We start from the raw sequence: 288,358 nt of genomic DNA on the forward strand, positions 1-288,358 counted from the left end.
GTTAGTAATCTGGTTGTTAAGTGTATCTGGCTTCCCCTTTGATTTTGCTTTGCTCAAAAGGTTGCAAAAGGTCATGCATGACCCCAGGACTCTGCAAGCGTCATAGATATGAACCAGTTGCCAAGCATCCAAATTTTGATCATGCAGTCATGGGGATGCTGCAAGAGTGAAAAACGGCCATAAGTCACTTTCTTCAGTGTAACTTTGAACGGTCACTAAACGAACCGTTATAAGTTGAGGACTACTGTAATTGGCTAGTTGGGTAATGAAACCTCTGCAAACAAACAACCAAAGTCAGAGAGTACAAAGATCAACCCTGAGCTACAAATATTCTCCTCTATTAATATTGTTCAGGGTCTTATTCCTGTAAAGGTGTGATTTCCCCATCACTTTGCTTGCCTTCATTTTTCATTTTTGTGGCGCAATGGAGCCACCTTGTGGCTCACAGTAAGCATTGCGGAAGCCATGTTCTAATCCTAGGTAGCTTTGAGATCTGAACTTTGCATTTCTTTGCCATTTGGACCTCAGTTCCTGGGATTTCCAACCAGTTGTGTGATGCACCTGGAAGGTACCAGATTGACTTCTTGAGGAATTTTGTTTTATTTTATTCAGGACATTTTACTTCTGTGAAAATTTCCAGTACAATCTGACCTCGTCTTCTGCCTGCATCTGCTTTTAATAAAATTGGGTAGTTGGAAAAGATGCTATCAGATTTCTGGTTTTCTTTTTCTACCATAGACTGACACTGCTGCCCTCCTATAGTGAATCTACCAGCAAAATGATTTCATAAAACTATCAAAGTGTGTGTGTGTGCACATACCCATGTGCATGAAAACACTTAGGATCATAGAATAACAGGGCTGGAAGAGACTTTGGAGGTCTTCTAGTCCAACCCCCTGCCAAAGGCTTGAGATATTATACCATCCCAGATGAATGTCTGATCTTTTCTTGAAAACCTCCAGCAACGGAGCGCCCACAGCTCTGGGAGGCAAACTGTTCTATTAATCATTCTCACTGTCTGAAAATTCCTCCTTTGTTCCATTTTAAAATGTTTTAATGCATTTTTAAAAGCGATTTGTGGGATGGATGGAATTATTCTATGGTGAAATTGATAGGATTCAGGAACTGGATGACTTGCTTAAGGCAAAGTTTTAGCCGAATACTTTGTGTTGGACTTCTGCTGAGAATTGGGATACATTCAGTGATTTTCTGGACATGAAAAGAAGCATCTGGATAAACTAATATTTGAACCTGAAACAGAGAGCTATCTCTAAAAAAGTATAACTTTTTTTTTCAAATTGCAATCTAGAGTGATGCTTTTCTCTGACTCAGTCAATGAAATCTGTCCTGTTTCAGAATATTTCATTCTATTGGTTAGAATTCATTGACTAAATAACATCTCCATTCTCAGTTCTTTCTCTCTGGTGAAGCTGGAGGCTCTTCCCTGAGTTGTTATTGATGGAGTCATCACAAGATCTGCCTGGATCATCTCTGCTCCTATAATTCACCGGCCACTGAAGATTTGGGACTCATTTTATTATATGGTAAATTTTATGGTGCCACCCTATTTTCTCCTCTCTTCAAGGATCTGCCAGGTGCACATTCTGGATGTTGCATCTCCAAATCTTCTTCTTCTTCCTCCTCCTCCTCCTCCTCCTCCTCCTCCTCCTCCTCCTCCTCCTCTCTCCTTCCTTCCTTCCTTCCTTCCTTCCTTCCTTCCTTCCTTCCTTCCTTCCTTCCTTCCTTCCTTCCTTCCTTCCTTGGAAGAAGAGACTGGACAGCCACTTGTTTGGAAATTATAGGGTCTCCTTCTTGAGCAAAGGGTTGGATTAGAAACCACTAAGGTCCCTTCCAACTCTGTTATTCTGTATTCTGAATACAGCAATGGATTTCAAATAGAGCCCTGGTGGCTCAGCAGTCTAAAGCACTGTTATTAACATCAACTGCCTGCAATTACTGCAAGTTCAAATCTCACCAGGCTCAAGGTTGACTCAGCCTTCCATCCTTTCTAAGGTAGGTAAAATGAGGACCCAGATTGTGGGGGCAATAAGCTATTGTATAAAAAAGAACACTGCTGGGGGGTGGGGGGGTGAAAGCCCTACTAAGCAGGTATATACAAAAGGATGAAGGCTATTGCTTAACGCATTGTAAGCCGCCCTGAGTCTCCGGAGAAGGGCGGCATATAAATCAAATTAAAAAAACAACAACAATGTCTCTTTGTGTGCAAAAAACGGAATGGCTAGTTCAGGATAGGAAGGGATCTTGCAGCACTAGATACGACCTCAGGACCTCCAGCCCAAATGGAATTTTCCAGGCTAGAGCGCAAATATCCCAGGCATATCTAAGGTTCTCTCTTGGTTTTGTTTGCTGGCTGCTTCTAAATAGATGCCTGACTTGTTTTCTCTTCTGCATCCCTCCTCTTCTAAAGAAGGCAATGGCTCATACGAAGTGGTTCATTGCTCTATTCACACAAGAAAGAGTTGCATATCGCAGGCCACGGTGGTAAGTAAGAATGTCCGGTGTTTTGGAAGCATTTGGAAGACCGGTGTCTTGTCATAGATCTTCTTTTCCACTAGATGGCGCTTTTGGAACATGAGAGAAATCTAATTTTCCCCCTCATAACATCAGCAAATTATTAGACTTTGCTAGTAAATAATAAAAATAGGCCTCAATTTACTGGTCTCCAGCAGCTTCATCTTTTGTAAACTTAAACATAGCCTACCTTATTAACCATCACTCAGAAATGAAAGTAGACAAAGAAGCCATTTGAATAGCGTAATTTCTCTCTTTTAAATAAAAAGTAATTTCGTCATGACTTTTCCAGTACATCCATCAGATGACCATTATTGCAGATTGTTGAATTTCCTGCTGTTATCAACACAACCAGCTGTTGTGAAAGAGCAAACTGGTAGAGCAAACAGCAATATCCCTAAAAGTTTCTATGCAAATTGACTCAAGTTGTTCAATATTGAAGAATATTATTTCCTAGCTTGCCTCACTTCTGCATTCTAGCTCTGACCTTTTTGTGGCTTCTCTTTTATGGAAAAATGCCCTCTCCTCTCCTCAACACTCCTTTCATGTATTTTTGTCTTAAAAGAAGAGAGAAGTTCAACTTTTCAGGGAAGAAAAATGATTATAACTATAGTGTCTTCCTTCACCTTCAATTTTAAAGATTTTTCTATTCTAATGTTTGTGCCAAGAAAATGTCATTCCAAATTGTTTACCATTTGAATGGAAAATTGCAACCACTCTTAACTTCATGGCATGATTTGAAAAATGTTTCATAACATAAAGCACACGGCAGGCTAGTGGATGTCGACCTGTGGTGGAATGTACCGGTAGCTTGTTTCCCAAAGGGCAAAGAGGCGGTGGAGCTTGGCATGTCTGGTAGGCAGGAAGAGGGCTAAGACAGCAGTTCACAGAGTAGATCTGTAGTTATGCAGATAGTTGCTTGAGTCTGGCAAGATTCTGTCTGTAGGCAAACAACTGTAAAGAAACTACTCAGAAGTAATTGCATGTGTCATCCTTGGTTCTTGGACCTGACACTACCTTGCAAAATCCTATTTTAATATTCATCACCATATTTTCGATTCTTTCCCTTTCCCTATTTCTTTGTCGTTTCCATTTTTCACAGTAAACTAACAAAGCAAACAAACTAAAATGCAGGACAACTGGAAGCAGTGGAAAGAGCAACTGGCCAGCCAATTACAGAAAAGCAGACAAGGTGAGAATAAGAATGATGCTGTAATTTTCCAACTCCTGCCTGTCTGTTGATGATGTTGGCTCACAAACTCCAAATACTGTCAGCAAACTATCTGACTTGAGTCTCACCAGTCTGAGAAAGGGAGGGAGGGAGAGTTGGAAACAGAAGACCTCGATGACACCCAAGGAACTGATGGGCAATGAATGAATGAATGAATCTATTAATGTACATGATTTATAGAGCCACTCATCTCAAGTGACTCTGCACATCTTACAAGATTAAAACAAACACACCCACCAACGATAATCACCCAGCATTCTAGGACAGACCATAGACCTGTCTCACCAACATAGAATCATGGGGTGGAAGGGACCTTGGAGGTTTAAAATAGAATAGAATAGCAGAGTTGGAAGGGACCTTGGAGGTCATCTAGTCTAATCCCCTGCTCAAGCAGGAGAGTCCTCTTAGTCTAACTCCCGGCACATGGCAGGAGATCTTATACCATTCTGGACAAATCGTTCTCCAGTCTATTCTTGAAAATCTCCAAGGATGGAGCATTCTCCTTTACTTCCAGGCTGGATGACTCTGACAAGATTATCAACCTCCTGACTCGAATGCTTGGGGAAACAACCATGTCTTCAATGTTTTGTGAGATGCTAATAGTTTTGTCCCAAAGATGCTTTTTTCAAGAGGCAACTGAACTCAAAAAGAGACATGACACCTAGATTTGAAGTCCCCCCCCCCTGCAGTCACATAATTACATTTTGAGTGTTCAGCAATTGGCCTGCATTTGAATCAGAATCACAGAAGTCTGAAGGGACCTTGAAGGTCTTCTAGTCCAGCCCCCTGCCCAAGCCAAGTGATCTTATACCATCCCAGATAGTCACGTGACTGCAATTGGTAACGTTCGTTTGCTGAAGAAACGCTTCTATGTTGGATTTCTGGCCAAAAAAAAATGCCTATTGTGATAATGGGTTCACTTCACAATTGCTGTGTTCGCTTAATGACAGCTGCATTCTCTTTATGACTGCCACAAAAATGTTAAATCAGGTCAGTCATGTGGGTGTCTTGACTTACGACCATCATGACACAGGACAGAAATTCCCAGGCTCCATTACAATCATAACTCAAGGACTACCTGTATCTCTTTTGGTGTCATCCAGTGGTCATTGAGACGTTAACAATAAGTTGCAGCTGTTTGTAATCTGTGGCAACAGGCCATCTTTGCACATGATATTTTAGCAAGACCAGGTTTTAGTTCAAGGAGCTTATCGCCTTCAGGTTTGACGCAGGCTGAACAACAGCCAGAGAGGACAGAATTGAGGAAACATAATTTCCGCCTCTCCTGGTCCAAAAAGATAAAACTTTCCTCAAATAGAGCTCAACTTCTGTGGCCCCAGAGTCACATCCACACAGGGCTTTTTGGACAAATACGGAAGGGATTTGTTATTGTCTTCTTCTGGGTTGTTTTTCAGCTTTGTACGTCCCTGGGATTTTGTGATAGCTGCTCATCCAGGATTTCACCAAATCCAATTTAACGAGAGAAAAGAAGGACTTGGGGTGACATGATAGCAGGATCCCAGTATTTGAGGGGCTGCCACAAAGAAGAGGAGGTCAACTTATTCTCCAATGCACCTGAGCGTAGGACAAGAAGCAAGAAGCAATCAAGGAGAGAAGCAACCTGGAATTAAGGAGAAACTTCCAACAGTGACGACAATTAACCAGTGGAACGCAGTGGCATAGAAATTCAATAAAATAAAATAAATAAATAAATAAATAAATAAATCCAATTTTTTTTACTACCGGTTCTGTGGATGTGGCTTGGTGGGTGTGGCAGGGGAAGGATACTGTAAAATCCCCATTCCCCTCCCCCCACTCCTGGGGGAAGGATATTGCAAAGTCTCCATTCCCACCCCACTCTGGGGCCAGCCAGAGATGGCATTTGCCAGTTCTCTGAACTGCTCAAAATTTCCACTACTGGTTCTCCAGAACCTGTCAGAACCTGCTGGATTTCACCCCTGGTGGAACAGCTTGCCTTCAGAAGTTGTGCATGCCACTTGTGACACTCACAACATACTGTAGATTCGCCATCCCGGATATAGGTTCTCCTGCTTGAGCACAGGGTTTGACTAGAAGACCTCCAATCTCCCTTCCAGCTCTATTCTGATTATTAACTCAGCCTTTTTAAGATTTCAAGATTGAAGAGCCGAGGTGGCGCAGTGGTTAGAGTGCTGTACTGCAGCTACTTCAGCTGACTGCTAGTTCAGCAGATCAGCGGATCAAATCTCACCGGCTCAAGGTTGACTCAGCCTTCCATCCTTCCGAGGTGGGTAAAATGAAGACCCAGATTGTTAGGGGGCAATATGCTATTTAGTATACTGTCTTTGGTGTAAGCCGCCCAGAGTCCTTGGAAAATGGGCGGCATAGAAATATGAATAATAATAATAATAATTAGCCAAAATCTACCAACTCAGCAAGAGAGCTGGAAAGTGGGAGGCCGATCCAAACATTTGGCACTAAAACAGGTTAAAGGAAATCTCATTTTGGCTTCGGTCCCTGCAAGACCCGTCTCTTTGTGTGCATCTAAAATTAACAGACCGGAAAGGAAAGAGGGTTGGGAAACTCATGCATTATTTAAAGATTTTTGTTCTGGCTTGACCTGCAGCACGAGCTGACCCTGGCACGTCTCACGGGGGAAATCAGCCCCAGATCCTGCCCGGAGCCTCTCACCCGAGTAAATCTTGGAATAAACAGAAGAACAAAAAGCGTCTAGGTAGCTTCTAGACCTGGACTGGGGATAGTCAGGAAGGATCTTCTCTGTGCTGTGATGTCAAATATGCACAGCTGTCCTTCCAGGCACAGGGTTTCGGTAGAAGCAGCCAGAATGTTTTAAAAATAGAACTCTGTGGGTAGGAAGGAAAAAAAAATTAAGAACAATAACAAAAACTGCCAAAACCCTAAACTTTTCTTAAAGCATAAACAGTTTTTTTCTCTCTCTTGAAGGCTGCTATCAGCCGGAAATTTTTGCACCCCAGGTAGTTGGATTCTAGCAAAGCCAGATTTACAAGATGATAAACTTTAATGACCATGTGACAAGGTTGGTGCATTCTGTCAAATGTCTTAATTGGAGAAAATAAGTACTTAATTGTTGTATTATTTTAATGGTTTCTCTTATTTCTCTCCTTTTAGGATAGGAAGTGTTCCAAGGTGGCTTAAGACCACAGAGAACTGATCTATTTCAAAATACAGCTAGTCCTCAACTTACAACAGTTTGTGACTGTTCAAAGTTACAATGCACTGAAAAAAGTGACTTACGACCATTTTTCACACTTACAACTGTTGCAGCCTCCCCATGGTCACATGAACAAAATTCAGACACTTGGCAGCTGACTCATACTTATGACAGTTGCCGTGTCCCGTGGTCACATGATCCCCTTTTAAGACCTTCTGACATTGGGGAAGCCAGATTCACTTAACAACCATCTTACTAATTTAACAACTGCAGTGATTCGCTTAACAACTGTGGCAAGACAACTTGTAAAATGGGGCAAAACGTACTTAACCTTTAAAGCGCTCCATGGCACAGGACCCGGGTACCTTCAAGACCGACTTCTGCCACCAATAGCCTCCCACCGGCCAGTCTGCTCCCACAGAGAGGGTCTCCTTAGGGTGCCATCGGCCAAGTTATGCCAGCTGGCAACACCCAGGGGGAGGGCCTTCTCTGTGGGAGCCCCAGCCCTTTGGAATGAACTGCCCCCCGAAATACGAAAGATTTCCGACCTCCGGGTGTTTTGTTGTGCACTCAAGACCTTGTTATTCTGCCAGGCTGGTCTATCAACATAACAATTTTAAATTGGGTTTTAAATTTCTGGGGTTTTAAATTTGAGCCGAATTCATTTAATAATTTTAAACTATTTTAACTGATGTTGTCTTGTGTTTTAATAGGCTGTGCACCGCCCTGAGTCCTTCGGGAGAAGGGCGGTATAGAAATAAAATTATTCTTATTCTTATTCTTATTCTTAACCGACATAAATGTGGGCTCAGTTGTGGACGTAAGTCGAGAACTACATGTATATCAACACATATGAATCCATCCCACAGGGCAGTTTCGGGCAGGAAGAAGCATCTAAGGTAAACCTATCCCAGGGAATGCACAAATAGGTGTGTTCTTTGTGGTTATGTGTGTGTGTGTGTGTGTGCGCGTGTGCCCACGTGCAAAAGATCGTGCCTGCTATGAAAAGAGGAACAAGAGTTTGATTGTGCAGTCATGGCTAACATGTTGATTTCTTTACGGAAGAAATCTTGGTTCTCCAGAATCTCTTATCCTCCCCTCAGGACTTTCCTTCAATTCCCACTGTCATAGGCAGAAGGAATAACCCTGACGAGCAGAAGGAAGAGCTGCAACCAAGACAATGGTCAGATAAAAGAAACCTGAATCTGGACCAGAAGTTGCGTGTCTGAGACAAGACCACAAGATAAGGGGAGGGAGGGGGGGGAGGGCATTCAGACTTGCAAGATTTGGTGACAGTAACCTCATAATGAGAGTCACTTTGGTGTAGTCATGGTTAAGGCCTCAGGCTAGAAACTGGGAATCCACATGTTTTACTCCCACCTCAGGCACAAAGTTAGCTGAGTGACCTTGGGCCAGTCCTTTCCCCTCAGCCCTAGAAAGCAGGCAATGGCAAAGCACTTCAGAAATCTTGCCAAGAAAATTGCAGGGACTTGTGTGAGCAATCACCAGGAGTCAACACTGAATTGAAGGCACACACACACACACACACACAGGGAAAAAACAAAAAACAGAAAGCATCACCCTTATAATGAAAGTTGTATTAACGTTCATAACTTTGGTTTTCTAGTCTAGTGTATTTGATTTAAGTCAGATCTTTATTACAGACATCTACATCTGGAATCTGCTATGGCATTTGAACAGGGCTAACATATGCTGAGAACTTTGATGGTTTAGGACTAGCTTCTAAACTTTGCCAAAGGGTTTCAGAAGTTCCAGGCTTCTTGGTTGGCCATGCCAGGTATAACTTCCCTATTACTACCACCTCATCAGGGTACCGGGATCTCTTGCTGGCTGGGCTGTATTGAAACTGACTGAAATGTGTATGCACACCCATATGTCCAAACACCCACACTGCACATCTGGTTCCGTACACTGTCCCTACTCAGTTCCAACAACATTGCTGGATTGTGAAGTCACTGTCTGCTGCCTCATCTTCATGGAGTTCAGTGCAATAGGTCAATGATGTTGGCAGAACAGCTCATAAACTCTACTAATTTGATTTTCCTCAGAACAGTAATTTATGGACCAAGAGAGAGAGAGAGAAAGAGAGAGAGAGAGGGAGGGAGGGAGGGAGAGAAAGAGGGGGGGTGAGGGAGGTGGATTCTTTTTCAATTGCTGGTATGGATTTATTGTTTTTTTATTTATCTAAAAACAAATAGTCATGCATGTGTGGGGTAATGGGAGAAGTCACTGTAGGACCAGATTTAACTCCTGATTTGAATGCCTATAATAGTTGGGGTTCGGGTTTCTTCTTTTAGAACAAGGAGGGAAGAAAAGGAGGGAATGAGCTATTCCTGCAGAAGGTCCTGAAGGAGGAAACGCTCAAATCTTGGAGCATGATAAAAACATATCTGCACCCATTTTAACAGCCCTTCACTTTGTCAGATCATGCCCTTGTGTTACGGGAATCGCACACGCTGCAATCAGCAGGCAAGCAGAACACACAAATATTTCTGAAGGACGACGTGCTGGATGGTGTAGATACTCCTGTGGTGAGTGTACTTGTTCCTTTCATCTCACGGCCATGGAAGAGATGGGGGGCAGGCAGGAAAGAGAATGAAAGGATATTGACATCCGGTCTTATTTTTGAACTTCACAAGGCTGCCTTCTGTGGGAGACAACCACCTCTGGTCTAATCTGGCAAGGTTTTCCCTCTGTTGTATGGGGTGTTTACCAATTGAGCTGAGCTTAGTGGGTCCTCCCTGTTCACACAGCTGTCTGCCACTGGTTTTAAAGCTGACTTCCCAACCCTGGAGCCTTCCAGATGGGCTGGACTGTTATTCCCAGAATTTCCATCCGTCACGGACAAGAGTTGTAAAGCACATTGAGCCCACATTGGCAGTGGAAAATGAACAGCACTGTTTGCATTCAAGTCAATTGAGTTGTCACCTTGGCATGGCAGGTTGAATCTGGACCATAAAAGAACCATTTATTTAGTTATTGCAACCCTCTCCAAAGGCTGGCAGACGTTCACACATGTAGGGCTGCAAATCTTCAGTAATATCAGTCATGAAGAATCAGAACCATATGTTAAGTTGCAGTTAAGATTTATTGCTCCACCTATACATAGAATCTAGTCAATTAACATTCAGCACTAATTTGGTGCTAGTTAAGAATCAGTGGAATTCAAGAGGAGTTGGACTTAAACCATTGTGGGAACATAACGATTCTAGCAGTGGTGGAATTAACTTTTTTTTACTACTGGTTCTGTGGGCGTGGCTTGGTGGGCATGGCAGGGGAAGAATACAGTAAAATCTCCATTCCCTTCCCCTCCCACCAGCCAGAGTGGTATTTGCTGGTTCTCTGAACTACTCAAAATTTCCACTACCGGTAACTCCACTCTCCAACTTTGCCTGCCCTTTGAAATCCTTAGAAATCCTCAGAAATCACTGAAGCTATCAGTCCTGCTAACACCCGCTCTTGTGATTATTCTTTGATTGAGGGCTTTCTATATTATGATTTTTATTTTCCACCAGAATGACCAATCTGTGAGAAACATATTGAAAGGATGTGGATTGTCTCTGATTGGAAGAAGAAGGAAGAAAAATGATGGTTTTTATCAGATTTTAATAAAGTTGTGTTGGCGGTTGTAGCTTTCTTTGCACTGGCAGCACAAAAGCTCTACCTATAATGGGCAGATGTTCACAGGCAATAAGTGAAGGAGCAGTGCTGAGGGAAGGCTTTCTGTTTGACTTTTATTCTACATTTTTGTAGCATTAATGGAGGCAAAAGCCTAGGATTACACATATTTAATCAAAACACCTTTAAGTAGAGGAGAATGCAGCTCAAGGAGGAATGCCTCATCCTAAAGTGGGAGTATTTGCAGGGGAGAGGAGAGTCAAAAAAGTCAATATGGCCTCTGCAACCAAATGATGGAAGCCGTCACTCTTCCTGTGATCAGCATTTTAATTCTTTTTGACACTTTTTTGACCCAAATATATAGTGTTTCTCAACCTTGGCAACTTTAAGAGGGGTGAACTTCAACTCCCAGAATTCCCCAAACAGCTTTCTTTTTTCCTTCCAGCTGATTTCTACAAGGAGATTTTGATGCATCCATGCAGAACATTTTCTCTTCCAAGGGGAGACGATCCATTCTCAAGTGAATCGATTGCCTTTTGGGGAAATTTGGGTAAAAAAGAACTGTGGACTTGAGATTGTCTAATTAATCAGCTTGGCCAGCCATGTTCCTGACAGGGCAATCCCCAGGATAAGGTCAAAGAATTCAAGATGGTGGCCACAACAGTATGATTGAAACCAGGGGTGAAATCTACTTACCTTCCCTACTGGTTCAGAAGTGTGCGCTCTTCTAACCCCAATCCTTATCTTGGATAAACTAGTTCCCTCAACTGTTTCTCATTCAGTTTAGCCTCCAGACTCCTTATCAGGAGGATCCAGATTGTTGGGGGCAATAGGCTGACTCTGTAAACCACTTAGAGAGGGCTGTATAAGCACTGTGAAGCGGTATATAAGTCTAAGTACTATTGCTGTCATGCTTCTTGCTCTTCTCTGCATACTTTCTAGGGTCCCAGCATCTTCTTAAAGTTGCCAAGGTTGAGTAACATTGGTCTAGATGAGAAGACTCACATCGTAACATTGCCAAGGTTGTAAAACACGGATCTAAACCAACAGTCACACCTGCTTCAAATGGCTGGGAGTTGTAACCCAACTTCAGGATACCAGTCATGTTGGATTAGGCTGGGTTAGGCATTTAAGAGGAAATGGAGGCAAAAATGCAGAAGTAGATCACACTAACCTGACCAGAAATAACATTTTCAACACTCCTTTGGGCTGTTGGTATTTGTTATGTTTTTTTCATCACTCACAGTCATGATAGAAATGTTCTTTGGGCAGCGAGATGTAATTGGTTTTGATACTTGTGCAGGTAACAAGGTTGTGTAGTGCCTAGAGGAGCAGCGCGACAAGAAAATGGAAAGATTTCAAACCTTCAGTAGATTTAGGTCTGTGCTTTGCTTCCAGCAGGAATTGGCAGGTCTGCAGATCCACGTGAAGGGAGGCTGTGGGGGAACAGAGCATGTGTTGTCTTAGGAAATGCCAGGGTTATTCTGTATAATTCTTTCCCCTGAGAACTTTGGGATGAGGCAAAACACAATTTTTTTTGCTACCCTGTTTTCTGCAGAAAAAACAATTGCAACCAGCCTGCCTTCCATGGAGGACCTGGATCCTGTAGGGGTCAGAAAGAGGGCTGAGAAAATATTTACAGACCCCTCACATCCTGGACACAAACTGTTTCAACTCCTCCCCTCAGGATGCCACTATAGGGCATTGCATGATAAAACAAGTAGACACAGAGACAGTTTTTTCTTCTGCTCCATCACCCCCCCCCACACCGCCTCGCTTAGTGGCCGCGGCACCAGTCCATCACTCAGACTCCTGCTTTGTTGCGGTGGTGATTAAGGAGAAGACGTGGGCCAGTGATCTGAAGGAGGCTGCTGGAGCCGCTGGTGCGAAGCCAGGCTGTTGTCGCACATTGATGGCCTGGCTGCAGGGCCCTCTGGTAAGTCGGTGCAGGATGCACGTGGCAGCTCCATATCCCCATCTTGCTTTGTCCTCCACCCCCCCACTGCCTCGCTTAGTGGCCGTGGCACCAATGCATCACATTGTCCTTCATCCCCCACCTTCTCACTTCATCTTCCACCCCCACACCTCCTGCTCCGTTGTGGTCACCAAAAAAAAAATAAGACCTCCCCAAAAATAAGCCCTGGTGCTTATTTTGGCAACCAAAAATTTGTAAGACTGGGTCTTATTTTTGGGGAAGCACGATAGTAGGGCTGTACTGCTATTATCCTTCTCATCGTTCTCATTGTTCTCACCTTTCATCTTTCCTACTACCCTCTCCTGTTGGTATATTATGTTTTATCATTTGTTGTTTGTATCTTACAATTTATGTGTCAAGGTTCCAAGTAGTATACCCATAGCAAACAAAACTATGAGGCAGGTAGATTCCTCAAAGAATAAGTTTATTGGATATGTCATATTGGCACTCTGACTATCCCCACGGTTTTCACTAATTAAAAGTAAAAGTTTGTCACTTTCTTAAAACTATCAGTCACATGGTCCAATCGGAATACTGTCCGGTTGCTAGGTGACTTCAGACCCCTCCTTCCAAGCACCTGCAGAAATGTCCTCGGTTCCCAAGAGAAAGTATTTTGTTTTGATTACAACACCCCAACGATCTCTATTCCCCCCTCCGTATCCCTCTTCTCCAGTGTGTCAGCACTGAAGTCTCAAAATGGCCCTAGTCAGGCCAGCTTCAGGGTTGACATTATGATTTCTGATCTATATCCTGTCACTTAGTTGTTTGCATGTACACTGAGAGCTTCTGCACCAGAGAAAATTCCTTTGTGTCCAATTACACTTGGCCAATAAAGAATTCTACATCTAAAAAAACCCCTACAAGATGTTGGGCAGAGAAATCCGACTCCTTCTATATCTCCCTGTGCCCTGCACACATGCACAAAAGGCATTGCAACATCGGGTTCACCATTTTACAGATTTTGAAACCCATCTGGGGGCTCCCGGCATCATACAAACGTGAAGAAATGGATGTGTATTTTCAGTCATCCAGTTGTGCCTTCCATTTTGATGTCATTTGATCCACTTAGGGACATCCCCAAGCATTGCCATCTCTGCCAAGGGAGATCCGGCTCTACCAGCCCTGGTAAAAGTTTCATTCATTCCCTCAAATATCTCTATTTGTAACTTTGCTAGACAGGTTTGAAAAGCTGTTTGGACTGCAGTGTTTATATATTCATTTATTAGATTTTTATCCCACCTTTATTATTTTCCATAAGTAATTCAAGGTGGCGAACATACCTAATACTCTTTCTTCCTCTTATTTTCGCCACAGCAACCCTGTGAGGTGGATTGGGCTAAGAGTGACTGGCCCAAGGTCACTCACAGGACTTTGATGCCTAAGGCAGAGCTAGAACTCAACATCTCCTGGTCATTGGCCCAAAGTCACTCAGCCAGATTTCATGCCTAAGGCAGGTCTAGAACTGGTTCTCCTGGTTTCTAGCACTTTCTCGACTGCACCAAACTGGCTCTTGAGAGACATAGAGACTACCTTTCTGATAAGCTCTTTGGGAATCTGATGTGGCCCAGTGGTTTTTTGTGATGCTTAAGGGGGGGGGGGCAATCTGGAAAACAAACTTGGAATTTAATAGAGCAGTAATGTTCCTTGCTGTTTATTAGCTCATAATTGCTAATTTTGTAGATTCCATTTACTGTGACTGAGAGATAACATTACATTTTACTGACTCCTTTCTTCAGTTTTGTTTTGCTCTCCTGCTGGTGGACTAAATATGAGCATTTTTTTTCTACTCCTCCCCTTCAACTCTTTCACTAATAAAGCTTTACCAAAAATTATTTCTGTAAAAAAATGGCAACTGATATATTTTTAAATCTTTTTTTGTGAGTAACCCACAATTTTGGTTCAAAATATGGCTGGCTCTTTATTTATTAAATTTATACACCATGCTTTTCACTGTTTGGGGTGATTGTAGATGGCTATGTAATTCCATTTAATATAGATAAATAAAATTCCAATTCCATCTTTTCAAAGTGAAAATGTGTCTCCTTCAGCTGCAGCTCAGCTCAGTCTGCTTGCTGAGATGTTTGTGGTGGGATAAATGTTGTGACCCATTCAAAGGACCTCTTGCAAAGAGTTAGTTTTACGGGCAAAGAAAGATTGTCTCTTGCCCACTCAGTGGCTTCATGATTGCCTTCATATTAACTCAAGAAATGGGATAATGGAGAAAATTTGGAACTTCTAGCTAAGTCATCTTCCATCTTTTAGACAGGTGAGATGACTTGGAGCTCACCACTTCTTCATCATCTCCAGCTGATGCCCCTGATCTGGCCCTTTTTAGTTCAAGTCTGAAACTTAATGTCTCTATCTTAATGTCATCTTCAGGGGATGTCAAAAAGCCAAAGTAGTGGGACCTTGGTGGTGTCTGAGTTTAGGTGTTTTCTTGAAGCTGGGTAGCATTATCAGTGCTAGAAGGGAGTCTGGTGTGTGGTGAGGAGGGGGAGTGGGGAGGAGGAGGAGAGCAGCTAAGGGGTTCTTTGTACTCTCTGAGCTTGGTTGTTTCCTTTCAGACATTTCATTACCTACCTAGGCTACGTCATCAGTGCTAGAAGGGAGTGGGGTTTGCTCTCTGTTTATGTACTAGTGGCTTACCCTATCAGTGTTGGTGGGGGTGATCTTGATGATCTGATGATGTTTCCTATCTGGGCAATGAAACATCTGCAAGAAAATAACTAATAACTGAGTACCAAGGGCCTCACGGTTCAGCCCCGAGCTACAAATATTTTCTTCTATTGTCATAGTCTCTGTGATTAAACCCCTGCTCCTTTTTATAGGCACTTGGATCACATAGTTGCTTCACCATGTTGAATTTTGATTCCTCTCTGCAGATGCCCCTTTATCTAAGCACGGAATGAAACGAGGTTGAATAATGCTGGATGTGGAGCCATGCAATCAGCAGGAGTTGACTTGAGGCCATGTTTGCTAATCAAAATCAGCAGGCACCAAAGAGACCGTGATTTAATTTGTACATGTTTAAAAAAACCCAAGCCACTTGAATTCAATACATTGCAAAAACTAGAAACTCTGCTTATAGAGGCCATCTAGTGTGCTAGTTTTTGCTAGATTCCTGACATTCTAGATTTCTGAGTTATCCCATAGCATTTTGCTGAATGTTCCTTTTTAATAAGATGTGGGAATCTTCTAATCTCCTTCAGCCTTTGAGAGAACCCTGAAGGGAAGCTAAACAGAGGCCTGCAAGCGAATGTCACCATGGCATGAGACTTTAACCAGAGAGCAGATCCTTGCTTCCTCTTCCTCTCACATTTGCCTCACACCATGCTTTGTTGTTGGTTGCACTATTGCAAAGATAATTTGTGACACCCTTGCTTGGGGCATCAACAGCTCAGAACAAAGTTGGCAAGTAGAACAGAGGAAAAGGTCAAAATTCTTTTCAGAGAGGTGGGGTGGAAAGCAGGGGACAATTTAGAAGTGTGTGTTTTATGAAGAGGCAAATTAACCTTTTGGGACTCCGGAAATTTATTCTGACAAAAGTTTTGCTTCGGGATAAAGGCTGCAGCCTAGAGAGTGAAATGGGAGTAGACAGTTTTTCTGGCTCTGATGGCCCCTGAAGATAAGGGACAGCTACTTGATTTTGCAGAAGAGAGGCTGCCCCAGTTGCATTGTGGGTCTTGGAGAAGCCAAAGGCTGTCGATGAGGACTTTCGAGTTCCAGTGTCCAAGGCAAATGCAAGTAGGTAATAATTTTTCTTCAAGTATCGCCAGCTTCTCTTTCTCTGGGATACTCTCCCAAGGTGCCACTTAAAACCAAAGGCAGCTGTCCAATGGACCTCAATGCAGAACTACAATACTGTGGTTGCAACAATCCAGGTGACTACTAAACAGCAGCAAATTGTTAGGTTTATATATTTTAACAGAACAGAATTGGAAGGGACCTTGGATATCTTCTAGTCCAACCCTTAAGAGCCTTGGTGGCGCAGCAGACTAAAGCACTGTTAAGTGCTGTTAAGTAACACCAGCTGCCTGCAATTACTGCGAGTTCAAATCTCACCAGGCTCAAGGTTGACTCAGCCTTCCATCCTTCCGAGGTAGGTAAAATGAGGACCCGGACTGTGGGGGCAATAAGATGACTTTGTATAAAAAAGAACACCGCCTGGGGGGGGGGGGAGGGCGAAAGCCCTACTAAGCAGGTATATACAAAAGGATGAAGGCTATTGCTTAACGCATTGTAAGCCGCCCTGAGTCTCCGGAGAAGGGCGGCATATAAAAATCGAACCAATAAATAAATAAATAAATAAATAAATAAATAAATAAATAAATAAATAAATAAATAAATAATAAATAAATAAATAAATAAATAAATAAATAATAAATAAATAAATAAATAAATAAATAAATAATAAATAAATAAATAAATAAATAAATAAATAATAAATAAATAATAAATAAATAAATAAATAAATAAATAAATAATAAATAAATAAATAAATAAATAAATAAATAAATAAATAAATAAATAAATAAACCCCCTGCTCAGGCAGGAAACACTACACCATTTTCAGACAAATGGTTGTTCAATATCTTCTTAAAGACCTCCATTAATGGAGCACCCACAACTTCTGAAGCAAATCATCCCACTGATTAATTGTTCTGTCACAAAATTTCTCTAGTTCTATGTTGCTTCTCTTAATTATTTATTTTTTATACAGAAAATGTATATGGCCTCCATAAAACTCACTCACAGTGACTCCAGATAGTTTACAGGAGTCAGGCTATAAATTAAAGCCACATTGGGAGCTAAAGCCCAGTGAGAAGCTCAGGACCTGCATAGTTCTATGACTGCCAATGATTGTGCTAGATTGGTTCATCCAGGAAAATGTAGTATAACCTGGAGAAAATCCTTCTACCAACAAATGGCATCTTAAGGAATAGTAGACTCGGTTCATCTTGTTGATAGAATAACAGAATAACAGAGTTGGCAAGAGGTGGCTTGCCCTTGTCCCCTTTGAGTTGAGAGAGACAGGCCCAAAATCATGATATTGTTCCAATATTGGATAGATTAGATTAGATTAGATTAGATTAGCTTAGTCCCAGATACCTACACCACCCCCTCCTTACTAGATGTTTAGATGGTTGTGAAATATTTCTCTTCAGAAAGGCAACTGGGAATGAGTAAGTATCTACTGAGAACTAGTTTGGTGTAGGCACGAAGGTAGGAAATGAGATTTGGAGTTCTTGTCCTTCTCTACACACAATGATGACTTTGGGCCTGTCACTCACTCTCAACTCAAGGAAGAGGGCAAGGGCAAGCCACCTCAAAAAAACATTTTTTTCCAAGGAAATTGCAGGATTTGTCCAGGCAGTTGACAGAAGTCAAATCTAACTTGACATAAATAAGTAAACAAACAAACAAACAAACAAACAAACAAACAAACAGGTTTTCCTGATTGATGGCATGTTGGAATATAGTTTCATTGTATATTTATGTAACAACTGCAATAGTATTCAGCCAGTAGATGGCAGGGTTTACAAGTTTAGATCTAGGTATATACTCTATGCTCTTTTGTTCTAAGAAGAGTTTCCTGTGACAGTTAAGCAGAAAAGCACATGGTGACTGTACTCTTTGGTTGATCTATGGTGCTATATATAAACAGAATTTCTAACTTTAATAAATAGTAGCAATAAATAATGAGCTGGAGAAAACAGCATTTGCATTTTATTATAGGTGGGTTTAATAGGTTGGGTTGAACCCAGCCTCAATGAGATTTATTGAGTGGCCCATAGGCACTCAACTGAAAACTGAAAAATGCTTTGAATCTCCAGAAAAGTGAATTCCAAGTCAGAGTTGCAGAAATTCACCCAGGACATCCCATGCCAACATTTGAAGAGCAGGCCAAACCAGGACAAAGAACACAAAGCAGGCATAGGCTATATAAATATAGAGTCCTTTTAATTTATATTTGGTTAATAATTACAATACATTTTTGACTACAGGAATAGAGCAGGTTCTTTTCAGTGCATACACTCTTCAGAAAGACAGGACTGGTTTTGGCAGAAGTTCTATGGAATTTGGAGAACAGGATTTTTGCCTAGTTCGTGCTTCCCCCCGCCCCCAAAGTCTTATATTTTCAGACTTCCCCAAATGCCGAGCTGATTTTCAAGGGCACCTAGGGTGGGGTGAGGTGGGGAGGCCCCAAAGGTAAATATAATGGCTACGACATTGCAATCAAAGACCCAAATTTAACAATTGCAAGAGCCGATTATTAAATTTTCTGAAATGTTGCCAGCCAGTTGGGAGCACAGCTGAACCATGATGCCCAATGTGCCAATTAGCTGTTCAGCCATTACGGGTAGTCCTCAGCTTACAACTATCCATTTAGTGACCATTTGAAGTCCATTTGATGGCACTGCAAAAAGTGAGTTATGATTGGTCCTTGCATTTACGACCGTCACAGCATCCTCACAGTCATGTGATCAAAATGTGGGTGCTTGGCAGCTGGCACATATTTATGATGGCTACCACATCTGATAACCATTTGCGCCCTTCTTAGCTGGCTTCTGTCAAGCAAAGTCTGAATGACTGATTCAATTGCAGTGATTCACTTTGCAACCGTAGCAAAAAAGATGTGTGTAAAACTGGGTGTGACTTGCATAACAGCTGCCTTGCTTCCCAATGAAAATTCTGCTTCCAATTGTGGTTATAACTTGAGGACTACCTGCATAGCAGCGGCAACAGCTGCTTGTTAAACATTTACTAGCATACTAATGGCCCCACCTCTTTTTTATGGGCAACGTGGGTCTGATAGCTGTGATAGCTTTATGCCCACAGCTTGCAGGCACCCCTTCCAGTGAAGCCAATTGTGTGACTTGTAATTCTACCATATTAAGAGGGCATCAGCTTGGGGAATGCTTGAAGAAAGCTGGTCCAGTATATAAAGAAATATCAGCATGAATAAAACAGAATTCCCTTGAGTAATAACACAAGTTGAATTAATTATCCAGGGTCGTGTTTAGGAATGCTTTGAAACAAATATAAAGCTGCCTAATCAATTCTGAATATATTTAAACAAGTTTGCAAAGGCCAGCAGCCTTCTGAAGTCATACAGAAATCCCTGAGTTGTATTTAATAACATCAAAATATACCTCTTTGGGCATCTGGTTCTTTTTTTTAGACCACAGAAGTATCTTTTGTCCTTCAGGCTGATTCCCAACTCAAGATTCATGTGACCCTTTTCACTGTTTTCAGAAAGTGCAGTAACATTCAAACCTGAATTTCGACCATAAAAATCAAAATGCCCAAAAACTTAGGGAGGAAGTGATGGTGGCAAATGTCCTTTTTGTGTAACACCCAGATTGGTGACACTTCTGAACTGGTCCCTGGCCTGCAAATAGAGGTGAGAGATTCTGATAAAAAAAGACCCTTGGGTCAGAATTTCCTGCTCTTTTATAGTTAAAAAGGGATATACATAGTTAAATAAATGCAATGCATATTTATACTGAATTGGTTCTACCTAATAAACACTATGAACATAGGTTAAAATCCAGCCAAAATTGAGCAGTTTAGCAATCTTTTGTGGGAAGGATTGGCAGAAATTTCCATCTGTTCCAGTGGAAATCAAAGGACTTGGTCAATGTGGGCTTACTCAGAAGTAAGCACCAAGGAACACAAAGCAATTGGTTTCCTTTTCAATTTGCACAGGATTGCAGTCCAAAGGGCTTGATTTTGGCTGGGTTTTATTACATTTAGAGATATTTCAACATTATTAGAAAAATACTGTAATTAAATTAAGGGGGCAGGAGAAAGATGAGGGAGAAAGGTGAGGATAAAGAATATTAGTAAATAAAATACGAGGAATACAGATCCAATTCTGCTGATGAAAAACAAAATAAAATTAGACTTATCTATGCAATTGAAAAATCACATCCATGCAGAGATGCTTGGCAGAAAGTCTGAATGGGCCTTTGGTCTTTGGAAGAAGCAGAGAACATCCTTTCCCCCCAAAAGTCCAGCTCAGAAAAAGCTTCTGGAGTTATCTCTGAGCTTTAGATTCAGTGCTTAGACCTCTGCAAATGCCATTTGCCAACACAAGGATTCCTCTACTGTCCATGGGCATATTTGATATTGGCATATTTGGTATGGAGAATGAAGAGCAATGAGTAAAGGGGCATGTTAGGAAGGAAGGGAGGGAGGGAGGAAAGGAGGGAGGGAGGGAGGGAGGGAAGAAGGAAAGAAGGGTGGAAGGAGGGAGGAAGGAAGAAGGAAAAAGAAAGGAAAGAATCGGATGGAATGAGAAGGAAGAAGAAACAAACAGATGAAGCAAAAAGAAGGAAGGAAGGAAGGAAGATTGAAGGAAGATGTTCCTATTTGTGATGGCTATAAGTGCCACTGATCTTAACAGACGGAGAAATCACTGAGACTGCCGATGCAAAAGTGCAGTAGCCCCGTCTTCAACAGCCCATTAGCATCCATTTTGCACTGGGAGGGGTTAAGAACCCCTTCTTCCCCCTCAAGAGCCTTGGAACCACATCCCCAGGGGACCTGACTCTGGTCCTGCCTACTTTGGAAAGTGACCCTTGACATGAAGTTTGAATCCCGTTTTGGCTCTCAAGCTGATTGATCCAAGGAGCAGACTCCTGGCTGAGAAAATGCAGCAGTGGCAAGAGTTATGCATTTCCCCAAACCACGGTGTGCTTTAGTTTCACCTACATGTGATTTGTGAATATGGCTAACAGATCTTGAGTCACCTGTGTGTGGTTGGGATGCCAATGACTGCCTTCCCAAAAATTTGGAAATGATTTGGAAAAGTGGCTTTTTTTTCCCAGATATGACAAATGGATCAGCAGCTTCACAACCGTTTGGTGTCCTTCTCTGTTTCTTTAAAAGGTCTGATCTTCCAAAATCACCAAAGGAAGCTTTTCCAAGCTACACTGACTGGGGGATTCTGGGAGTTGAAGTTCACAAATCTCACCCACGTTGAGGAACACTGCTTTAGGCCTTCTTAATTTTTAAGCTACGTATGTTAAAAAAAAAAAGGCACTTGACATATTTGGCTGGCAGCAGTATTTCCCTGTCTTTTTGGTTATATAGCTATTGCTTTCTAAAGTCAAAGTTTTTAAGGCACACTCCAGCTACACTTTCTTTGGTCCCAGTAACTTACTCAAAGACTTAGCATATACAGTACAAGCAAAACTTTCCCACACTTACTTCCATTCCCGTGTCAGAGAGTAAGGCACAGAATCAAGGGTCTGGGGGTGTTACACGTATAAGCAATATTTTTAAGTGGGGTATTTTTATATACTGGAATTGTGGGGACTTTCCACAAAGGGGAAAACATGTGTTTAACTTGTTATATAAAGTCTGGGAGTAAGGCACAGAATCAAGTGATTTTAAAAAAAGGTCCAGAATGTGGTCATGACTACCTGAGCAATGCCTGACCACCTTGATGTTTTGGAATATCCTTCTGTCCCCAACAGTTCTGCACAGGATCCAAATTAATTTGCACCCAGGTGAACTTGGAACATCTCAGAAGATGCGAAATGTAGGTTATATTGTCCTTTTCCCACTGATCCTGTGACTAAATTATCGGCAAATTAAGTGCTTTTCAAAGCAAGCCTCTTTTTACTCTAACCTCATTGCTTCTTACAACAGAGAGGGGGAAACAGGCATGCTTCTTCTCCATGCTTAAGTGACGCTCGCTGCACCTCAGAAGGGTTTCTCTTGCGATCCATTAAGCAGAAAATATTCCTAGCTTAAGCGTAGCAGCTTTAGGGTATAGAGAACAAGCAAGTCTTACACCTCTTTTAAGAAGCTTCTATATTCACAGTTTCACGGGGTCTGACTTTCCTGGCCCACTAAAACACCTGAGGTTTTTTCTTTCCTGTGCTATATTTTTTCATTATTATTGCATTTAGTTGTTTACACTGTTGCACAACAAGCAAAATTATCCACACGAAATCTTTCTCAGCCTCATTCTGCAAGTTGGTTGTGTGCCTAAATATAACTTGCAGTTTGAGGGAGTCTCTGTGCATGTCTCTGTAGGTCTGTTCTGGCAGATTGCTTTAGGTTCTGCAATAAATCTGAGTTTCAGGCTAGGTTTTGATCTCTATACATAAAATATTGAAGATAATTATCCCTGGATAACAACCTCAGTGTTTAGAATGGAATTTCCCTATTAAAAGGAACCAAAAAATATATAGGGAAAATTGGTGTGCAGTCCAGAGCTTTAAGAGAGGAAACCCCACCGAATAAAAGGTAGACTGCAATGACCACAGCATTCAAAAAATATAAATTCAAGGGGAAGGTTAGGAAATAAAAGCCAGAGAGCTTGAAAGGCAGCCTTCAGAGAATTGCTCTTAAAAGAATTCCCACTTGCACTTGCACACTGGGGCTAATGTACATTTGACTTCAAGGTCTGGCTTCTCCACTTAGGACAGGATTTCTGTTAAGCAAGAAGAAAACCAGGAAGCTGGCTTGGAACACTGCATGGTCAGAGATGCAAAAGCTGGTGGTCCCCCCAGGGCTGGTTGGCTACACTGGAGGAGCCGAGTACTGGATCACAGAGTTATAATCAGGAGGTGGGCTGTGGCATTCCAGGCTGGCATCCATGGGCAGAAGAATGGAGTCTTCCATCAGGTCATCCTCCACCGGAATGGTTGGACGGTACTTCACCGATTCTCGCTCATGCTCATTGAACACAGATTCCTTGCTTTTATTGATCGCTTTCCTCCTGTGAGAAGATCCAGAAGAAAACCAGTAAAGTTGGGTTCAAACCCCACAGTAAGTCACAATGCGGTTTGCTGGAGGTTGGCTGAATGGGTCATGTGAATTTAGTCACTGAAGTTTATAAATCATGGCTTATATAGCAGGGATGTCCAGAACAGAGTTTCTCAATCTTGGCAACCTGAAGATGGATGGACTTCAATTCCCAGAATTCCTGAGCCAGGAAGACCCCTGGTTTATAGCTTAGTGTTATGTGAATCCAATTAACACTGAATCATTCAGTCAACTGGAGCTTAGTGCAAAATGCAAACCCAGGGACAACAAGCAACTTGTAGCTGTTTATAGTCATGGACGATCACAAGATTATATGCTTTCTAAGGAGGCTTGTGTGTATGCGTGTGTATACACACGCACACACCATCTTCAGTTGCCACCTTGCACCTAGGCATGACAGCATCTGTCAGCTCATGTTTAAAGAGAACTTTTTAAACAAAGGCATTGAATATTTTACTCTCCAGTCAAAGGGATGACAAGCTTGAGCAAAAGAAAGTCCTATGATTGACCACCTCTGGCAGACATGAAATGCAATTAGTTCCTAAAAAATATTCTTTTCTCCAGAGATACATCCTCTGAAACAAAAACCCTCCAGCATCTTTTTAACATTCTGTATTTGCTGACATTTCAGTCGATTCTTGCCTTCCTGAGCAGTTGACCCAACATTTTATCTCTCAATGTTCTTTCCGTGGCATTAAACCTTTTCTTCTGCAGTTCTCAAACTCTTTTGATTCAGAATGTGCTTTTGGAGACAGGCCTTAAATGACTGATTTCTGTGTACAAGAATCATTCTAAAACATCTGGAAGATCCTAGATTAGGGAAAGCTGCCAATTGTTTTAATTTAGTAATTGATTGCAATTAATTTTTTTTGTTTTCTGATGTTTGTAAACAATAAAGGGGAGGGGAACTTTGCCCTGCCCAATTTTCACTTCCACTGTATATACCAGTATTTGATTTTACCATGCTCTTACATTTCTGTAAGCAGCAGGCAAGTGGATGAATTATACCTGAATGTTTTTTTTTTAAAAAAAGTTCCTTACTTACAGTATATGGCACAGAGGAAGACAAGGACATATGTGCAGTTTGTAGCACCCCTTGATTTCATGTATAAATGAAATTTATTTATTTATTTATTTGTTTGTTTATTTATTTGTTTGTTCAACTTGTATGCCGCCTTTCCCCAAGGACTCAAGGCAGCTTACAATGCATTTAAAAACCATATATAAAACATTAAAAGTTAAACCATTAAAAACAATTAAAACCCATTCACATCATTCATGGCCGGATCTCGCCAAATCGCAAGAGCGAGATCAACAGCCCCAGGCCTGCCGGAAGAGCTAGGTCTTCACCGCTTTTCGGAAGGCCAATAGGGTGGGGATGGTCCGGACCTCAGGAGGTAACTGGTTCCAGAGAGCTGGGGCAGCCACAGAGAAGGCCCTCCCCCACGGGCCCACCAGCTGGCATTGTTTAGCTGACGGGAACCGGAGGAGACCAACTCTGTGGGATCTTACCGGTCGCTGGGAGCTATGCGGCAGAAGGCGGTCTCGAAGATAGCCTGGCCCTGAGCCATGTAAAGCTTTAAAGGTAATAACCAACACCTTGAATTGTGACCGGAGACCAATAGGGAGCCAGTGCAGCTCGTAGAGAATGGGTGTAATATGGGTGTACCTAGGTGCACCCACGACAGCTCTCATGGCTGCGTTCTGGACCAACTGTAGTCTCCGAACACTTTTCAAGGGTGAACTGAGGATATTCTATCCATTATATTTGACTGATTGAGCAATTTGTTACTATAACAAGGAAATCTATGGCAGAATTTTTATAATTGGTTAATTCAATTTCCTTAAAGGTTACAGCATGCCATTTGCAAAACAAGTTCTCAGAGATTAGATATGCTGATGTTGGGAAATGCTCAGCCTGGCAGGGAGGAGGTATCAAGCAAAGAGATAGTTTGGAGTCACTGTGCAACTGTCAAAGGGCCAGAGATGGCCTTCCCTGAATTCACTGGAATCTTATCTAATTGTTCCCAAGAGAAGGCTGCCAGACTGGGGAAATTCCTGTATTATAGGCAGAACATAATAAAGTAGTTAGTTTGAATGCTGCAAGTATGGGCCCGGTTAACAGAATAACAGAGTTGGAAGGGACCTTACAGGTTTTCTAATCCAACCCACTGCTCAAGCAGGGAATTTTATACCATTCCACACAAATGGTTGTCCAATCCCTTCTTAAAAACTTCTCGTGTTGGAACAACCACAACATCTGAAGGCAACACATTACTCCGGTTAATTGTTCTCACTTTCAGGAAATTTCTCCTTATTTAGTTCTCTTTGCTTCTTATCTGGCCTTCTGGTGCTTTGGAGAATAGGTTGACCTCCTCTTCTTTTTGGAAGCCTCTCAAAAATTGGAACACTGCTATCATGTCAGTATGAGTCCGTCTTTCCATTAAACTACTAGACATTCCCAATTCGTGCAAGTCTTCTTTATATGTTTTAGCTTTCAGCCCCGTAATCATCTTTGTTGCTCTTTTCTGCACACTTTTCAGAGTCTCTACATCTTTTTTATAATATGATGACCAAAACTGGATGCAATGACAAAACTTTCTTGTGGTCACAAAGAGTGACCATAATAAAATATTTAGCTTGAAATCTACAGGTGTGGGTGGGGTCTGGATGTTTGCAACGGACAGCTGACTAGTTAAAGGATAGTATAATGAGGCTGAGTTTTCACTCTTATCACTTCTTCTTTCCAATTTTCATAGTTGGCATTTTCATTCCACCAGCATCACATGCCACAGCTGGTTTATATCTCTCCAAAAATACAGGAAGATAAAAAGAGGCCATCTTGCTTACATGCATACCACTCCATAAACACCACTGCATGAAAATGCTTAATTTGATGGACTGAGTCTTTGCAGGGATGCTATGTAGACAAAACCAAAGTCTAGGTTGCAGTGAGCACATGAAGCTACTATTCAAGGAAAGAAAAAGGCCAAAAGATTTAGCTGTTTCAGACAGGTTGAATGTACAGTTGAGTGAATGTAAGCTCAATCAGCCTCTATTCTTCAATGGCCCAGAGAAGAAAGACCTAAACGGAAACTATCCTGCAAAGGTCACAACCAAGGCATAAAATTTTTGGAGTTTGGTCCAAAAATTAACAGAATAACATACACACACACAAACCAGCAGAATTTTGATGGTCCCATGGTGGTTACCATCTTTGGTTTGTTGACCACAGTCTGCAAACACACTTGGTGGCAACTGAAGAGCCTAGGTTGACATCAACTTGCAAAGCCCCATGTCTAATAATTGCTCAGTTTTGTAGTGAAAAGAAGGCAGATGCGTTAATTAGGAGACTGTGATAATTTAACCTCAAATTAAATGTAGCAGATGGTGCTACTATTCCAGAATATAAAGAAAGCTCAATCACGTTTGTGCATTCTTAAGAGTAAGGTCCAACTTGTTCAGAGAAACCTGACCCTAAAGAAGGGTGTATTTAATAGATTTCCTCAAACTGAAAAAAAATGTCCCATACAAAAAGAGCTTTAATTCTTGCGAGAAGCCAGATGGTTCTCCTTGTTCTCTACAGCAGAGTTAGACCTTGTGCTGGAATTTGTCTGATAATAACTGCAAGAAATGAGCTGCTGGGACTGATGAGGTAGTCCTCGATTTACAATGGTTCGTTTAGTGACCATTCAAAGTTACAATGGCACTGAAAAAAGTGATTTAGGACTATTTTTCACTCTAGTGACCGTTGCAGCATCCCCACGGTCACGTGATCAGAATCCAGATGTTTGGCAACTGGTTCATATTTATCTCACCATTCCTGTTTCCCACGGTCATGTGATCCCCTTTTCCAACCTTCTGACAAGCCAGGTCAATGGGGAAGCCAGATTCACTTAACAACCATATTACTAATTTAACAACTGCAATGATTCACTTAGCAACTGTAGTAAGAAAGGTCGTAAAATGGGCCAAAACTCACTTAACAAATTTCTCACTTAGCAACATCAATTTGGGGGCTCAATTGTGGTCGTAAGTTGAGGACTACTTGCATAGATGTTTAATGAGGTGTTTGGGGAAGTTTTCTTTGCAAGAGAAAGGGTTTTAAATGCAATACTATGGTAGTTATGAGTCTAAACTGGAATTTGCTAATGTGAACGGGGCTGTTAAAATCACTGCCAGCCCCACCATCATCTGTAACTCAGAACAAATAACAGGATACAGAAATTGACCGGAATGCATTTTTGAAAGTAGTAGCGTTAATGTAAAATGACCAGAATGTTGTATGGTAGTTGGATAAGTTTTATGTGTTAATTTCAGCATTCTTCCAGGTTGAAATTATGTGAAAACCTTTAGTACAGATAGTCTGTCAGGGTTCTCTGACTTACTCCACTTACTCCACTTACTCCACTTACTTACTTGCTCCACTTAGTTACTCCACTTAGTTACAACCATTCATTTAGGGACCATTCAGAATTAAATGGCACTGAAAAAAGTGACTTTTGACCATTTTTCACACAACTGTTGCAGCATCTCAATGGTTGCATGATCAAAATTTTGATGCTGGGCAACTGGCGTGTATTTATGACGGTTGCAGTGTTCTAGGGTCATGTGATCACCTTTTGCGACCTTTTGACAAGCAAAGTCAATGGGGAAGCCAGATTCACTTAATGACCACATTACTAACTTAACAACTGCAGTGATTCACTTAAAAACTGTGGTAAGAAAGGTTGTGAAATGGGGCAAAACTCATTTAGCAACGGTCTCGCTTAGCAATAGATATGTTGGGCTCAATCATAGTCGTAAGATGAAGACTATTCATTAAGTACAGTACATGGTCAAGAGATAGACAACTGAGTTCCTATCAGAATCTTTCTTGATTCCCACAGGTTCCCATCAGATATAATATTTAAAGACTTCTTTTACTTAAACATAGATAAGAAGTCAGTTTAGATACCCTTGAACTGGGCTGCAGAAATTTGAACTTCCATTAGGGGGCAGCAAGAGTCAGAACATTCTCTGTCTTGTTGCTGGCCTCTGCTGGTTGTCTCTTGTATGATAGCTGAGATATGGTAACCCATTGCCTCCATGCTGCAAAGCAAAAAAACCTGACTCTTGGTATCTGTTCCACCCAAGGCCTACTGCCCTGGGGGTTGGTTGCTTTTCTAGAAGTCCTGGGAGGTGAAACAGATGGCTGATCAGATTGATTCTCTTTGAGTACCCAGGCCAAGAGCTGAAGAAGCTTCTTGGATAAGAAGCAAAATGTCTTCCCCAAGAAAAAAACAAAATCCAGTGGCCCCTTGAAAATGCACCTTTGGGACAACCATGAACCTGGATGACTGAGAATCTCCATAGACAAGCCAACATGAAAGGCTCCCTTCTCACAAAGTGTAGTTCAGGGGTGACCACGGCTATTCTCTTGCCTGTTTTGACCACACCCTGTAAATACTCTGATACAACTATTTTTAATGGGCTCTCAAACAATTTAATAACCTGTCCTGCTGAATCCAGGGATAGTATAAATCACGGCTTGGAGTCCCAACTTAAATAGTTAGTGGTGGCAATTGGAATCCCTAGGATTTTATCAAGGAATGGAGAAGTCTCCCATTTCTCGCAGATGACTGGATTTTAGTAAAAGAAATAGCTGGCCAACTGGAGTGGCTTTCTGGACAAAGCTGAATGGTATTTAAAGGTTACAAGTTCAGCCCTCAGCACCATGAAGTACACTTGGAGAAATTCCTCCTTGAATTCCAGTTCCTGCTATTTAACATGATAATAATACCAGGCCAAAGGGTCTGGGAATCACTTTTCGGTAAAAACACCTTTTTGTGTTCTGGTATTTTTAGCCCTAATTATTCCTGAGCTTAGAACAATACCTTTTCTAGATGGCACAAAAGCTAAGTGACATCTCTGTGGTCCACCCTGAAACCCAACACAGTCTAGACCAGAGGTCTCCAAACTTGGCAACTTTAAGACTTGTGGACTTCAACTCCCAGAATTCTTCAGCCAGAAAAGCTGGGAGTTAAAGTCCACAAGTCTTAAAGTTGCCAAGTTTGGAGACCCCTGGTCTAGACTCTCACTATGAATAGCCAGCCTTGAATTCTGAGAGCCTTTTGTTCTTTCAGTGGAAAACTTCATTTGTTGCAGACAAAGATTCAGCCTGTGTCTCTCTGTGTGTTCAGCAACTGAGTGGAGGGAAGATCTAAGCCAAGTCCATGTCCTTCTAATGCTCAGAACTGAACTTGTCCACCCACTTTGCTCTCTGTCTTCCTAATCTCAAGTTATTCCCTTCACGATCCCAGCATCAGGGTTCTCTGTCTTCACCGAATGCTTCATGTGAGCAGTCTACACTCGAGTGTGTCAATTCACACCCCCAACTGAAGGAAGAAAAGAAACACGAGACAAAGGGAGGGAGAGAGAGAAGCCTCAGAAGTTCAAAAGCCACCCAGACTTGGAAGAGCCTATCAGAAGTTTTACAGAAGGTGAGGCAGATCATTTATAACAAGCCCAGAATAAATATTTTCAATCAAGAGAGATGGATCGTTAGCAACCTTGATCCGTCCTTTCCTTTTGCCTCTGAGCAACTGATTGGGAAGAGAACTGACAAGAGCTCTTTCCCAAAGACTGTGGAGAGATGCAACGTATCTCTTGGGTCAGGGCTTAACCTGACATCTGTTTCAAGGCCAGCTTATTCTATGGGAAATGCAGGGCGCAAGAAAAGGTAGAGATGAAATGTTGGATTTAATTTGCTTGTTGAGTCAAGTATGACTTTAATTTTGGCAGGCTGACCCAACAGAATATACAGGTAGTCCTCGACTTATAACCGCAATGGAGCTCAAAATGTATGTTGTTAAGTGAGAAATCTGTTAAGTGAGTTTTGCCCATTTTACGACTTTTCTTGCCACACTTGTTAAGTGAACTGCAGTGCAGTTGACAAGTTAGTAACCCGGTTGTTAAGTGAATCTGGCTTCCCTATTGACTTTGCTTGTCAGAAGGTCACAAAAGAGGATCACGTGACCCCAGGACATAGCAATGGTCATAAATATGAACCAGTTGCCAAGCACCTGAATTTTGTTCACATGATCCTGGGGATGCTGCAAAGGTCATAACTGTGAAAAACGGTCATAAGTCACTGCTTTTCATTGCTGTGGTAACTTTGAATGATCATTAAACAAACTGTTATAAGTGGAGGATTACCTGTAGTTACATGGATAATAACATATCAGGATGATAATAGGGCACATCCAGGAATGACACTGCCTCTAGCTCAGTGGTTCCCAAACTTGGCAACTTTAAGCCTTGTGGATTTCAACTCCCAGAATTCCCCAGCCAGAGTGGGAAATGATTAGCAAAAAGTTCATCTATTCCTTCTGCTTGGTTGAATGGCCTGGAGTATACACAAATGGCAATGCCACTCTTTTTTCCTTTTATGTTGACTCACGTGCTTTCATCCCTTATCGTGTGCATCTCTGTAGAGAGGAAGTGGTGTCTTACATATAATGCAACTCCATCTCCTCTTTTGTACATTCTAAATATTTATTTACATTATAAATTTTATATATTTATGTACATTCTAAATACTTGGAAAATTGGAGATTAAGATGCTGGAATATAAAGAGGTAGACCTTGCTTAGCCATGGAAGATTATAGAATGCCTTGGAGCCAGTGGGAAGGTGCCTAATTTAGGAAGACCTGAAGAAACTTGTACTGTAAGATGTATATGAAACATTCAGGCAACCACTAGATGGTAGCAAAGAAGTAGAAAGAACCTTGTGGTCTCGTCACTAGAGCAGAACACAAAAGGTTATTACACAGTGATGATATATTATGTCTGATTGATAAATCTGAAAGTTCACTGCCATAAGTAATTGATACACTACAACAGAGGTAAATTATCAGATTACTGTACTTGATAAATCTATTGTACTTCTCATAGGCTCCAGTGTACCTGTGAAATTTGAAAACTTGGCTTTTATTAGGTGTTTGAATTCTTTTAAATCTTGGAATACATGTTTCTGTTTCTTTCACAATAATTATCATTATCATTATAAAATATCACTTTATAAAGCTTTGGTAAGACTACATACTGCATCTAATTTTGGTCACCACAATATATATATATATATATATATATATATATATATATATATATATATATATATATATATATATATATATATATATATATATATATATAAAATATAAAAAAGATGTTGAGACTCTGGAAAGAGTGCAGAGAAGAGCAACAAAGATGATTTGGGGACTGGAGACTAAAATATATGATGAACAGTTGCAGGAATTGGGTATGTCTAGTCTACTGAAAAAAAAAAGAACTAGGGTTGATTTGATAACAGTATCCCAGTATTTGAAGGGCTGCCACAAAGAAGAGGGGGTCAACCTGTTTTCCAAAGCACCAGAAGGCAAGACAGGAAGCAATGGATGGAAACTAATCATGAAGAGAAGCAACCTAGAACTAAGGAGAAATTTCCCAACAGAGAGAACAATTACCATAATCAGTGGAACCACTTGCCTCCAGAAGTTGTAGGTGCTTCATCACTGGAGGTTTTTAAGAAGAGACTGGACAGCCATTTGTCTGAAATGGTATAGGGTCTCCTGCTTGAGCAGTGGGTTGGACTAGAAGACCTCCAAGGTTCCTTTCAACTCTGCTATTCTGGAACCCATTGCTTCTTGTCCTGCCCTCAGGTGTTTTGGAGAATAAGCTGACCCACTCTTTTCTGTGGCAACCCCTCAGGTACTGGAAAGTGCTATCATATCACTCCTAGTCCTTCTCTTTGTTAGACTAGACATACCTACCGGTAGTTCCCCCAGTCGTTCATCGTATGGTTGAGCCTCCAGATCCCTTATCAACTTCTGCATGATCCTTACCATTCATTAGGGTTACTGGTCTGCAGTTTGTTCCCTGGCAGCTGTATCAATTGGACCTTGTCCCTAATTGCTCCTGATCTTTAGAAGACTTCCTACTGAGACAATAAGCTGAAGTCTTTGGGGGCCTTCAAGAAGGCCTTCAAATGCATTTTGGTGCTCTTTTAGCTATGTTTTAATTCAGAGATGTAGTCCTCTGAATGGTGTCTGTCCTTGCCTTTGGCTGTGCTGAGAAGGGTAGTCCTGTGATGTATAGACGTCCATAGATTTCCCCACTTCTGTTAACAGCTTCAATTGTTTTAATTGTTTGATTGGTATGTGACTGTTTTTAATTGGTACTGAATTTTTTGATTTAGCAGTTTTAATATATACATACCATTATTTAATGTAATGTTTCTCAAACCTGGCAGTTGTAAGATGTGTGACCTTAAACTCCCAGAATTCTGGCTGGGGAATTATGGGAGGTGAAAGCCACACAACTTATATTGGCAAGTTTGAGAAACAACGTACTGTAATTATATATTTTTGAATGATATATATAAAATGTAAAATAATATTTACGTAATAGAAATAGGGATGTATTATGACAATATGCTACATTTGCTTAACAGCCGTGAGAGTAAATATTCCAGTTTTATCATCTGTAGCAAAGAGTCAAATATTTGAGAGTGCTCAGATTGTTAATAAAGCTGCAGGACTAAGATAATCGCCATCAGTCAATTGCAAAAGGCAGTTTTACTTAGAATATAAAACATAGAATAACAGGGTTGGGAGGGACCTTGGAGGTCTTCTAGACCAACCCCCTGCTTAAGCAGGAGACCCTATTCCAATACAGGTAGTCCTCGACTTACCACAGTTTGTTTAGTGAATGTTCAAAGTTATAATTTATTTATTTATTTATTTATTTATTTATTTATTTTTTAAATTTATATACCGCCCTATTCCCGAAGGACTCAGGGCGGTGAACAGCGAAAGATAAAAATACATGTAATACAAACATTAAAAAAACCCAATTAAAATATACTAAACACTCTGGTCCTAGATAATTCAAGACATCCCAGTTTAAAAACAAAATCAGAAGCAATATGAAGGGAAAGTTAGGCCAGGCCGGCCTGCTGAAACAGGAATGTTTTGAGGGCACGGCGGAAAGTGCGCAGATCCGGGATCTTCTGTATCTCTGGGGGGAGCTCGTTCCAGATGGTGGGTGCCCCCACAGAAAAGGCTCTCCCCCTGGGGGCCACCAGTCGACACTGTTTGGCTGACGGCACCCTGAGAAGCCCCTCTCTATGGGAGCGTACTGGGTGGTGACAGGCTACTGGTGGCAGAAGGCGGTCTCGTAAGTACCCCGGTCCTAAGCCATGGAGCGCTCTAAAGGTGGTAACCAAGACCTTGAGGCGCACCCGGAAGACCACCGGGAGCCAGTGCAGCTCGCGCAGGAGGGGAGCCACATGGGAGCACCATGCTGCTCCCATAACTACCCGCGCGGCCGCATTCTGGACCAGCTGGAGCCTCTGGGTGCTCCTCAAGGGGAGCCCCACGTAGAGAGCATTACAGTAGTCCATAATGACACAGAAAAAATGACTTATGACCATTTTTCACACTTGTGCAGCATTCCCATGGTCATGTGATCAAAATTCTGATGCTTGGCAACTCACTCATATTTATGACGGTTGCAGTGTCCTGGGGTCATGGGATCAGCTTTTGAGATCTTTTGACAAGCAAAGTCAATGGGGAAGCCAGTTTCACTTCACAACCGTGTTACTAACTTAACAACTGCAATGATTCACTTAACAACTGTGGCAAGACAGTCGTAAAATAAAGCAAAATCCACTTAACAAATCTCACTTAACAACATAAATTATGGGCTCAGCCTCAGTTGTGGTTGTAAGTCGAGGACTACCTATAATTACCTTTATAGGTAACTATAGTACCTTTAATATTATTGAACAACATCTGTTTATCCCAGGTCCTTGGGAAGGACTTGACAGGTAGGCAAAAATGCCAAATCTAGTCTAAACATCTGGCTTATTAAGTGATCAACTATAATAATCAACAATGCTCAGATTTGGAAGGAAGGAAAAAAGGAATGACTCTGGTAATCTAAAGTGAATGATTATTTCATGCATTATTGTTGGTTTGTGGCCTTTCTGGGAAGATGGCGAGACCACAGGTATAGACATGGAAGAAACCCGGGAGTATCAATACTTAGAAATGATAGAAAATATTTGTAGTTTGGGTGGTAGATGTTGGTGGTGGTTTGTTCTCTGGGCTTGCTGTTTACCTTCCAAACATTTCGTCACCAGTGTAGGTGACATCCTCAACAAGACTTTGGCTGAAGTGTCTTGTTTCAGTTCTTCTCCACTTTTACTGATCTCATGTGATCATGTGGTTGGTAGGTTTCATGTGGGCATGTGGTTGATGAGTCACGTGATGACCTTCACACGACATCACCAGCTGGTCACATGTCCCACCAACCACATGACCACATGAGATCAATAAAAGAGAAGAACTGAAGTCCCGCTAAGGATGTCATTTAGCCTAGAAAACAAACCACTGCCAACACTATCAATACTTACGCAAGAGCCATGATTCCATAAGGCCAGGATCGGATCTCCAGCCTCTTCCGGCTCTTGATTTCATCCAGGGTCAACACCATCCCACTGTCTGATTCACCGTCCTGCAGAAGAGGAGGAAGAAGGGACTCAGGACATCCTGATGAAGGCTTCTCATTCAAAACCAAAGGCTGGACTGGCCCCCATGCAAGGATCATTTAGCTCCAGAAAAACACTTCTTCCTCTTCCCAGGTTTTTCACTGGCTTTTAATTGTATTTACAATCACACAACTTTCATTTTTTGGAAACCTGCCTTTACACTGGATAGATGATATAGCAAGTTTTTATTTTGCACTACCATATTCTGCGTTTCCCTTGGATAATAGTGGCTGATGTTTTCTTCTCCTTTTCCATCTCCCCAGCTTTGCTTACTTGGCTGGCAAATTTACCATCCTATTAAATCTTATTGCAATAGCATTTAGACTTATATACTGCTTTACAGCCTAAGCAGTTTACAGAGTTAGCATCTTGCCCCCAACAATCTGAGTCCTTATTTTACTGATCTCTGAAGGATGGAATGCTGACTCAACCTTGAGCTGGTGAGGATCAAACTCTTGGCAGTGGGCAGAGTTAGCCTGCAATAATGCATTCTAACCACTGCACCATCATGGCTCATTATGGCAGGATAAACCCATAAATGATAATACAAACTATTGAATGCATTATGCACCTATTGGTATTCTGTATCATTGGAAAACTTCAATTATTTGTTGCTTTTCAGCTAGTTATTTATATTCAGGGATGGGTTTCCTAGCTGTTCCCTGTTTGCAGATTTCCCCCTTAACAGTAACCACTTCCAGGTGGGCAGTGAAAAACACCTGTTTGGTTCACGCTCACCTCATGTATCATCTTCTCCTTCTCTACAGGCACCTCATCAAAGGTCTTGACACTGAGTGGCCGGTTCTTGGAGTTAATGCTGAAAATAAAGAGGAGGTAAGATTTTGGGTTGCCCACACATGGCCATTAAGGAGGGGGTAGTTGACGCAAGGATTAACTTTTCTGTCCATGCATGTGAAAGCAAGATAGTAAAAAAAAAGCATTTTGATCAGTCCCCTAATCATCATTTTTGATCTTCTCTATGCTCTTTCTAGACTAGAGTCTCAACACCTTTTTTGTATCCTGGTGAACAAAATGGGACACAGTATTCCAATGCAGAATAAAAAGTGATACTAATACTTCTCATGATTTTCTTACTGTCCCTTTGTTGATGCAGCCTAAGACTGTATTGGCTCTTTCGGCAGCTGCAGCACACTGCTGGATCATATTTAAGCTGCCTGGTATGTTCTTAGGAATAAAAGAAACAGCCACTAAGTGGTCAGACTGTTGGGAGAAGCTTCAAAAATACAGTGGAGGGACAATTTAGTTTCCACTGCTATCCACCTTTCCTTCCAGGTACTTACTTTTTCACTATAGAAAACATTGATTTCCATTAATTCCTTTGGCGATGCTGCAAAAAAGAGATGTATTGCTACTTCTATCACATCCAGGACTTTTAGGGCTCTTCTGATCCCTTGTTACAATGAGATCAATGGCTGTGCCTCAGTATTGATTGAACAAGGCAACATAGGGACAATTTTGAGATTTTACAGGCTATCCTAGACTTTTTAGTAGACATTTTCACAGTCTACAAATCTGGGCTTTCACATCTATTAGTGCCAGTCAAGGAAAAATAACGGACTCTTTCAAAACACGAGAAAAAGAGGAAACAAAGAAAGAACAGAATTAATCAATCAGATGGTCGTTCCTGGTTGGGAAAAGGTTTTTCGTTGCTTGAAGTTGCTTCCTTACCTTGCTTCTATAGCACTCCAGCGGTGAATGAAGTTGCTCACGTTCTCTTCCAAGATGCAGATCTTGGGGTTGGACTCTCCATCAGGACACAAGGTGATGTTCAGCGGGATATAGTCTTTCCCATCCTTGAGAAAAGAAAACAGAAACTAAGGCTTATTTTTCTTACTTACTTTAGAAATCATTAACTGCCACATTCCTCTAATTCTCTTAGGACAGGGGTGGGCAATTGTGGCTCTTTTACAACCTGTAGACTTCAACTCCCAGAATTCCTAAGACAGCCAAGCTGTCTCAAACTGTCTCAAGCCAAGCTGTCTCAAGAATTCTGGGAGTTGAAGTCCACAGGTTGTAAAAGAGCCACAATTGCCCACCCCTGTCTTAGGAGATCACTTTACCTGAAGGTTTCAGGAGATTAAAATTTTCATTTTCTGGGACCCAGCTGCAATATTTTGGCAATGCACCAGCAATGACATTTTGTCCAACATACACTTGAACTCACAATCTCCTGCTTACTAGTCTGAAGCCTTACCCAAATTAGCTGAGATTTCATATTTGGAGCCTTAGATGTTCTAGATTTCAGCTCTCATCATCCATAACTAGAGGTGATGGGAGTTATAATCCATGAATATCTCAAGGGCCACAGCTTCTGTACGCTGCCTAAACTACTAAATTTCTTTGCTTCCTTTCCCTTGTGCTCAACACTTATCTGTGTACCAAAATCTGTTAATCTTCCAAGGAGCTGAATGTGGAGAAGAAATAAAGCTTAGACCAGTGAGCATAGAACATAGAATCGTAAGACTGGAAGGTACCTTGGAGGTCTTTTAGTCCAACCCTCTGCTCAAGGCAGAAGACCTTCTGCCATCCCGAACAAATTGTTGTCCAGTCTATTCTTGAAAACCTCCAGTGATGAAGCACCCACAACTCCGGGAGACTAGCTGTTTCATTGATTAATGATTCTTACTGTTAGAACTTTTCTCCATACTTCTAAGTTGAATCTCTTCTTAAGAAGTGACCACCCATTGCTTCTTGCCTGCCCTTAGCTGCTTTGGAGAATAAATCAATCACCTTCTCTCTGTGACAGCCTCTCAAATACTGGAAGACAGTTATCATGTCCTCCCTAATCCTTCTCTTCAATAGGCTAGACATACCTAGTTCCCTCAACTGTTCAATGATCTTGAGATCAGACTGAAGAAGTAGAAGAGCATCATGTTCAACTGGAGACACTGAAGCCCATCCCAGCATGTACATAATCCCTCTGTTAGCCCATTGAGAAGAAATCCAGAACATTAGGTCACAAACTAATTATTCTTTGCTATGTTTCTTTCATATTATTTAGATACCAGAATTTCTTTAGTTGTTTGCAACACTCTTAAGAAACCACATATGGCCCTCCTTATTTACACAATTATAAAACTTGTCCTTTTAAAGTCTAACTTTCAGGAAGAACTTTTGCTTGCATTTAGTTGAAACGTTTCCCATTCAAATGGGGCAATTCTCCTGTATTTTACCTGTTGTACATTTGCTTGGAGCAGATCCCCTAAACGTTCCACAAGGTTGGTGAAAGTGGGCCTCTCTGTTGGGATGCTGTGCCAGCAATCCAGCATGGTCTGGTAGCTACAGGGGATTAAAAACATAGTGACTAAATTTTAAAACTGACAAAGAGCTATTGATTCATTCTTCCACTAGGTAATCCTGTGTCCTGTTGGGCCATCAGAATTATTTTTTTTAAGATGAAGGAGAGGTGTGGTACAATGGTCCTTCTTAACAATGCGGCTTTGATGCATTAACTTAGGCAGGCAGTTCTGTAGTTCAGGTGTGCACTGGGAAGGCCCACTGCCTTTAAAAAGGAATATGTTGTTATTGTTAATTTAATTTATCAGCAACCCAATTCCCCAACAACTCAAGTCTCTGCCAATTTTCCAGCCAATAAGCCCAGCATCCTAACTGCTGAGCCATCATAACCTCCCCACCTTCCCCCACAACAATTCTATTATTAAATATTGAATGAAATTTGTATCCAGTATATCCAAATATTTTCAGGGGATTATTTAAAAGAAAAAATCCAAAAGCTTTCTAGAATGATGTTGGTGGAGAGCTAGATTAGGGAGAATGAAATTGGGTGTAAAGAATGGGCACTTAGTTCCTAACTATGGAATTTGGAGTTGCTTGATGAAGACAGCATATTTATCTTAAAACAGAATGAGAAGTGACAGAAAAGTACGGTAAGGTATCAGACTGACCTCAGAAGAAATAAAGGCTGTTGAAGAAGTAAAAGCACACTTGTTCTGGACTTGGGGGAATTATGAAGGAACAGAGCAAGGCTCTTGCTACAATATAAAGATATCTAGAAATGGATGGGGAAGCTTACATTTCTGGAGTAGAGTACTCTGGAGACCTCATCCGTGTTCCTTCTTTGAGACGTCGACAAAAGTCCTCATCAATCTGGACCCCTGGATATGGAGAAGCCCCTGTATGGATAAATATGCAGCAATGAGGTCCATTCAAAAATATAGTTTTATTGTGTCTCTTCCAGAGGTTCTATAACCCTAAGAACCTGTGTGTGTATCATATATATCTGTGTATGCAATGCAGTCCATGGAGCAAATTTTGCTTCCTTGATCATGCACTGATTCATGTTAGAAGTTTGAGATCCCTCTCCTCATCAGTGGCATGATGGCAAGATCTTTAGGAAGAATTAAAAATGCTAACGTTCCAGCATTTGGCTGGAACAATTTATTGCACATCCTATTTTGGGTTTCATTAGTTGTAGAAAAAAGAGAATCTCAGAACAGACTTTCTTTAGCTACATTTCTACCAGACAGAATGAAATGTTTGCTCTGGAGAAGATTAGGGTATTTCCTGAAAGCCTTCTGCTGTGAAGTCAGGGACAACTGCAGAAGGGAGCCACTAAAAAAGTCAAGATGGCCTTCACCATCATTGACTTTATGGCCCCCTTGTGAATGCCCCAGATGGAGGGAGAGATTGATTCCCCCATAGATCAGAAGCATGTATTGCTTTTGCAAATGATAAAATACACTTAGCATTTGAGTGAAAAGACAGGGGCTGTACACTCCAAAATTGGGTGGCTTTAGAAAACTAAATTTCATTTATAGCTAAATATAGTTACTAAATTTACTCTGGAATAGGTCTATTCTTTTGGTCTCATTTTTTTGCACTCGTGTCAGAAGCACCGAGGTGCTTCCGGGTTGAAAGGATCAGCTGGTGACATCAGTGTTGCCTGGGGGATGCCAAGTTGGGGGCTTCTTTCATGTCCCTGGCAGGAGCAAAGAACCCTGCCCCATGGCAGCACTCGGGTCTCGAATGCAGGCTTGCTAACCTCTAAACCAGCATCCTAGCCACAAGAGGCACCCTGCTCCTCTTTGGTCTCATTAAATTGACTAACTTTGAGGACTTTCGGAATTTAACCCCAAGATTTTGGGAAGTTGTTGTGGGCTCTAGAGTCTCATACGTACAAGCTGATGACGCGTTCACAAGAACCCAATGCAGCAATTTGTTTGCAACAAGCAAGCAAAAGGGCCATCTTCTTCCCTAGCCTTTGAGAGGACATGCTCAGAAGCAACAATCCAGCATGGATTGTCCCAGAAACTTGTGAAATGCCAAATCAATAACTGTGAGTCAATAAGAAGTTCTGAAAAATGGTCCAGACAGAAAAGCTGTAGCAAGATAAACTCCGTGTCGGCAGTCAGCACCTTGTTATTTGAAATCTTGCAGAAGAGGGATTCCTGCTGTTATGATGCTGAACAAAAATGACAGGAAAACCAGAAAGCATATTGATATATTAGCCTAATGCAAATGTCGAGGAGAAAAAAACACACACTTTGAAGGAGCTGAACAAATTTTAATTCAGCTTGACTTCCTTGAAAAGTAGAAGGAAGGAAGAAAAAGCAAAGAATATTATCCAGATCTCAGTTTGAGCGCCAGTGTCATAGTTGGGAAAATTTCCATAGGAATCCTGTGGTTAGTTTCTACCATTTATAAATTGATGGTGCTGATACGTCTCAGCCCAGCTTTTGCTCAATTTTCATCAGATGTTTCCGTGTCCTTCAGCAAATATTTCATTAAAAAAATGAAAAATGCAGCACCAATAGGCATATTGTAGGCATTTGATAATAACATGTACATTTTAGTACCAGTAGGCCTTGACTTATGACAGTAATGGAGCCTGCCCATTATGGTTGTAAGTCATTACAGTTGTAGATTGGGTCACCCTATGTGACTGATCCAATTTTACAAGCTTTTTGTGGTGGTTGTTAAGCAAATGCCACGGCTGCAAAATGTTAATCAATGATTTGCTATGGGCTTGTTTTTCTGAAATAAATGGAAAGAAATGCCTGTTTTCTGCAAAACCGCCATAAAACATGCTCACGTGGGATGCTGCAAATGGCCATAAAATGTAATCCACTTGCCGAGCACCTAAAATGCAGTCACATGACTGTGAGATGTGTGTGGCCATTGGAATGAGTGACTGGTCATAAGTCAAGGACTATATGTATGCATTTTATACTTCTTTGGTTTTTTGGGGAAAAGTGCAAAAGTTTTTAAAAAATGATTGATGCAATTATCCTGGGAAACATGAACTAGGTTACCTGACTTGCAAAAATTACAGTTTATTTATTTATTTTATTTATTTGTTTAAATTTCTATACCGCCCTTCTCCAAATAGGACTCAGGGCGGTGCACAGCCTAAGTAAAAACAAAGCATACAAAATTTAAAAAACAGTATTAAAATAATTAGATATTCTGGCCGTAAATTAAAACAACCCAATTTAAAACCAATTTAAAATTTAGCTCAAGCCAGTCCAGCTAGTTGAAATAAATAAGTTTTCAGGGCCCGACGAAAAATCCGGAGGTCTGTTATTATACGTAACTCCGGGGGAAGGTTATTCCAGAGGGTGGGCGCCGTCACAGAGAAGGCTCTCCCCCTGGGGGTCGCCAGCCGACATTGTCTGGCGGACGGCACCCTGAGGAGGCCCACTCTGTGCGAGCGTACTGGCCGGTGGGAGGCTATTGGTGGCAGTAGGCGGTCTCGTAAGTACCCCGGCCCTAAGCCATGGAGCGCTTTAAAGGTGGTCACCAACACCTTGAAGCGCACCCGGAAGACCACCGGGAGCCAGTGCAGCTCGCGCACTTATACAAGAGGAGAACCAGTGTACTTTAGTGGTAAGGCACCAGACTAGAAAACAAGAGATGGTGAGTTCAAGTCCTGCCTTAGCCATGAAAGTGGGCTGGCTGACCTTGGGCCAATCACAAAGAGACAATGAGTTCCAGCCCCACACTTTAGGCATGAAAGCTAGTTGGATGACTTTGGGCCTGTCTCTCTCTCCCTCAGCTCATCCCACTTCACAGGGTTGTTGTAGGGAAAATAGGAGGAGGAAGATGTGTTCTATATGTTTGCCACCTTGAGTTATTTGTCAAAATAATAATGGCAGGAGATAGATAGATAGATAGATAGATAGATAGATAGATAGATAGATAGATAGATACAGTAGATACCATGTTTCCCCGAAAATAAGTCATCCCCTGATAATAAGCCCACTCGGGTTTTTGAGCACATGCTCTAAAATAAGCCCTCCCCAAAAATATTTAAACGCATGCATAGCCGGTCCCCATTTCCTCTGGTTAGGGTTAGGGAGACAGAGTGGGAAATCAGATAAGACGACAAGAGGAGCCCTGTCTTGTTCCACGCACCCCAAAATAATAAGACCTCCCCGAAAATAAGGCCAAGCACTTATTTCAGGGTTCAAAAAAATATAAGACAGGGTTTTATTTTCTGGGAAACACGAGTAGACAGATTGAGATTGATATGGTAGATAGATGGACAGATGGATGGATGGACAGACAGACAGAATCAAACATCATTATTGGTATTTCTAATTTCCAGGAGACAATTGTTGGGGGAAAATGTAGATTCTTTTTCCTGAAGGCCCAATGAAAAAGATGGCTTCCAGGCCTGACAGCTTGTTCACACTTTCTATATTCACCCAGCTGTCCTCAGTGGCAATACATTGCTGGGCTTCAGGGACTCTGGATGGTTTCTACTACAACATCCATACGCCTTGACTATCAGCCCTATGGGTAGTGGAATCCTCTATAGGAGAGATGTGGAAAGGAGTCTGTTTCATTTCCCTTTGCATCCAACTCAAGTCGGTATCCTTAATCTTGGATACTTTTCCAATTTGCTTCCAGATGATGTTATATTTGTCTCATTCGTAACCCGCTTGTAACAAAAGGCAACTGGTTGGACTTATCCTAACTTACAGTGCATCTTGTAATGCTTTAAAAAGTTGCTTTTTATTTTCTAAAGTACAAATGTCAAAAATCATGTACAAAATATACACAGGGACATATATATTATTTGAGATTTGCAAATTCTTATATCAGTAATCAAGATGCATGCACAAACACACACAGGCATGCACAAGCATATGTGTGTGTGTGTAAGTTTGGCATTATTTATTTTCCCATTTTCAGAACTTAGCTGCTATTTAGAGTGCAGCACAAAAAAAAAAAAAGAAAAAAAAATCTGGCTTTGGATCATAACCATTCTGTATGGCATCAGTTGTTACTGTGCCTGGTATTTAAGATTTTTTGAAAAGGGATCTGTTAATTTAAAGTCTATGTTAAATCTAGCTTTATCCCCAGTGAATTTTTCATTGGCCAGATGGCTTTAGATGTTGGCCATCCCAATTGCCTTTTGGATTCACAGAAAAGCTGATTTGCATACACATTGGCAACAAAAATCAGAACACCAAATACAAGCTGGGCGGATACGACCTCGTAGACGACCCTCACTCTGTCAAAGACTGAGGAGTACTCATCTCAAATGATCTAAGCCCCAAAGCTCACTGTAACAGCTTTGCTAAAAAGGCATTAAGAGTTATTAACCTAATTTTGCAAAGCTTCTTCTCTGGTAACATTGTATTGCTAACTAGGGCATACAAAACCTTTGCCAGACCAATTCTCGAATACAGCTTGTCTGCCTGGAATCCACACTGTATATTGGACATTAATACAATTGAGCAGGTCCAGAGGTATTTCATGAGAAGAGTACACCACACTCCTCTGCTCACAATAGAATCCCTTATGCCATCAGGCTCGAAATTTTGGGCCTGGACAATCTGGAACTACGCCGCCTATGGTCTGACCTAAGCCAGAGGTGGTATGCAGCAGGTTCTGGAGAACTGGTAGCAGAAATTTTGAGTAGTTCGGAGAACCGGTAAATGCCATCTCTGACTGGCCCCACCTCCATCTATTCTCTGCCTCCCAAGTCCCAGCTGATCAGGAGGAAATGGGGATTTTGAAGTATCCTTCCCCTGGAATGGGGAGGGAATAGAGATTTTACAGTATCCTTCCCCTGCCACACCCACCAAGCCATGTCCACAGAACTGGTAGTAAAATTTTTTGAATCTCACCACTGACTAAGCATAGTACACAAAATTGTCTGCTACAACGTCCTACCTGTCAACGACTACTTCAGCTTCAACCTCAGTAATACTTGGGAAAACAATAAATACAAACTCAAGGTAAACTGCTCCAAACTCGATTGTAGAAAATACGACTTCAGTGACAGAGTGGTCAATGCCTGGAATGCTCTACCTGAGTCCATTGTTACATCCTCAAACTCTCACAGCTTCAACCTTAAACTGTCTACCGTGGACCTCACCCTATTCCTAAGAGGTCTGTAAAGGGGGTGTGCATAAGTGCACCAGCCTGCCTACTGTCCCCATTTATTTGTAGTCATTTCCTGTGTTCATGTTATCTTGTACATGTTTGACAAATAAATAAATAAATAAATAATACCATAAACAAGCAGCCGTGGCCTGTTTAATTGCTTGACTACATCCATGCAACCAATATTAGAAAAAAACCTCAATCCCAAATGCTTTGTGGGATAGCAAAATAATGATAAAATAACAGTCAATTTAAGGGAGCAGAAGCTACTGTTGTGTACTTCACTTTTCTATTTCACAGTCGGAAATCTGTCTCCTGATAGTCGGTTTCCTCATCAAAAGTTCATAACTAGCTGATTAAGCTCAAGCTTTGTAATTGTCTCAATTCCTCCATGTCCCCCATAGGCGCTACAGAATGCCATTCTTTCATAATCTGGGCTCCCCGAAGCTAAGGAAGAAAATGGAAGAAGATTTAATCTCATTTTAATGCAAATGGAATCTCAGTTGAGGGAATTTGGTATGTCTAGTTTATGTCTGATCTTGACATATAAGCAGTGGTAATTTTTGGAAGGGAACTCGGTTAGGATTCAGATGGAAAACCACCAGTAAATCTGAGGAATGCAGGTTAGGTTGCAAAATTTAAAAAAAACTACAGAGGAAGGCATTAGCAAAATACTTCCAGACTGACACATGAAAACTTAATATCAGGTGCAAGAAATTAGGAGCCATGGTGGTTTAAATGACCACAGGTTTATTGGATGCTAACACTCTCAAAAAGAATCCGAACAACTAATGGTCAAAGGTAATAGATAAGAGTCAATGGATTTCAAGGGGGGGGGACTGGACTTAGATTTTACAGGAGTGTAGAGAGTGATGATGAGAATAGAATAGAATAGAATAGAATAGAATAGAATAGAATAGAATAGAAGAGAAGAGAAGAGAAGAGAAGAGAAGAGAAGAGAAGAGAAGAGAAATCTATACCATTTCAGACAAGTGGCTGTCCAATCTCTTCTTGAAAGCTTACACACCCACAACCTCAGAAGGCATTCCACTTTTTGATCATTTGACCATTTGATCCCATTGGTTAACCATTTGATCCTCCCCCGGTTGTCTCCTACAATTGCTTTGTAAAGGCAACATTTCTCCAGCTAATATTTGCTGATGTTCCTTCCGCACCTTTCTTCCGTCAAGCAGAGCTAGGCTGTTTCATGAGATGCTTTTCCTTCCTTTCCATTTTACGCTTTAGCCTTGAGGGGCTCTCTGCCATTCCTCTCCCCTGCACTTCCTCATTTCTACTTGCATGGCATCAGGATCAATGGAAGGCAACCTATCACTCTAATTAGGACAAATCATTACATTCACTCCAGGGCTCTTTACTCAAGTTGGATGCAAAATTAACAGCAAGAGGTAGGCAGGAAGGAAAGAACCAAGCTGGACTAGGAACATTTGCTGCTGGTTTGACCACATCACAGGCAGAAAAAATGCTTGTTTGGGTGTTTTTGGAGAAAATAGATAGAAATAGACATCCATTGCTTTCCATCACTCGATTTTGTGGCCATCCTGGGTCCATTTTTCTCTCCAGCAAAAAACTAAACCCTCACACTATATTTTCCAAAGCACCAGAAGGCAGGACAAGAAGCAATGGATGGAAACTAATCAAGGAGAGAAGCAACTTAGAACTAAGGAGAAATTTCCTAACAGTGAGAACAATTAACTAGTGTTAATTGTTGTGGGTGCTCCATCACTGGAGGTTTTTAAGAAGAGACTTGACAGACATTTGTCTGAAATGGTAGAGGGGCTCCTGCTAGAGCAAGGAATTGTTGAACTATAAAACCTCCAAGGCAGTGGTGGGCTTCAAATTTTTTTACTACTGGTTCTGTGGGTGTGGCTTGGTGGGCGTGGCATGGCTTGGTGAGCGTGGCTTGGTGGGTGTGAAAGGGAAAGGATACTGTAAAAATCTCCATTCCCTCCCCAATCCAGGGGAAGGTTACTGCAAAATCCCCAATTCTTCCCGATCAGCTGACACTCGGGAGGCAGAGAACAGATGGGGGCAAGGCCAGTCAGAGGTGGTATTTACTGGTTCTCCGAACTACTCAAATTTTCTGCTACTGGTTCTCCAGAACTGGTCAGAACCTGCTGAAACCCACCTCTGCTCCAAGGTCCCTTCCAACTCTGTTATTCTTTTCTGTTCCATTCCTTTTCCATTTTCTGCTCAGATTAGTACACAGTCCCTGCCTCATCATTTTCTGAAACTGAAGCCGAAACCCAGAACAGAGTTTCTCAATCTTGACAACTTGAAGATGTGTGGACTTTAACTCCCCATGCTGGTTGGGAATTCTGGGAGTTAAAGTCCATACATCTTCAAGTTGCCAAGATTGAGAAACATTGATCTAGAAGAAGATTAAGGAGGAAGAGTCTAGTTGCACCCTTTCTGGTTAACAAATCTTCCTAATTTTCTGTCCCTTACAGGTTAACATGACTTCCCACCTTCAATCTTGTTAGTTAAAGGAATGAGGTGCCCATACCAAGGAATACCCAAATTGAATTTTAAATGTAGTTCATAAATCAATTCAGCCTTGAAAAAAGTGAGCAGATCCACAGTAAGATATAGTTTGTCTAACCCTGCTTTCTTCAAAAATTCACAGTTGAATAGGACTGCACACAGGCAAAACCAAAGCAATACAAACTATATTCACATATTATCAGTGGTGAAATCCAATTTTTTTTACTACTGGTTCTGTGGGTGTGGCTTGGTGGGCATGGCATACTGAAAAAATCCCCATTCCCTCCCTACTCCTGGGGAAAGGATATTGCAAAATCTCCATTCCCACCCCACTCTAGGGCAGTGGCTGTGGTGGGAGGCTCCGCCCACCTGCCCTTCTGCGTGTGCGCACATGCCCATGAGCAAACCGGTAGCGACGGGTTTTGAAACCCACACCATCGTCACATGTCCTTTTCTTGTTGTTTGTTCTGTCGCCACCTTCCCCTTCCTTCCTGTGTTTTTCCCCTATTTTTAGACTGTGACCCACAGGGAGCCAGGAAGCCCAGCTTCATATTTATTTATTACTTTCCTTCCCCGATCTGCTCAAACATGTGTATCAAACTCCCTTCCAGATGATTATCACCTCCAGTCTGTGAGAATACATTTGATGGGGAATTGGAATAGACCGCCTTTGTTGCTTCCAGTCTGTTGAAGGATTAAAGCTCTGACTTGCTTGATACTTGCAAATGGTTGTGATCAGAACTCACATATAATTAATCGTTCCGCTGAATTGCCCAACCTTGCTTCTGGGAGATGCTAAATAAGGATGGTCTGCAGGGAGTGGACAGAAAGGAAAAGATAGTGCCTGTGACCACCTGAAGGCAGGACAAGGAGCAATGGATGGAAATTATTCAAGGAGAGAACTAACCTCACCTGACAGTGAGAACAACTAACCAGTGGAAGTTGTGGGTGCTTCAACACTGGAGGCTTTTAAGAAGAGACTGGAGAGCCATTTGTCTGGAATGGTATAGGGCAGTGATGTCAAACCACATGCATGCTGGAGCACCTGAAACCTGAAGACAAGATGGCGTGCATACCCACAGAGAGAGCTCTGTGTGCCACCTCCAGCATGTATGCCATAAGTTCACCATCACAGCCCCATACCGTTCCAGACAAGTCGCTGTCCAGTCTCTTCATGAAAGCCTTCAGTGATGGAGCATTCCTGATTCCTGAAGGCAAGTTGTCCCACTGGTTAATTGTTCTCATTGTAGGAAATTTCTCCTTAGTTCTAGGTAGCTTCTCTCCTTGATTAGTTTCCATCCGTTGCTTCTTGTCTTGCCTTCTGGTGCTTTGGAAAATAGAGTGTGAGCATTTAGTTTTTTGCTGGAATCGAGTGATGGAAAGCAATGGATGTCTATTTCTATCTTCTTTGTGGCGGCCCCTCAAATATTGGAACTCTTCTATCATGTCAGCACTGGAGACTTGCAGCTCAGATTAGGTAGTCCCACAATTACAATTGTAAAGACTGATTTAAGAAAACCTCTAGGCGCTAATGTGACCAAGAAATGACCAGTTATGGTTTTCATTTAAAAAAAAAATCATCCTGAAAACGTTCTCCTTTCACGAGGGTCTGGCTGCTTAGAACTGCCCACCAATGTGACAAAAAACTCCACTTCAAGTGTTCTATGGCTTGCACGTTTTTCCCTCCCCTTCTTTGATCTCCATTCTTCCAAAAGAATATGCAGAGCTTGGCCTGAATTCCCATATTTCCATAAAGAAAGCATCAGCTAGTATGTGGTCTTGTTGGTGTTTCATTTTTCAGAGGGTCAGCATTTTGGGAAGAATTGTTGGAGGAGAGATGACGCCACAAAAATTAGCATAATGCAGAATAATGCAGAATTCTCTCTCCTGCTTCCCTCTGTCTTTCTGTAGGAGAAAAATCTTTGGGGCTGAGATCCATGGGAAGCCGTGAATTAGGAGAGGGTGGACAACTATGCCCCCTTTACAACCTGTGGACTTCAACTCGCAGAATTCCTGAGCCAAGAATCAAGAGTGAGCATCTGAGAGCCCAGCCAGCCAACTCTTGACCTTGACCAAAATGTTGGTTCATAAAACTCAGGGGTAGGCGCTCAGGATGTTACTAGATTTTCCATCTCATGCTAAAAGGTAGATTTGGGAAACTCCTTCTAAAGTATGCAGCCAACAGGATGGGCGGCTGCTGCATTTTCTCACATAGTGTACTTCTAACTTATGTCTGGTGCTGACAGGAAATAGGTCTCTTGGAGGCATTGATAAAAATGTCAATGCTGGGTTTAGTTCTAGGGCAGCGGAATTCCCTACAACTGCTGTTCTAATTTTCATTTATTTGTGGGCAATCCTCAAGTTATGACTGTAGTGGAGACTGCCCATTATGGTCTTAAGTTGTGACAGTTGTCAAGCAGGTCAACCAAATGACCAATCTGAATTTATCACCTTTCTTGTGACGGTCATTAAGTGAACCAATTGTTCTCTATGGATTGACTTTACTGGAAATTGGAACTAAATGCTAGTTTCTGCCAAAAAATTGTAAAATGCAGTCATGTGACCACAGGACACAGCAAATGGCCGTAGATGAGCTGTGGTGGCACAGTGGTTAGAATGCACTATTGAAGGCTAACTCTGCCTTCCATTGCCAGGAGTTCGATCCTGACCAGCTCAAGGTTGACTCAGCCTTCCATCCTTCCGAAGTGAGAACCCAGATAGTTGGGGTCAAGAGGCTGACTCTGTACACTGCTTAGAGAGGGCTGTAAAGCTCTATGAAGCAGTATATAAGCCCCAATGCTATTATTATTATTGCTATTATAATTATTGCTATTGCTAAATGCGACCTGGTTGCTAAGCACCCAAAATGTAGTCATAACTGTGGAGAGGAGGGGCAGCTCTCAGAACTTTGGGATGGGGTTGTAAGTACTCCCAGGGAGATCGTTTGTAACATTGAAGAGTTGTTAAGCAAACAGTCGTAAATCAAGGATGTATTAGATATCTATGGAGATTCTCAGTCATCCAGGTCATGGTTACCTAGGAGTACCTAGGAGTACTCATTTCAAAAGATCTAAGCCCCAGAGCTCATTGTAAGAAACAACATTGCTAAAAAGGCATTAAGAGTTGTCAACCTTATTTTACGAAGTTTTCTCTCTGGTAACGCTCTACTTCTAACTAGGGCATACAAAACCTTTGCCAGACCTATCCTTGAATACTGCTCACCTGCCTGGAATCCACACTGTATTTCGGACATTAATACATTAGAGAGAGTCCAGAGGTATTTTACAAGAAGAGTACTCAACTCCTCTGCTCGCAATAAAATTCCTTATACCACCAGGCTTGAAATTTTAGGCCTGGATAACCTTGAACTATGCCGTCTACGTTCCGACCTAAGTTTAGTACACAAGATTATCTACCTTAAGGTCCTACCTGTTAATGACTTCTTTAACTTGAACCACAATAACACAAGGGCTATCAATAGATACAAACTAAATGTAATTCGCTCTAATCTTGATTGTAGGAAATATGACTTCAGCAATAGAGTAGTAAATGTCTGGAACATTCTACCGATCCTGTTGTTAGTTTCTCTAACCCCCATACCTTTTACCTTAAACTGTCTACTGTGGACCTTACATGTTTCTTAAGAGGTTCCTAAGGGGGCCTGCATAAGCGCACCAGCCTGCCTACCATCCCTGTCCTACTGTCCCCATTTATATGTAATCGTTTTATGTGTTTATGGCTATGTTTTGCCTATTTATATCCATTTATTTGTGCCATTTTTTTCATGTGTCCATGTCTATGTCTCTACTGATACTTGTTTCCTTGTATTTGTTGACAAACAATTAAACAAACAAACAAACAAATAAATAAATGGAACCAGTTACCTCCTGAGGTCTGGACCATCCCCACCCTATTGGCCTTCTGAAAAGCGGTGAAGACCTGGCTTTTCCAGCAGGCCTGCGGCCGTTGATCTTGCTCTTGCGATCCGGCGAGATCCAGCCATGAATGGTGTGAATGAGTTTTAATGTTTTTAATTTTTTAAATGTTTTTTATAATGATTTTAAATGCATTGTGAGCCGCCCTGAGTCTTCGGAGAGGGGCAGCATACAAATTGAATGAATGAATGAATGAATGAATGACCAGGGCCTGGTGGCTCAGCAGACTGATAGCATTGTGATTAACACCAGCTGTCTGCAATTAGTAAGTTCGAATCTTGCCAGGCGTAAGGTTGACTCAGCCTTCCATCCTTTCTAAGGTAGGTAAATTGAGGACCCAGTTTGTGGGGGCAATAAGCTGACTTTGTATAAATATACAAAAGTATGAAGGCTATTGCTTAATGCATTGTATGCTGCCCTGAGTCTCTGGAGAAGGGCGGCATATAAATCAATTTTTTTAAAAAAATAAAAAATAAAATAAATAAATAAATAAATAAATAAATAAATAAATAAATGGTTGTCCCAAACCATTTCAAAGGGCTTTTTCAAAGGGCAACTGGACTTCCTTAGCTTTTTTTCTTTGAAAATGTTTCACTTTTTATTCAAGAAGCTTCTTCAGTTCTGACTGAATGGTGGAAATGGAAGGGTTTCTCCTTCCATTCTCCACTATTCAGTCAGAACTGAAGAAGCTTCTTGGATGAGAAGCTAAACATCTTCAAGCAAAAACAAAGAAAGTCCAGTTGCCTTTTGAAAAAGCACCTTTGGGACAACCTGTATTAGAGTTATGTCCTTTTTCCAGGAATACATCCACCTTTTACCTCCATAGCCATTCCCACCTTTGTAGCCTTTGAGGTTTTTACCAACCAGTTCCAGACAGTCTTAAAATTTGATTGCTGCAAAACTCTTGGTACCAGAAATAACAGTCATTGCAAGGCTGTGTCTTAGTTTAATTGTCTTTGATTGCACTGTTTTGCATCGGTTGTGCTGCTATGGTTCCCTGTACAGTAATCAGGGCCCTTTGCCTGAAGTGGTTTATACGTTTGATAAATAAATAGCAATTGTTTGGTTAAAAGGTTACCCCTGACCCCAAGTCAGCTCCATAGGTGAGGCTGGACTCAACTTAGGTTTTTCTGCTGCTAGTCCAGCATCCCACGCTGGAATTGTAACGGGTGGGATGTCCACAGCAGTTCACACTCATCAAGTGCTCCAGATGAGGAATGAATGAAACAGGCTGTTGACAGCAGATGGCTGCAACACAGATTTTGTTGCTCTTTTAAAGGAAAGAGACTTTTCTTCTAGAAAAGGACCGCCTCAAATAAATGTGGTTTAGGATCCAATCTGGGCCGGTCCCTGGGACCAGAGGTTTAGCCTTCCGAGCTTCCAGACTCCTGCTGGAGCCCATCCTCAGGGAACTTCTCTCTCACCAGAATGTCTGCTTTAGGCTATTCTGTGAGCCAAGGATTTGACAGCACAAGGAAACAAGAGCCAACGACTTAATAATCAGCCACCAACACCCCAATCAACAAGTAAAAAGCCACACACAACCAGGCACCACATAAATACTATGCCTAGAATAGCTCAGAGTACATGTATTCTGCTAGAGAGAAGTTCCCTGAGGATGGGCATAAATCTGAAAGCTCAGAAGACTAAACCTGTGACTGACCCAGATTGCATCCTGGGACATGCATATTCGCCTTCATTCATGGTTTAGTTTGGTTAATTTCCAGTAGCAAATGTCCCACTCTGATATCCTTTTATGACGTTAAGTGCAAGTACCTCTTCTACTTAAAATCCAAGGAAGAAAAACAATCTTACCTAGGGAAAATATTTCCCAAAGCAGCACACCAAAGGACCAGACATCACTCTGAGTTGTGTAGATTTTGTCAAAAATTGCTTCTGGAGCCATCCATTTCAGGGGCAGCCTGGCCTGGGAAAGGAAAGTACAAAGTTGCTCTGTGTATCCAAGATGGATAGTTGGGCCAGTGTCCATTGTGGTGTGTTACAGTGCAAACTCAACCCCTTCCGTACTTGCTTGTGACATTGTGATGCAAGTAAAAAAAAAAAGACGGACCTTTTGTTGCAATGCTGGGATGCATTGCATTGTGCCATTTTAGATGGTATCCTCACAGTTAGGAAAGAAGACCTAGTTGTGTTACCAATTTTAACTGGATATTAAATACATTGATCAAAGCATGTGCATCCTATTCAATATCACAAGGGTGGGGGAGATGGGGAGCAGGGATGAATAACATTTCTGATTAATGCCGTCAAAGGAGGTCAGATATCAGGGCCCAAGAATCCAGAACGACACGTAGAGTTATTTCTGAGTAGTTTCCCTTATTGTTCTCCACCTATAGACAGAACCTTGCCAGACTAAAGCAACTATCTGCATAGCTACAAACATACTATGGGGCTGCTAGAGAGGAACCATTTCAACCCTCTTCCTGCTGATCACATTTTCCAAGCTCCTCTGCCTCTTTGCTCCATGGAAATCAGCCCCTCCCTCCTGGGAACCCAGACCACATTCCACTACATAAAGGGCGCAACTGGGAAAAGCGTCTTATGGCACCCAGCCCCATACTTACATCTCCTTTCCGCACATAATCAGGATCTTTGTATATATCTCTGGCCAATCCAAAATCACAAATCTTCACCACGTTGTTTTGAGAAAGAAGAATGTTCCTGGCTGCCAAATCTCTATGAATGCACTGGAATGAAAACAGAAACACAAGGAACTCAGGAGGGAAAAAATAACTTTCATCTATTACCAAGGAGATTTTCTGTGTAGGATGGTAGTCTGAAAAATCTGAAGATGGGAGTCCTAGTCATTTTTCACAGGTGCCACAGATAAAAAGGCATATGCTGGGATCCCACACTTGTGGACACCCTCTTGACCTTTTAGCCTCCACCTCCCTGGATGTCCCTGTTTGTTTCTGCAGTTTAAAGTTCTCCAGTGTCTTATGACATCTTAGAGAACTTAAGGGGGATCATTAGGAAAATTTTGACTATGGATTTGTAGAATATTATCTACTGTGTATATGAAACAGTCCAGGTTTAATTGTTGTGGTACACCTTGACTCTTAATGGGGTGGTTGGATACTGTGGAACAAGTTGGTTAGGATCAGGCCTACCTACATTTGTGTGTTATTTTTTGTGTAATTTTTAGCACTTGCTTGATTTCTGAACCCCCATGAAGCTCAAAAACCTTTCCAAGCAACGAATACTTTCAAGAGCTCCTTTGCTACCTCCATATAAAACAGGATTGCATTTTGCTAATTAAATTGTTATCACAACTTCTGAATCTTATTCCATTACATCCAGCTGATGGTTATACAAATACGTTTCCCCAACACTTATTAGTTCTTGTCTGAATCTAAAGAATAGAACTCCATCAGTTCTATGGCTGCTTTGTTGAAATGTTGGATGGCATTAAAAAGATTACTCATGATGATAAAGCACTAGAAATAACAAGAGGAAAATCAGGATCATGCCCAAAATGGTTCTGGATGATGATTGGCTGGATTGATATGTAATATCCCAATAAATGAATATGTAATGACTGAAATGAGGTCCCAACCCATTTTAGTTTAGGCTGGTACAGTGTTTCTCAACTTGGCATCTTTCAAGATGTATAGACTTCACTGTCCCAGATTTCCTAGTCAACATTCCTGTTGCTTGGAATTCTGAGAACTGAGATCCATACAGCTGGAATTTTGTGATGTTCAGGAAAGACTAATTTAACTTGTTATGTGAACCCAGCCATATTTTTTGATACCTCTTGCAACAAGACTTACTTTTCTTGAGGCCAGGAACTCCATTCCTTTAGCTACCTGGAAGCTGTAGCAAATCAGGTCCTCCAAAGTCAGAGGTCGCTTATAAAGATCTTCAGCGTCTAGGAGAAAGTAAGGGATGATCTGAGCCAGAGGTGCAAAGGGATATTTTTGCTCACCTACATAAGATGGCCAGAGTTCTGTGCTGAGGTTCCTTCCAGCCCTATGACTGTATGTGTCCACAAACAGGCTAATATAGCAAGACTGAAAGCTACATAATCAGATGACTCATCTTTGTTAAGAACATTGCTAAGAGGAAGCGGAGGTTTTTCCCCAAACTCCTCACACATTTGCAGATGGAGTAATCCTGGTGTAGACCAGAAGGGGACAGATCTCCAAAACTGGAAATCCAAAGAGACCAGAAAGTGGGCAAACTTTCTGGAAATGGGAAAGAGTGCAGAGAAGAGCAACAAAGATGATGGGGGTGGGGGGTGGGGGGCTGGAAGCTAAAACATATGAACAACAGTTACAAGAATTGGATATGGCTAATCTAATGAAAAGAAGGACTAGGAGTGACATAATAGCAATCTTCCAATATTTGAGGGACTCCTAGAAAGATGAGGGGGTCAAACTATTTTCCAAAGCACCTCTCTAATGGCATGCGAGCCGTTGCCCCAGTTTATCTCTGCTGAGCATGCATGCATGCCTCCCACCAGCCAGCTGGTCTTCGGGTCTCTGCCACGCATGCATGGGGCGGAGTGAGCACACGCATGCACGGGGGGGCAGGGTGCATGCAGGGGGGCCATGCACACATGCGTGGGGGGCAGGGCATGGGGGGCATGTGCACATGCACGGGGTGGGGCACATGCGTGGGGCCACACGCGCATTGCATTTTGGGAGTTTGGGTGCACACGCATTCGCACACACGTGCATGCGCTTTGGGCACTCGATCTGGAAAAGGTTAGCCATCACTGGTGTAGGGTCTCCTGCTCCAGCAGGGGGTTGGACCTCCAAGATCCCTTCCAACTCTATTATTCTATGTTCAATGAGCTGGTAGATGTTCACTGACCTTCTTCTTCTGAATCAGAATCTGTGTAACTCTTGTCTTCAATGAATCCAGAGCTAGCAGAGCTACCTGTGCTGGCTACGCTTTCAAGACGCCTCTTAATTAGCTCTGTTAAGTCACTGATTGAGTCCTTCAATCCTTTCTCTGAGCAGTCTGAATTTTCTGGTGGCTAGGGAAGAAAAAGACCTCTTAAAAAAGCCAGTTATTACTCCTTGGCCGGGTTCAAACAACATGCTAAACAGGAGACTTAGTTTTACAAAAGAGAGTGGCTGTTTTTGCATAACATGCTGCCTCCATTTAAGTGAATCGTGGTTTGCTTATTGCTCATAAATTAAACTAGCACCACATTACCCCATCTTCAAACGACACTATCCATTTTTGTTGATAATGTTTTTGTTTGTTAGCTACAACTTAATTAGGCATGAGTGCAAAAAGATTAATTTTCCATTTTGAGTAAAAGTCTTCCTAGTGTCTAAGAAATGACATAGATGGTTAGATTTGGCCCCTGTAACACCACTGTTCTGCGAGATGCATTGGTTGCCAGTATGCTTCTGAGTGCAATTCAAGGTATTGGTGATCACCTTTAAACCTAGCATGGGTCTAGGCTACTTGATTAACCTGCCCCACCTGTGTTGGCAGAGGAAGCATGCTCTGGGATCCATCAGCCCAATTATTCCAGCTGGCGGATTCCAGGAGAAGGGCCTTGTCTCCCTTTGTGGGGTCCTTGGTGCTGTCTGAGCTTTTTTGTTTTCTTGCAGACGTTCCATTACCTTAACTAGGTAACATCATCAGTGCTAGTAAGGAGTGCTGTTTGCTGTCCATTTATATTCTGGTTTCTTGCCTGTCTGTGTGGGTTGGGGCGATCTTGGAGATTCTTTGGTTGGGCCCTTTACTGATGGCTCTTTGGCAGTTTCTTGATTGGGGTGTTGCTTACTTGATGGTTGGTCTGAAGTTAACAGAGTTAATCTATGCTAATCTGAATACTGATTATTGGTGGAGAGGTGCTGGAGTCTTTTTGTTCTCTTTTGGGCTGGTTGACAGGCTTCCAGAAATTCCCTGGCATTTTTGGACTTGGCCTGGTCTAGGATGGTCACATTTTCCCAACTGAAACTATGGTTAAATCTGTTTATATGTTGTGAAATTAAAGAATTTTCATCATGTCTTCAGGCTGTCAATTGATGTTCATGGATGTGTCTCTCCCTTTGTGCCTGCCCTACAGAACATCTCGCACTCCCCAGTGTGAGGTTGACGCTGACCCTCATAACTTTGCATAAGAGCCTAAAGACCTGGCTCTGCCAGTTAGCTTGGGGCCTCAATGGGGAAGCATCACAATGCAGGTGATTGTGTCAAGTGCCAGGGAAATCAGGAGATAAGTTCAAATGGGTATAAACATTTATTGCAAGCTTAAGCTCTGAATCTGAACTACTAACAGTCCAAGAAAATTGGCAGTAGATAAGAGTCAAAGGAATTCAAGGTGAGCTGGACTAAGATCTCTTGTGGCCGAGAAGGGATTCAAGACTGATGATGCATTTGACCCCCTCTCCCGGGCTCAGCCTGGTCATCTCCTACATGTTGATTGATTAACATCAGATGCCACCTCCCTCATTCTGCTTCTGCCCTCCACATCTTTTCATTGTGCTGTAGGATTTGACTTTTGCACTAACTTATTTATGTTTTTAGTTTATATACAGGTAGTCCTCAACTTACACCACAATTGAGCCCAAAATTTATGTTGTTAAGTGAGAAATTTGTTAAGTGAGTTTTGCCCCATTTTACCACTTTTCTCACCACATTTGTTAAGTGAACCACTGCAGTTATTAAATTAGTAACACAGCCATTAAGTGAATCTAGTTTCCCCATTGACTTTGCTTTTTTTTTTTTTTTTTTAATTTGATTTATATGCCGCCCTTCTCTGAAGACTCAGGGTGGCTTACAATGTGCTCAGCAATAAAAAAGCTTGTCAGAAGGTCACAAAAGGGGATCACATGACTCTGGGACACTGCAACCGTCATAAATGTGAGTCACCTGTCAAGCATCTGAATGTAAATCATGTGACCATGGGAATGCTGCAATGGTCATAAGTGTGAAAAGTGGTCATAAGTCACTTTTTTCAGTGCCACAGTAACTTCAAACAGTCACTAAATGAACTGTTGTAAGTTGAGGACTACCTGTAGTTTTTATCTTTTACGATTGTAAGATGCCCAGAGTTATCTTGAGGTAAGATGGGTGGCCAACAGCTTTTACAAATAAATAAATTTACTCAGACCTAATCCCCACTTGGACCAGAAATGAAATGAAACCTTTTTCTGTCTGAAGTTTTTAAAGGATCAAAAAACATGTCTTACCTTGCATACAATGAAATCACCTCGTTTTCCCCGCAGGTAATTAGAGAGATTTCCATACTTGCAATATTCTACAATGACCATCAGAGGACCTGCAGACAGGATCAAAACAAAGTTTATGAAATGAAATGACATGGGAACATTGTAGGAATAAGCAAAAGCAAGTAAACATCTCTCTTGCAAACACAGAAGAAAATGGGCAATGGATAAAAGAAGAATGAATCCAGGGTCAGAAAACTGGGGCCAGGAAGTGAGAAATGAACACTGGCTACAGGCCATATTTTCTGTTTAATGGGACAAACACCAGCTTTTACTCGCTGATGGGTGTTTGTGCAGATGTTACACCCCTCCCTGCTATCCCTGTTAGCGATCTAAGGTCTTACAGTTTGTCTCTCCATCCTTCTGAACATGCCTCCTTGCCCCACAAACAGCAGTTATCTGATTAATTAGCATCATTAGTTGCCATCAAAGACATCGCCGTTTCCATTAATCAAGAGACTAACGTCAGAGCTTGGCCCAGATATGAGAGCTATTTAGCTTCAGCCATTACCGACCTGGTTGCTGACTTTCCCACATCAAACCATGCTGAAGTCAATCTGAAGAACCAATACAATGGAATGTTATGTAGAAAGATGCACAGGTTAAGGATCATGGGTTCTTGAAATGAGGTGGTCAATGAAATGGTCAAAAAGAACAAGCTCTGCCTCTTTGGGGCACACCTGCAACATCACAACGCACATTCAGAAGGATTGATCCTTGCATTGCAGTGGCACAATGGTGAATATTTATAGCTCAGGGTTGAAATGAGGGGTTTTTGGTGCTCTCTGAGCTTGACTGTTTCTTGCAGGGCTTTCATTACCCAAGCTAGGTAACATCATCAGTGCTAGAAGGGAGTGGAGCTTGCAGAATGGAGGAGAAAGAGAGAAGGAGAAGAATTGTAAGAGCTTTGGTGCTTTCTGAGCAAAATTATTTTTTTCCTGGACTTTTCGTTTCCCAAATTAGGTAATATCATCAGTGCAAGTCCCATTCCTTTCTAGCACTGATGATATTACCTAGTTAGGGTAATGAAACATCTGCAAGAAAACAACCAAGCTCCAAGGATGAAGGTGTGATGGTGCTGACCCTCCTCCCTCAGATGCCATTGCCGAAGGTGAAATCTGCTCCCAAGCACCTTGAATCCAGCACCAACCTTCAGTTGTTGTCAGGTTGTTTGCTTATTTGTGAGGAGCAATTCATTACATATGTAAAGATGGTATCAAATGAATATAATCTATTTTTGTTTTCATTTTGGTCCCTTTATAATTGTTCTTGACTTGTCACAGTGTTAAAAATGTTGTTTTTAACCCTCTCAATGTTGGATTTGGGCAACTTGGTTAAAACTCAATCTGACTTTGAGCTAGTCACTTCTCACAGCTTAATTTATTATGTAAGAACATGGTGAGGGTAAAATGGATGGAGGTGGGAAAGGAGCATGCTGAGCTCTTGGGAAGCAACTGAGATATAAATATAATCCTCTTCTCTTCTCTTCTCTTCTCTTCTCTTCTCTTCTCTTCTCTTCTCTTCTCTTCTCTTCTCTTCTCTTCTCTTCTCTTCTCTCGTCTCGTCTCGTCTCGTCTCGTCTCGTCTCGTCTCGTCTCGTCTCGTCTCGTCTCCTCTCCTCTCCTCTCCTCTCTTCTCTTCTCTTCTTTTCTCTTCTCCTCTCCCCTCCCCTCCCCTCCTTCTCATATTGACAAGAACTTGCTTTTTCAACAGTGGTCAGCAGAGTTCCAATAACCCCCTTGGTGATGCCAAGATCAAAGCTAACATGTATTCATTCTTTCATTTATTTATTTCTGTACTGCCTTGGAACATCATGACTCAGGGTACATACATGATTTACATAATAAATCAAAGCAAATCAAATGCAACTAGAGTTACAAAGGCAACTCAGGTTTACCATCTGCCCCAAAACCCTTTTTGAGGAAGGGGTTTCTTTTCTTTACAGAAAGCAAGCAAAGTGGTGGGTCACCTCTATTCTAATAGTAAAAGGACCTTCTTTAATGGGGTCATCAGGGCTGAGAATCTTCCTATCCCTGTGCTATCAACAAGACTTAAATATCCTTTTTTGGTGTTTTCAAGTCAGTCCTGATTCCTAGTGACTGCTTGGACTCGACCCTGAAGTTTTCTTGCCAAGTTTTCAGAGGTGGTTTGCTATTGTCTCCTTCTTAGAGTCGAGAGAAAGTGACTGGAGCAATGTCACCCAACTGGCTTTGTACCTAAGACAGGAAAAAACACATAGTCGCCTGGTTTCTAGCCCGATGCCTTAAGCTCTATACCAAATTCAATCCTCAAATTATAGCTGTCATTAACTATATGGAAGTTAAAGAAATGACAGCAGGTAGCAGTCAGGAAATCCTGCCAGGAAACCCTCCTATGTAGCTTAGATTAGGAAGTCCAAAAAAAGTTGATGGCAAATCCTATCCATATGGTTGCCAACAAAGTAACATGGCCATATCCATCTCTTCAAAATGTTCAAGTTCAACTGCAGAGTTAACTATTTATTTACTAAATTCGTATCATGCCCAAATCCCAGCAAATTGTTTTTTTCTATCTTATCTTTATCTTACCCAATCAATATTTCAAAGGAGGATCTGGAGTCACATTGTAGTTGTATGGGAATGGATCAATCATAATAAAGCTGGAAGGGAGGTCTTCTAATCCAACCCCCTGCTCAATCAGGAGACCTTATACAATTTGAGACAAATGGTTGTCCAGTCTCTTCTTAAAAGCCTCCAGTGATGATACACCCATAACGTCTGATGGCAAGTCATTCCACTGATTAATTATTCTCCCTATTAGGAAATATCTCCTTCGTTCTAGGTTGCTTCTCTCCTTGGTTAGTTTCCATCCAATTGCTTCTTGTCCTGCCTTCTGGTGCTTTGGAAAATAGGTTGACCCCTCTTCTTTGTGGCAGCCCCTCAAATATTGGAATATTGCTAACAGCCCACCTGTTTGCCCACATGTTGCAAAATTTTCTTCTTGGTTTTCTTCTTATAGAAGAAAAAAACTTCTTTAAATCATGTGATTTTTTTTTTTTTGCCATTAGCAAGTTGTCCATTATCATGGACATCCGAGGTGTCCAGCCTGAGCCCTAAGTCTGCACATGAACCCTGAACCTGCAAAGTCTGTGGCCAAATTGGAATTTAAAATGTGATAGGAAGGAAAATGATTAAATGCATCCCCGGAGAATCATTTCCACATAACCATCAAATCTAGTTTATGTTCCTTTCCTATTGTCTATTGCAGAATGCATCTTGCATTGCATAAGCCAAGTGCAGCCCAACGCATAGAAAAAAAACATGCTTACCTTAACTACCTCATATTTTGATTCTTATTTCCTTGGTTTACTCTATTTCCTCCCTTGCATTTACCCTATTTTGCTTTTTGAATGTAACTTATATAAATTCAGTGCCAATTGTTTCCTAATGTAGTGATTTTAGTAGAACTGCATTTAATACTAATCTTCGGTGCTCACCTTCTTCTATTTTGGCCAATCAAAATCCATGTAACTACTGCTTTCTTTCTTTCCCTGTTTTTCTAATTGTTTTGCATGGACATTAAAGTAATTTTCCTCCATTCTAAATCTTCTGAGTGAAACTCACCAGTGAGACTAACATCATGACTTTAATTAAACATATCCTGCACAGATTTTGGGAATGCCCCAAGGATTCTTCTTTGTGATGGCAAGAAGAAGGAAAAAACAAGATTTTGGAACCCCCCCCCCCCCGAGTTTCAGCTGAGGCTTCTCAAATAAAGTATCTTGGTTCCATATCCTATCATATCTTGGTGTGCAGAGAAGAGCAACAAAGATGAACAGGGGGTCTGGAGGCTAAATCATATGATGAAAGAGAAGGATTAGGGCTGACATTATGATTTCCAGTACTGTCACAGAGAAGACGGGATTGACGTATTCTCCAAAGTACCTGAGGTCAGGACAAGAAGCAATGGGTAGAAGATCATAAAAGAGAGATCCAACCTAGAACTAAGGAGAAATTTTATGACAGTGAGAACAATTAATCAGTGGAACGGCTTGCCACCAGAAGTTGTGGGTGCTCCGTCATTGGAGGTCTTTAAGAAAAGACTGGACAGCTGTTTGTGTGGAATGTTATAGTGTCTCCTGCTTGAGCAGTGGGTTGGGCTAGAAGATCTCCAAAGTCCCTTCCAGTCCTATGATTCTATGTTCTATACCCTACCTTTCTTCTCTTCTAGAGTTACCAGCTTTGCACAGCACAAAGCATACAGTATACTTGTATTCCATGACTCCTTTTCTTGATAGAGAGTAATTAGAGGAACTCCCCCTCCTGTGAAAAAAACACTGTTGGAAAAGCAAGTCAGCCCTCCAATTTGGGACAATTCTCCTGCTTACTTCCACCACCACAATGCCAGTTTCTGCCACAGTTGACTTAACTCTATCATTTTCAACAGGAAAATCATATCGGGAAGAAAAAGAAATATTATTATTACACACCTCCATTCTAGTCTAAGTGTGAGGATCCCAGTTCAGTCTGCTTGTGAAAGTTTCTATGTATTTAAAGAAATTGAGATTAAAAGAATCTGTGGTATAGAATGCAATTGTCCTATGCCTCATTCTCTGCAGCAGTACTTACTCAGCTGGGTCTTGGCTGCATTGTGAGATACATTCATTCAGGTACAATGGGCCTCATAAATACTTTATGAATGCTTTATAAACAGCGGGGGCTGCATTTTTATGGTGCTATGTTCTGCTTGAGCTTCTCTGACAGAAAGGTTGGTATGTGTGTGTTTATGTGTGTGCAGCAGGGAAAATAGGCTTGCCTCAAAATACGTGCAGTTACTTAGTTCTACTAAATCTTTCAAGTTCAGCTTCTTTGAGGGGATCCTGAACGAATTATTTTAATCCTAGATACAGTTTTGCTTTCCAGTACAGAAAATGCAGAAGCCAATCTGTGCGAACTGGCAAATTCCTGTGTGAATCCAGATATATATCAAGATATATATATTCACACAGGGTTTAGTGAATTTGTAATATATATATGAGCCATGGTGGTGCAGTTGTTAGAATGCAGTATTGCAGGCAAACTCTGCCCACTGCCAGGAGTTCAATCCTGACTGGCTCAGTGTTTTCTCAGCCTTCCATCCTTTCAAGGTCGGTAAAATATGGACCCAGATTGTTGGGGGCAAGATGCTGACATTTGTAAACAACTCAGAGAGTGCTGTAAAGCACTATGGAGCGGTTTGAGGAAGTTGCATAACATTCTCTTCCCATCCTGCTTACAATCTTTTTGGACTGTTGCCTTTTGGCAGAAGATACAGAACAATTAAAACTCGGACCACACGTTTTCTGAATAGTTTATATCCCAGAGCTATAATTGCACTCAACAATGAGCTAAAGGGCCACCATCAGTGAGCTGTTGGACAGCATTACTTGGTCTGTTGTGTGGATGTTTGGGTGGCTGAGGGGTGAGGAATTTGTGGTGGGTGGGAATGTGTTTGGGGATTGTTATGTGTGTTGGACCTAGTCTTTGGGTGTTAAGTGAATTTCGTTGTATGGGTATACTGTGTATCCCTGTATAATGACAATAAAGTTGTTGTTGTTATTATTATTATCAGTCTAAGTGCTATTGCTATAAGAAACATCCATCAGAAAAAAATATTCATAGATAGGCCAGCTTGTACTTTCTATATCTTAGGAAATTTTAATTTGCTGTGGGAGTGTAGTCCAGAACAACTGGATGGCAGTAAATTGCTTCCCTGCCCTGTATTACATCCAAGAAACCTTTCTGGTGTAGCTGGAGGTGGCCACACCCCACCTTAATGTGGTTTAATTCATCACCTATAGGGAGACTCCTCCTTTCAGTACAGATTTGTGGACTGATTTCTAAGTCCTACCTTACTCACTGAAGTTGGCTGCGTGATGAAGAACAGTTGCAGGATTTGGGTTGGCTAGTCTAGAGAAAAGAAGGACTGGGGGGACAGGATAGCAGTCTTCCAATATTTGAGGGGCTGTCATAAAAAAGAGTGGGTCAACTTATTTTCCAAAGCACCAGAGGGCAGGACAAGAAACAATGGATGGAAACTACCGTAATCAAGGAGAGAAGCAACCTGGAATTAAAGGAGAAACTTCCTAACAGTGAGGACAATTAATCAGTGGAACAGCTTGCCTTCAGATGTTATAGGTGCTTCATCATTGGACGTTTTTAAGAAGAGACTGGACAGCCACTTGTCTGAAATGGTATTGGGTCTCCTGCTTGAGCAGGGGGCTGGACTAGAAGACCCCCAAGGTCCCTTCCAGCTCTATTATGATTCTGATTCTCAGCCCAACTCACCTTGCAGTTGTGGGGACAATTGTAGGAGGAAGGTGCTTTGGATATGTTCATTGCCTTGAGTTATTTGTAAAAATAATAAAGGCAGGATAGAAATAAAAATAAGTAAAAAATAATATGAAAGTTTGGGGTTTTGTCTCAAGTTACAGAACCAAGGAATCAGCTAACACTCACCTCCGGGCTTGGTACAAGCCCCCAGTAGGTTGACCACATTTAGATGATGTCCAATGTGGATCAGGATCTTCAGTTCTGACATCAGAGCCTTGCACTCATTGGTCGTTGCACACTCTGCTTGAGAAAGAGGACATAAGCATCTTTACACCACAGGATATCAGCAACGGGAAGAGTCGAATCCTGTTTATGTTTGAAAGGGAAGCAAACACCGCCATGGGAAAAAACAAAGTACGCCCTGATCTCTTTTAGGGTCTCTGTGTATTATTTCTCATCAGATAAGGCACAATTTCCTGCCTTGATCTTCTCAAAGGTTCTTATCTGCAAGAAGATGTTGAGCTGTTTTAGAAAACCTTTTCTGCTCCCAATTTCCTGCTAGGATAGCACAGTAGAATGTTGACCATTCGTCAACAATGGAAGTTCTAAAAGCTAAAAACTTTTTGTCCTCTAGAGGTCTACATTCATTGGCATCCTTCAGTCTCAAGAGACTATGATATCGTGCTCTGGAAAGAGGTCCTAAAACAGCATCTAGTGTGACTAAAAAGGCTACATACATTTTAGAGGTCTACATACCATTGGAAATAATCTGGATGGATGGAGATACCCAAAACATTTAGACCAAAGGAGAGACTTGGTTTTAGAGGCTGTCTTGAAGATCAGGATGATCAAGATTCAATCTTGGCTGAAAGGGACACCAACTTCACTCATTGCTTGAATTTTATTCATTATTGCTAATACAGTCCCATAATGGTTTACACTACAGTTTGGCTTCTCTTCATTTACTCTTGAATTAAATCTCCTTCATTGCATTCCATTGACATAATTTAATTTTCTTTCTTCTCCATTCAAGTTTACAGTTCAGTATTGCAATCCAGAAGAACTTTGGGGTTTCATCCAAGGCTTTGAAAGGCTAACTGCAGACTCAAGAACTGAAGTTGGGTATTCCACTAGCATGATATGGCCATAATAGTGGAACTTAATTAAGCAAAGGAAGGAGCCCATTTCAAAATGGAGGCATATGAAGAGTGATTGCAGGAATTGGGTATGTCTAGTCTAGTGAAAAGAAGGACTAGGGGTAACATGATAGCAGTTTTCCAATATCCAAGGGGTTACCACAAAGAAAAGGGGGTCAACCTATTCTCCAAAGCACCAGAAGGCAAGACAATAAATCAAGGACTAATCAAGGAGAGAAGCCACTTAGAATTAAGAGAAACTTCCTAACAGTGAGAACAATTAACCAATGGAATGGCTTGATTTCAGAAGTTGAGAGTGCTCCATCACTGGAGGCTTTAAAGAAGAAACTGGACAGCCATTTGTCTGGAATGGTACAGGGTCTCCTGTACTAAAAGACTTCCAAGATCCTTTCCAACTTTGTTATTCTGTTTTACTTCCTTGGTTTCTGGCACATTTCTTTAGCTCTGTCTCTCATCCTCTTTATCTCTTTTTCTCTTTAGATGTTTCTCCTTGTTTTTCTCCTTCTCTCCATGCAGGAAGCTTGAACAAATTGTTCCTTTTTTCACTTGCAGAGAAAATTGCTTACATGAAAATGGCCTTTGAAATTAGACCAAAAGCAGGCTGAATTCAGGTTGAGCAGTGCACCAATTATACATCTATTCTTGGATTTAAAATATTAACACTTAATAATTCTGGCAACATAATCCCACAATAGCTCAGTTTCTCACAATAAGGATTGTTCATACCAATGACTTCCAGGAAAGAGTTAGAGACTGCTGTTCTCTAATGGCTGTTGAGAACTACTATATTTTCCTTGGAAACATTTCTCAAACAATTCATGTATTTGGCAAGTTGTAGGATGATATTTTCTAGAGTGTACTTCCATGTGGGATGATTCCAAAGCATGGAGAAAAATGTGGGAAGGACCTTGAAAATAGTACTAAATAGTGGCTATTCCTAATGCTCTTGGATAGAAAGTTGGATGTTTAGAGTAATTTGGATCATACATAAAAGGATAACAGAGTAACAGAGTTGAAAGAGACTTTGGGGGTCTTCTAATCCAACACTCTGCTCAGTCAGGAAACCATATGGCATTCCAGACAAATGGCTATCCAGACTCTTAAAAGACCTCCACAACCTCTGAAGGCAAGGCATCCCACTGATTAATTATTCTGACTGTCAGGAAATTTCTCCTTATTTCTAGGCTGCTTCTCTCCTTGATTATTTTCCATCCATTGCTTCTTGTCCTGCCTTCTGAGTGCTTTGGAGAATAGCTTGACTCCCTCTTCTTTGTGGCAGCCTCTTAGTTATTGGATATTGGACAAGGATGAGCAGACCAAGGATGACTGACCAAAGGTTGTGCTAACATCTAGAAGTTTTGCGTTGTGAAGCAAAAGAGGCTTCACAACAAAATGTAATCAACAATAAGATTTTGCAGTGATGAAAGAAATTGGTTCATACCTCACCTAGTTAGACAAAAATCCACAATATATTTTAAAACCTACTATTCCAAGCAATTAATATGCTAAATGGTGTATTTATTCATCGAGTATCTGTAGAGAGAACTGGTATTTAAATGTCATTAGTTGATGCCAGATGGCTCAAACCTTGTCACTGGAAAGAAAATAAATTCATTTATGTTTGCAAGGTTTGTGCTCCTCATCCTTAACACAATTCCTTTCTGATTTTTTAAAATACTTAAATGTTAAGGTATTTAGACTACTAGAAATTCATCCATATGAGTAGAAAAGACACATACCTTTGACTTATCATCTATCACTCATTGTATGGGCTGCTTCCATGCTAAGCTAGATTTCTTTACAAGGTTTCTTGCCTTGGGCAAGATTTGGACTAGAAGACCTCCAAGATCTCTTCCAGCCCTATGATTCTGTGATTTGCCATTAATTGATTTAACTTGTTAATCTCTCTAACATTGAACCCCTTTCAGTCATTAAGAAACAAGAGGATGTATATTCCAGCTTCACACGGTTTGCTGAATCTCTCTGTATGTTAATGGAGTATGTTGGAAATGAGGGAATAACTCTGATTAGCTGAACATATTTATAGCATCTAATCTAGTGTTTCTCAAATTTGGCAGCTTGAAGATGTGTGGACTTCAACATCCAGAATTCTGGGAGTTGAAGTCCACACGTCTTCAAGTTGCCAAGGTTGAGAAACATTGATTTAATCTCTGGCATGCCAGAAACTAAACTTGGATCTTGTACATGCAGAACCTGCTCATGTCCATTAGCTCAGGCCCACACTCATGTGCTTTGGGCAGAGAGAGTCCTTGTGTGCCTTCTAGAGAAGCTCTACCCATAGTCATCCCTGGTAGCCAACTCAACAACACTTCATATTGCCCTTCTGGAGGCTGGCCAAGGGTCCATGGTGACGCTCTTTCATCATGTCAGAAATTCAAAGCTAGAGGTTTCAGAGTCATAAATGGACTCAGGATAGTTTCAATACAGATGCTCTGGAAGTTTCAGCACCTGGCTGAGAGCAATACAATCAATCTTGAACCCAAGTCTGCATGGATGCCGTTAAGGTACCTGGCATCATGTCACCTGCCATCACATATTATGGGTTGGGAATAGGCAAAAAGCCAGAAGTTGCAGCAATAGAAGGGAAAAACTACACCAGTGGGTGCTCTTAAATGGAGACCATGTTTAGGATGCTTTCTTGGCATGGTTATCAGGATGAGGAGCCTTGGTTGTTTCTAGGAAGGTTAGAGGGTGGATATTTAACCTGAGAGCAAACTATCTCTTCTATCTCCCTGGGATGATGTCTTCGTGACCTACCTCCTTTCTGTGTATGCTCCTTCAAATGAAGCATCAAACTTAACAGAATAGCAGAGTTGGGATCTTTGAGGTCTTCTAGTCCAACTCAAGCAGGAGACTCTATAACCATTCCAGACAAATGGCAGTCCAGTCTCTTCTTAAAAGCTTCCAGTGATGGAGCATCCATAACTTCTAAATTCCATTGGTTAATTGTTTTCACTGTTAGGAAATATCTAAATATCTTCTTAATTCTAGGTTGCTTCTCTCCTTTCCATCCATTGTTTCTTGTCCTGTCTTCTGGTCCTTTGGAGAACAGGCTAACCTCCTCATCTTTGTGGAAGCCCTTCAAATATTGGAACACTGCTATCATGTCACCCCTTCAGCCACCCAGCATTTTTATTTATGAGAAAGTCTTGCGTAGGTTCCAAACACACAGCTGTAAATTCTTTTTAAAATGTGGCAAGGCTGATGTTAGTTTCCTACATTTCCCCCCCACTGAAAGCAACTGAAAACCTGGGATGAAGAGATTTTTGGCATAAATGTGAGAGAAGGTGATAAGCTACTGAAATTGCTTTGTACTTGTCTCGATGAAGGAGGAAGTCATTTCTTTGTGTATCCTTTTTTTTCTTTATATGTCTTTTCCTTTCCCCCTTTTTTCTCTCTGCACTTTTTTTTCTTAGTTTGGGTTAGTCTTTTATCTTTGTATTTTTATATTGCAGTAAAAATTCCAGTAAAGGAGAATATTTGTAGCTCAAGGTTGAAATGAGGGGTCCTTGGTGGTCTCTGAGCCTGGTTGTTTTCTTGCAGACGTTTCATGACCCAATTAGGTAACGTCATCAGTTCTAAGGTTGACTAGCTGACTAGCACTGATGATATTAACTAGTGTGGGTCATGAAACGTCTGCAAGAAAACAACCAAGCTCAGAATGCAATAAAAGTTATTATTAAAAAATGAAAGCTACTGAAAAACAATACCGCCGAATCAGGCAGGATGCTCAAGGACATAACAATAGGCACCAAAGTGCTGTAGGCCATATTGCCCATCCCATCCCATGGAAGAGAGAGGGAAGAGTGATAAAAAGAATGCCATCCTTCCTTACTTGATTTTCAACTGCAATGTTTCTGAAACTTTCTCCAGCAACATTTTGGGTTTGGGTTTCAGAAGGAACTGTTGAGGAGTCTGAGAGAAGTGTACCTTTAAGCATTTTAACAGCCACTGTTTTGCAGGTTGAAGATTTATCTATGCCAAAAGCAGATGCTTCCACCACTTTGCCAAAAGCACCGTGACCCAGAGTTTTACCTAGAGAAGCAAGAGGAAAGAGTGAGCCAGGGAGCACCCACAACACCAGGCATTGAAGAGAAGCAGGGGGATCTGGGACAAACACCCACTGTGGCCAACTTGCCATGAGACATCGCACCGTGGCCAACTCGCTGCGGAACAAGAGTTACACTAAGATGGAAGAAGTGATGGAATAAAACCATTAAAGAAAGGATGTCAAAGGGGGGACAAAATGAAACGTGAATGACAAAAATTGAAATATTTTTAAAAATTATTTTAAATCATTCAATTGAATTATTGAATTGTGCTATGGTGAGTTATCCCATAGCGAGTTGGCTGTGGCGAATTGGCCGCAGTTGAGTTGTCCCATTCCGAAGCACGTTTGAGTGCAGCAAGACCAATGGAGGGACACTCCATTTGCAACACTCCAGTTCTAGCATAAAAGAAGCTTGTTCTGCAAAAACAGACCTGCAAAGCAAAAGAGATTTCTCTAACTCCACTTGTTTTGCACAATTTATTGCTTCTCTCCCCCCCACTTTGTTTTGCAACATTGATTCTCGCTTTTGCAGAAATAACCCTTGACATTTTTTTTTCTGAAGATGTCTCACTTTCAAATATAAATCTCTAATCATGCTGGGGAAAAGAAAATCATCCTTGTTTATTCAAAGATGGAAGGAAGGAAACATTGTGATATAAACATCATTAAGATGTAAACATCATAATATCCAGGCATGACTTGCCTTTGTTCCTTTTTTCCTTATTTTTCATTACTCTATATTTTAATTTTGAGATGGTGTTGATCATTCCCTGCTGTTGTATGCATTTTTAATAGGTTGCATAATAAAAATGTTTTTTTTTTAAAAAAATTGAGACGATTATTAGATTGTGGAAGCCAATGACACGGCAGGATGCTCTCCCCAAAATTTCTTAGTCAAAAAATCCTTTGAAATCCTTTTTGAAAGTTCATCAGTATAATTTTGTAACCAAACAGTGATTTTTTTTTCCATAAAAGGAAGGGAGGAAGGAAGCTCAGAAAGATGGGTTCTGCTCCCAAGAGCCCAGCCTGTACTTTCTTCGGATTTGAAAGAATTGCCATATTGACATACAAAGTGCATGCAAGAGAATCCTTTTTTTTTTTTTTGCAAACTATCAGAGTCCTGATAAACATGAAGCAGAAACTCTGCATCACATGCTAGAATATATGTATAAACTGAACCGAGTTTGTAAACATATGAAATAATACAAAACACAGGGAGAAAAAGACTCAAAATCTAAGGTTCATACATTTCAGGGAAATAAAAAACAGAATCATTTCCAGAATTCAGAAAAGTTTGCAAAATTGTGCATTGCTGAAAAGCTTTGCACGCATCCCTCAACCTTTATTATTCAGTTAAATAATTTGGTTTTTAGTAATCCTCTTCTTCCTCCTACCAAGGATTGGTAATCAAGTAGATCTAGATTGCTTTCACATCCATTGGGAATAGGTAAATTCGTGGGCCGAATATTAAAATATTAAGGAAGCTTAACAATGGGAAAGTACTAGTATAGCAAGCTGACATTTCATAGAGAAGTAGTGGATTTTCTAGCAACAGGGACTGCTGGAATGGATAAAATCCCAGGATTAATCTTTGTGTTACAATTAGTGAACCGCAAATGATTGAAAAATGATTCTTAGCCTTTTGCACTCTGCAGAATATTATGGGATTTGGAGATACTTCATAAAAACTTTATGGCCCATATCAGGTTCACTCAGGCTGGCAAGTAGGACTTTTGATTTATGAATACATGAATTGTTCACCAAGGGTAACAGACTGAATTTGTGCTTGAAACAGAAAACAAATTGGAATTCATAAAATTTCATTAAAAAAAAGAAAAGTGGGCAATAAGGCCAGGTAGTACAGGTAGTCCTCAACTTATGATCAAAATTGAATCCAGAATTATGGTCATCGATCATGACGGTCATTAAGCAGGTCACCCCATGAGCATGCCTGATTACTTTTTGCAGAAGCCATTAAGCAAATGCCATAGTTGTTAAGTGAATGTGGCTGTTATTTAGTAAGCCTGTTTTCCTCAATGGATGCTTTTTACACGAAACCAAAAGGAAATGTTCAAAACCGGCAAAAAGAGAGAGAAAATCATGGTCATGTGACCAGGGGATGCTGCAAACAACTTTTGGTTGCCAAGCACCCAAAATGCAATCACATGACAGTAGTGTGCATGAACAGTCACTAAGCAGTTGGTTGACTTACAACAGTTTGTTTAGTGACTGTTCAAAGCTCCAACGGCACTGGAAAAAGTGAGTTGTGACCAGGGCTGCTATTCAACAGGTTCTGACAGGTTCTGGAGATTTTGAGTAGTTTGGAGAACCAGCAAATACCACCTCTGGCTGGCCCCAGAGTGGGCTGGGGATAGAGATTTTGCAATATCCTTTCCTTGCCACACCCACAGAACCGGTAGTAAAAAAATTTGAATTTCACCACTGTTTGTGACCGTTTTTCACACTTATGACTGTTGCAGCACCCCGATGGCCACATGAACAAAATTTGGATGCTTGGTTCATATTTATGATGGTTCACGTGATCTCCTTTTGTGACCTTCTGACAACCAAACTCATGGGGAAGCCAAATTCACTTAACAACCATGTTCCTACATAACAATTGCCATGATTCATTTAACAACTGTGGCAAGAAAGGTCGTATAATGGGGCAAAATAGGGCCTTGATAGTACAGTGGTTTAGTGCACCCTGTTAATAACACAGCTGCCTGCAATTTCTGCTGGTTCGAATCTCTCCAAGGCTCAAGGTTGACTCAGCCTTCCATCCTTTCTAAGGTAGGTGAAATGAGGACCCAGTTTGTGGGGGCAATAAGCTGACTTTGTATAAATATACAAAAGGATGAAGGCTATTGCTTAACGCACTGTAAGCCGCCCTGAGTCTCTGGAGAAGGGCGGCATATAAATCAAATTAAAAAAAAAATTCACTTAACAAATGTCTCACTTAACCATAGAAATTTTGGGCTCAATTGTGGTCGTAAGTTGAGGGCTACCTGTATCTTGTCATCTCTATTTTATTCTCCCTGCCAATGTTTAGCTCTAGCAGGGAGCATGGAAAATAATTTTATTCTATTTCTTTCAAAGCAGAGATGAGGTCTAACAAATCTAGTTAAGGTTCTGCATGAAGCTGAAGACATCCCTTAGGCAGAGACACCTTTCAGATGTTTGGGGTGACAATTCCCATCATTATGCATGCAAAACATCTGGAAGTCATCTGGCTGACCACCCCTCCCATAAACAATGGATCCCAATCTTTATCATCGTGCTGAATCCAATGACGTACAAATGGACTATTAGCTGTCAAATCCATCCCAGATGTGTTCAGCTACAATTGCAAATTGCCAGCCAGCAGAGTCATTAGGAGTTCTTGGAAGGGGGATTTAGGCAGTAATCCAGCAGTATTCAAGGTTGGGTCAAGGACAATTTAGCACAGCCAACTCATTGTGGCCAACTCGCTGAGACCCACTCTCTCTGGGACAACTTGCCACAGGGCAAGTGTTACACTAATACCAAAGGAATGTTTTGGGACAAAATGAAATGTGAATGATAAAAATTAAAATAATGTTTGAATTATTTTAAATACTTAAATTGAATTGTTGCGAGTTGTCCAGTGGTGAGTTGGCTGCAGCAAGTTGGTCACGCCAAGTTGTCTCATTCCGATTAAGGTCACCCCCCAACACAGGAGCTTGCCTAGGTCCCACATACCCAGCCGCAGTCGATCCCTTGGGAATTCCCATTTGTTGCTGTCATAAGGAAGACGTTCGCACTGCTCATCCAGGGGCATCTCCTCTGGGTCCATTATGATGGACAAATACCCAGTTTTAATATCGGTGGCATCCGGCTGAAAGAAAAAAAGAAACCCCCTAAGATCAGAATTGGAAGAAGATGGATGGAGCTGATGAACACAGAATGAGGTTAGAAGACAGAGGCTCCATTCCTGCAAAGATTTGAACAAAGGTGCCCCTTCTTATTTATTTATTTATTTATTTATTTATTTATTTATTTATTTATTTATTTATTTATTTTATTCGATTTCTATACCGCCCTACTCCCAAAGGACTCAGGGCGGTGCACAGCCAAACAATAAAACACATCCATACAAAATTTAAAAGTAGAATAAAATCAAATTAAATAATTTTGGCTCCGACAAATTTAAAACCCCGAACTATTTTAAACCAATTTTAAAATTGAATGTATAAAATACTAAAAGATATTTAAAAATTAAAAATCTTTTATGAAAGAGGGAGTAAATTAGGCCAGGCCCGCCTGGTGAAATAATAAGGTCTTTAAAGCGCGGCGGAAGGTGCGCAGATCCAGGATCCTCCGTATCTCTGGGGGGAGCTCGTTCCAGATAGTAGGTGCCCCCACAGAGAAGGCTCTCCCCCTGGGGGCCGCCAGTCGGCATTGTTTGGCCGACGGCACCCGGAGGAGCCCCTCTCTATGGGAGCGTACTGGCCGGTGGGAGGCTATTGGTGGTAGCAGGCGGTCCCGTAGATAACCAGGTCCTAAGCCATGGAGCGCTTTAAAGGTGGTAACCAAAACCTTGAAGCGCACCCGGAAGACCACCGGGAGCCAGTGCAGCTCGCGCAGGAGAGGTGTTACATGGGAACGCCATGTCCCTCCCATTACCACCCACGCGGCCGCACTCTGCGCCAGTTGGAGCCTCCGGGTGCTCCTCAAGGGGAGCCCCATGTAGAGAGCGTTGCAATAGTCCAGGCTATTCTTCCTCCTAAAGAAGCACGAAAACCACCTTCTGCTCTTTTTCATCCACCAGCCTGTATTCTTTTTATAGTTGTGTGGATGTATAAATACTGTATGGGCTTGCCTAATCATCTGTAGTAAGTTAAATGGATTTCCAGGTAACTTGACATGTTTTTTTTTTATTATTTTATTTTTTTAATTTGATTTATATGCCGCCCTTCTCCGGAGACGTGCTAAGCAATAGCCTTCATCCTTTTGTATATTTATACAGTCAGCTTATTGCCCCCACAACTGGGTCCTCAATGTTGGCCTTCTATTCCACCCTTGCTTGGACTTTCACTTTCACTCTGCTGTTGACACAGCCAGGAATTGATTAACCCATTGAACAAGGATTAGGAAAATGGTGTGTTAGGAAAATGAGTCCCTGCCAACCTACTAAGCAAGTAGAGCTCAGAAATGACAGAGTTGTAGAATTCACACTTGGGAGATGACTCTCTTCCAACCTCTTCCAACTCTCTTGTACCCCCATGGTATTACAGTTGGGCAGAACTTTCAGAAGTGGTATAGGTAGTCCTCGACTTATGACTACAATCGAACCCAAAATTTCTGTTGCTTTAAAATGGGGAACTTTGCCCCATTTTACGAGCTTTCTTGCCACAGTTATTAAGTGAATCACTGCAATTGTTAAAATAAGTAACATGGTTGTTGAGTGAATCTGGCTTCCTTTTGACTTTGCTGGTCAGAAGGTCACAAAGGGGGATCACATGATCTCGGGACACTGCAACCATCATAAATATGAGTCAGTTGCCAAGTGTCTGAATCTTGATTTTGTGATCATGAGGATGCTGTAATGGTTGTAAGTGTGAAAATGACTGTAAGTCACTTTTTTCAGTACCATTGTAACTTTGAATGGCCACTAAATGAACTGTCTACAGGACTACCTGTACTTTAAAAAATGTGAGAGATGGACAAACTTCCTCTGTTTGAATCATCAAAGTAGCCGTGTCTTTTTTTCCTGGAATTGCGTGATTTAGAAGCTGCCTCCAGCTGCCTCTGCAGGACTAAACAGTTGTAGGTGAATGAAGACTTTTCTTTGTCATTTGTGGCACTATAGAAATTGGCTACTGAATCATTTTAGTTCTTTCAGCGTCTAAAGTGATTCATTTCTAAGCCTAAAACATGCGGATCACCTTACTTTTCTGAGTTTCCGTATGAAGAGGGTCAGAAGGAGCCAAAAGAGAGTGGCTGCTAAACCAGTGCAAACCAAGATGATAACTTCTATGTTGGATTTTTCTTCAGAGCCTGAAAAAGACACAAGAAGATTTTGACTCAAGATCCATTGATCCTCCACTCCATCAAGCTTCACTTGCAACAAACCATACCTGTATTTGATAGCTTTTAGTTGTTTAACAACAGTTAAAAGTGATGGGGTTTGTAGTCCCAGCATAAACTGTTGGAAACAAACCATTTCATCTTCTGCCTCTCACCTTCTATTTTAATAAACGCCCGGGTGCTGTCTTGACCCATCTCGTTGATCGCTTGGCATTCATAATGACCCTCGTCATCCTTTTTCACTCGTTCAATCACCAAAGTGTTGTTTTCCATGGAAATTCCTGGAAGAAGGAAGGGGATGATGGACAGAGGGGGAGAAAGGAGCATTATTTTCAATGCATCATGCATTAGAGAGTATCCCCACTCCCCCCATGAGAAATTGGTGCTGGAATCGCTTGGCCCCATTATGTAGCATCAGAAAAAAGAAGTCTTTGTGTGTGCTTGTAAACAGTCAAGATAGTGGCCACAACTACCACCTTCGTGGCTACTTTGAGGATTTTTTAAATCCCCTTGTGGATGCCTCTGATAGAAAAAGATCCAAGGACAGGTAAGGGTCCCTTCATTTGAAACTAATCAGCAGCCCATCTGGTCCAGTTTTATTTGTGCTGAAAGCAGGGTCTCTCCAAGATTTCAGGGAAAGACCCTCTTTTGCATTTTGACATTTTTAAAAGTTGGTTTTCAAGGAACTGAAAGCTAGCATGGAATTTTGTGTCCCTGTTGTTCTGTACAGGTAATCCTCGGCATACAAACTTTCATTTAGTGACCATTCAAAGTTATAATGCCATTGAAAAATGTTTTTCACACTTCACAAATATCCCCCTGCTCACGTGATCAAAATTCAGATGCTGAAAATTCATGAGCTGCTGTGGTGCAGTGGTTAGAGTGCAGTACTGCAGGCTACTTCTGCTGATCACCAGTGTTGTGGCTCCGTTGCCTGAGCCTGGGCTATCGACAGATGCAGACTGTGAGAGTGAGGGAGAGGAGTTGGCAAGGCCTCCCTCTCCAGGACCCTCCTCTCTGGCAATGCCTCCGGAGGACACTGAAGGCCAAGAGATAGGCCCAGAGCCAAACATGTCCCTGCAGCCACAGGTGGACAGCGACGAAGGAGATAAGTGCTGGCTGGATCCTCGATAGCGGCGCAGGGAGAAGCATGCGCAGCAGAGGGGAAGGCGTGCCAGAGATTAGCTGAGTCACTGGACCACACCCCGCAGGGTATAAATGTGGGTGTGGTGGCTGGTTCAGTTTGTGACGAGCAAAAACTAGAAATAATCCATGATCTCTGCATTACTGGACTTCTGCCTGCCTTGTCGGACTGCATTTGGACTAATCCTTGTATTGCTGAAACTTTGCCTTCTTTATCGGAATGCTTGCCGTCTAATCTTTGTTTTGTGTGAGTAAAGTCTGAATTGGCAGCTAGCCACTGGGTTGCTGCCAGCTTTATCTTCAAAGACTTTGTCATGTGGCTTATTAACTCCGGGCCGTCTGTGAGGGTGCGTGTGTGGGACGGGGACAGAACATCCAGCTGCCAGCATTTCGGCAGTTCGATCCTGACAGGTTTAAGGTTGACTCCGCCTTCCATCCTTCCGAGGTGGGTAAAATAGGACCCAGATTGTTGAGAGCCATATGCTGACTCTGTAAACTGCTTAGAGTGGGCTGTAAAGCACTGTGAAGCAGTATATAAGTCTAAGAGCTATTGCTATTGCTATTGCTATTGCTTGGCAACTGGTCATATTTATGACTGTTGCAGTGTCTTGGGGTCATATGATCCCCTTTTGCAACCTTCTGATATGCAGAGACAATGGAGAAATCAGAACCAATTTACAGCCACGTTACTAATTAACAATTGCAGTAATTTACTTAACAATTGTTGCAAGAAAGGTTGTAAGATGGGGCAAAACTCACTTAATAACTGTCTTGCTTAGTAAGTGAAATTTTGGGCTCAATTGTGGTCATAAGTCGAGGACTTCCTGTGTTGCTTTACATTGAAAGGGAATTCTAAGGCCTGCAACTTTGCTCTTGTCAGAGCAGTAGGCAGCTAGAGGTAGTTCAGTCCACATTCCTGGATCTCATCTTCACAATCACTGGGTGTATTTATATAGGAGGAGGAAGAGGAGCAGGAGGAGGAGGAGGACTGTGGGGTTCTTGGTGCTTTTTTTTTTTTTTAAAAAAAACGTTTTATTAGTTTTTTATTTTTAAATATACATCAATATCAATACGTGCTTTCTGAGCTTGGTTGTTTGCTTGGGTTTCATTACCCAACTAGGTAACCTCATCAGTGTGAGGGGGGTGGGTGGGATTTGCTTCAGTTGCCAAGTCCCAGATCGCAATTACGTGACTGCAGAGGTGTTGGGATGGCAGCAAGGCCCAACTGTAATCAGTATTTGTTCTGCGCTACTTTAACTCTGAACAATTGCTGAACGAAAGGTTGTAATTCAACAACTGCCTGTATATGGTGGAATGTAGCCTGGAGATTCCCAGGAGGGAGGGGCTGTATTCCCAGGAGGATGAAGTGATAGTAAAGTTTAGATAGTTTGAGATGAAGAGAGCCAAGCTGGCTCCTTTCTAGAAGTTCTCAGAATATATCTTTAATGATGCGAGTAGTTTGCTTTAGCTTAGCAAGATTCTGTCTATAGCTGAGGAAGAAAAAAAGAAACTGCTCAGAAGTAACTCTACATGTCTGTCTTGTATTTTGGGGCCTGATACTGTACTTTGACCTGGTCCTGCTATGTTGGGAACTGAACTTGGTACCTTGAAAATGAATTTTTTTTACTACTTATCCATGATTCCTCATTTTCCAATAGGCTACCTTCCAATAGATCAGTGGTTCTCAACCTTCCTAATGCTGCGACCCTTTAATACAGTTCCTCATGTTGTGGTGACCCCCAACCATAAAATTATTCCTAAAACCATTGAAAATATGTGTTTTCCAATGGTCTTAGGCGACCCCTGTGAAAGGGTCATTCGACCCCCAAAGGGGTCGCGACCCACAGGTTGAGAACCACTGCAATAGATCTTAACAGAAAGGAAGAAGCAAGAGTAGCAGCACCTATCTCAGAAGGCTCACCTGAAGCAGGGGTGATGCGGTGACCATTTTTCAGCCAAGCAATAGCAGGTTTGGGGGTCCCGTTGACTTTGCACTCCAGAATGATGGTCCCGCTCACGTTAACCTCCAAGTCGGTAAAGTTCTCCATAATGTAAGGCACCGTCTTAACTGCAAACAAAGGTAAAATGACATATTTTAACACCAAAAGTTATGCACTTCTGTGGTCACTGAGGCAACCCTGAACAAAAGAAAATAAGAAAATTATAAATATCAAATCAATTCAGCTTGGACACCACAGTAAATGTTGGCTAGAACAAAAATTTAAATTGTTAATATGAAGATGAACAAGATCCTCCTCTTCCTCTACCATAAAATGTCCTGTAAGCTATTAGTCCTCATGATTCCAAAGCTAAATACCAATTCAATTTAGTAATACCTGCTCAACATTTATAATAATAATAATAATAATAATTTTATTTCTATACCGCCCTTCTCCCGAAGGACTCAGGGCGGTGTACAGCCTATTTAAAAACACAAAAAACACGACAACAATTAAAATTTAAAATCATTAAATAATTAGGCTCCAATTAAAATCCCAGAATTTTAAAATACCCCAATTTAAAACATTATGTTAATAGCCCTGCCTGGCGGAACAACAGGGTCTTCAGAGCGCAGCGAAACACCCGGAGGTCGGAAATCTTTCGTATTTCGGGGGGCAATTCATTCCACAGGGCTGGAGCTCCCACAGAGAAGGCCCTCCCCCTGGGTGTCGCCAGCCGACATAACTTGGCTGATGGCACCCGGAGGAGACCCTCTCTGTGGGAGCGAACTGGTCGGTGGGAGGCTATTGGTGGCAGAAGTCGGTCTCGAAGGTACCCGGGTCCTATGCCACGGAGCGCTTTAAAGGTGGTAACCAACACCTTGAATCGCACCCGGAAGACCACTGGGAGCCAGTGCAGCTCGCGCAGGAGGGGTGTCACATGGGCACAACGGGTTGCACCCATAACCACCCGCGCGGCCCGCATTCTGGACCAGTTGGAGCCTCCGAGTGCTCTTCAAGGGGAGCCCCATGTAGAGAGCATTACAATAGTCCAACCGGGAGGTGACAAGGGCGTGAGTGACCGTGCGCAAGGCGTCCCGATCCAGAAAGGGCTGCAACTGGCGAATCAGGCGAACCTGATAAAAGGCCCCCCTGGCCACGGCCGTCATATGCTCTTCTAAAGACAGCCGTGCATCCAGGAGGACACCCAGATTGCGAGCCCTCTCTGTGGGGGGCAAAGATTCACCCCCAATAGTCAGCGATGGCACCTGCTGACCATATCGGGGCGCCGGAAGCCACAGCCACTCGGTCTTGGAGGGGTTGAGTCTGAGCCTGTTCCTCCCCATCCAGGCCCGCACGGCCTCCAGGCAGCGGGACATCACATCAAGGGCATCGTTGGGGTGGTCTGGGGTGGAGATGTACAGCTGAGTATCGTCAGCGTACAGATGACACTTCACCCCGAAACCACGGATGATCTCACCCAGCGGCTTCACATAAATGTTGAACAGGAGAGGCGAGAGGACCGACCCTTGTGGCACTCCCCATGCGAGATGCCTCGAGGTCGACCTCTGTCCCCCTGCCAACACAAACTGCGAGCGGTCGGAGAGGAAGGAGGAGAACCACCGCAAAACGGTGCCCCCTATTCCTAACCCCCTCAACCGCTGCAGCATGATACCATGGTCGATGGTATCAAAAGCCGCCGAGAGGTCTAATAGGACTAGGACAGAGGAGCAGCCCCTGTCCCGAGCCCTCCAGAGATCATCCACCAACGCGACCAATGCCGTTTCAGTGCTGTACCCCTGCCTGAAGCCCGACTGGTACGGGTCTAGATAGATAGCTTCATCCAGGTGCCGGGGAAGTTGTCGTGCCACCACGCTCTCAACAACCTTCGCCACAAAACGAAGGTTGGAGACTGGACGATAGTTGGCTAATTCAGCCGGGTCCAGGGAAGGCTTCTTGAGGAGGGGCCTCACTACCGCCTCTTTCAAGGCGGCAGGAAAGGCACCCTCACTCAGAGAAGCACTTATAATCCCCTGGAGCCAGCCTCGTGTAACCTCCCGGGAGGCCAGCACCAACCAGGAGGGACACGGGTCCAATAAACACGTGGCGGCACTAATCTTACCCAGAACCCTGTCCACATCCTCGGGAGTCACAGGATCAAACTCCTCCCAGATAACATTCTCAAGACCTGCCCTCGTCTCCTCCCGTGGACTCATCCAGTCGGAGTCCAAGCCATCCCGAATCCGAGCGACTTTATCGTGCAGGAATTGCACAAAATCCTCAGCACGACCCTGCAAGGGATCTTCCCGCACTCCCCCCCGGAGGAGGGAGTGGGTCACCCTGAACAAGGCGGCTGGGCGGTTCTCTGCAGATGCGATAAGAGCGGAAAAGTGGTTAGACTTTGCCGCTTTTATCGCCACTAGGTAGGTCTTGATATAAGACCTCACCTGTGTCCGGTCGGAATCGGATTGGCTAGTCCTCCAAATGCTCTCTAGGCGTCTTTTCCGACGCTTCATCTCTCTCAGCTCCTCAGAAAACCAAGGAGCCAGTTGAGATCGGCATCGGGTCAGAGGCCGCAAAGGCACGACGCGGTCCAAAGCTCCAGCGGCCGCCCTTTCCCAGGCGGCCACCAGCTCTTCAGTCGAGTCGTGTGCTAGGGTCTCAGGACACGGCCCAAGCTCCGTCAGGAACCTTTCGGGTTCCATCAGGCGCCTGGGACGGAACCATCTAGTTGGCTCCGTCTCCCTGCGGCGGGGGGCGGCGGTAGGAAAGTCTAGTTGGAGGAGCGAATGATCTGTCCATGACAAGGGTTTAATATCTAGGTCCCCTCTACCAAGATCATTCAACCACTGACCAGAGACAAAAATCAGGTCCAGAGTGTGTCCCCCTATGTGAGTGGGGCCTTGAACTAACTGGGTCAGGTCCATGGCCGTCATGGAAGCCATGAACTCCCGAGCCACCTCTGACGCCTCACCCGCGGATGGAAGGTTGAAATCCCCCATGACAATAAGTCTGGGGGTATCAACCGCCACCCCGGCAATGACGTCGAGTAGCTCGGGCAGGGTCGCTGCCACGTGGCAGGGAGCCAGGTACGTAGTCAGCAAGCCCATCTGCACCCCACGGCCCCACTTTACACAGAGGGACTCACATCCGGCTATCTGAGGAACAGTGGTCTCCCTCGGACAAAGACTTTCCCTAATAATCACCGCCACTCCCCCACCCCTCCCCTGGGCCCTTGGCTGATGAAATGCACGGAAACCTGGTGGGCACATCTCAACGAGGGGGACCCCCCCCTCCTGGCCCAACCAGGTCTCCGTGATACCTGCCAGGTCCGCACCCCCCTCCGAAATAAGGTCACAAATGAGGGGGGCTTTATTAACCACCGACCTGGCATTACACAACATCAGCCGCGGACCCAGGGCCTGAGACTCTACACAACCCAGGACACGAGTCACGCATCGGGGGCCGGAGTGCGCAATCGCTCGTAAACAGCGTATGCGCACCCCCGACACTTGATATGGCCCCCTGCGTCCGTCATACCTGCCCCTCCCACTCATTATTTCAATTTCACAGCCCTTCCTGTCATCCCCCTGCTTCCCGGTTGAATTTCCTTTCGCGACCCTCCTGCTGCAACTAATCGACCCATCATCCCGCTCGGTTGCTATCTGGACCCCCCCAGGTCCGCTTTTACAACCCCCCCCCTCCCTCCCGGGTCCCCTTAAAATTTTTTTTAAAAAATTTTCCTAAAAAACCCCTCAACCCCCTCTTCGCTACATGCCATCTCTCGGGGTTCCAAAGCCCGTCATCAAGATAGGCCCTCGATAATGTGCTTTTTATGCTTTTTCCTTTTCTCCCCATTAAGGAATGAAATCTGGGACCCCATTCCACTCCAATCCTTCAGTCCTAACCCCAAAAAGAACGTGTGATGAGTAAAAAGAGCCTTGATAGTACAGGGGTTTAGTGCACCCTGTTATTAACACAGCTGCCTGCAATTTCTGCTGGTTCGAATCTCTCCAAGGCTCAAGGTTGACTCAGCCTTCCATCCTTTCTAAGGTAGGTGAAATGAGGACCCAGTTGTGGGGGCAATAAGCTGACTTTGTATAAAATATACAAAAGAATGAAGGCTATTGCTTAACGCATTGTAAGCCGCCCTGAGTCTCCGGAGAAGGGCGGCATATAAATCAAATAAAAAAAAAAAAAAAAAGGTGGTTGTTTTTTTTTTTTAAATAATGACTCATCTCAGTTTATTTATGACACTTTCAGAATGAAAGTAAGTTTACAAGACAGGTTTGAGTCTCCCAATTGTATCTCTTATCAAACATCCTTTGTTCCTTGGGCTTTCTGATGTGCTGTTTTGTTTCCAAAACTAGTCCTGGTGTAGCTGACTTTTTAAAACTAATTTAACTTACTTTCATCATTTCATTCTAGAAAATTTTCCTTTTATTTCTTTGTTCTTCCCAGATTGAAGAAATTTTATCATTTCTACTGATTTGATTCCATCTCTAATGCTAATTGCATCTGATTTCCTAACACAAATTAATGTTGGTGAATTTGGAAACTTTGCTTGATTAGTATGTTTCTAATTATACAAACACATACAGAGGCTGGAGATAGATTGCATTTTAGGGTCAATTTTGCAAAGGCTGTCCCTTTGTGTAAATAGGAATATTGCCAAAATTGCACCTGCATATAAGTTGGAATATTGCTGGAATTGCCTTGTATGGCATTTTGCAACGATGTAATTCAAAACTGCTCGTAAATACTGTAAGTCCATATTATGGAAATATAAGAAAAAAATAGCATTCTCTTAGAGCAGGGGTCTTCAAATTTGGCAACTTTATGACTATGGACTTCAAGTCCCAGAATTCCTTACCCAGCATGGCTGCCTGAGCAATTCTGGGCATTGAAGTCCACAAGTCTTAAAAGTTGCCAAGTTTGGAGCCCATGTGTTAGAGCAGAGCTTCTCAACTTTGGCAACTTTAAGATGTGTGGACTTCAACTCCCAGAATATATCTTAAAGTTGCCAAGGTTGAGAAATACTGTATTAGAGAAAAGTATAGGCCACATAGTGGCCAAGAACATGATGGGACAGATGTTGCCACCCTTCTTACATTTTATGCTGAGCATGGTACTTTTCTCCAGCTGCTTGGTGCGGTTGTGGTAGCTTGATGCTCGGCACTTGTAAAGCCCTGCGTGAGCCTGGGAGACATTATGGATGTCCAGCACTAAGGAGATGGAATAGTTGTCCACCTTCTTCTGGGTGAGAGCTGTAGGGACTTCCTGCAAGGTGGGGTCGTACCAGATGAGGTGATCGTAAAGATACTTGGAGCACTTGCAGGTCATCTGGACATGGCTGGTCACAATAGCTGTCATTTGGGAGTCTGCCTCCAGGCTGGATTGCATGTCTGCAAGAAACACCAGAGAGAAGCAGACCAATTATTTATTTATTATTATTTTTTTTAATTTGATTTATATGCCGCCCTTCTCCGAAGACTCAGGGCGGCTTACAATGTGCTCAGCAATAGCCTTCATCCTTTTGTATATTTATACAAAGTCAGCTTATTGCCCCCACAACTGGGTCCTCAATTTACCTACCTTAGAAAGGATGGAAGGCTGAGTCAACCTTGAGCCTTGGCGAGATTCGAACCCTGCAGTAATTGCAGGCAACTGGTCTTAATAACCAGCTTAATAACAGGGTGCCTTAAACCCCTGTACTACCAAGGCTTATTTATTTATTTATTTATTTATTTATTTATTTATTTATTTATTTATTTATTTATTTATTCATTCATTCATTCATTCATTCATTCATTCATTCATTCATTCATTCATTTATTTCTATGCCGCCCAACTCCCTGGGGACTCTGGGCGGCTTACAACAAAAAATAATGTGAACAATATACCATAAAAGTTGTTTTAAAAAAAACATTAAAAACCCATACACTCCATTCATGGCGGTCTCGCAAGATTGCAGCAACGAGATCAACGGCCCCAGGCCTGCCAGAAGAGCCAGGTCTTCACCGCTTTCCGGAAGGCCAATAGGGTGGGGGCGGTCCGGACCTCAGGAGGTAATTGGTTCCAGAGAGCCAGGGCAGCCACAGAGAAGGCCCTCCCCCGCGGGCCCGCCAGCTGACATTGTTTAGCCTGACGGGACCCGGAAGAGACCCTGTGGGATCTTACCAGTCGCTGGGAGCGATGCGGTAGAAGGCGGTCTCGAAGATAGCCTGGCCCTAAGCCATGTAGGGCTTTAAAGGTAATAACCAACACCTTGAATTGTGTCCGGAGACCAATAAGGGAGCCAGTGCAGCTCACAGAGAATTGGTGTAATGTGGGTGTATCTAGGTGCACCCACAATAGCTCACGCGGCTGCATTCTGGACCAACTGTAGTCTCCAAACACTTTTCAAGGGTAGCCCCATGTAGAGCGTGTTGCAATAATCCAACAGTGAGGTGACAAGGGCATGAGTGACTGTGAGGAGAGCCTCCTGATCTAAGTAGGGTCGCAGTTGGTGCACCAAGCGAACCTGTGCAAAAGTCTCCCTAGCCGCAGCTGTCAGATGTTGCTCTAATCTTAGCTGTGAGTCTAGGAGGACACCCAGATTGCAAGCCCGTTCTGAGGGGGACAATTTCTCCCCCCTCAGGACCAGAGATGGACAATCGACATAGTCTTTAGGGGGCAATACCCACAGCCATTTGGTCTTGTCTGGGTTAAGTCTGAGCCTGTTGACTCCCATCCATACCCTCAGGGCCTTCAGGCACCGGCACATCACATCCACTGCATCACTGAACTGACGCGGGGTGGAGATATACAGCTGGGTGTCATCAGCATATTGCTGATATCCCACCCCGTATTGTCGGATGATTTCACCCAGCAGTGAATTTGGACCCAGATGGAGCTGAGTATATGGAGGATTTCCTTATTTCCACCCCTGAGAAGAAGGCTTCAGAATACAGGTAGCCCTAGACTTACAACCACAATTGAACCCAAAATTTCTGTTATTCAGTGAAACATTTGCTAAGTGAGTTTTGCCCCATTTTATGACCTTCCTTGCCACAGTTGTTAAGCGAATCACTGCAGTTGTTAAGTTAGTAACCCGGTTGTTAAGTGAATCTAGCTTCCCCATTGACTTTGCTTGTCAGAAGGTCACAAAAGGGGATCATATAAACCAGATACCAAATGTCTGATTTTTGATCACATGATCAGATGCTGCAAAGGTTGTAACTGTGAAAAATGGTTGTAAGTCATATTTTTCAGTGCTGTTGTAACTTTGAACAGTCACTAAACAAACTGCTGTAAGTCGAGAGTACCGTGTACAGTGTGAGAGTACAGTGCATGGTTGGAGAACATGTTGTGGGCACTTCCACAAAATTGTGACAATTAAGGAAGTGATTTAGCATCGTGTGACTTCCAGTGGGGCGTCAAAGGCTGGCTTTCAAGAGCCCCCAAACAAGAATGGGAGACCCTGAGCAAAGAGTGTCCCCCATCTCTATAGAAGGGAAGGACTGAGAGCAGCATTAGATGATGAGAAAGACATGCTCCTATGCATCAGAAATGCAGAAGCAGTTATAAAATATGGAGTGCTGATTGGTGTGTGGGATGGAGAGGAGGAGTGGAAGAGGAAAGGAGAGGAGAAGAAGGAGAAGGAGAGGAGGGGAGAGAGGAAAAGGAGAGGAGAGCCTTTTTATATAATTTATCTATCTATCTTGATGGCACAGTTGCCTAGAGATGGAGCTCTCGCCTCATAATCAGGAGGCTGTGAGTTCGATCCTAGACAGTGGCAGGTATTTCTCTCATTGGACACAATGAATAATTGTTTGCTGTGAACTCCAAATAGGTGTCAGGGTGTCTGGACAATAAACATTCAAGCTCTGTTTGGTCGCCCTGATTGCATCCCAATGCAAGGGATTACAGTGTCATTAAAAGAAAAAAAATTCTATCTATCAGTTTGTTTATCTGTAAAGGGGTTTTGGTTGCATGATTATAGCTGCCATCTTGCCTTTTTTGACCTGAAAATCATTGCAGGTTGCATCTTCTGAGCTTCCACCAGATATTTCTTGACTTTTGGGGGTGATGCACATTCTTTACCTGTGATGTAGAACCTGATGCTTCTCTCTTCGGTGTCCAACTTGTTGGAAGCCACACAGTAATAGATTCCAGAGATGTTGCTTGATGTCATGGTCAAAGTGCTTAAAACCTTCCAAAGGAAAAAGAGAAAAAAAGAGATTACTTTCTGATGAAACATTTCCCTATATTCACAAAAAGCTGCAAGGACATTGCTTGGTGACGTAGAACAAAACAGAGTTGGCACTTCCCTTTGCTTGCAGTCAAGACCGATTGTAAAAAATATTTCAAACGCTGCAGATTATTCATGAATGAAAAGTACACAATGGACTTGAAACAGTTAATGGTACAAAGAGGGCATCAAATGGCTTATATCAGGGGTCTCCAACCTTGGCAACTTTAAGCTTAGCTGGCTGAGGAATTCTGGGAGTTGAAGTCCACAAGTCTTAAAGTTGTCAAGGTTGGAGACCCTTAGTTTATATGAGCCATGGTGGCACAGTGGTTAGAATGCAGTACTGCAGGCTGACTCTGCCCACTGCCAAGAGTTCAGTTCTGACTAATTCAGCCTTCTGTCCTTCCAAGGTCGGTAAAATGAGGACCCAGATTGTTGGGGGCAATATGCTCACTCTGTTATGTTCTTAGAGAGAGCTATAAACTACTGTGAAATGGTATATAACTCTAAGTGCTATTGTTATTGTATAAACCTTAGTGATTGATTTAAAAAAAACTTGTAACTTTCTTGGAGGAAATTAGTCTCACAAAATGAGAGTGGTTATTATAAAGGTGGCTCAATTTCCTAAGAACTGGTAATACAGGTAGTCCTTGACTTACAACAGTTCATTTAGTGACTCTTCAAAATTATAACAGCACTGAGAAAATGGACTAATGACTGTTTTTCACATGACCATTGCAGCATCTCCTTGGTCATGTGATCAAAATTCAGACACTTGGTAACTGACTCATATTTATTACTGTTGAGTATCCCGGAGTCATGTGATCCCCTTTTGTGACCTTCTGACAGGCAGAGTCAACTGGGGAGCCGGGTTCTCTTAACAACCATGTTACTAACTTAACGACTGCAATGATTCACTTAACAACTGTGGGAAGAAAAGTCATAAAGTGGGGCAAAATTTAAAGCGCTCCATGGCTTAGGGCCAGGATATTTGCGAGACCGCCTGCTGCTACCGATAACCTCCCACCGGCCAATACGCTCTCACAGAGAGGGCCTCCTCAGGGTGCCGTCGGTCAGGCAATGTCGGCTGGCGGCCCCCAGGGGGAGAGCCTTCTCTGTGGGGGCATCCGCCCTGTGGAACGAGCTGCCTCCTGGAATACGATTGATCCCAGACCTCCGTACCTGATCTGTCCCCGTACCCACACACACACCAACACAGCCAGTCGAGGGTTAAGGAAACACTTTGGAACGCACCCAGGTCTTATCTCCCACTTGGCAGCGATAGACACACCGTCTGCCAAGTGACTTTATTTTCAAAGTAAAACAGAAAGATAAATACTCAAGAGTCCAAATGTCCGACACTTTAAATCTTTCTCTCAGCAGTTCCGGACGAGGCTTTAGTGACTATCCAAGGTTTGCTTTGTTCGTCACAAGGATCCTTGACCACCACCCTCTATTATATAGTCTTTGGGGTGTGGTCCAGTGACTCAGTTCTACTCCCTAGCACGCCTCCTAAGCTGCTGCAAACGTTTATCACGCCTTCGGAGGCGTGCGTCCAGGAATGATGTTTCTTCATCACTCTGATCTGAACCAGCTGTCTCTTCTCCCTCGGCCGGCACTTGAGACAATGCCAGAGGGGAGGGGCCTGGAGAGGGAGGCCTGGCTGACTCCTCTTCCTCATGCTTGGAGCTTTCTTCCTCCGATGGGACAGGCTCAGAGGGCGGGGCCACAACAGTACCTTCTGTAAAGCCCTGAAGATGTTTTTATTCTACCAAGCCAGCCTAACCTAAATGGTTCTTAATTGGGATTTTAAATTTTATGGATTTGGGGGTTTTAAATTGGGAAGCTAATGATTTAATTCTTTTTTAATTATCTTAACTTTTGTATTTGTATGTTTTTTAATTTTGGCTGTTCACCGCCCTGAGTCCCCTCTGGGAGAAGGGCGGTATACAAATTAAATAAATAAATAAATAAATAAATAAATAAATAAATAAATAAATAAATAAATAAATAAAATTCCCTTAACTGTTTCACTTAATAAGAGAAATTTTGGGCTCACTTGTGAAATCAAGGACTACCTGTGTAAGATCTATTTCTAAAGTCTGCCCAAGCATGACCTCTTGGGAGATTTTGTTGAAGCTATTAAAAAAAGAAAAAAAAACTCAGAAGGATAAAAGGGTAGATTTCCTTGTAAGACAAGTTGATATTCATGTCGGACACGTGGAGGAATTTGCACAACCCAAAGTCCTATAATTGGGGGTGTAGGCATGGACAGACTTAATTAGGAACTAACCAATTTTGTACCTAGGATGGCGTAACGCAGCACCTTCTTACCCAGAAATCAATGTGGCCTTATTTTTGACATGATTAAATTAGACTGATAAATGTACTCTTTACCTGCGTGTTGTAATTCCAGTTTGTGAACAAGGTATAATTCAATGTAAACTTCTAATAAGGGAAGTGGGAGCCTTTTCAACCAATGCCACTTGCCAAGAATGCTGGACCACGGATCCCTTAAGGACTCCCTGGCCATCCTGATCTGGATCAGTTCTTGTGTTTACTTCGAAATAGGGTGAAAAAAAGATGTGGGTGACTAGAGGAAATTATAGATGCTGAAATATTATTTTTGTTCATGAATTCAGCTTTCCTAATTATTGATGACAATATCAGGATCGAACATATATAAACAGGTTTGCATATATATGTGTATGTATGTATGAGGATTAGCAATGATTCTGTTTTAGCTTCCTAAACTTCTCTCAGGAGCTTTGAGCTGTGGTCCTGGTAGTGCTTTTCTGCTAGGTTTATCTTGTAAAATGAATTAACCCAAGGCAAAATACTGACCTGACTCATATCGATGGGCTGAAATATTAGATCCTCTAAAAATTTTATCACACAATTGCTACACTCATCTAGAAGTCTTAACTTCCATTTGGCTTTCAATTTTTAACTCTCTTATTATTTTTGGAGTGATGTTAATACTAAAGCCAAATGAGGTTAACTTCTAGATCAAAGCATTCTACCTTGAGCAGCTGGCAACCATTCTTCCTTAAAAAAAAGAAAAATCAGAAATAGTTCATATGGATTGCCTTGGGAAATTTTCTGTTCCCCATGCTCCTACTTCTGGAGTTCCTGGAAGAGAAGAGCTGGCTTTTTCTGGCTTTTATTGTCATCCAAACATGAAAGCAATTACACTTTAATTAGGGAAAAAGGCTTTCTTTTTTCCTTGTTAGGGTTCTGATGAAAAATGTAAAATGAAGATGAGTTCACATTGTAATGACTGATTCTGGCATAAGGCCATTATTTGTGGAAGTGTTTTCAATCTGGGATGGCAAATTCCAGTGGTTCTCACTGTGAAAAGGACAATCTGACTTGTATCTGTCTCCACCTTGTAGAAAACGTTGTGGCGGGTTTTTGTCATTCAGCAAGATTGTTGAAGTAGCAGCAGATGCCCAGAGAACTAAGCAAGAGAATGACTCTTGACCTCCTCTGAAAGGACATATACCCCAAGCCCACCAACTCAGATCGAGGAACAGCTATATGGCAAGAGCAAACTTTCTTGAGGGTACACAAGAACAAAATCAAATTAAAAGATGGAGGAAGGAGACCACCGAACAAGGAATAACATTTAAGGAGGATACGCCTGAAGGATCTGACTTTCCTCATGCTACCTGGTGGATCCTGAAAGGTTGAGAGTCGGAGTGCCTAAATGTAAAACCAATATGCTCAAGTGGATGATCTTGGCAGATAACAACACACCATGTGAATAGAGACAGAGCCTGGGCCATCTTCTGGTATGTTGTCTACCAGAAATCAGCACCGATAATTATCTATTTTTGGCCAGTGACAAAGGCAAGAAGCTGGCTTCATTCTGGCAGTTTAAAGTTTGATCAAGAAGCAAGAAGGAGGAGGAGCAAGAGGAGGAGGAGGAGGATTATTGTTGGGGGTCAGGTTTTTGAAAACAGCCACAAACTTTGGCTATTTGCCCAGGTTATTTCAGCACAAACTGTTTTTCCTTTAGAGAATCCAGTTGCTTTATTATATTTGACGGCCTAACGTTTCCTGCAGAATCTTGGACTGTATCTAAGACTCTCCCTTTCCTTGATTTTACTTCACAGTGATCCTGTGAAGATTAGAGGGAAAGGAGGTGACTTCTTCTAGATCTCCTTTTAATTTCACACTTGAGAAGAGAGTTGGAGTTAGTCCTGGTCCAACACTCTAAACATTTTAGTAATGGTGATGGTCAACTTTTGTTTTAGCTTGGGAGAGCATATTTTGACTTGTTTTCCTGTTCTTGGAAGTACAGTTGATGCCACGATGCCCAGAAGGTGCATGGGCATGAGATTTTTAGCCCTTAACCTTCTCATGGGTTCTGGCATGTTCAGCTGTGCTCCTTGGCTTTCAACTACAACAGCAGATTGACTATCATATGTTCTCATATGCTAGTTTTCCATTCAGGCTCCTTGTATTCAATCAGACTTACTTCCAAGTAAGTGCACAAGGGTTGCCTTCATCAAAGGAATTATCTTTATTTATCTGTGTATCTATGTAGGTATTATAAACCACTCAGTTTGTTTATTACAAACTTCTCAGGAGTCCCTGATGGACTAGGATGTATATCATGTACACATAATGCTAGACATGTCACTAGAAGGCAAAATTATGAAACTGCATATCACATAATTTGGCCATGTCTTTGCAGGGGAATTCCTGGAGGAAGCAATTATGTTTGGAAGAGTTCGTAGTAAAAGGAAGCCAGGCCGTCAAAGAAGACGGTGGCTGGACACCATCAAAGCTGACACCAGCCAGAAAAACCCAAAAAAGCAGTGCAAGATGGGAGGATGTGGAGAGACCTGACCCATAGAATTGCCAAGAGTTGGACGTGACTAAATGGACAAGAACATCATCCTGTATGGTGCAATGGTGTAGGACTTGGGGATCATTCATCCAAAATGCTCTTGTGAATGAGGGACTATGAACACAGCACCTCCCTATAACATCTGACAGCAGCTGTGTCCCTTTCTGGGGTTATATAGAGAAAGTCATGGATGCTTTGAACTGTCTTCCACTTGCACGCCCACGTGCAAAGAACTATTTTGAAGCTCCAATTCAAAGAGCTGCACAATCCTAGTAAGTACATAAATAAAAATTTAAGTCATGTCACAGTGCAAAAATTCCCAGGAGATCAATTACTTCACAGCTCTTAAATCTGTATAGATAAGGAGTTTGAAAGCATGCAGTATAAAAAAGAAACAGCCATGCCTCTGTTTACTCCCAGGGTGACCTTATGATTAAAAAGAGAATAATTTATTATTGAAATGAGTGAGTGGGCCAGTGTTATTTAATTCTGGCTTAGATTATTATTTCCTTGCCTCTTTGATAGTTCAAACTAACTACAACTATTTAGAGATAAATAAAGGCAAAACAGCTATCTGATTATGGATTTCCTAAGGCCATGAAATGTTTTAATGGCTTATTTCAAATTTATCTGGACACTTAGTTCATTTGTAACTTTCTAAAATCAAAGTTTTAATTATCCTTTTGCTGTTTATTCCAAAAAGATGTTTTTAATTTCTAATTGAAATTTTCTTTAGCTAAGGAAGGCTTTTTTTAAAAAAATCAGACTTTTTGATTTAAAGTTTTCTAATAACTGAAAAGCAGTTAACAAGCAAATTTCCAAAAGTGACTAGAAAAGGAAGTTTAGTGGTACCTCAATACTCAACTGCTTTGAAACTCATCAAATTTGATATGAAGTGCATTCCGATGTGAGAATTTTGTCCCAGTACTCATCATTTGTTTGGTACTCAATGCACAAGCTAGAACTTGTCAGTGTTGGCTGCCTTGTGACTCACTATATTATTCCTTATGGGGAAAATTAGTTTGGTACTCATCATTTTTGATACTCATTGTGCCTTCTGGAACCAATTAAGGATAAGTACTATTGAGGTACTACTGCATGTGAACCGAGTTTCCTTTCAAAGGTGTTAACTGTGGTTTCAGCAAGATGGCTGCTCTCTCATCTCCCAGAGCAATAAAACTGCCAGAGACTGCTGTCTTGCAAGCAAAGCAGCAGTATGGAGCATTTGTGGGCAATCTCAAGTCCTGTCCTTGTCCAGAGAGGATTTATCAAAGAAACATTCTATTTGCTGGCTTTTCATTCCATGTGGTTGTTGATTCCACTTTTTGAAGCGATCTTCGGCCTCCCGTTTCTTCTTCCATATTTTGGAATTAATTATAAGGAATCCTTCCCATGGAAAAATGCTTTTGTTTTGATTTTTTTAAAAAAACCCATAAGATTTGAAAAGTTGGACACTAGAGGGAACTAAAGATTACAAACAAAGGAGAAGAGCACATAAACCCGATTTACAATTACAAAATGAAACAAAATATTTTAACATTAGATATGCTGAAGGATATTTTTGAACAATGTACTCAGAAGTTAATTTTAATAGTGTCAACAGAGACCTCTGCCTCTATGGAGAGATAAAAGTGCCTAAAAATGATAAGGAAGAGGGACATGTTCTACCTGGAAAGACTGAGACTAAGTTGAAAGTAGATTTACAAATGCCAGGCTACAAGAATGACATGGAAGAAGATGCTACACTCGAATACAAAAAAGCCCTAGAAGGTTGCAGGAATTGGGTATGTCTAGTCTGGCAAAGAGAAGGACTGGGGTGACATGAGAGCAGTCTTCCAATACTTGAGGGGCCATCACAAAGATTTGATTTTATCATAGAACTACATTTGATGTATAACATTGGAAAGTATTATCCATTTAGGCAAACATTATAAATGTCCTGCTGAACATTTCTGGTAATTACTGCCACAAAACAAAAGCAGGCTGAAAATAGAATTTTGTACAGGTAGTTCTCAACTTGCAGCCATCATTTAGTGATGGTTCAGAGTTCCAAAGGTGCTGAAAAGTATGGCTAGTCCTCATACTCACAACCGTCCTGGCATCCCTACAGTCATGGGAATATAATTTGGACAGTTAGTGCATTTACAATGGTTGCACCATCCCAGGGTCACATGGTTGCCATCTGCAATCTTTGCACTAGCAAAGTCAATGGGGAAGCCAGCAAGAAATCACAAGACATGGTTACATGATATCTCGCTTAATGACTGTAGCAAACTATGGTCATTGCTGTGTCCCAGTCTTCCCCTCTGGTCTTTTCCCCTATCGGATGCCAAAGAAGTGAAGACACATTCTGATTGGCTGACCATCTGACAGCTTAGTATAAAAGACCTGTCAGACGAGAACTCCTCAGCTGTTGTCATTAGCTGAGCAGCCACCTGTTAGCTACCTCTGTTAGCCTTCAATAAACCTGTTAGCCTTTGAAATATGTCTCGCCTCAGTCTGTCTGCCGCTGTTCATGGTACTGAACAGTCATAAAAGTGGGTACAGTCATGTGATGCCTCACTTAATGACCACACCACTTAACAACACATTTTGCAGTCCCTATTGTGGTCATAAGTTGAGGACCACCTATAAAAGCTTTCACAAATCATTTTGGGGCCATAAAGATTTCCAAATGTAAAAGAAGTAACCTTACCCTTGTACTGTATATATCATTTTGAAAAGAAAATATTAAGAAATATTTCAGTTTTGGTTCCCATTATGTAAAGCACGGGGGAGGGTGGAAGAAGATTCCCCTCCTTTTCAAATTCCCATTTTCTTTCTCTGCATCTTCTTCTTATTAATCAGAGCCACCCATGAGTTGGAATGAAGTGACCGAATACAGATATGTTTGTTTTTTCCCCTTTCCTGGCAAGCAGGCCTGCTTCCAAATAAAGTCTTATACTACAGCTATATTTTATTTTTAAATAAGTTGATAGGACCTTGAGGGACCCAGGGACATTTTTGAAAATAAAGTTATTTCTAGGGACTTGTGTTTGTGCTGTGGAATGAGCCAGTTTCCCATGGACTATTGGTTTTAATTAGGAGGGTCAAGCTAAATTCAAGTAGGCAGATGGCCTGGCCATGCAGGGGAGATTTCTTGGAGAGTCACTGTCAATCACTACAGACAGAATGGTGAGAAAGCAATGGAAATTGTGCCTCAAAGATGTTGCTTAGACCCAACTCTTTTCTGGAAGCCGAAGCAATGAATGGTTGTGGGAACTGGGTATGTCTAGTCTAGTGTAAAAAAGAACTAGGGCTGACTGTCTAGTCTAATGAAGGGAAGGAATAGGGAGTGACATTCTAACAGTCTTCCAATATTTGTGGGGCTGTCACAAAAAAGGAGTCAACCTAGTCTTCAAAGAAGGACAAGAAGCAACAGATGGAAGCTTATCAATGAGAGATCCAACCTAAAACTAAGGAGAAATTTCCTGACAGTGAGAACAATTAATCAGTGGAATAGCTTACCACCAGAAGTTGTGGGTGCTCTATCACTGGAGGTTTTGAAGAAGAGACTAGACAGACATTTTTCTGGAAAGGTATAGGGTCTCTTGCTTGAGCAATGAGTTGAATTAGAAGACCTCCAAAGTCCCTTCCGATTCTGTTATTTTTATTCTATTCTTCTGGGTGTCTGTATCAGCCTCAAAGGTAAGACAACATGCCTGAAGGCCCTTTGGAAGAATAACCTATATCATAACAGAAAGGGCCTCATTTACAAGGAACTGAACTGCTCTTAGCATTGTTTTATTCTCAGTTTTGGTGAATCTGCTACCTGCAAAGTGGAGTCCCAGCTAGGAACAAAAATCAGGAAATTTGAAGAGTCCACTTAAAGATTCAGCCTTCTTTGTCCTGAATGAATTTGTTGGCCACTGGAGAAGCAGCTTTTGCACCTTTAGGTGCACAACTGTAGAACTTGTGATCAGCTCCCTAAATTATACTGCCTTTAATAAAGGATTCAAAGTATTCGGAATTTAACCTTTTAAAACTGAGTTAGTTCTAAAACTTTAACTCTTTTAATGAGATGATTATTATTGGATGGATATAAATTGTAACGGTGATGATGATGATGATGATGAGCTTACTGGCAACATTACATGGCAGAGGTATGTGTCCTGCCTTTTGTATGGCTATGTTCCCATGACATGTTAAAACTGAATTAGTGGAAGGGTTAGCATGTCGTGAGAATTCTAAAAGGAGGTCAACTGATCCAATCAGTTAACTCCTAAAGTGGCAGATTTAGCATTTTATGGCCAACTGAGGCCATCTGGATTTTGCTTCCAGATCTGATAACTCCTAGTTATAACATCTGAATTGGGCCTACACAAACTGTGGTGGTGCAGTGGTTAGAACGCAGTACTGCAGGCTAATTCTGCTGACTGCCAGTAGTTCGATCCTCACCGGCTCAAACTTGTGTTTTTCCCTGCCCACCTGGAAGTGGTCACTGTTAAGGGGAAAACTTTGGCAACCAGCAACATATTCCTTAGCAGCTGTTTTGCTTTTATTATTTTATTTTATTTTATTTTATTTTATTTTATTTTATTTTATTTTATTTTATTTTATTTCATTTCATTTCATTTCATTTCATTTCATTTCATTATTTCATTTCATTTTATTTCATTTTATTTTATTTTATTTTATTATTTTATTTTATTTTATTATTTTATTTTATTTTATTTTATTTTATTTTATTTTATTTTATTTTATTTTATTTTATTTATTTTATTTTGCTTTTGTTTTGTTTTTTCTTTTGCTTTTGAAGTATCTATATTCCTACCCTAACCCTAACCCTAACCTAAGTGATACACTGGGAATTGCTCTCCGGCAGCTCTGCGATACAAGAGGCGGGGCAGTTGAAGGAATGCAAGGCACATGAGAAAACGTCTGAGTCTGAGCTAACTCTATACCACATTCCATTAAAGACTGGCTGTCAGAGCTCTGACATTTTTACTATTTTACTATTTTATCTGGCCTAACCAAACACCAATAAAAGTACTTTCTAGGATATGACTGGAATTGGTCTGTTTGCTGAAAGATCTATTTTTGATGGGAAGGAGGACTGTAAATGATATGCTTAGGTTGCCTCTCTCACCACTAAATTGCTTGTAAAGTTGTAGAACATCATCAGAAACGTCTGGTTTCCCCAGATATCTACAAACTTGATTATAGCTTTATTAAAAGACTGGCTTCCCTAAAGAGACTTAGTGGGAAGAAATTTGAAATGCAGGCCTATGATAACTTGGCTGTATTCATCTTCACTGAGAGATAAAACCAAGAGTGTTCATGGAGTGAACAGGCACAGCTGTATAATTGAAGTTTTTCCTCTTTTATACTTGCATGGCAAGGAAGCTGGTATCAGTTGTGATGCTGGGCCAGCCATCTTGCAGACACTGGCACACACACACCTGTCCTTGAAGGTGTTTATGGGTACAATGATAAAAAAAAAAACCATTTAAAAACAGGCCAGGATTAAATCTGAAAATCTAAAAGGGTGCAGTCTCCGCACCTGTTAAATTATGGTCTATTGCTAAAGATCAATTTAGTGTATTAAATTGATTATTATTTAGTAAATATGATCTTACAAAGAATACAGCAGTATTAAAACCAGAATCATGGCAAAAACCTGCTGAAGGGTATACTCAACTAGATGTCTTAAAATGTATTTTGGAGAGTACAATGCCCTGCTGCATTTTGTGTGTGTGTGTGTGTGTACGTGTGTGTAGCAAAAGTGTCAGGAGAAGAGAAGAGAAGAGAAGAGAAGAGAAGAGAAGAGAAGAGAAGAGAAGAGAAGAGAAGAGAAGAGAAGAGAAGAGGTTGGAAAGATGTCTTGGACGTTTTTTAGTCCAACTTCCTGCTCAAGCAGGAGACCTATACCAGTGATAGTTAAACTTTTTGGTACCAAGTGCCCAAAGCGTGTGTGTGTGCGTGCAAATGCACGCATGCGTGCCCAAACCACCAAAATGCAATGCAAGTGCCCCCTCAAATGTGCCCTGCCCCACGCATGTGCGCATCCCCCACACATGCACCCGCCCCCTGTGCATGTGCCTGGCCCCCCGCACCCCTTTTTGGCTTCCAACAACCCCTGCACCAACCTGCACCTCCCTGTGCATGTGCCCCGCCCCCTGCACATACGCAGCAGAGACCCGAAGACCAACTGGCTGGCAGGAGGCGCGCACGCATGCATGGCGATGGCTAGCATGCCCGTAGAGAGGGCTCTGCATGCCATCTGTGGCACGCGTGCCATAGGTTTGCCATCATGGCCCTATACCATTATGTACAAATGGCTGGCCAATCTCTTCTTTGAAACCTCCAGTGATGGGGCACCTACAGCTTCTGAAAGCAAGTCATTCCACTGATTAATCCTTCCCACTGTCAGGAAATTTCTCCTTAGTTCCATCTTGGCTCTCTCTTTGATAAGCTTCCACCTTCTTCCCTTGCCCTTAGGTGCTTTGCATAATAAATTCAACCAATCAATCAGGATAGAGCTGGAAGGGACCTTAGAGGTCTTCTAGTCCAACCCCGCTGCTCAAGCAGGAGACCCTATACCATTTCAGACAAGTGACTGTTCAGTCACTTCTTAAAAACCTCCAACGATGGAGCACCCTCAATTTCTGATGGCAAATGGATGCCCTCTTCCCTGTGACAGTCCTTCAAGTATTCTAAGACTGCTATCATGCCACCCCTAGTCCTTCTCTTCGATACTTTTTTATATGCATTACTGTCAGAGAAGAAAGTTTTCACTTTTCACTTTAGGTAACAAGATGTATTTTCTTTCTTAGGTTCAGAAATGACGAGGCTGCCAATTGAAAATTAACCTTCACAGGTCACACATTACAAACTGCAGGTATGGAAGTTTTATAAATTTTATATGCCTATAGTCCTCTCTCTGTTAAACTTGTGACTTTTGTGTGATTGTGACTTTTAACCTTCTCATTTTCCCTTGCTTTTGGCATGGCCATCTTGGACTTTGAAAAGGGCAACTCTACCTTCAACGGTTCTCAATTATTGTTCCTCTGCCTGTGAGGAACCTTCCTGATCCTTCCTGCTCTTCCATTGTTACTTCAAGGCAACCACAGCCTTGCTAGGGGTTTCTACCACCAACGAAGAGATCAAGCTTCTCAGATGAAACCTAACTAAAACTGGTCTTCATCTGACTTCAAGTGTACATTGTTTGAAATCTGCATGTTCTACAAGAATAGCTTGCCTTCAGAAGTTGTGGGTGCTCCATCACCGGAGGTTTTTAAGATGAGACTGGACAGCCATTTGTCTGAAATAGTATAGCGTCTTCTGTTTAAGCAGTGGGGTGAATTAGAAGACCTCCAAGGTTCCTTCCAACTCTCATTCTGTTATAATCTTCCTCGAGCCTTTTCTTAAGTGTACTGAGCTCAGTAATGCCCGGAAATCACTTTATCTGGCCTAGTTCCTGGTGGCTATTAACAATCTCTTAAAATCCCACCAAAATATTCCTTTTATCCTCATTTCTATAAATTCATCTCCTTTTTTTTTTTTTTTTTTGCGCATTGTCCTATTGATTTAAAGTTTCCCTAAAGATAATAAATATCTAAAAATTTGTATCTGTATCCTGCAGGGGGAGATGCTACTGTTCTCCCAAATTCCTATATACATCAAGTCTTTTTTGGGTTGATCTCTAGGCCTGGTGATTTAATAGACCCAATTGTGTTGTTTCCTTGGCAGCAAATACCAAACTAGTTTGCCCTCATCGTCTTCTGACAAGCTTTACTTCTCTCATGTAGCAAAAGCCTCCGGTGATTGATGGACTGAATATGCCACCCACCCCCCAGCATCTCTATATTGGATGGTTCATATCTCCCCTCCAGAGTACTATCTAGGCCTGACCTGCTTAGTTTCTAGTGAATCAGATCAGACAGGAGCTAACTGAAATGGGTTAAGGGTTAAGCAGTTTGGTTTTAGTTCTGTTTAATACAGAAGGAATGCATATTTTGGTGAGTTCTTTCTTCCCTCATCTTTTACTGAAGAAGAAAAAGGAAAGAAAGAATAAAAAGAGGTGAAGAAAATGGAAAATGATACAAAATCATTCCTATTTTAATCAGGATAACTCTTAATATTATTCTGAAGGAAGAAAGGAAGGGAGGGAAGAAGAAAGAAAAGAAAAGGTAGATGGATGGATGGATGGATGGATGAATGGAAGGAAGGAAGGAAGGAAAGAAGGAAGGAAGGAAGGAGGGAGGGAGGGAGGGAAGGAAGGTGGGATGGAAGGAAGCAAGGAAGGAAGGAAGAAAAAAAGAGAGAATGAGAAAGAAGAAATAAAAGATTTGCATTCTTCACTCCTTCCCTAAAAAGGACATTTTCCCAAGTTAGAGAAAAAGATTTCATTTAGTATTTATTCAATCTCTGCATTATCTGGGACTGTGCCACATATGGCATACCGAACATGGCTGAAAAAGCTGTGTGAGGGGAGATTGGAGGCTGTGAGCGAACTGCGCTTTCAAACCTTCAGAGGCTGCCTGAAGGCCCCTTTGCTGGGAGAAAGCTCATGGCAAAAGTGCTCTGTGCATGTTCTCAGGCTCGAGGCCAAAAGGGCTGCAAATGAGTCATGCATTTTTGGAGAGTTTTTGGACTGGGAGGGGGAAGTGAGTGATGTCATGGTCAGAGTCCAGCATTCCCAAAAAGCCAGAAGAGAGCAGTCACTGATCCCAGAGAGGAAAAATTCCAGGCATGTGAAGAATTTGGTCCTGGGAAGGAGTTTGTTCCTGGGAAATTCAAGAAAGGAGAACTAGGCACATCCCATGCGGTTTAAGTTTACCTTTAACATATTGCCATGAACAAACTGCATATTTTTGATGTCCTTGATCCTGTTGGCTAAATAGGGAGTTTCATGCCTGACAGTTTTCTGGACTTTGATTCTTTCTCCACGTTGGGTGCACCTAGGGGGGAAGAAAAGAAAAAAGAATATTGAAATGGCTGCATCTGCTCTGACCACTCCTGGCTTGCTGAATGATTTCTGGAGACTTCGGGAGCCTTCCCCAACCTCTCATCTCCCAGCTGTAGGATTACGACTCCCATGATCCTTGGCCTTGAGGTCATACTTCTGAAGGTGTTAGCAGACCAACAATGTCAGGGACATCTTGAAGAGCTTGCTCTAAAGGATTCCTCCCACCGACTTGCTATTAATCCATTCCAGCCCCAGGATTTGCGGGGCAAGTTAAGAGCCAGTTTGGGTTAGTGGTTAAGGTACCAGGCTAGAAAGCGGGAAACTGAAAACTGACTAGGTGACTTTGGGCCAATCATCAGGACAGGGTGAGTTCTAATTAGGCACGAAAGCTAGTTGGGTGACTTTGGGCCAATCTTCCTCTCTCAGACCAATCCACCTCATAGGGTTGTTCTTATGGGGAAATAGGAGGAAGATGTGTTGGATATATTTGCCATGTTGAATTGTTTGTAAAAATAATAAAGGTGGGATACAAACAAATATCAATTTTATAAATGCGGAAGCGATCAGATAAGCAAAGCAAGAATTCATTCAGCTGCTTCAGCTCTCTTTGCAAGTGCCTTAAGAAGGAGGAATGGCACTTTTGATGGTCATGAGGGATCTAACGGTGGAATACAAGCCAAGGTTCACTAATAGACAACATCATCGGGCATCTTCCAAGATCATCATTCCAGGAAGGGGCTCTCAGCCATACTCCAATGTTTCCTGCCCAGGGTTGGTTTGGGTTTTTTTTTTTTTTGGTCTTTGCTGTATCAGCTGTTCTGGTGAATTTGTTTCTTCAAGAAACGTGGGAAAAGCCAAGAAATGGGTGGTGGGGGGTCTCTATGAGCTGGGTCAGGAGGGACTTGCAAACCAACAGACACCCAAAACAGAGCCAATGTGCCTTTGGCTTTGGAGCATAGAAGCAAATTGCAACGATCTCTCTGCTTTGAAGGTGCAGGGGAGTCACTTGCAGACATTCAAAACTGCCATCAAGTCTCAAAATAACAAAAGAATAACAGCCATTCAGAGACTGCATTGTGCCCTACAAGGGATTTGGCCTTAGCATGTTGAGTGAACCCAGCAACATGCAAACCACAATTTGTGGCTTAGTGAGATAAGTGGATTCAGTCATTGTTGGTTTTTCAATAAACCATAATTAAAATAAACCAGGTCTTAGATGGAAAGATAATCCCAGCCCATATCCTTAGATAGCTTTAGGGAACTACGGAGATGGCCTGATCATGCGACCGTTGAAGTTTCTTCCATCAATTATCACTTTATTCCAGATTTGCTGTCCTGACGCTTTGCAAACTAGATGATAAATCCTTTATCTCAGGATGGTGGGGAAGCTAAATGTGTAGCAATAGCAATAGCACTTAGACTTGCATAGCACTTTACAGTGCTGTACAGCCCTCTCTAAGTGGTTTACAGAGTCAGCATCTTGCCCCCAACAATCCGGCTCCTCATTTTACTGACCTCGGAAGGATGGAAGGCGGAGTCAACCTTGAGCCAGTGAGATTTGAACTGCCGAACTGCAGCCAGCAGTCAGCTGAAGTAGCCTGCAGTACTGCACTCTAACCATTGCGCCACCTCGGCTCAAAATGGCTGTAATAAGCCATTTTGTTTAATCTGAAAGTATCCAATTGAATTTATTCAGGATTTGATTCCGTGCTGGAACCCATCTTCAGGGAACTTTTCTCTATCTAGTCCAAAAGCTTGGAAGACAAAACCTCTGGTCCCAGTTACCAACCCAGGTTGGATCCTGCAACATTATTCTGGGACACGTATATTCGGCTTCATTCGTGAGTATCTGATTCATTTTGGAAGCCTGTCATCTGTAGAACTACAAGGGAGATTAAAGTAGATCCTATTTTTCATATAATCAAGTGAACTTACACCTGTACCAGATTAAGGAAAGTTGTTGATATAACTATTTAAACCACAGTTTGACCTGGATGATTGGGAATCTCCATAGACATTTAGGAGAGAGCCTTAGTATTTCCTAGGTGTATTTCCAAATGGCAGCACAGATCACGGACCAGATTCTTTGGCAGCTGCCTAGAACAAAAGTTATTTTCTTCCATGATTTTCACACAGTTCTCTTTAGGGCAGTATTTATTGAGAAAAAAGCAACAAGAATTCCAGCAACTGAACTATTTCCCATTTAAAACTAATCTCTAAAATAGTTTTGGAGAGTTTAATTTAAAAAAAAATATCCTTCCTATGATTTAGCAAAAAGGAGTACTTTCCACTACTGATAGAGAAATTTGCAGCTGGTTATTTACATAATCGGTTTCTGAATCCTTATCAGCCTGGGAACCAATTATTACATCAAGAGACTATTTGTATATTATATTTAGTGCACCAGTGGTGACAGTTTCATAGCTGCTTGTAACTGGCATTAACGTATCCATTCTTGGTTTAGATCACCACTAGCTAATCCCAAGGAGCATATAATACAGCCATTCTTGAAGAATTTTCAAAAGTTTACATTAATGTAAACTAAGTCCACCAAGTGACTCATACTTAGCAATAACATGAGCATATCTGTGAAAGCTATTTTTTACATATAGTCACAAGTAAACAGCTAAAAGTAAATTAAGTTGTACTAAAACAAGAAATAGAAAGAAATTTGACATAGAGTAGGCAGAAGAAAAAGGCACATTTCAACTTTAAAATAATAACAGAGTTGGAAGGGACCTTCTAGTCCCAACCACCTGCTCAAGCACTCAATGACCCTAATACTATTCCAGTCAATTGGCTGTCCAGTCTCTTCTTTTCTTTTCTTTTCTTTTATTAAAAATAATCTGAATATTGATATTATAAATTTGGCTTGCATTTGTTACATAGCAGTGATTTGTGTTCTTTCATAATGGCTTCTTAGCTTTTCAACAATAAGATCTACTTATCAGAAACTTCTGGATTCTGGTGGGCCTATTTAATTGTTTTAAGTCCAAATGTCATGAGAGAAGTCTGAATCTTCTGAACTGCACTTAATGTACAGTCTTGATCCTTTGTCCTGACATTAATCTAGTCAATTAGAGATCAAAGTCAGCTGCAAAGGATTAGGAACATTAAGTTACAGTTCAGAAGATTTATTGCTCAAACCTGTACACAGGAATCTAGGCAACTAAAGTTCAGTACTAAAATGGCATCAGATATCGGTCAATGGAGTTCAAAAGGGTTTGGACTTGAACCGTTTGTGGCAACGTAATGACTCTAAGCTGATGACATGCTTAACTCTGCCTCCCAGCTCTTCCTACTCTTCTCCTACACTTTTATTGCAATGTTGCAATTTCATTTATTACAAATGAAAAAGTATTCATGTATTTATTTATTTAATTTATTTGCCACTTATCTCACTATTGAATGACTCTGGACAGCTCACAACAGCTTAATAATAGTTAATATATTATTAACAAGTATTGGAGTGGATAACACCAGACATGTCACTGGAAGGAAAGATCACAAAACCGTGTCTCACTTATTTTGACCATGTCATGCAGGGAAAATTCACTGCAAAGAGCAATTAAGAGTTAGTGGTAAGAAGAAACCAGGCCGATAAAGAACACGATGACGGGACACCATCAAAGCTGACAACAGCCAGATCATAGAACAACTCAAAGAACAGTGCAAGATTGGAGAGACGTGGCCCTTAGAATCACCAAGCATTGGACACAACTGAATGGATAACATCATCATCATCATATTATTGTTGTTGTTGTTGTTGTTGTTGTTGTTGTTGTTGTTGTTGTTGTTGTTGTTATATCATATACACATTTTATTTCTATCTGTGTATTTTGGCAAAGAGTGAGACTGAATAAAAATAATTTTTGAACATTATCTTCACAAGTATAAGTTTTTTGGTTCATGCTTCTTCTTCTTCCTAAAATCTTTTTCAAGATCTTTTTGAATTGGGGAACTGTCGTGAAAAATTCAGATTTTTTTTTTTAATTTGATTTATATGCCGCCCTTCTCCGGAGACTCAGGGCGGCTTAAATGCGCTAAGCAATAGCCTGCATCCTTTTGTATATTTATACAAAGTCAGCTTATTGCCCCCACAAACTGGGTCCTCATTTTACCTACCTTAGAAAGGATGGAAGGCTGAGTCAACCTTGAGCCTGGTAAGATTCGAACCTGCAGTAATTGCAGGCAGCTGGTCTTAATAACCAGCTTAATAACAGGGTGCCTTAGACCACTGTGCTACCAAGGCTCTTCATTTGTTTTGTCCATTGACTTTGGAATGGCAAATCAGGTCAGCTTGCATTAAATGCAGACCATATAGCTCTCTAAGCCAAAGTACATTTGCAAATGACTAATACCATTTTAAAATGACACCACTGGCAACTTTCTCCAAGAGAGACATGTTATCAGGGTCAAGCAAAAATGGAGCATTTCTCAGAAAAGGAGGTTCTAGGAAGCCGTTATGATAGTTTTCCAAAAGTGGAGCCTTATATGGGTTTCTAAGCCTATGTATAATGCAAAGCATCCAGTGTATATTGACCTCTTAATTTTTATGCTACAGCTCAAGCTTTTTTTCAGATCATGGATTTGCCGATTATATTTTGTATTACTGAAATCAAAGGGGAAGGGGAAGGAAAGACATGGTCCAGAATATCTCAAAGAGAAAATTCCCATCTCTTCTCTGACTTCGCACAAACTTATTTGGCTACTAATCCAAAGATCTATCAATGGATGAGTCTTTGAGCCACTGAAGAAGCTGCAACTGCAATGTTAGACAGTGAAAAGAAGGACTAGGGGTTACATGATAGCAGTATTCCAATATTTGAGGGGCTGCCACAAAGAAGGGGGGTCAATCTATTTTCCAAAACACCAGAAGGCAGGACAAGAAGCAATGGATGGAAACTAACCAAGGAGGGAATCAACTAAGGAGAAATTCCCCAACAGAACAATTAACCAGTGGAACAGATTCCCTCCAGAAATTGTGGGTGCTCCCTCACTGGAGGTTTTTAAAGAAGAGAATGGACAGTGACTTGTCTGGAATGATATAGAGGCTCCTGCTTGAGCAGGGGGTTGGACTGGAAGACCTCCAAGGTCCCTTCCAACTCTGTTGCTATTCTGTTATTTTTCTACAGATGTTCTTCCTGTGATAGTAACTCCCTACCCCCAAGAAAAACTTAAAGAGGGGGAGAGAGAACATAGATTAGTTCTTTAATGTTCTTCCATCTGTCCTTTATTGTTTTGTGTGGAAAACCAGACTCCTTCCAAAATTTCTTCCTGCAGCAGAGAAGGGTTAAAGTTCTTGAAGATTGTTACCTTTGGCTCCAACTGGCATTCACCAAGAGAAGTATTTTCCATTCAGGCTTGAGCCAAAGGTCTCCTATAGTTGTTCTGCTAATATTTCAACAGGAACAAAGGAAATTGCCTGTTTGTCTACAAGCAACAGGCAACATTGCATGCTTATCTCAACAAAATCCCTGTTTAGCACATTTGAGCTTCACCATCCCCCCCTCCTTTGCTCCTACAAGGTTGTCTCTTGCTAGAATCTACCAACTTATCACTATGTTTGTGTGCTGAGTGTAGGATGGAACTAAAGACAGGTAGCTGCTTTGAACATCACTGCAAAGAGCAGAACAGACAAAGAATGTCTATCTTTGGGGCAGATCTGTGGAATGTGATGTTCCAAAGCAATGAAAGCATATCTTATTGGATTCAGAGTTTCTCTGAGCTTAGTTGTTTTCCAGCAGATGTTTCTTGCAAACTCAAAGAACACCAAGAACCCAACAGTTCCATCTTGAGTTATGTATGTTTGGTATTATTCAAAGAATATGTAACGTGCAGAAAGTCAGGCTCCAGCTTCTTCAGTTAGAAGAATCTCAGATAAGATACCTGTCTGAGCCATAAGAAGATGAAAATAGCTAAAATGTCTTCTAATCCAACATCACCACAGTGGCAACTAGGTATCTCTGAGAAAGCCAAAGTTGGACCTGAAGCCAATCGTTTGCTCTAACTGGAAGTAAGAGATGTTCAGTGAAAACTATGTCTGTCTCTGGAGGCTACCAGGACCATCATGACTAATATCTTTTGACAGTCTTCTCCTTCATGAATTTGTCTCATCAGAGGTTGTCTAAAGAAGAGGGCCACCACAACATCTTGTTTGTATTCCCAAATCCTTTGCATCAATCGTGTGTTGTGGGGAAGATGAGGTTGTCCACTTTAAGTCCAAGTCAATATTGGTAGCCCTTGGTTGGCCTCCATATTAGATACTTCTATATTTTATCATGGTGCCAATTCTTGCAGGTCCTGGAGAAGCTACATCGTTCTCTCCATGTTTCTTGACTCTGTGGATTGCTATGTACTAATAGTGCCTCTGCCAGCCTCGATTTTCACCTTATCTCCTTTCTGAGACAATAACTCCTGTGATTTGCTCTTTCCCCAGTGGAAATCATTAAAACTCTGCTAGTTCTCATCTGTTTTTCTTGCCCTTTGTACAGCACTGGCTGCATCTATTTGTTCACACTCACAAAGGGTAATAGCATAATAATGCCTAGGCTGCTACTCTTTATAATCCCAGAATTATAAATTTCATAATAGATGGAGTATATCTTTTTAGAGTGGAGGGGGAAATGTGGATATTATCTTGGGCTCACAGATGTGGGTGGAGGAGTAATTTCAAAAGACAGTTCATTATCGGAGCTGATAAGAAAGATTTATACATGTTATTCATGGCACTACAACTAACAAACTAGATCCCTACATCTTTTTTAGCATGTTTGGAGAGAGCAGAAATGGATTGAAGGAAAAGAAAGGACATATCAAGGTCATATGTCATATTAGGCTCTTCTCTAATTTTCTGCCCATAATCCTCTGGGCCACAGGTGTCTATGGGTGGGCAGGATCAAAGAAGTCAAGATGTGTAACAAAAAGCGATGGGGTTTCAATCATGCGGTTGCAACCACCATCTTGGCTTTATGTCCACCTCTGCTGATCACACTGGATTCCACTGGCCAAAAGAGAAAGTAACTGTCACTAAAACTTCTTAGTCACCTCATGTCTGAATGAGGTGTTCATAATCCAAGTCCAACATGCGAACTTGGTACACTATTCTAAAATTCTCGTTTTAGATTGAATTCCCATCTTCAGCTCCATCAAAAGCAGGACTTAACAACTCAGAGACCAGATCTGTTCTCAAAATACCACTCACTGTCTGCTGTTAGGGCCTTGTTCTTTGCTTCTCAACACAGAGTGGACAAAGCCAACTTGGTCTCTGAACCGGCCGAGTCCATGAGATACATTCAGCGGGGGCCTGTTTATTTCCTTTGAAGCAGCTGTTTCAGTTGGAATCTTTAAAGAACTTCAAGACTTCCCACTGGGCTATCAATGTTTTTTGGTAGTTGTTTATGTGGAAGAACTTTAACTCCTTGCAGGCAGATTAGCTGGGGTAATGCCTCCTTTCAAATCTGGCTGTAATTCTCAGATTTTGGTCAGCTGATATGAGACTAGGGCAATGTGAGCCTCTGTCATTTAATGGGTAGAGCCCAAAAGTTCAAGGACAGGTTCTATTGAAGGGGTGGGGCTTTGCAGTCACCTGATAACATCCTTTTGTTGCTGAATTACTTCCCCTCAATTCAGTAAATGCAATCTATCCTGTCTTTATGGGCATTTTCAACATGGCCAGTGAAGAATTTACTTACAATATTCATCAGTTCCAGAGATTTGAAAAAAGTAAGTCAAATCCATACAGGAAACTTACTTTGTTATTTTCATAGCTAAATGAAACTTTCATGTTTGACCAAATACTGGGAACAACCCATGAAATATTTTTTTAATGTTGTGCTGATGGATAAATTTCTGCAACGGAAGACAAATGTCCAACTAGATGGCTCTCTGGTGTAATGAAGGATTGTTCTTATCATTTTGACTCACACTTTGTCTTTTACAGCTTCTTCCATAGCTTAAGAGCTGAAGGAACACTATCTTACCTGAAAGGCTAAAACTGATAGAAGAAAATCTTTGTAGCTCAGGCCTGAACTGTGGGGCTCTTGAGCTCACTGAGCTTCTCTTGCATGACCCAACTAGGTAACATCATGAATACCAGATGAGAATGGAATTTAAAGAATGGAGGAGGAGCAGAAGGAGGAGGAGGAGGAAGAAGAAGAGAACTGCAGGGTTCTTGATGCTCTATGAGCTTGGTGGGGTTTTTTTTGTAGACATTTCCTTACCAAACTAGGTAACATTATCAGTGCTTGAAGGGAGTAGGGTTTACTCTTATTTTGATATACTAGTGGCTTGCTCTGTCAGTGTTGGTGGAAGTGTTTCTTGATTAGGCTGTTATTTACTGTTAGCTTGTTTGTCTGGTAGTTCCTTGATTGGGGTATTATTTACTTCTTGATTGTTGCTCCAGTGCTAATCTTGGTGTTAATTTCTGCTCATATGAGGGTTGATTGCTGGCAAGGAAGGATTTTGGTCTTTTTTCTTGGGGAGGAAGGATTATAATTTGCTTCATACGCCAAAGCCTAAAGTCTTTGATTGTTAAGAATACCTGGCCCACTTCTATAAAATCTCAACATTCTCTCCAGTGCATAGCAAGTAGGATTTCTTATATGGTTTTCTAAATCTTGAGAAGCCCATAAACACAGTTTTGGAGTAATAGAGGACATAAGCAACTCTAAAGAGCAAGCAACATCATCCCACAGTAATTCAATCCATGTAATTCACTCTACTTGTGCAATCATGTCATGATGCATATGACAATATTGTGGCTTTTGCTGGATATCCATCATGGGGGAAGATAAATATACTAGATATATATGAGTACGTACTGGCTTTCTGCATGGTTGCAGGGCTCCCATTCCCAGTGTATGGAGGGCAGAGGCCATCCACTTGCGGTGCATTGAAGGCTGTGCTCTCTTCCTTTAGTGACCAGCTCAGTATTGGAAAAATCTATCTCCTTTTCATAAATGTGTGGTTTCTCTGAAGAGAAAGAAAATAATATAGCTAGGTCAGCTTTCCTGAGAAAGAAGTCATAAGTATACATGAAGCAATAAAAGACAAATGTCACACCTGCCACCCTTTAAACCCCTAGTTAGAAACGATCCTTAATTCCATTTGTGGAGAAAGGTATAGTTTTATTAGAAGTCAACTGTGTTGCAGTAATGCAAAGCCAGAACTGAGATTGTGTGCCAAAACCCGTAAGTTCAACTTTTCCCTTCCTTAATTCCTTCCCATCTCTGATGCCCCCATGACCAATCAGGTTCAAGCAAGACATTTTCAGAATGGTCAGTACAAGTGTAGGTTGGTATGCAGCTGCCTTCTTCTCCCAGCTGGGTGACCTTGAGGCAGCATCTTGGGGAAATTCAGAGGTTACTTTTGCTTTCCGCCAACCATTCCCTCTCCCATCCACCTTCCCCATGTTCATGGCAGATTGTCAATGCATGGTAGCAAAGCATAAGGAAGCATAAGGTGACAGCTGACAACTAGGATCTTCTTAAAGATCTATCAGTCTTTAAGACCTGTGGACTTCAATTTCCAGAATTCCCCAGCCAATTCTGGGAGTTGAAGTCCATAGGTCTTAGAGTTGCCAAGGTTGGATACCCTTGGTCTTAGATTATAAAATGGTATTTTCCATGTAAGACCTTCAATGTTTTTCCTCTGCATCTCCCTTTCCCCAAATTTAAGGACTGATTCCTGCTCTCTTTTCACCTGCTACTGATTTGGAATAAAAACTATCCTCAACCTCTAGATTCAATATAGCCACCCATCTTGGTGGACTCTGGCCAGCTTACAAAACATAATTTTGCTAGGTGATTAGATGGCCTAGACATTGGTCTTTGTAATATTTATATTCTATTGTATTTTCTTAATCTAGGTGAAATCTCAAAGGTGCTTTTTTCTTCAAAAGGCAACTGGACCGTTTTTTCATTCTGGAAGTTTTTCTCTTTCTTCCTCAAGGCAAAAAAAAAAAAGGGGGGGGGGAACAGCCCAGTTGCCTTTTGAAGAAAAGAGCACCGTTGAGACAATCATGATCTGGATGAGTGAGAATCTCTACAAATATCTAGGTGAAATGTTAATATATATTGCTAGTCCACATATGATATGCCATACGCTAAATAAATAACAAAATATAAATGAATCCTAATGATATTATTATGATCATACTAATAATATAAATACTAAATTAAAGCAATTAAAAAACATAAACAAGACAGAAGGTAGACAGCTCAGACTAAACAATAATTAAAATAAAGCAGGACATCCCTCCCTTAAACAGCACAAATGCAAAACAGTGTTGGCCCTCCAGATGAGTTGAATTATAAACATAGATGCACAGATCTGAACAGACCTGGTCTGCACTAAAATTTGCTCAATATGTCTTTTGTGTGTGTTACATATTCTGTTCTACAGAGAGTTGGAAAAAATAATCCGCATTCTTTCTCCTTTTTTTGTGATTTACATACTCTTCCTCCAAATCTGGGCTGTATTAACACAAGTGACTCAAAAGTCTTTTTGTAATGTTTCCACAGGGTCATTTTAAAAAAAAAAACAAAACTTAAAATTCAAACTTCTGTCACTAAGCAATGTAGTCATTAACTGAGTTGTTCCTAATTTGATTACCCATTAAATGAATCACATAGTAGATAAGTGAACCCAGCTTCCCCCGTTAACTTTGCTTGTCAGAAGCCAGATGGAAAGTTTGAAAATGGAGATCACGTGACCCTGGGATGCTGCAACCAACATAAATACATTCCGCTTACCAAATGCCTGAATTTTAAGGGATGATGCAACAGTTGTAAGCGAGAGGACCAGACATATTTCAGTGTCACCGTAATTGAACATGGTACGGTCAATAATGGAATGGACATAAGTCAAGAACTACCTGTATTCTTTGCTGGCAACTCTTTTGCAAGTGTTAGTAATAAAGAAAAGGGTGTGAGCAACAAAAATGCTGAACATTTTTGAGCGTTTCAGGCGATGATCAAAAATGTGCACTGCTCAGTGAAGAAACACATGCAGGTAGTCCTCGACTTGCAACAGTTCACCTAGGGATCATTTGAAGTTACAACAGCACTGAAAAAAGCAACTTATGACTGTTTTTCACACTTATAACCATTACAGCATCTCCATGGTCACATGACCAAAATTCAGATGCTTGCAGATTGATTCATATGTATGATGGTTGCATGTCCCAGGGTTACATATTCATATTTTGCGATTTTCTGAGAAGCGAAGTCAATGGAGAAGTCAGATTCATTTAACAACTGTGTTACTAATTTAATTACTGCAGTGATTCGCTTTAAAAATGTCGTAAAATGGGGCAAAACTCACTTAACAAATTTCTCATTTTGCAACATAAATTCTGGGGTCGTAAATTGAGGACTACCTGTACTTTGCACACTGAAAGTGCAACCTTGCTTAAAAGGTCACAAAGAAAGGATTTATAAGAGATCTCCTGGTGGAGAGTTTGATTTGGAGAGGCAGTTTCTCTGCTCTCGCATCTCAACTTCCTTCGCCAGTCTGGAGGGATGTGAAGGTTTTGTCAAGATAATCTCATTCCAACTGCTTAGCACTACAAGCTTAGAAGGGGAGATTAAACATATCTAGCAATGGATAAAACCTTTTCTATTTGGTGGCAGGAGTGAACAGATAAATGCTTGAATTCTTTGATTGTAATAATGGATTTTTCCACTTAACACTCAATTAAAACAATGGCTTATACGAATTGCAGATGCGCTTTTCATTACCCAATTAATTTTTAAAATGTAGATTGCATTATTAAATATTATGTGAAACCTGAAATCAGACCTAATGAATTAGGGAATAAAGTAATCACTGCTGGAGAAACAAAAGAGCAATTATTTACTCTAACCTGGAAAGATAAAGCTATCAAACACACTGTTTTCTTTAAATACACACACACATTTGCACACAGAGTTGCATGACTACACGATGATGGAGGAAGTTATAAAGACAGTCTAGGAACGAGTGATGAAAGGAAGGTCTTTGGGTCAGGAAAAGAAAGTTCTCTTTGGTTGATTGTTATTGAGAACAGATTGTCAGCAATAAATCTGCAATAAGGGATTCCTATGGCAACCAAGTTTTCTAGCTGCTTAGGTCTAACGTGCAGTTAAATAGTGGCTGCCACAAAAAGGAACATTTTCAAAGTTCTTCACCCCCTGCATAGATTACTACATAAAAAAAATATATGAAGTGACATTATCTGGCATAGCTTAACCATATGTTTAAGACTGAACTCTTCTGCTCCTGCCTATGCAAGCATGCCACTCACTAGCCAACTTTTCCACTGGATATCTTACGGCACAGTTTCTTACATTTCATTCCAGTGAGGGTGTCCCAGCAGCCTTAAGCACCATGAAGCAGCTCTTTTCCAAGAAAAATTAAAAAGGACAATTCACTGCCCTTTTAGGCTCATCACCCCAAAGTTCTGACTTTCTTCTGCTTGATGACCTTGAGTGAAACAAATTGCCATCGTTCCTTTTCCCTGGTACGACCCATAAAGGTATAGCGTGGTGGAAAACCTCAAGCAAAGAGACAAATGTAATCTTTCGGTTCTTAATTCAGCTATTCCCAGCTGAAGACCCTTTGTAGACCAAGTCAACATACTTTTGAAAGTGATGGTTTTTCTGTCCCAACGTATCTGAGGGAAATCCATTTGAAGAAGTTGGCTTAGATGTTTACCAGGATGAGGAGTAAAGGCTGAGTTGTTTGATTAAATCACATCTCATGATGGAATCCAGTGAGGAGGTGAAAACCAGAGCAGTAAGAGGCAACTCAGCCCAGAGAAAGAGGGTGAAGACAACCCCTCCCTAATGGTTCCCAGAGTATATTGTTGATGTAAAGAGTACAGTCCCCAGATTTTGTCTATAGGTGTGAAACAAGAAAAAGCTCATCTTCAAAGAATTAACAGAATAGAATAACAGAGTTGGAAGGGACCTTGGAGCAGTGGTGAAATCTGAACCGATTTGCTACCGGTTCGCTGGCCATGCATGCGTGTCAAGCACGTGCTGCATGTGCGCATGTGCCGTGTGTGCATGCACAGTGTGCACCAAATGCACATTGCACACACATACACAGTACACACAAAATGCATGCTGCACGCACACATGCGCAGTACACACCAATCACGTGGAAAAAGGAGGCTTTGGAAGGTAAGTATAACAGTGAGGGGGGGGAAACAGCTCTGTCGCATGATTTAAATCGTGCGGCACAGCTGATGGTCGGAAATACTAGTTCGGAGGAACTGGTAGGGTTTTTTTTAACACCACCGGTTCACCTGAACCAGTGCAAACAGGTAGGTTTTCACTGTTGCCTTGGAGGTCTTCTAGTCCAACACCCTACTCAGGCAGGAAATCCTATACCATTTCAGACAAATAGATGTCCAATCTCTTCATTAAAAAGTCCAGTGTTGGAACAATCACAACTTCTGGAGGCAAGCTGTTCCACTGATTAATTGTTCTCGCTGTCAGGAAAACTCTCCTTAGTTCTAGGTTGCTCCTCTCCTTGATTAGTTTCCGTCCATTGCTTCTTCTCCTGAAGTGCTTTTGGAAAATAGCCTGACTCCCTCTTCTTTGTGGCAGCCCCTCAAATATTGGAACACTGCTGTCATGTCTCCCCTAGTCCTTTTTTTCATTAAACTAGACATACCCAATTTCTGCAACTGTTCTTTGCATGTTTTAGCCTCCAGCCCCCTAATCATCTCTGTTGCTCTTTTCTGTACTCTTTCTAGAGTCTCAACATCTTTTTTACATAGTGGTGATCAAAACTGGATGCAGCATTCCAAGTGTGGTCTCATCAAGGCATTATAAAATGGTATTAACACTTCACCACATGTCATTCTTGCTTTTAAGCCTGACAGATCTCACGAGACAGCTTCCTCTACCTAAATCAAAGCATTTATACCCTGAAAGTTTTGGAAGCCCTCTTCCTAAGGCCCCATTTCACAGAATCACAGAATGCTAGTGCTGAAAGGAACCTTGGAGATCTTCTAGATCAACCCCCTGTACTTATATCATCCTGGTCAAATGGTTGTCCAATTGAAAATCTCCAGCACTAGAGAACGCTCAACTCTAGGAGGCAAGATGTCCCACTGATTAATTTCAAACTTTTCTTTCTGAATCAGCTATTAACTATGGAATAGAAAAAAACAGATGATGAACAGTTGTCCTGGGGTGGCTTTCAAACCTGAGCTGAATCGATGCTTCTCACAAGAGTCGGAATGCAAAGAGTTGGGGAGGGAGGTTGCTATTTTGATCCATTTAGATTTGCATAAGAATTTGCATACGCAGCCTTTCATGTTGTTTTTCTTACTGTTTGTCCGACATTGTTGCAGGATCCACTTGTTTTGCACTGCACTTACCTAGTTCTTTCAGCCAAACTCACTGGCGCATGATGTGACAAGGAGTTTTGTTTTTCATCTGGATGCTGATTTGGGCTAAAAGGGAGAGCCTGGTCCAAAGTCACCCAGGTACTTTCTGGATCTAAGAGAGGCCTGAATTGTGGATCTCCTTGCTCCTGACCCAATCTCGTAGTCATTGAGACACACTGGCTCTCTGAAAAGCACTTTCCAATCCATGGAAGTTTGATCGGGAGACTTTTGTTAAACACATCTTTGTTGTAATAGGTGAATAAAATCAGTAGAATGACTTGCCTGAAAAAGAGGGGGGGGGGTCTTAAAAAGAGGTGGAATTCTCCCAGTGGAATGGCTTGCTTTCAAAAGTTCTGGGTGATTCATCCACTGGAGGCTTTTAAGAAGAGAATGGACATGAATGGACATTGTCTGAAATGATATAAAGGCTCCTGCTTGAGCAAAGGGATGGACTAGATGATCTCCAAGGTCCCTTCCAACTCATGATGATGATGAAAATGTCCTTTTCTCCAGTAGCTGCACGTTCTCCTGGCTTTGCCAGGTAGAGAAATTCTTCCCTGTTTCTAATTGTTCTCATTCAATGAAAGAGAATTTGCTCTTGAAGATTCTTCTAAAATACCTTTCAAAGGAGGAGAGAATTTTTCTTCTCATCACAAATTTGTGCAAAAGGTTGAAAAACTGTTTCTGCCCTATGTTGTGTCAGATCTGCAGGTGACCCACACTGAAATGTACAGTTTTTCTCTTTTCTTTCCAGCTCATTGCCTTTGTATAAAGAACAAAAGAAGCTGGGTTTTTAAACAGTTCCTTTTCGGTATGCACAATTGCACATGTGGCCACAACTCATGCCAAAATCTCTATATAACTTGAGTCACACTTGAAATTAAGCATCTCGTGATGAATTTAATGAGACAAGGACTTCAAAACAAAGTTGTTTTCAAAAAAATAAAAGCTTCCGTCTCGCCTAGACAAACATTCCTACCTAATTGGAAGGAACTGGAACTTACTAAAATGACACCCTTGAAAAAAAAACCTAATGAGAGGTGAATTGGCAGGGAAGTTCTGTTGACACCAGAATCACACATTGCTACAAATAACCTGCTTTGTTTTTAGATGCACAAATTTAATTACTCTGAAGTCTCACCCAGCCATTTAGTTCAAGCCCAATCTCTGAATTCCAACCTTAGCAAAGCAAATTCCGAGCCACTTGATGAAATTCTGTTGACAGGCTCAAATGGTTGACTTGTTCCAATTCAATGTTTCCGATTGATTCAAAAAGTCAAGTTGATTATGTATGTTAGTTCAGCCCTGAATTGACTTGACAAAATGATCTTTTTGCCTTCCAAACTGCACCATTAATTTGATGCATCCAATTCAGTAATTGATCTGAAACATCATTCCGATTTGAAAAGATGATCTGAACTGATTAAATCACTTTGGAAGCTTGAACCAGTTCAAATATCAGACTGACCTCTGGTGTCATAATGATACACGGCTTGTTTTCTTAGATGTAGGTCATCTGATAACTGCAATATGGGTAGATTTACACATAGAAAAGAACAGCTACCAGATACATTGCAATTTGGAGAGGAATAGAGTAGAATTACAGCTACTTTCATGACAGAGATACAATCGAAAACTTTCTCCTCCAACATTGCAAGTCTGTGTCCCTATTCCTATTTCTTGATCCCACCCATGCAAACTTTTTATTAAATACATACATGAAACATGCATCGCCCATGTTCATATATAACGTCAACTCTAAATCATTTTTTTCCCAAAAATGAAGCCTATGATGGTTTAATAAAAAGGCTCAATTCTGCTTGTTACGACAATGACAGTGATCTGTCCCCGTCCCCACACACACACAACACAGCCAGCCGAGGGTTAAGGAAACACTTTGGAACGCACCCAGTTCTTATCTCCCTCTTGGCAGCGATAGACACACCGTCTGCCAAGGGACTTTATTTTCACAAACAGACAGATAAGATACGAACGTTCAAGAAAGTCCAAACAGAAATAATATTCCTCCCAGCAGTTCCGGACGAGGCTTTAGTGACTGTCCAAGGTTTACTTTGTTCGTCACAAGGATCCTTTGACCACTACCCTCTATTATATAGTCTCTGGGGTGTGGTCCAGTGACTCAGTTCTAATCCCTAGCACGCCTCCTAAGCTGCTGCAAATGTTTATCACGCCTTCGGAGGCGTGCGTCCAGGAATGATGTTTCATTATCACTTTGATTCGAATCAGCTGTCTCCTCTCCCTCGACCGGCACTTGAGACAATGCCAGAGGGGAGGGGCCTGGAGAGGGAGGCCTGGCTGACTCCTCTTCCTCATGCTCGGAGCTTTCTTCCTCCGATGGGACAGGCTCAGAGGGCGGGGCCACAACAGACAGTCCATGTACACTGCAAACTTCACAACCCATTTCACCTAGTTTAAAGCTTGGGTGCAGATTGTCTCATGGTCTGATATTATGAGTTGACCTTCATGGACATCCACTTGTCTGGTTGTGTATGGAATGGTATAGCAATAGCAATAGCACTTAGGTTTATATCCTGCTTCACAGTGCTTCACAGCCCTCTCTAAGTAGTTTAAGCATATTGACCCCAACAATCTGGGTCCTCATTTTGCCGACTTTGGAAGGGTGGAAGGCTGAGTCAACTTTGAGCCAGTCAGGATCGAACTGATGGTAGTCAGCAGAATTAGCCTGCAATGCTGCATTCTAACCACTGCTCTTAGGGTCTCCTGCTTGAGCAGGGGGTTGGACTAGAAGATTTTGAAAGTTACTTCCAGTCATGTAATTCTATGTTCTATGAAATTCAACTCCCAGAATTCCCCAGGTAAAATTTTTGCATTCTGGTAAAAAAGTAATGTTTGCTAAAAGGTTGACTTCCCAGTGTTCCCAGGTTGGTAAAATGAGAACCCAGATTGTCAGGGGCAATATGCTGACACTGTAAGCCACTTAGAGAGGGCTGTAAAGCACTGTGAAGTGGTATATAAGTCTAAGTACTCTTGCTCTTGCAGAATGGTCTTGGAGAATGGACAAAGTTCACTATCTGGATAATTTGCATGGTTAAAGCAAATTTGAATGGCCATAAAATGTGGCAAAACTCAATTAACAAATGTCTCACAGCCAGAGAAATTCTGGGCTCAATTGTGGTTGTAAGTCGAGGACTACTCGTACTAGGAAAAGTTCCTACTGTTCACCCAGACATAATTTTTTTGTTTGCTCTCTCCGCATATTGGATATAAATTGAAATTCAGCCAATTCATTTTCATTAAATTCATTAAATTCAACTAATAATCTTTATTGACCATTGCAGAAGTTAATCGTAAATGACCTTTGGAGAAATTCCAACAAGGAAAATAATTGCTCAATAAAAAGAGAATTTTAAAAATCATGCTAAACCTAGGCAAGGAGTGAATTAGAGCTAAGAAAAAAAATTAAGGAAAAATTAAAACTCATTTGGCCATTCATATCTCATTTTTTGGATGTTAATAGTGTACGGTCTCTTCACTCAGTCAAATATCTAAACCTTGCTATTCGAAAATCTAAGTTAAATTTTTTTAAAACAAACATTAAGCTAGCTCCTATATCTCTCCAAAGGGTTGTTTCTGGGCTGAGAAATGAATTTGTCCTTGTAATTACCGGATTTTATTACATTAGCTGTGAAATGCTAGTTGTTGCTTGTTCATTGCCTCCTACGAATCTTATGACTATCACTTTGTTGTTTGTATCTTATGATTTATGTTGATTGCTTATTTAGTATCTAATGACTATCATTGAGTGTTGTGTTATGAACTTATGATGATTGTATTTTATGATTATGATCATGATTTACCACTTACTGCTTGTATGTACACTGAGAGCTTCTGCGCCAGAGACAAATTCCTTGTGTGTCTAATCACACTTGACCAAATAAAGTTTTCTGTTCCCTTCCCTTCCCTTCCGACAAAATTTGCCATGTTTAGGGCCAAAAGTTGTGCTTTGTTAAAGCCAATCCTAGGAACTGGAAAAGGCCACTGAATAGCTAAAACCAGTTTGTATCATTTCATAAAATGGCCTAATAAATTTTCCAGACAGCTTTGTCAGAAATGTTGTTGCGGCATAAAAAGTCCTTGGAAAGATCTTTATAAAATTTCAGTTTATTTGTTTTAGGGTGAGAAGGAAAAACTCATTGCTTCACTGTAAGTAATTTTTAAGTCCACTGTACTTGCTTTGTACTCTGGCCCGGAATAACTATGTTCTCCCACGTTTCCCATTCTTGACTCCCCAGGCTGTGTAGTCACCAGCTGTTTGTTAAGATCACCTTTTGCTCTCTCTCTCTCCACCCATCTCAAATGCTTCATGGAGCTCTGGCTCTCAACAGAAATCTCCTCCAAGAAAACACAAACATTGCAAACCACCAACTTCTTGGAGGTTCTTGATGTGCAAATATGTAAAGGAAGAATATTTTTTTCCTCTAACCGATGGACTACCTCTTGGAGCTTCACAAGGTCTCTACAGAAAACCAACAGGAGAAGTGCTCTTGCCAGATTAAATACCATCGGTCTCCAGAGCAGGCTGGGAGCATGGGTGGCCCAGGCAGAAAGCTTCTACGTGTGACAAATAATCCTTGCAATTTAATGCCTGCAAAGGCCCAGAAGTTACGTGGGAAAGGAGTTGCTGGAATCTTCTGATGGCAAGAGGTTCACCTGGAGGAGCACCTCAGGTCCTCTCTAGGTTTGATCAAGTATGAATAGGGCAGTACATTTTGGAGTTTCAGCCTTACATGTCCTTTTTTTTGGGGGGGGGAATTTTTTTTTGAAATTTTTTTATTTTATAATGTAACACTCATTACATGCCCTTCTTTTAATTTACTTCTTTTCTTTCACAAGTCACCATGTCTCTACCAACTCCTAACCCTATTCCTAATGCTAACTTATCTGTAACCTTAACCCTTGCTCTTGTGGCTCAGGAATGATCAAAATAGTGGAGGCTCTCCTATTATTCTGCTATTTTTATGGTTGGTCACACAACCAGCTACATGTTCGGACTGAATTCAGCATTTTTATCCACATATACAGAACACAGAATTATTATTCTATGGAATAGAACCTTAGAGGTCTTCTAGTCCAATCCTCTGCTTGAGCAAGAGACCCTATATTATTCCAGACAAACGGCTGACCAGTCTCTTCTTAAAAGCCTCCAGTGATAGAGCACCCACAACTTCTGGAGACAAGCCCTTCCACTGGTTAATTGTTCTGTCAGGAAATTTCTCCTTACTTCTAGGTTGGATCTTTAATGATCTTAGATTAGTTCCCTCAATTATTCATCAATAGTAATAATATTGTGATGAAAAATTGTTCATCAATAACAACAATATTACTGTTATTGATTTGTCACACAGTCAGCCAAATGTTTAGACGGCATTTGGCATTTTTATTATCATTATGGGCAATTGACAGGCTACCTCTGCCCACAGCCAGGAGTTTGATCCTGATGGACTCAAGACTGACTCTGCCTTCCATCCTTCCGAGGTGGGTAAAATGAGGACCCAGATTGTTGGGGGCAAGATGCTGACTCTGTAAACTGCTTAGAGAGGGCTGTAAAGCACTATGAAGTAGTATATAAATCTAAGTGCTATTGCTGTTGCTATAAGATCTTAACCTTCTTGTTTTCCAAAACTTTCTCAATTTGATGAGTCAGTTTGGGAAATTTTGCTGCAGCCATTAATCAAATGGTCAATTGTTTCATCCTTTTCAGTACAAAAGTGACATTTACTCTTGTTAATTAAATGATGAATTATAACTTTCCTGCAATCAGTTGACAAAGCTTGTTCCTGAGCTGCTAAAATAAATTATTATTAAATATTTCTATGTTAGTGTTGACTCCTGGCAACTGCCCGGACACATGCTTGCAATTTTCTTTACAAGTTTTCAGAAGTGGTACACCACTGCAACCTTCCCAGGGCTGAGAAAGAAGGACTGGCCCCAGGTCACCTGTAGGTGACTTCATGCCTACATGGTGAGCACAAAACTCAAGTCTCCTGCTTTCTAGTCTGTTGCCTTTAACCACTGCCCTAAACTGCAGGTAAATTTGTTTGGATCTATTGGCAAACTTTCTTGGACACCCTGATTAAGTCTTGCTCATTTTACCTGTGAACATACATGTTTTATAGTCTGGACATTTTAACATGATATTTGCACAATATTTCTAAATATCATTTGCAAGATATTTGCATGATATTTCAAATTGATGGCCCATGGCCATGGTGAAGTATGAATGAAAATGTTTCTGGCAGTTAGCATACAGAAACAATTAGTTTCTAGTTTATTGTATGCAACTGCAATCAGTATATGTCAGCTTTTGCTATATAAGATAATGAGGCTTTGGATGATGATCAAATTATCATTATAATAATAAGGCTCAGCCAATGAAGCTGACTGGAAGGAGCTATAGAACAAAAGTTCTTTCTAAAGCACAGAATTGACCTGTGGGGTTCATAGTCACAAGTTGCTATGTTGGCTACTTACTTTTGATGGTTTTAAAGAGGAGTGGAAAAATTTAAAGCGGATGGATCTACCAAGGGAGCCCCTTTGATGTAGTGGTTAAGGCATCAGGCCAGAAACCAGGAGACTGTGAATTCTAGATCCACCCATGAAGCTGACTGGTGACCCTGGTTCAGCTACTTTCTCTCAGCCCTAAGAAGGAGGCATTGCCAGTATATAGGTGGGCCATGAAATTTAATAATAATAATAGTGATATATAGATAATAATAATAATAATAATAATAATAATAATAATAATAATAATAATAATAATAGATGGTAGCTTTGTTTACATCTTGATTGGTTGACCTCAGGAAGCCATAGATTCATGTCAGGGCATTAATAAATTGGCAGTTTGATTTTCAGTCCCTTCCTAATTATTCCTATCACAGAATAAACGTGTGTTTTACAGAATTAATACACACTGATGCTTAGACAACTGAGTGTGTGCTGACAAGGAAGGAAAGTTAAATATATGGCAATTGTTGAAATTCAGCCATGTGCTAACCATTAATAATAACAATCCTAACAAATAATCACCTAATAAAACTGATTTTCTATCACTCTGACATAGAACTCCTTATCTCCCTATTCATTTATATTAAAACCAGTCAAATCTTTGGCAGAAAAACAAATAATTCCTGGGCATTTTTTTGTTATATGCAGGAAGGGTTTTTTTAGAATAATCTGCTACCAAAAATGAAACATCTGTTCTTTATTATCTCTCACTTGTTCTTTTTGCAAAGTGATATTTCTTCACAGTGCACGTTATCAGCATTCCTTGAGCCGGTCATTTTTTCGATAAGTGACATCTTTACAATAATTGCAATAATGGTTCCCCAATTAATTCACCCTGCCAGGCTGATGCATGACAGAAGAACAATAGGGAGTACTTGTGTGTGAAATTGCACACAAATTTGGAAGCGGCAAGCTGACAAAATCATTAAGGCCGCTGGGCTGGCTGGACCTGAGGCAACAGACAGCCAATGTTTGTGTTAGCTGCTGGAGTTCCATGCCAATCCTGTTTTGTTGGTCTTGTTATTTAGGAACAGTCTTATTCTTATGCAAAACAAACAAGCAATGATTGTGATGCATTTGCATTAAAGAGGTTATATTAACCATATTGTATATGCCACTGATCCAAGCAACTGTTATAATGCCTAAACTGGTCCTGTAGCCAATCAAATGGGTTTCCTTACCTACTAGATTTGATGATTAAATTTCAAAACACATACATATGCTTTCACCTAAGAACACTGTACAAAAAGCTGCTGTTGTTGAGCACTAAATGTATTCATTCAACAGAATAACAGAGTTGGAAGGGACCTTTGAGGTCTTCTAGTCCAAGCCCCTACTTAGGCAGCAAACCCTATATCCTTTCAGCCAAATGGTTGTCCAATCTCATCTTAAAAACAACCAGTGTTGGAGCACCCATGATTTCTGGAAACAAGCCATTCCACTGATTGTTCTTACTGTCAGGAAATTTCTCCTTAGTTTTGGGTTGCTTCTCTCCTTGATTTAGTTTGCATCCCTTGCTTCTTGTCCTGCCTTCTGGTGCTTTGGAAAATAGGTTGATCCCTTCTTCTTTGTGGCAGCCCCTCAAATATTGGAACAGTGGTATCATGTCTCTCCTAGTCCTTCTTTTCACTAGACTAGACATACCCAGTTCCTGCAACCGTTCCTCATATGTTTCAGCCTCCAGCCCCCTAATCATCTTTGTTGGTCTTCTCTGCACTCTTTCTAGAGCTTCAGCATATTTTTTCTGTTGCTGCAACCAAATCTGAATGCAATATTGCAGTACTAACACTTCACGTGATCTGTTAATGCAGCCTAGGACTGTGTTGGCTTTTTTGGCTGTTGCAGCACACTGCTGGCTCATATTTAAGTGCCAGCAGTGTACTGCAGTACTGCAGTGTACTGCTGCAGCTGCCAATTTTATCAATGAATCAATTGATGAATTGCTTTACACACCCACCTCTCTCTATGTGTGTCTCTTTTCCTACATGTAAGCGCAAGCACACAAACTGACAATTTTTTTTGCATTTCTTGAATTCTTTGTCAGTGATTAACTGCTCTGTCTCTTTGCTAGTTTTATCGGCACCTGAGATGTCTGCAAAAAAGTTAAAATGGCCCCTGGGCCCTTGGAATTGAAACCTAGGACTCTTTGGTTCTACTCACAAAGATGCCTGGTAGGAAACTGAAACAGAGAAACCGGACTGAGTCATCATCTCATCTCTTGATAAAAAAAAAAAAGAATATCTCTCTAAATAGCTTTTGAACAAGAAAAGAAAGTTGGTGACGTCCTCAGGGCAGGATTCTGCAGTTCTAGCACTTCAAAGGGATGACATGGTCAAGGCAGAGTTGAAGTGAATGACTTCAATCTCATTGCACAATCCTCACCAGCAATCTGAAGCCCACACAGCTCCTGGTGCTTCCATGAAAATAAAAGGAAAACCTCAATTGGGAACTCATGAAGCATAAATTCATAGGGTTTGAAAGGACTTCAGAGATCTTCTAGTCCAACCCTCTGCTCAAGGCAGAAGACCTTATACCATCCTGGTCAATGGTTGTCCAGTCTATTTTTGAAAATCTCCAGTGATGGAGCATCCACAACTCCAGGAGGCAAGCTGTTCCATTGATTAATTGTTCACACTGTCAGAAAATTTCTGCTTACTTCTAGGTTGGATCTCTCTTTAATGATCTTTCACCCATTACATCTTCTCTTGCCCTCTAGTTCTTTGGAGAGTAAGTCAATCCCCATTTCTCTGTAATAGCCCTTCAAGTAGTTGGAAGACAGTTATCATGTTCCCCTTAATCCTTTCTAGGCTCTTTCCAGAAGTGGTTCTACTATCTCTACTGGAAGAAATTCTATCTTTGAGGAATAGTTGGAGAATTCCTTTTCCAGAAATCGTCCATACCATCTGTCTAGATGCACATTTGGTGGAAAATTTTGAAAGGTCAAGAATGGACTTGCTGATGTGAGCAGCTTTCTGCTTCCTAACCACAGTATTTCTTCCATTCCCATCACAGAGGGTCCTTCACATGTCCTTTTTGCTGTGATAGCATCATAGGCTATCAACTGGATGCTATTTGTGCAGTGATTTGACAGTTCTGAATGTTGTTGATGATCCAGCCTGGTGCTAGAATAGTGATGGTAAGAGTGGCAATTGTAGTAGAAATAGTGATAGAAGTCATGTTCTTATAGTACCAACCATAACAGTATTACCTTTGAATATTTGTTCTCGGTCCAGAGGCCAACTTAATGTGTGGTCCTTCTGCTTCACATTTTGTCGGGACTTGCACCCAAAAAGAAGTGGAAGAAGCTAGAGACTTACCAAGGACAACAAGTTGGATGGTGAGGTTTTTATAGAGACCATGCTTCGGGTTGCTCAAATACAGGGTAAAGTTCCCAGCATGCTTCGGTCTCACATCCCTGATGATTATCCTGTACCTCTCAGGATCTAAGTCATAGCAGTCATTGGCTTTGATCAGATGGCCATCTTTGTACCTATTTGGACCAGAAAAAGTGGGGATGAAAAACAGCTGAGACAAAGGAATAGAGGACATCACATTTAGGAGCAAATTTAATTTTTAAATTTTAATTTAGAGCTAGATATTCTGGATGTTCAGGCAAGTTCAGGTCTCTCTGCCCAAGTGGAATGTTCTCCACCCATCCACAAATTGGATTGATCCCACAGTAAACTCTCAATATAGGCAGTCCTTGACTTACAACAATTTATTTAGTGTTACAGCAGCACTGAAAGAGTGACTTATGACCATTTTTCACCCTTATGACCTTTGCCGCTTCCCCTCAGTCACGTGGTCAAAATTTGGATGCTTGGCAACTGACTCACATTTATGACGGTGGCAGTGTCCCAGAGTCACGTGATCCCCTTTTGCAAACTTCTGACAAGCAAAGTCAATGAGGAAGCCAATTTCATTTAACAACTGTGCTCCTAACTTAATGACTACAGCAATTCACTTAACAAATGTGGCAAGAAATTTTATAGAATAGGGCAAAACTCACTTAACAATGGTCTTGCTTAGCAACAAAAGTTTGGGCTCAAATGCAAAACATTAAAGCTCTAAAGTTTGCAGGTTCTATTGCAATATAAGAGAGCCAGGTTGGTGTGGTAGTTAAGGCACCAAGCTATAAATCAGGAGAGAGTGAGTTCTAGTTCTGCCAGCTGGGTGACTTTGGGCCAGTTCCTCTCTCTCAGCCCAGCCTACCTCACAAGGTTGTCATTATGGGGAAGATAGGAGGAGGAAGGTGTGTTGGACATATTGGCCACCTTGAGTTATTTGTAAACATAATAAAGGCTGGAAACAAACAAAGAAACAAACATTTTAGCCAAAGGCCTGGGTGCTCAAAAATATTAAGATGGTGGCTGTGATAGTATCATTGATTTGTATCCTATGTGCAGCTGCTTGACGTTTTGGCTATGCACTATGGACATGCTTGAAGACTATCCATCCAAGAATTGGAGAATTGAAATCAGGGACTGAAATAAATCTATTAAGAGTTAAACCACCATGTTATTTGCGGTGGGGGGATGGATAGGGAAGAGAAACATATTAAGTTACAGCATAATCCATTTTTCTTTTTGCTCCTTTGGCACGGATTGAAAACTGGGCTGGCATCTGAGGGGAAAAGAGGTTTTTAAAAACTGTTTTTCCATCCTTGGAGTTGGAGATGGGGAGGCAATAAATAGTGTCGGTTGCAGGACTCGAGAGACATTGCCATTTTGTGGGTCTGCTGCAGGCATGGAAGAGCTACGGAATTTCTTCCTGAAAATCCTAAATCTGATTCCTCAGTCACTTTCTCTGTTGGTTCTCTCAAACTCAGAACTTTGTTCTTAGGGAGATAAGGCCTGGTGTTTGGTACAGAATAACAAAGTTGGAATGGACTTTGGAGGTCTTGTTATTTATTTATTTATTTATTTATTCAATTTGTATGCCGCCCCTCTCTAAAGACTCAGAGCTAGTCCAACCCTCTGCTCAAGCAGGAAACCCTGTACCATTCCAGACAAGGGGCTGCCCAATCTCTTCTTAAGAGACTTCAGTGATGGGGGGGACCCACAACTTCTGACGGCAAGCCCTTCCATTGGTTGATTGTTCTCATTGTCAGGAAATTTCTTCTTAGTTCTAGGTGGCTTCTCTCCTTGATTAGTTTCCTTTAATTGTTTCTTGTCCTGCCTTCATTTGCTTTGGAGAATAGGTTGACCCCCTCTTCTTTGTGGCAGCCCCTCAAATATTGGAACAGTGGTATCATGTCTCCCCTAGTCCTTCTTTGCACTAGATTAGATATACCCAATTCCTGCAATTGTTCTTCATATGTTTTAGTTTCCAGCCCCCTATGATCTTTGTTGCTCTTCTCTGCACTCTTTCTAGAATCTCAACATCTTTTTTCTAAAGTGGCCACCAAAATGGATGCAATATTTCAAGTGTGGTCTTGAAATATTCCCCCATTGACTTTGCTTGTCGTAAACTGGCTGAGAAAGTCGCAAATTTGATCACATGACCCTGGGATGCTACAACCATTGTAAACACATGCCAGTAGACAAGTGCCCAATTTTGATCACATGACTGTGGAGATGCTGCGACGGTCATAAGTGTGAGAACTAGCCAGAAGCCACTTTTTTCACTACCACTACCTGTACATAAAATGGCTAACAGATTGCATGAAAACCTACAGTCGTAAAAAGGGACTATAGAACATTAGTTCCTGGAAACTGTTTTCTAAGTAGTGGAGAGTTCATGCAGAAATAGTTCAGTCTGTCAAACAGATTTCCTCCACGCTGTGACCCTGCACATTTCATGTGATGGAAAAGAAACTGCTTTTAAAATGTTATGCAGAGGAGAAAAACATTTTGTAAAATGGCTGAGATGAGTCATTGGGTACTTGCGCTGAACATAGTTCTAAGTGATCTAAGACAAAAGAAGTTATATGCATATCCTGTCGTTTACTGATTTATAATCTGCAGGTTTATTGATTTATTTGTATCCCGCCTTTCCCTATTCCATTCCAAGGGAAGGTCTTCTGCAGGAAAATCCTCCAGAAGAACCATCTTAAGTCAGGAAGCAAAGGCAGCTTGAAAACAAAAGGAAGGCAACACATGACTTCGTGAACATGATCCTCATGAAACAATAAAGTAAATTCAAGAACAAACGTGGAATCCTCTGGCACCCCAAATGTGTGAAGAGAAAGAAAAGCTTGTCTTGTCTTAGCAAATAGATAGATTTTGGTATGAAGGTACACAGCTGGAGGCCCTATTGAACATCATTGGCTATTGGTTAAAGATTGGGCTTGGACCAAGAAAATCCAGGTTGAAACCTTCATTTAATTATTAGCTTTCTCAGGGCAACCTTCCTCATAGATAAAATTAGAGGAAATTATATACAAATTAGTAAGTAAGTACGTAAGTAAGTAAGTAAAGAAGGAAGGAAGGACGGAAGAAAGGAAAGAGGGAGAGGAGAAGGGGAGAAGGAGGAGAAGAGAAGGAGGAGGAGGAAAAGGAGGAGGAAGAAGAGGAAGAGGAAGAGGAAGAGGAAGAAGAAGAAGAAGAAGAAGAAGAAGAAGAAGAAGAAGAAGAAGAAGAAGAAGAAGAAGAAGAAGAAACAATTGCAATTATACCGCTTCCCCAAATATGATTTTACTGCAATGTAGGAGCTCCATTTTAGTCCTTACCAAGCCACATCAGGGGGAGGGAAAGCATCAACCTTCCAAGCCAGCTTCAGTACTTTTAGTCCTGCATTGGCCTCATAATACAGTTTTTGCCTCTTTCTGACAAAATTGATGAAAGCTTGTTCTTCAATAAATGAGAAAAAGAATAAGAGTTAATTGCTAGTTTGCTTTGCAAAACTGTCAGATTTTTTTTTTTTTTTTGCTGGACATCAAAATAACATGTGCAAAAGATAACAAATCAGAAAAAAAAAAAAGACAACCAGGCAGATGTGAAATGGGAAAAAAAATAAGAAATGGCCATGGTTACAAATTTAAAGCATGTGGTATTTATTTTTCATCTGAGTAGTGAAATTTTATTAATTTGACTCTGAGGTACTGTTTGATCTGCAGACAATTGTGAAGAAGATCCAATGTATAAAAGCAACAGAGACATTTTAGAAACACCCGTTCTAAGTGAAGGCTGGTGAAGGCAATAATAATCTACAGGCACTATCTTTTCTGGACAGTATTTCTTTTAACTCTTGAATTAATGGTTTTTTTCCATAGCACACAATCCATTTTTTTCCTGACCCACAATTGGGTAATTATTAAAATATATCAACAACACACAGCAGCAGATGGTCCATGACAAGGAAGGGTGATTTCTGTTTGATTTCAGCTGTGAACATGATATTTTTCAAAGTGACAATACATTAGGACACATTTCTGGAATTTCTTGAAGATATTACAAGAATGAAAAGATTTATCATTCCTTAGGTGATTGGGTAGTCCTCAACTTACAACAGTTCATTTTGTGACTGTTTAAAGTTACAACAACACTTTTCAGTGTTGTTGTAACTTTAAACAGTCACAAAATGAACTGTAAGTGACTTACAGTATGACCATTTTTCATATTTACGACCGTTGCAGCAACGCCATGGTCACGTGATCCAAATTCAGACCCTTGGCAATTGATTCATATTTATGACAGTTGCAATGTCCCAGGGTCATGTGATTACTTTTTGCGACCTTTTGACAAGCAAAGTTAACGGAGGAATCAAAACTCACTTAACAAAGGTCTCACTTAGCAACATAAATTTTGGGCTCAATTGTGGTTGCAAGTCAAGGACTACCTGTACTTTCAAGACATACATAGGTGTAACTTTGGAATATTGTGTGCTATTTTCCTGATGAATGGTGACTCTAAACCACAGAGAAAGTGATATAAGGCAGAGTTTCTCAACCTTGGCAACTTGAAGCTGTATGAACTTCAACACCCAGAATTCCCCAACCATCTCTGTTGCTAAGATTGAGAAACACTGATATAAGAAGTGTTGAGAAGTTGTGGAGGAAGAAGAAACCACTTATTTTTATCCACCAATGTTGACAATATTTGTTAAAAAATAAACACCACTCAATGTCAAGCAAACAACTTCAGGGTAAGTTAACTGAACTGGGGAAGTTGGAAATGCTGAGGCTGGTGCCTCTGGTGATGAATGAGTAATTTAAGTCATCACTGAGTTGAAAGGATTGAGGAGGGAGCTACAGTACGTTGGTTCTGCGAGGGTCTTATCAGCAAGGAAGGGTCTCCTAAAATGGTGGTACCAGCAGCCTATCAATATATCAGCTTGCAGAAAAGTGGCATGTTCTGACCAAATCTCTTTTGACACCTTAGCTTTTCCACTTTTGTGGTCATTCTTACCGAGTATTGTGACTGTAGTATTGATTTCTATGCCTCCTTCGCCCATACTGAACACTTTGCATATGTAAAGTCCTTTGTCTTCCATTGTGACATTCGTGATAGTCACATTACTAGAGCCTTTGTACACGAAGATACGCTTGTCAAAATTCTTTCCTGCCCTTAGTTCCTAGAAGAGAAGAAAAGAGAGGCATAGAAAAATTTCCACCGAGTTCAGTTTAAAAGCCCTCAAATAAAAGCTGTAAAGGGGAATATCGTGGTATCTTTTGCTAGATGTGTGTATGGTAGGATTGATGGGAGCAGACTTCAATGAGCCTTTGGTGGCACAGTGGTTATGCAATGCAGTATTGCAGGCTGACTCTGGTGACTGCCAGCAGTTCGATTCTCACTGGCTCAAGGTTAACTCAGCCTTTCATCCTTCTGAGGTTGATAAAATGAGGACCCAGATTGATGCTGACTCTGTAAACCACTTAGAGAGGGCTGTAAAGCAGTATGAAGCGGTATATCAGTGCTAGCGCTAGTGCTAAGAGTTTTAGAAGGTGACTAGGGGGTCCCTTCTTTCTGTTTTAATGTTTAAATAGTATACCACCAGGTATTTCAAAGAGTAATTTTCTTTTCTGATTTCAAAAAGAGATTGCATCCTTTAAGTGTTGTATACAAACATTCTGATCTGTTTTTCTAACTTTTATTTTATTTATTTATTTTATTTTTCAAATTTCTATACCGCCCTTCTCCTTTCGGACTCAGGGTGGTGAACAGCCAAGTAAAACACTTTATATACAAAAGTTAAAATAGATTTAAAATAATTAAATAATTTGGCCCATAATTTAAAACATTTCAATTTAAAACCAATTTCAAATTTTAAAAACCCCATCATTTTAAACATAGTATTTATGTAGGGGTTATTAATCATTCTTTCCATGCTTATTTATATGGACCCAAGAATTTTCAATAGACCTGCTCTGATGTTGAAGTAGTCCTCAACTTACAACAGTTCATTTAGTCACCATGTGAAGTTACAATGGCATGAAAAAAGTGATTTATGATCAGTGATGGGTTGCTCCCAGTTCGGTCCGGTTCTTGCAAACCGGGAGTAATGGTGGTGGGAGGCTCTACCCACCCGCCCGGACATCATTATGGATGATCATTATGGAAGCGTGCACACATGCACGCTTCCATTGCGAACCGGTAGTAAAGGTAAGTGGAACCTACCCATTCTTATGATCATTTTTCACATTTACAACCATTGCAGCATCTCCATGGTCACAAGATCAAAATTCAAACGCTTGGCAATTGGTTCATATTTATGACGGTTGCAGTCTCCTGAGGTCATGTAATCACATTTTGCAATCTTCTGACAAGCAAAGTCAATGGAGAAGCTGGATTCACTTAACAATTGTGTTACTAACTTAACAACTGCAGTGATCCACTTAACAACTATGGCAAGAGTGATCATCAACCCTTGGGCAACAAAGGGGCAAAACCTGCTTAAGAAATGTCTCAAATTTGGGGCTCAATTTAATTTAATTTAATTTAATTTCCAATTTATATACCGCCCTTCTCCTGAGGACTCAGGGCAGTGTACAGCCAAGATAAAAAACATAGAATACAAATATTAAAAAACATTTAAAAATATATATAAATTTTGGCCCGAAAGTTAAGAAATCACAGACTGATTAAAAGAATTTAAAATTTCTTCTTAAGCCAACCCGGCTTGCTGAAAAAAAAGGGTTTTAAGGAAACGACGGAAGGCATTGAGGTCATGGATTCTCCTTATCTCCGGGGGCAACTGAATTGTGCTCATAAGTCAAGGACTACCTGTAGTTAAAGCCCCTTGGTCAACAAAGGACAATTGAATGGTTATTTAAGAAAGCTAACAAACATTCAGCAGATCCATTTCTGAAGAACCAAGGAAACAGATCTTCAGAAAAGAAACACACTTGGAGCAGGCCAAGGTCTTCTCTCAGCTAAGAGACCCACTGGAATGACTCACCCTCTTTCCTGGAAATGTCCATAGAAATTCTAACCGTCCATTCCAGGATGTCTGTCCTTTGCATTCTAAGTTAAGGGTTTCTCCAACCAAGAGTTTTTTGGGAGTTGCTTCCACAACCGCATTCCAAACTCGTATCTCTAAAAGAAATAAGAAAGTCAGCGATCAAGCATCTCCTCCAGCAACATTGAGTATCACATACAGAATCAACGTATTTGATGGCCCTTCAGCCATATCTTTTAATGGAGAGCATCTAATACCAGCTTTGAGGAGTGTTTATGGAGGAAAATCCATTTGATTTCCATAACTGGAATCAGGCTTAGTGCAGAATATATAGGCACTATTTATTTAATGATTATTTGAAGTTATGACATTGAAGTGACTTATGACCATTTTTCACACATATGACTGTTGCAGCATCCCCATGGTCATGTGATTTACATTCAGATTCAGATGCTTGACAACTGTTTCATATTTATGACGGTTGCAGCATCCCGAGATCATGTGATCCCCTTTTGTGACCTTTTAATGAGAAGGCCAGATTCACTTAACAACCGTCTTACTAATTTAACAACTGCAGTGATTCACTTAACAAATGTGATGAGAAAAATGGTAAAGCCCATTTAACAAATGTCTCACCTACTGACATCAATTTTGGGCTCAATTGTGGTCATAAGTCAAGGACTACTGGTAGTCCAGCAATGGAAAATTATGTCCAAAAAGGACATTTTCAGCACCCAGAGCAAAAGCAGTCATCCACTCACCCGCTTTCTGGGTCAAGTAATAGGTCTCATATTGTGCTCCGTTGACTGTAGCAACACATTTGATCATTCTAGTAAAGAACTCAATGGAGGGTGAAGTGATCATGAATCCTTTCTTTGGGTCCCATTCCTTCTTCTCATAGGTGAGAGGCTTGAGAGATTGATGCTAAAGAAGAAAAAGAAAATATAAAGATAGTACTTTTTGTCTGAGATAAAGCTACTGCCAAGACTGACTCGCACTTTCACCTACATTTTGCTTCGCTCGTAGCTTGACAAAGAATAGGGCGATGGTGGGTTGGAATGCAAAGGTGGGGGGAATGGCATCCAAGCATCCTCAGTTCCTGTCATACATTGCTACCCCCTCAAGGACACCCTGAGCAGATGTCCCAGTGTGGCCGTCTGGTTCCCCTAACAAAATGAACAGAAGTGATTGGTGGACCTAATGGACTGTGGGTGGCCCATGGAGAAAGGAGGAATGAACTATGCATGCTTTTGTGCGGGAACCCAGAGCTGGTTTTGCTTCTTCTGTGCCAATGTGGTTTATTCAGTAAAGTTTATACTCTTGGAAAAATAACATACCAGGAATTTATTTTTCTGGATTCGCCAACTGGACAGTTGACAGCTACAGTAGATATAATTAAGAAGCATTCAAGCTGTTTGGATCTTGAAATGTCCCAAACATTTCTTGTCCCAAACAAGAAATGTCCCATCTTTGGGAAGATGATGTTCTGATCTTGAGAGAGCCATTCTAAGGCTCATTCCAAATTTACTGAAAATGTTTAGAGATCAGATGCACTTCTCACAGACTTACTAGAAGTTGCCCACCCTCAAAATGGGCAATTTCAAACTCCATTCAGCAATTGAAGTGGGATGTTTCAGACCATTTCTGGCAAGGTCAGAACATCATCTTCCCAAAGATAGGATGTTGCAAAATCTCTACTTGTAGGAGAAGGATGGGGCTGACTCTGATGGCAGAATTAAAAGAGAGATCAGTCTGAATCCCTACATAGCCAAAAGAGGATTAAATCCAACTTCCCTTGAATTGACTCTTATCTAGCTCCAAGTGCTAACTCATGAATGGAGGCAAATATATGTGTCCCAGGATAATGTTGCAGGATCCAATCAGGCTCCATCACTGGGACCAGAGGTTTAGTCTTCTAAGCTTTTGGACTCACGATGGAGCCCATCCCCAGGGAACTTCTCTTTACCAGAATGTCTTCATGGGCTCCAGCATGAATCTGAAAGTTTGGAAGACTAAACTTCTAGTCCCAGTGACTGACTCAGACTGGATCCTGCAAGTGTTAACCATTAGTTGAGAATATTTCTATGCATAGGCATGAGTAGCAATAAATCAGTTTAATTGGACCTCCACATGGTCTTCTGTACTTGATATGAATTCAGTTCTGTTCAGACCCATCTCTTGTCTCTATTTTTTAAGGAGCAATAAATCACTCATTGTAGTTTTCCAATTCAATCACTGTCATCTTCAAACACAACCTCAGAGATTCTGTCTGAGATTCTGGATTGACTCTGGATTGCTGCCAGTCAAGAACACTGAATCATACTGATTAATGGATCAAATCAGTGGCTCTGTTTGTCTAATACATCATAACCATAAACTAACCCAGTGTTTCTCAACCTTGGACTTCAACTCCCAGAATTCCCCGGTCAGCATGGCTAGCTGGAGAATTCTGGGAGTTGAAGTCCACCCATCTTAAAGTGGCCAAAGTTGAGAAACACTAAACTAACCAATTCCATTTTAGCCCTACGTGTTGCACAAATCCAACCACATGGCTATTTTCTGGATCAATATACCCTAACACCCAGAAATTGGGAATAATTAAGCAAATCATAATTTTCTTAACATAGTTAAGTTCATGATAAGCTAGCTTTCTATGTTCTAAATTTATATTGCTTATTTTGGGCATCATGCCTTATTTCAAGAGAGAGTTTTAAAGGTGTATGCAACGTAGCTAAGTAAAAAGATAAATTTAAGCAGCCAAGCAATAGTGTTTTTAACAGCAAAAAAGGACAAGAGAAAGCGCTTCTGGGTGGACCTGCATAGTAGATGTCTGAACTATCTACATCATCCTCATTGATTTGTGTTGGTGGCATGGTGAACAGACACTAGTCAGTCTTCAAGTTAATCATTAGAACCTAGCCCCTCTGATTTGTAAACCATGATTTTTAGCTTAGCGAAGGGTCCTCCAAACTTCGCAGTTTAAGACTTGTGGACTTCAGCTCCCAGAATTCTTGTAGTTGAAGTCCACAAGTCTTAAAGTTGCCAAGTTTGGAGAGCCCTGGCTTAGTGTAACGATTGTTATTTCCTTTTTCAGGATGACAATCTGCCATGAACTACAGTTTGCTTGTGTATCTGGTTCTTGTACAAGCTTCACAACTGCATCTTGCAAAATTTTGCCTAGATAGACAAGCATTCTATGTTCCTGGAACAAAAAGCAGATCATTAGCTCCATCTCAACGGGAAGGGATATCAGTCAGTTTCCTGTCCCAGCTGATTTGAGCTGGAAAAACAAGGATATCTGGAACCCTGCTATGTCCCTCTGTAGTTTGGCATGCTTCATTACTCACTTCCAGAGGCTTCCTCCATCCTGACTTATCCTTCATGCCCTATTATGAACTTTATCTCCCATACCTACAAGGTCCAATCATTGCTGCCCCAAAACTACAGATGTCACCATCACTGGCCACCGAGACCTGTTCTTCAAACTTGTGTCCTATATAATCCCCTGCTTTCACCCTGGAAAAGACAACATGGGACAGTGCTTCATGTTAACCCAAGTTATCTGTTCTCCTACGTTGGCTGCAGCTTGACTTTGGATTAGAAGTCAGGGCCTTGAAGCTGCAGAAAAACAATCAGGCAAGCAGAAAGTGATATTAAGAAGGCAGTACGAAGCACCTATTTTAAAACATTGTGTAATCACAAAACTTTGTTTTTTTAGTCTTACAAATCTTTTCTCTTCTGGGCCAAACAATAGTGCTATATTTTAAGGGAATGTGGTGTAGGATAAGGGCAGAACTCCTATTTCTTTCTCTTGCAGCGGGGATAAGGTGGTGGTCTCTTGCCTTTTATCCAAGTTGAAATAGAAACCTATTTGTCTTCTAGGTATTTCTATCTATAGGTGAGGAAACTGTTTAGAAGAAACAGCATGTCTTTCTTGTTATTGGAGTCTCTCTCTTTCTCTCTCTCTCCCTCCCTCCCCCTCTCTCTATCCACCAACTTCCCTCCTCTTTCTATCATCTATCTATTTCTCCTCTCTCTCACACATTTATCTCTCATCTCTCTCTCTCATCAGCCAGCTATCTAGCTATGTACTGTTTAGCTCTCTATCAGTAATATTTGTCCGTCTCTCTCTTTCTCCCCTCAAAATTCTTCTTTTGCAATAAAAATATTTTTACTGCTTTTAGATGGTAATTTCATTTATGTACTGAATCATCATTGACAATTTATGAGGCTACAATGGTAAAATGCAAAGAAGGGATGAAGATTATTCCTAATTTGCAGTCCAAAGGCACATTTAGTGGATCATGCTAAAAAAAGATTAGTTAGGTATCCCAAAGTTGGCTGAAATTGGCAGCATTAAACCGGAACATATTTTTGAAAATGAAAAAAAAACCATGATAGCATGATTGAAGCTCCATCCCTTTCTATATGCAGCCCATGTAAAAATTGGGGAAGGGCTTTATTTATTTATTTATTTATTTATTTATTTATTAGATTTTTATACCGCCCCCTCTCCCGAAGGACTCGGGGCGGTGCACAGCCAAAGTTAAAAAACATACAATATAAACAATTATATTGATATTGTGAGCCTCCTTGATTTTTTTGACTCTCTCTGCATGGATAACCCTGCTCCAATAGATCCCTTTTCTACATTAATAGCGTTTTTGGCAAAGTGTCATGGCAGTTTAGGGCAAACTTAGATGATTCCAAGCAGTCTTAATTTCCTTTCTGAGGTTTTCTCAGGTCCCACAGGGAGGGATAGCCCACATGGTTTTATTCTACATTAATTTTACATAGATATTATGTATGTATTGTGTGTATATTCAAATGCCTGAATTTCAAGCCCAGCTCTAGAACTAATCAGAATCAGCTGACATGAAGAATGAGCTTCTTTCTAGCATTAGCAACCTATCCAAGTTCCCATAAATATCTAAAGAGGATAGAGTGCAGTCATTTTAAAGTATAATGGAAACATCAGAATTGTAATTTACAAGGGATGAACTCTGTTGTTTCAGAAATTGTGAAACAGAATGGTGATGAATAGTAAAATTCTGCATTTGAGGATCCCCTGATGATCAGATTTAAAATATATATGTACAGAAATATTGCACATAGATATGATAGCTATAGATACACACCCCCATATTCCACATATTAAATGAAATTGCTCGTGCAATATTCAAAAGTTTTTATGAAAGGAGAAGAGGAGCCACAGCTGATTTTACCCCAACCTTCAAAAGACCCTGGTGCTATTTTTCCTCCCTCTCTTTCCTGCCGTTTTATCTCCGAGCAGTTATTAAATTTGAAGGAGGATGTTCTAAATTTGTCAAATCATCGGGCTCCTTCCTTCCCTCCTCCACTTCAGTTTCCTGTGAGTAAAGGAAGCCGCCAACCCGGCTCCACACGTAGTATTTCCAGACAAGGCCAAAATAACAAGCCAGCTTTCCTTAAATGGGAACAGAAAGATGGGCACCCAAGGTAAACACACCTCTACAGAAAGCCTTATCCGCTCTTCTGGAGACGTCTCTCAAGCCAGGGGAAAAGACACTTTCCATTTGGGATCCCACCCCCGTTCTGTCTCTTTCAAAGGAGGAAGAACAAAGTCTTTGGCTCAGATGCCCCAGCAGCTTAAAATGGAAATATCTAGCCATCCTTCTGAAGGTCTAGGACGAGGTCCCAGTTCCAGACTGAGCAACAAATGGAAAAGGTTTGACTCAGCTCCAGAGATGGGAAAGATCAGAAACCAGGCATCTGAACCGCTTGCCCTTTCCTCAAGGAGATGTTATCTTCAGCTTTCAGAGAGGCTGCTAGGCTGGTATTAATTCTCCATATATTTCGACAAAAGTCAACAGAGATGTTAAGCCAACACTTACAGGAAGCCAAAGCTCTTGCTACACCAGCCAAGAAGGAGAGAGAAGGAAAAAAAGTCAATAATGGGTTTAATTTCAAAATTATGAAAATGTGTGTGTGTGTTTTGGATTGAGTACTTTATGAAGGGAAATTGCTCTCTTCGTAGGAAAGTATTGTTTCACCTCAATGTTAAAACTAAAGAAGTTTCTCTTGGCAATTTTTATTACTTTGGCATCTTATGAGTAAGATGCCTCTACTGTTATCCATCAAACACTATCAGCTCCCTCCCATTGCCTGTTTAGTTCTACTAGACTAGAGCATCAAATACCACTCCGTAACAACTCCAAAACCCATGGTAAATACCAACAATCAAACACTGAGATGAAATGACCATTCATCTGAGAGTCTGCCACTGAGAGTCTGTATTAGAGACTTTGAGATTGGCTGAAGATCATTCTATATCAAAAACAGCTTCTAAGAAACCTAGGGTGGCTTCTGGGGAAAAAATTGCCTCATGAGAAGAGTATGAAGCAACTTAATACACATAATTGTACTCTTTGAAGTACAGTGGTATTCCACTTATTTGTCAGTTTCTTTACTCCAGAGAAAGAGTGACTGAGTTAAATCTACATGACAGCAAACTCAGCTATGGTAGGACAAATTTTATGGCAGCTTTCCTAAAGCTGTTTCATTGCTGGAGGCAGAGAAAGTGCTAGTGCTGTATAGTGGTATTTTTTGTTATGTATATATATATGCATCACTTTGAAACTTCCCAGGCTGCCCATGTATCTAATCTGAGAAAGCCTCATGAGGTCTTCTCTTGAGATTGGAGGAAAGAGGGGGAAGCCAGGGAAGCTGTAGGCCACTGACAGGAGAGAGTACAACAAAAGGCAGGATACTCACACACAAGCCTTAGAATCACAGGGCTGGAAGGAACCTTAGAGGTCTTCTAACCAAGTCTGCCCAAGGCAGGAGTCCTTAAACTATCCCAAACAAATGCTTTTCTTTTCTTTTCTTTTCTTTTCTTTTCTTTTCTTTTCTTTTCTTTTCTTTTCTTTTCTTTTCTTTTCTTTTCTTTTCATCCTCTAGTGATGGAGCACCCACAAGGAGGCAAACTGTTTCATTGATGAATGAAATCAATGACCTCACTATCAGGAATTTTTCCCCTCAGTTCCAGGTTGTATCTCCCTCTGATGAGCTTCCACTCATGGTTTCTTGTCCTGCCCTCAGATGCTTTGAAGGACAAATCAACCCCCACTTCTTTATGACTGCCACTCAAGTATTAGAAGACTGCTATCATGTCACCCCAATCCTTCCCTTCAGGCCTCGTTCCCTTAACTGTTCATTGTATAAGACATGGTAAGAAGTCTAGCATCCTCTTATCATCTCTGCTGCTCTTCCCTGTATGCTTCCTAAAAGATTCTCAGCATCTTTGGTGTTTCGTGTTGATCAGAACTGGATGCAATATCCCAAGTGTGGCCTCACTTCCTGTGATCTTGATGCTTTCCCTCTGTTAATACAGTCTTGGACCACATTGGCTGTTTTGGCAGCTGCAGCACACGGCTGGCTCATACTTAAGCAATGTTCCGCCAAGACATCTCGATCCATTTCACAGGCATTACTTAGTTGCTTTATAACAAAGAACTGAAATAATATTATTCTCTACTCTCAAGAATGTCACCCCAATTCTATCCTTCTTTAAAAGAAAATTTGAAAGCAGGTTCTACTAAGTGAGAAGCAATAGGAAAAAAGGGAGAAAACAATTCCACATGGCATAAAATTAAAGCTCCCTCTTCTTAGGGCTGGTGTCTGTATTACCTTGCCATAAAACAGTTCCGCTTCTCCTTCTGCCTTTCAGCAAGCCCAGCTCAGGGAACAAGAATAATATTCTACCTTTTCAAGAGCACCCAGAAAATTAACCAAAGTCATCTTGAAATCCTAGTTCGGAGAAATTTAGGATTTTGCTTCAATCAGGATTCTGGTTGAGAATAATGGATCCTTTCTAGAATAAATTCCAGCAAATGTTCTTCCAGGGTAAAAAAAAAAAAAGCCCAGAATAAAAAAACAAATAGGAATTGCATTTATCTAAGAAACTCTTCAATAGATGCCCAAAATATATAATCTTCCTTTTGCTATCATGCCTGATTCTCATATCTGTCTGAACCAGAGTTTACATCTGCTAGTTTGAAAATCTATGGCTAAAAGTGGCCCATTACTGAGCAAATCAATCCTCATTGGTCTATTTATCAATAGTTACCCTTGAAAGCTAACCCATTTGATGAAGGTTGTGAGAAGATTCAGAAATAAACTAAGACAATGTAATGCTCACCAGCAGCAGCTCCGGTTTGATCTCTGGTGAGGTGACACGACATGGCACATTGATCACATCTGTATTGTTGTTCACACGGATGAGGGATGGATGTTTTGGGTGGGGTTGCACAAAAGGCTCTGACTGATCTGCAGGGACACAAAAATGGAACATCACAAGCGTGCAGAGAAGCAAGCCTATTGGGTTGCTTGATAGAAATTACCTGCTATTCATCCTTAATTTTTACACCAAAAGTACACCAAAAATAGAGTAGATTAACAGATTGTGATTCTGATTTAGATCAAGTCTTAGTTAATCCTTTTGGGATAAAACATTGGCAAAGCCAGATTCACTCTTTCTCAACTCAGATATGACACTATATGCTAACCCAGGGGTGTCCAAACATTTTGCAAGGAGGGTCAGATTTGGTGAGGTGAAAATGTGTGGGGGGCCGGCCATTCAGCCTGACAGTCTTTGAACCATTGACTCACGGGCTCTTGTGAAAAAACGCTGCTGAGCTGTTAAAGCAGCTTCCAGTTCCTTTCATTTTTTACCATGTTCGTTCCCAGTTAGCTTGTTGTAGTTAGCATGTTTCGTCTGGTAGTGCCTCTTGATATTGAATTCCTTGAAAACAGCCACAGTCTCTTGGCAAATTAGGCAGACACAGTTGTTTCATATTTCAGTGAAAAAATACTCCAATTTCCATTTGTCCTGGAAGCGGCGGCCCTCGCTGCCAACTTTCCTTTTTTTAATTACAGTCGCCATTTTAGAAATGGGCACACACGCTCACAAGGGTCACGCAGCGAGAGTGCTGATTACTGCCATCTCCTGGTGAAAAAATATGGCTGAGATGCTCTGCAGAGCAGGATGGCTGTGGAGCAGGAGGCAGCAGGGGACAGCTGCGGGAACCGCTGTGCAGTGAAGGGAAAAACGGCAGGCGGTAGAGATGAGTGACAGGCTGAGTTGGCGGGGAGAAGAGGCTGTGGGCCGCTCAAAATTTGAACACGGGACGCAATTGGCCCCCAGGCCGGACTTTGGACATGCCTGCCCTAACCTTTCCCATCTGAAAATAGCAACTGAAACTGTGGAGATATCTTATGCTAGGAAATTGATAAATGCAATCAACTGAGTTTACAACTCAGGTCTTCAAAGAATGTTAATTTCCTTGCTTATTTCCAATTTCTCTTGGAGAAGAGGAGGACACAATGACCCTTTCTTTGGAGGCATCTGGAACTTTTTCTCAATGCCCAAGAAAAAAAATGGCAGTGATGGAACCAGCAAATCAGCACATTAAGACTTGATTTTCACATATGTAGGTGTTATTGCAAAGATACAATCATGTTTTCAGCATCTACATTGCTGGACAGTTCCCTGATGCAACTCTACAGACAGCTTTGTCTGTTAGGGCAGAAACTACATTGAGGAGTCCTTGATGTTCTCTGAGCTTGGTTGTTTCTTTGCAGAAGTTTCCCCAAACTAGGTAACATCATCAAATAATATTCCCTAGTTTGGTAATGAAATGTCTGCAAGGAAACAACCAAGCTCAGAGAGCACCAAGGACCCCTCATTTTCACCCTGAACTACAAATGGAATAGAATACTTTATTTGGCCAAGTGTGATTAGATGCACAAGGAATTTGTCTCCAATAAAGCAGCTCTCAATGTACATGCAAAGCAACAGAGTATAATAATCATAATAATGATACTAATAAGAGGGGGTAGTAGACAAGATGAGAAGGATAATAGCAATACAGTCCTACTACATGGATAAATATCCTTAGGCATAAGTTCTGTGGGAATTAGGTGTTCAGCAGAGTGATGGCCCAGGGAAAAATACTGTCCCTTGTCTAGTTGTTTTGGCATGAGATGTCTCAAGGGGAGGAGTTGAGACAGTTTATGTCCAGGATGTGAGGGGTCTGTAGATATTTTCTCAGCCCTCTTTCTGACCCTTGCAATATACAGATCCTCCATGGAAGGCAGGCTGGTTGCAATTGGTTTTTCTGCAGTCCTAACTATCCATTGAAGTCTGTACATGTCCTGTTTGGTTGCTGTATCAAACCAGACAGATAGAGGTACAAATGACAGACTCAATAACTCCTCTTCTAGAACTGTATCAGCAGCTCTTTGGTGCAATCTGAACTTAATGAGTTGAACAGGAAGAACATTTTTGTTGTGCCTTTTTAACGATAGTTCCAATGTTAAGCACCCATTTCTACACTTGGGAGATTATAGTACCCAGAAATCTGAAGGATTCTATTGCTGGTACTGTGCTATATATAGTATAATACAGTAAGAGGTGGTAGAACAGGAGGGCTCTTCCTAAATATTCTCCTTAATTAGAAACTACATTCCATCCCAGCTTCCCTCAACTTGTGCCTTCCAGATATGTGGACATCACTTCTCATCAGCCACAGCCAATGGGTGTGTTGTTGTTGTTTTGGTTACAAGGAATTGCATTTCTCATGAGTGAGGAGTGAAAATTACAGTGGGGGGACTCACAAGGACACCCCATTATTACAACCTGGGAGATCTTTCTTCCCCCTTGTTTTTAAAACTGGATTAGCCTATTTAATGGTTTACACTGTATTTGAGTGTCTCCCTCCTTAAAATGGAGAATGCCAGCAATTTTTGGCAATTGCACTAATGAAATTCATGGTGCAATCAAAAAGGTTTGCAGAGCTAAAAAAATAAAATAAAAGGCAGTTCGTGCCTGGATTGTGCTAATCTTCAGTTTGGCTTTCTGCCTAGCAAGATAATCCATTATCTTTTTGATGAATGTCAATTATTCTAGGCCAGTGTTTCTCAATCTTAGCCATTTTAAGATGGGTGGACTTCAACTCCCAGAATTCACATATGAGACTCCTTAGAAATAGCACGCAGTGATAATGGTTTTGTTATAGTTTGTACTTTTAAAGTTAGTCCTTGATGATGGAAGGCAGATAGCAAACAAATAAACTGGGGAAATCATTGAGGCTGATCCAGCATCACAAAAATTCTCCTTCTCACCACTTGAGGGTGCAGTTAAGATGACTTTACAACATTCAACTACTGTTGTACTTCTCTTGCTAATGGACTTCTACAAATGGTCTATTCACTTTTACATTCAGGCTAGGGGAAATGAGGTGGGGGAAGAGAAAACAGGAGATCAAAAGGCAGCTGTTATTGAAAAAAGGTGAAGCCACCCCCCACCTACTCCTTTTCATTTAATTCATGGGTATATATAATGAGCAGGAAAGGAAAAAAGAAAGGGAAAGGGAGAGGAGAGGAGAGGAGAGGAGAGGAAAGGAAAGGAAAGGAAAAAAGGAAAGGAAGTTATGTAGAAGGAGGAGAAGGAGAAACCCTATGGAGATCTGCATGAAAGAATGCCGAATTTTGAAAGTTGAATAAACAATGCAGTATCCACCATTGCCTTCCTTCCTGATGTTGTGATGCACGTGAAATTTGCTTTCCTTTGTGGGCACTCTAGAGATTTTTCAGAAAAATAAGGTCTAACATTGTTTTTGTGCCCTCAACCTTTACAGACATTAACAGGAAGGGGTCCACATTGTTGCAAGGTTGAAGGCTCAGGCTGATTTTTACAGATGCAGCCAGTTCTTTAAATTAACTAAGTCTTAAGTCATTGTTTCTAGCTGGAGGTAGAACAGGGCAGGATATCTGAGTGGAAGAAGAAGGAGAGATAAGGAGAGGCTGCTTAATGGTTTCCTGACATTTTCAGCTCAGAATTGCCCGCCTGGTGCTGATTTCTCACAGCAACGGAGGTGGGTGATGAATGGTCTCGGTTTATCAGGACACTACATAAACCAAAACATAGAAAAGCAAATAATCTGGTTTATTGTCTTTCTTCAGAATAACTCTCTCATACCCTTTTTCCCACTATGGGAAGTTTATCAACTCCTTCATGGATTCCACATAATTAGTCTCAAAACTGAAATCTTGGCCTAGAAACAAAATCTCTTGCTTCTGGATCTGGGTTTAGATAGCTACTCAAATTGCTGAACTGCAATCTTTTGAAAAGATTGTGATGGATTCCAAACAGAATAGAATGCAGAATACAGAATAAGAGATTTGGAAGGGGCCTTCTAGTCCAGCTCCCTATTCAAGCAGGAGACCCTATACAATTTCAAACAAATGCCTGTCCAGTCTCTTCTTGAAAACCTCTGGAGGCAAGTTGTTCCACTGATTGATTGTTCTCACTGTCAAAAATTTCTCCTTAGTACTAAGTTGGATTGCTCCTTGATTAGTTTCCATCCATTGCTTCTTGTCCTGCCCTCAGATTGATTCCCTCTTTGTGGGAACCCCTTAGATATTGGGAAACTGCTATCATGTCTCCCCTAGTCCTTCTTTTCATTAGACTAGGCATGCCCAAGTTCTGCAACTGTTCTTCGTATATTTTATCCTTCAGCCCTCAATTGATAGATTTTGATACCATCGACCATGGTATCATGTTGCGCCGGCTGGAGGGACTGGGAGTGGGGGGCACCATTTTGCGGTGGTTCTCCTCCTATCTCTCCGACCGGTCGCAATCCGTGTTGACAGGGGGGCAGCGGTCGACCCCGAGGCGCCTTGTTTGTGGGGTGCCACAAGGGTCGGTCCTCTCGCCCCTCCTGTTCAACATTTATTTGAAGCCGCTGAGTGAGATCATCCATGGCTTTGGGGTGGAGTTCCATCAGTACGCTGATGATACTCAGCTGTACATCTCCACCCCAGACCATCCCAACGATGCCTTGGAAGTGATATCCCAGTGCCTGGAGGCTGTGCAGGTCTGGATGGGGAGAAACAGGCTTCGTTCGACTCAACCCTTCCAAGACCGAGTGGCTGTGGCTGCCGGCGTCCCAGTATAGCCAGCTGACGCCATCGCTGGTTATTGGGGGCGAATCATTGGCCCCCACAGAAAGGGCCCGCAACTTGGGCATCCTCCTGGATGCACGGCTGTCTTTAGAAGGGCATATGACGGCCGTGGCCAGGGGGGCTTTTTATCAGGTTCGCCTGATACGCCAGTTGCGCCCCTTTTTGGATCGGGACTCCCTACGCACAGTCACTCAAGCACTCGTCACCTCTCGTCTGGACTATTGTAATGCTCTCTACATGGGGCTCCCCTTGGGGTACACCCAGAGGCTCCAACTGGTGCAGAATGCGGCCGCGCGGGGGATTATGGGAGCGACTGGGCGCTCCCATGTGACTCCTCTCCTGCGCGAGCTGCATTGGCTTCCGGTGGACTTCCGGGTGCGTTTCAAGGTGTTGGTGATCACTTTTAAAGCGCTCCATGGCTTAGGGCCAGGGTACTTACGGGACCGCCTTCTGCCACCAATAGCCTCCCACCGGCCAGTTCACTCCCACAGAGAGGGCCTCCTCAGGGTGCCGTCGGCTAGACAATGCCGGCTGGCGACCCCCAGGAGGAGAGCCTTCTCTGTGGTGGCACCTACCCTTTGGAACAATCTACCCCCAGAGATACGAGTGATCTCTGACCTCCGGACTTTTCGTCGGGCCCTAAAAACTTATCTCTTTCAGTTAGCCGGTCTCTCTTGATTTTATGATTTTATGGTTGGTTTTAAATTTTGATATGGATTTTAAATTGATAAATTTTAAACTATGGGCCAAATTTAATTATTTTAAATCTATTTTTAATCGTACTTTATGTATAAATGTTTTTATTTTGGCTGTTCACCGCCCTGAGTCCGAAAGGAGAAGGGCGGTATAGAAATTTGAAAAATAAATAAATAAATAAATAAATAAATAAATAAATAAATAATCTTTGTCAGTTTTCTCTGAACTCATTCCAAAGTCTCAACATCTTTTTTATATTGTGGCGACCAAAACTGGATGCAGGTGTGGTCTTACTAAGGCATTATAAAGCAGTAGTATCACTTCTGGTGATCTTGATTCTATCCTCTGTTTATGTAACCAAGGATTGCATTGGCTTTTTTGGTAGCTGCAGCACATCCCTGGCCCATATTTATGTACTACTGGTTTATATTTAAATATGAGTATATAAACACTTTCTAACCTTCTAGCTCTGTCTTTATGACACACTACCTTAAAAAGCACCCTTGAAGATCATGTTAGTTATTTTCTATCCCCAACTGGCAGGTCATTTTAGTCATGTTTGTGATTGGTCACATAATCCAAACCACCAAGAAGTCCCAAGCCTAATGCATTTGGACTGCAAAACTCCAGATGATCGCTAAATGGCAGACAATCAAGTTTCCTGTATCTCTGTACTGCCATTCTGCTTTTTGTAATTCAGACAACAGGGCTCTCACTTTGGAACTATTATAGTCTATATAATTATAATTATAATTATAGCAATTAGGCTCTGCCATCTTGGCAAAAGTCTGGAACTAAATCGTGCTTTTTGGAAATCCCAGTGGGGGCCATTTCAGATTCAGTGTGATGCAACAACTCATACTACTCCCAGTAGGTAAAATGAGGGCCTCCGTGGGAATTAGCGGTTTCATCCGGATGAAGAAATGAGCATTGCTCCACCTATTAGGTGATGTGCGCAATGTCAAGATTCACATACAAAAGGGGTGGAGTTTGCCTCATGATATCATAATGCTTGTCACATTATTTGCCTCCTCTGTTCCCTAACTCCCCTCTCTTGTCTCTGCCAAGTTTAATTTAAGGTGTCATGCAGGGGGGTTGCACGGGATGGGCAAAAAATTAAGACACCCAATACATAAAACAGGCAGAGATTCAACCTTACCATTGTGGCCACTCTCTTCTCCTTGAATAATAGGGCTGGAAGGGACTAGAGGTCTTCTAGTCCAGCCCCTGGACCAGGGGTGAAATCCAGCACGTTCTGACAGGTTCTGGAGAACCGGTAGCAGACATTTTGATCAGTTCAGAGAACTGGCAAATACCACCTCTGGCTGGCCCCAGAGTGGGGTGGGAATGGAGATTTTGCAGTATCCTTCCCCTGCCACGCCCACCAAGCCATGCCCACCAAGCCACACTACACCCACCAGGCCACGCCCACAGAACCGGTAGTAAAGAAATTTGGATTTCACCACTGCCCTGGACCGAGGCAGGAGACATTATACCATCTTGGTATATCTTCTTTAATCATACTCTGTGGCAGGGATGGGCAACATTCCTAAGCCAGCCATGCTCAGGAACTCTGGGAGTTGAAGTCCTTAGGTCATAAAGGATCCATAGCTGCCCACCCCTGCTCTGTGGACACCCCATATGACACCCAAATGCATCCTAAGGAATGGAAAATGCAGTAAAGCTTCTGGCAGAAACAAATGGAGAACAAAATTTGCTTCTGGTCTATTTCTTTGCAATCTTCACAATCTTTGATGAGTCATAAGTACTATTGTCCAGCTGCCACCTTGCATTGAAGCCAGGCTGATTCATGCTCACTTCCTACCCATTATCTTGTGATTCATTGACCCATTTGCTTCTATCACTTCCCTCTGAAGGAGCCAAGGGAGCTCCTTCCTGCAGGGGTCCCTTTCCTGGGATGCAGCTGAGATGAAATGGCAACTGGGGAGTATAACTGATGAATGAAATTTATTAAAATTTCATTTTAATTAATTTATTAAAAAAATAAAGGAAAGGATGCCAATATCCTGCTTCGTGTGTCATTGAATCACGAGACTCAATGCATCATGCTTAACCATGATTTGTGGATTAAGCCACAAGGGTTGGGCTGCAAATTCAGCCAAAGAATCAAGTTGATATGCTAGGGTGGACAGAGGATGAGGAGGGTGATCTGGATTTCCTAAGGCTGTCCAGCTCCCCTAAGACTCCCAGCAGCTTATAATATGTGCAAAAAACACAACTCAAAACCACAGAACAGCCTGGAGTAAAACAGTTCTCCCCAACATGCCAGAAAGATTTATGTGATCTGCTCAGCAACAACCAAATAAATCCCATTGTAGTTTAATGGGATGCACATATCCAGGCTATGCAGCATACATAGATCCCAGTGGTAAGCTTAATTAGTTCACCTTTCCATGTTTGAACTTTCTCCATATCACCACATTATAAAAACGATGTTGAGACTTTGGAAAGAGTGCAAAGAGCAACTAAGGTGATTAGAGAACTGGAGCCTAAAACATATAAAGAATGTTTGGTGGAATTGGGTATGTCTAGTTTAATAAAAAGGACTAGCATCCTTCTTGACATGATAGCATCTTCCAATATTTGAGGGGCTGCAGAAAGAAGAGAGGGGGTCAACCTATCCTCCAAAGCACTTGAAGGCAGGACAAGAAAAAAGGGATGGAGACAAGTCAAGGAGAGAAGCAACCTAGAACTAAGGAGAAATTTCCTAACATGACAGCAGTCAACTAATGGAACAGCTTGCCTTCACAAGCTATGGATGCTCTAACATTGGAGGCTTTTAAAAAGAGACTGGACAGCCATTTGTCTGAAATGGTTTAGGGTTTCCTGTCTGAGCAGGGGGTTGGACTAGAAGTCCTCCAAGATCCCTTCCAACTTCGTTATTCTGTGATATCTGGACAGATAGCATCAGATATCTTTTGTTGAACTCTGGGGTGGGGTGGGGGGCAAAGAGGTCAAAGATGGACAAAGGAAGAAGGAAAAAAGAATGAGACATTGGACTACTGCGCATGTCTACATTCTTTTTTCCTTCTTCCTTTGTCCGTCTCTGAGATAACTGCCAGTAACGATGTAGTTAGCTAGTTTTATAATAAAATGTTTCTTAGAATATATACTTCAGGTTTTCTTTCTTTGAGAGTATACACCATGGAAGACAAGATCCAGCCACCTCTAATTAATTACAGTTTCCCCGGGGGGGGGGGGGAAACGAAGCTGATTCACGCTTTGACAAGGACAGCAGCAGCGACCTCTTAATTGAAGCTCCATCCCTTTTGCACAGTTGTGAGACTTGCAAAAATAAGGGTGGGGCTTTGAGGATGCTTCTACGGCCATCATTTTGACTTTTTAAAATCCCGCAAGCACTTTTGTCTTGCAGCTTTCCTTCCCCCCCCACCCCCCCCAATCAATGGAAATTCTGCTGAATGGAATTTTATCATGTTTCGGTTTCTCCCTCCCCTTGCAGCCAGCTTTTACCAGCCCTCCTAGAGGAATTCAAGTTGATCTGGCATTCCTGTTTCAGGACTGGCTTCATTGGAGGATTCATGGGCCTCATGCAGGTGAGGTGGGGAAAAATATGCTTTCCCACGAGAATCCCATTCTTCCCGGCGGCAGCATGCGAGAACAATAACAAGCTGTATCTCACCCCCCCCACCCCCACTTTCATTTTAGCCTGATGCTGAAGTCCTCCCGATGCACAGGCTTCAGAAGGAAGCTGCATTGCTCTGTCACAATGCCCTGCTCGGCTTTTGTTTCAGTGTAGTTTTCTTGGTCCACCCAGATGGGAAATACGGAATCAGCCCAGAATAGGGAATTTTATTTTCTATGTCCCAACTCAATAAATAGCTTGGCAATTTTTCTTTGAAAAGCTGCGTATTTTTTTTACCTGGCCATTTGCAAACCCCCAAGGTATAATTGCAAGGCCTCTGCATAATTAGGTTAATTTGGAATAAATTTAAAATTAAATCAATTTCAGGTTTTGTTGCGAACCTGTCCACATTTTTGAGTCATTGGAATCCAATAAGTCAGTCATTGTTTTGGTGGCTTGTTCTGAAAGCAAATTGGGGCTGAAGGCAACACAGGTCACCCAAATGAAGAAAATCTATGTGCATGGATACACAACCAACAGGATGGGGTTTTGCATCACCCGTCACTTTGGACTTGAGTGAACACACTTTTGCATGGTGCAAGAAAATGGAATGTGTTTGCACAACACACCACAAGCATCTGAAGGACACCAAAGAGAAGAGTGACTCCACACGTGCCTTGATGCCATTGTGCAACTCACACAAATTATGTCATTTGAGCAATGACACTGTACCTTCAGAAATTGTGGGTGTTCCAACACTGGAGCCTTTTAAGAAGAAACTGGACAACCATTTGTCTAAAATGGCACAGGGTCTCCTGCTTGAGTAGGGGATTGGACTAGAAGATCCCAAGATCTCTAGGGATCCCTTCCAACTTGGTTATTTCATTATTATCTACACAACTGACAAACTTCAGCCTCCCTGTGCTGAATTCTTTCTTTCTGTTTGCCTTTGGCCTACAGGTTGATTTTATTTCTCCAACTTTGCTCTACCAAAGGATGACAAGGATGGCCATCACACACATACACACACACATGCACACCCCCATTTCTGCTCCTTCAGCACTTCCAGGTGAGCCAGCCTTCTTGACCCATGCTGGGTTTTAAAGGAAAGACCTCCACCCTGCCTGCCTTCCCCTTGACCTGCTGAGCCAGACAGTCTGTCTGCAAAGGCTACAGAAAAGAAGCCGATCTCCATCTCCTTGGACTTTCCTGACAGCTGATAAGCCACTAACATTCCACAGTGCCCACCATCCCTGTCTGGGACGTGCCGAGGGGCTTGCTGTGGTTTCCTTTCCATGAAGAAGCTGTGTGTGGCTTGAAGGAGGCTAGAAGGGGAAGGAAGCAGCTTGTCTTCACAGCTTCAATATCACACCCTGCCTTGGCAATCTCCAAGCTAAGGGTGCTGAATGGCCTGTCTCCAGGTTGCGGTGACTCCTGTAGACTTTTCGATCTGTTGCTGCGCAGTGTTTGATACCCAGGAAATGACCGGCAAGATCATCAGGTGGATAATATTTCAACAAGGGAATTCATCAGGGCTTCGGATACAAAAGTTAGCATCAACTAGCAGAGTAAAATCCGCAGAAACTCTTTTACCTTTATCTTTTCAGATTCCAGTAAGGGATCTGTAGCATTTAAGGTAGCATCTGTCCGCATCTGGGGTTACCAGAATGTGGTTTTGATTGTATGCTACTCTTCTCTTGCTGTTATTCTCACTTTGTTGTTCACTGTCCCAATGGATTGGAGCAGTCTGTAAATACTCTTAATAACGTAAAAGAGCAACTGATCAAAGGCCTGGAGACTAAAACATATCAAGAATGGTTGCAGGATTTGGGTTTCGCTAATCTAAAAAAAAGAAGAATTAGGGGTAACATGATAGCAGTATTCCAATATTTGAGGGGCTGCCACAAAGAAGAGGGGGTCAAATTATTCTCCAAAGAACCAAAGGGCAGGACAAGAAACAGTGATGGATGGAAATTAATTAAGGAGAGAAGCAGCCTGGAATTAAGGAGAAACTTCCAAACAATGAGGACAATTAACCGGTAGAACAGGTTGCTACTAGAAGTTATGGGTGCTTCATCACTGGAGCTTTTTAAGAAGAGACTGGACAGTCACTTGTCTGAAATGGTTTAGGGCCTCCTGCTTGAGCAGAGGTGGACTAGAAGACCTCCAAGGTCCCTTCCAGCTCTATTCTATTCATATTCAAGCTGTCCAGCCCTTTCTTGGGTTTGCATGGCTGTCCTTTGCAGATTATCATAGGGGACAGAGCATGCTTAGATTCAGGAATTGGGTGCTGTTTCTGCCTCCTGATCTGATGGACTTTGAATTGGAAGTGCTCCCCCTCCCCAGTTAAATAGCCATAATTGATGCTTTCCTCTAGATGAAGTTGAAGAAGTTGACTCCTGAGGATGTCAAAGGCAGGGCCATGTAGTTTTCAGAAGAGATTGGCTTCTGGACAGTTTTGATTTCCCAGGCTAGCCTATAAACCTGGAATTTCCTGCTGTATAGACAGGCTGGACTACAACTTCCATTATCCCTAGTCAGCCATCATACGAATTGGGTATGGTAGAAGGCACAGTTTAACCCTTCAGTAGGGTCACAGACTGAAGAAAGTTGGATTTACTCAAGGCAATATTGGTTCAAAACAGGGACTGGCGACCCCAAGACTTGTTTGGGTTCCTCTGGATTTGTAGACTCCAGAGCCCCATAAAACCCTTAGCTTTTATAAACATGCCCCTTAAATTTATTTTAAATATATTTAGTATGACTTTTGTAGGCTAAATGAGGAACAGGAAGAAGAACCCTCCTCAAAACAGCCCTCCCCACTTTACCAGCTTCACTCTTACTATCCCATCTGTTCACCTGACCATCAGGGGAAAAGAGAGCAATGCTTGGTTTGCCTTCCAAAGAAAAACTAAAAAAAGAAAATGTTAATTCAAAAATCCAAGTGACATTTTTTTTAAAAAAGTATGCTGGCTGTTGAAATCAACTAAATTCAATTCAAGAGAGATGAGCAGACAGAAGTGCCAAACTCCTGATACTCAAACCAAGGAGGAAAAAACTTATTAGAGAATTGATCTATTGACAAATCCATTAAATGCTGGTAAATTCTGTTCAAATGTACCAGTAGTTGCCACTAGGAAGCCCTGCATCTGAATTCCTCCTCCTCCTCCTCCACCCCCACTCCTCTATTTGATTCATGGACCTCATTTGGTTTCTTTGCTCTTTGACTATAAATAAGAGTATAGATATGGCTTGCCATCAATAAACAGAGTTGGACTATCACAGGAGTGCTCTAAAAACTGTTGAGTCACTGGACCTGCCTAGACTTTATTCCAAAACTGCAGCTCCAATTTCTGGAGCCCAATTTTGAGTAATGGCTACTCCTGAGGAGGCCGTCCTTTAATGGCATCTCTCCATGTAACTTCCTGCTTCATTGCCTCCCTGCTCTTTAGCTTTCAATCTAATAGCATCAACACTCTTGTGGGCTAGGTAGACATAGCTTGAGAAAAATGAAGTTAGAGTTTACAGACCAGGACTTAGGAACATGGAGTTATTAGTGCCTCATCACTGATCTAGGAGTCCAATCAGAACTTCTTGGTGGTTGCATCTTCAATGGGATCTCATCTCTCTGAGACCTGACTCACAGTTGGAGTATAAGGCTGAACCACACGCAGGATGTTTTGTAGAACTGTCTACCTCAGATTTCTATTTCCAAGCTGAACTAGAGGAAAGATTGTACCCAGACATGTATTAAAAACCAGAGATTCTCTTCTGCTTGTTCTTTAACTATCCAAAGGCTGCTGTTGTGGTTTTTAAAAAGCAGTGGTCACTTTACCAGGACAAGCGAAATATTTTTAAGAATTCAAGATTGTTTCAAGAGCTCCTTTCCTTCTAGCCTCTGACTAGGTGGTCACATAAAAATGGCTGGTTGAGTGGAGTCCCTGGTATAAAAAGGAACAATTACAATTGCTGTAATTTTGCATGCCAGGTTTGGAAGGATTACGTATGTTGTTTTGTCTTTTAATGTTATCCCCTAAATCCAAGGACAAGGTATTTATGAGCACTGAAAAAGTACTTACATAATAAGATCAGAGCAGCTTTATTCTTCAGATGCCACCAGAACTAATTGGATTGATCAACAACTGCCAGGGAATTTGGTTCCAATTCTTCGTTCCTTAGGTCTACTGTTCTCCATAACTCAGCCTTTCCTGTTTGCTGCTGTGTTTTCATCCTGACCACATTAGTGAGGTGTCCAACATAATCAGCAAACTAAAGGTGCTTTTCAAAAGGCAAACTGGACTGTCTTGGCTTTTTTCCTTGAAAACATTTCATTTCTCATCCAAGAAGCTTCTTCAGTTCTGACTGAATGGTGGGGAAATGGAAGGATTTATATTCTTTGCAATCATCTGGTCATTATCTCTCTGAGAGTCATCAAGGCCACTTGGAAGTTTAGATGTACCCTCAGTGTCACCTGATCACTGTCCTAATGGAAATGGGTGTGGAACCTTCTTGGGATATCTGAAAGGACTGTGTTGTAGACTAGAGGTAGATAATGTCGTATCCCTCCTCTTCTGTTGTGAGAGGGCTGCTCAATGTTAACATAAATGGCCCCTTTGACCACTCTTTCAAACCAGTGGTCCTTCTGTCCAGAGTGTGACAAGTTCACATCAATTGTGAGCATTGATGTCCACAGATTTTCAAGTTGCCAAGGTTGAGAAACACTGTTGCAGATGCCGGGTATGTGGGCTGACCCCAACAAAGTTGGACATATAGAGGTTGAGATAGGACAAGAATATTATCAAACACAACATAACACCTCCCCCCCACCCCCCGCCTGATAGATGTTCTCAGCAACCATGGCTGAGTTTACCCAGTCAGGGCAGGAGAAAAGGATGTAGAGTGTAAATCCTGGAGTAGTCATATAAGCATGACTTGAGCCTTAGATCCTGCAGTTGCTGATCAATGTCACTTTCACAGCATTTACAATTGAAGCTACTTATCTGAGTCTAGCCCATGATACGTTCCCTACTGAGCTCCTCAATGTGTGTTGGTATTCCTAAAGAGCCACGGTGGTGTAGTGACTAGGATGCAGGATTGCAGCTGACTCTGCCCAATGCCAGGAGTTCGATCCTGACCGGCTGAAGATTGACTCAGCCTTCCATCCTTCTGAGGTTGGTAAAATGAGGACCCAGATTATTAGGGGCAATATGTTGACTCTGTACACTATTTAGAAAGGGCTGTAAAGCACAGTGAAGCAGTATATAAGTCTAAGTGGTGGTGCTAGTACTAGAGAGAGGTTGTTTGTTCTTTGTGGGATGGAGCTCTGATACTTCAGATTTCAACTTTCACAACTTTTGCCATTGACCAAGGCCATGGGGGGGGTGGGGGGGGGGATGGGGGGATACAAACATTCAGGTGACGATGGTCTAATTGAAGTCCTGATCTCTTCTTTACATGAGATGCATATCAAAAAGACCTGGGACTTCTATGCAGCTGCCATATTCATTTTTTTTCACCCAGATGTCTCTGTCCTTGACTATGCTATTGATAGGATTGACTGGAATTCGATATCTGCTTTGATCCTCAGGGTGGTCTCCATAAGTACCTGGTGATAACACATCACTCCAACCTCCATACCCCTTCTGATTTTTTTTTTCATGGATTGGAAGGGACTTTGGAGGCCTTCTAGAGACATGTCAGCACCACCAATATATAAGTGACAGAAAGTCTTGACTATAAAGCCAACAACAAGAGCCCTATGGAAATTGTTTTAGCCATGACATTGCCACCCAAATTTAGATCTGGATTATAGAATATAGAATAACAGAGTTGTAGGTGACTTTGGAGATCTTCTAGTCCAACCCCCTGCTCAAACAGGAAACTCTATACCATTCTGGATAAACGGCCCTCCAAAACCTCCAGTGATGGAGCATCCACAACTTCTGGAGGCAAGCCATTCCAATAATTAATTGTTCTCCCTGTCAGGAAATTTCTCCAAATCATCTTGGCTCCAATTCATCTTTTCCTCCGCCTCCTTCTTATCTTTCCTATACTACCAGAATCAATGAATCAATCAACATTACCTTTAACGAAGACATATAACTTGGCTCTCAGTTCCTCTGCGAACGGGAGATGGTCATAAAAGCAGGTGAAATAGCCGGTGTCATTGGCCACAGCTCGGTTAACTCCAATTGTGCTGCAGGAATGCCATGGCTTGTCTGAACATTTCTGCTTGTGAATATGCCACCGCTTGCTGTGGGTGATCTGTTCATCTCCAGCTTGCCATGTCAAGCCATGTGAGCCCCTGGCAAGAGAAAGTACCATTCTATCAGTTTCAGGCATAACGTAAGATGCTGCCAGGCAACTGGGCACAACCACATGGCAGTTTGCCGCCTAGTGAAGAACAACCTTGGCCTATGTGGAAATCATTAAGGACAGTATAGTCCAGGGTGAGAAGATCAAAGGACAATCTAAGAAAATGGGACTTCCCTATGGAAAATAACTTCAAGAAGAAGAAGAACCCATCTCACACATGCTATGGTATATACTGTGTCCTTCAACATGCACAGAGGAAGACCTCATGCTGGGAAAGAAACCATGGCCCAATACTGGGCAAATGTCATTTAGTTTTAATCCTATTTATTCTACACGCTTTTACATGTGCTACATTTTCTACGACTTATGTTATACCTATTTTATTTGCCCAGTGTTGAATGTTATATATCTATAATGTGTAGGTGCTTCTGACATGAATAAAGAAGGACATAACATGGAAACCTAGTTTGGTGAAGACTAAGAATCAGGTACCATAAGTTGTAGACCTCCGTGCAGAAATTGGCTGGGTGACCTTGGGCCAGTCCTCCCCTCTCTTTCAGCCCAACCTACCTCACAGAGTTGAAGTGATGGACAAAAAGGAAGAGGTGGCATACACATAAAGAGTGCAGAAAAGAGCAACAAAGATGAATAGGGGGCTGGACACTAAGACATATGAAGAACTGTTGCAGGATTTGGGTAAGTCTAGTCTAGTGAAAAGAAGGACTAGGGGTGATATGCTAGCAGTCTTCCAAAATTTGAGAGACTGCCATAAAGAAGAGGGGGTTAACCTATTTTCCAAAGAAGCAGGAGAAGAAACAATGGATGGAAACTGATCAAGGAGAGAAGCAACCTAGTACTAAGGAGAAATTTCCTAACAGTTAGAACAATCAACCAGTAGAATGGCTTGCTTCAGAAGTTATGGTTGCTCCATCTCTAGAAGCTTTTAAGAAGAGATTGAACAGCCATTTGTCTGGAATGGTATAGGGTCTCCTGCTTGAACAGGGGGTTGGTCTAGGAGACCATCAAAGTCCCTTCCAGCTCTATGTTCTACAGTATGTTCTACATCAGGGAGAATTGTGTATGCCACTTTGAATTGTATATAATAAAGTTGGGATGTGAAATCTAATAAAAATAAAAAAGCAAGGGTGGTATATGTTGAAATTTCACATTAAAGGAAAACTGATTGAGCAGCGGAGTAAAGTTTGTGAAACCAGTTTGAGTTTGACCACGTTTCACAGCAGGGGTGTCCAACTTTGGCAACTTTAAAACCTGTGGACTTCAACTCTCAGAATTCCCCAGGCTGTGGATTTCTGGGAGTTGAAGTCCACAGGTCTTAAAGTTGCCAAGGTTGGACACCCCTGCTTTACAGCACAGTGATGTGTTTTCTATGCCCAGTGGAGGTTTATTGGCCACAATAGAGCATATACTCCCAGATACAAAACTGCCTGGTGCAGAGAATTGTTTCAGTGTTACCCCTTCTTCCTGGAGCCCCCAGGAATCAAACAAAGAGTTTATAAGGCAAGGAAGCAGGCTGTGCAACCTTTTGGAAAACATTAGGAGAAAGTAATTCACAGTATCAATGCTGTACCTGTCTTTAGAGCAGTTCCTTTGCTTTGTTTTGGCCAATATTTAAATGCTACCCCCTTGTATGATTCTAGAATCTTTCCCTGGCTCATCTGCCTGTCCTCTGTTCCTGTCATTTGGTCCCCGGAAAAGACATGACTGCTTTCAGGAATAAAACACAGGTACCCTACTTGCATACCTGCATGCTTTGAAGCACTTTGGGGAAATGAAATCTGAACATTCCCTAGAGAATATTTTACTTCTTCCATTCCTCCTATCCCTCTTCTGTGGTTCATCAAGGGACATTGGTAATAGTAACAATTCTGCTAACCAGCTAGGAGCCATTTTTAGTCTCTCCTGGCTATTCTCCTTTGACTTTATAATTCTAATCACAAGTTTTCCAATAGTGTTAGTTCTGACTATACAAGTGCAAAAGGACAATTCATACTTTAAATTTCAGAATAGATACCATCCCTGAGAGGAAGACTTTTTCTATCTTGGCCCTGATCATGCCAAATTCTCCTCCTCCTTCTTCTCCTCCTCCCCGCCTCCCCTCTCTCTTTCCTTCTCAGCAATTGGCTGGATATTACCTACTGCTGCTCTTTCACTGAATTTTCAACAAAGAGTTCACGAAACACTCATGACTCACATTGATTGCAAAATGGATTTATTTGGCATCCAGTTGCATAATTGAATTACCCACTATCATGTTCTTTCATGTTGAAGAAGATCCTGTAAACCACCCATTTTGCTGCCACTAAATCCTGCAATCTTGTCTTCTTTCAGCAAGGCTGTCACAGGTCAGCAACTTCTGAAGCTGCTTCAGGAGATAAATTAACTTGTTCAAAGGTTCTGGGGGATTAAAGTGTGCGAGTGCTGTCTTTCTTTTCTGAAATGCAACGGGCTGTTGGGAAAGATAACCACAGCGATAATCATGCCATTGTATGGTGTTGGTGTGTGTGTGTGTGTGTCATAAAAGCCAGGATGGTGGCTATCACCACGCAAAACAGAATGGGACAACTTGCCACGGCCAACTTGCTGTGGGACAATTTGGCCACAGGACAATTCAACAATTCATTTTAATTATTTAAAATAATTTAGACATTACTTTAACTTTTGTCATTCACATTTCATTTTGTTCCTCCTTTGGCATCCTTTTTTTAATGATACTATTCCATCATTTCTTCAATATTAGTGTAGCTCTTGTCCCACAGTGAGTTGCCCCACAACAAGTTGGCCCTGGCGAGTTGGCTATGGCCAGCCCAGTTTGTACATGTATTGCCGGTCTTTAATTGTAGGACCTTGACCGCCATCCTGGCTTTTTTCACTGTCCCTACCCTGGATGCCCCTGCACTATTAACTTTAGAAAGAAATCATGATTACCGTCTATTATATTGCAACAAGTCGGCTTGTTTGAAGTTTCTGGCAATGTTGCTATAAAATACTGAAAGACACTGCAGGAAAAGAAATACAGGTAGTTCTTGACTTATGGCAACAAATGGGACTAGAATGTTCTTGCTAAGCAAGGTGGTTGTTAAGTGAATCACATCTGATTTTACAACCTCTTTTCCCCGCAGTTATTAAGTGGATCACTGCAACTGTTAAATAAATTATGCAGTTGCTAAGTGACCCTGGCTTCCTTCATTGATTTTACCGACAAGCCACCCATGAGAGTTGCAGATGGTGATCATGTTATAAATACACGATGGTTGCCAAGTCATCAAACTTTGATCCTTGGCTACGAGGATGCTGAGACTATCATAAATATGAAGACCAGTTGTAAGTAATTGTAAATCACCTGGACTAGTCCCTGCAGTTTTCCTGGCAGATTTTCAATAGTGGTTTGCCATTGCCTTCTTCCCAGGGCTGAGAGAAAATGACTGGCCCAGGATCACCCTGCCAACTTTTGACTAAGATGGGACTAAAACTCACAGTTTCCAGTTTCTAGCATGACGCCTTCACCACCACACCAAGCTGATTATCACAACGTTGTATCTATCTTATCCCAAAGTCTGTTTCAGCACTTCTTGCAAATCTTCCACCCTGCATAGACATTCTTTATGGACTATTTTTTGAAGGTCGGTCTGGAACTACATTTATTTTTCCCTCTGCTCAAGTTGTTTAGGAAAACTCTGGTTTTTAGGCTAAGGCCCTAGAAGGTATTTCAGAATAAGAGAATAATAGGAGTTAGAAGGGACCTTGGAGGTTTTCTAGTGCAACCCCCTGCTCAAACGGTAAGGGCCTGGTGGCTCAGCAGATAGATAGCATTGTGATCAACACCAGCTGTCTGCAATTACTGTAAGTTCGAATCTCACCAGGCTCAGCCTTCCATCCTTTCTAAGGTAGGTAAATTGAGGACCCAGTTTGTGGAGGCAATAAGCTGACTTTGTATAAATATACAAAAGGATGAAGGCTATTGCTTAACGCACTGTAAGCCACCCTGAGTCTCCGGAGAAGGGCGGCATATAAATCAAATTAAAAAACAACAACAACAGGAGATGCTATCCCATTTCAGAAAAGTGGCTGTCCAGTCTTTTCTTAAAAGGTTCCAATGATGGAGCACCCACAACTTCTGAAGGCAAGTTATTTCACTGGTTAATTGATCTCACTGTCAGGAAATTTCTCCTTAGTTCTAGGCTGCTTCTCTCCTTGATTAGTTTCCATCCGTTGCTTCTTGTCCTGCCTTCCGGTGCTTTGGACAATAAGTTGACTCCCTCTTCTTTGTGGCAGCCCCTCAAATATTGGAAGACTGTTATCATGTCATCCCTAGTCCTTCTTTACTCAAGACTAACCATACCCAATTCCTGTAATATTTCAGGACAACATCTCATAGAAATCTAAATTTCCACTTAGTTTGGGATGCCAAGAATGCCAGGTATTTTACCTGCAAGTTATGCTGAACGAATCTCCAGCTTCCACTATAATATAGTCACGATTGATGTTCAGTTCAGGTTTCATAAGCCTTTCTTGCTTCGCCAGAGCTGAGCCAGATGGAGGGAGGGAGAGGGAAAGAGAGGAGAGAGAGGGATTAGATGAGAGCATTTCTATTTCAACTATTTTTATTCCTTATTTTTCATGCTAAATAACAGTAATTGCATAGTCCCATGGCTTAGCGGTTTTCTTCAATAATTATAAAATAGAAAGTTATTCTACTTTATTGCTTGTTTATGAAAACAGAAATAACCTTTAACATTCCTTAGTCATTCCATCCTAATTTACAGCACGTTTCTCCATGATACACATCTGAAAGAATGAAACCAAAAGACTAACCTATTCACACACTACCCTGTTTTAAAATGTCCAGTCTTAGCATTGGAATATGAATTTTTCCTTTAGTTATGTAAATTTGCAGTCAGCGATATTCCTATTGGCTAGTAACTATAGATACATGTTAGGCAATCATCCATCAGATGTAGTAAATATCATTTCACATCTCCAGATAAAAATACTAGGTGTATAATCATTTTTAAAAAAATTAAAATTAACAACAAAAGAAATAAAATAACCTATTCTTTGTCAGTCAATTTGGACCCTAACTTTCCATTTATAGAATATTCAAAGAGGGCTGAGATTTAAAAACTAAAGAATTGCAGAAAGAGCAAACAGGATGGGAAAACCTGACAATTAAATATGCAGAGACAAATGTCATTGACAGGGTACAGTAATGAACACCGTAAACTGTTCTGCTTTCGGGTGGAGAATTGTCCTGCCAAATAAATCTGCAAACCGCCATGAATTACTTCCTATTTATTTATGTGTTCAACTTCTATCCCATTGTTTCCTTCAGAAGTTCATGCTGACATATGTAATGATACCTTCTCCTATAATGTCACAAGCAATCTTGTGCAGAAGACATGGAGGGAGGGAGGGAGAGGGGGGAAGGGAGAGAGGAAGAGAGAGAGGGAAAGAGGGAGAGTTTCAGTGGTGTGTTGCCCCCAGTTCGCACTGGTTCTATAGAACCGGTAGTAAAACCGCCGGGAGGTTCCGCCCACCGACCCCGACGTCATCAAAACACTTCTGCGCACGCGCAGAAGAGCGCGCGCACGCAACCCCACTACAAACCGGTAGTAAAGGTAAGTAGAACCCACCCCTGGAGAGTTTGTTAATGTCCTAATTCATGTTTTGCTAACTGTTACATTCTCTTTCAAACTCATTTCTGTGGTTCTCTATATTTATAAAATCATAATGATTGGTTAGGTATTATGTGAAAATGCAGCCACATTAGCTTATTCAGGGAATCACAATTGTCAGGTACAAGGCATCAGAATGATACTGTGAATTGATCAGAGAAGCATCCTTATTGCTATCGCCCATTCACAAGAATCTCACCAGACTAACCACACTTTCTTGAGAATAACCAGGTAAGCACTCTGGGGATTTGGTGTGTGGGTGTGTTTCAGGTTGTCTATGGATAAACCCCACATCTCAATAAAGATGACCACACACAATACACAATACAGATATTGAAACGGAACTAGTGGGTTAAGAAGCCAGTTGTAAATCATCTCAAACACTTTGCAATGCATTCCCAACCATGTGCACCATGACTTCATCAGATGCAAATGTTCTGATTTGCATTGGTTGCCAATAATGTCACGATGTCCTGACAGGTGTGAAATATTTACTGGCTGAATGCCTATCAGATAGCCCTGAAGAAAGTGCAAATTTAGGTTGGCATTAAACTGCTGTCCAAATATATAATCTGGACAAGTTTTTTTAATGAACATGTGAAAGTGAAACAAATTCGAAAATAGAGTAAAGCTCCTATGTTCTATGTCAGTTGAGATACCGATGGTGCAAATCCATATTTATTTTGCCATAAAAAAATCATTCAGAAGAAAAAAAAGTAGCATAGGTTGGATTCTGGAAGAATCTTGTCTATGGTTTCCACCAAGAATCCCACAGTTCTCTTCCTCCTCCTCTTCCTCCCAAACTCTACTGCCTTCTAACACTGATAATGTTCCCTAGTTGGGTCATGAAACATCTGGAAGAAAAGATGAGAGTGCACAAAAAGACTCCACAGTTCAACCCTGGCCTGCAAATATTCTCTTCTCTCAGTGCCTTCTAAACAGGTGTTGCAGATATGTAAAAGAGTAGATGGTGTTGATTGCCCTGGTTGTCCACGCTGGTTGCCCCATGGATAAACGTAATATCTAGATTTGTGTCCAGCCATTTCAATGCCTCTGAACCCTCCTCCCAGCTAGATTCCCTTCTAAGTGCCAGCCAGCAGACTTTCTTCACCTTATCTGAGGTCCTCAATTTATTTCCAACTAAACTTATTTACATTCAGTCTATAAAAACATATCCTGTTTCATGTACTGCTGAAATGGGAATGCCCCCCTTGCGTGGCTTGTCCTTCTCCAATTAGATTTGCTCTGCAGAGTCACCGGGGATGGGAATGGGAGCTCCGTTTTCAAAATATTTGCTTTTGCTGAAATTATTACACGGCAGTGCCTGGGCGTCTCACACGGCCCCCTCTTTGCGGTCCTAACAAACCTAATGGCCCTATTTAAAATGAGGCCAGGATGGATCAGAAATATGCTGTGTTTCCCCCGATGGCTTTGAAAGGGCCATTATGGGGACTGTAAAAATCATTTTACGTGTTCTATCTCAGCCAGAATAATTATGACCAGTAATAAAGACTCAGCTGTACAAATCCAAGTCATAATTCTGTGGGAATGCAGGAAAGCACCCCAGCAGGCCTTCGACATGTCCCTGCACAAACACGCCTTTGCCATGTGATCAGAAATGTTTTTAAAAGACTTCAGCAGAGAACTGAAAAAGGAGGTGAGGATGGCTAGGTTTTTCCTCCAGCAGGAGGTGTGGAAGGAGTGTAAAGCATTAGTACCACTTTATAAAGCCTTAGTAGGACCACCGTTGGAATAGTGCATCCAGTTTTGGTCACCATATTATAAGAAAGATCTAGACACTCTGGAAAGAGTTCAGAGAAGAGCAACAAAGATGATTGGGGGTCTGGAGGCTAAAACATATGAAGAACGGTTGCAGGAATTGGGAATGTCTAGACCAGTGATGGCAAATCTTTTTGCAATCGTGTGCCAAGGGGGGGGGAGGGCAGGTAGCGCACACAAGTGCCCACACCCATAATTCTATACGCCTCACCCCCGTGCATGCACATGTGACCCCCCTTGCTTCCCCCCACTCCTGGCACGCGATGGCCCGGTGGGCCCAGTAGGCCTGTTTTTCTCTCTCCCCAGGCTCCAGAGCCTTTCTAGGAGCTTGGGGAGGGTGAAAACGGCCTTCCTCACCCTCCGAAGGCCCTCCAGAGGCCGGAAATGGCCCGTTTGCCAACTTCCAGAAGGCCTCTGGGGGGAGGGGAGGCTGTTTTTGTCCTCCCCAAGCTCCTAGAAAGGCTCTGGAGCCTGGGGAGAGAGAAAAACAGGCCTTCCCCACCACCTCCCGAGGCCCTCAGGAGGCAGGAAACATCCTGTTTCCCAACTTCTGGTGGGCCCAGAAGGCCTGAAAATCAGCTGGCTGGCGTGCGCATGTGCACCTGAGCTGAGCTTATGTGCCCACCGATATGGCTACGCGTGCCACTTGTGGCACGCGTGCCATAGGTTCACCATCATGGGTCTAGACTAATGAAGGACTAGGGGGTGACAGGATAGCAGTTTTCCAATATTTGAGGGGCTGCCACATAGAAGGGGTGTGTGTGGTTTCAACCTATTCTCCAAAGTACCTGAAGGCAGGACAAGAAACAATGGATGGAAACTAACCAAGGAGAGAAGCCACCTAGAACTAGAAATTTCCTGACCGTGAGAACCATTAATCAGTGGAACAACTTCCCTCCAATGCTTAAACATTAGAGACTTTCAAGAAGAGGCTGGGCAGGCATTTGTCTGGAATGGTATAGGGTCTCCTACTTGAGCAGGGGGTTGGACCAGAAGACCTCCAACGCTCCTTCCAACTCTGTTCTCCGGTTAGTATTTTTCAGTTGTAAAACTCCATGCTGGACTTCAGAGAGTTGACCCACAGTGGAGTTTCTTCATCTGACTTCCTACCCTTCTTCCCATCCCTCTTTTTAAAGCAGATAACAAAAACTAAAAATTTCCTCTTTTTTCATATCTACAGAATTTGTTTTCCGTATCTTCATCGGCAATTAAAACTGGCGAATGCATCCCTGCCTCTCGAGTGAAGGCAAACTGACCTATTTTCATGTTTTTCAAACCAATCCACCAATTGAAAGCCAGAATTTACAGCTCCCTGACTTTTCTCATTTTTTAAAAAAATGTTTAGAGTCAAGATAATGGCCCCCAATTCTAAAGATGGAACAGCATATAGATGATCCTTGACTTACAACCACAGTTGAGCCCAAAATTTCTCTTCCTAAGTGAGACATTTGTTAAGTGAACTTTGCCCTATTTTATGACCTTTCTTGCCACAGTTGTTAAACGAATCACTGCTGTTATTAAGTTAGTAAAACAATTGTTAAGTGAATCTGGCTTCCCATTGACTTTGCTTGTCACAAAGGGGATCACATGACCCCAGGACACTGGAACCGTCGTAAATATGAGTCAGTTGACAAATGCCTGAATTTTGATCATGTGATCAATCCATGGGGATGCTGTAACAGTCGTTACAATGTCATTTTTTCAATGACATTGTAACTTCGAATGATCATTAAATGAAAGTTATGGTTCAAAGCAATGGTGAAATGTAAAATTTGTTACTACCGGTTCTGTGGGCGTGGCTTGGTGGGGGGTAATGTGACTGGGTGGGTGTGGCCAACTTTTTTTTTTTTTACTTTTAAAACCATTTTTTCTACAACCTCTTCAGCCGAAGAGGTTGTAAAAAAATGCTTTTAAAAGGCTCTGCCAATCAGGCAACTCAGCTGGGATTGTCAGAGGCTTTTAAAGGCATTTTTTCTACAACCTCTTCAGCCAAAGAGGTTGTAAAAAAAATGCTTTTAAAAGCCTCTGATGATTCCAGCTGAATTGACTGATCAGTAGCGGCTTTTTTTTCTTTTAAAAGCCTCTGACAATCCCAGCTGAGCCGCGTGATCAGAGGCTTTTTTTTTTAACTTTTAAAAGCATTTTTTTCGGCCAAAGAGGTTGTAGAAAAAATGCTTTTTAAAATTTAAAAAAAAGCCTCTGATGATTGCGCGGCTCAGCTGGGCATGGGGGGAGGGGGCAGGGATTTTTGCTACCGGTTCTCCGAACCACCCGCCGCCATCGCTACCAGATCAGATGATCCGGTCTGAACTGGGAGCATATCACCTCTGGTTCAAAGTTATGACATGCTCAGAAAAAGTTATTTATGACCCACCCTCGAAATTATGACCATTGTGATTGCATGTGATTGCAATTCAGGGACGTGGTAACCAGTTTGCATTTAACAATGGGTGCAGTGATTGGTGACCACACTTTATGACCGCACTGACCTACGATGGAAATTCCATTTCCAATTGTGGTCAAAAGTCAAGGACTACTTGTTTTTTTTTTATTGGCTTTTATTGTAATATATAATAATACAATTCAACATTTTTCGGTTCCGTGGTATTCATACATATATATACATATTATTTACATGGTATTACATCTTTAGTCAAGGACTACTTGTACAGCACCAAAGAAATCATAACGTCACAAATGACAAGACCAAAGAATAACATAAAGAAAAACAAGGATAAAACCCAAACAGGTAACCACAATTGGTCAGCTGGGAACAGTTTGAAATCAAACAGATTGAATTTGTGTTTGCAGCAACATTTGGGGCAACCTGCACCTGGGGAAAAGAGCAGTCCATGAGAAGATACTTATTATGGGTCAGGTTTGTCATCTTCACTACAGCTCACAGGCCCATCACAAGGTTGCAATCCCATAGGCCAGCTTGGAAAACAGCCATTCACTTCACATCTATCCAGGTTAACCTCGAGAATGCCTAGAGACAGGAAGGGTCCAGGTTCCCTTTCTGTGGCCTGACCATTACTGATCCCTTTATCAAATCACTTGGTTTTGAGCTGCCCTGCTCTGTGTGGACGAAACTGAACATAATTAGGTGTGATACTGGAAAAAGTAAACTCATACCCAATGATGGGATTCAGCCAGTTTGCACCACTTTGGGAGAACCGGTTGTTAACTTTCTGAACAGTTTGGCAAACTGATTGTTGGAAGAAATCATTAGGGCAGAGAACCGGTTGCTAAATTACTTGAATCCCACCACTGCTCACAACCAATGCAAAAGCTACGAGTGGCACAAAGAGCCACAGAAAGTAACATGCTCAGCATCACAAGACAAGTTAGACCCACACATGGATTAGAGAAGAAACGAAAGCATACAATCCATCAAGAGAGTAAAAGAAATGAAATGGAAATGGTCACAAAGCAAAAGAACTGATGGCAGGTGGACCAAGGCAGTCATAGAATGGATCCCGCTTGATAAAAAGCATCCATGAAAGAGACCTAAAACAAGATGGATCGATGACATCAGCAACTATTGCAGGCCCAGTTGGCAAAAGAAAACTCAGGACCATAATAGTTGGAACCAAGTGGAAGAAACCTTCATCCTGCGGTGAACAGACAATGGCTGGAGTGAGGATGGGATGGGATGGGATGGAATAGAAAATAGAACAGAACGGAATGGAATGGAATAGAACAAAATTCTTTATTGGCCAAATGTGATTGGACAAACAAGGAATTTGATCCCAGTGCATAAGCTCTCAGTGTACATACAAGCAATGTGATAAATCATGATCATAATCATAAAATACAGTCATGATAAATCATAAGATACAACACCCAAATGATGACTGGAAGAAGTGCCCTGTCTTAGTGGGGATGGAAAGATTCCCCTTATTGCGATTGTGGAGCGGATATGCAAACTATTCAGCATATTGTGCAAGATTGCCCCACGACCTCTGTTCTCTGGGTCCCTGGATGATCTGCATGAAGCAATGCCAGAGGCAATCGCCTAAATAGCTGAACTGGACATCCAGTTAGGAGGCCCCCGGCCCTGCCACGCCCCCGTAGAAGCTTTGCTTATATTTACATGTATATATGTTTGCTTCTAATGTTCTCATCATACGCTAAATAAATAAATAATAACCACAACTCCTGAACACTATTAGAGAGGAAACTTCAGCAGACCCTCCCAGGAACAGATATTAAAGGTCTAGAGAGCTTCCTCAGAAATGATTATTATCATGACAATAATACACATGAGATCACTTATAAGAAGTGGAACTGGTTGGCCAAAAGAATATCCATCGGGTACAGTTGTAAACAAGATCTGTGTCCTTGGAGAAACTTGAACCAAACTGCAACCAGACTTTAGCATGTGTGTGTTTTTGCTTATTCCCATCCCACCCTGCCAAAAAGTTGAACAAAACCATACTGGATAAATACTCAAAAATGGGATGGTGGTGGTGGTGAGGTGGACTGATTTGCCCATTCTCATTTCACAATCCTAGAAAGCAGATCTTCTGGCTTTGCTTCACAAAGCAGATGATGATATACGACACATTGAAGCCATCCAACCTTTTGTTTGAATCTCCTCTGTTGTGTTCTGATATCACTATTGCTCACCAACTGGAAATTTGGCCTTGGAATAGCAATAGCAGTAGCAGTAGCAATAACAATAGCACATAGACTTTATATACAACTTCATAGTGCTTTAAGCACTCTGTAAGTGGTTTACCATGTTGCGCTGAGTCAACCTTGAGCCCATACTGCATTCTAACCACTGTGCCACCAGAACTCCTTATCCAGCCCTTTCGCTTGTCCCCAAGAGTAAATGGCCTAGAGATGTGGGAAGGAAGGAAGGAAGGAAGGAAGGAAGGAAGGAAGGAAGGAAGGAAGGAAGGAAGGAAGGAAGGAAGGACCCCAAGTTGTTCTGAGCTTCTGGTCCTAACAAATAGTGTTTGCTTGTTTGTTCAATTTCTATAGCCCCAAATCTCAACCAATGACTCTGGATGGCTTAGAAGTGTTCTTGCAACAGCAGACTGACTGACAAAACGAGCACTGCACCATTACAACCCAGGCTCCCCATCAACCCTCTAATCCAAGAACAAAAGGGATGGCATTTGTCTCACAACCTCACATTACAGGCTCCATCATTGCTGTAACTTCCTAGCCTGGCCTAAGCATTGAGACTGAGATGTACAGGCCTCCTGACGCTCCCGTGACTCTCCAAGTGGTTCTGCATCCAAGTACTAACCAAGCCTGACTTGCTTAGGATGCTTGCCCACCCAGGTCAGCCAGGGGCTGGTGCCTGCGGAGACCTCAATCTGTGAGTTATAATCTTCTCCCTTCCTGTAAGTCATCCAAAAGGCCCCCTCCAGACCAATCCTAGCTAGTGAGAACATCATGGTAATGCTTCTCAGAAAGTCTGTGCCAACAGATTCATCACTATGGGTTTCTGTGATGTACCAGCAGTGTGAAGAAAGGATCAGTCCGCATGAACAAATCCCACTATAAATTTTCTGCAGCTCGACAATTGCTTTGGTGCTGTCTTCACCAAATTTAATTTCCCCTTGCAAATCGAGCTCTGTCTTGTAACCCCAGACTTTATCCAAGCATGTAAAAAAAGAGAAGACATTCACATTAACATGATCATTAAACAAAGACAGCTCTTCTGAGAGCCTCTTAGTGTCAACCACCCAAGCCATAAGTCTACAGGAGACATTTCCAGCACATGTGCTTCTCAGAAACTTTAAACAGCCACTTGATGCCAAGCACAACACAAGCAAGGCAGATGTTTATTCCTCCTCCAAAATTGCAGGATTTCAAATAGTATCTGGTGGAGAAAGCAGCCCAGGAACACGTGCTATGGACACAGCCTGGAAGCACCTCAGTTGAGCCTTGTTGATGAGGAATGGCCTGGGAAAATGGACATTTAGGCTTGGTGATCAATGACAACAGGAAGAAAAAAAGTGTCCTGGGACATTGACCACTGGGGTTTGGTGGTATCTGATGTCTGGATTGGCTAGGGCTGGTATAAATAATACAATTTGCATCTTGGAGTCTTTGGTACTCTCTTGTTTATTTGCAGACATTTCATTACCATACTAGGTAATAGCAATAGTAACAGCACTTATATACCACTTTACAGCTCTGTCTAAGTGGTTTACAGAGTCAGCATATTGCCCTCAACAACCTGGGTCCTCATTTTACTGACTTGGGAAGGATGGAAGGCTGAGTCAACCTTGTAACTTGATAACTTGATAAAAAGCATCCACAAAAGAGACCTAAAACAGGGTGGATCAACGACATCAACAAGTATTACGGGCTTAATTGGCAAAAGAAAGCTTGAGACCGTATGTCTGGGAAACATGTGGAAGAGGCCTTCATCCTGCAGTGGATAGACAATGGCTAAAATGTGTTGTGGTCCGTCGGCAGCCTGCAGAGCTGGCAGCAGAGTCAGACAGTGAGGAGGCTGGGGAGAAACATGGGCCAGTCCTGGAGTCTGGGGAAGGCTCAGACGAGGGCTCTGCATCGGAGGCAGAGAAGGGGCCAGGGCCATCTGGGAGTTATGTGCTGCCTCCGAAGCCTCCAGAGTCGGACATCAGCAAGGCAGAGGAACAGGGGGAGCTGCCAGAAGGCAAGAACAGTTAAAAGGGACGACTCGGGAGTAGGGCTTGGAGATGATTGGCCTCTACCATAAAACATAAAGGAGGAGCAAAGGCACGTGCGCCTTTGCAGGAAGCAACATTGTTCATTCTGGTCGGTTTACATTCTGAAGCTCTGTTTTGACTCTTGCCAATTAGGTCTTTGGCAGCATGTCAAGGGAGATAAAGGTGGATGCTTATCACCCTTATCCCGAAGGATTGTGGCAGCTTTCTGTCGGATTCTTTTCCAACTCTTTGTGACTCATTATGGGCTGTGAATGAACAATAATTCACAGCTGTTGAAATAAAAAGAGAGTTTTGGGGACTAACTGTGTGCTTTTTACTGTCTCAAGAAGCCTAGGTCAGAACAGAATGATGATGATACTGACTAGGTAACATCATCAGTGAAAGAAAATGTGGGGTTTGTTCCCTGTTTAGAGTCATAGCTTGTCCTGTCAACATTGGTGAAGTAAAGCAAATTCAAGAAGGCTAGAGAATTCTTGGAAGCTTGGCATTCAGACAAATCAGTCATCAGTAGACACATAAAACTAAACCACATCTATACACCAACAAAAATCTAAGAAAGAAACATCCTCATCAATGCACAGATAAGCAGGGATTAATACCAGACAAACAAGTAGGAAACAATATCCTAATTCTACCAAGGAGAAAACCGCACCCCATCAACACTTGCTAGGGAATTCTGGGAGCTGAAGTCCAGCTAACTTAAAGTTGCCAGGGTTGAAAAACATTGATTTAGATGGTCAACAACTATGGGGTGGGGGAGGGGGGGAATGAGGTTGGTTTTTGTTAGACTATCTTCCCTATTGCCTGTTATTTTTCTCTGCACTCAACTGGAATCTGCTGTGCCCTTTGCTCCTTTGTAAAATGCTATGCACATCTTGTTATCCATTATAAATTTGAAGCTGGAGACAGCCAGGCACTTGTAAATATGCAGCACCATGTTTAAATATTTATGTCTAAACATATTAGAGCATCTTAATTTGCATTCTGCAATTAGGAAAAGATAGGCTTGCCAACATAGGTCGGCACCCCCTTCTTTTCCACCTGTTCCATTCCAAACAAAATGGTAAAGCAAAGACATCCAAACCACTAAATTTAATAGTTCTGCTGCTTTTAGAAAACATTTGTTTTCCATTACCCTGGACTTTTCTTCGCTGCGTTTGCAAGACTTAATTGTCTGTGAGAATTTTGTTTGGCTCCAAACGACCCCAGTAGCTTTGGAGGACTAAAAGGAACTGTTTGTAATTCTGCACTGCCTGGTTTACAGTGTTTAAACCTCATTGCTTTTAGTATAAGGGGTCTGTGCTATACCATGTAAGACCGATGGCCGTATTAAAAAAAAATGTCTTGGATCATGTATAGAACTGGACTCAGATGGTCTTTCAAAACTCCTTTCCAAAAGGAGAGGCAGAGAACTGTGCAAAGCAGAACTGGAGTGCCCAGAAGAAGAGCAATAAAGATGGTTAGGGCACTGGAAACTAAACTGTACGATGGACAATTGAAGGAACTAGGTACAGCTGGTCTAAAAAAAGAAGGCTTGGGGGAGACCTGATAGCTGTCTTCCCATACTTCAAGTGCTGTCACAGAGAAGAGAGGGACAAACTATTCTCCAAAGCTACTCTGGTCCTGAGGGCACGACAAGAAATAATGGGTAGAAGATCATAAAAGAGAAATCCAACCTAGAACTAAGGAGAAAATTCCTGACAGTGAGAACAATTAACCAGTGGAACGGCTTGCCACCAGAAGTTGTGGGTGCTCCATCACTGGAGGTTTTTAAGAAGAGACTGGACAGGCATTTGTCTGGAGTGGTATAAGGTCTCCTACCTTGAGCAGGGGGTTGGACTAGAAGACTTCCAAGGTCCTTTCTGACCCTTTTATTCTATGTTCTAGGTGGGTCAATAGTGCTAACTTCTGCAGAAAAATAAGCCCTTACTCATGCCTGGATTCCTGATTAACTGCAAGGGTAGCCTCAATGGTAGAATATATATAGATAGATAGATAGATAGATAGATAGATAGATAGATAGATAGATAGATAGATAGATATAGATATATATAGATATAGATATAGATATATATAGATATAGATATAGATATAGATATAGATCTAAATATAGATCTAGATCTAGATATGTATATAAATTAATTACTAAAACATATGAAGAATGGTTGCAGGAATTGGGTATGGGCAGTCTAGAGAAAAGGAGGACTAGGCGGGATAGCAGTCTTCCAATATTTGAGGGTCTTTGCCACAAAGAAGAGGGGTTCAACCTATTTTCCAAAGCACCAGAAGGCAAGACAAGAAACAGTGGATGGAAACTAATCAAGGAGAGAAACAACCTGGAATTAAGGAGAAACTTCATAACAGGGAGAGCAATTCACCAGTGTAACAGCTTGCCTTCAGTAGTTGTGGGTGCTCCATCACTGGAGGTTTTTAAGAAGAGACTGGACAGCTACTTTTCTGTATAGGGGTTGGACTAGAAGACCTTCAAGGTCCCTTCCAGTTCTATTCCATTCCATTCTGGATCAAATGATGTTGCCTAGACTAAGTTATAATTGTGCACTGAAACCTATTTTCCAAAGCACCAGAAGGCAAGACAAGAAACAGTGGATGGAAACTAATCAAAGAGAGAAACAACCTGGAATTAAGGAGAAACTTCCTAACAGTGAGAACAGCTTGCCTTCAGAAGTTGTGGGTGCTTCAATACTGGGGTTTTTAAAGAAAATACTGGGCAGCCATTTGTCTGGAATTCTATAGGGTCTCCTGCTTGAGCAGGGGGTTGGTCTCTTCCAACTCTTTTATTCTGTTATTCAAAGGCATTTGAACTTGAAAGTTGACATCTTGCAAGCTCCTTATACTTTCATCAGGAGTTGACATGGAAAGCAGAATCATCATGCTGGAAAACGTACGTCAACAGTCCCGAGCCCTCAGCCCCAGCCACCATGTTTGCTAACACATCATGAGGATTAAATTTGGCCTCTTTTTTGTGCCCCCATTTGCTTTGTGCTGTTGTGGGCAAAAGGAGCCATCTTTACCTCTGTTTCTGATCCAGTCAAGCTTCTGCAGGTTCCTGGTGGGTTTCAGAAGAAATGTTGATTATGGAATATGATCTAGAGGCCAGCTGGGAGCTTATAGGCAGGGGAGCATACAGTGATGTTCCATCGGCCAACAGGATGATTTGTAACCCATTTCCCAATTCTTCTTTTTAAAAAATCTGTTGGATTTTTTCACCATAAACAGAGCCATGGCTTTAGGCAGGTCAAAGAACAGCCATGGCTACAGAGAAAATTTAAAAAAAGTTTTCTCTGGTGAATAACACTCAGAACAAACATCTTCCTCAACCCCGGGCTCTCCAGATGTGTTGGAGTTCAAAACCTCATCATCTCCAGCCAAGGATTCAGGAGATGATAAGAGTTCAAATCCAGCACTATGAAAGCCAATGTGAATTAAGGAAGGCCTGTTTAGGGAAATCTCTGGTTTTTCCAACTTTGCCTTGAGGCGAGCAAGAAACCAGATGCCTGGAAAATAAAGCAATGATTCCCAACTTGAATGATAAAGGTGGGAAATCTGTGTCTGTAGTTTTTGCATAGGGAATGGAGACTTTTTCATTAGAATTGTTAGCTTCAATTTGAGCAGGTCAATAAGACAGCAAAAATCACTGTTAATAGACCTGGATGGATGTGTGTGGTGATGTCTTGCTGAATATTTATTCAAATATTTTGAATACTATGAGGACTAGCGGGGACATGATGGCAGTGTTCTAGTATTTGAGGGGCTTCTACAAAGACAAGGGTGCCAACTTATTTTCCAAAGCACCAGAGGACAGAAGAAGAAGCAATGGATGGAAACTAATCAAGGAGAAGCAACTTAGAACTAAAGGGAAACTTCTTGACAGTGAGAATAATTAACCAGTGTAACGACTTGCCTCCAGAAGTTGTGGGTGCTTCATCACTGGAGGCTTTTAAGAAGAGACTGGACAGTCCCTTGTCTGGAATGGTATAGGGTCTCCTGTTTGAGCAGGGGGTTGGGCTAGAAGACCTCCCAGGTCCCTTCCAACTGTATTCTGTATTCTTTTTCATTTCCAAAAGCTTCCCTGTTAACATTCTCTCACCCTGTCCCCCACCCTCTCATAAACATGCATTTTCAAAAAAAAAAAAAATCAAGAATTTGGTAGCACCTTCTCTGGTTACAGATAGTTCTCAACTTATGACCACAATTGGGACAGGAATTGTCATGGTTGTTAAGTGAACCACTGCAGTTCTTATGTGAATCACATGGTTGTTAAGAGAATCTGGCTTCCCCTATTGACTTTCCTTGTCAGAAGCCAGCTGGGAAGGTTGCAAATGGTGCCCACATCACACACACACACACACACACACACACACACACACACACCAGGATGTTGCAGCCCTCTTAAATACATGCCAGTTGCCAAAGGGCCAAATTTTGAGCTCTTGACTGTGGAGATGCTGCCACAGTTGTAAACACAAGAATTGGTTGTAAGCCACATTTTTTCAGTGCTGTTGCAACTTCAGTCGCTGAATAAATGGTTGTAAGTTGAGGACTACCTGTAACAGATATTATGAAAAGGCATAAGCAAAAAGCTGCAGCCAACTTTTGCCTTTTAATGTGAAAGTGTGAAAAAGGGACATCAGACCCCTCTTAATATTCTTGCACTCCATGAGTCTCTTAAAGTTCATGTAATGATTATTTAGTTCCTAATACTCTGATGAAGAGAGTTGCAGTTCCCCAAAGCTTCTGCAAAATGTATTAAATCTGCCTTTAATAAAATCTTATAGTTGGAAAAGGTGCTACTAGACTTCGGATTTTTGGCTACCATCAAATCAAAGTGATCCTCCTCCTCCTCCTCCTACAAACATTTTTGATTTCTTTTTCTATCCTGTGCAGAAGGCAGAAAGTCAAAGAAAAACAGCCCTTTCTCCTCTGGACTATTGTTCTTCTAGGAGAACATCAAAGCTTCTGGAAGGACTTCAATGAGTAATAATGGTCTCAAAAATGTGTACCTGAAATTTGGAAGTCCCTTCTCTCTGTCTCACACAGGACCCATCCTTAATTCAAGCGAATTCATATAGACTTATCTATATGTGTTGTGGCCCGCCAGCGGCCTGCACGGATTGTAGCTGATCCTGATGACAAGGAGGCTGGTGTGGTGTTGCGCCAGCAGCCTGTGCAGCCGGCGCTCAAGTCGGACAGCAAGGAGGCTAAAGAGGATGTGGTGCCAGAGGCAGAGACTCAGTCAGGGCCTTCAGAACCTCCAGAGGCGCCTTCAAGTGAAGAGAGTGAAGTGGAGGAGCCTCTTCTCAATGCTCGAGCACGCAGGGCTGCCAAAAGGCAGGAGTGGCTATTCAGGAGGAGGTCTCCTTGAGAGTAAGGCTTGGGGCTAATTGGCCACTCCCTTAGCCTATTTAAGTTCGCTCACAGATAGCAAACGCTGCTGGAAACAAAGTTCAATTACTATGCAGAGCATTTGAGAGTGAATTTCTTGTTACATCGTGGTTTCTGGGCTGGTTGCCAACCCTTGTCGGACTTTGTTTATTCTCTGTAATTCATAGCAGGCTGATAAGGACATTTGTACTGAAAGCCTGCATTTTGAAAGGGGTCTGTTTATATTAAATGGAGTTTTTGGAGCTTTGTGTGTGTCACACTCCTTGGGATTCGGAGCTGGGGCAGAACAATATGCTACCTGTGGGGGAGAGAAAGTACAGTCTAATGTGTGATTTTGAACTTCATTTCTGTTGTTCTTTCAACAAGACTTTTCTAGCTCCCAAACTGCAGACAAAGATAGACTGCTGTGGCTAGGACGTTATAATGATTTATTGAAGAGACCTTTTATAATTAGACAAGGCTATAAATTGTTTGTAACTTACATTTGGCCAAATCCTAATTCTAACCCCAAATAATTTTGGAAAATTTGGAACGTTTTCACAAATGTCCACTCTTCTGATGCCAACAGAATCTGAATCTGAGCTTCTCCAAAGCTTTCAGAGATCAAAGGGGAAGCATGGCCAACTTTCATGGGTGTTTCTCTGACCAGTTCTCTGTTCCTTAGGAGGAGAAAGGTTGCAAGTAGGGCTGTATAAATGTTTGAATGGCTCTTTTACACAAGGTTCAAGCTCAAACCTCAACACTTTATGGACCTCTGGTTTTTAAGAGCAAAGACACCAATAATTTGCTTTGTAAATTAAAACCATCTCACACAACTTAGTTTAAAAACCACTAGCAAAGCACTTACAATATACAGTATTTTCTATCCCTCTCTTTGGTCATGTGAATCTTCCCCCAGCGCCAAGAATCATAAGCATCAAAGTTGGGTGCAGTTGAGGTTTGCAAAAGGAAGTGTCAGGGTTCCAAATAACACCCCCAACTAAAGAAGACTCCGAGGCTAAAAGTTCCTCAAAGTTCCATTTTATTAGTGATGTCATATTGGCACAAGTGAGAAAACCCAAATTTGAAAGCTTCCAGGTTTTCCCCACTCAAAGGAAAGTCAAAGTCCCTTCCCCTGCGCCCACATGTCCATCACATGGTCCAATCAATCCACCGTCCCAACTGGAGATGCCTCCTTGTCACGCCATTCCAGGTGCAGGCTGAACTTCCTTGACTCCCAGAGAAAAGAATGTTGTTATGGCTAGATACCTCTACAACTCCATGCAATCCCCCCTCCCAATTTCCCACAGCACCAAGTGTGGCAGCCCTGAAGATGCAGAGAAAAAGATGGCCTCCAGGGCTGACAGAAGTTAAACTAGACATATAAATGACGCCACAAAAAAAAAAATGCCAGGCTTTGAACTACCATACCAGCTGTGGACAATAGGATTTGCACCTCACACAGTGTCTGCAGAAACTCCCTGCATAAATGGGGCATAGTGGGACTGCGGAGTCTCCCGTCAAACTGTAGATCATATAGTGACTGTGTTGCGATATTTTCAGGATCAGACTCAATAAATCATTTGAGAATTAAGAGTTCAAATATATCTCTCTTTATTTACATAAGGCATTCTATATTCACTGAATATTCACAGATAGAAGCAAGGAAGGGATGTGTGCAGCTCCTTATATATACAATGGGTGGAGCTATATATGGGAGTGGTGAAGTATGAATACATTAAGAAGTGAAGAATAAATTAACCCCTGATATCCTGTTCATATACTATTTACATAATGGAGAATAAGGCATTTACTTGTGACAAATCCCCCTCTAAATGCCGATTCGATATACTACACCAATTACATTCAGATTCAGAACAATATAAAACATATAACTTAGAAGTCAAGTACTTATGTTGTTTAGACGGCAAAGGTTTTGTTAATATGTCAGCTATTTGTTCTGATGTTTCGCAATGTACTGCTTTAATAAATCCATCCTGAGATAACTGTCTCACATGTTTAAATTTTATGTCTATATGTCTGGACCTTTGTCCAATGGCATCAGATCTAGATATTTCGATAGCAGCTTTGTTATCTTCATGCATGATAAAAGGCAAAGTGGGTTTTTTCCAAATGTCAGAAAGTAAGTCATTAAACCATACAAGGTTATTTGCTGCTTTAGATAGACAAACATATTCTGCCTCTGTTGTTGAAGTGGCCACTAAATCTTGTTTGCCAGTGTACCAGTAAACTGGACAACTGTTAAGGAGGAATATATAACCAGATGTACTTTTTCTACATGAAGTATCGCCAGCCCAATCCGCATCGGCGTAACATGTGAGGATGGGCTCCTTGACATTATTAGGCTCCAATATCAAACAAAAATCTAAGCTATTCTTTAAATATCTTAATATCCTTTTGACAGCTTCCCAATGGTATATTGTTGGTTTGCTGACATGTCTGGACAATAAGTTGAGGGGCAAAGCGATATCAGGTCTAGTCCAATTGGAAATGTAAAGAAGGGAACCTATGATTGATCTATAAAATGTATTATCTTTGAATTCAGGGGATGATTCTTCTGCATTCTTTAGAAAGTCAGTTTGCATGGGAGTGTCACAGGGTTTAGCATCTCTTAAATTACATTTATTCAAGAGCTCTATGATCTTATCTCTCTGAGAAAGTTTGAATCCTCTTCTAGTTTTACTGATTTGAACACCAAGATACTTATTTACTTTGCCCAAAGATTTCATTGAGAAATGTTCATTTAGCTTTGTTACAAATGTTTCTCTTTTTTCTTTATGTTTACCTATGTACAAAATGTCATCCACATAGATCAATACAAATTCTATGGAATCATCACTTTTTTTTACAAAGAAACAGTTATCAGCAGTAGTAGCACTGAAATCCGTAGTTTTAAGCACTTTTACTAAACAATCATATCATCGTTTACCAGATTGTTTCAACCCGTATAAACTTTTGTTTAATAACCAAGTCTCATTTTTGTTTGTGTATTGACTGTGAGGTGCTCTTACATATATTTCCTTATCTAATTTTGCGTGTAAATACGCAGTCTGTATGTCATATTGGAACACATCGAGATTGAGTGCTGATGCTATAACTAGAGCAGTTTTGACACTCTCAGTTCTTACTGTGGGGGAGTATGTGTCAGTATAATCCTCGGGATATTTCTGTGCATAACCTTGTGCAACTAATCTAGCTTTGTATAGAGTATTGCCTCCCTCTAAATTTTTAATTTTATATATCCACCTAGTGCCAATAATAGTTTTGTCTTTTGGTGCAATTGCAGGTGTAAATACATTTAACCCTCGTAAACTTTCCATCTCTTTAGTCATTGCTGATTCCCATTTTTCCTTTTCTTTAGGAGGAAGTTTTAACACCTCCTCATATGTATTAGGTGTTGTTGATTCTCCATCCATATGCATTATATAATCCTTGTATTTATTTGGCATTTGATTTCTGGTATTTCTGATTGTTTTTTCAGGCTTACTATCATTATCATGTAAATATCTTGCTTCCTTTTTTGTTAATGAATCTGTCTTTATTTTGTGTTGACTGTTTGTCCATGTTTTGGTTTTGTTTCTATGCTTGTTGTCATTGTGCTCTTCTATAGTTCTTTTCCCTTGGAGTTTGGTATCTGTGTTGGTGCTTGGGAATATTTCATTAAGATGTATTTTAGACCAGTTGGCCTGTTCATGGAACACAGCCGTTCTGGAAACTATAAATTTGTTATTATTATCGATGAATCTGTATCCTTTTGTACCTGTCTCGTATCCCATAAATCTAAGTCTTCTAGATACGTTTTCTCCTTTTCACCTCAATTGTTTAGGTATGTGTACATCTGCAGTGACTCCAAATATGTGCATGTGTGCTAGTTTTGGTTTCCTATTATACATTACTTCATATGGTGTCTTATTTACAATGCTAGACCAAGTTCTATTTTGTGTGTAATTGGAATATTGTAGGGCTTCTGACCAGAATTGTTTGCTTAAGCCAGCATCTTCTAATGTGCATCTAATCATGGTTTGTAATGTTGAGTTCTTTCTCTCTACCACTCCGTTCTGGAATGCGGAAAATGGGCTAGATGTGTAATGTAACATTCCTTTGTCCTTCAGCCATTGGGAGAATTCCTTAGACATGAATTCACATCCCCTATCTGTCATGATTTGCTTTATTTTGATATTGTGCTGTGTTTCTATACGTTTGTAAAACTCTTTAAATTTCTGAAAAGTTTCATCTTTATGTTTTAATGTGTAAACAAATCCATAGCGACTATAATCATCCACAATGGTTAGAAAGTAACGTTTTTTATAAGTAATTGATGGTGTTAGTGGACCAACTAGGTCCATGTGTACCAAATCAAAAATTTTGTTGGTTGACCTTGTTGATTTTCTAGGTCTGGGACTAGTTTTAAGCTTTGTAGACTTACATACTGAGCATTCCAAATAGTTTTCACAATTTTTTATTTTAACACCTTCTGCGTGTTCAGTCATCTTTTGTACTACAGGAAAACTGGCATGTCCTAACTTCCTATGTAAAACATGAGCACACTCATCGTGAATTGGCTTACCTATTTTTGGTTTTTTTTTCATTATGTGTATCTTTGTGATTATGAGTTACTTTACATTCATCATTGTCACTGTTACTAATGTTTCCACTATCTATTTCAATACTATCTTCCATATTTGAATCAATGTTGTGTAACCATTTCTCCTTTGTTATTAAATAAGGTAGGCCTCCTTTGATTATTACTGTACCTATATCTATTTTATTTTTCTCCAATGTCGCTTTTCCCTTTGAAAACACAATGTTAATATCAGAATCTCTGCTTAGTTTTATGGCACTAAGTATGTTATGAGGTATTTCAGGTATTAGTAATACCCCCTCTATTTTTCCTAGGCCAGGTAAGGTTACATTCCCTCTACCTATTACTTGGACTTTTTCTTGGTTAGCTACCTTTATTACAAATTTATCCTCCACAAATGAAGACAATATATTTCTGTTATTTGTAGTGTGATTAGTTGCTCCAGAATCAATAAGCCAATTATTGTTCTCTAGTTGTTGTATGTTGGTGTTGTCTTGTTTGTTTAGTCCATTCAGTGAACCAGATTTTCTATCCTTTGAATTATCTCTGCCCCCTCTATGTTCTTTATAATTGGGTGGACTTCTATATCTATGTCTATCAATGGAAGATTGTCTGTTGTTGTACTTATTTCTATATTCTGACCGATGTCTTTCTTTTGAAATTTTAGGGCAATCCCTCCTATTATGTTCTTTGGACCCACAATTGTGGCATCTAAATGTTTCATGATATCTTTCTTGAAAAGCTACCTTTCTATATAGTTTGTGTTCTATGTGGTTGTTAGAGCGACTCCTCCTTGAATTGTCTTCAGCTATTAACTTATTGGATAGACTTTCTATGGATAAGTATCCTAGATTGATTGTGTCTAAATGTGACATATAATTATCCCATGATGGGTCAAGTGAGTTGATGATAACACTTTTCATCGTTTGATCTGAAATCACCTCCCCCCTTAAATCCAGTTCTGCTCTAATTTTGTTTAAAGATATTAAATGTTCACTTATGGTAACCCCTGGTTTTATCCTAGAAGAGAAGAAATCTTTAGACATTCTTGTGGTAGTAGCTACACTATCACTGTGAAACAAATTGAACATGCATTGAATAATTTCTGAGACAGTCAGATTTTGCTTAATGCTGTGATACATTGCAGGAGATACACTGGAAATTAATAAGAAAAATGCTCTATGGTGTAAGCAATCTAACTTTAGAGTCCAAGGTCTTTTTGGGGGATTAGTGATAAAAAACAGTAAGTTTTCTTTCATAAAGACAACCTGGAGCTGCTGATACCATTCTTGCAAATTAATGCCATCTATTCTCAGCTTTGGGAAGTCACTGGGTAAGTTTCCAACATTATTGGGTCCATTACTTACAACCGGGGGTAGTCCGTGGTCTCGCAAATGCTGGAAATTACAAAACGGCGTGGGAATGCTTGCAACGAGTCTCCACGATCCTCTCCGCGTCTCATGTCTTCCTGGGCCGTCCGCGTAGTCTTGCGCATGCGCGTTGCTCATTTCATTCCTGGAGTCGTCGTGAGAGGTTCTCGTCGCTGCGGCTCGTTCGCTTTGTTCTTCTTCAGATGAATCGGTCTCCGGCTCGATCTTGGGAGTCCTGATGGTAGCGGTTGTTCGTTTTCTTCTGTTGAGAGCGCTGGTCCTTGGATCGGTTTGCGGTGTGGGGTGGTATCTGCAGGGCTCTCTGGGTTCAGGTGTCGGTGCTCTCGTCGTCTGGATGGGAGCGGGTAGATTTTGAGGCGTTGGCTTGCTTGCTTGCTTTCTGGTTGATTTTTTAGTAATCTTCAGTTTCGGTCCAAATGCAGCAAAAAGCGTTTTCATTGCTGACTTTATTTGCGTGTCTGTTGAATCACCTTCGCTTTCTGATTCTGATTCTTCTGAGGTATGTGATTTTTCTTTTTCATTTTCTTTATCTAGTAATGTCTTTCGCACCAGAAATTTTGAATCAAGTCTTCTGATTGGCTCTGCTTCGCTCACCTTGGAGGTCTGTTGAAACCAAGATGGCTGCCATTCGAAATTTTGCGCGGGATCACCGTTTTTCTTCTTCACTGCGTTTTTGTCTGTAAGCGTATCACTCACTATTTTTGAATCTTTTGGCTTTTCAGTAGCGATGTGCTTCTCTCTCGCTGCTCCGCTGTTTTTTAGCATATCTTGGAGGTTCGCGATGAGGCTTTCATCGTTCTTTTGGCTTTTTAAAAGTTTTAATATCTCTGACCTGAGTTCGTTGTTTTCTATTTTGTTTTCCTCTTGGTCATAATTTTCATTTATTATTTCTTCGTCTTCTGTGGTGTATTCATCAGATTCTCTCGAAATTGCATTTGTGGACTCATCGATTATTTCTTGATCCGTTTCCATTTCTTTGCTGTATGCTCTGGTGTTGGGCCTATCTCTCTTAGACATATTTAAGTTTTTATTGAGTCAATTCAACCATCCTCTGCTACCAGCTTGTTGCGATATTTTCAGGATCAGACTCAATAAATCATTTGAGAATTAAGAGTTCAAATATATCTCTCTTTATTTACATAAGGCATTCTATATTCACTGAATATTCACAGATAGAAGCAAGGAAGGGATGTGTGCAGCTCCTTATATATACAATGGGTGGAGCTATATATGGGAGTGGTGAAGTATGAATACATTAAGAAGTGAAGAATAAATTAACCCCTGATATCCTGTTCATATACTATTTACATAATGGAGAATAAGGCATTTACTTGTGACAGACTGGCTGTAAGCTGAGGACATATACTGGTCCAGTATCTGATTTTTTTTTTATTGAATGCTGTGCTTCAATGGTTAGATGGTCTAGACGAGGGGTCCCCAATCCCCAGGCTGTGACCAGTACTGAGCTGCAGACCGTTCAGAAGCGGGCCGCACAAGCGGCAGGCGAGTGCATGCACACAGCTCCATTTGCATGAGTGGCGGGCACTCGTGCGCATGCATCCCCACCACTCGCGCAAATGGAGCTGCGTGCATGTGCTCGCCCGCCGCTTGCGCAGAACAATTTCCTCTCCTCACCCCACCAGTTTGCAAAGTGGGAAAGGTTGGGGACCAGTGGTCTGGACATTGATATTAGAACATAGATCTTTTTAACATTTATATTTTATTGTGTTTTAATAGAGTGGTGCGGTGGCCTAGAGATGGAGCTCTCACCTCACAATCAGGAGGCTGTGAGTTCAATCCTGGGTAGAGGCAGATATTTCTCTGGGTATGTTGAGAATATATCTACTGAATATAACTCTGCATTGGTGACAGGAAGGGCATCCGGTCAGTAAACACTCATCTCAATTCAGTTGCCCAGACTCCAACCCGCAAGGGATTATGGGGTCGCTAAAAGGAGATGATGATTTTATTGTGTTTTAATAAAACACAATACATTAACATTTCTAGGTGAAATGTTAATATATATTGCTAGTCCGTGTATGATCTGCCGTACACTAAATAAATAATTTGCAAAAAGTGTCCATAAAAATGCCTCAAGACATGCTAATAATGCAGGAAGAAAACCGCAACAGAGCTACGGTGGCAAAGGTCCATTTGGGAAAACAGAGGCATGTCGGCGACAATTAGATTAAGTGGTATAAAGTACTACGCTCTGCTGGGTTCTGACACAGAACTTAGCATAGCTCAAGTTCAGCCACCGGGCTTTGCACTTAGCCTGCTAAGCAGACCTGCTCAGGCCGATGTTCAACAGGCTCAACTTCTGAGGCTTGAAATGCTGACAACTGGCAGGCACTCTTCAGGCCTCCGGACCAAAGCTGCCTTTCCAAATGTTCTTTGGGAATGCCAGAATGCCTTTTGCGCCAAGCATGTTATCCAGCTTGAGCTTCAGGGTGCTGAATTCAGCTCCAAGCTTTGTAGACCCCTCTGGTGCTTTCAGCAAAGGACTTGAGTGGAGGACCCCAGCTGGAAGAGACCCAGGGACAACCTGGGTGGGGCAGCAGCAGGTGTAGAAGAGAAGGATTTCTCCTTTTTTTGCTGCGCAAGGGCTAATTATTGTTCCATAAATAAGTGGCGTGTGTGGTTAACGCAAAACAGATTTTCCTCCCCAGCGTGGCCACCAGCGAAATTCTTCCCACGCCGGTTATCAAAAACATTATGTCACAGCTGCAGAGGAGCTGAACAAACAGGGCAGAAAGCAGGGTTGTATAAGGAGACTGCAGAAAAGCTAATTTTGCAAGGGGGGAGGGGGAAAGGTGGGATGGAAATTGCTACCAAATCCAATTTCCTAAAGTATTTGCTTTGCATACGCGTCCAACTGTCATGCTTGGGAAGCATTCTGAGGACAGAGCATTGAAGCAACCTGCAACGTGAGAGGCAGCCTTTGCTCATCAACTCCCAACAGCTACTATTTTCTTCTTGTTTCAAAGTCCAGCTGCAGCACACACGTTAGCAGGCTTCAGAGTGGTTCTTTCTTCAACTAGGATTCTACCCGTGAATGAGTGTGTAACAAAGCAGTTGCAAGGGGAAGATAGATTGCTTGTTGCAAAACTTTAAAGCTCACATGCACCCAGCTCTGATGCTTTGGATATTAGGAGCTGGAAACCGTGGATTAACTACTACTACTATTACTTCTGTGTCAGAAGCACCATGTCAAAGTGCTTCTATGATGAAAAGATTTGCCAGTGACATCATCATTGCCCAGAGGACATCCAGTTGGGGGCTCCTTTCATGCTTCTTTCGTGACCCCATATGGGAGTGGAATAACTGGGTTTATGTATGGTATATGATTTATGGTATGGCTAGTCTAGAGAAAAGAATGGTAGCATTATTCCAGTATTTGAGGGGCTGCCATACAGAAGAAGGAGGTCAATTTATTTTCCAAACAGCCAGAAAGCAAGACAAGAAGCAATGGATGGAAACTAATCAAGGAGAGAACCAACCTGGAATTAAGGAGAAATTTCCTGACACTGAGAATAATAAATCAGTGGAACAGAAATTGCCTCCAGAAGTTGAGGATGTTCCAACACTGGACTGGACACTCACTTGTCACAAATGGTCTAGGTTCTCCTGCTTGAGCAGGGGGTTGGACTAGGAGACCTCCAAGGTCCCTTCCAGCTGTACTCTGACTGAAGGATTTGACTGGGTTGGTACAAGATCTCATGGCTTTTTCCGTGGTGGAAGGGACCCAGAAGACCTCTGAGGTCTTCCAACACTGTGATTCTATGTTCTATCTTCTTGTTTTGTTTTATTTTTGTATTTTTGTAACATCTGCACTTGTTTGCCAGATACAAAACATCTTGTTGTATAAACATCTTTATAAATATGCTGTAGTGATCCTATTTTCTTAAAAAAATAAATAATGGACAACTCTGAAAATGGGATAAATCTGAAAGTGGTTCATAAGGATATAAAAACCACAATTTTTGATGTTTATCATTTTGTTTTACCAAAGAAAATTCAAGAGCGAAACCAAGAAAAAACTTTATCTTTAATGCATACTCTAATAAAGCTATCTAAAATCAAACAGTGTGGGGGAAATTATTTTAAGGAAGACAATTTAATTTCCATCTTTTTTCACATTAATGTGAGAGACTGGATATGTAGTTGTACCATTTGTATGGTAAAAGTTAAATGGCCCAAATGAAGAGCCAAAGTGAGCTTTTGAAAAACCAATAAATCTTAAGGGCAGCTTGCTGAAATAAGGGACCGTCCTTCATAATAATAAGGACCCACCTGAAGGAAGCAGATTGTGAGGGCTCAGTTAGAAGTCTTTCCTTCAAAGGGGCATTGCATCTCTTTAATGAAGAGCTTCTTATTTATTTATCAATGAATATTTTCAATCATCCAGGTCATAATTGCCCCAAAAGTGCTTTTTCCAAAAGACAACTTTTTTCTTTGAAAACCTTTCACTTCTCATCCAAGAAGAACTGAAGAAACTTCTTCAATGAGAAGCAAAACATTCTCAAAGAAAGAAACTCAAGAAAGTCCAATTGTCTTTTTTGGGGGGAAAAACATGTTTGGGATTCTTATTTATTTATTTATTTGCCTACTTATATCCTGCATTTATTACTTCTTCAAATACCTCAAGGCAGTGAGCATATCCAACATACCTTCCTCCTCCTAGTTTCTCTACACAACAACCCTGTGAGGTGGGTTGGGGAGGGAGGGAGAGAGGGAGAGGGGGAGAGGGAGGGAGGGAGGGAGGGAGAGAGAGGAGGGAGGGAGGGAGAGAGCGCCCAAAGTCACCTAACCGGCTTTCATGGTTAAGGCAGGGTTTGAACTCTCCTGCTTTCTAACCTGGTGCCTTAATCACTAGACCTAATTGGCTCAAATTGTCTGATTCTTAATGTTTAGGCAGTGTCATTCTCTTCTACGAAGCAAAAAGGCCATAGAGTTTGCCTTGAGAAACCACTTGGCAATACCCCAAAGTGTCCTTTTGGGTTTTTCCATGCTGGAAAATGCTGAGCAAAGGCTTCAATAAATTTCCTGCCCCAAGAAGCCATGCTCCATTCTCTCTAATATGTGGCCACTGTGGGATGGAATGTTTTTATTCTGACAAACTTGTGGCTTTTAAATTGAGTTTGGTTGCTGATGCAGAGTTTAGCAGGAGGGGGTTCCTTTGAAAAATGGGCCTACTTTTCTCTCCCATGATGCAAGGGGATCCAAGCGGGGAGGGGTGGTCAAAAAAGAAAATGGCAGACATGACCTCATGATCAAACAACTTTACATGCAGTGTCATGTATGAAGCATGTTATAAATAGGTAGGACATAATTGTGGGTCTTGGCTGCCTTTTTGAGCTCTGCAGTAGATGCTCCTACTATGACATTTAAAAAGTAAGATATCAGTTGAAGAGAATGAATATATATATATATATATTGCTCCTGGAAGCACGAAGCCGAGAACACCAGCCTGAAGATGACGAATGAGACTTCGTCGAAACGTCGCCAAGACACTTCCAATTTTACGTGGGAGAAGACCCGAATAACCAAAGACCTACATATATATATATATATATATATATATATATATATATATATATATATATATATATGTGTGTGTGTGTGTGTGTGTGTGTGTGTGTGTGTGTGTGTGTGTGTGTATAGTTAATATTTCGGGTTTATATATATATATATATTCTCTTCCACTCTCTTCTAGCACTGGGTAATGAAATGTCTGCGAGAAAGCAACCAAGCTCAGTGAGCACCAAGGACCCCAAAACATAAGGGACTACCTGAAGGAAAGAAAAACAAATAATTCTGGCCTGTGGGGCAAACCCTATCCTCTCCCTCCTTGCAATATTGTAGAGGGCTATGAATGAATGACTTCAAATTATTCACATCCACAACTAATGCACCAAAATGTCTCTAGGAATTCATCTGCATCAGTCTTCCACAACCAGATGTGTTGCTAAATATTGGAAGGCAACTCCTATTTTCCCAAGCTGGTGCCCCACCTTAGAATGGAGATCAGCCACAACCATGATATCCAAGCTATGCCCCTGTGCGTATTTATGCATATTAAAAAGGGGCAAAGCTATGGCCACCATTTTCATAGTTTGACCCCCTCTCTATGGACACCCCTGGTCTTAGAGCAACAAATCCATAGGACATCAGTTTGAAAGGTGCAGGATGACATGTGTAACCTTGACAAGGACTTTAGCAGAAACACACTGGGCAACCTATGATAAGAGACCACAGTAGAAGCTTCTCTGCTTTGCTTGTCTGTGGCTTAGTGTGCAATTCCAAATATTGCTAGTTTGTAAATCACAACTTGTGGTTTAAGGGTTCTGTGTGGCCTGTAATTTATTTAAGAAAACATAGTTTTGCAAACCACAACTTAGTATTAGAAAAGTACTTATTATCTACCCCAATCCTGAAGAACTTTGTACAGTGGGCAATGGGACAAAGAAAGGATGTTTACAGAGCATCTAACTATGTGGCACATGAATTCCAAAAATGAGCCTCAATTCCTTTTTTAAGTGAAACATGGAAGTGAAGAATAATATATAAGGATTCCATCAAAGTATTTTCAGATTTCTGCAATAGGAATATATTGAAGAATGATTCAGAAACAGTGCCTTTGAGCACTTTGAGGGAGGTCAACCTATTCTCCAAAGCACCTGAGGGAGGACAAGAAGTAACATGTGGAAGATCATTAAAGAGAGATCCAACCTACAACTAAGGAGAAATTTCCTGGCAGTGAGAACAAACAACCAATGCAATGGCTTGCCTTCAGAATTTATTTTATTTATTTTATTAGTCATATTTCTATGCCGCCCACTCTCCGAGGACTCTGGGCAGCTTACACCAAAGACAGTATACTAAATAGCATATTGCCCCCAACAATCTGGGTCCTCATTTTACCCACCTCGGAAGGATGGAAGGCTGAGTCAACCTTGAGCTGGTGAGATTTGATCCGCTGATCTGCTGAACTAACAGTCAGCTGAAGTAGCTGCGCCACCTCGGCTCTTTTTTAATTTGTGGGTGCTCCACCACTGGAGGTTTTCAAGAAGAGACTGGACCACCGGTGGGTTGTTACCGGTTCACACCAGATCGGGCGAACCAGTAGTGGCGGTGGCGGAAAGCTCTGCCCACCTGGCCGGACACTTCTGCAATACACAGAAGTGCTGAGCACACACGCGCACGAGCGAACCAGTAGCGACGGGATTTGGAACCCGCCCCTGGACTGGACAGCCATTTATTTGTTCAGAATCGCACAATCTCCTGCTTGAGGCACTAGCCCTCCAAGGTCCCTTCTAACTTCTGTATTCTGCATTCTAATTGCAATCTCAATTGTTGAGTGATCACAGCACCAGACCCCAAAAGAAAAAGGGGGAGTTCTTTCTTCACAATTATCTTCTCTGTTTTAGGCAATCCTATTAGCTAATTCTTTAAAACCGCTTTAAAAACACTTGTTTTATTTTTAGAAGAAAGTTTGTGGTAGAAAATTTATGCACGGTTTGAAGAAATGCTGTAATTGCTTACCAAAGCAATCTGTTAGCTTTGCTTTGGGATGGGCACAGAGATTTTTTTAAACAGCATCTAGTTCTACTCTCAAATATCCACGAGTGGTTGCAAAAATCATCTGAAGGTCTAGTCTGAAGAGCCATGGTGGCGCAGTGGTTAGAATGCAGAATTGCAGGCTAACTCTGCTCACTCCAGGAGTTTGATCCTGGCCAGCTCAAGCCTTCCATCCTTCTGAGGTCGGTAAAATGAGGACCCAGATTGTTGGGGCAATATGCTGACTCTGTAAACCGCTTAAAGACCAGGGCTGTAAAGCACTGTTAAGCAGTATACTAAGTCTAAGTGCTATTCCTATTGCTAATCCTGATAACCAAATCCAGAATTGAACTATGATTTGCAGAGTTCTCAAAACACTTGGCAAGTAAGAGGAATATTACACAAGGATCTTGAGGTTATTCCATCAAAAAAACCCAACCCATAGTTTTGCCTACTCTTTGATTAATCAGGAATTCCCTTGGCCTGGGAAATGAGACTTTGTAGTGAGAGGCAAAACGGTTTTTCTTATCTGAGAACATCACAAACTCAGCACTGCATCTATGAACCAAGTAGAGAACAAATACATTCCAAGCTAAGTTTTGCAGATGAAGGCTTTAAGAAATATCAAGGAATGGTTGGACATACTTTAGGTAGAATTTTAAAGTTAGGGGCCAAAATAGAGGACACGTAAGAGCAATGGCTTCAGAAAGGGGACACCAGCTGGAGTAGAATTTAGTTAAATTTCAGAAGCAACATTCATAGAATAATTCTGTTCTGAATTGGGAATTCTATTCCCATTTCTATTTCTGCCTTGATAAAAATAAACCAAACACGAATTAAAGCTGAGTGCAGCTGTTTTTTCAAAATCATCTCTCACATTTGTGGGCAGAAATATTGGGAGGATCCTTTTACTGAACCTTTCCAAGAGAAAGAAAAGAAATTGTGGTTTATGCTTGTATGAATCCAACCTGTTATCACCTATCCAGCCATTTGCAATGAAGCCAAGGAAAAGTTACATCCTTAGTGTTGGTGCTCAAGTTGCCATAGAACATAGAACAATAAGGTTGACTTGAAAGGGGCTTTGGAGGTCTTCTAGTCCAACCCCCTGTTCAAGCAGGAGTCCCTATAACATTCAGGACAAATGGCTGCCCAATCTCTTCTTAAAGACCTGCAGTGATGGAGCACACAGAACTTCTGGAGGTAAGCAGTTTCACTGGTTAATTGTTCTCACTGTCAGGAAATTTCTCCTTAATACTTGGTGGCAATACTCATGCAATGTGTATACCAGGAGTCAGCAACCTGCGGCTCTTTGGGCCCTCTGCTGTGGCTCCCTGTTGGGTGATCCCACTACTGGCTGGTCCCACCCCTCACTCTCCCCTCCCAGTCACTCCTCGCCTGGCCTGAGAAGGTAAGGGTGACAGTGGGGGATGGAGAAGCGGCCAGGGCAGAGACAGAGAGATACAGAGAGAGAGGGGGAGAGAGAGAAACAGAGAGAGATACAGAGAGAGAGTGGAGAGGGAGGGAGGGAGGGGAGAGAGAGAGAAGTCAAAAGGGTTTTGTGGTTCCCGGTGTTTTTTAACAACTGGTTCTCTGCCCTAATGACTGGCTGGGTAGGTGTGGCTAAGGGGGGGGGGCGTTATGTGACTAGTGGAAGTGAATGATATCGAGTTGGCCACGCCCACCCAGGTTTTGTGGCTCCCGGTGTTTTCTGTGGGAAACGGGTCCAATTGGCTCTTTGAGTGCTTAAGGTTGCAGACCTCTGGTGTGTACAAAATGACCCTGCAGGAGGCCTTCAGATGATACACAACCATTTATTTATTTATTTATTTATTTATTTATTTATTTATTTATTTATTTATTGAATTTGTATACCGCCCTACTCCCGAAGGACTCAGGACGGTGAACAGCCAAATAAAATACATATAATACAAATGTTAAAATGTATATTGGAACCATCTTGGAAGAAAGACCGATTTGAGATCTTACCTTTATTTGTGTTACCACCTGTCCTTAATTTACAACCATAATTGAGCCCTGCAATTATGGTCATAAGTCATGATGGTCATAAAGCAGGTCATGATGCTATTATCTTTTTTTATGGCAGTTGCTAAGCGATCCCATTGTTTGCTATGGGGTGGGTTTTTTGCCAGAAACTGGAAATAAATGCCACTTTCTAGTAAAAATGTAAATGGTGGTTATGTGACCACAGAATACTTAAAAAGTCATAAATGTGGGGCAGGAGTCAAGTGCCCAAAATACAGCCATGTGACCATGGGGTGGCTGGATATTTGAACTTTGAAACCAGGTTGTGTGTCCCTGGGAGGGGCTCCATTGTAATTTCAAATGGTCACTAAATGTCTGATCATAAACTGAGTAGAATAGAGCTGGAAGGGGCTTTGGAGTCTTTCTCGTCCAACCCCCTGGATCCAATTGTTTTTTACTATAAATCTAAAGCTGGCTGGCCGGGGGAATTCTGGGAGTTGAAGTCCGCATGGCTTAAAGCTCCAGAGCTTGTGAAGCACGGCTCTAAAGCAGTCTGTGTTTTATTGTTATTCTTTGACAAGAATATCCTAAAATGGAATTTCCAAACCCCAAAGCCTTTTAGCACAGATAAAGGAAATGGAATTTGATTCCCTGAATTCCCTGAATCTTCCCGAGGAAGATTTATCGATACCAGACAAACGAATTCCTACTCCGAGGACTGCCCCTTGGCAGTTGGCAACATTATGGATCCAATTGTGATTTGCAATATCCACTGCGTTGTTCTATAGTTCAGTGAGCTGTTAAAGGGTTTCCTTCAGAAAAACCAAGATTAGATGCTGGCCAAACTTTAATCTGCACTGAGTGCCAAAATAAATTCAACTGCCAATCTCATTATTTTGAAATGGGAAAGTGGTTCTTTTAAAGACATTCCTGAAGGCAAGAAAATAAAGCACTTTATACAAGTTCTGCCCACCCACCAGCACTGAAATCTCATTTAAAAGGTCATTCTCTTTTCCTCATTTCAACCTCTTTCCTGATAATTTCCTCATGCAGGTCACACTTGCAAGTTGCAAAACCTCTTATTGCTGCAAATGTTTTCTCATACACAACCTGAATGCAAGAAGCATTGGGTGCAAAGAATCAGCTACAGCAACCGCGCAAGATTCCGTTGTAACTTTAGATCACCTCTTCCCACTATTTTGACATGAAGGCCATTCTGCTGAGGCCAGACTTTCAGAGTGATGGATTTCATAACACCCTGGGGTATAGATATGCAGCAAAACACAACTTGAACAGAAAAAGCAACAGCACTTAAGACTTCTAGACCACTTCACAGTGCTTCACAGCCCTCTCTAAATGGTTGCCCCCCAAATCTGGACCCTCATTTTACCGACCTCAGAAGGAGGGAAGGCTGAGTCAACCTTCAGCCAATGAGACTCAAACTGCAGGCAGCCGGCAGTCAGGAGTATCCTGCAATAGTGCATTCTAAAGGAGAGGAAATTCAAATACTTCCCAAATCCAAAGACTTTTCAGAGTTCTGTTCCATTTTGATACAGGCAATCCTCGTCTTACAGCGATTGGTTTAGTAACCATTCAAAACTATAACAACACTGAAAAAAGCGACTTATGGCCATTTTTCACACTTACAACCATTGCAGCATCCTCATAGTCAGGTGGTCAAAATTCAGACACTTGGCAACTGGTTCATATTTATGACAGTGTCAGTGTCCCGGGGTCACGTGATCTCCTTTTGTGACCTTCTGACAAGCAAAGTCAATGAGGAAGCCAGGTTCACTTAGCAATCGTGTTACTAATTTGACTAATGTGGGGATGTGGCAAGAAAGGTCATAAAATGGGGCAAAACTCACTTAACAAATGTCTCAGTTAGCAATAGAAATGTTGGGCTCAGTTATGGTCATAAGTCAAGGACTGCTTGTACTTCCAAAATCCAGAGAGTTTCCAAAGTGTTCTGTATACTCAACTTCCAGAAGTGAAAGGCAACACTTTGATCCTTTGTAGACATGAAAGTCAAGCAAAAATACGGTGGAGTGTTTTCTGTCTTTTGGTCTAGAGCTCAGATGTCCCTTTTATTACTCTTTTGCTATTTCTAATAATTTATCCTTGAGTTTTTTAAGATCAGCTGAGTTTGTCTCAGGAGTGAAATGTAAAATTTGTTACCACCGGTTCTGTGGGTGTGGCTTGGTGGGGGGGTAATATGACTGAGTGGGTGTGGCCAACTTTTTTTTTTAACTTTTCAAAGCATTTTTTCTGCAAATGCAAAGAGGTTGCAGAAAAAAATGCTTTGAAAAGCCTCTGACGATCCCAGCTGAGCCACGCGATCATCAGAGGCTTTTTTTTTTTTTTTACTTTTAAAAGCATTTTTTCAGCCGAAAAAGTGGTAGAAAAAATGCTTTTAAAAGTAAAAAAAAAAAGCCTCTGATAATTGTGTGGCTCAGCTGGGCATGGGGGGGGGGGTGCACAGGGATTTTTGCTACCGGTTCTCCGAACCACCCGCCACCATCACTACCGGATTGGGCGATCCGGTCCGAACTGGGAGCATTTCACCCGTGGTTTGTCTTGGTATTGCCATCTACCTAAGAAAATTTCACAGAGACAATAATGTCTCTTTCTGACCTACAGAAGTCACTTGATGTTGCCTTGTTTTGGAATATTTTTTCAATTTCTAACTTTAAGCTAAGGCCTATATTTCCTAGTAGACCCTCACTAAAATATAAGCCAACAGTGTGCGGTAGCTGCCAAAAAAGCCAACACAGTCCTAAGCTGAATTAACAGAGGGATAAAATCAAGATCACATGAAGTGTTAACACCATTTTATAATGCCTTGCTAAGACCGCACTTGGAATACTGCATCCAATTTTGGTCACCATGATATAAAAAGATGTTGAGATGCTACAAAGAGTCCAGAGAAGAGCAGCAAAGACAATTAGGGGACTGGAAGCTAAAACATACAAAGACAGTTGCAAGAATTGGGTATGTCTAGTCTAGTTTATGAAAAGAAGGACTAGGAATGACATGATAGCAGTGTTCCAATATCTCAAAGGTTGCCACAAAGAAGAGGGAGTCAACCTGTTGATAAAAGCACCTGAGTGCAGGACAAGAATCAATGAATAGAAACTAATCAAGGAGAGAAGCAACTAAGGAGAAATTTCCTTACAGTGAGAACAATTAACCAGTGGAACGGCTTCCCTCCAGAAGTTGTGGATGCGCCAATACTGGAGGTTTTTAAGAAGAGATTGGACAACTATTTGTCTTGTAGAAAGTTAGAACCCACTCAAATATTTTGAGAAATATTAAAAAGGCAGGATAAAATATTTCCCCTAGAAGAGAAATAAAAACCCTAAGAGAGACAGAAACTCAGAGCTCCAGCTGTCTGCCCTATGCAGATACTAAGATGAGACCAGCTTTTAGAAATGCAGATTTGGTAATCCATTACTCCCTGCAGCAAGGTCTGAACAAAGATAGGGTTAGCCCTCAGCCACAATAGGAATTGCCCAAAGCCCCTTCTTTGCATCAGCAGTCCAAACTTCAACCAAACCTGCTTTTTAATATTTCTCAAAAGATTTCATTATTCTAGGAAAGGAGTGGGTGCTAACTTTCTACAGTCTGAAATGACATAGGGTTTCCTGCTTGAGTAGAAGATCCCCAAGGTCCCTTCCACCTCTGTTATTCTGTTTCTCTTTCCTTATGATCTCCCCTCTCCTTATTAACTACCTCTGTCTCTGCTTAGCTTTCTGAGGTTAACCAAAGTTGACTAGCTAGATGTGAGAAGAGAAGGAGCTCATAACGGTACCTCACGGGATAATTCATTGGTTCAGCTTTAAGGTCTCATGTTGGCTTTGTTGCAAAAAGCTAGGGTAGTTACTTCTTGAAAAATTGGAGCTACCAATATGATTGAGGCATACCTAATCCTTCCTGAATATTTGCTGAATCTTTGGAACCAAGTTCGCGAAGGAGAGGGAGTATTTGGGGGGGGGGGGCAGGAAACAGTTTTGTCCTAAAAAGTTGCATTAACAGAGTAACAAAATTGGAAGGGTTATTGGAGGTCTTTTAATCCAATCCCCTGACCAGGGCATGAGTCCTTACATCATCCTGAACAAATGGTTGTCCAATCTCTTCTTAAAAACCTCCAGTGTTGAAGCACCCAAAACTTCTGGTGGCAAGTTGCTTCACTGATTAATTATTCTCAGTGTCAGAAAAATTTCTCCTTAGTTCTAGGTTGCTTCTCTCCTTATTTAGTTTCCATCCATTGCTTCCTGTCTGCCTTCTTGTGGTGGCAACTACCTAAATATTGGAACCATGCTATCTTGTCTTCCCTAGTCCTTCTTTTCGCTAGACTAGACATACCCAATTCCTGTAACTGTTCTTCATATATTTTAGCCTCCAGCCCTTAAATAATCTTTGTTGCTGTTCCCTGCACTCAAAATCTTTTTTATATTATGGTGACCAAAACTGGATGCAATATTCTAAGTGTGGTCTTACCAAGGCCTTATAAAGTGGTAGGGTGGGGTTTATTTTAGTGGAAGCAGGATTGCATCTACCCTCAGCCCCACGATCACTTTCTGCATAACAACAGCAGGCCTACAGCCTCCTTTGCAAAGGAAGTTTGGAATCCAAAGGAATAATGGCCGGAATTCCTCTATCTGGGACGCCTCCTGGGCTCTGGGCCCTTCCCATCTCATCATGTTCAATCCAGGCCTCCCTTTCCTTTTGTGGAAGCAGCAATCCAGCCTTTAAAGATGCAGAATTATTTAAGATCTTGCCCTAACAGGATGCAAGTCAACCTTCCCTTTCTCCCCCTTTGCTTTCCAATTCTTTGGCAGTCAAGGAGAAACATTAACAATAAAGAATAAGGAAAATGAATCACTGGTTCTTGCCCTATATAGTAAATTTGACCTCCATGGTTTTTTTTTTTTTTAAAAAAAAACAAACTACACTCAGGTTTCTAATCTAAGAAAGGAAGTGCATCAATGAGTTGATTATTCCTCTGTGGTTAATCTAAGGGCTACTATTTTAATGTGGCTGGCTTCATTTTCCTCCCTTTCTTTACAGGAAAGAAAGACAGAGATGGGGGAAGAGGGAGGGAGGGAACGTTTTACCGTTTTTAAAGTTTTTAATGTTTTAATGTTTTTCTTTTTAACATTTTTTATGAGATTGTTCGCATTGTTTTATTCTTTGTTGTAAGCCGCCCAGAGTCCCTTGGGAGCTGGGTGGCATAGAAATGCAACAAAAAATAATAAATAAAGAGAGAGAGAGAGAGAGAGAGAGAGAGAGAGAGAGAGAGAGAGAGAGAGAGAGAGAGAGAGAGAGAGAGAGAGGAGAGAGAGAGAGAGAAGAAAGAAAGAAAGAAAGAAAGAAAGAAAGAAAGAAAGAAAGAAAGAAAGAAAGAAAGAAAGAAAGAAGGAAGATTAAAAAATAAGAAGTGTTCAATTTCTTCTTGGCAGGATGCAAGTTTTGGTGTGATAGATTAAACCACAAGATTTGGGCAACATGTAGCTTGACACCTGGGAAAACTGAAACATACTTCTCTCTGCTTGTTCCTAAGAGGACATCACCATTCCAGTAAGAAGAGAAAAGGAAGGAAAAAGATGGATGGATGGATTGATGGACTGATGGCTGGATGGATGGATGGGAAATGAGTTCTTCATTCTGCATTCAAATCTTAGTTGCTGAAGAACTGGAGATGACATGGGCCAATGATAGGAATATTCACCGGGTAGCTGAGTCTGGCATTGTGCACTCCCCAAAGCTATTATTTCAGGCTCAGTGACACTGAAATTTTGAAATGCCAGTAGCTTCTATTTTTCATATCCTATCAAACATCGAACCTACTCTAAAGCCAAAGGGAACCTATAGCTATTGATGAGTTTGATGTTCCCAAACAATCCAAAACAATCTTGGATTTCTTTGCAAACAAAAAAAATGGGTAGATACTTTCAAAAAAGAAAAAGCAAGGGGATTGGGAGGGAACATGAAGTAATAATTTTACCCCAAATTATTGAAACTCCCTCATATCTTCCACTGAAAATTTCTAACAAAGTGGTTTCCACACCCTGTGTAACTGCAGCTTTGTCGTCTCTAAGTCACTTCTCTCTTATAGTCAATCTCTCATGCCAAGATTTACATGCTCTTTATCAGTTTCAGAAAGTAGCCTGGCTTCCTTTGAGTAACAGCTGGGTAGCTCTATTTTTTTTCAATGTCCTGAAAATTAAGCACTAGAAGCTGGCAGAGAGCCCACTGTCAAGAAGAGCTAATTTTCTAATACTCCTGTTCCTCCTCCTCATTGTTTTCAGTGCTTTGCTCATCTAACCTCCAGTAAATGGTGGTGCTAAGGGTGAGGAATCAGCTTACTCACTGATTTCCTCTTTGGCACAAGAACAGCTGGCAGAAATGGGTATGAGGAAGAAGATCTAGCGAGGAAAGAGGGTGGGACAGCGAAGGGATCTTGGCCAAGAACCTTCTAAAACTTGGAGTCAACACTATTTCTAGTCAGGCAAATCCGTACTCTCATTTACTGACAGAGAGAAATATAATCAAGCCTTATCAGGATGGCTTAATTTTTCAAGAGACAGATAAGACATCTTTGTTGTAGAGTAGATGCTATCAGAACCACCATGTAAAAGTGCTTGAAAGAAGAGCTGGATGTCCTTTGCAGAGGTCTACCTAACTAGCAATGCTGAATCACCATTTTTAACTTCCAGAAGGGAAGGTATAAGGCATTGTGCGCCCTGGTGGCGCAGCAGACTAAAGCACTGTTATTAACATCAGCTGCCTGCAATTACTGCAAGTTCAAATTTCACCAGGCTCAAGGTTGACTCAGCCTTCCATCCTTTCTAAGGTAGGTAAAATGAGGACCCGGATTGTGGGGGCAATAAGCTGACTTTGTATAAATATACAAAAGTATGAAGGCTATTGCTTAACACATTGTAAGCCGCCCTGAGTCTCCGGAGAAGGGCGGCATATAAATCAAATTTTAAAAAAAATTGACAATGGTGTTCATAATCATAAGGTGCCAAAAATGTAGTGCGCCAATGAGCCCAAACATCTGACACTCAGGAGCTAGCATTCAGCCTGCCCAGAAATGGGCAGCTTGCCCCTGAAATGAGATGTTTTCCATTGAAGATCTTCCAGTAGGGACCACAAAGGTACTTTTTCAAGAGGCAACTGGACTTTCTTTCTTTTTCCTTGAAGGCATTCCGCTTCTCATCTGAGAAGCTTCTTCAGTTCTGACTGAATGGTGGTGGATGAAAGGGTTCTCCACCATTCAGTCAGAACTGAAGAAGCTTCTCAGATGAGAAGTGGAATGCCTTCAAGGAAAAAGAAAGAAAGTCCAGTTGCCTCTTGAAAAAAAACAAGCATCTTTAGGACAACCATGACCTGGATGACTGAGAATCTCCATAGACATTCCTGGTAGGGAAGGAAGAAATTTTGTATGTATTCTGGCAGGCCATCCTGGGAAGAAAGTTCAGGAGGAACAATCACATTGATAAGGCAGCATGAGTGACAGTTCCTTTCAAAAACAAATGACTCGATACTCAAAAGCATTCTGAGATGTGGAGTGATAACAACAGCATGGAGACTAATTTGCAGTCTGGTCCAAAATAGGTGTTTACGGATATAGCATAGAAAACAGATTCCCAGGTTTTAAGTACTTTGATAGCAAAAGGAAGCTTGAGGAATTGGCTGGTGCAGATCTACTCTCCCCTTTCTTGATGGCCTTGCTGCTCATACACAAGGCCAGATCCCCACCTCAGCACTCTGCAGTTCCGAGAAAAAAACAGAAGAACTGGAGTTGTATCCGACCCAGAACTGGCATTCCTTATTAAATTTAGAATGGACACTGAAAACAAGTCCATAGAACAATAATTCTCCATGTAGTAGTTAAAGCTGTTCATGAACTTCAAAATATACAGAGAGCTTGAAGGATGAGGGCTACTGATTTTAAATTATTAAAACATTATGTTCAGGGATGTAGCTGAAATCAGTTAGGGGAAGAAATTTAAAAACTGGGGTATTTGAGTAGACTAGGAATAGCTATCACATTTAAGAAATTTGAACAAAATGTTAAGTACCTTTTTGAAAGCTTTTATTCACTTGCAATTAGCATAAATGCAAGTCCTTGACTTACAACAGTTCGTTAAGTTCAAAGTTGCAATGAAGGAGAATATTTATAGCTCAGGGTTGAAATGAGAGATCTCATTTCAGCATTTGGTGCTCTCTGAGCTTCCTTGTTTTCTTGCAGAAGTTTCATTACCCAAACAAGGTAACATCATCAGTGTTACCGGTAGTAAGGAATGCAGTTTGCTGTCAAGTTTATATGACTTGTCACCAGAATATAAACTGACAGCAAACAACACTCCTTCCTGGCACTGATAATGTTACCTAGTTAGGGTAATGAAATATCAGCAAGAAAACAAGCAAGCACCAAGGACCTCTCAAAGATACAATGGCATTGAAAAAAATGACTTATGGCCGTTTTCATACTTATTACCACTGCAGCATCTTTGTGGTCACCTGATCAAAATTCAGATACTTGGCAACTGGCATGTATTTATGACGGTTGCAATGTCCCAGAGTCAGGTGATCTCCTTTTGCGACCCTCTGACAAGCAAAGTCAACAGGGAAGCCAGATTCACTTAACAACCATGTTACTAACTTAACAACTGCAATGATTCACTTAGCAACTGTATCAAGAAAGATTGTAAAATGAAGCAAAATTCACTTAACAAGTGTCTCGCTTAGCAACAGAAATGTTGGACTCAATTGTGGTCATAAATCGAGGATTATCTGTATGGTCTGCTAATCTATTTTTTCCCTTGGGTCCTTATGACATTGCCATCATCTGATCCCCAGCCCATACCAGAGGCTGATTTTAGCCATACCAGGATGAGTTGTTCTTTGGGTTGCTTACAAACACGGGCTTAGCAGTCTTCTGGAACAGTTCTAAACCCATGTCCCCAAAGGGGTTTGGGACAACTCACCGTGAGACAAGAGTTACACTAATATCGAAGAAATGGTGGAATAAAACCATTAAAGAGAGGATACCGAATGAGGGACACAATGAAAAGTGAATGACAAAAATTAAAACAATGTTTTAATTATTTTAAATAATTTAATTGTTAAATTGTCCCGCGGAAAGTTGTTCCATGCAGAGTTGTCCCATTCCAACTATTAGCTGAAATCAACTTCTAGTCAGTCTAACAATCCTTCCAAATTCTATAATGAAGATATTGGACAAGCACAAGGGAGATCAGATTCTAGACTCATTCTCCACCCCTCCCAATAATGGAAACTCCTTCAGTGACTTTGAACCTACCATTGTCTCTCTCTGCCTTACCTACCTGATAATGATGTTCTTCCTTGGTGAAATGGAATGAGGAAGAAGAATGATTAATATGGCCTTGAGCTTCAGAAGGAAAGGTAGAATATAAATCCAATAACTAAATCTTTCCTAGCTGGTAATGCTTGAAAGGAAGGGAGAGAAATTAAACCAGGGGAATTGCTCCCTTAATATACTATCAATGCTATAAATAAGAATATTTGCATTTTTGTAGCAAGATAGGATTGCTGGCAAATGATATGCTGATGGAGTTTTCTCTTGGCTGAAGGACATCCAGGCAGCACTTCAACTGGGCTTTGAGGAAGACCCCTGAATGGAAGTAGATCTTTTGCTGACTGATCTCTGGTTGGAAAGATCTAACTTAGAAATAAGGATAAATTTCCTGATGGTGAGAATAATTAACAGTGGAACGGCTTGTTTTCAGAAGTTGTGGGTGCTCCATCACTGGAGGTTTTGAACAAGAGATTGACAGCCATTTGTTCAGAATTGTATTTGGTCTCTTGCTTGAGCAGGGGATTGGATTAGAAGGCCTCCAAGGTCCCTTCCAACTCTGTTATTCTGTTCTCTTGTTCTTTCAATAATCAATTTATCCATCCCATCAAGTCCGAAGAAAGTCCGGAATGCTATAGGATCTCCTGCCATGGGCAGGGAGTTGCACTAGAAGACATCCAATGTCCCTTCCAACTCTATTATTCTACGTTCTATGTTCTTGAGCACAACCTTTGCTACAGGCTCAGGTGAGAGGACCAAATAACCAGACATAGGTGCCCTTTGCTTCACAGACTGTCTGGAGAGAGCAAGGGTGCAACGGACAGATAGTATAACTTGAGGAACAAGACAACAGTGAGATAAAAGTTATCGGAGTCTGGACCTGAGAAACCGCCTCAGACTGGACCCTCCCTAGATCTCATGAAGATAAAAGCACTTCCAGACTTGTAAGATCTTGTAACTGTAATCTCATAATAAAAGTAGTATTCATAACTTTAATTTCCTCATTGGTCCATCTTGAAGGGCTAGCAAATGTAGAACTACAAAATGACCTGTAAAGGCAAATTCTTCTTTTGGGTTGGGATATTTCCATTCTAGCTTTCAGTCCTCATATTCTCTGGTTGGGTTCCATTGAAACACTCACCATGCCTGAACCTGTGTAATGTTCAAGTCTAGGAAGTGTGGCCTAGTGTGGCCATCCCTAAATCAGTATGGTCAATAAATTGCAGAACTCAGCAGGAGCCATTTTGTATTCTGTATTCCCAAATCAGCAATCATTGCTGTAGTTTTTGAGAACTACCTTCAATATATGAACTCATAAATTTCAGGTAATCCTCAACTTAAAGCCATTCGTTTAGTGACTGTTCAAAGTTACAACAGCACTGAAAAAAGTGACTTACGACCACTTTTCACCCTTACAACTGTTGCAGCATCCCCATGGTCACATAATCAAAATCTGGATGCTTGACAGATAGATTACAGATTAACAGATTATCAGAGTTGGAAGGGAACTTGTAGGTCATCTATCCTAACCCTAACCCAACTTGCATGAATTTATAATGGTTGTAGTCCTGAGGTCCTGTGATCACCATTTGTGACCTTCTGACAAGCAAAATCAGTGGGGAAACCAGATTCACTTCATAACTGTGTTACTAATTTAACAACTGCAAGGGTTCACTTAACAACTTTGGCAAGAAAAGTCATAAAACGGGACAAAACTCACTTAACAAATATCTTGCTTAACAGCATAAATTTTGGGCTCAGTTGTGGTCATAAGTCGAGGATTACTTGTATAGTAGTTCTAAATGAAAACAGCTACTCAGTCTCCAGAATCTCATTTCCAAGTGAGATTCTGGAAAACTACTATACTGGACTAGCTAAGGTCACATAATGTACAAGACTGTGCACAGGTTTGGACAATTTGTGATTCCGTTTGTTACAGGAACCCATCTGTGAACTAGGCCAATAGGAGGAAAAACTCTAAATGACTTTCAAAACAAGCTATGATGATACTTGGAGGGAGAGACAGAGGAAGAAAGCTTTGGACAACAAGAATTTTGCTATGATTGAAGTATGACCAAGCCCAGACTTTTAACATAAAGAAAAAAGGGCACGGAAAATTTCCTCAAAATGAAGATGTCAGCAAGAAAAGGAAAACAAGAGACTTTTTAAAAAGAGGATCAGAGAAATCACAGGAACGTTTAGAGCTAAACTAGGTCTTTTCCATGGTTGCAGGAATTGAGAATGTCTAGTCTAGTGAAAAGAAGGATTGGGAGAGACATGAGAGCAGTCTTCCAATATCTATGGGCCTGCCACAAAGGAGAGGGGATGGTCAACCTATTCTCCAAAGCACAAGAAGGCAGGACAAGAAGCAATGGATGGAAACTAATCAAGGAGAGAAGCAACCTGGAACTAAGGTTCCAGTGAAGGTGTTCATAGTTCTATGTGAACAAACAAGATTTTGTGGCCCAGACATCAGAAATGTTTGGTGTAGACACGTTGTATCAAATAAATGAGATGAAACAGGGTGTACATTTTTAATCAAGCATTGCATCAATCCCCCACCCAAGCAAAACATAATGGATGGAAAATAATCAATGAGAGAAACAACCTGGAATTAAGGAGAAACTTCCTAAGTGAGAACAATTAACCGGTGGAACAGAAGTTGCCTTCAGAGGTTGGGGGTGGAGGCTTTGAAGAGGAGACTAGACAGCCACTTGACTGAAAAGGTAGAGGGTTTCCTGCTTGAGCAGGGGGTTGGACTAGAAGACCTCCAAGGTCTCTTCTAGCTCTATTTTGATTGATAAAGGAAAATTGATCCAAGTGTGAATACAGAAATTCCAGATGAACAGACAGGTTTCAGTAGAGGCAAAGGGTTCCACAATCAGACAGCTAAAATAAGATAGATAGAATACAAGAGAATACAAAAAGACGTTTATCTTCGCTCATTAACTAAACATAGATCAGGGGTCTCCAAACATGGCAACTTTGACACTTGTAGACCTCAACTCCCAGAATTCCCCAGTCAGCCATGCTGGGTGGGGAATTCTGGCAGTTGAAATTCACAAGTCTTAAAGTTGCCAAATTTGGAGAGCCCTGGTGTAGAGCATGCCAGAACATGGAACCTATTAAGGGTAATCTGTATACCTGAATGCCTGATTATTATTTTTTTAAAAAAATAAGCACAAACGGCCTTTGCAGAAGTCCATATTTGTATTGCAGAACTTCTTGTGGCTACTGAATTCACAGAAGGGAAGTGGTAAACCAAGATGAAAGCTTTCTTTCAAGTCTGTAAATGGAAAGCACATTTTTGCAAGCAGCTTTCGGATACTTTCTTTCAACCAGCACCACAAAAAGATCAACCCTTCAAAGCTTTTGACTAGATGCACCTTTTGTCTCACTACGGCCACAAGCAGCAAGCCCATCATGGTACTGTGATATCATCCTACTGCATTTCCCTTTTGCTGCCCGTGTTCTGCTTCCTTGGTTATTTTCCACAAGTACCACAAGCGCATGTTATTATGAGATGCCCTCAAGCCAATGCCTACACCCACGTTCTGGAGGTACAGTTTTGCATGCAAAATACGAGAGGTAAAGTAATTCAGAAATTCCACTGAGGAAGGAAAAAAATAATCCACCCAGCTTCAAGTATCTGTTGCATCTGAAGATCCTTTTCCTTCTTCTTTTAATGGTATCTTCTCCTTCCTGAAATATCCACAGTGAGAAAGCAGTCTTTGAAGAGACCCTCAAAAGAAATATTTACTTTTGTGAAGAGGAACGAAGGCCATGAGGTGCTATTTTCAAGTTGCTGCTGTGGTTTGTTAAAATAAGCCCCCTTAGAATTCAGACTCCCTCTGTTCTTTCTAACATCTCCAAAACTTCTGAAAACAGACTCTCCAAATAAGTTTTTGATGAATAATCTATCATTGGAATTTTTAGTTTACTTTGAATTATCTCAATATGTTTAATTGTTTATGCTATTTTACGTTTGCATTTGGCTTTCTTACAATTTTGTTTTATATACTTCTCAGCTTTATAAGTCTTATTCACAAAGAAGGGTTGTTTTAAATTTAAATTTACTCAATGTGGATGTTTTAACAATTGATGGGTTTTATTTTATCCATTTAATAAACCACTGAGTCGATATAGATGGAAATCTATATCAACTCAGCAGTATACAAGTAAAATTAATTATTTAATCAATTAAGAAACGACTTCCAACTTTCCTCCTTCCACACCTCTGAACATTAACCTAATGGGAAATTCAGACTTGGAAAGATTATTTTTCCTGTAAAAGGGCATGATGTAGTAGGAAAATAATAGGTGGAGAATGAAACAATCTCTTCCGTTCAGAGATACGCAACTCTGTTTCAGTGAAAAAAGAGTGGATCTACTTCTAGCAGCATGGCTGCATTCATACAATATGCATGGGCAGATCAGGGAAACCCTTAGCAAATTTAATGTTTCTCTTGGTACGAACATCGCTGGCTTAGTAGGCAGGGATTTGCATCCAGGCCATCTGGTTAGCTTAGGATTCCTGAATTTGGGGAATCCAGAAAAGGGTCTGACCCTCTCAGCCAAACAACCAAATACAGATTCATTGACACCATAATTTTTCCAATTGCTACTTATGGTTGAGAAACGTGGACTGCGAAAAAGGCAGCTAGGAGAAGGGTGGATGCCTTTGAACTGTGATGCTGGAGGCGACTGTTACCCATCTCACAGACTGAAAAAATAACAAAGAAGTCCTAGAGCAAACCTCACGAAAAAGATCACTTGCAGGCAGGGGTGAAACGCTCCCGGTTCGGACCGGGTCTCTTAGGCTGAAGAGGTTGTAAAAAAATGCTTTTAAAGGCTCTGATGATCTCAGCTGACTTGCCTGATTGGCAGAAGCTTTTTTTTTTTTAAAAAAAAGCTTCTGACGATCCCAGCTGACTTGCCTGATCGGCAGAGGCTTTTTTTCCTTTTAAAAACATTTTTTCTATAACCTCTTCGGCCGAAGAGGTTGTAGAAAAAATGCTTTTAAAAGCCTCTGATGATCCCAGCTGAGCCGTGCGATCATCAGAGGCTTTTTTTTTTTACTTTTAAAAGCATTTTTTCAGCCAAAGAGGTTGTAGAAAAAGTACTTTTAAAAATTAAAAAAAAGCCTCTGGTGATTGCGCGGATCAGCCGAGCAATGTGGGGGAGGGGGGGCAGGGATTTTTGCTACAGGTTCTCCAAACCATCAGCCTCCATCGCTACCAGATCGGGCGATCTGGTCCGAACCGGGAGCATTTCACCCCTGGCTGAAACGTATGAAGAATGGTTGCAGGGTTTGGATATGTCTAGCTTAAAGAAAAGAAGGACTAGGGTTGATATGATAGCAGTGCTCCAGTATTTAAGGGCCACAAGGAAGAGAGGGTTAAGCTATTCTCCAAAGTACCTGAAGGCAGGACAAGAAGCAATGGATGGAAACTAATCAAGGAGAGAAGCAACTTAGGAGAAATTTCCTGACAGTGAGAACAATTAACCGGTTGCCTTCAGAAGTTGTGGGTGCTCCAATACTTGAGGTTTTTAAGAAGAGATTGGACAACTATATGTCTGAAATGGTATAGGGTTTCCTGCTTGAACTAGAAGACCTCCAAGGTCCCTTCTAACTCTATTATTCTCTTCTGTTAACAAAGATAGGTTAACAAAATCCATTAATACAAACTTCAGTGGTTGGTTCACTGCTTGGTCAGCCAAAGAAGCTACAAGCACATCGCAATTTGCACACTGTACTTACAGAAGGCTACAAGGGTGGAGGCCTGCTGAGCTTCAGGGGGCAGAGGGTTCTATAGGGTAAGGGCTGCCATAGACAAGATATACTTCCAAGCTCTCATCAGATGGCAATATTTAGGGGAAGGGGCTAGGAGCATGCCCACCCTATCTGAATTGATAGGACACAGACCTTGAGATGGCAGCATGAGATTCAGAAAATGTTTTGTGCCATTTAAGAGTCACCTGGATTTATGCAGCCAGATATGATAGCATTGAATTGTGGGCTCAGTATATGAGCATCACTTTTCCTCAATCTGGTGCCCTTCAGTTGAGCTGGACCTTGGACATCAAGAGCCATTCTTCAAGCTCTAGTGACCCAAGTAATGATCTGGCTGTTAAAAGGGCTGGGAAGGAAAGAGGGATTCATTACAGATTCTGTCGGCAGATGAAGTCATGACTGTGGTCTCCGTCCTTGACTCGCAAATGAGACAGCTTTCAGAAGCCAACCTTTTGGTTAAAGGGCATTTTGGTCCTCAACTTCATGACTCCTGAGGTTGCTATAATTCTATCCTTGCCTCCCTTGTAGTTGAGAGCGATCAACCACAGGAATCAGACTGAAACCTACAAGTTCTCCTCCTGGAAAGAAATCTCTAAGTAAAGGGTCCAACTTAGTACCCACTCCACTGGAAGGAAGCCCTGTTGAATTCAGCAAGGTTTATTTCTGAGCAGGCATGGTTGGATCATAAGGAAGGATGAACACTGAAGCATTGATGCTTTCAAACTGTGATGTTTGAGAAGACTCTTGAGAGTCCCTTGGACAGCAAGGACCTCAAATCAGTCAATCCTGAAGGAAATCAACCCTGCTGTTCATGCTGGCTAGGGAATTCCGGGAGTGGAAGTCCAGAAGTCTTAAAATTATCAAGTTTGAAGAGCCCTGTGCTAGAAAAATGTGGCCTGGCAGCTAATGCCACCAAATTATCCCATACCCTTTTGTATATTTGGCGCATGCTTCTGTCTGGGGCCAAGCGGTTGCCCTACTTAATCCTTTCAGTCAGCTTCTATGCATATTCACACAGAAATAAATCTGCCTGAGATCAGTTTATTGCTCTGTGGGCATGTAATTAAAGGTTTGTTGGCTGACAAATATTCTCTCCACAACCTGCAAATCTCTCCAGTTTGCAAGCCAGAGTTTCATTTGAAATGTCTCTGGGATAGAAGATCAGGTTTATGGATTTCTTTTAACCTGCTAAAAAAACTTGAGATAGGTGGTAAGTGATGGCTGTCCCTTCCATATTGATCATGACATGGTTAGTTCCTCCTCACAAGTCTGAAAGATAAGCATTATCCTTTTTCACACTTGAGCAAAAACAAGACTACAGCTGGTTCTTTCACTTACTGAATCTCAGTGCTGAAAGTTTCAGTGCACAATTATAACTTAGTCTAGGCAACATCATTCGATCCAGAATGGAATGGAATAGAATGGCATACAGCTGGAAGGGACCTTGAAGGTCTTCTAGTCCAACCCCTATACAGAAAAGTAGCTGTCCAGTCTCTTCTTAAAAACCTCCAGTGATGGAGCACCCACAACTACTGAAGGCAAGCTGTGAATTGCTCTCCCTGTTATGAAGTTTCTCCTTAATTCCAGGTTGCTTCTCTCCTTGATTAGTTTCCATCCACTGTTTCTTGTCTTGCCTTCTGGTGCTTTGGAGAATAGGCTGACCCCCTCTTCTTTGTGGCAAAGACCCTCAAAACTGGAACATTGCTATCATGTTCCTCCTATTCCTTATTTTCTCTAGATTAGCCATACCCAATTCCTACAACCGTTCTTCATATCTTTTAATCTCCAGGCCCTTAATCATGTTAAACAATGATCCTGACCATTTTTTTCAACCTAGAAGAACATGGGACCATCCAAACTGGCCAGTTTTTGCTCAGTGACAATGATGGCCAAACCAACATCTTTTAACATCCTTTAGCAACATCCCTTATGTACCATTCTTTGTTGATCATCCAGATTTGTTGAAGTGCTGCGGCAGAATCCTGATGAGTAATTATTTTAGACAATTCCTCATCATCATTCTTTTCAGATTTGAAAAAAAAATGTAATGTTTTGATAGTCCCAACATGCTGATCGCCTATCTCCCGAGACTGCATAACATTCAAAATAAAAATAAAACGATCAGCAAAAGTGATTCATTTCAAAGCTATTCCTCCATCACCAAGCCAAGGCTGAAATCCAGAACTTTAGGCTTTCTAATCATCCTGAAAAGTAACATTCTTGACCCTATTTCTGACCCACGTGAAATTACACACATATCTTTCTCTGCTGTTCAACAGCCAACAGTCAACGTATTAAAAAAGCAACATTTAGAAAAAAATCAGCCTATTAGTGGTACAATGAGCATTGTAAATGTACTTCTTCATTAATCCAGTCTAGATGTGTTGGATATTATAGCCATAACACTATCAATCATCTATTTGTAGCCACTGTCTTGATATTTTGACCACTCTTGAGGCTGGATATGTACAATTAGAGCTGTGTTTCTCAACTTCTGGAAATTTAAGATGTGTGGACTTCAACTCCCAGAATTCCCCAGTCAGGCTTGCTGGTTGGTGAATTCTGGGAGTTGAAGTCCACCCATCTTAAAATTCCAGAGGTTGAGAAACACTGAATTAGAGAATTCATAAGGTCCATTTCAGGCCACTTTGGATTGGGTCCTGCACTCTTCATAGAGAGAATGGATAAGAATACGTCCGTTGCAACCTTCAAATATTCCCAGCCTTCCACTTGTCAAACTTAATGAAGCAACAGGACTCAAAGACAAGAGGCCAACTGAAAGCTGGGTTCTTGGAAGATGATTCTAACTTGGACCAAATGAATATTCCTGCTGCTGTTCTCATTTACTTGCACGAAGGGGAAATTTGCTTCCAAAGATTATTTCAAAGGAGAAGAATTTTGGTGAAATCCTCATGGGAAGGACATGATGTTCTTGCACTGATTTAGGGATGAGGTCTCTCTTTTGTAATTCTTTTCCCTGCACCTACCAGAAACCCTCCCTCCCTCCACTTAAATCCCAAGAGAAAGTCAAGGTCAAGAAAGACAAAGTCAAACTGGAAAATGTGGAATATTAGAGTGACAGAAAGAGGAATCAGAGAATGTCTCTCCCCAGAGTAGAAGATTTTCACATATCCCTTCCATGATGACAACATCTCTAGACTTGATGACAACAAATTATTTTCTCTGTACAATAGTTGAGAATCTGCCTAATGGGTCTGTCTAATGGGGAAGGGATATGACCCTCATAAATTTGGTGTATAAGGAGGTTCCAGGTATTGTTCTTGGCACCTCCAAACAAACATGGGACACGGTTGAAATTCTAGAGCAAAGACCACCAATGTAGAACAACCTTTCTCGATCCAAGTGACCTCCAAAAATATAGGTTTCAATTTCCAGCATTCTCCGTAAATATGACATCTATAACATCTGAGAGTTAAAGTCCAACATCTAGAAGATTACTACATACAATTCTGAACAGAGATTGAGTAGGAATCCAAATAATATGGATTGTACTTTGGAGAAGGTGGCAGCGTGGAAGCTTCCAGAATCCTTTTCTCCTGTGGGATCCAGGTTGGGAAATCCATGGTGGGAAGTTCATTTATATTTACTTTTACTAAAAGTCTGGCTTGACTTAAAGGTTCTTCTTTTTTTGATGAACTTTCAACTTATCTCAGGCAAGCTTCCCCAACCTTGTATTCAGCAATCCTACACAACTGGAAGGCGTTATGTTGGGGGAGGCAGATGGTGTGTATGCAATTTATTAACTTTTTCATGCCATCTCTAATTTGTGGCTTTTTGCAAATTTATAAAGGGATTTATCTTTACTTGGGTGGTTTGATTGTTGTTGTCATTGGCATAAGATGCCTGGAACACATTTTCTTTGTGAGTAAAAAGGGCTACGGGTCTCTTAATAAACAAATTAACTAACAAAAAACACATAAAGCAACTCTTATAATCAAGGAAAGAGAGGATTTCAAGCAAAACTGAGCGATGGCTCTTAACTGAAAATGCCTTTTTAATCCCAGCATTGTTTGTTGTTGGTTTTAAATCTGTTTCTTTTCTTTCTCCACTCAAGAAAACAAATTATTTTAAGCAACAACATCCTCCCCCCCTCCAAAAAAAAGGTCCAGATATAGATTACAAATGCAAGGGATCCCTTAGTCCTCTGAGACCAAATAAACTCAACAGGTAGTCCTGGATAAAATTTCCTTGACCTTTCAATCTAGAACAATTCTGGTTATCCTGCAAATCCTGCTCCCCACTTCCTTGGCAAAGTTGTTCCCACACTTAAGAAAAACACAGGAAGATCTAAGGAAACTTACGGGGAAACAGAGAAGACAAAGCACAGAATCTGAAAATAGAAGTGGAGCCCATACATTTCCTTTACATATGGCAGCTGACTCCCGATTTCTACAAAATCTTTGGGGCCATATGCTTTTTCCATTCCCTATACACCAAAAAAAAAAAAAAGGAAATGGAACTTGGGACTGTTTCATTATCAGCAGAGAGCTTCAACTCTCTTGTTTTCTTTCCCCCTTAACAAATGCTTGGAAAATTATAAAGCCTCATTTGCAAAAGCTAAAGCTTTGCCGCTTTAGCTACACAACAAAACCTCTTCACATCCCTTTTGTTCCATCAAGGAATTGGGTGTTGTGAGGGGCAGCAGAGGAATTAAAACAAAAACAAAACGTACAATTGGATTGCATAAAGTTTTGTGGAGGAAGAAACAGATGGGCTGTAGCCACTGCACGAAAAAAATAAGAAATTCTGAGCCAGCCACCATTTTGACTTCCCACTTCCCATTGTTTTGAACAATGTGCATGGTTTCCACCCCACTCCACGCTGAGACCCATTCAAAGCCATTCCCCTGAGGCTTGGACTGATCCGTTAGCAATTGTACTCTCCAAAGGAACGTGGGACAGGACAAACAAAATCTGTCCTGTTTTATGACCCTTAAACTTCATTAAAATAACACTGATTTAATCCAGGACAGTTAAGATGATTAACCCCTCCATGTTTCTCTCACATTAAAGATTGCGGTTTTGAAAAGGATATTGGACTCAAGCCTGCAGCCTGAGGAAGTGACATTGTGCTGCTCAATCCATAAGGCACCATTTCCATTTGGAAATGTCTTCAGTGAAGCCATTCTGGATGTCTCTACAGTTCTCATATGGACCCTAATTCTTACAAAAATGTCTGATCTAGTAAAATTAAAGCCATTGAATCAAACACAATGCTAGTGACTTGGCATGATCTTCATGGAGTTTTCTTAGCAACCCTGTAGAAGTGAGTTGCTATTGTCTTCTCTTGGGGTGTTTTTTCAAAGTTTGGTCAAGTTCAATCAAGATTTTCAAGATCAGGCAAGTGCTGAGGTCTCCTAGAAGTTGAACTTAACTGATGGTGACTCCATGGGCACATTCAAGAACTTTTCTTGGCAACAACACAGAAGCCTGCCATTTTGTTCTCCCAAGATGGAATCCCCAGATGGCTCCTCACCCTGCTTAGCACCCAAATCCAGATAAAACTCAGTCAAGATCTGCCAGCTGCTTTAGATCAATGTAAAGCTAAAAACTTTATGAATCTTCCACAAGAGCTTGGAGAATGCTTGGATTAGATGCAAGGTGTTTTTGATTTTGATGGAAATGCTTTTTGTCTCTTCCCAATCTCATGCCAATGGGCATTCAGGTCTAGTTCTGTTCAAGAGATGGCCCCTCCTTTTTCAAGAATTTAGGATAAGGGAAACAAAAGATGCTTCAGACACATGTAGCCAAATACGAAGTATGGCTTTGGACAAGTAGAGTAGCTATCCCACAAAGGCTTATCTTTTGCCATCCATCTGATGCACAAAGCAGGGACTTCAAGCAAACAGAGTCAATGGCATTCAAAGCCTCACACCTTTTGTATGTGTTGCACAGGACACACACAAGGGACATGGCTTCTGTTATGCAGTGAGGGTTATCATCTTCAGTTCTTTTATGCTTCCATGAATCCCCCTGACTCATTTTGCATCATCATCGCCATCCTCCTCATCATTATCATGAAAACAGAATGTGAATGACATATATTCTTTGCATTTTCTTTGCAACTTCATTCAGCTTTACTTAATAAGTAAACAATGGTTAATTACCAGGCCACAGGGAAATCTTTACCTGAAAGAATATCTCTAACACAGGAAAAAGAAAAGTATGGTAAAAGAAAACATTCAGAAGAAGCAAACAACCAAACAAACCGAATTAAGATGATTTGGGGGGAGCAGAGTGGTAATGGGGAATGAAATTTCATATATCCAATCCAATCCAATCTACATCCATCCATCCATCCATCCACCCACCCACCCACCCAATAACCTGTAACCTACATCTTCTGAAGGACCACAAGGAGAGAGTTACTAGATCTAACTCAATATTTTCCCTGCAACAGCAATCCAGTAGCAGGTCCAGAGACACCTGGTAAATTTCCCAGGCTGAGAGTGAATTCGAAAACACTCCCTTTTCATAATTCCAAACCTCAGCAATTCAACCTACACTATTCAATAAAAATCTAAGTGCAGATTAAGGAACCTACCAACATCACAAGTTTCTCTCTCAGTACTGCATTTCAAAAAATCCTGCACAACATCACCACAAATGCAAACATTATAGAATTGTTTCTAAAATCCCAGGCCTATAAAAAGCTCTTTAATAAATATTTCTGAAACAAAAACAGATTTTATCTCCAATAACTTGATACATCCAGCTCTGTTGGGGTACTCCTTTCACTGAACATAGTTTTCCAGCTGCCTATTTAACTTTAACAACTGGCATCCCCGTTTGTTTGTTTTTCCTCCCTCTGTTCCTTCTTCGTTTCATGTCATGCGTTTCATACTTGGTTTCACAGATTATACGTATGTTACTGTGTGTGCCTTTTAGCTAACAGCAGGGATAAAAATATCTTATGGGGTTTGAATCATCCAGCCTGTCTGACTTGACTTTGACATCTTGTCTTTTCGTTGTAGTAAAAAAAGAAAAAGCTGGATTGGAGATCTTGTCCCGTATGAAAATATCTCTGGATGATTCATTTTGTCGTTGCCAGATCCTGTTCTGGTTGGCACAGTCTCCTGTTTCAGCAAAGCTTTCTCAGTCAACATGTGCTGATGCAAAGTGGCATTTGCCGATCGTAATCTGAACTGGCAAATTGTTTCTTTCCTCTGTTTGCTTAGCAGAGGAATAAATAAGTAATGAGAATACAATAGGGTTGTGCAAAGCATTGCAAAGCACATTAGTCTGAGCAGGTTTCATTTCATTTTTCTCCTGTGTCCTCCCCTCATCCAGGTCCCATTTATTGATTGGTTTATCTTATTGTATCTTATTTATTATGTTTATAAATAACTCAAGGTGGTGAAAATATCCACAACAACGACCCTGTCAAGTAGGCTGGGCTGAGAGAGCGTGATTAGTCCAAGGTCACATAGCTGGCTTTCCTGCCTAAGGCAGGACTAGAATTCACCACCACCTGGTGATTGGCCCAAGTCACCCAGCCAGTTTTTGTGCCTAAGGCAAGACTAGAACTCACGGTCTCCTTGTGATTGGCCCAAAGACTACCAGACTGGCTTTTGTGACTAAGCCAGGACTAGAACTCACAGTTTTCTGCTGATTGGCCCAAAGTCACCCAGCCAGTGTTCATGGCTAAGGCAGGACTAGAACTCACGGTCTCTTTGTTTTTCGCCTGGTGGCTTAACCACTAGACCAAAATGGTCCCTTACTAGATATGGATATGAAACAGTAACTGGTGTGTTTTCTGATGCCCACGACAGTATTTGTGATATAATACTCTTTGCTTTTCTGTGGCCCACTTGGTGAGTGCCATGGCCCCATTACATGTTTTTCATCTTTGCCCCTGTGCGTTGGTGGCTGGGGAATTCTGGGAGTCCATACAGCTTAAAATTGCCATCTTGAGAAACACTAATCTGGTGCAATCCTTTGCAATGTGGAAAACCAATTAAACTATTTTTGACGGGTGTCTATCCAGAATATTTATAACATTTCCAGAAATGGAATACCTATTTACCACACCTGCAATCATCTAACTGTGTTTTATGATAGTTTTGCCAAAAACTGGCAATTACTTTCAGTTTTTGGCAAAACTGTACCCATAGCGAAGGCTTGGTCCACTTAAGCTCATAAAATTGGCTTTGTTGACTGACTTGTTTTATGACCATCGCAACTGACAACTGTGATGGGCAGCCTCTATTATGGTTGCAAGGCATAAAATATGCAAGCTGTGACTAAAGAATCTGTTTGCAAGGAAACCATTTTAGTTACAGCATAGCAGATCAAACCTTTGGCAAAATCATTTTTCTTTGATGAGCTGCATCCCACAAGCCATCTTTATGTAAACAAAGTTCTTCCACTACTTCTGGTTACTGATGATGGGTTACTTTTGTATTGACGGGGACAGTTTTTATTTTTTTTAGGCAAATTCCTTTTTTCCCCTCTAATGAATTGCACAATTAAATTCCAGATGGAACAAGCTATACAAAGCGGTTGTGTGAATTGACCACATAAGTTGGAAAGAGCTTATGGCTGATCTTCAAACAGACTTTATTACCTTATTTCAAAATGAAGAAAAGCCCAGCCAAGACTATCTGTTCTCAATCCTCAAATGCCCTCTGGACAGAAATATGGGATATAATAAATCATAATAAAACTTTAAATAACCATCTCACTGAATCCAAGCTGAATGCAATGGGGAATTAATCAGGCTACAGGGGAAAAATAGTTTTTCTTCCATCTGAAATCCTGGAAAGCTTTTGCTATTGTGAAGGACTAATGCTCAGTTCCATACACCAGTATGGAAGACCCTCACTTCAGGAAAAAGAAATAATTGTGGTTCCAAGCTGGTTTGCTCAGACAACCATTGCTAAAGCTAACTACTAGCCAGTTTCATCTAGTGGTTAAAATGCTAGGAGGAGGTGAGTTCTAGTCCTGCCTTAGACATGAAAACCATCTAGCTGACTTTGGGTCAATCACCAGGAGATGGTGAGTTCTAGTCCTGCCTTAGTTGTGAAAGCTGGCTGGGTGACTTTGGGCCATTCACTCTCTCTCAGGCCAAAGGGTTGCTTTTATGAGGAAAACAGGAGGAAGAAGTACAAGTAGTCCTCAACTTTAGTGACCATTCAAAGTTACAACAACACTGAAAAAAGTACCTTATGATCATTTTTCACACTTATGACTGTTGCAGAATCCCCATCACGTGATTTACATTCAGATGCTTGACATCTGACTCACATTTATGACGGTTGTAGTGTGCCAGAATCATGTGATCCCCTTTTGTGATCTTCTGACAAGCAAAGTCCATAGGGAAATCAGGTTGACAACCATGTTACTAATTTAAAAACTGCAGTGATTCACTTAACAAATGTGGTGAGAAACGTTGTAAAATGGGACAAAACACACTTAACAAATTTAACATAAATTTTGGGCTCAATTGTGGTCGTACGTTGAGGACTACCTATATTATGTGTGTTCACTGCCTTGAGTAAAAAGATAAACAAACGAACAAACAAACAAATAATTTGGTCAGTCAGTCAGTCAGTCAGTCAGTCAGTCAGTCAGTCAGTTAGTTAGTTAGTTAGTATCAGAGCACAGCAACCAAAATTCCTTAGAAGAAACAAAAAAAATTCAATGCTTATGATCTGATCTGATCAGGGACTGGGAAAAAAATAGATTTGAGCTTTGTCTTGCAGCTTTAATGGTGAACAAAACTACAGCCTGATGGAGCAGCCGTTGGTCTTCTTGGAGTTTCCCCTCCAACTCTCCCCAATACAACATCTGGAAAAATGTACCCTAGGAGGAATTGCCATCTAGTGGAATCTTCAGGCATTGTCTTATACACAGCCCGCTCTATTCCCCTTGGCATCCAAAAAATGGAGGGGGGGGGAAATGATAATTGGAACCATCCCTAGAAAAATCCCACCCAATTAAATTGACAGCATTTTTGAAATAGTTCTGTCTCCAAAGGAAACCGAACTGAACTCTGAAGCAGTTCAACTATAGGCTGAAGGATTCCCTAGACCCTCCCTCACCCATTGCAGCCAAGGGAAGCAGCTTTTCTGCTCTGGGTTCATCAAACTTTCTGGCTTAGGGGGCAGCATGCATGTCTACAGACCGAGAGGCAACCAGTTAGGCAGACCATCAGCACCTCACTTAAATATGGTCTGGCTTGTGTTTTACTCCACATTTTTGATGTGGAGAAGTTCTGCTAGGAGGTTATCAACCAGAGAAGGTTCCCCTTCAGCGATGTTTCTCAAGCTTGGCAATTTTAAGGAGTGGGGACACAAAGTTGTCAAGCTTGAGAAATATTGTCCTTCGGGAAGACATTTAACAAGAAAATCCTTTTCCAACAACGTTATGAACAATCTAGACATATATGGAGAACATTCATATCCAAGCTTGTTCAACAGTTTCCATATCTGAAAGAGCCATCCCAGATTAACCTCCAGAGACCTATTCCCTTCCTGGCTTCAAAGCAGCTTTCCAGAGAAGTTCATTCGCATGTTCTGGTTGGTAACCATTGCATGTTAATGATTTATAATGAAATCAGCTATGGGTCATTAACAGTATATTTGCTCCCCCTGCCATATCATGGCCCCATCATCTTGCATGGAAGAACCTGGTGGTCCCATGCGCACAACATACTATTGAGGTCTCGCCTTGGTTCGGTTGTCTTGTGCTCAAGCATATTTGGTGGACACGGCCTATTCAATTTCAGTTCCGATGGATTGTGCAAATTTAGGAAATGGGTTGCTTCAATAGCTGAATGTTGACAAAGCACCAGCTTGACTTTTTTGCTAAGTCAAGTATATATACTTTTTTACCCCCAGTATATATAAATGGGAAAACATTCAGATAGTATATTAACATGGATTCTTTTGTGTCTTGCCAAGTTCCATCTCTTTTTTTCTCTCTCCCTCCCTCCGCCCCCTCCTCTCTCACCTAATATTCCTTTCTATAACAACAACAATCCTGTAAAGTGAATTGGATTGAGAGAGAGAGAGAGTGATTGCCTCAAAGTCATTCAGATGGCTTTCATCACTACGGCAGAACTAGAACTCATCATCTCCTGGTTCCTAGCACGATTCTTTAACCACAACACCAAACCATCTATACCATTTTAAATTATAAATAATAACATCACATAACACAACAAGATATAACACAACACAACACAACACAACACAACACAACACTACCCAACACAACACAACACAACACAACACAACACAACATAACATAACATAACATAACATAACATAACATAACATAACCCCCAACCTAGTGATGCAAATTAGGACTAGAGAGAGAATATGTGCCAGTGTGTTTGACCTACAAAAGGTTCAAATTTCCAGCTAAAAGGAACAGAGAGCAGAAGGGGCATCTCCGTAGCTGGCATCACCAGACTAAGAACATACAGCAGGTGGTGCCTCCAGAGAGGTACAATATTAGGAGAAGGCGTCAAATAGTCTGGACCGAAACAAGGCAGTTATGATTTTAAAAAGGCAAGAAATTCCAACTTCAATTTTGGGATTAATCATTCTGTTTGAGTGGCATATATTTTTTAAACAGTATATTGTGACCCAGTAACGCAACCTTCTTCAGGAACCAATGGACAAAATAGGGATAGCATACAGAGAAAATTTCATATGAGCTGAAAAGAGGAAGGCCAGGTGATCAGCAATAGATAGTAACTTTTTTGGAAAGAGAAAAAACAAAAGGGTTTGGGGTACAACAAAACAACCAAACTAGGAATCCTTACTTTCTTTTGCAGAATATTAGAAAGAAAACTTCACCTATATCAAGCGTAGAATTCATCTTGGCTAACATATCAATTGACAACCTCTTTCAAAATTTTAGGTTCCTTGGATTGGTCTCCTATCAAGTCAAATCTAGGTCCTTCCAACTTCATATTTGCAGATAGCACAATTTTCAAACTTATAGGCAGAGTTTCAGCATCAGGGGATAGTTGATGCCACAAGCTGGACTTTGAACCTTGATCCCTCAGCTACCCACATGTGAAAGCTACTTTCTATAGCTTTCATTGTCCTATGATAGTGGACTCTTCTCATTGACAAATATCTCTCCAAGGTTCCAGGTAGAACCAGGCCCTAACAAGACTTCCAAAGTTCTCCACTCAGTTTGTGAGAAGAGAAATTTGGGTGGATGAATTTCTCTGTGTTTTGTCAAGAGATCTCTTAGAAGTTCTCAAGAACAAAATTCTCGAGTGGCAAATTCCTTTCTGAAATCTTCTCTTGAGATTGAAGGAAAGTAGAAGACCACCAGCCTTGAGATTGTTCCCAATTCTCCTAAATAACTGTCAGATGACCACGCACCATATATTTTGGTTTCCTCCAAAATTCTACCCTCCTTTCCGAAAAACTTGGAAAACAAAGTGCCTTTTAGTCAGATTGAGTGAGAATTAGTAAGGGAAAATAAAACATCTTTCCTTTACCCGTTCTCTATTTTTTATGCTTAAACAAATATGCCAAGGATTACCCTGGTCCCTTCTTTGGGCAAAGGGATGCTCTACAGTGGACTTATTCATGTATTTGTGAACAAATCCCAAAACTCTGGATTCATAAAAGCACGAGCAACAGGAGGAGGAAAGACAAATATACTGAATAGTTAGTTTATCTAGTAATCTCACTGATGGCATATAGCAAGGGTGTCCAACCTTAGCAACTTTAAGACTTGGGGACTTCAACTCCCAGAATTCCCCAGCCATCCATGCCGACTGGGGAATTCTAGGAGTTGAAGTCCACAAGTCTTAAAGTTGCCAAGGTTGGTCATCCTTGGTATATAGTTTGATTCCTGGGCATGCTTTAAGTCAGAGCTGGAAATAGAGGCCGCACTAGGAAAGTGCCTTCAGCAAGGCATTAAAGTGTGGCTGATGAGGTTTTGTCTCTCTCCCCCCCCCCACAAAACTACAAAAATTCCTGAATTCCAGAGCTTCTTCATTCTCAGCTCTTGCCAGGACAGAGTTGGCCTGGCTCATTTGGAAGACTTTCCTTTGCTTAGGAAAGGCATTCCCACCCAAAAGGATGCTGAGTGACTCAGGTGGGTGGCAGACAGGGAAAAGCTAGAGCCCTTCCAAGCTGCAGCTGGGAACTCCAGTCCACAGTTGCCCAAAAATCTGGAAGGCTCCACCCAATTTGCAAGACCAAGAGGGCACAACACTTACCTTGAAGTGCCAGCATTAAGCAAACGGCCATGGAAATCGCCAACTTGGCAGTCATGTTCTGGTGCAGTCGGGGTGGGTCCTTTGGCAGCAGAAGGTGCCCAGCCCAGGATGCCCTCTTGGGCACCGGACAAGCTGCAAAGGTGGCAACTTCGCTGGCTGGGGTGGCAATCGTCCAGAGCAGAGGGTGTCGGAGCTTGGCTGAAAAAAAAGGGATCCTCTCCTTTTTTTCCCTGATGCTGCCAAAATCGCCTCGGTCCTTCCTTCTAAGTCTCCCGCGATCTCTCCCGCGGGGCTGAGGGTCAGCAAGAAGGGAACTTGGAAGTTGGCAGAACCGGCGGGGCTCCTGATCTTCGCCGGGGCTAGCAGGTGTTCCTGGGGCAGGAGAAGGCAGCCCACGCCCGGAGTGGCTCAGGGCGGGATGGGGAGGCAGGGAGGTCGGGAGCAAGGAAGGGCCGGAGCCGCGGCGCCAACTTCTCAGCAACTCGCGAAAGTCTCCGGAGTGGGGTTTTAAGCGGGGCGGGGGCGGGCGGCGGAGGAGTCGCAAGCCTGGCCGAGGCGCCCGGGGTCTGCGGTGCCTTCCGAGGTCTGGGGCTGGTCCAAGGGAGACCGGGGACCGTCATTTCCCCCTTGCCCCCTCCCAGGCGGAATTGCCTTTCCCCGGGATGTTGGAGGCGCACTTGGAATGCTTGAGAGGGGAAGCGAAGGAGGCGGGCGAGACGTCAGCAGCCAAAGTCCCAGAGACCCCCCCCCCAACTTTTCTTCGGGCCGCCAAGAAGCCCCGCGGCTACTTTCGGTCGCTTGCCTTGTGGCCACTTCGTCCTGCCTCGCCAAGGCATTCGCACGCGGGCAAGCCAGCTTTTGCACGGGTTTGACTGCCGGTGCCTGAACGGCGATTAGAAGAGGGGAGGAGGAGGAGGAGGAGGAGAAGGCAATGCGGTCTAGCGGGTAGGGCTTCGGAACAAACTGGTAAAGTCTCTTTCTAGAACATAGAATAACAAGAGTTCAAAGCACAAGCAGGAGAGTCTACAGATGGTCCTCGATTTACAACAGTTCACTTAGTGACCTTTCAAAGTTACCGCAGCACTGGAAAAAGTGACTTATGACCGTTTTTCACACTTATGACCGTGGCAGCATCCCCACGGTCACGTGATTGACAAGTGGTTCACATTTATGACGGTCGCAGTGTCCAGGAATCACATGATCCCCTTTTGCGACCTTCTGACAAGCAAAGTCAATGGGGAAGCCAGATTCGCTTAACAACCATGTTACTAATTTAACAACTGAAATTTAAAAATATTTATGAAGAGATCTCTTGGGAACAGATCTTTATTTTCAGATTTCTCTAGACAATGTATATGATAGTGAGTGTAAGTGTGTTTTGAGGGGACGAAATAGGTACTTCATAGTAGGGAATTAAATCCCAGCAGCTCAGCTTGAATGGGATTTTCTGAGTGTCCACAGGGAGAGAGTCAAATAAGCAAAGATGTCTATCACAACTCAACATTTGAAATCCTTCCCCTTTTGATATCTGTTGCAGTGCAGATAAAATGGGGGTGGAGCTTCAATGACTCTGCCCCCCCCCCATCTTCACTCTTTAAACAACCTCCCCACATCCCTGCAGACACCTCTGTGGTTGCTTGTCTGGTCAGAGTGTGTGGTGTCACCCAGATTTTAAAATCTAAATGAACATTGATGACACCCCTGAGTTTTTCATCTGCTGATTTATAGAAGTAGACTGCCTTTTCCCCAAAGAACTCAAGATGGAGCCAACGGCTTCTTCACCAGGTTTTACCCTACTAAGAACCATGGGTGGGTGGGTGGATGGGTGGGTGGATGGATACTGTAGGTAGAGAAAGATTATACACAAGTTATAGGTAGAGAGAAGATACATGATAGATGATAGAATACATGATGGATGGATGGATAGATAGATAGATAGATAGATAGATAGATAGATAGATAGATAGGCAATGATAGATAGACAGACAATGATAGATAGACAGACAGACAGATAGACAATGATAGATAGATAGATAGATAGATAGATAGATAGATAGATAGATAGGCAGGCAGGCAGGCAGGATAGAGGTAGATAGAATAGAAGATAAATAGCTAAATCTAGATAAATAGATGTTAAGATAGAATAGAAGATAGAATAGAGGGGTAGGGAGTTAGAGAGAGAAACAGAGACAGATATAGATGATACAGAAGAGATAGATAGATAGATAGATAGACAGATAGACAGGCAGACAGACAGACAGACAGACGAGGTATCTATTTATAGGTAAATAGATGATTGATAGAGAAAGACAGACAGACAGACGATAGATAGGTAAATAGATGATAGGTAGATAGATTTTAGTAGATAGATATATAGATAGACAGACAGATAGACAGACAGACCGTGTGTGTGTGTGTGTGTGAGAGAGAGAGAGCTGTTATTATATTCCATCACAAATTTTATTGCTATACAGAGCAATGAAGGACTGAATTTCATCAAGGAAAAAAAGGATAGAATAGAAAAGAATAGAAAAGAATTTTATTTATCAATGTAAGATAAATGGAAATATTTATAAGTGTGACATTCAACATCATGTTGGCAAGTCAAAAAGATGCATCTTCCTCTCTCTGGCAAAGTTTCCTGAACTGTAAATAACTAGGGGGGGCTTTTCTTTTTTCCATACCATTCTTCCCTTTTGTGGCCCCCAAATCTATAAAATAGAATATCAGCATTATTGCAGGGCAGGTTTACCAAAACCACCAACTGAATGAACCTCTAAATTGTCATTCTGGGGAAAGAGAACTTGCCTAACATGTAAGATCTCACTTCCATTTCTCCACAGATCAGTGCCTGGATGTTATATTATCTTTGTTGCAACACCTCCCAGGAAAGACAAAAGAAGGTGATGTCAATTTTCCACTCTCAAATCATGCTTTCCCCAACACAGTTGCCAACTTTGTGCGACTGCAGTGAAAACAGGGCAACGATTATTCATTTAGGAAAGTTATATTGCTAATTTACTTTTTACAAGATAATCCTAGGTGACTCATGGCAACTTTCCATAAAAAAAAAAAACACATATAAATCTCCAAGGACAAGCTATTCCAGAGAGAGGGGGTGTCCAGAGAAGGCTCTCTTTTTAGACCCCAACATTTGGACTTCTTTAATCAATGGGGTACAAAATATGTGCTCCCTGCTTGACCAGGAGGGATGAGTTGATGAAATCAGGATCAGATGGTAACCTGGTCCCATGCCATGAATAACAGAGTTGGAAGGGACCTTGGAGGTCCTCTAGTCAAACCCCCTGTTCAGGCAGGAAACCCTATACCATTTTAGATAAATGGTTGTCCAATTTCTTCTTAAAAACTTCCAGTGTTGGAGCACCCACAACTTCTGGAGGCAAGTCGTTCCACTGGTTAATTGTTGTCACTGTAGGAAATTTCTCCTTAGTTCTAGATTGCTTCTCTCCTTGATTAGTTTCCATCCATCGTTTCTTGTCTTGCCTTTTGATGCTTTGGAAAATAGGTTGGTCCCCTCTTCTTTGTAGCAGTCCTTCAAATATTGGAACACTGCTATCATGTTGCCCCTAGACTAGACTAGCCATACCCAATTCTTGCAACTGTTCTTTCTATATTTTAGCCTCCAGTTCCCTAATCATCTTTGTTGCTCTTTTCTGCACTCTTTTTTATAATATGGTGACCAAAATTGGACACAGTATTCTAAGTGTGGTCTTACTAAAGCTTTATAAAGCAGTGCTAGTAAGGTACTTTAAAGGTGGTAACCAACACCTTGAACTGGACCCAAATACACGCTGGCACTCAAAGTAATTCACATTGCAGAGATGTTTTATGTGCAACTCTAGAATCACCCAAAACTGTAAATAACTACCAGAAAATAAGGCCTAAGGGCTCTATTTTCATGGGAAGAAATGTAAAATGTGATCACTGGCTGAATTAGTTAAGTCACATCCATCAGTACATCAAAAGCAGAGAAGCAGTAGAGGGTAGCATCAGTGGTGGGTTCCTCCTGGTTCCGCCCGGTTCCGCCGAGCCAGTAGCAGTGACGATATGACATCACCGAACCGGTTCTGCCCCCCCGTCCCGCCCCCACATTATTCTTACCTTTTATTTGGCCCCACCCCCAATCTATTGCTGCCTCCTGAGTCCCAGCTGATGGGCTATAAGAAAAAACTGTTTAAACTCTTGCCGTGGGGCTTCAAAGGGCCGCCCTACAGCTGATCAGTGGTAAAAGGCAGTTTGGTGGTAGACCTGTGCCTGCAAAAATAAATGGGTAGATGGGTACAGCTCTGCAAGCAGTTAAAAGCCTGGTAGACCAGTACTTCTGCTAAATCCTAAAGAATTGTCACATGACCATCAAGCCACACCCACAAAATAAGCCACGCCCACAGAACCGGTAGAAAAAAATTTAGAAACCACTCCTGAGTAGCATGGCTCAAAACTGCCTGGTGGTGTACAAATCACATTTTCCAGTGGTTGATTAACAAACCTGGTTGTGCATTCACACTACCTAGTAAACTTAGTTAATGTCAACCATGGCTAGCCTTGTTTGGTTTGGGTTGTACAGAGTCTTGAACAAACTCAGATCATTTGTTATGTTTCTGAGCAAAAGTATTCAGCACAGTAAGCCAGTGGTGGGTGCTGTGCACGCGATTTAGTACACAGGTGGGTGCAATTTAATGCCCCTTTTTTGAAAATACCCAGCTTTGTGGTCAGTGTTAAAAACTAGAACTGACTTAATTCTGTTTCAACTTGCTTCTGTCTTTTATTTCTTTACTTTCAGTCTGTCCTTTACACAAGGAGAACTCAAATTTTGTTTCTCCCAATCCACCTATTCAAAGTGTTATATAGGTAGTCCTCAACTTACGACCACAATTGAGCCCAACTTGTCTGTTGCTAAGCAAGACATTTGTTAAGTGAGTTTTGCCCCATTTTCCTTGCCACAGTTGTTAAGTGAATCCCTCCAATTGTTAAGTTAGTAGCCCAGTTGTTAAGTGAATCTGGCTTCCCCATGGACTTTGCTTGTGAGAAGGTTGCAAAAGGGGATCACATGACCCCAGGACACTGCAACCGTCAGTTGCCAAGCATCTGAATTTTGATCACATGACCATGGGATTGCTGCAATGGTTGTAAATGTGAAAAATGGTCATAAGTCACTTTTTTCAGTGCCGATGTAATTTCGAACAGTCACTAAACAAAATATATTGTAAGTCAAGGACTATCTGTACTAGTCCTCCCCCTCAGGACTGGACCACTTCTTCTCCCTGTAGAGCAGTGTTTCCCAAACTTTTGACATATGTGTACCCCTTCTATAATTTTCGTAACGCTGAGTACCCCTCATAAAAAACATATGGTACCCCTGGGGGTACACGTACCACACTTTGGGAAACACTTAGATAACACTGCAATTCTCCGGCGTTTAAACAGCTCCGTGGCTCAACATCAACTGTTAATGTTCCGCAGTTTAAAAATGGCCGAACCCGAGCTGCGCGAAGGATGCGCAGAAGTTCCCGCCATAATGAGTTGCGATACGATTTACGATGGCCCCAGTTCCCATGTAAAAACTGCGATACGCGCCTATTTCTTTCCTTGTTCTGTGGGCGCAGCTAAGCACGGTGCAGTGGATATTCCCACGTGATCCCCACCAAACTCCGGTGCAACACGTACCCCCACCAAACTCTTCCCGTACCCCTGGGGGTACGCGTCCCACACTTTGGGAAACACTGCTGTAGAGGAGCAATTAATGCCAAAAATATTAGGGGGGAATTGATGTGTCACGTAGCAATTCCGCTTCAGACCTGGGCATCCAGCCTATTAGAATCAAACTCTGACTAAATAATTTCTAGGTGGGGAGAGTCCCTTCTTCAGATTTAATTTTATTGTCAATACGGGTGAGTCCAGAAGTAACTTTGTAGGTTTTAGAAGCAGGCTACAGCCTAGAAATGGCCTGAAGTTGACTCACCCTCAGGGATTCACATATTGTAACAACCGGTTCGCCCAGCACCGGAAATGTGAACGTGGGTGCGTGCGGTATCAAAAACACAGCGATATAGGACGGGATTGCGCCTGAGCGGGCCAGGGCCTACCCGCAAGTCCGAACTGGCAGCAGCCCCCACTGACTCAGCCACATGCACAAACCTTCCAATATAGTGATCTGAGAGTATTTTATCCTATGGATGATCACTAAAAGCTGGGGCCAAGCTGCATATGATCAAATAGATTGCTGCTTATTTTTAAATAAAGCGATGGTGAGTGTCCCAATAGGGGGGAATATTTGTAATTCAGGGATGAACGGTGGGGTCCTTGGTGCTCTCTCAGGGAGTGGGGTTTGTGGAAAGAAGCAGAAGCAGAAGCAGAAGGAGAGAAGGACTGCAGAGTCCTTGGTGCTCTCTGAACTTGGTTGTTTTGTTGCAGATACTTCATGACCCCACTAAGGAACATCAGTGCTAGAAGGGAATGGGGTTGGAGGAGGAGGAGGAGGCTGTGGGGTTGGTGGTGCTCTCTGAGCTTGGCTGTTTTCTTGCAGATGTTTCATTAACAAATTAGGTAATATCATGAGTGCTAAAAGGGTTTGCAAAGTGGGGAGAGAAGGAGAAGAACTGCAGTTTTTTTTTCTTTTTCTTTTTCTTTGCTTTAATTTATATGCCGCCCTTCTCCAGAGACTCAGGGCGGCTTACAATGCGTTAAGCAATAGCCTTCATACTTTTGTATATTTTTACAAAGTCAGCTTATTGCCCCCACAAACTGGGTCCTCAATTTACCTACCTTAGAAAGGATGGAAGGCTGAGTCAACCTTGAGCCTGGTGGGATTTGAACTTGCAGTAACTGCAAGCAGCAGATGTTAATAACAGTGCATTAGTCCACTGTGCTACCAAGGCTCTTTCTTGCAGACAGTTCATTACCCAACTAGGCAACATTATCAGCGCTGGCCTGGAAAGGAGTGGAGTTTCTGACAGCCAAAGTCAGAGAGCAGCAAAGGCCCCACAAGAGTGAATGCGTAATCTGCTTCTTTAAATTCAGGGAGGAAGAAAGTGAAATTGGCAAACACAGGGAGAAAAATTTGAGCAATACCCTTCACTGGGTTGGCAAGCCTGAGTGATCCCTGCCTTCCGTGTTTGGCATCACCACAAGGATGGCTGTGGCTTCTTTTTGTAACTCAGCCATTCTCTTTGAAGTTGTGCTCAGAGCGTATTCCCCCCCCCCTTTATATTATGCAAGGGGTGTTGTTATCACAGCTATTAATCAAGGTTTCCCATGCTGGTGTGCCATTCTTTGAGAACAGTTGATTTCCTTGCTGGGAGTTTGAAGGGTAGGTGTGAACACAGTGAAACAATGCAACTTTGATGAACAAGGAAACAAAACATGAAATGAATGATGTGGTATGGGATGATGACAGAGTCAGGAATTCATTGGTAGAGGCAACTGGGGAAGGACAACACCGAAACCAGAGGAGAACCAGAAGGAGGAGGAGCCAATCTTATTACAAAAGATGTTGGTGTGATTTGCTGACATTTCCTTTGGGACAAACCCTGTGGGAATGCCGGCCTTAACTATGGCTACAGGAAATCTGAAAAGCACACTCAGTACCACCAGAAGCACCTCCGCCCATCCCAGCAAAATGAGGAAGTGGATGTTTCAATGCAAATTGGCCGAGAGAAACTGACTGAAGAAGACCAAAGTTTTTGTCTTGGCCTTGGCGCCTGGTCTGCCACAACTGAGTCCGGTCTCCTATAGCTGTTCTCATAGTTTCCTCATAGGTAGGTAAGTAGGTAGGTAGGAGGAGAGGGAGAGAAAGAAAGAGGGAGAGAGAGAGAGAGAGAGAGAGAAACAGAAATAGCAAGTTAGAGAAACAGAGTTAGAGAGAAAGAAAGATAAATACACATATACAGAAAGAGAGAAAGAAAGACAGAGAAATAGGCAGAGTTAGAGAGACAGAGTAAAAGACAGAGAGAGAGATAAACACACAGAGAGACAGACAGACACACACACAGAGAGAGAGAGAAATAGAGATAGAGACAGGAAGACAGAAAGAGGAATAAAGACAGACACAAAGAGAAAGACAGAGGGAGAAACAGAGAGAAAGTGAGATAAACATTACCGGTATTAATTGATTAGTCTACCAATCATACCAATAAAATAATCTAATCCCAGGATAAAATAGATAAAAGAAAATAAAGCAATATAGTACACATGTGGTACATACAAAGCATCAATATTCAGGTAAATGCATCACCTTTACAGAATGTGTCACCCAATTCTGGTCATATGTCCATCAGGACATTGTGATGGTAACACGTGCAAGGACAGGCCATAAATCACTTTTTTTAGTGCCATTGTAACTTTGAACAGTTAATAAGTGAGTGGTTGTAAGCAGAGGTGAAATTCAAAATTTTTCCCTATCCTATCTGTGGGTGTGGCTTGGTGGGCGTGGCAGGGGAAGGATACTGCAAAATCTCCATTCCCACCTGACTCTTGGGCCAGCCAGAGGTGGTATTTGCTGGTTCTCCAAACTACTCAAAATTTCCGCTACCTGTTCTCCAGAACCTGTTAGAACCTGCTGGATTTCACCCCTGGTTGTAAATCAAGGACTGCCTGTAGAGAAATGCATGAAAAATATATGTTTTGACCTTGTATGCCAACTGGAAGCCCAAAAGAAGGAGCTAATTTTGGGATGATGGCCTTACAAGAAGTGGGTTTCACTGTAAATTCTATCTCACTTTACAACAATTACATTATAAGAGCTGCCTTATAAATTAATTTAATTAAATTAGGTTAATTAATTAAATTAAAGAGACAGCACAATGTAGAAGAGGGAAAATATGCCACTGGTTTAGGCACTCTTTAATTATAATAATTAACAATGAATTAATTTACTCAATCCTTAATCAGGATAATTATTGAGTACAGTATATTTATATTAATCAACTTTATTGCTAATTGTTGATGATTAATAATGCACTTAGTAATAAGATGCTTGTTGGAGATTCAAAAGCTGTCAAAACTTAGTTACCATATTTTATTTTAACCACATGTTTATTTTTTTAGATCATTTATTTATTTGGTATCTTTATTTTTTTGTAACAAAGCAATCTTTCATCTTTAAATTAGAAACATTTTAAAAAATTAAAAATGCAAACTAAGGAGGAAAAGTATCAGAGTTGATATAAAAAGTGCTGTTATTAAACTTTAACAAAATAAACAACATGAGCAGCAGAGAAGAGTCAATAAGGATTATTTCCAACCTGGTGTGCAAATCAGCAAATCAGCACTGGCTGAGCTTCTTTTATGAATATTTGGGGTCTGTGATCTCATTCCATTATTTTCTCTTTCTGATTTGTTTACATGACCTGCATACGTCTCCTCAGCTCCACAAAAGCTCTTGCATTCATAATATTATATTTACACCGTTCATACTTGCAGGAAGCGAATTGCAGTTTGTTGGTTTTGCAACTGAAGCTAAAATATATTTACCTCCTTTTTGCTTCAGCATCAAATTGCATCATGAATATATTAACGTAGAGTTAAAATTACTTGAAGGTTATGAGAGTAGAGAGTCAAAGAAACCATTAAAAGAAAAACTTCCCATGGATCAAGAATAGTCATTTTAAAATGACTTGCCTGATGGGTTAGATTGCCCCACCAGCAGGCATGGGAAGTACAAGATACAGGTAAGATGGAAGGTTGGAGAAGGCTAAAATTTTCAAAACTGTTTAAGAATTATCATCTAACATCTTATGACTATCACCTTGTGTTTGTATCTTATAATTTATGATGATTGCATTTTATGATTATGATCATGATTTATTTACTTGTTGCTTGTAAGTACACTGAGAGCTTCTGCACCAAAGACAAATTCCTTGTGTGTGTCCAATCACACCTGCCCAATAAAGAATTCTATTCTATTCTATTCTATTCTATTCTATTCTATTCTATTCTATTCTATTCTATTCTATTCTATTCTATTCTATTCTATTCTATTCTAGTTTCTGCTCTGTTCTGTTCTATTCTACTCTACCCTACCCTATTCTACGCTACTCTGCTCTGCTCTACTCTACTCTACTCTACTCTACTCTACTCTACTCTACTCTACCCTACCCTACCCTACCCTACCCTACCCTACCCTACCCTACCCTGTTCTGTTTCTATTCTATTCTATTCTATTCTATTCTATTCTATTCTATTCTATTCTATTCTATTCTATTCTATTCTATTCTATTCTATTCTATTCCATTCCATTCCATTCCATTCCATTCCATTCTTTCTAATAATCTAAGTCAAGGGGTCCCAAAACTGTTCAGCTCAGCAACCTCTTCATGAAGTTTCAGACTGTTCATTCACACACACACACACACACACACACACACACACAAGCATTTATTATATGAAAATAATTTAATAAATACTACTTTAACTAATAGCACTATGAATAATAATAGTAGCAAAAACAATAAAATCAACTTCTTAGACAGTTCCCAAAAGTCCACTTTGGGGGACCCTGCTGTAAGTTGGTTGTTTTTCAATTATTTTAATTAATATTGTATAAATATTATTGTGTCAAAACAGCATCATTTATCAAGATGGACAGCAATAAAAATAAAAAGGGGTAAAAAAGAATTATTTTACTCTAACAACTATTCTTTGCATGCTGCAATGTGGGGCATTCTCCTAAAATGAGAATGTGAGGAATTTAGGTGAGAAATTATGTCTTTTCATAATGTTGGTGACATAAATCAAGAACTCTCTTTTATATTCCTTTGCTAAAGGAAGACAGAAAGAATAACATCAGACACAGAATAAATTCTGAAACAGGTTTATACAGAATAGATAATTTTTAGAGTACAATACAGAATGTGTTCCAAGTCATTGCAAGAAGTGTAGTTTAGGTAGTCCTCGTCTTATGACCACAATTGAGCCCAAAATTTCTGTTGCTAAGTGAAACAGTTGTTAAGTGAATTTTGCCCCATTTTACAACCTTTTTCCCCGCAGTTGTTAAGTGAATCATTACAGTTGTTAAGATGATAACACAGTTATTAAATGAATCTGACTTCCCCATTGACTTTGCTTGTCAGAAGGTCGCAAAAGGGGATTACATGACCCAGGGAGACTGCAATCTTTGTAGCTTTGTAACTTCAAACGGTCACTAAATGAATGGTTGCAAGTTGAGGACTGCAAGTTGAGTCCAGTAAAGAAAAAGCACACTTTGAATGCCTATGAATCCATAAAGCATGTTTGTTGTGAAGCACAAATGCATTCTGCATACATTTTAAGAAATATGCTTAGTCAAGCATTTAAAAATCAAGCATGTCTTCTGCATTTTCAAAATTAAAAATCCAGGGCAGTGAAAAACATTGGGAGCAGAAACCTGTCCTGGAAAGCAGCCAATAAATCAGATGAGATTTATAATAATTGATCCTCGTTTAGCTTGACCCCTGGCAGGAAGGACAGGTGGCTGGTTGACAAGTTGAACAAGAGCCGTTCTCTCCAGGGTAATAAAGATGAAGGATGATAAGAGAATTAATAATCAAATTTTAATAAATGAAGGTTAATACATATGAATATTGCAACATTTGCTCACAAGTCCCAACCTGTTTATTCCAACACCTGGATGTGCTTTATGGCAAAGATGAATTAATATAACTTTTCTTCCCCCTCTCAGAAAAGTTTGAAACTCTTCAGTGCTTCTACTTTACATTCTAGCAGTGACCTGAAATGTTTGCTCTGTGAAACCTTTTACGTGACCGCAAGAGGGTTAAGGTAGGGCTTACCTCTTTCCTGGAAAATGGGTGATATAGACTCACTGGCTGGGGTTTCACAGGAAAAAGAAAGAAAGAAAAACAAAACAACCTGCAAGTAACTTTGTTAGCCAGTTTCCCGATATGGAGACATCAGTTTCTTTGAAATAATAGAAAATACTTGTAGCTCAGGTTTTAGATTTTGGCAGTGATTTGGTCTCCAAGCTTGTTTCAATTTAGTTTCTGAAGGTTTCATTACCAGACTAGTAACATCAGCAGCAGGATTTTCTGGTCCTATTCTCCTTAGTTTATATAACTCACCAGTTTCTTCTTCGGTATGGAACCATCAAAAATTTCTACCTGGAAAGTTGGTGTTTTACTACATCTCCACTAGCAATGGCTTCTTTTATGTTTCCCCCCAAATTTTGAAGAAGCTTCAGAGCGATGAACAGAGAAATCAAATTAAGATACAAGCACAATTTTGCTAGTAGAAGGAAATTAGGTATTTGACCTGCACTTGACCATCTTGATTGTTTGTCTATGGAGATCATGCCAGTCTCTGAAAAGCAAAAGCAAAGGGCGTGTGAAAGGAAGACGTTCTCTTAAAGGTGGCAAAGGTATGGGGAGGACTTCTCATCAGTGCTGCTCCAGTAGCAACGTTTCTCTGCTGCTAAGTCAGATGTAGAGCCAATTTGGCATAGTGGTTAGGTTACCAAGCTAGAAACTGTGAGTTCTAGTCCTACCTTAGGCACAAAGGCAACTGGGTGGCCTTGGGCCAGACATTCTCTCTCAGCCCCAGGAACGAGGCAATGGCAAGCCACTTCTGAAAAACCTTGTCAAAAAAACTGCAGGGACTCATCCAGCCAAGAATGAAACAATGATTGAATGGTTTTTTTTAAAAAAAATGTCAGATATACTTGTGGTTGTTTATAAACAAATACAATAAATATTTGGCAGGAGAATAAAAGGAGGAGGTTTGATATTCAGTTCCCAATTTAGCCATGATACTACTAAGCTATTTTTCTATGCCAAACATTATTTCCTTCCTATAGTTTTTATGAATGTATACTAGAGTGGCAGTAGATGCAACAGATCCTGCCTTGAACCATAGACACACAAACTAAAATTAACTATCATAAAGGATTTAAATGCCCCTTGTACCTTTTGGAATCATTTGGATTGGGTAGCTATTATAAATCTATTTAAAAGTAATGCTTTCCCTAGAAATCAGGGCTTATGCCTGTTTATTATCACATTTCCATCTTGAAAATCTACAGTATGGTGACATAAACTAACACTGTACCAAAATGTGCCCTGAAACTTCACAGGGGTTGCGAATCAGAGTCTTCAGGACACAAAGGCAATGTGGTCTTCATGCAGAAGAGCCTTTGAAATGATCAGATGGATCTACATTTTCCAGATGCTAATCACTTAAAATATAATCCCAAGAGTTACATCTCATGCAAGAAGTGGGCAAAAAGATTTGTTTGCGAATGGAAAAAAGAATTGCTCATGAATCCAGGAGGGAAAATGGCAGAATCTGGTTTACCGTTTGCCTTCCTGTATAGAAAATTATAAACGTCTGTCCAATCACAATTGTAATTTGATGTGAGTCTGTGTGGTTATCATACTGAATATTATTCAGTAGAATGCAAGGGTGGTTTGTGTCAGTGAGATTATTGTATGCACAAAAATGGAAAGATTCAGTACTACCCACAATTGGTGAATATAATGAAAGTTGCTGGGATAGGTTAATGACATAATATAGGATACAGAATAGCTCAGTTGGAAGGGACCTTGAAGGTTTTCTAGATCTAATCCAAGCCCTGCTAAGCAGGAAATTTTATACTATTCCAAACAAATGGCTGTCTAATCTTTTCTTAAAATTCTCCAATGAGAAAGCTTCTTTGTAATCGACTTCTTTGATCAAAGAAAAGACAATATCTAAGTTTATTATTCACAGGAACCCCCTTATGGATCTTTGGCGCAAAACAGAAATAAACTGATGATGGTTAGACAGCTAGATTTATGTCTAAGGCATGATTAGTACTCATTATGTTTAGCCTATTGCCTTTAACCACTGCAAACTGGTTCTCATATTCATGAGGGCCTATATTAAATTTTAAACTTATCTTTCATGATGTAGGTTTCAGGGTATGTTCATTCCAGGGTATGTTCATTCATCAATGAACATTACTCCTCAACTCAATAATGACAGTTAAATATTCCATATAGACCTTGATAAATCTGCTGAGAGAAAGCAAGGGTTATAAGATTCTTCTAATACAAAGCATTTTCTGGAATGCCAGCATTAAACTTTGTGTGAGATCTCAGGGGGAGTCTAGGTAACACATAGAATACTGCATCCAGTTTTGGTCACTGTATTATAAAAAAGATGTAGAGACTCTGGAAAGAGTGCAGAGAAGAGCAACAAAGATGATTAGGGGATTGGAGGCTAAAGCATACAAATAATGGTTGTAGGAATTGGGTTTGTCTTCTTGTTGTCGTTAGTTGTGAAGTCGTGTCCAACCCATCACGACCCCATGGACAATGTTCTTCCAGGCCTTCCTGTCCTCTACCATCCCCTGGAGACCATTTAAGCTCATGCCGACGGCTTCAGTGACTCCATCCAGCCACCTCATTCTCTGTCATCCCCTTCTTCTTTTGCCCTCAATTGTTCCCAGCATTAGGCTCTTCTCCAGTGAGTCCTTCCTTCTCATTAGGTGGCCAAAGTGTTTGAGTTTCATCTTCAGGATCTGGCCTTCTAAAGAGCATTTAGGGCTGATCTTCTCTAGGACTGACCAGTTTGAGTGCCTTGCAATCCAAGGGACTCACAGGAGACTTCTCCAGCACCAAAGGCCTCAATTCTTTGGCACTCAGCCTTTCTTATGGTCCAACTTTCACAGCCATACATGGCAACTGGGAAAACCATAGTCTTGACTATATGCACTTTTGTTTGCAGGTTGATGTCTCTGCTTTTTAGTATGCTGTCTAGATTTGGGTTTGTCTAGGCTAGTGAAAAGGACTAGGGGTGACATGATAGCAGGGTTCCAATATCACTGGAGGCTTTCAAGAAGAGACTGGTGTAGGGTCTCCTGCTTGGGCAGGGGGTTGGACTAGATGACCTACCAGATCCCTTCCAACTCTGTTAATCTGTATCTGTATTTGAAGGGCGGCCACAAAGAAGAGATGGTCAACCTATTTTCAAAAGCACCTGAAAGTAGGACAAGAAACAATGAATCAAGAAGAGAAGCAACCTGGAATCAAGAAGAAATTTCCTGACAGTGAGAACAATTAAATTCTTCAGAAGTTGTGGGTGCTCCATCACTGGAGGCTTTTCAGAAGAGACTTGACTGCCACTTGTCTGTGTGGTATAGGGACTCCTCCTTGAGCAAAGGGTTGGACTAGAAGACATCCAAAGTCCCTTGCAACCCTGTTCTTCTGTTATTCTGCCAAAGAGAAAATATCTCATGGAAGAGTTTTAAGCTATGATGAATGCACAATACAAAATATAGGGCAGGAAGGTTGAACATCTTGGAATTTAGCAAATATTTGACTGATCACTTTTTTCCTAAGAAGTTACATTTAAAATCAAAAATCCACAGGGGATGGATAACTGTGATTCTGACGTGAGTTCTCCAATGCACATTCCTAATCCTGCCTAGCTTTTTCCATTTTTATCTTAAACTCCCTGAGCTCTCCTGCCTGCTGCTCCAGAGGGAGAGAGAGAGAGAAAGATAGAAGCGTGACGTAAATGTGTTGAAGAGGCGAAGTGATGAGTCAGACTTGAGAGGGAAGAATTTTCAGTTCTCTGGAAGTCGCTCATTCATTAATCTGTGATAAACATTAACCATTTTTCAGGAGGGTTTTTTGCTAACCACACAAAAAGTCAATTATCATCTCCAATTCATATTTCGCTCAGCAATGTTTCATGGTTTTGTTAATTTTCACATGAAAATGTTTCATGTCTCTGAATGGCAAAGTCTCCATTTATCATGAGGCATTCATTTTGAAAAGTCAGCAGAGAAACAGATGGTTCCCATTGTTGAAAATGCAGGGGGGGAATGGCAATCAGGTTAGAGCAGGGGTCTCCAAACATGGCAACTTTAAGGCTTCTGGACTTCAACTCCCAGAATTCCCCAGCTAGTCATGCTTTCTGGGAAATTCTGGGAGATGATGTCCACAAGTCTTAAAGTTGCTATGTTTGGAGACCCCTTGGTTTAAAGCAATAGTGTCTTTTTCCAAGTGGGGGTGGGAAAGATCACTGCAGTGTTATCTGCATAAAGCAAACTGGGCACTTTGCGACTTGCAGTCTTTAGCATATGAAATTTTGGGGACCAGAATGCATCTAAAATTGAAACAATGTGGGAGCCAAATGCACCCCTGTTGTACTGAGGGCCATTAGTACCACCCCTCTCTATTTGATGTTAGAAAACTTTTCTTGAGCATTACATCTCACTTTAAGGTATGGTTTAAATTCAGCTCCTGGATCAGATAGCGTAATTGCCTATCAATATTCGTTTTTTGCTGTTTCTCTCATACTAGTAACTGGGATATGGAATCTTTAATGCCATTTTAAAGTCAAGAACAGCTATCTAAAATGGAGACTTCAATTTGTGGATGTGCTTCTCAATCAGATGATGTAGCACCAGGATGTGATCCACCGATGAATGCCTGGTTCAAGTGGGCCTTTGGTTTTAATCCACTCAATCCTCTTCTGTGTGTTTAGCACACAATTTGTTTACCACACTGAAAGGTTGATGGATCTATCCTTAGCCAGACCCCTTTCCGTGCTTTCTTTCTATCTAAAGTTTTCCCCTTGTCCAGTTGTATTCAACTCTACAGAGTGGTGCTCATCTCCATGTCCTGGCCAAGGGAGGTAGAAGAATTACATCTATTTTACTGTAAAATCTTCATTGTCTTTATTGTAAAACATTAACAAACTCTTGCAAATCTGAAAGCACAGGTAGTCCTCAACTTAAAACACTTCATTTAGTCAGATTCACTTACTGTCCTCAGTCTTTAGAATTACGTCCTGTTCAAGCAATATACATGAAGAGAGGGACAAGAACAGATGCTCACCATGCACCTACCCTAGGGTAGGGTAGGGTAGGGTAGGATAAGATAGGATAGGATAGGATAGGATAGGATAGGATAGGATAGGATAGGATAGGATAGGATAGGATAGGATAGGATAGGACAAGACAGGACAGAATAGGACAGGATATGACAGGATAGGATAGGATAGCAATAGCACTTAGACTTATGTACTACTTTATAGTGCTTTACAGCCCTCTCTAAGCGGTTTACAGAGTCAGCATATTGTCCCCAACAATCTGGGTCCTCATTTTACCCACCTCAGAAGGATGGATAGAAGAATGGAATGGAATGGCAATAGAGTAGAGTAGAGTAGAATAGCAGAGTTGGAAGGGCCCTTGAGATCTTCTAGTCCAACCCCCTGCTTAAGCAGGAAATCCTATACCATTTCAGACAAATAGATGTCAAATCTCTACTTAAAAATTTCCAGCGTTGGAGCATTCACAACTTATGGAGACAACTTGTTCCACTGATTAATTGTTCTAACTGTCAGGAAATTTCTCCTTAATTCCAGGGTGCTGCTCTCCTTGATTAGTTTCCACCCATTGCTTCTGGTCCTGCCTTCAGGTGCTTTGGAGAATAGCTTGACTCCCTCTTCTTTGTGGCAGCCCCTGAGATGTTGGAACACTGCTATCATATCACCCCTAGTCCTTCTTTTCATTAAACTAGACATACCCAGTTCCTGCAACTGTTCTTCATATGTTTTAGCCTCCAACACACTAATATTTGTTGCTCTTCTCTGCATCCTTTCTAGAGTCTCAACATCTTTTTTATAGTTTGGTGACCAAAACTGGATGCAATATTCTAGGTGTGGTGTATATTTCTCTAAGTATATTTTAAATGTATTTTTAAAAGAACCATGCTAAGTGTATTGTCTAAACAACCAGGCTATTTGTTTGCATATGGAAAAACAGGTTCATCAATATTGCTGTTGACAAAGCCTAAGGATGTGGCCTATAAACAAAGAGACCATGGTACATTCATGATAAGCTTCTAAACCAAATACTAGAAGCCATGTCACATCCTGACTCTGTAGGAGAAGAGTGAGAAGAATTAAAGTGTTTAGGTATGAATGTTTGCCAAAATTTTACAAATAGACATGTTGGAGGAAGCAGCCAAAGTGAATCCCTTAAAGTGAAAAAAAAAATCTCTAGTAGCAATGAGCTTTGTGAATTGCTCAAATAATAATTCCTGCTATAACTTCAAGAAACTACAGACCTATTAGCCTGACCTAAATACTGGAAATATTCTCGAAAAGATAACCAACCAATGAATTAGGGGAGGCTAAAACATATGAAGAACGGTTACAGGAATTGGGCATGGCTAATCTAGTGAAGAGAAGGACCAGGAGAGACAGGATAGCAGTCTTCCAATATTTGAGGGGCTGTCACAGAGAGGAGGAGGTCAACCTGTTTTCCAAGGCACTGAAGGCCAGACTAGGAATAATGGATGGAAATTGATCAAGGAGAGATTCAACTTAGAAATAAGGAGAAATTTTCTGACAGTGAGAACCATCAACCAATGAAACAGCTTCAGAAGTTGTGGGAGCTCCATCACTGGAGGCTTTAAAAAGAAATTGGAGAACCACTTTTCTGAAGTGGCATAGGGTCTCCTGCTTGACCAAGGGGTTGGACTAGAAGACCTTCAAGGTCTCTTCCAACTCTGTTATTCTGTTAGAATATAAAGAACTTTAGAACAAAATGGTGTTTACCAAGTAACTATATAGGTTCATTAATTAATGTAATAGTAATTCAATATTAAAAAAACAAGTAAGTGGGCCTTCTTAATCCCCAATTCTTGTTCTATTTGATGAACACCAATTTGCTTTCAAAATTTCTTTCAAAGGAGGAGAGAATTTTGATATTTTCCTAGGTGGAATGTAACATTCCTTGATGCATTTACTGACAAGTTAGCCAAAGGATGAAATCATCTCTCAAGTGGCCAACATGGGAATAATAATTAAATTGTTGTTGTTGTTGTTATTATTATTATTACAGGCAGCAACCTGTATCAACCATCAGAACCAGTCAATAATATTTGTGGTACATTTTTAAATGTTCAGTTGACTGAGTTTCATGTTTAATGAATAAAAGAGATAATAATAATAATAATAATAATAATAATAATAATAATAATAATAATAATAATAATATTTTGAGATTGAAAAAAAAGATTGAAAACCACATCAAAGAAAACACAGAAAGAAAAAGACTGCCTGCCATTCCCGAAGAACATAGCAAACGAGTGAAAAATCTACTAAATACCGTGAACAACATTTTAACTTCCATCCCATCCAGCACACTACGCGAAACAAACCAACTAATGCACAGCACAGCCGCTGTTATAACTACACAATTGGATTATAAATTGCCAAAAAAAAAAAAAAAAAAAACCACTGGAACACCAAAGTGGAAAATTCAACTTGAAAATAAAATTTTAAAAAATGACGTCAGCAATCTGAAATACTTGAAAGCAGGAAAACTCAAGAATAAAAAGCTGAAAAATAGTTCACGCAAAAAATACAACCTGGAGGAAAAAACAGGAATTATGGAAGAAGTAAAACAATGTGTAATAGCAACAGCAAAGAAATATCGTGAAAATGCCCAGTTCAGAAGAAATCAACACTTCTTCTACCGGTCACTTGATGAAAGTCAAGACTATACTAATGTTCACCCATGTAAAGAAAAAACTTTGAACTTTTGAAAACAACTGGGAAAACCCAGTGGAACACAATAAAACTGCTTCCTGGATCAAAGATACTCAAAAACAAGCAATACGAAACAAAATGGAGAATATTGTAATAACAACTGATATGATTGCACAACAAGTAAAGAAGGTCAAAAACCGGAGCGCACCTGGCTCGGACAAACTGCATGGATACTGGTTAAAACATCTAACCAGCCTCCAGTACCGCATGGCCACTCAATTTGATGAAATGCTTCAAAATGCAACAAGCGAAGAATGGTTAAAAACTGGCTGAACATACTTGATAATGAAAGATCCAGAAAAGGGCACAGAACCAAGCAATTATTGCCCAATTACTTGTCTGCCAACAACATTCAAACTTTTTACAAGAGTACTGGCAATTCAGTATTCAATCATCTGATGGAAAACAGTTTGTACCCGTTAAAACCACAAGGAAATTACAAAAAATCAAGAGGAACAAAAGATCAGCTGCTCATTGACAAAATTGTACTAAAAAATGTAAAATGAAGAAGAACAAATTTAAATATGGCATGGCTAGATTACAAGAAGGCATTTGACACATTACCCCACAGCTGGATTAACGCCTGTCTGAGAAACTTTGGAATCAGCTAAAATATTTGTACATTTTTGAAAGCAGATATGCAAAAATGGAAAACAGTTCTAACAGCAAATGGGGAGAACATTGGCGAAGTCAACATCAGACAAGGAATCTTCCAAGGGGACTCACTTTCGCCACTACTGTTCAACATCGCATTAATTCCACTGACAATAATCCTACAAAACACAAAACTGGGCTACCAAATCTCAAGCCAACATGGCAAGATAAACCATCTACTATACATGGATGACTAAAACTGTATGCGAAAAGCCCCACTGAACTTGAATCAATACTCAACACAGTTCAACTGTTCAGCAGCAACATCACAATGAATTTTGGTTTTGAAAAATGTGCTATACTATCAATGCAGCGAGGAAAAATGGAAAAAATAGAAGGAATAGAACTGGGAAATGGAAGCATAGTGAAAGCATTAGCAAAGGATGACAGTTACAAATACCTAGGCATATTGGAAGCAGATAACATCTTGAATGGAAAAGTCAAAGAGTCGGGTGCTTCGTGGCGAGAAGATGGAAGAAGAGCGATCTCTGCTCTTCAATCCCAGATTTTTTCGTGCTTTGGGGACCCTTAGGGGTGCAAGAGCCTGGAGGGCATTGCGAATTAGAGAGGGAATCCGGAGAGCGGCAAAGCATGGCAAAGCTCTATTATACAACTCGAAATGGACTGGGCGGCGTTATTAACATATTATTCAGAAGGTTCTAGAATGTGCTGAAATGAACAAATTAACGTTAGAATTAAATGAGAAAGAAGACTCAGAACATTATACAGTGTGGGATGATTGGTACAGGTGGATTGATAATAGAATAAAGAACAGATAAAAGTTAATATAAATTTTAAGATGCATACGTAAATTACGTTATATTATGATGAAAAGTAAAAGAAGAATCAATCTAACCTGTGTAGAAAAATAACACTGTCTGACTGATTGTACTGTATTGTATTATAATAAATTTCAATAAAAAAAAAAATTTAAAAAGGAAAAGTCAAAGAGTCAACGTGAAAGGAATGCATCAGGAGGGTCCACAAAATATTAAAATCAAAACTGAATGCAGGAAACATAATTAAAGCCATTAATACATGGGCAGTTCCAGCGATACGCTACCCAGCTGGAATCATCAACTGGACTGTGGCTGAACTGGAAAACCTGGACCGGAAAATGCGTAAACTTTTGAATATGTACCATGCTTTACATCCACGAAGTGACACCAACAGGTTGTACCTGCCAAGAAGAATAGGGGGCAGAGAGCTATTGCAAATTCATCAAACTGTAGAAGAAGATAAACTAAGTTTGAATGATTATGTGAACCAAAGCACAGAAAGATTGCTGCAGGCTGTGAAAACGGAGAACATTATAAAAACAATAGAAACAAAGGCAGAATATAAGGAAAAACAGTTGAATGACAGATTAAATGGATGGAAAACCAAAGCTCTGCATGGGTAGCACTTGAAAAACATTGAAGGAAAATGTCCTAGATCAGAAGATGAGAGATAGAGAAGATATTTTCAGACACCATAAAAGGGGAAATTTTGATCATAAGGGGAGAAAAAGTTGTGGAGAAATTAAGAGACTTTAATTCAGTGTGAGTTTACACTGGTTTGTTTATTTGTGTTTATTCTTCAGGTCCCATTTACAACAATTGGGGCCACATGCATTATTTATTGTTCATGTGTCAGATTTTTCTACTACTTTTCATGAAAACAAATCTCCAAGGGATTGACATTTTTAAAAAGAATTAATTTTTTGCAAAATTAGCCAGTCAGTGAGGTGCTGCCATCTGCCGTGATGAACCTGGCTCTCAAAAGGGATGTTTGATGAATTTTTGCTATAAACTTTCTAAGAATTACTGCAAATAATCATTTTGTGAAGTGATTTGTTTTGGGGTTTTATACTCCATTGTTGCCACAGAAAAACTCAAAGGATTGTTTTCAACTTTCCTGGTACTTCATACCCTAATTCAACCAAGTCAGAATAGCTCAACAAAGTTATCAGAATACATTTTGGTACTATATTTACAGATTAATGTTACGGAAAGGCAGGAATGTAGACTTCAGGTAGCAGAATAATAGAGTTGCAAGGGACCTTGGAGATCTTCTAGTCCAACCCCCAGCTCAAGCAAGAGATCCCATACCAGGGGTGTCAAGCTGGCGGCCTGTGGCCCAGATGCGTCACACGCAGGCCACACCTACCCCGGCTCCACAAAGGCAAAAAATGTTGCGATATGTCGTGATACGTCATATGACACAACTGAGTTTGACACCCATGTCCCAGTGGTGGGATTCTGCTGAACCGTTTGTTAAATTGCTGGCTCGCCCTGCCCCTTGCCCCGCCCCTCCGCACCACTATAAATAGTGGTAGGCGAGGGGCGGGTGAGCCAGCAATTTAGCAAACGGTTCACTGTTTTTTTGTAATTTTATTGGCCCGCGGAGCTTCAGCATAGGCTAATTAGCCAGTTGATTAGATCGGCCTCCCGACTCTCAGCTGATTTGCTCTCAGCTGTTTTGCTCAGGGCTCTGCTGCTTGCTTGAGCAGATTTTTTTCCCCCTAGTTATGCTGAAAAACAAAACTGAAAGTAAAGCAAGCTGTTGGCTTTGCTGTTGCTGCAACGTTGGAAAATTAGGCAGGCAGATTTCTTTTCTTTTTCCTCACCAAAAAAGGTAGGTGCAAACAATGGGAAATTTAGGGGAAAAGAGGAGAGTTCAAGATTTTAAAACACAAAAGAAAAAAAGCTCTATTTAACTAGGGAATTGTAATAATTGAGATACTATTAATTGTATATTGTGTTGAAAACAGAAATGATTAAGTTGTGGTTTGGAGGAATATATGGGGGAAATTATTTGGTTTATTATTATTATATTGGTAAATATAATTAATTGATTTGTAAGAAATTGGATTGCATGGAAATAATTGGAATATTCATGTTCATATTGATTAATATATAAAAAAGATAGTTATATAACTAATTGATTTATATTAAAATGTTGAATTTATATTAAACAACTGTAATATTACATAATTAACCAATGTGAGGATGGATATAAAAATAGATGACAATGGGAAGGGGTATAATATAGAATAGAAGGCAAAAATTGAATTTGATTAAGATTAGAGATGAGGATGAAGGGTAATATTGTTTTTTTTAAAAAATAGATAAGGAATAAATATGGCAAAAAGGAAATATAGAAATTGTAAATTTAATTGAAATGACTAAACACTGTTTAAATTTGTGAACCGGCCAAATGCTCTGTTCAAAGAAAATACATTGTATGTTTGTATGTGTGTTTCTAATTATTGCTATTTATTCATATTTGTTCTCTTTTATTCTTTAAAGTTTAACAATTCATTCTTTATCTTAATATCTTTATATTTGTTTGGGGTTGCTCCCTTCTCTTCCTTCCCTCTCTCTCCTTCTTTCTTCCATCTCTCTTCTTCCTTCATCCCTCTCTACTGCTGTATCCTTTTGTGCATATGGGTTACTCAGAGGGCTGAAAAAGTTATTTTTGACTGGTCCTCGAACTTTTGACCACTCCTCGAACTTACGACTGTCCTCACATTTTATGTTTTTCACCCTATCTTGTCACCATGGTGAAGAGAAGCAGTTGTGAAATGAGTGACACGGTTGTTAAGAATGCTACAATGGGCATAAATGATGACCAGTCATAAGGGTGAGGACCAGTCAAAAGTGCGAAGACCTGTCAGAAATGACTATTTTCAGCCCTCTGAGTAGTCCCTATGTGCAGATGGACTAGTCAGAAGGCTGAAAAAGTTATTTTTGACCGGTCCTCGCACTTTTGACCAGTCCTTGAACTTACGACTGTCCTCACATTTTACGTTTTACGCCCTATCTTGTCACTGTGGTGAAGAGAAGTAGTGGTGAAATGACTGACACGGTTGTTAAGAATGCCGCAACGGGCATAAATATGAGGATGGTCATAAGTGTGAGGACCAGTCAGAAATGACTTTTTTCAGCCCTCTGAGTAGTCCCTATGCACATAACCACGCCCACCCGGTCACATGACAGCTAGCCACGCCTACCCGGTCATATAAGCCACACCCCAACTAAGCCACGCCCACAGAACCAGTTGTTAAAAAAATTGAATCCCACCACTGCCGTGTCCTATACCATTCCAGACAAGTGGCTATTCAGTCTCTTCTTAAAAGCCTCCAGTGATGGAGCACCTACAACTTCTGGAGGCAATTTGTTCCACGGGTTGATTGCTCTCAGTGATAGGAAATGTCTCCAAGGTTGCTTCTGTCCTTGATTAGTTTCCATCCATTGGTTCTTCTTCCTACCTTCAGATCAGTGGTGAAATCCAAATTTTTTTACTACTGGTTCTGTGGGCATGGCTTGGTGGGCGTGGCAGGGGAAGGATACTGCAAAATCCCCATTCCCTCCCTACTCCTGGGGGAAGGATATTGCAAAATCTCCATTCCCACCCCACTCTGGGGCCAGCCAGAGGTGGTATTTGCCGGTTCTCCAAACTACTCAAAATGTCTGCTAGAACTGTCAGAACCTGCTGGATTTCACCCCTGCTTCAGATGCTTTGGAGACTAGATTGACCCCCTCTTCCTTGTGGCAGCTCCTCAAATATTGGAACCTTGCTATCATGTCACCCCTATTTGCTTTGGAAAATAGGTTGATTCCTCTTCTTTGTTCCTGAACTACAGGCCCCATCAGCCCCAGTTGCTGGATAAATGTTGCTGGATACTGTAGTTCTGTATAATCATTCTGTAAATTTTTCATTCCTAGACTGTTCCTTCTATTTAGTTCCTGTCAGGAATAAATGCCTTGGCTCAGATCCAGGGCTAGAGGCAGGGGGGCTGGACAAGCCAACTCCCAAGGTCCACCCTAACCCAATGACCCCTCCTTACCTTAGCCACGCCCAGGGGGTACTTAAGGGTCAGCCATGTGGTCCTGGTTCAGTTCCAGATCTGTACCTGCAATGATAAGATGCCTTGTGAATAAAGACTATTGATTTAATGAATACCTGCTTGTTGGAGTTATTGGGCACGATCCTTGAACACCCTTAACAGTTCCTCCAGGCTGCAGCTTCAGATTGTTATATAAGGGTTTCATTGAAAAACTGTTGGAGGTTTTAAAGTCGCCCTTGAAAATGGCCCTAAAATTCAAAAAGCACGTAGATAGGAATGAAAGAAGAAAACCAGATGTATTTCTTGCACAATCAGTTTACAGAAACAGGGTTCACCATAGTTCTCACACAGTCAGTAAAAAATATATAATAGCAAAAAAAACATAGCACAACAGTAAAATGAAGAAGAGATGGAGACTGATTAGCCTGCTCAAAGAGGGAGCCACATTTAGGAAGAGAGAATGGAAGACGAAACATTGAGTTGGAATCCTGACCTTGTAAATGAAGCTCATTCTTAAATCCCAGCAGTTGTTGAAATTCTATGGAGCAGCTTACTTGCTTCAATGGGTCACTGCACAAGATGGGTGGTTACATAAATGTAATAAATAAACATTACTTATCAGCTATTCAGGGGTGTCCATGAGGGAGAAGGGCAGAAGGGGAGGAGGGGTTTGAAAAAAATAACAGTCATGACTGCATGATTGCAACTACATGTAAAGCAGGACCAGGGATTGTGCAGTTGTGGTCATCATCTTTATTTCCCCCAATTAATTGTTAATATTTTAATGTTAATTAATTAATAATTAATACAATAAATCTAGTAAGATGCGAATAATACATTATATTAGCTGGGTACAGTCGAGATAGACAGTATTAACTAAATACCGTTAACATTATGATGATCTAGATGATCTCTTCTGTGTCCCACTGCCTGACCTGGAACTATTTTTTTTACCTCCTTTGCAGAGAGGAGAGATTTTTTTAGACAAGAGATCCCTTCCAGAGCTACTTTAGCACTTCCCTAAAAGGAGCTAACTGCAAGGTAACAAGCTCAGCTCTTGACCTTAATTAGTTAATTAGAACCCCTCAGCCATCGCTGCTTTCTGAAATTTGCAAGGCCCTCAAGCTTTCTTCTGCTTCCCAAATGGCTCCCTGTGAGCAGACTAGGGAAACAGCCAGTGCCAGCACATTTGTCAGGCCCAAAACCACATGGCAATTCTTCTAAGATGAATTCTTACTGTTTCACACCTAGAGATCAATTCTTCTAGACTGAAGACTGTTTGCATCTATGATATACTCTGGGAACTAATAGGGAGAGTTTGCCTGCATCCTCTTTCTTTCACACATGATCTCTGAACTGAGATGTCTCTTACTCCTCTGCAAAGTCCCTTCTGGAGATCCACCTCCTCACTACATTCCATTGCAGCATTGCTTTCGAGGTGAATTCCCCACTGTGTGCCTACTTAGTTTCTTGTAATCCCTTCCTCTCCAGTGAATGCAAATGCAAACATTAATTCTGTCTTGTTAATTATCCCAGCATTGGGGTGAGCATTCCAAAGGGTGGGGGAAATATGGCCTAATTTGCCCTTTTACCTGACTTAGTTGTGAGTTGAATTCTGGAAACCTTCGCCTCCATTTGGAGGACTTCTGGCATTGTAAATATATTCAGAGATAATTTCTAAATAAATCTTTTTCAAGATATATTGTTCTCCTGACATTTCCCTTAATGTTCTTGTTCTTTGGAATCCTGCAAATTCTAAATTAAGCATAGATGCACAAATTAATGGAAGATTAAAAATAAGGAAGAAAACATTTATATCAATAGCAACTTTTTTTTTTTTTTTGGTACATTCCCCCACCCCTGGATGTCCCTGGAGTCATTCCTAAATTTCTTGTAAACTTCCCTGAATGGTTCATTCCCACCTGTGGGAATGAAACTTTTCTCCTTCTCCTTCTCCCTTCTTCTCTTCTTCCTCCTGTTCCATCTCCTCCTTTCTCCTTCTGTGCCTCAAAGTCACTCCAGTATCCTCAAGTTATCATTATCATGAAAAAATATCTGCTGAGGAACGTCATACTCCAGCTTTCTAGGGCAAAAAAAGGAAAGGAAAGGAAAGGAAAGGAAAAACAATCTAGTTTTTTCTATTAAAGACATGACTGATCATTGACTCTCCAATAAGTTAGGTTGCTATAGTCCCTGCAATTTCTGCTAAAGAAGATCGGTAGAATCCTAGCCAATTGTTTGATTGATTGCAAATTTGTATTCCACTGAGTATATTTTCTGGCTGTAGTGGGACACAAATGCAGTAAAGATTTTTAGCATTTATGCTATGAATTCTATTGAAGTCACTAGATCAATACCAACATTGCTTTACATGTGTCCAAAGAAACAACCAATAACCACCATTCTAACTCTCTATTGATTTTAGCTTAAAAAAAGACAGATCTCAAGCAACTGTGCCTAAAAACAAGATTGGGGAGAGTCAAGAAAATTGTTTTGTTTTGGATGTTCTTCCTGGTTTTGCAATACATTAGACTCACTTCTTGCAAATATTTCATGCCTCAGGCTAAGATGAAAACATTTCATGCAAAATGCCTTTGCTCTTTTTAATGGTTGAATTGATATATTCTATTTATGGCAGTCTGATGAAAGTTTTCTTGTTAGTTTATAGGATAGGAATAAAATAAGAAAATAAAACAAGAAAACAAAACAAAACACAGAACATGACAGAGAGCAACAAAATATGTTACAGAATCAAAAGGAGCCATTCAAAAATGGAAGATTCCCTCTCTTGGGTTCTTTCGTTGTTTCTCTGTTTCCCCCATTTGTATTCTAAACAAATAGTGATAGGTAAGCCTTAGGCTATATCTTACGAGTAACATGTAGTTTGTCCCAGGGGTGGGTTCTACTAACTTTTATACCGGTTCACAACGGGATCGCGTGCGCTTGCTCGCTTCACTTGTGCATGCACCAAGCTTTTGCACATGCGCAGAAACTTCTGCGCATTCGCAGTTCATCTATGATGACATCCGGGTGGGTGGGCGGAGCTTCCCCCCAGTTTTACTACTGGTTCGCAAGAACCAGACCGAATCGGGGGCAACCCACCACTGGTTTGTCCTGTCTGTTTCTTTCTAGAATCATAGGACTGAGTCCACCCCTGATCTCACTCTTCTTTAATCCAATTCCAGAAAAAGATGATGCTTTAACTTCCTGGTGTTGTAAGTACCTTGTTCAATTATCCTTTGATCATGTTTCACATTGGAGCAGAGGGGTTGGGGCACCAAAAGGTTAGGGTTAAGGTTCATACCCCCATGAGATCAGATTCTGAGGAAGTTTGGGGTTTGCGTAATAATTATGAAATGCTAACCATTTATGAAATGCTAACTATGGGCCATGCAACAGTTTTTAATTATTTCTACCTCACAATGTCAAGGAACCATGCCTTCTGTTTTCAGGAAAGATGCTTACGGAATTCCAAGGACCACAAAATGAGGTCACATATAGCCCTGGACCCAGGTTATGCATCCATGCTTCAGGTAATCTTAGTGTCTTATAAGAATTATAAGAATTCACCTATTGCTGTTTTATTGACATGAGAGCCAAACAGCACCACCTACTGCTTTCAGTTCCATTTTTGGATTTCTTTTGTCCCCTTTTATGTTTGGCACATTTCCCTTTTTTAAAAACCATTTTACATCTCTCTGTACTTTCCTGGCAGAGTCCCACTGAGCTCAATTATTACAGCCTTCTCTCATCTCTCTAAGATGTTATCAGCGAAAAAGTCAGAATGTAGAAGAAAATAATGACTCTTCCTCCTCCTCCTCCTCCCCCATCATTCTCCTTTTCCTTTCCTTTCATAATTCCTTCTCCTTTTCTTCCTTCTGTCATTGTCCTCTTCCTGTCATCCTTTGTTTGCCGCCGACTCCAACTCCTCCATCTCCTTCTCTTCCTCCTTCTCCTCCTTCTCCACCTCATCCACACAAAACAAGTATTTTCTTTGACAATATTCTGGTGAGTTTGGAAAGGCACTTTTGCAAACAATCCTTTGGTAACATTAAAAACAGCTGAAATTGAATTGCGGGTCCTAAAGTCAAAAAAGGGCCTTTACCTTGCTTGTTTTAATGCCCTTCTCGCATCAGTCACAGAAAGAAAATTTCAGAAATCCCTACATGGGGACAGAGATGTCTATATGGTGTCAGTGCCATCCAGCCCCACATTCCATCTCCTCCTTTTCCATCAACGAATCATCCCATCCTCTCAGACTTATTTTATTGAGGACACCTCTTCTGAAATAGGAAGCCATCTATCACTCTAAATGTAGCAAAGGTTTGTCCAACTGTTTGCAAACTACAAATTAACCAATCAACATCTGAGCAAGTGTTGAGCTTTACAGTCTGGGTGATGACCTCTGTTATTTACTACTTTCTCTGTCATAGCACATGTGTTTTGAATTTTTTATGATGAATTATGACCATGAAAAAGTTGAACTGATCTGATTTGATCTATAGCCTGTTAAGAGAGAGGTGGGCCATTTCATCTCCTAAGGACAGAGGACAAAACAGACCAGGCATTTTTTAGCCCCCAGAGTGGGGGGGGGGGGAACGGACAGGTCAACAGTCTGCACATCTTTGGACTATAAAACTAGGAAAGTAAATAAAAAAGCTAGGAAGACACTTCCAAAAGCCTTTCTTAAAATGGCGGAAGACTTAGATATTCAAGCTATATGGCACAAGGTACATCCCAAGGAAAAGCAATATTCATTTTATTCAAATCAGCATATATCTTGGTCAAGAATAGATATGATATGGATGACAGCTGAACTAAGATCTAATGTACAAGAAATAGACATAGAAGCACATAATTGGGCAGACCACAATCTAATAAAAGTTAAATGGAAAGAACAAAAAGGGAAATTAAGATGGATGTTAAATCAATCAATATTAAAAGACAAGGAATTTATTCAATTCACTGAAAAAGAATTAGACTTTTTCTTTAAAGAGAATAGAAAAGAAGAGACTTCATTACAAAATGTATGGGACACAGCAAAGGCATACATTAGAGGTTTAGTCATAACTTACATGGGAAAGAAAAATAATAAGAAGAAACAAAACCAAAAGATATTAGAAGAAGAATATAAGAGATGGAATTACAAAAAGAACCACAAAAAAAGAGTAAAAAATCAAATGGAATTAATAAAACATAAGTTGATCTTAATAGATAAAGAAGAATTAGCACAAAAAAATTAAAAGTGCTAAACAATTTTTTTTTTTTTGAAAATGCAAATAAACCACGAAGATGGCTGGCATATAAATTGAAAAAGGAGAAGGAAAGAAAAACCTGATACAGCAATTAATGGATGAGGAAGAAAACCTTCGTCATCAAAATGACAATAAAAAGAAAGTGATCAAAAATTACTATAACAAATTATACGATCAAGAGACAGTTTCAGAAGACAAAATAAAACAATATTTAGAAAAAGCGGAATTACCTAAAATACCTGAAACAGTGAAAGCTATGTTAGATGAACATGTAACAATGATGGAATTAACAGAAGCAATTAAGAGGCAAAAGCATGGCAAAACACGGGGCCCAGATGGTTTAGCAGCAGAACTCTATAAAGACTTACAAAATATTTTAAGTATACTAATGTAGGAAGTGTTTAATGAAGTACTGCTAGAAGCGAAAATACCAAATTCATGGACGGAAGCATATATTACTCTCATATCGAAAGAAGATTTAGATCCGCAACAGATAAAAAATTACATACCTTATTGAATGCTGACTATAAAATATATGCTTTAATAATTGCAGAAAGACTAAAAGGTTCTTAAATCAATTTATACATTCAGATCAAAACGGATTTCTACCTAAGAGACAAATTAAAGACAATATGAAAATTATTCTAAATACACTGGAGTACTATGAAGCACATCCAGGGAAGCAAATGGCGTTGATTTTTCTAGACACACAGAAAGCATTTGACAATTTGAACTGGCAGTTTATGTTAGCACAATTAAAAGATATGGATTTTGGGGAGAGATTTATTAACATGATCAAGGCAATATATTATAAACAAACAGCAAAGGTGATGGTAAATAGAGATATGACAGAAGGTTAACATTAAAAAAGGTACAAGACAAGGATGCCCCTTGTCTCCCCTATTGTTTATATTGACACTGGAAGTATTAAATAGAAATATTAGACAAGACGCTGAGATAAAAGATATGGAAATAAAAAAGGAAAAATATAAACTACAGGCATTTGCAGACGATTTAGTTTTCATTTTGGAAGATCCAAAATGGGCCTAAATTAATTTAAAAAAAATAGAGGAATATGGCAAAGTGGCAGGATTGAAAATAAATAAAGAGAAAACTAAGATATTAGTTAAACATCTTTAACGTCATTTTTTCTGATGTTCAGAAAAAAGAGTTAATGAAGAGAATAGATATTCAGATTACTAAGAAAGTGAAATACTTAGGGATTCACCTGACAGCAAGATGTATAACTATTAAGGAAAATAATTACTATAAACTGATGCAACAAATTAAAGCAGATCTGGAGAAATGGAAAAATCTGCAATTATCATTAATAGGAAGAATAGCTACAATGAAAATGAATATATTACCGAGATTACTATACCTATTTCAAACAATTCCAATAAAAGCAGGGAAAAAATACTTCAAGGAACTCAATAAGGTGATATTAAGATATATCTGGCAAGGGAAAAAAGCAAGAATAAGTTTAAAAATGCTGCAAGATGCAAGGAATAGAGGAGGCTTTGGGCTACGGAATTGGGAATTGTATTACCAGGCTGTGGTACTTAATATGGGTGAAAGAATGGATTGTATTGACAAATACAAGACTATTGACTTTGGAGGGGCACGATTTGCAATTGGGCTGGCATGCCTTCTTGTGGTGTGGGAAAAATAAAATACATGGTTACTTCCAAAGACTTTACATTAGGAATGCATTATTGTTAATGTGGGAAAAAATGAGAGAACAACATTATTTGAGGATTCCAGTTTGGCTTTCAACAATGGAAGCACTGATTCACCCAAATGTTATAAAATGGAAAATATTGTTAGGTACAAAGATATCTTGAATCAAAAGGGGGAACTCAAAACTAAACAAGAACTGAGTGATCAAGGGATTGATATGGCATGGTACTCACAAGTGCAGATACAGAGAAAGTTGTTAGATATGAGAAAGTTGTTAAACTGTATGGATTTTATAAAAAGCCAACAGAATTAGATAAGATATTAACAGTGGCAGAAGGAAAATTGATAAAGAAAACATACAACTACTTATTGGGCATTAAATTGGAAAGTGAACAAGTGGAGATAATGGGCAAAAAACTTTGGTTATACAAGAGAGTTAGATAAATGGCAGAAACAGTGGGACAGGAATTATAAATTAACAATGTCAGCTGCATATAAAGAAAATTTGTATAAGATGTTTTATCGATGGCATTTTGCACCAGCGAGGTTGGCAAAGATATTTAAAGATAAATTGGAAGTTTAAATGCTGGAAGTGCCACCAGATACCTGGGTCATATTATCATATGTGGTAGACATGCTCAAAGGCAAAAAAATATTGGACAAAAATACATACATGGTTGGAAAAAATGATAAAAGCACATTGACTTAAAGCCAGAAATATTCAACGTTGATTAAATTCTCACTGGTAGAAGAATTTGTTTTCTTGCACTTTCATTGAATATCCAGAAGGGAAATCTTCCAAGGATTTATTGACCTGGGAAGTGTGTGCAGCCAAGAATGTTACACAAAGGGAGGAAGATATACTATATATATATATTTAAATGACTTATTTATTCAAACATTTGTCTGCCACTTGTCCTTCCAGAGACTCAGGGCATCCTGCAGATCAGAGCCTTTCTTGTAAATGATAAAGAATCCTCGTTCCTTAAGCTCCGCCTCTTTGCAGTGTCGTGACCTTTGTGCAAAAGAGGCAGAGCTGCATAACAGGGGGCGGAGCTGCTTTCCCCAATGCTCCTGCAGATACTTCTATTGGGCAGCCAGTCATATATAAAATTTAAAGGCGTCTGCAAGGTGTGGTCAAAAAAGTCAAGATGGTGGCCACAACAGTGTGGAGATTTGATTGCACCATTTTGGCCACCATCTTAACTTTTTTGACCAGACCATGTGATACAGCAGAGGAAATATATTCAGGTAGCCCTCGAATTACGACCACAATTGAGCCCAAAATTTATGTTGCTAAATGAGAAATTTGTTAAGTGACATTTGCCCCATTTCTTGCCACAGTTGTTAAGCAAATCATTGCAATCATTACGTTACTAACACGGTTGATAAGTGAACCTGGCTTCTCCATTGACTTTGCTTGTCAGAAGATCGTAAAAGGGGATCACATGATCTCGGGACACTGCAACCGTCATAAATGTGAGTCAGTTGTCACGTATATGAATATAAATCACATGACCACATGGGGGTGCTGCAGTGGTCAGAACTGTGAAAATGTCATAAGTCACTTTTTTTGGTGCCATTGTAACTTCGAACGGTCACTGAGCAAACTGTTCTAAGTCGAGGACTACCTATATTAGGCAAACTTTAGCTGCTCACTGATAACCAGCCACAATATATTATCCTATCTGCCTTTTATTTTCATTTTTTACTATTATTGTTTTTAATGCCTGTGTTTGTGGTGCTGGTCTGTGGCCATAATAAAGATTGATTGATTGATGAAATATGTACCTTCAGCAGCCATAGATGTCTGCAGCAATTTGAACTTTTCTCAAAATGAGGAGAAAGGACTTGTGACATCACATCAGAAGCCACAACCCCTTGTGTACCTGCACAAGACATTCTGATGCAAGAGGCTATTGTCAGCAACTCAAAAGTAATGATATATTTAACACCTCCCTCCATCTCAGCCTGCTATACTCGTCCATCTGTACCATCACCCAGTCTTTATTTATTTGATAAATAAGGATATATTTTGTCACCCCTTTTTCAGGGGTGGAATTCAATTTTTTTTACTATCGGTTCTGTGGGCGTGGCTTGGTGGGCATGATGTGGCTTGGTGGGCATGGCTTGGAGGGCATGGCAGGGGAAGGAGGATACTGCAAAATCTCCATTCTCACCACACTTCAGGGGAAGGATGCTGCAAAATCCCCATTCCCTTCCCACTCCAGGGGGAAGGATATTGCAAAATCTCCATTCCCACTCCACTCTGGGGCCAGCCAGAGGTGATATTTGCTGGTTCTCCGAACTACTCAAAATTTCTGCTACCGGTTCTCCAGAACCTGTCAGAACCTGCTGAATAGCATCCCTGCCCTTTCCCCCTGATGGACACTCAAAGCAGCACCCTTTTCTGCCTCTGTTGATCAGGAAGATAAATAGCAATAGCACTTAGACCAGGGGTGAAATCCAGCAGGTTCTGACAGGTTCTGGAGAACCGGTAGCAGAAATTTTGACTAGTTCGGAGACCCAGCAAATACCACCTCTGGCTGGCCGCAGAGTGGGGTGGGAATGGAGATTTTGCAGTATCCTTCCCCTGCCATGCCCACCAAGCCATGCCCGCAGAACTGGTAATTAAAAAAAAAATGGATTTCACCACTGACTTAGACATATATACCCTGTTTCCCCCCAAATAAGACATCCCCTGATAATAAGCCCAATTGGGCTTTTGAGCACATGGTAATAAGGCCAAGCGCTTATTTCAGGTTTCAAAAAAATATAAGACAGGGTCTTATTTTCGGGGAAATGCGGTACCACTTCATAATGCATTACAGCCCTCTCCAAGTGGCCCTGTTCCATGGGCCATGCAAGTCTCCCATTCTTGAAGTGTTGCAATAAGGCAAGGAACTGATTCCTCTGTCTTAGTACTGGAATTCCCCAGATTCTTCTAATAGTCACCCATAACAAAGTTGAATTATTACGACATCAGTAGACATTGTTTCATTGCATGGTGTCCTCAGTGTAGGGATCTATCAGACCGCCCTCTCTTTTGATCCACCCATGGACTTCACCATGAGTAATGGAGAAGTTCCCTCTGCTGCCTTCCCTTGACTGGCAATGTGGAAAGCCTTGAAAGAGGTTATTCAAGGAAAGATATTCCTATTCCTACTCCCTGAAAAGTTCTCAATGCTTAAAAGAAAATTTTCTCTCATTTTTTTTTTAAATTGAGAATTGTTCAATTAAAACAATTTTAAATTTTAAAATTTTTAAAGTTTAAATTAAATTTAATTTAATTTTAAAAAACTGGAAAGCAATTTGTCTGCCTTACACTACTCCACACATCATAGTTTACCACATCCTGGCTTAGCAAGATAGATGGCCCCAGATGTGTGCAATAGGAAGCATAGATCTTTGTTAGGTTGATGTAAAATACTATCAACTTGCTAATGAATTTTAACCTGGTTGCTTCTTATTGAGACCATGCTGTGCGTCAAGTTCAAAGTGTGGTTATGCTGTTGCAGCCTTTTTCACTTTTCAGCTTGCCCCAGAACCAGGGGGGAGGGAAGACTAGGTTTGGGAAGCCAGTTCCAGGCGACAACAAGAAATCGTTCTGTGGGAACCAGATGGTCGGCAAGGACTAGGACAGGTTTCCACAACAATATCTAGAGGTCTAATTGGACAATGTGACCTGCCCTAATGGGGGGAGGGAAGAAACTAGAATTAAGTAGAGCTGGTTTTGCTTTTAATTTGTGCTGAAATGATGTACTCAATAAAGTTTTGCATAAAGAGATTGGATCGTCTCAACAGTGCTTGCTTGGTTGGGTTTGTCAGTCACAATCCTGACACTGTGTTTCCTTCACTCATCCTCATCTGTTATCCTTCAGAAGTTGTGGGTGCTTCATCAATGGAGATTTTTAAGTAGCAATTTTTTGTCTAAAATGGTAAAGGGGGTTGGACTAGAAGACCTCCAAGGTCCCTTCCAGCTCTATTCTGATTGTTATAAACTCTCCCGGGAGCGGAAATGTTCTTACATTGTTTCCGATGACAGATTTGTGCTCATTCATTCTTTCGTGTAAAATTTGGCTGTTTTGTCTGAGATGAAACTGAATGCAGCATGGCTGACACGGGACAGGAGGAAGGAGTTCTAATTGGTGTGGTTTAGTAAGGCTCACACTCTCTAACACAGTGGGTCTCAACCTTCCTAATGCCGCGACCCTTTAATACAGTTCCTCATGTGGTAGTGACCCCCAACCATAGAATTATTCCTAAAACCATTGAAAATATGTGTTTTCCGATGGTCTTAGGCGACCCCTGTGAAAGAGTCGTTTGACCCCCAAAGGGGTCCCGACCCACAGGTTGAGAACCACTGCTCTAACACAACATGAGCCTGACAAAAATGAATTAAATCCCAATGCATGATATTTCCACTTCCCTTTTGATTTGATTTTCTTTCTTTGCACAAAAAGAAGCAGACTGTATCCTTACAGTTTATTCACCCTTACCCATCTAATCATGAAATTCCCACAGTGGTGGAATGGAATGTAAAAATGTCAGAATTTACAGAAAGGGCAAAATTGACCTGTCTGGTCAGAGAAAAAAACCACAACAAAAACCTTTCTGAAAGATTGGAAAACTTATATGGATGTTTTGCGGAAAGAAGAAATAAATGAAACAATGATTTTGGATTGGAAGATTAAGATTAAATGGGGGCTGAAGGGATTGTATATCATTCAAGAGGGAGGAGCGGATATTAAGTTTGTAATTAGAAAATCAGAACTCATTCCTATATTTTCCTTCCTTCCTTCCTTCCCCTCTCTCCCTCTCTCCCTCTCACTTCCTCCATCCCTCCCTTTCTTTTTCTTTCTTTCTTTTCCTTCCTTCCTTCCATCTTTCTGTCTTTCATCTTTTTAGTCTGTGTAAAAAAAATGTTTTTTTTTTAAAAAAACAAACTTTACAACCTGTACGCAGCCCAGTCACCCTCTCAAAATCTCCTCCAGATGTAAGAAAAGAACTTCCTTTACCACAGTGGACTTAAAAGTCAGCCTCCACTGCAAAAGAAAACGTTATTTAAAGCATGCCTGACTCTGCATATTATTGTTGACAGGTAGTCCTCAATTTATAACAGTTCATTTAGTGACCATATAAAGTTAGAATTGACTGTTTTTCATGCTTACTACCTTTGGAGCATCCCCATGGTCAGCTGATTAAAATTCAGACGTGCAGCAACTGGCTCATATTTATGACGTTTGCAGCGTCCCGGGGTCATGTGATCCCCTTTTGCGACCCTCTGACAAGCAAAGTCAATGGGAAGCCAGATTCATTTAACAACCTTGTTACCAATTTAACAACTGCAGTGATTCACTTAACAACTGTAGCAAGAAAGGTTGTAAAGTGCGTCAAAACTCACTTAACAAATATCTCACATAACAACAGAAATTTTGGGCTGAATTGTGGTTGTAAGTTGAGGACTATCTGTATTTTCGTTAAAAAAAACATATGACCGAAAAAACTAAGACAGGGATCACATCTTTGATTATGATGCTCTTTGGAAATTATTCAGCCAGGAATTTAGGAATTAAATAACAGCATAAGATGCAACATATGTCGTGTGTGTGTGTGTGTGTGTGTGTGTGTGTGTGTGTGTGTGTGTGTATGCAAGTTTACAGGTGATATAACCAAAATAGTTCTTGTAAACATTGGTTTAAACTTTTTGCTAGTCTGCCTGAGGCACCAATAACCAACTATAGAAATGAATCTGTCAGATGTAAATGCCTTATTCTCTAATGTGTAAATAGTATATGAACGGGGTATCAGGGGTTAATTTATTCTTCACTTCTTAATGTATTCATAATTCACCACTCCCACATCTAGCTCCACCCATTGTATATATAAGGAGCTGTATGCACCCATTTCCTTGCTTCTATCTGTGAATATTCAGTGAATATAGAATGCCTAATGTAAATAAAAGGAGAAATATTTAAACCTTTAACTCTTATTAAATTTATTGAGTCTGATCCTGAAAATATTGCAACAAGCTGGTAGCAGAGGATGGTTAATTGACTCAATAAAAAATTTAAAAATGTCTAAGAGAGATAGGCCCAACACCAGGGCATACAGCAAAGAAATGGAAACGGACCAAGAAATAATCGACGAATCCACAAACACGATTTCGAGAGAATCCGAAGAATACACCACTGAAGACGAAGAAATAATAGATGAAAATGATGATCGGGAGGAAATCGAAATAGAAAACAACGAACTCAGGTCAGAGATATTAAAACTATTAAAGAGCCAGAAGAATGATGAAAGCCTCATTGCGAACCTCCAAGATATGCTGAAGAACAGCGGAGCAGCGAGAGAGAAGCACATCACTAATGAAAAACCAAAAGACCCAAAAATTGTGAGTGATATGACTGCAGAAAAAAATACTGTAAAGAAGAAAAACGGTGATCCCGCGCGAAATTTTGAATGGCAGCCATCTTGGTTTCAACAGACCTCCAGGGTGAGCGAAGCAGAGCCAATCAGAAAACTCGATTCAAAATTTCTGGCGCGAAAAACATTACCAGACAACGAAAACGAAAAAGAAGATTCAAACACCTCAGAAGAATCAGAATCGGAAAGTGAAGGTGATTCAACAGATAATCAGATAAAATCAGCAATGAAAACGCTTTTTGCTGCATTTGGGCCAAAACTAAAAATTACCAAAAAGCTAACTAAGAAGCGAGCGAGCAAGCCAATGCCTCAAGACCTACCCGCTCCCATCCTGACTACGAGAGCGCCGACGCCCGAACCCAGAGAACCCTGCCGATACCGCCCCACGCCACAGACCGAAGCAAGCACCAACGCTCTCAAAAGAAGAGGAAGAGCAGCCACCATCGTCAGGACTCCCAAGATCGAGCCAGAGACCGATTCGTCTGAGGAGGAGCAGAACGAGCGAGCCACAACGACGAGAACCTCTCACGACGACTCCAGGGACGAAATGGACAACGCGCATGCGCAAAACTACGCAGACGGTCCGGGAAGACATGAATTGCTGAGAAGACCGTGCAGGCTCGTTGCGAGCATCCCCACGCCGTTTTGTAACTTTCAGCATTTACGAGACCACGGACTACCTCAGGTTGTAACTAATGGACCTAATAATGTCGGAAATTTACCCAGTGACTTCCCAAAGCTGAGGATAGATGGCATTAATTTACAAGAATGGTATCAGCAGCTCCAGGTTGTCTTTATGAAAGAAAACTTATTGTTTTTTATCACTAGTCCCCCAAAAAGACCTTGGACTCTAAAATTAGACTGTTTACACCATAGAGCATTTTTCTTATTAATTTCTAGTGTATCTAGAATAGATGTATCTGCAATGTATCACAGCATTAAGCAAAATCTGACTGTTTCAGAAATTATTCAATGCATGTTCAATTTGTTTCACAGTGACAGTGTAGCTACTACCACAAGAATGTCTAAAGATTTCTTTTCATCTAGGATAAAACCAGGGGTTTCCATAAGTGAGCACTTAATATCTTTAAACAAAATAAGAGCTGAACTGCATTTAAGGGGGGAGGTGATTTCAGACCAAACAATGAAAAGTGTTATCATCAACTCACTTGACCCATCATGGGATAATTATATGTCACACTTAGACACAATCAATCTAGGATACTTATCCATAGAAAGTCTATCCAATAAGTTAATAGCAGAAGACAATTCAAGAAGGAATCGTTCTAACAATCACATAGAACACAAACCATATAGAAAAGTAGCTTTTCAAGAAAAATATAATGAGACATTTAGATGTCACAACTGTGGATCCAGGGAACACAATAGAAGAGATTGCCCCAAAATTTCAAAAGAAAGACACATCTAGTCCATTTTCTGCGTTTCAGAACGGGATTGCAGAGAGGAAGAACTCAACATTACAAACCATGATTAGATGCACATTGGAAGATGCTGGCTTAAGCAAACAATTCTGGTCAGAAGCCCTACATTATTCCAATTACACACAGAATAGAACCTGGTCCAGCACTGTAAATAAGACACCATATGAAGTGATGTATAATAGGAAACCAAAATTGGCACACATGCACATATTTGGAGTCACTGCAGACGTACACATACCTAAGCAATTAAGAAGAAAGGGAGAAAACATGTCCATGATTTATGGGATATGAGACAGGCACTAAAGGGTACAGATTCATTGATAATAATAACAAATTTATAGTTTCCAGAACAGCTGTGTTCCATGAGCAGGCCAACTGGTCTAAAATACATCTTAATGAAATATTTCCAAGTAACAACAAAGATACAAAATCTCAAGAGAAAGGGACTATAGAAAAGCAAAATAACAACAAACATAGAAACAAAACCAAAACATGGACAAATAGCCAACACAAAATAAAGACAGATACACTAACAAAAAAGGAAGCAAGATATTTGCATGATAATAATAGTAAACCTGAAAAAACAATTAGAAACACCAGGAATCAGATGCCAAATAAATACAAGGATTACATAATGCATATGGATGGTGAGTCAACGACACCTAATACATATGAGGAAGTGTTAAAACTTCCTCGTAAAGAAAAAGAAAAATGGGAATTAGCAATGAAAAAAGAGATGGAAAGTTTACAAGGATTAAACGTATTTACACCTGCAATTGCACCAAAAGATAAAACAATTATTGGTACTAGGTGGATATATAAAATTAAAAACTTAGAGGGAGGCAATACCCTATACAAAGCTAGACTAGTTGCACAAGGTTATGCACAGAAATATCCGGAGGACTATACTGACACATATTCCCCCACGGTAAGAACTGAGAGTGTCAAAACAGCTCTAGTAATAGCATCAGCACTCAATCTCGATGTATTCCAATATGACATACAGACTGCGTATCTACACGCAAAACTAGATAAGGAAATATATGTAAGAGCACCTCACAGTCAATACACAAACAAAAATGAGACTTGGTTGTTAAACAAGAGTTTATACGGGTTAAAACAATCTGGTAAACGATGGTATGATTGTTTAGTAAAAGTACTTAAAACTATGGACTTCAATGCTACCACCGCTGATAACTGTTTCTTTGTCAAAAAAGGTGATGATTACATAGAGTTTGTATTGATCTATGTGGATGACATTTTATACCTAGGTAAACATTTGTAACTAAGCTAAATGAACATTTCTCATTGAAATCTTTAGGCAAAGTAAATAAGTATCTTGGTGTTCAAATTAATAAGACTAAAAGAGGATTCAAACTTACTCAGAGAGATAAGATCATAGAGCTCTTAAACAAATGCAATCTAAGTGATGCCAAACCTTGTGATACTCCTATGCAGACTGACTTTCTAAGAAATGCTGATGAATCATCCCCTGAATTCAAAGATAACACGTTTTATAGATCAGTCATAGGTTCACTTCTTTATATCTCTAATTGGACAAGACCTGATATCGCTTTACCCCTCAATTTATTATCCAGACATGTCAGCAAGCCAACAATGTACCACTGGGAAGCTGTTAAAAGAATATTAAGATATCTGAAAAATACATTAGACTTTTGTTTAATGTTAGAACCTAACAATAATAAAGAACCAAACCTCACATGTTACGCAGATGCGGATTGGGCTGGAGACACCTCATGTAGAAAAAGTACATCTGGCTATATATTCCTTCTAAATGACTGTCCAGTTTACTGGTACACTGGTAAACAAGAATTAGTGGCCACTTCAACGACAGAAGCAGAATATGTTTGTTTATCTAAAGCTGCAAATAACCTTGTATGGTTTAATGATTTAATTTCAGATGTTTGGAAAAAACCTGCTTTACCTTTTGTTATGCATGAAGACAATAAAGCAGCTATTGAAATATCTAGATCTGACGCCATTGGACAAAGGTCCAGACACATAGATATAAAATTTAAACATGTGAGACAATTATCTCAGGATGGATTTATTAAAGCAGTGCATTGTGAAACTTCAGAACAATTAGCTGACATACTGACAAAGCCTTTACCTTCTAAGCAGCATAAATACTTGACTTCTAAGTTATATGTTTTGTACTGTCCTGAATCTGAATGTAATTGGTGTAGCATAACGAATCGGCATTTAGAGGGGGATTTGTCAGATGTAAATGCCTTATTCTCTAATGTGTAAATAGTATATGAACGGGGTATCAGGGGTTAATTTATTCTTCACTTCTTAATGTATTCATAATTCACCACTCCCACATCTAGCTCCACCCATTGTATATATAAGGAGCTGTATGCACCCATTTCCTTGCTTCTATCTGTGAATATTCAGTGAATATAGAATGCCTAATGTAAATAAAAGGAGAAATATTTAAACCTTTAACTCTTATTAAATTTATTGAGTCTGATCCTGAAAATATTGCAACAGAATCTTTTTCCTAATCTATCCATTTTGATTGTTAGATCTTCATATTTTGCAATTTTCTCCTATTTTTTTCAATAAAGTTGTCCCTAAGTATTGCAACATCAACAATTACTCTGTTTTTAATCACTATTATACCTGCTGTGCTGTATTCTTGATGGCAGCTATTATTATTATTTGGCTTCATATCCATCTTTTGACATGTGAAGGTTTTATGGAAGCTTTTGATAGCAACTGACAACTGCCATCCACTTCGTGTCGATGCCAGACATAAATGCGTCATGAAGCGAACGGTGTCTAGAAATGGCTGACAGCTGAGATGCAGGTAACTGTAGCATTTGGCTGCAGGGTTTAATGGAACAAACTACATTTGGAAATATCACTTAACCAGTCAAAAAAGTTAGATCCTGCGCAGACATCCAGTTGGCCTTCCAAAATATTTCTACTATAGATGTTGAGATCAAATGTGCATATTGAGAAGCCCAAAATTGCACCCAACTTGGAAATCTAGACAAAGAATCATTCTAGCTGTACATACAGAATTGGAAGGGACCTTGGAGGTCTTCTAATCCAACCCCCTGCATGAGCAGGAGACCTTATTCCATTCTGGATAAATGGCTGTCCGGTCTCTTCTTTCTTTGCTTTTGGCAGTTCCAATGATTTGACTGCTGAACCCATTGAGACTTTCTTGATTTATTGATAGGAACAGGGCTCAGCCTATAAACAATGCACTATTATAATCTTCCCAGCCAGAGAGATGAATCAAGTTTGGATAAAAACCCAAGTCTGGCTTTCAGAATGAGTCAGTTATATCTAATAAGAGAGACCAACGGCACATCCGGGAAAACACAGTATCCTATGGGAAATAAATAAATAAAAAGATGTCCGGGAAATTTAATCTATGCCAGAAATGCTGTGTTTTTCCATTACTGATTTTTTTCCCAAGAGATTTAATTTTGCTTTGGTGCTATAAATATGCAATCTTACAAAAGTGGTTGGGTGAGAGTAATAGGTGCTTTTAGTTTAAAGTCCACAACCATCTCCACTCCTCCTTTTCCAGGTTCAGAGGTGCTTCCAAGTCCCCTTAGCAAGCCCATTGATCAGGAATTATAAATTCATAGCTCATGAAGCAGTTAAACCCTATCCTTTGTCTGAAACTCCAGAGCCACAAGATTGCATTGTTAAAATACAATAAAAGATCAGAAAACGGAAAAGCACAGTGGGAAGGGGCTTTGGAGGTCTTCTACTTCAATTTCCTGCACAAGGTCTTCTCTGCATGCTTTCCAGAGTTGTTCTGCTTGTTATTTGGAGACTCTCACTCTGGAACCTTGTACCTACCTTATACCGGTTTTCTTTATTGGCACAGTAATAAAAGAGTTGGGTTAGATTTAACAGAATAATAATAATAATAATAATAGCCTTTATTGTCATTGTACATCATGTATAACCATTGTACATCATTCTGTTGTACGAGCGACCAGTTCGCTCCCATAGAGAGGGACTCCTCAGGGTGCCGTCGGCCAAACAATGTCGACTGACGGCCCCCAGGGGGAGAGCCTTTTCTGTGGGGGCACCTACCATCTGGAACGGGCTTCCCCCAGAGTTACGAAACATCCAAGACTTACGCATATTCCGCCGAGCCCTGAAAACATTTCTATTCCAACAAGCTGGTCTGGCCTAACTCTCCCTTTTTAATTGGCTTTTAAACTGTCTTTTAAATTGGGTTTTAAACCTCTTTAGATAAATTTGGATGTTTTTTAATCTTTGAGCCTAAATTACTTAATCTGTTTCTTAATAGTTTTTAACTTCTATATGTATTTGTATTTATTATGGCTGTTCACCGCCCTGAGTCCTTCGGGAGTAGGGCGGTATACAAATATGAAAAATAAATAAAAAAATAAATAAAAATAAATTCTACAATATCCTTAACAATTGCATTATACATCAGCAAAATCGTGCAAACTGATTACAAAGCTAGACATGACCGAGTTGCTAAATTAATCCACTGGTCATTATGTAAAAAATACGCCCTACCTGTATCTGAAAAGTCATGGGAGGACAAAATGGAAAAAGTTACCGAAAATGAGACAGTGAAGATCTTGTGGGACTTTCGAATACAGACAGAGTGTCATTTGGAACACAACACGCCAGATATCACAGTTGTCGAAAACCGAAACATACAATTTATTGCCATCCCGGTATCAGGAGATGCCAGAGTCAAAGAAAAAGAACTGGAAAAAATCACGAAATATCGCAACCTGGCCATTGAAACTATGTGATTATAGATTAAACATGTAACAGTGATACCTATTGTCATCAGGGCACTCGGTACCATGTTCAAGAATTTTATAGGATACATCAACAAATTGCAGCTTCCTGCAATAACACCAGTGGAACTGCAAAAAACTGCGCTACTTGGAACATCATATATTTTAAGAAGATACTTGGGATGCTGGCAGCAACCCATATCAACCATTAGCACCAGTCAATGGTATTTGTGATGCATTTTTAAATGTTCAGTTGACGGAGCTTCATGTTTAATAACTACAAGAATAACAATAGTCTTTATTGTCATTGTACTTCATGTATACAACAAAATTGGTTTAGCCTCCCTGGTGCAATCCATAACAGAAAATATGACACCATAAATAGTATAGAGAATAATCCTTATACAAGTAATTGGGGAGAAAAAAACCTAGTCATAGGTTTCCATAGGTATGTGGAGTGATTGTGATAGTGTTTAGGAGTCTGACAGCCCGTGGGCAGAAGCTGTTTTTAAACCTGTTCGTCTGGCTGGCTATACTTTGATATCTTCTGCCCGATGGTAAAAGTGAAAAAGACAATGGCCAGGGTGTGAATCATCCTTAAGTATCTTCCTTACTCTGCTGAAACAACCTGGCAATGTCATCCAGCGGTGTTAGAGGGCAACCAATGTGCCGAATTGATCACTCTCTAGTGCCTTCCTGTCCGCAGCTGTTAGAGCAGCGTACCATACAGCATGTGAGGACACTTTCTATCATGGACCGACAGAAAGAAGTCATCAGCCGTTGTTCCACCTGATTTTTCCACAGGACTCTAAGGAAATGAAGTCTCTGTTGAGCCTTACTAACCACCAGGAATGTGTTGTTTTTCCAGGTGAGGTCTTGACTAATGAGCACTCCCAAGAATTTAAAAGAGGAAACCCTCTCCACACACACATCCCCTTTGATATACAGCAGGGCAGGTTCCTCTCTGAATTTAGAGTAGGAAGGGACCTTGAAGATCTTCTAGTCTAACCCCCTGCACAAGCAAGAGACTCTATACTATGACTCATTACAACTTTCCATTAAAAACAAAACAAAAAAACCACATCTAAATCACCAGGGACAAGCTATTCCATAGGGTGGGGGTGTCCAGAGAAGGCTCTCTTCCTGGACCCCAACAATTGAACTTCTTTAGTCAAAGGGGTCCATAATATGTCCTCCCTCCTTGCCAGGAGAGATGGATCAATGAAATCAGGATGAGACGGTAACCTGGTCCCATGCCATGAATAACAGAATGCCAGAGTTGGAAAGGACTTTGGAGGTTATCTAGTCCAACCCCTGGTCTTGCAGGAGACCTATACTATTTTTGATAGATGGCTGTCCAGTCTCTTCTTGAAAGCCTCCAGTTATGGGGCACCCAGCTTATCAAGTACTTAAGAGGTGAGGGCTTGGCAGCACAAGGAAACAACAGCCAACAACTTAATAGCCAGCCATCAACTCTCCAGTCTATATCTAAAAAGCTACACACAACAGGTACCATATAAATACCACACACAGAGCAGTCCGAAAGCTCGGACTGGTCCGGTGGATTCCTGCACGAATCATTTAGTACAGGGCAGGGGTGAAATCCAGCAGGTTGTGACAGGTTCTGGAGAACCGGTAGCAGAAATTTTGAGTAGTTCGGAGAACCGGCAAATGCCACCTCTGGCTGGCCCCAGAGTGGGGAGGGAATGGAGATTTTGCAATATCCTTCTCCTGCCACACCCATCAAACCACACCATGCCCACCAAGCCACACCCACAGAACCGGTAGTGAAAAATTTGGGTTTCACTACTGGTACAAGGGTATCTGAGTGGTGTGATTAAAAAGTCATGATGGTGGCCACACAGTGGTTTAATTGAAGCTCTGGCTGGTTTACCTGCATCTATGGATTTTAAAAAAACCATATCTTGCCAGTGCCCTTGCCACAGTATCAATGCTTTGGTATAAAGGCAGCTAAAACTTTTCCTTGCTGGAGATCTGTTGGTGTTAGTTAAGAGAGCCTGTTAAAGCAAGAAGCCTCTGTAGGTGGCAGGTCCTTTCGGTCTTGTCTAAGCTGGAAGGCTCAGCAGGGCTGGGCTGGTTCCAACCAGGGTGGATAAAAATCAATGATTTTTTAAAAAAAATCAAAAAAATCAGATTTTTTTGATTTAAATCGGATTTCTTTGATTTTTATCGAATTTATTTTAATAAAAAACTTTTGGGGTAAAAATCTATCTTAAGATAGTTTTCTATTTAAGATACATAAATAATTTAGTTTATTCAGCATGAAATGGAGCTTAGTTATATAGCCTGAAGCTGTATATTCTGCAACACTGGGACTATCAGCGAGTCAACAGTGGGTCAAAGGAGTAGCAGAGATGACAGTTGCTCTTTAAAAATTATGATTTAAATCGAGTTGATTTAAATCAAGCCTTTTTACTAGTGATTTAAATCATGATTTAAATTGTGATTTAAATCAACTCGATTTAAATCAAATCCACCCTGGTTCCAACATTTCTTGGAATTGTTCAGTTTATAGAGCAGCCTGAGAAGGCAGAAGCAATTCATGGACTTCATGGAAAGAAGCAAGACTAGCCCCCTTGTCCTTGATGGTCTCCATGAAGTCACCAAGACTTGAGTTTGACCCCACAGGAGTCTTTAGCAAGAAACTCTTCTAAAGATCTAACAGCATATCAGTTGGAATACATCTGGTACAGATAGTCCTTGATTTACAATAGTTCATTTAATGACAAGTTATAACGGCACTGAAAAAAGTGACTTATGATTGTTTTTCACACTTATGACCATTGCAGCACCCTCGTGGTCATGTGATCAAAATTCAACCGCTTGGAAACCTGACTCATATTTAAAATAGTTGCAGTCTCCCAGGGTCATGTGATCCCCTTTTGAGACCTTCTGACAAGCAAAGTCAATGGGGAAGCCACTCACTTAACAACCGTGTTACTAATTTAACAACTGCAGTGATTCATTTAACAACTCTGGCAAGAAAGGTCATAGAATGGGGCAAAATTCACTTAACAAATGTCTCACTTAGCAACAGAAATTTTGGGCTCAATTGTGGTCTTAGTCGAGGATTACCTGTGTTACCACTATGACCACAAATGGAGGGGAACTTGGGCTGAATCAGAACCAAGCCATACAGGGCTTTTTTTATCTGGATAATTGATCATCATCCTAAAGAAAAACAATATATGGTGCTTTATCAGTTTAAGCAGAATTTGGAATTGCATCAGTGGTTAAATGTAAAATTTGTTACTACCAGTTCTGTGGGTGTGGTTTGATGGTGGGTAATATGACTGAGTGGGCGTGGCCAAGTTTTTTTTTTTAACTTTTAAAACCATTTTTTCTACAACCTCTTCGGATCGTAAGAGGCTTTAAAATGCTTTTAAAGCCTCTGACGATCCCAGCTGACTTGCCTGATCTTTTTTCCTTTTAAAAACAGAACATCCCACTCCAGATTAGGCTGCTGCTGGTGCACCTGTTGAAGTGGACAAATTTGTTCCTGACACAGCCTCCAGCTGCCTGTCCAGCATGGCTGGGAGTTCAAGAGGACCCCAAACTGAGGACATGTTCCTACAGAGGAGTGCCATCCATTACAGAGTTTAAAATGGGGTTAAAAGAAACCCTGAACAAAAAGTTTAAATTATCTTTCCTCTATGCCTCTCATCTTGTTACTTCCTTCCCTTTCCTCCTTTCTTCCCTTTTCTTTTCTTTTCTTCAGGCTGTGTGGGATCCCTGCCCAGAAATCCTTCCCTAAGGCAATAATTACGCAGTAACCTGGGAGTAAGAGAGGAAGCATTTTTCCCAGCTATTGTTGCTTCTGTACCTAATTGAGTACCTGCAGCAGATGTTCAGATAGAATTATGCAAATGAGGGTTCCATAGGGGGAAAGAGGGGGGGGAAATAAAATTGTGCTGGTTGGTTCCTACAAGGTGGCTGCCAAATAGACTTATTCATGAGCCTTAAGTATGGCATGATAACATTTTTTTCTCTGGCATGTTTACTTATTTCTGCAAAAATTCTCTTTGAAAGGTAGTTGTTCCAACCAGAGAGAATGATTGCCTGTTTTGGATGGATTTTGAGAGAGAGAAAAGACAGAACTAACCTTTTTAAAAGGTGCGTGGGAGAAAATTCCTCTCAGTGAATCACGTATATCAGAATGTGGCTCCTTGGACCTTGTCCTTAAGGGCATATTAGGTGAGGTCAAAGTGGAAAAGGCTGCACCAGTTGAACCTTCATTCCTGGGAAGTGGGAGTGAGAAGGTTGGAAAAGAGACAGGAACTTTATAAATATACACATAGATACAGACACAGACTATTCTTCTCCCCTAGGACAGACACAAAAATAGGTACAATAAAGTTCTCATTTCATGATCCTATGAATTCAGACATGTTATTTTGAATCAGGCTATCCTACCAGATATTTAGCTGAGCGCCAAAGAATTGAGGCCTTTGAACTATGGTGCTGGAGAAGACTCCTGCAAGTCCCTTGGACTGCAAGGCTATCAAATGGTCATCCTAGAGGAGATCAACCCTGACTGGCTACCTAAGGAGAAGGAAGGACTCCCTGGAGAAGAGCCTAATGCTGGGAACGATGGAGGGCAAAAGAAGAAGGGGACGGCAGAGAACGAGGTAGCTGGTTGGAGTCACTGAAGCCGTCAGCATGAGCTTAAATGGTCTCCGGGGGATGGTAGAGGACAGGAAGGCCTGGAGGAACGTTGTCCATGGAGTCGTGATGGGTCGGACACGACTTCGCAACTAACAACAACAACAACAACAAATCCTATCAGATAGCCAGAGAGCCAATAGCTAGACTAGGAAATTGAAAGGATAGTTGAAAGGATACTACTAAGAATTGTGGGTTGGATTGCTACTCACAACTCACTCTCAGGTGGATTATAAGAATAAAAACACAATATAAAAACAATTAAAAAGTAATAATTCCCCAGTCACTTAAATCATTTACTCTCTCTGGGGTAATCAGGCCCATTGGCAAACCCAGGAAAACAGTATCAAAGTGGGGGCCAATCTTACCTCTATGGGGATGATGTTCCACAGGGAGAGAGTCACCATGGAGAAGGCCCTTCTTCTTGCTTGTGCTAGATTTATTTATTTATTTATTTATTTATTTATTTATTTATTTATTTATTTATTTATTTATTTATTAGATTTTTATACCGCCCCCTTTCCCGAAGGACTCGGGGCGGTGCACAGCCAAAGTTAAAAACATACAATATAAACAATTAAAATACATTTAAAACAGAATTAAATCTAAAATGGCTCCCCAATTTAAAATGCCTTACCCATACCCCTATAAAAAGACGAATTTAAAATTTAAATTTAAAAATTTAAAATTGGACCTCCCTAGGCGAGGGGGCCCATAACATCCCCTGCCTCCCTGCTCTAGAGGGTCGGGTAGCTGTAATATCAGCGAACGCAAGGCATGCCTAGTACTTGTGGGATATTGATGATTTTGCTTTGGGTTTTAGCCATATGTATAATTCCCAATAAACAGATTTGGAAAAATATAGGTCACAACAAAATTGATTAGTTGATTAACAAGAATGCATACAGGCTCAGACATTTAACCCTTTCCCTCTCTATACAAAAAAAGAAGGAAGGAAGGAATCATTTAGTACAGGGGTATCTGAGTGGTGTGATTAAAAAGACATGATGCTGGCCACAAGGTGGTTTAATTTTTTTTTTTAATTTGATTTATATGCCGCCCTTTTCCAGAGACTCAGGGCGGCTTACAATGCGTTAAGCAATAGCCTTCATACTTTTGTATATTTTATACAAAGTCAGCTTATTGCCCCCACAAACTGGGTCCTCATTTAACCTACCTTAGAAAGGATGGAAGGCTGAGTCAACCTTGAGCCTGGTGAGATTCGAACTTACATTGAAGTTCTGCTCGGTTTATATCCAGCTATGGCAAGAGTGTCAAACCCACGTTGTTACATGACATATTGCAACTTTCCCATTTGTTAAAACAGGGATGGGAGTGGCCAGTGCGTGATGCATCCAGCCCGCAGGCCAAAAGTTTGACACCCCTGATCTATGAATTTTTGGTAACTTGCCAATATACTCCTGCCATGGAATCAATGCTTTGATAAAAAGACACCTAAAATTATCTTTTTCCTGCTGTATGATGTTAGTTAAGAACCAACATCATGTTTAATTGAAAGCATGTTTAGGATTGGATAGATGTGATGAGGAAAAGATGGTCCTTCAAGTACACTGATCCCAAGCCAAGCCATGTTAAGGTTCTGCAGGTGATAACCAGTATCTTGAACTGGACCTGGAAGCAAATTGGCAGCCAATGCAGTTCCTGCAGGAGAGATAACACCTGTGAACATCTGGGTCTGCACCAAATTATGTGGGCCATTGCATTTTGAACGAATTGAAGCTTCTGGATACTTTTCAAGGTGACTTTTCAAGTCTACTCCTGACTTGACTATTGCAATGTGCTTTACATGGGGCTGCCATGTAAAGCACATTGCAATAGTCAAGTCAGGAGGTGACTAGGGTGTTGGTCATTGTGAGCAGGGATTGTTGGATCAGGAAAGGTCATAATTGGCATACAACCCATAGTTGCACAAATGTTGAAGAAAATGTTGTAGCCATTAGTGCCACAGTTGAATTAAGTCATACATTTTGATGCCTACCCAGAAACCTGACATTTGGCATCTGGGCAGTCAAACCACTTGGCTATCACCATCAATTCCGGCCCTTCAAGTTTGATATACAAGTGATTAGAATAATTTCTTAGTTGGGTGGACAGCATGTACTTGCTAAGGATCATAAATAATTTTAATGAGGTTTTCCTTGCTGGTTTTTTAAGAGGATGATACGAGTGATAAATCTGTGGGTCCCAAGGGTGTCACGGTATTCTTACAGATTTTTGCTGTAGCGGCTTTATTATTTATGTTGAATAATAATTTGCTCTCATTTCAAGGCCAAGATTTCCCAACTCATCCTTTACCTTGAAAGTTTGGGGGAAAAGGAGGCCAGAAGTGTCCCCAAGGATTTAAGCACTGTTCCCTTTTTGCAATGCAGTAAAAAGGGTGAGACTTCGATCACCTGGTTGTGGCTACTATCTTAATTTTTCCTCCCAGCCTCTGGATACCCAGAAGAGGCTTCTGAAACATAATTGCAACTTTGACAAAGATAACTTTAAAAAAAAAAGGAGAATTGCACAAAAAACCAACTCAGTAGCTTTGCATTTATTTTTCTGCATTCATAGTCCAATAAATGAAAGTCAGTGGTGCAAAGCTTGTACTATAGCAGTGATGGCTAACCTTTTCCAGACTGAGTGCCCAAAGCGTGCGCGCCTAAACCCCCAAAATGCAATGAGTGCACGCCCCCCCCCATGCATGCTTTCATGGCTCCCCGCATGCATGCGCAGCAGAGATCTGAAGACCAGCTGGCCAGTGGGAGGCACGTGTGCATGTGTGGCGGAACTGAACTGGGGCGACGGCTCATGTGCCATCAGAGAGGGCACTGCATGCCACCTCTGGCACATATGTCATCGATTCACCATCATGGTACTATAGTGTTGTAGTTAAGAAGAAGAGACAAACAGGCTTTGCATCAGTACAAGTAGTCCTCGACCCACAACAGTTCATTTAGTGACCATTCTTGTAAATCTTCTAGTCCAACCCCCTGCTCAAGCAGAAAACCTTATACTATTTCAAACAAATAGCTGTCCAGTCTCTTCTTAAGAGCCTCCAGTGATGGGAACACCCACAATTTCTGGAGGCAAGGAATTCCATTGGTTAATTGTTTTCAGTTAGGAAATATCTAAATATCTTCTTAGTTCTAGGGTGTTTCTCTCCTTGATAAGTTTCCATCCATTGTTTCTTGTCTTGCAGTTGGGTGCTTTGGAAAATAGGTTGACCTATGCATAGGTTGCATAGGTCCAATTCTGGATCTATTCTGATCCAGCATTGATCTTCTAAATTAACAGTTGTTTCTGCCTTGAGCCAGGCCTCCTGTATTGCCTGACCTGTTTTCTTAAACCTGGAGTTCAGAAAGGAGTTTTCAAACAGAGAGGTGGAGTGTGCCCCTTCCATAACTCAATGCATCTCCACTCACTGGCTTCTGTCTCTAGGAAATGTGCTGCTTCCTTATCTTTCTCTCTCAATGACAGTATCCAGCAGAGTGTATTTTTCCTCTAAACTCTTATTTCTTTTGTATTGTGGAATGTGAGTTGAGCAATCCGGTTACAGCAGTCAAACACATTTATTTTGAGCCCCTGCCTAGCAGGGTAGGTGTGTGTTTGTGTGTTTTCCGTGTCTCTCTCTCCCTCCCTCTTGAACTCTCTGCCAACTTCCTTGTAAAATGTTGCTGTGGGCGAAGTTTCCGTTCGTGATTGTAATCCCATCGAAGGCAAGCAAAAAGAATATATTTTTTTTAAAAAAAATTAAAAGCTCTAAACACACAAGCAGGAAAAGTAGAATAACTTGCCTCTGTTGTGGTTTGGTCCTTTTTCTGTGTTCTGTTTCCAAGATGGTCTTTTTTGAATCTTCTTTCCTGCCAAAGGCCAAACAAGTTATTTAAGAATTAATTAACCATAATAGTAAATAGGAAGAGGATGCTCCTGACAGAGTTTCTAATTCTGTAGTTGCTCTGCCTTACTCATAGAGATTTACAAGTTCTATTGTCTGTCTTGATTTTTTCCATTTTTTTCCTAGTCCTTTTGCTAATAGAAGAAAGAAGGTCTTTCTTATAACAGCAATACTGTTGTAAGTCAATGTAGGAAAACAGAAGATCACACTTAGAATACTACATCCAGTTTTGGTTGCTACAATGTAAATAAGATGTTGAGATTCTAGAAAGAGTGCAGAGAAGAGCAACAAAGATCATAGGGGGATGGCGGCTAAAACATACGAAGAATGTTGCAGGAATTGGATATGTCTAGTTTAATGGAGCCGTGGTTAGAATGCAGTACTGCAGGCTACTTCTGCTGACTGCCAGGTGCCTGCAATTTGGCAATTCAAATCTCACCAGGCTCAAGGTTGACTTCCATCCAGGTCAGTAAAATGAGGACCCAGATTGTTGGGGGCAGTAGGCTGACTCTGTAAACCACTTAGAGAGGGCAGTAAAACACTGTGAAGTGATATATAAGTGTGCTATTGCTATTGCTATTAATGAAAAGAAGAGCTAGGAATGACATGATAGCAGTGTTCCAATATGTAAGGGGTTGCTCCAAAGAAGAGGGAGTCAAATGATTCTCCAAAGCACATGAGGGTAGAACAAGAAGCAATGGGTGGAAACTAATCAAGGAGAGAAGCAACCTAGAACTAAGGAGAAATTTCTTGACAGAACAATTAATCAATGGGACGACTTGCCTCCAGAAGTTGTGGGTGCTCCATCGTTGGAGGTTTTTAAGAATAGATTGGACAATCATTTGTCTGAAATGGTCCAGGGTTTCCTGCTGAGCAGGGGATTGAACTAGAATACCTCCAAGGTCCCTTCCAACTCTATTATTCTGTTTACATCTTGGAAAGTGGTCAGGATGTCATGGGAAAACCAAAAAAGTCAAGGGGATGGTCACAGACAAATGATTGTCCAATCTGTTCTTAAAAATCTCCAGTGATGGAGCACCCACAACTTCTGGAGGCAATCGTCCCATTGATTAATTGTTCTGTCAAGAAATTTCTCCTTAGTTCTAGGTTGCTACTCTCCTTGATTAGTTTCCACCCATTGCTTCTTGTTCTACCCTCAGGTGCTTTGGAGAATCGTTTGACTCCCTCTTCTTTGTGGCAACCCCTGAGATATTGGAACACTATCATGTCTCCCCTAGTCCTTCTTTTCATTAAACTAGACATACTCAGTTCCTGCAACTGTTCTTCATATGTTTTAGCCTCCAGTCCCCTAATCATATTTGTTGCTCTTCTCTGCACTCTTTCTAGAGTCTCAACATCTTTTTTACATCATGGCGACCAAAACTGAATGCAGCATTCCAAGTGTGGCCTTACCAAGGTCTTATAAAGTGGTATTAACACTTGACATGATCTTGATTCTATCCCTCTGTTTATGCAGCCTAGAACCGTGTTGGCTTTTTTGGCAGCTGCTGCACACTGCTGGCTCATATTTAAATGGTTGTCCACTAGGACTCCAAGATCCTTCTCACAGTTACTACTATTGAGCAAAGTACCACATATACTGTACCTGTGCATTTTGTTTTTCTTGCCTAAATGTAGAACCTTACTTTTTTCACCATTGAATTTCATTTTGTTAGATAGCGCCCAATATTCAAGTCTGTCAAAATCCTTCTGTATCTTGAGCCTAACTTCTGGAGTGTTGGCTATTCCTGCCAGTGTGGTGTCAGCTGCAAATCTGATGAGTTCCCCGTCTAGCCCCTCATCCAAGTCATTGATGAATATGTTGAAGAATACTGGGCCTAAAACAGAGTACTCCACTGCATACTTCTCTCCATGTAGATTCAATTCCATTGAGGACTATACATTGAGTGCGGTTGGTCAGCCAGTTAAGAATCCATCTGGTGATGATGCTGTCTAACCCACATTTTTCTACTTTATCTAGTTGGAGGTTATGGTTTACTTTATCAAATGCCTTACTGAAGTCCAAGTAAATTATATTGACAGTATTCCTCTGGTCCACTAATTTTGTCACTTTGTCAAAGAATGCAATAAGATTAGTCTGGCATGATCTGTTTTTGACAAACCCATGTTGGCTTTTGGTTATTACTTTGTTTGCTTCTAGGTGTTTGCTGATTCGTTGCTTGATTATCTTTTCCAGAATCTTCCCAGGTATTGAGGTCAGGCTGATAGGTCTGTAGTTTCCTGGATCTATTTTTTTTCCTTTTTTGAAGATGGGATCAGCTCTTTTCCAGTCTTCTGGCAGTTCCCCGGTGCTCCAGGAACTTTGAAAGATATAGTTCAGTGGTTCTGAGTCTGCCAATTCCTTCAGAACTTTGGGGTGCAATCCATCCAGTCCTGGTGATTTGAACTCTTCAAGGGTAGACAGGTGTTCACTTACCATTTTCTTTCCTATTTTAGCTTGTATTCCTAATCTGTTTTTTGTGGTGCTGTTTTTAATAGGTTGGACTGTTTTTTCCCTTTCTGTAAAGACAGATGCAAAAAACCGAGTTAAGTAGTTCTGCTTTCTCCCTGTTGCTTGTCACCTTCTTGCCACTTTCTCCCAGCAATGGACCAATTGTTTCCTTGACTTTTTTCTTGTTTTTAACATGTTGGAAGAAGCTTTTTTTTTTTTTTTTGCTATTTTTTACTTTTGTCACAAGCCTTTGTTCATTGTGAGTCTTAGCTTTCCTCACTTCATCTTTACAGGCTCGGTCTATTTGCTGATATTCTGCCTTAGTTATTTGCCCTCTTTCCACTTTTTATACTTGTCCTTTTTATCGTTCTTTGTCAGACAGTTCTTTATGCAGCCATGCTGGTTTCTTTTGAGAGCTATTATTTTTCTTCTTCATTGGTATTGTGCTAGACTGGGCTTTTATAATCTCACTTTTCAAAATTTCCCAAGCTTCTTAAATTGTTTTCCCCTTGAGAATTCTCATCCATGGAATCCTTCCCAAGCTCTCTCTAAGTTTATTGAAATTAGCTCTCTTAAAGTCCAAGACTCTAGTTTGACTTTGTTCTACTACTTGTGTTTGCATAATGTTGAATTCCAATATTGCATGATCATTTGCAATAGTTACTTTTTGAGAAGTGAGAATTAAGTCCAATATGGCTGATCCCCTTGTTCCCTTCTCTACTTTTTGGGAAACAAAGTTGTCTGCTAGGTTTGTTAGGAACCTGTTGGATCTTCCACTTGGTGCATTGTTTGTCTCCCAGTTGATGTCAGGGTAGTTATAATTCCCCATTACTATTGGGATGTGCTTCCTACATACCTTAGTTAGTTGACTACCAAAAAGTTCATCTACTTCCTCTGTTTGGTTGGGTGCCCTATAGTATAGACCTATGGCAATGTCATTCCCCCCCCCTTTAATATTGACCCAAATGCATTCAAGATAATTTTCATCATTGTTGTGCTCTATTTCTGTAGAGATGTAGTTATTTCTTATATATAGTGCAACTCAACCTCCTCTTTTATTTGGTCTATTTCTTTTAAATAATTTAAATTCCTCTAGCTGTATGTTCCATTTGTGAGTTTCATCCCACCAAGTTTTCATAATGGCAACAATATCATATCTGCTCTCATTTACTTAAATTTCTAATTCACCGTTTATTCCTCATACTCTGTGCATTGGTGTGTAGACATGTGAGTCCATTTTGATTGACCCTGTGTTTACTGTCTACATAACCTGTGTTGTGCCTGATTGCCCCTACTTTCTTGCCACCTGTTTGATTAGTGCACATAGTATGGCACTCACTATTAAATGCTTGGTTTTGCTTGACAGCAGGGCTGATAATCTTACCCGCACAAACATCTATGTCATATGCACTGATAACCCTATTAATTTTAGATTGCTGGGGACAGAAATGTTCTGTATCAATTAATTCTCTGTCCCCGCTGTTCAGTTTAAATGTTTATCCAGCACATCTGTGAATTTAATGCCAAGTAACTCAGTCCTTTTCTTTGATGGATGCAAACCATCTCTTTTGTAGTTTTTCATTGGACCAGCTGCAAACATCATGACTAATAAAACCAAAGCCTTCCTTTTTACACCACTCCTTTAGCCACACATTAAACTCCACTACACGCTGGCCTTTCCCTTTATATACTGGTAAAACCTCTGAAAAGATAAGCCTATAACCTATACTACTAAGTTCATACCCCAAGCTCTGGAAATCATTCTGCACAGAAAGTACATCTTTTTGGGAGAGATCATTTGTGCCAAGATGTATAATAGCATCAACATCACAGTCCTTATTGGCACTCTTGACTATCTTCATAAATGACTTAGATGAGGGAATAGAAGGGAAACTCATCAAATTTGCAGATGACACTAAACTGGCAGGAAACGACAAGCTTAGGATCCAAAAAAAATCTTGACAAACTTGAACAACAAAATAAATTTCAATGTGGAGAAAAGCCAAGTTTTACATTTAGGCAGGAAAAGTCAAAGGTATAAGTACAGATTAGGCAAGACCTGGCTCAAAAACAGTAATTGTGAGAGGGACCTTGGAGTCCTAGTGGATGATCACTTGAATATGAGCCAGCAGCATGCAGCAGCAGCCAAAAAAGCTAATACAATCCTGGGTTATATAAACAGACACATCAAGATCACATGAAGTACTAGTACCACTTTATAAAACCCAGTAAGACCACACCTGGAATACTGCAACCGATTTTGGTCACCATACTACAAAAAAGATGTTGAGAGTTTGGAAAAAAATCAGAGAAGAGCAACTAAGGTGATCAAAGGCCTGGAGACCAACACATACGAAGAACAGCTGCAGGATTTGGGTTGAAAAGAAGAATTAGGGGTGACATGATAGCAATATTCCAGTATTTGAGAAGCTGCCACAAAGAAGAGGGGGTTAAATTATTTTCCAAAGCACAGGGGGCAGGACAAGAAACAATAGTTGGAAACTAATCAAAGAGAGAAGCAACCTAGAATTAAGGAGTAACTTTCCAACAGTGAGGATAATTCACCAGTGGAACAGATGTTGCCTTCAGAAGCTGTGGGCACTCTATCACTGGAGGTTTTTAAGAAGAGACTGGACAGTCACATGTCTGAGATGTTACAGGTTCTCCTGCTTGAGCAGGGGGCTAAACCAGAAGACCTCCAAGGTCCCTTCCAGCCTGTTCTAATTCTAATTCTAATAGGCAATGGATATTTTGGCTCTGGCCATGTCCACAATGGCAGTCATTTTGAGTAAAGGCAAGACCATTCAGGGGCAGCCATTTTGTGAAAACAGCCATAATCAATTCTCAGAGCTCCAAATTTCTTCCATGAGGCATCTGGAGAGGATCAAGTCCATAAATTCAACACCAGTTCCTCAAGAAAGTCCACAAGAAGGGCCCTTTCTTTAGCCAGATTTAATGTCCTTCCAACAGCCATTACTGAAGGATTTTAAAAAAAATCCCCTTTGAACAAAGACTGTGTCCATGCGATGGTGGAATAATTGAATCATTGGAACACTTTATGCTGTATTGTCCCGTCTATGCAGCAGCATGTCAGCAGTTATTATTTCCACTTTTTATTAAATACCTGCTCATTCTGATTTGTTCTATTTTGTTGCATTTCTATGCCGCCCAACTCCCAAGGGACAGAGAGTAAAACAGAGAATACAACAGAGAATAAAACAATGCAACAATATCCCATACAAAAGTTAAAAGAAGACATTAAAACTTCTTTTTTAAAAACACATACACTCCAATTTGTGGCCGGGTCTTGCAAGATCACTATAGCGAGATCAATGGTCCCAGGCCTGCCAGAAGAGCCAGGTCTTCACCGCTTTCTGGAAGGCCAATAGGGTGGGGGTGGTCCGGACTTCAGGAGGTAATTGGTTCCAGAGAGCCGGGGCAGCCACAGAGAAGGCCCTCCCCCGCGGGCCTGCCAGCCAACATTGTTTAGCTGACGGGACCCGGAGGAGACCGACTCTGTGAGATCTTACCGGTTGCTGGGAGCTATATGGTAGAAGGCGGTCTTGAAGATAGCCTGGTCCTGAGCCATGTAGGGCTTTAAAGGTAATAACCAACACCTTGAATTGCACCCAGAGACCGATAGGGAGCCAGTGCAGCTCACGGAGAATTGGTGTAATGTGGGTGTATCTAGGTGCACCCACTATAACTCGCGCGGCTGCATTCTGCACCAACTGAAGTCTCCAAACACTTTTCAAGGGTAGCCCCATGTAGAGCGTGTTGCAATAGTCCAACCGTGAGGTGACAAGGGCATGAGTGACTGTGAGGAGAGCCTCCTGATCCAAGTAGTGTCGCAATTGGTGCACCAGACGAACCTGTGCAAAGGTCCCCCTAGCTACAGCTGTCAGATGTTGTTCCAATCTCAGCTGTGAGTCTAGAAGGACACCCAAATTGCGAGCCCGTTCTGAGGGGGGCACTTTCTCTCCCCCCAGAACCAAGGATGGACAATTGACATAGTCTTTAGGGGGCAATACCCAGAGCCATTCGGTTTTGTCTGGGTTAAGTCTGAGCCTGTTGACTCCCATCCAGATCCTCACAGCCTCCAGGCACCGGCACATCACATCTACCGCCTCACTGAACTGATGAGGGGTGGAGATATCCAGCTGGGTATCATCAGCATATTGCTGATATCCCACCCCGTGTTGTCGAACTTGAACTCCTCTTAGATATTTTAGCATATTTATACATACATATATATATACATATATATTTATACATATATATATATATATATATATATATATATATATATATATATATATACATATATACATTTCTTTTCTCTTGTATTTTATTTTAATTAACTGCAATTTATGTATCTGCAGACTGGTCTATGACTGAATAAAGATTTGATAATGGAGCAGCAATTCAAGGCAGTAGTTCAGGGATTAATAGAATAAGAGACTTGGAAAATATCTTGGAGGTCTTCTAGTCCAATCCCTTACTCAAGCAGGATACCCTAGAGACCATTTCAGACAAATGAGTGTCCAATATCTTCTTAAAAACCTCCAGTTTTGGAGTACCCACAACTTCTGGAGGCAACTCGTCCTGCTGGTTAATTGTTCTGTCAGGAAATTTCTTCTTAGTCCTTGGTTAGTTCCCATCCGTTGCTTCTTGTCCTGCCTTCTGGTGCTTTGGAAAATAGATTGACTCTTTCTTCTTTGTGGCAGTCCCTCAAATATTGGAACAGTGCTGTCACCCTTGTCCTTCTTTTCATTAAACTAGACATACCCAATTCCTGCAACCATTCTTTGTATGTTTTAACCTCTAGTCCCTTAAATGCCTTTCTTGCTCTTCTCTGTATTCTTTCTAGAGTCTCAACATCTTTTTTATATTGTGGTGACCAAGACTGAAAGCAATATTCCACATGTGGTCTTTTTGCTGGAGGCCCCATCTCTCCACCATGACAAGAATGGATGCAATGGACAATCTTCTCCTTTGTAAATTTATCTAACCAAAGTCACCCCAGTTCTGAGCTAGTATCCCCTCCCATACCAGCAGATTCCCAAACTGTTGCTAATTGTTATATAAAAATACTCATTATGAATGGGACTGTCCCAGTGTTACACTGCTTGCAAGAGGCAGGATAAGCCTAAATAATACGTGGCTGAGAAAAAGTATGTCAGGATGCCCACTTCCACACTGTCAAGAATCCCTGGCTCTGTCTTGTCTAGCAGGGAGGCTATTTGGAGCAGTTTTACGGTCAGTGAAGTATTTTTAGGATATGGAATGTCTCCATCCAGTCAAGATGGCTCTTGGGTCTTCCTAGACAGGAAGTCCCTGTTTATTTGATTTGATCCACAATAGTTTTCCTGTTGCTCTCCGGCTTTATTTCATGCTTCCTGACTTTGCTTCAGGAGCCACCTTCTGTTTTAGTGCTGTCCACCACGCAAGCGAAGCCAAATTTTATCTAATTAGGTTAAAGGGAGTCCCATGGAGCTCAAGGAAAGGGGTCAAGAAAGTTGGCAGCTTTAACTATACAATCAAAGACCCACCCTTTTGTTTCTTTTGTAAAAAAAAGGGGGGGAAGGTAGGACTTTATTCACATGCTGGTGGACATCATCTTGACTTTTTGGACCTCATCCCCAGACATATCTTGAGGGAGCCAAGGGCTAGACTGGTTTGGTAGAATCAGATCTAGAACCTAAGAAGACATAGAATCCTTGAATTGTGAACTTGGGAGGGATTCCAAAGATTATTTTAGCAAAAGTAACACACCAATATTTATTTATTCGTATTAATTATTAATAGCATTTATTTGCAATAAGAAATGAATAATGTTGCAATTGTAAAATGAAAAGTGGAAATATGATACAATAAGAGTAGACAAACATTAGTAGTTTGTGTTTACTGGAATGGAATAATTCATATAATAGGGACTTTTTTAAGCATCTTCAAGCAGAAGTTGAATTGATTGTGACGAATCTTTATTTATATCCACATAATGTACAGATGTTAACTCACCGTCACTGGGCTCAGGTTCCTCTCTGTTTTGTACATTAATTATCACTGAGGAACCAACATTTGTACAAAAATGAGTGGTTGTCAGTGATATATCTGCTGGGGATGAAACCTCCTTTTCTGCACATTTTTGCAAAACACTTTTATTACAGATAATCATAATGCCACCCAACAGGAATGAAGAGGCAGCACTATAGCCAACATAAATAGCAGCACCAAACTCCTGGTGCTCTGGAACTGTAGGCGTTCGCAAGGACTCAGAAAACATAATGGCTGAATTAACCAAGATGGAATACATATTCCAGGAAACCATGATGGAAGACCATGATTCCTGATAAAAAAAATCAGAAGGCCTCCAACCAGGGGTGAAATGTAAAATTTGTTACTACCGGTTCTGTGGGCGTGGCTTGGTGGTGGGCGTGACCAACTTTTTTTTTTTTTTACTTTTAAAACCATTTTTTCTACAACCTCTTCGGCTGAAGAGGTTGTAAAAAATGCTTTTAAAGCCTCTGACGATCCCAGCTGACTTGCCTGATCGGCAGAAGCTTTTTTTTTTTAAAAGCCTCTGACGATCCCAGCTGACTTGCCTGATTGGCAGAGGCTTTTTTTTTCCTTTTAAAAACATTTTTTCTATAACCTCTTTGGCCGAAGAGGTTGTAGAAAAAATGCTTTTAAAAGCCTCGTGATGATCCCAGCTAAGCCGCATGATCAACAGAGACTTTTTTTTTTTTTTTTTACTTTTAAAAGCATTTTTTCGGCCAAAGAGGTTGTAGAAAAAATGTTTTTAAAAATAAAAAAAAAGCCTCTGATGATTGCGCGGCTCAGCTAGGCAATGGGGGGGGGGGCAAAGATTTTTGTTATTGGTTCTCCGAACCACCCGCCTCCATCGCTATCGGATCAGGCGATCCGGTCCCAACTGGGAACATTTCCCCCCTGCCTCTAACGTTATACAAGATGAGCACAAAAGTTTTTTGACTGACAGTTTTGACAACAATCCCTAAGGCAAAACTCATGAAACCTACAGCCACGGCTCCTACAATGCAACTCAAGGTCATCAGATCTTGAGCCAAAATTATTTCTTCGGGCAGCTTCCTCAGATCTTCAGTGAATTCCTCACAGTGAATGGATCTGTTTTCTGAATGAGTGCTGTGCTCTCCAGATTCCAATCCATACCACGCCAGGATACATGCCATCCTGACTTTCCACACACCATATTCTCCAATGTTCGGTGGCTTATGCAGTAATATACAAAATCCATCCCAAGATGAATAACCACCTAACTGGGTAATCCAGGCTAATCATTTTGTAGTTATTGATCCTTTTTCACTTAGTAGTTGCTCATTAAGTGATTTATTGCTCCTGTAGATGAATGTAGGATTCCTGAAATTAAATAAAATAATTTGCATTATATATTTATATGGTTAAAAAAATGAGTAAGATAGGTGTAAAACACTTTCACCATAAGGTGCGCCCCACGGAGTCGGCTAGATTAGGGTCCTGTGCCAAAAGCAGCTGGTGGTTTCCTACAGAGTATTTCTGGACAATTTCGTCTTGCCATGGCAATGGTAGCTCTCTTTGCTGACAGGCAGGCTGACTACCTCCATTGGGCTGGACAGCTGCGCTCGAAATGCCTGGAAGGTTTGGCAGGAACACCTTAGCCTCGACATTGAAGCTGTGACTTGCAGCTACCTGTGTGCCGTCCTGCTGAGGATCCTTCACTGCTGCTGATGGAGTACTCTGGTTGCCCTGTATGTCTTGGTTTGTTGGGGTAGGTTGTCCACTTCCAAGGGAGGAGTCTCGTGATCTGGGTTGTACGATATCAGCCGCGTGAGTAATTTGTCGACTCGGTGGTTGTCCCTGCTGTAGGGAGTTCTGGCCATTCACATAAGCCCTGACACGCTCATACGAGTTCTCTTCTCCAACTGTCCGGTATTAAAGTCGAGTGAAGCGTGTTAGTTTCCGCCTGTAAAGCTTCAGCCCGTGCTGCCTTTTCTTTTGCCTCCTTTTCGTGCCTCAAATACTCAAGTTTAGCCTGAGCTTTGGCCATTTTTTCCTGTTGTCTGGCCATTTCTTCCTTCTGCAATTGCTCTTCCTTTGCCACACTTAAAGTTCCCTTGGCCGCCACAGCTTCGACTCGTGCCTTTGCAGCTTCAGCGGCTAGATTCTCTGCTATCAAGATCTGGGACCTTTGGCTATGACAAGAAGATGCTTTGGAAGAGTGGTATGAACCTGGGATGGAAGCTTGCTGTGAGACGCTGTTACCCGTCTGAGAATGGGATGACTTGTAAAGGGGAACCACGTGCGAACGATGGGATGGCATATGTGAACGATGGGTTGCTTTGGACTCAGCCTTCTCGTTCGCAGCTTTCTTGGAAGAATGAGCGGCAGACGCATGTGAGCGTTGGGGTGAGGAGGCTTTCTTAGAAGAGTGAGTGGTGGCCTCATGTGGCCGCTGGAATGGCGCATGTGAATGATGGGATATCTCGGATTTGGCCTTCTCGCTCATTGTGTCCTTCACCTGAAGATCAGCATGAAGCTGAAGATCAACGTGGGGTAAGTCTTTCCTGTTTGAAACGAAGTTATCGCATTGTTTGTTTAATGTTTGGATGTGTTGTATGTCCTTTTCGAGCTCTGGATCTTCTAACTTCGACTGGCTGCGGATGAGTTAGCATTCACAATCCTTCCATTGTAGATATAGCAAATCCATATTATTATCCATTGAGCAGATGCGCCCAGGGGAGAGCTCTTCTTTGGGTGTATCGTGAAGAAGTATAAATTTCTCCCAGGCTTTGGTATGGTTTCGATATTTCTTATCCCATTCATCCTCCAGACTTGCTCGCATGGCATCGGTAAGCTTTCTATCCTGCCTCAGGTCATAGGTTTTCTGAGGTGCCGCTGCCTCCTTTGAAATTTGGATGTCCAATTCTGGGTTTGTATCGAGGTTAGGTGGGGGGGAGGATCAGCATTCCTGGTGAATCAGATGCTTCTGCCATGATTGCATGAGTCTCCACGGCGTCCGATACTTCATTCGTGTCAAGATTAGCTGGGAGGACCAGTTCTGTTGACACATTAGAGGCCTCAACCATGACTGGGAAAACTAAGGGGATTTCTGGATACTGGATACTAGAGTGTATTGCAAACTTTAGGCGGTGTCGATGCAGTTTGCTTTTTGACCACTGGGGTGTGTTGCAAACTTTAGGAGATGTTGCAGTTCACCTTTTGACCACTGGGGTGCGTTGCAAACTTTAGGAGACATCGTTGCAGTTTGCCTTTTGACCAGGGATTTACAGTTAAGGTGAGATTCATCCGAATATTCATAATCTATCCCATTTCCTAGTGTAAAAGGACGGTAGATCTGTCCCCCTGTTCAGAAAGCATGTTTCTCTCCTCCGCGGCAATTTGTAATGGCCGGGGCTTTGTTTTACACCCAGGCAGACAGCCTCAGTGGCCAAACAGGCACACATGTGCAGAAGCATCCGGACGGGTGGGCGGAGCCTCCCACCACCGCCACTACCGGTTTGCCCAATCCTGTGTGAACCGGTAGCAACCCACCACTGGTGGTCACCAACTAAGGAGATTTGGGGGTTTACTTCAAATATAATTCCACTGCTTTTGAATAAGCTACCTGGTTCTCTGGATACCAGCTCACTCAAACCAGACTGCACTTAAAGTTGATGAGGTTCAAAAACTCTGGTATAGCATAAAAGAATCATTTGTGAAAAACTATCACAGATATTCCATGAAGAAATTCTTCCTACTATGTTGTACCCTTGTTTGTGTGTCATTAGGGATTACACAGACATGCATTGAATAAATTACTACTAAACTATTCCATCTTGGTTTTGTTTCACCAAACTTAGAGTCACCAGCTTCATTGATAATCTAAGTCTTTTGCAAATCAGAGGTAATGAAGATCCTTTGGTTACAAAGTAAGTGGCTCAGATTTTTAGCTTCCAGTTATGTGAACTTTCATTGGCATGGATTTATGTTTAATATTTAAATAATATGTACTGTTCAGTTGTAATGGGTAGAAAGAATTGTTAAAATATGTTAAAGTGGGGGACAGGATTTCTTAACTTTTGATCATGTGCTGTTTAGAAAGTAAATTAGTTACTTTAAGAATTAAGAGCTGTCTCTTTAAGAGATTGCATTGTGGGAGATGTAGACAGAGATTGCATTATGGGAAATGCAGTCCATGACATGTGACCACATCTGCGCAGAAGTGCCCTGTGTGCATGAGTGAACCGGTAGCGACGGGATTTGGAACCCACCCCTGGTGACCACAGATAGATAGTAGCAGCTGTCTCTCACTATCTCCAATGCCGAATGACCAGCATCTCTTCCTTTCTCCTCCAAAACGTCCGTTTTCAACTGTCATTGGACATTCCAACTGCCACTCCTCAACTGACAAACGACAGAATTCCAAAGGACAAATCTCAGTCAACAGTTCCCATCTTTTCTTTCGAATTACCACACACATTTATATACGAACAAAATAGGCCAATAGATGTAGTCTAGTCTTAATGGAAGATAATGTGCTAAATATCTTGTCTCTCCATCTGCCATTTTAAGTCATTATCAACTATTTATCTCCACCAAATTCCCTCCTAAAGCAATTTAGAAGTACAAAATGTTCCGAGAAGATGCTTTATAACGTACCAAAGGGATCAAAATGTACATGAAAGAGGTGAAAACAAAGAACCAGCAGTGGAGAAGAGGAAGATGGCCTGGAGGTGAACCCTTTGGCCTCTTAAATTATCCTTCAACTCCAAACAGGATTCAAATAGTTTAAAAGACTAAGACCTGATTCTGGAATGGGATAAGTCCTGTACTTCAGTAAAATAAGGTTTATCAGGTATGTCAGAAAGCATTAATACAGCTTTTAAAGACTCATCAAATAAAGTACACACTTTGGTGTAATGGTTAAGGCACCAATCTAGAAACTAGGAGATCGTGAGTTCCAAACCTGTCATAGTTTTTTGAAAGCCATCTGAGTGATTTAAAATCAGTCATCCTCTCTCAGCCCAGTCCACCTCACAGGGTGGTTGTGGGGAAAAGAGGAGGAAGGGTATTGTGTATATTCGCCACCTTGAGTAATTTATAAAATAAAAGTGGGCTACAAATATAAATTTGTTCGTATGTTCAGTCAATCCAGTCAAAGATGGAGAAAAGCAACCTAGAACTAAGGAGAAATTTCCTGACAGATAGAACATTTCACCAGTGAAACAAATTGCCTCCAGCTGTTGTGGGTGCTCCAATACTGGATGTTTGCAAGAAGAGACTGGACAGCCACCTGTCTGAAATAGATGGCACCTGTCTAGGGCAGGGGTGTCAAACTTGCGTCATCACGGTGGCATGTGACGTATTGGGACTTCTCCCCCTTCGCTAAACCGGACGTGGCCGTGGCCAGCCCGTGTCTAATATTTAAAGGGCAATATTTAAAGGGCAAAAATGTAAACTATGCGGCAAATTTATTCAGAATAAAAAGTTACTATAAAGATCTTTTTCATTTTTAGTACTAAGCTGTGCACGCTTCAACGTTTCTTTTAATGCTTGGTGTAAAATCCATACGAGTGTCATCAAGGTCTAAAGAAAGGGGCTTTTTGGAATACTCTTAACAGGGTTGTTTTCAGTGGTGAAATGTAAAATTTGTTACTGCCGGTTCTGTTTGTTACACCAAGCATGGCTTGGTAGTGGGTAATGTGACCGGGTGGGCATGGCCAACTTTTGTTTTTCTTTTAAAAGCATTTTTTCTACAACCAAAAGCTCTGACAATCCCAGCTGAGTTGCCTGATCATCAGAGGCTTTTTTTTTCTTTTAAAGGCAATTATTTTTCTTTTTTAAAAGAAAAAAAAAGCCTCTGATGATCGCGCGGCTCAACGTGTTGTAATTGGCTTCTGAATTGCAGCAACAAATTTCACCTGAAATTTGCCAAACAATATTTGTAATCCATTTTTTAAAACTTTAGTACTTTTCTTATCAACCCCCCCAAAGTTTCAGTTCACAGTAATTAAAAGTTCCCCTTCTAGCCAATTTTGTTTACTGTAATTATCCAAAAATCTCTTCGCTTTTTAAAAGCTTCTTACTCATTCCAAATGGAGCTGAGTTTTCTAGCACCCGAAGACTGCAGGGACTTTTCTTTAAGAAAGTTTGTTGTACGATTGAGAAGGGACAATCTAGCTGCTCCTGTGCTGCTGTCCATTACTTTCTGTCGTGCTAGCTTTTCACGTTTTTGTGATTCTGTGGTCTGAATTACCTGATCTGCTCCATCAGAGCTCATTATAGCTTGTTACAGAATAACAGAAGAGTTGGGAGGGACCTTGGAGGTCTTCTAGTCCAACCCCCTGCTCAAGCAGGAGACCCTAGACCATTTCTTTCAAGTGGCTGTCCAGCAATTGGTTCTTTTGGATCCAGAGACAATAAAGAGTCCCTTGGGAGTTGGGTGGCATAGAAATGCGACAAAATAAATAAATAAATAAATAAATAATAAATAATAAAGACACCAGTAAATGAAGAGATTCTAAATGCTGCAATAATGGTGCCCGCACGTCTGCCCAACGTGTGGCAGAACATTCCGTGCCTGTATAGGCTTTACCAGCCACCTGCGGACACACCGTGAACAGCCCACAACCTGTTAGATGTTAAGGTCTTCTTTGAAAACGATGGACGAACAACAACATTAGCTGAAGCAAACAGGTTAAAAAGCATAACATAAAAGGCATACATACCAATCCAGATGACAGCCAAACCTCTTATAACCTACCAGGAGCCCCTTAATGACAGCAGAGATATCCCATGCTGGCCAATTTCTCCACAGTGTACAGAGCTAAATTCTGTTGTAGAAAGTCCCAATTAAATAATAATCCCAGTGTTAGACCTGCCCCAACTTGGACATTTAGGCAAGAAACACCCTTGACTCCATGCGGACAGAAAGATATACTTTACTAAAAGCCAAGTGGTTCACAGTATAACAAAGCCAGAACTGAAGTTCTTGCGCCAAAGTTTCCCGGTTAAATTTCCCCCTCCAGTTCCTTTCCCTCATTGCCCAATTAAATTTGAATACATGGTTTTGGAAACAGTCTCTTCAATGGTGAGCTAGTTGGAGAGCCATTGCATTTCATTCCCAGGGCTTCACCTTGAGTTTGTATCTCTGGAAGCAGTGGTGGGATTCAATTTTTTTAACAATTGGTTCTGTGGGCGTGGCTTAGTTGGGGGTGTGGCTTGGTGGTCATGTGACCGGGTGGGCATGGCTAGCTGGTCATGTGATCGGGTGGGCATGGCTATGTGCATAGGGACTACTCAGAGGGCTGAAAAAAGTCATTTCTGACTGGTCCTCGCACTTATGACCATCCTCACATTTATGCCCAGCATTCTTAACAACCATGTCAATCATTTCACCACTACTTCTCTTTATCACGGTGACAAAATAGGGCGTAAAACGTAAAATGTGAGGACAGTCATAAGTTCAAGGACTGGTCAAAAGTGCGAAGACCTATCAAAAGTAACTTTTTCAGCCTTCTGACTAGTCCATATGCACATAGGGACTATTCAGAGGGCTGAAAAAAGTCATTTCTGACTGGTTTGACCAGTCCTCGCACTTATGACCTTCCTCACATTTATGCCCGTTGCGGCATTCTTAACAACTGTGTCAGTCATTTCACCACTACTTGTCTTCACCACAGTGACAAGATAGGGCGCAAAATGTAAAATGTGAGGA

The 288,358-nt window shown here is 41.1% G+C and overlaps 1 protein-coding gene and 2 pseudogenes across 1 annotated transcript; 1 reads left to right on the forward strand and 2 right to left on the reverse strand.

The window, feature by feature from the left end:
• Positions 1-22,772: 22,772 nt before the first annotated feature.
• LOC139322860 (vascular endothelial growth factor receptor kdr-like) lies at positions 22,773-220,371 on the reverse strand. Its single transcript, XM_070952110.1, has 32 exons — positions 220,367-220,371; positions 219,756-219,946; positions 218,968-219,339; positions 159,986-160,082; positions 155,307-155,527; positions 140,098-140,225; positions 132,680-132,842; positions 131,919-132,055; positions 129,929-130,094; positions 128,251-128,371; positions 124,898-125,070; positions 109,474-109,624; positions 100,523-100,643; positions 86,696-86,804; positions 83,722-84,015; positions 78,592-78,738; positions 75,683-75,808; positions 75,391-75,497; positions 73,200-73,335; positions 69,359-69,463; positions 64,437-64,550; positions 57,925-58,013; positions 55,583-55,748; positions 54,538-54,635; positions 53,329-53,451; positions 52,559-52,670; positions 38,983-39,082; positions 38,123-38,228; positions 36,618-36,742; positions 35,667-35,745; positions 34,794-34,894; positions 22,773-23,287 (listed from the first exon to the last, which is right to left on the reverse strand). Exons 1-32 carry the CDS (start codon positions 220,369-220,371, stop codon positions 23,089-23,091), a joined length of 4,482 nt encoding a protein of 1,493 aa, XP_070808211.1. The 3' UTR covers positions 22,773-23,088.
• Positions 220,372-280,292: 59,921 nt separating this feature from the next.
• Positions 280,293-282,047, reverse strand: LOC139322861 (claudin-34-like; annotated as a pseudogene).
• Positions 282,048-283,171: 1,124 nt separating this feature from the next.
• LOC139322862 (claudin-34-like) overlaps positions 283,172-288,358 on the forward strand; it is an 11,307-nt pseudogene continuing 6,120 nt past the window's right edge.

This window comes from Pituophis catenifer, unplaced genomic scaffold (genome assembly GCF_029215685.1).
Source record: "Pituophis catenifer annectens isolate HBS135680 unplaced genomic scaffold, rPitCat1.0.hap2 SCAF_11, whole genome shotgun sequence".
NCBI classification, from domain to species: domain Eukaryota; kingdom Metazoa; phylum Chordata; class Lepidosauria; order Squamata; family Colubridae; genus Pituophis; species Pituophis catenifer.

Excerpts from the sequence above, each read along its gene's own strand:
- LOC139322860 (XM_070952110.1), bottom strand. Across the intron at positions 53,452-54,537 it reads AGTTCCTGGCCTCAAGAAAA|TGCATTCATAGAGATTTGGC; the intron begins GTAAGTCTTGTT and ends TTTTCATTCCAG. Across the intron at positions 36,743-38,122 it reads TCCAAGCAAATGTACAACAG|GATGGGAAAGACTATATCCC; the intron begins GTAAAATACAGG and ends TCTTTTCTCAAG.